Source organism: Thalassophryne amazonica, chromosome 18 (genome assembly GCF_902500255.1).
Source record: "Thalassophryne amazonica chromosome 18, fThaAma1.1, whole genome shotgun sequence".
Taxonomy (NCBI): Eukaryota; Metazoa; Chordata; class Actinopteri; order Batrachoidiformes; family Batrachoididae; genus Thalassophryne; species Thalassophryne amazonica.
In genome coordinates this window covers 55,470,344-55,705,357 of record NC_047120.1, presented here as the reverse complement: position 1 = coordinate 55,705,357, position 235,014 = coordinate 55,470,344, and the positions used below count along the sequence as shown (strand labels likewise).

General features: G+C 40.2%; 5 protein-coding genes and 2 long non-coding RNA genes across 7 annotated transcripts; 2 read left to right on the top strand and 5 right to left on the bottom strand.

Annotated features, from left to right (window-relative positions):
* The first annotated feature begins 25,317 nt into the window (after window positions 1-25,317).
* Window positions 25,318-26,255, top strand: LOC117530393 (histone H1.0-A). Its single transcript, XM_034193247.1, has one exon. The coding sequence runs from the start codon at window positions 25,481-25,483 to the stop codon at window positions 26,060-26,062; it is 582 nt and encodes a 193-aa protein (XP_034049138.1). The 5' UTR covers window positions 25,318-25,480; the 3' UTR covers window positions 26,063-26,255.
* On the bottom strand, window positions 26,085-47,558 carry rhot2 (ras homolog family member T2). The gene is made up of 20 exons (XM_034193246.1): window positions 47,386-47,558; window positions 43,947-44,005; window positions 42,940-43,021; window positions 42,793-42,836; window positions 39,845-39,898; window positions 39,658-39,710; window positions 38,569-38,677; window positions 38,321-38,422; window positions 38,091-38,189; window positions 37,895-38,003; window positions 37,682-37,802; window positions 36,546-36,630; window positions 35,657-35,802; window positions 35,431-35,531; window positions 32,926-33,056; window positions 32,728-32,811; window positions 32,524-32,646; window positions 30,516-30,718; window positions 27,188-28,803; window positions 26,085-27,094 (listed from the first exon to the last, which is right to left on the bottom strand). Exons 1-19 carry the CDS (start codon window positions 47,420-47,422, stop codon window positions 28,686-28,688), a joined length of 1,860 nt encoding a protein of 619 aa, XP_034049137.1. The 5' UTR covers window positions 47,423-47,558; the 3' UTR covers window positions 26,085-27,094; window positions 27,188-28,685.
* Window positions 47,559-48,718: 1,160 nt separating this feature from the next.
* On the bottom strand, window positions 48,719-80,129 carry wdr90 (WD repeat domain 90). Its single transcript, XM_034193245.1, has 43 exons — window positions 79,874-80,129; window positions 79,679-79,770; window positions 78,863-79,039; window positions 78,644-78,782; window positions 76,383-76,553; window positions 76,113-76,239; window positions 75,662-75,729; window positions 75,472-75,584; window positions 75,150-75,380; window positions 74,928-74,984; window positions 74,766-74,831; window positions 74,551-74,661; window positions 74,299-74,444; window positions 74,148-74,205; window positions 73,837-73,955; window positions 70,443-70,604; window positions 70,159-70,271; window positions 69,957-70,073; window positions 69,143-69,378; window positions 68,611-68,747; window positions 67,078-67,208; window positions 65,428-65,558; window positions 65,001-65,162; window positions 64,531-64,659; window positions 63,984-64,117; window positions 63,794-63,882; window positions 63,598-63,714; window positions 63,228-63,389; window positions 63,013-63,095; window positions 62,817-62,919; window positions 61,592-61,713; window positions 61,044-61,200; window positions 60,715-60,905; window positions 55,734-55,902; window positions 55,380-55,503; window positions 55,065-55,236; window positions 54,642-54,764; window positions 53,934-54,111; window positions 53,178-53,308; window positions 50,663-50,806; window positions 49,445-49,561; window positions 49,227-49,311; window positions 48,719-49,121 (listed from the first exon to the last, which is right to left on the bottom strand). The coding sequence occupies exons 1-43, from the start codon at window positions 79,884-79,886 to the stop codon at window positions 48,964-48,966; spliced, it is 5,565 nt and encodes a 1,854-aa protein (XP_034049136.1). The 5' UTR covers window positions 79,887-80,129; the 3' UTR covers window positions 48,719-48,963.
* Window positions 80,130-80,865: 736 nt separating this feature from the next.
* Window positions 80,866-104,997, bottom strand: nlrc3 (NLR family, CARD domain containing 3). The gene is given in 24 exon segments (XM_034194444.1): window positions 80,866-81,244; window positions 81,334-81,417; window positions 82,142-82,225; window positions 83,711-83,794; window positions 83,908-83,991; window positions 84,183-84,266; window positions 85,013-85,096; window positions 90,258-90,341; window positions 90,475-90,558; window positions 90,712-90,795; window positions 92,203-92,286; window positions 92,399-92,482; window positions 92,570-92,653; window positions 94,804-94,825; window positions 94,828-94,886; window positions 96,635-96,699; window positions 96,701-96,722; window positions 96,810-96,846; window positions 96,849-97,783; window positions 97,785-98,308; window positions 98,310-98,554; window positions 99,547-99,810; window positions 102,027-102,192; window positions 104,851-104,997. Coding segments are annotated over 24 exon segments (3,441 nt in total). The 5' UTR covers window positions 104,854-104,997; the 3' UTR covers window positions 80,866-81,153.
* Window positions 104,998-110,704: 5,707 nt separating this feature from the next.
* On the bottom strand, window positions 110,705-138,955 carry si:ch211-183d21.1. Its single transcript, XM_034194181.1, has 12 exons — window positions 138,824-138,955; window positions 135,618-136,471; window positions 134,148-134,328; window positions 132,701-132,840; window positions 122,837-123,402; window positions 119,647-119,920; window positions 119,332-119,528; window positions 116,841-117,025; window positions 115,963-116,055; window positions 114,867-115,031; window positions 112,644-112,737; window positions 110,705-111,984 (listed from the first exon to the last, which is right to left on the bottom strand). The coding sequence occupies exons 2-7, from the start codon at window positions 136,429-136,431 to the stop codon at window positions 119,332-119,334; spliced, it is 2,172 nt and encodes a 723-aa protein (XP_034050072.1). The 5' UTR covers window positions 136,432-136,471; window positions 138,824-138,955; the 3' UTR covers window positions 110,705-111,984; window positions 112,644-112,737; window positions 114,867-115,031; window positions 115,963-116,055; window positions 116,841-117,025.
* A 35,126-nt stretch (window positions 138,956-174,081) lies between these two features.
* Window positions 174,082-196,617, bottom strand: LOC117531066. Its single transcript, XR_004566513.1, has 3 exons — window positions 196,535-196,617; window positions 188,917-188,923; window positions 174,082-174,092 (listed from the first exon to the last, which is right to left on the bottom strand). It is a non-coding gene; the product is annotated as an uncharacterized LOC117531066 (long non-coding RNA).
* A 17,692-nt stretch (window positions 196,618-214,309) lies between these two features.
* Window positions 214,310-231,445, top strand: LOC117531140. Its single transcript, XR_004566538.1, has 3 exons — window positions 214,310-214,547; window positions 215,159-215,160; window positions 231,398-231,445. It is a non-coding gene; the product is annotated as an uncharacterized LOC117531140 (long non-coding RNA).
* Window positions 231,446-235,014: the final 3,569 nt, after the last annotated feature.

Genomic DNA, 235,014 nt, shown 5'->3' with positions numbered 1-235,014 from the left:
CGGAGTCAGCGTCTGGCAAAAGGGACAAAACATATCAAAAGGGACATCTGTCATATAGATCAGCCACAAAAAATGTAAATTATAGTTATTCTAATGACAGTCCGGTAAGAAAACTGCAGAATGTTCATCAATGTCTGGCATTGGTACATTAGTACAATGTTGCAGAGTTTAGCACGTAACCACCCAAAAACGAAAATCTGAACAGGTACATTTTTACGGTGCACAACCTGCTCGATTTCCTTCTGCATTAAAAATTAGTCAAAGTCAAAACAGACATCTGAGGTCACTTTTAGGAAAAACCGTCGACTCGCTCAAGAAGAAACTTGGGATCCCTGTCCGATTTAAGTAAGAAACTGGCTTCGTAGCTTCAGTCATTATTACCAAGATGCAATGAGAGATGATTCCACTGGAGTCAAATTGGTCATTTTCGGGGAAAATGTTTAATTGAGTCAAATAGTAATGTGGGGGTCACCGAGTAATTAAACTGACAATTTGTCTTCTAGTCTCAGTAGTTAATGAGATCTGAGTGGGTGAATTATGTCATTTTTTAAAATCACTATATAATAGCATCCGAGTGGATGAAGTCACTCAACCAGCTGGGTAGAATAAGCATAACATCAATATAGATGTGGACACCTTGTTAAGAATAGGCAATTGGAAAGCTGACCTTTGGCCCCAGTGACCTTGACCCAACTAATTGACCTTTGACAGATTTCGCTAGGGGATTTACAAAATCCAACCATATGTGTGTGTCAGTTTGGCTTCCAATCTGGTTTAAAATCAAATTCATTGACCGTGACCCAATGACCATAACATACAGACTGTTTGACCCCACCAAAAAAAACAACAACAAAAAAAACTCCCACCATGTAATGTCAGTAATGACAAAATGGCCATGAGTGGCGTGCTTGCCGAAATTTTATCGAGCACATAGGTGCCTCAGTGCTGAGGACCTGAGGAACTGGATAAATCTAAGGGGATGCCCACGTATCACCTGGCTAAGACAGATAAATGGCGACATTTTAGAGACAGGAATGATATGTTGCTGGATAGTTGCCAATACAGGTCCAAGTATGCCCCATAGTGTGCAGCAACATCTGGCTCCATCACATGCTTCAAGACCCGAGTTGATTTATAATAAAAGAACACAAATAACAAAAATGAAATTTCCTACTGGTGGATCTAAGGGGGGACCCCCCCTCCCCAAGATATGCCAAAAATTAAATGGATATGTTACAACTCACCAGCCAAAAGCTCAACTCTCTGGGGTCCAGGGTATAATGGGCTGTTTTTGTTTGTTGTACTTTTAGATTTACCTTCAGAATTTACCTTTAAAAACTGTTTATTTTGCCTTGTTTTGTGTCATTCTGTTTTTCAACACAACCTCACCTGTGTGACATTGCAGCTTTTCTTTCATTCTGACATACTGTATTAACACAATGAACCAAAATTCACACAAAATCCAAATCAAAAATGTTTTTTTTTTTTTTTTTTTTTTTAAACTGTGAAAACCACAAACATGTTCATGGGCACAATTTGGTGGTGGATAGGGGGGACATGCCCCCCCCCCACCTTTTCAACCAGGGGGGACAGAATATGGTATGTCCCCCCACCTTCTGACATATATGTGTGTACTTGAAACATGCTATGCCAGTCTTATGTGCAAACCATGTCAGAATAATATCTTTGTTTCTGCAAGTTTGTCACATTCAGAATTTTCTGGGACTGCATTTGCCCAGATTTGAAACTAAAAATAGATGCCTCTAGGGACTAGTGTCTACACAAGTATCAATGGACCATATGCTGATTTACTAAATTCTGAAAGTTAGAAAAGGAAATCAGAAAAGCTATCTGGGACCTCAGAAAGCCCATCTGCAATTATTGCTTGATCTCCAAAATCAGTCTATGCAAGCGAAATTATGTTCAGTATGAGTGTTGTCATTAGTTCCACTTAGAAAATTAAATTCATGATAAGTAATTTATCCTAAACTTATGAGCTGTTGTTTTTTCAAACTTATGCAAAAACAAATCTTGACGAAAAAAAATACAGTATGCAATAGTTAATAATTATTAAGAGCCTGTTCTTTCATATTTCTGAATACATTTTACCACATTGCAGTTGTTTTTTTAATGAGAACTCAACCTATCATTCTTTTTTGAGTTCTACACATGTGGTGATACCTTATTTACACCAGGATGTTAATAAAATCAATGCTGCCTATTCTCAGAATAAAGTACTAATATCCAGAGTTTCAAATTGTATAAGTCAAATGGTGTCCACTTTATGGTCTTCTCAAAACATTAAAATTACTGTTCTGGATGCTCAGAATGCATCTGAGCTCATCTAGAAACTGTTGGCTTCTGGGGGCCTAAAGCAGCCCCCCCAGACCCCCGGCCTATGGGCTTCAGCCCTGCGGGCCTTCCACTTTGACCCCCCCCCAATTTCTAGTTCTAAATTGCACCCTTGAACATGTTTAACAAGCCATTTTTATAACTTAGAATGCAAATAGAAACTGTAAATTTCAATGCAGAAAACAACAAAGTCATATAAAACTATTTACATTAAAATGCAAGAAATGCTACAGGTGTTTTTTGTACAGCTACTTACAAAGCAATAAGATGCCAAACAAATTATTTGTGCCACTCAAAAAACAATTCCTGTCCAAGACAAGACAGAGTGCACACAGTCCTGACCCACAAGAGGAGCGTCACTCCTCCTGTTGTCCACATGGAGGCAGTGTTGACATTTTAGTCTGTTTTTGGTGGCACATGAGTGGGGCTAGCTCTGTACTGGCTCACTGCCTAACCTTGTGAACTTTGTGGCTGCCTGAATTAGTGTTTCCCTCAACCATCTTGTATTCTTAGAGAAGTACAGACAAATGGATCCACCACAAAAAAGAAGCAGCAGCAGTCCAGAGATTTCTTCAGGTATTAAAATATTATTAGATCAGAGAGAATTCACAGAGTAGAGTAGAGGCCAGTACTGGTGCTGACAATCACATAACACTGGTGTTGATATTCATATATACATGCATGTATAACATTGGTGTTGGTAATCATGCATATATGCAATTGTAATGAGGTATTATTGAGTATTATGCCCTCTCAAATAAAACAGTGTTTCATTCATTCTCATACTGTTACTCTAGGACTTGATCTAGGCAGCTGCCGTGCATGTCAATCTATGAAAGATTAAAGTATGCCATTCTGAAAACAGGGCAGTAAAATATAGAGGAAAACATAGGCTTTTTTTTTTATTATTTATCATCCATCTCAACTTGTTAATAAAATTATAGCAATCACCTGTTCCAAATGTCCAAAATACATGCTTGAATTGCCTGAGATTGCAGGAAAAAAAAAAAGCATCCTTAGTTTCAAAATTTTCCAGGGGGCATGCTCCCCCCCATCTAAGAAACCCTTCTAAGAAACCTAGATCCGCCCCTGTTGCCATAATAGTGGTGACATTACACAGAGGTTGAATGTTGCACATTTGCTTTCTGCACAATTCACCAGCACAATTCACCAGTGACCCTCCTCTTCAGGACAATGCTGATAGTGGAGGACACAGCACGAGGATATAAAATCTTAAGTAATTAAAAACGGACTGTACGCTCTACTACTGATTTGTAGCTGAAGACATGAGCACAGCTGTGACCTGGCAACTTTCTAATACTGAGCTCACGGTTAAAGCTGAGCGGTTCCTTACCCTCTACACTGTGATATTCATCACGAACTCCGAGCCTCAACAAAGTAATGGTACTTTTGGCTAAGTGACAAAATCAAAAGCAGCACCATGAATGGAGAAGACACTTGGACTTTCCTAACAAGAACAAGAGCCTACAACATATTATTGAATGGAAAGTGTGAACTACTGTGTTAATATCCAAAGGACGAAGACCAGGACCATGGAAGAGATTCCAGGACCAGTTTATCAGGATAAAGTGAGCCCACAATGCACACCCTTTTCTTACTATAAACCCTGAAACCAAATGCACACTATACGCTGTGTACTATATGCTATGCTTACACCAGTGCACGTTATGCAGATGTAATGCAAACGTAGACCCCGTGAATAGACGCGCACTTGTTGCTGGTTCTTCTGCAAAACCATAAATGTATTGTAAGAAAAACCAAAGGCAAACTGGAGACTGCAATATCTGTAGTGTTTCCACTGCACTGCGTCAGTCTGGTGTTTACGCCGTTGCAGGTTTAGCAGATGCATCAAACCTTTGAGCAAGTTTGAAATGCATTGCACTTACTATATGGTCCATCTGCAAAACATACAGTAATATAGGCGCGGTACAGATGCCACATATAGTGTGTAGCGCATGGCAGAAATTTTAGTGCGCACTCAAATTTGCACATTCATTTATAATAGCGCAATTGCACTCTTTGTTCTGTTGCACTGTTAGAAATTAAAGTCCCTCACAGTTTCAACTGCAGGAAACAAAATTTTAAAGTCATTAACTTAAAACGAAAAAGTTTACATTTAAAAATAAGCATGTGGGCTGTAAATACATCCGTTTTGTCTATAAAAGTTGCACACAAGTCCTGAATCTCTAATAGGACATAAAAAAAGTACAAATTACACTTGAAAGAGCAAAATGTGGACAAGAAGAAAGCATCATTCATTCACAAAAACATGCTGTGCGAGTGTCACCGCGCCCGTTCAGCACACTAAAAATCCGATGTAGGCGTCCTCCAGTGAAGCCGAGCTCGGTCTTTCCTGAGCCGAATGAAACCTTTTGCGTTTCTGTGGTCAGGTGCAGACGACAAGATGAAGCGAGGCAGCGCGCACCGACAGCGTGCCGCCCCTGTGGGAGCACGGGGAGTGAATAACACGGCCTTTCAGGGAGACAGAAAACCCACATTAATTAGACGGCCGGTCTCCACTCTCACTCACCAGCTTAATGACCTCCAAGTCCATAAGTGTTTATTTATTGGGGCTTGTGTAAGAACCGCTGCGGTTTTGTCAATGAAAAGAACGGCTAGAGGGAGCTGTAAACGCATCACTTACGGGTCTGCATTCAATCTTTTAGTGAGATTTATGCAACAGGTTTTTTTTGTTTTTTTTTAACTACACTGCTTACTGTACCGCACTGTATACTACATACTGCAGTACATATAATACTACATATTGTATTGTACTTTATATAACACCTAAATAGATCCTTGTCATTTGATTGGTGTTTGTATATGTCACGTGATACGGATCCAGACAAATGTGCAATTTTGGATGTGCAATTTCGGATCCATACGTTTTGTACCATTGCACGCCGCCGCCACCACCGTGCGCACTCTCACTACCAACGATGGCGCTTAGCTTAAAAACAGTCTGATTTATTAACGGTGCTCATTCTTGTAAGACAAAAAAAAAAAAAAAGAAAATCAAGTACGCCGTAAGCCGTCTGGAGGCATTTGCAGTATTCGTTGGGATGTCTCTACCTGAAGTACAAGCGCTTTTGGATTAAGAGCTCCACAAATTTCTGTCGCAATTTTTCACTGAAGTGAGGAAAGCAGACGGCAGTCTGTACACGAAGTTAATACACGGCATCAAGCATGAACTACATTTTCACGAGTGTTAGGCATTATATAAAACATATAATAAATGTTTTTTCATTCATGCAATAGAAGGAATATTTCATTTGAGGAAAGATGGAATGTTCCATTCAACAAGGCACAGCCGAGGTGAATGGAACATTCCATCAGATAACAGATTGTGGGCTCAAACTACTCAGAGACCCCAATGCTGTTTTCTCAAATTCAAACACCCCCCCCCCCCACCCCCACACACACACCCCCACACACCCCCACCCCAACAGAAATGCCCATAATTTTGAAGTCTAAAGAGAACAAAATCACCCCTTATTGTATGTCTGGGAAAAAATTAGGCCAGAGATTGTGGGCTCAAACTACTCAGAGACACCAAGTTTTCTATTTGCTCCAATTATTTTTTTCCCCCCTGTAAATTATGTGAAATGCCTGTTGTGACCTTTGACCTTTTTCTTAAAATAATCAAAATACCAGTTTTGACCTTTGACCTCAACAAAATCATTCCTTAGTGTATCTCAGGAACCACTGAGACTAGACAGTAAAAATGTCATAACAATATATGAAAAATTGTGGGCTCCAGGCTGTTCACAAACAGACAAACAAAACAGGGGCGAGAGCATTACCTCCAACTCTGTTGGTGGAGGTAATGACAAGGATCTACTTTAGGTGTTATATAAAACAAATAATGATTATTTTTCATTCGGTGAAAGATGAAATGTTCCATTCAATGAGGCGCAGAATGAAATATTCTTACCATTCCACTCATAAATATTCATTATTTGCATACCAATAACCAGTAGACAGTGTATAGTAACCACAGACTCTTCTTTCATTTTCGTCAGTATTGTAGCTGCACAGCAAAATACAAAGTATGTCCCTTTTGGGCTACTGTAGCAGCATGGCGGCCACCGTGAGGGGGCCTGCTTCTGTATAAAGATCATGGAAACACATGAATTCATTGTTTCAGTGAGTTATACACTAATGAACACACAGTTATGAACATTACATTCCATTTTTGCTAATTAACACCCCAAAATCCTGCACACCAGAGCCCCAACACCGAGCACTTCGTTGATTCGTACGATCATATCGTCAGCTCACGGGAATTCTGTCACCTGTTAGATCCATGTGTCAATAATTGCGTATGCTGGGCTTCACATTTGAGTCCATGACTGTAAAGCAGCGGTGACTGTGCAATAGAGGGAACCGCCAGCAGAGTGATGAAAAACAGCAGAACACGAATCGGGTCATGGAACGACGCAAGCACTCTACTTAGAACATCTCATGGGGGCAAAAAAAAAAAAAGGAAAAAATATACGCAAGAAGCAGGAGAAAAGGGAAGAGAACACAAGATGAAAGGGATAAATGAACACAGAGTGAATGTTTGCACACTACAAATGTTCTAAAACTTTGATTCAGAGTGGAGACATTTCAGTGCCGTGTCTGCTCTGCTCCCATCTCAAACCCAGGGATGATTTATTCAAACGACACTCTCACTCCGCCAGTATATTCCGCTGCGACTCCTCTGACAGTGGCAAAATTTTTGCTATGCGGGTTGAAAACTGAAGTTACCCACAATGCCACTGGACAGGAGAGTTTACTATGTGACAAACCCAAATTACTTTTTACAGATGAGACAAGTCGCCGTCACGGTAAAATGGAATGAAATTGAATTTGCACGGAGGTGTGTGTGACCCAGGTCAACTTTAATTTGGGTTTACAAACGGCACTTTCCAGCCAAAGTTCTACCAAAATAATGTGCTTACAGTGTCAACTTTCAACTTTTATTCAAGGTGTTCAACGAAAATATCACATAAACCATTTAGGAATTACAGGCTTTTGTATAGAGTCGCTCCCCTTTCAGGGATCAGAAGTAATTGAAGTAACAAAATACAAAAGAATTCTTCCAAATGATCACTTTTACAGTCTTTTTTTTTTTTCTTTTTTTTTTTTAGATGAGTCAGGGGATGGATACATAAACATTTCTAAGTCAATGAATATGTCTTAGACTTCATTTACATCAATCAGAAAGAAATGCAAACAGTCTGGTACTATTTGGTAAATATGTCTGGAAAGTTCTCAAAAACTGAAGAGTAGTGAGGGAAGCCACCAAAACACCCGTAACAATGCTGAAGGCAATACGGGCTTCTGTGTTTGTGACTGGAGAAACTGTGCACAGCGCAACTTCAGCCTTTTGCATTAACAGTTACACAGTTCCATGTGTGGAACAGAGGAAGTTTTATACAGGAAAACAGATAAAATCCAAGACCGAGTCTCCTCCCATGTGTCGCCTGTCAAACTGTAGCTGAAATTTCAAACCATCTTTTTCAAGAAAATTCATTTATAGAACTAGTGGTGCGACAGACAAAAGCTGAATTGTGCAGCTTATCCAATCACAGCCACAGAAGCCTGTAATTCCATCACAGTTGTCATGTGTGCCAGGAGTATTGGTGGCTTCCCTCACCAGTCTACTTTGTGCATGGTCACTCAGTTGTTGAGAACGTCCTACTCCAGACAGATTTCTCATACAGTTTTTATTTCTTAATGATTGATATAAATGAGGTCAAAACCATATTCAGTGTTCTGATTTTGCAGCCTTACTAGGATGACTCCAAAATGAAAATTAAAGGTTTAATATTAAATTCTATGAAATGTTTGATGAAAAATCTTGTGCCAATTTGAGACCCAAACTGTGAAAACAGACTACAGTGTAGATCGCCCCCTGGTGTCTTAACCTGCAGTTGAACGATAATCTTTTGGAGGACACACCAACCAACCAACCAGACAATGTTGCTTTTGACACAAACTATGCTGACATAAGTTTCAGTGTATCAGATAAATTGATATAACAAATAATACAGGGACTTTATTTGAAAGGTGCTGCTGCCCTCTGTTGGTAAAATCACCATCAGAATGCAAGATGAGTCCCCTTCATACTCAGCAAGAAATACAGCATTTAAGATAAACCAAAATAAATAATAATAATGTAATTACCTGAAAGAAAACCATACAAAAGCAAGTAAAAACTACAGCTACAACTACAACTACATTTTCTTCCGCTTTATCCGGAGTCGGGTCGCGGGGGCAGCAGCTCAAGCAAAGCCGCCCAGACCTCCTGATCCACACACACCTCCTCCAGCTCCTCCGGGGGAACCCCAAGGCGTTCCCAAGCCAGCCGAGAGATGTATTCCCTCCAGCGTGTCCTGGGTCTTCCCCGGGGCCTCCTCCCAGTGGGACGTGCCCGGAACACCTCTCCAGCGAGGCGTCCAGGGGGCATCCGGAAAAGATGCCTGAGCCACCTCAACTGACTCCTTTCTACGTGGAGCAGCAGCGACTTGACTCCGAGCTCCTCCCGAGTGACCGAGCTCCTCACCCTATCTCTAAGGGAGCGCCCAGCCACCCTGCGGAGGAAACTCATCTCGGCCGCTTGTACTCGCGATCTCGTTCTTTCGGTCATGAGCCAAATCTCATGACCATAGGTGAGGATCGGAACGTAGATCGATCGGTAAATCGAGAGCTTTGGGAGAGCTTTTCCCACAAAATAAGGAGGACTGACAGAACTTCCCAACTAGACGAGACTTATAGCAGCTAGACTAAGAAATAATGCCAGAGAGTCCCATTTACCCACCCCCTCCCCACTCCCACAAAATACAGATTGATCATCTCTGCACTAAAAAGTACTGTACATCTGGATGCCTTTGCACAGCCCCATGCCACTATGTTACATTTATTTGACAGTGAACATGATTTTGGCTATTTGCTTATTTGTCTACTTTACTTCTTACAGAAGTATGTTTTCTTTTTATTGTTGTTTAACATTCATATAAATAAGCCTTCTGATCCCCTCTGCAAATAATTTATGGAAATTGTGGATGCATTAGGATTTCGGCAATGCATTTGGGACTCGATGCACATTAGTGGAAATACCCTGGATTTGGTTCTTGCACGTGGTATTGCTGCTCACTTAAGTTTACAGTTTCGCTGCTGTGTTTAGTGGAACAACAACCTTATATATCATTACAGCGATGCATCAACTCCTCAACTAAGACTGAATTTGAAGCTAAACTGCCTGATGTCTTAGCCTCACATTTGGCAAATACCCAATCAATAGACAGTCTTGTGGACAGTTTAAACTCAGTGCTCCAAACTACACTCGACATGATTGCGCCACCTGTGTTAAAACCGCACTCCCCCAAAACACAGTCACCTTGGTTCAATGATTACCTGCGTGACCTCAAGCATAAGGCAAGAGGTCTAGAACGGAAATGGTGGCGTTCAAAATTAGAAGTTTTCCACCTTGCGTGGCGTGACGCTATCTTAGACTATAAGCATGCATTATTGGCTACAAAGCGGACCTATTACTCTGATTTGATCAACAAAAACAAGCATAACTCAAAGCTCTTGTTCGACACTGTGGCAACACTTATTCATGGACAACCACCTGTAGTTCGCTCTCCTTTTACAGCACAAGATTTCCTAGATTACTTTGAGAAGAAAATTGGAGACATTAGGTTAAACATATCCCAACATGCCCTAATCCAGCCACTACACCCCGCTATTGAGGTGGGCGCCACTACTGAGGTATTATCTAGATTTACAGAATTTGATAGTATCCCACTAGGCATGCTGACAAAACTCATAATATCAACAAAAAGTACAACCTGTTTATTTGATCCTATACCAACAAATCTGTGTAAGGACCTGTGGCCCACTCTTGGGCTGACTCTGCTGGAAATTATTAATCTTTCTTTAACTTCTGGATCTGTTCCTAAATGTTTCAAATCTGCAGTGATTAAACCATTACTTAAGAAACCTAATCTTGACCCTAGTGTATTGAAAAACTATCGGCCGATATCAAATCTATCATTTTAAAATTCTGTAAAAAGTGGTGTCACGGCAGCTCGTGGACTATCTTACTGAGAAGAATCTCTTTGAGCCACTGCAGTCTGCTTTTAGAAAATATTCCACAGAGACGGCTCTCACTAACGTGGTGAATGATCTTATGCTTACAATGGATTCGGACACCACTACGGTTCTACTGCTGTTAGATCTCAGTGCAGCATTTGATACAGTGGATCATCATGTTCTACATGATAGGCTGGAAAATCATTTTGGGATTACTGGGAGTGCCCTTGCATGGCTGACGTCATACTTGACCAGTCATTCTCACTGTGTTTTGTACAGTAACACTTCCTCTAACCTTAGTGACATGAAATCTGGGGTTCCACAGGGGTCCGTCTTAGGCCCCCTGCTTTTCTCCCTTTACATAGCACCCCTTGGGCAGATATTGCGGCGTTTTGGGATTACCTTTCACTGCTATGCAGATTATACTCAGTTGTACATGCTGATAACTGCCGGTAATCTCGTTCACATAAAATCCTTAGAAGATTGCCTTGCAGCAGTGAGAAGTTGGATGTCTAGAAACGTCCTACTTTTAAACTCTAATAAGACTGAAATGATGGTTCTTGGTCCAGTGAGACATCGGCATCAATTTGACCAGCTAACGCTTAACCTAGGCTCGTGTGTCATACATCACACTGACAAAGTGAGGAACCTTGGGGTAATTTTTGATCCTACATTGTCCTTTGATCTCCACATTAGAAATATTATTAAGACTGCTTTTTTCCACCTGCGAAATATAGCGAAGATTCGTCCCATCCTGTCTATGGCTGATGCTGAGACCCTGATCCATGCATTTATCTCCTTTAGATTGGACTACTGCAATGTTCTATTTTCTGGTTTACCGCAGTCCAGCATTAGGGGTCTCCAATTGGTTCAAAATGCTGCAGCCAGATGTTTGACACAAAGCAGAAAGTTCAACCACATTACACCCATTTTGGCATCCCTTCACTGGCTTCCTGTCCCAGTGAGATCAGATTTTAAGGTTCTGCTACTAGTCTATAAAACTGTTCACGGACTGGCACCTCCCCACCTAGCTGACCTAATTAAACCTTATGTACCGGCCCAGGCTTTGCATTCTCACGGTGCAGGATTACTTTGTGTCCCTAGGGTGAATAAGAAGTCTGCGGGTCAGACAGTTTTCTCTTATCATGCCCCTGTTCTGTGGAATGATCTCCATGTGTCAATATAGTCGGATTCTGTAGAGACTTTCAAGTCTAGACTTAAGCCGCACTTATTTTCCCTTTTGTATGGCTAGCATACTGGCATAGTTTTACTCTTAATTCATTTTATTAGCAAACTGAGGGGGCCGCAGCCTCAACTTTACCTAAATACTGTGTCTTTTAGTGAAGCTCAGGGCTAGTGGCCGGCGATCACCTTAGTATTTCTTCTGCTTTTTTACTTGTTTAATGCTGACAAATTATACTTTATTTCTTGTCTTTCTGATGCCTGGTTGTGTTTTTTCTCTCTGTTTAAGGTGCAGCTCCATCCAGAGATGGGAACTGTATTTTTGCTGGAAACCCTCCTGTCCTGTGCACCAACAGCATTTCCTGTATATTCATTTTGTGAATTGTTCTGTAATTTACGAGGTCTATTAGAAAAGTATCCAACCTTATTATTTTTTTCAAAAACCATATGGATTTGAATCACGTGTGATTACATCAGACATGCTTGAACCCTCGTGGGCATGCGAGAGTTTTTTCACGCCTGTCGGTTACATCATTCGCCTGTGGACAGTCTTTGAGTGAGGAGTCGCCCACCCTCTCATCGATTTTTTCATTGTTTAGGATTGGCTCAGAGACTGCTGCTTTGTTTGATAAAATTTTTTTCAAAGCTGTAAGGCACAACTGAGTGGACACCATTCGATAAATTCAGCTGGTTTTCTGTAAAAATTTTAACGGCTGATGAGAGATTTTGGTCTGGTAGTGTCGCCGTAAGGACGGCCCACGGCGCCTGACGGCGATCTGCGCTTCGAGGCGGCAGCGTCTCGCCGTTTCAAGTTGAAAACTTCCACATTTCAGGCTCTGTTGACCCAGGAAGTCGTCAGAGAACAGAGAACTTTCAGAAGAAGCCGGCATGAGGAGTTTATTCGAACATTCCATTGTTAATGGACATTTTGTAATGAAAGACGTCCTGGGTGAATTAAGCCTTAAATTAGGATGTTTTCAGGTCGAAACAGGCCGACGACGGCGCCTGGAAGCGCTGCAGGACGTCCTGCTCTGTGGGAAGTCCTTACACCGACAGAAACACCCCCTAATCTCTCACCAGCCGTTAAACTTTTCACCGAAAACCAGCTTAATTTCTCGAATAGTGTCCACTCGGATATTCCTCACAGGTCCAGAAAAAATTTTCATAAAGCAACGTGCGCCGTCTCGAGCAGCGTGTGAAACAAAGGAATTCAGCCGAGAGGGCGGGACCACATCTCACTCAAGGCCTGCCCACAGGGAAATGACGTCACCGACACGCGTGAAAAAACTCACGCATGCGCACGAGGGTTCAAGCATGATTGGTGTAATCGCACGTCATTCAAATCCATATAGTTAAAAAAAAAATAAAAGGGTCGGTTTATTGTCCAATAGACCTCGTATGTCTGTAGCATGGCCCAAACAGAGGGTCACCCCTTTGAGTCTGGTCTGCTTGAGGTTTCTTCCTCAGAGGGAGTTTTTCCTTACCACTGTCACTCTGGGGGTTAGTAAGGTTAGACCTTACCTGTGTGAAGCGCCTTGAGGCAACTCTGTTGTGATTTGGCGCTATATAAATGAAAATATATTGAAATTGAAATATGCTCCAATTACTTCTTACAGAGATATTTTTCCTTTACTTTCTATTGTTGTTTATGCACCAATGACACCAGATCGAATTATTTGAATGTGAGAACTCTACTTGGCAATAAATCTGATTCTGAACAGAGCTTCAAGCCGTAGAGATTCCACCAACTGCAATTCAACAAAACGCCAAAAAGCCACAAAACAGCCCAGACAAACATCCATCCATTCGTTTTCCATACCCGATTATTCCAAGTAAGGGTCACGGTGGGGCAGGAGCCTATCCCAGCAGCCATAGAGCATGAGGCAGGGTGCAGCATGGACAGGTCACAGGACGCCAGTCAATCCAGACAAACATCCACTAAAGTATTTATTTTGGGGAAGAAAGAAACACATACACACGGTTTAGTCTGTGCTGCATTCGACAGACACTAGGAACATGAAATTTCCAACTTCCAACCAGAAAAGTGTATATAGAGTCTAACACAACGTTAAAGTCTCCCCACTGATTCATGTTGGCAAACCACATAAAACGCTGCAACTGTAACCAACGTTAGTATTGATATCTCACACAACAGACCTGTGTTGTCTTACCTGTCCAGCATGTATCCAGCAAAACCTTCATGTGAAATACAAATACATATGTGGCTTACTTTCTCCTTTAATATTTTAATTCTTGGGTTTTTTTTTTTTTTGGCACTTTCACAACTAATGATCTACCATATTTCTTCAGCTCTGTGACATTGAAGGAGGAAAAGTCCCACCTAGCACAGCAGACAACTGAACCAATCCTTCAGCTGGTTCAGAGCACTGCCGCCAGACTTTTGACACGTAGCAGAAGGTCTGAACATATCACACCCATTTTGGCATCTTTGCACTGGCTCCCTGTCTCTGTGAGAGCAGATTTTAAGGTTTTGTCATTGACTTATAAGGTTGTTCATGGACTGGCGCCATCTTATCTGGCTGATCTGGTGGAACTCTACGTGCCGGCCCGGGCTTTGCGGTCGCAGGATGCAGTACTTCTCTGTGTTCCCAGGGTGAAGAAGAAGTCAGCAGGTCAAAGCGCCTTTTCGTATTGTGTACCCACCCTGTGGAACAGTCTTCCTGCAACCGTGAGGCAGTCTGAGTCTGTGGACATTTTTAAGTCAAGACTCAAAACATTTTTATTCTCTTTCTTATGGATAGTTTTTTTTTAAATTTGTTTTATTATTTTACTTCTGTTTTTAATTTATGTATTTGAATTTTTTTATTCATTTTTAATTATTTATTCAATTTTATGTTGACTTGTTTTATGTAAGGCGCCTTGAGACGGCTTTTGCTGTGATTTGGAGCATTTTAAGCTAATTAAATTAAATTAATCCTTCACTTGGTGATACAAGCATCAGATTTTGCATGAATGTTCTTCATGAATCAGTGTTTGAGGAAAAAGTGCTGGCCACTTGAAAATCCAATATGACGGCCAGGTAGGGATCAATTAAGAAGTACACAGGAGTCACAATTTAGAAATGCCCCAATCATATTGAAAATGATACCACATTATGTGTCTGATCATAACTATTCCAAAAAGGTATAGTTTGGTCTAGCTATGACTGAATGTTATGGAGTTATGGGGTAAAAACATTAAGAAAGGTGACAAAGCTCAATTTCAGTTTGTACAGGAGTCAAAAGTTAAAGCTGCTCCAATTTTGGTAAAAAGTGGTGGCAATTATTGGTTCAACTAATAGGATTAATAAATGGAATAGTTTTGACTGTGTTGAATGGTTGGTTTGGAAAGTAAATGTCAAACAATGTCGACGTACATTGGATTCCATTGCATGTGACATATGTTACTCTGTAACATGACAACTGTGCATGACACATGGTGCAAACTATTCAACTTTGACCCCTGTATAAACTGAAACTGACCTTTGTCAACATTCTTGCTGTTTTTACCCCATAACATTCAGTCATAGATAGTCCAAACTATACCTTTTTGGAAGATTTATGATCAGACTAGCAATGTATTATACTTTTCAATATGATTGGAGCATTTTTTACCCCTGTGTAATTCTTCATTGACCCCTACCTGGCCATCATATTGGATTTTCAAGTGGCCAGCACTTTTTCCCCCCTCACACACTGATTTATGAAGAACATTCATGCCAAACATGATGCTTATATCACCAAGTGAACAATTCTGGCCAAAAGTCATACTTAATCTGCTCCACTAACCTGGTCATCTGTGACTTTGCCGATGAAGGTATGTCATGGTATCTTGTTGCTATATTTTAACCCATGTGGATCAAAATCCTGAATTTTTCCATAGCAGGTGAGATTTGATCATATTGCCAATATGAGATTGTGAAGCTTTTAATTGAAGACGGAGGAAAAAAATGATGGTGACGCCTAAGAAAATCCTTATTGCCTTATTTAACTTATACGAAAATTATTAGCAGGCACACTTCTGTTGAGTAAACATGAGCCCAGTTTAGTCAAACTGTTCTTAATGAACATTTGATACATTTATGTGTAACCAAACATGGTGAGGCATTCCGCGATAAATGGGTCAAGTTACCGTCAACTCTTACAGAGACCCGGGGTTCATATTCATGCAGCTGTATGACGTCACTCCGATCACCATAACTGGCCATCGAGGCAACGTCATCTCTGGCAACCGGTCACGTGAGTTGAAGAAGTGAAGTATTATTGTGCAACCAAACAGCTGCACCAGTTGCACCGAACAGCCAAACTGGGGATGATGCTGCAAAGACATTAAAAAGAGATATCATGGGGTGCTTAGAAGTAATCATAACTTTCAACTCTTAAAATCAAAAGGCGTTGCCCATATGTGGCTGCTTCCAATGGAGTGAAATCTACTGGCTTGACTGAAGGTGCACAGATGATCTGGCTGCCTGCGCCCAAACATACAACTGTTGTGCACAATGTCTGACAGCTGTCTTTGGGGAAATGGCACGTAGCTCCTCTGAATCCTGCAGGGAGGGTGGAAGTGTTGGGGTGGGAGAGCATTCTAACGTGGACCGAATGGGTCCTGTTGGTAGTCGGCACAGCATATGCTCTCATACAGCCATGTGTTGTCACAACTGTCCAACCTTAAGCACGCAACCCCGGAGTGCACATGCACCACAGCTGCCTCCTGGCGAATACGTTCAACTGCAAGTGTATCGAAGCACTGTCCTCCTCACTTTGCACGTGGTTGGCTCGTTGCAGATTTAATAACTGCAACATCACAAAAACTTAATGAAGCTTTTGTTCAAAATAAATAAATAAATATACAAATTGTGAAGAAGAAAGGAGAGCGACACTGAATCACGACGACTTCTTTGTGAGTCAGTATTACCAATAATTTATGGTTCTGTGGCCTCACTATCCAAAATGTTACCACTTTATCCCGAACAACACACAACCCTTCCACCGCGTGACTCGAAACCCTTTGACTTAAACAGTCATGACCTTGAGTTCAACTTCTCAAGGTCATGTGTCCAAAGGAAAGGCGATACGCGACTTCATATTTTAGTGTTTCCAAGTAACCTCAGGTTGTATAGACAAGTCTTGAAAATATCTTCCACATATACAATCATAGAAACCTTGGTCCACCACCTTGCCCCCCATATAACTGATTTTTCCTTGATATCAAAACGCTTTGTCATTAGCTCACTTGGACATACTGGGTTGAAAACAATACCTCCCCATAGGGTACAATAATAACCACGAGTCTGACCACGTCAGCCAAGCATGCAAAATAAAAGTAAAATATCCGGCAGTATAGAAGAAGTGACTTCCATAAGCCTATTTTCATAAAATAGGGTTATGGTCTATGCAATTCATGCAACACTAACTGAATTAACTTAAAAAAGTAACAATTAAAAAAAATCTATTTGTTTTCCGAGTTTGTGGACTTGAAGGCGTTCATGATTGAGACTTTTTATTAAAATAGATTAGACACCAATCATGACAGTGAAATCATGATTTCAAACTTGTGTGACCAAGGGAAGAAGAAAAAAAAAAAAAACCCATTAAAAAGAATCGAAAATCAGAGAACAGACATTTTTTAATGACTCAAAAGGATGAACTGATTATCAAAATGGGTGGTGATTAACATAATAATTGATTCATCATCATGTAATTGCTGCAGAAATGCTTTAAACTTCAATTAGTGGCTTTTAGCAGGTACATAATTAAAGTACTTTTTTCAGGAATCCTAACACTGCTCATTTGACTCCACCTGCAACATGAATCAGTGGAGATGAAATGGCACAAAGAGGGATTCATATGGTTTCATTTAAAACAGCCGGATTTTAAGCATTGTTGACATTAAATGGTAAAGCGACACAGCAGCACCTGATCAAAAGGCTTCAACAATTCTACACCAAATCCCACCATCAAGCCCAAAGATTTCCTGCTATAAACTATGTGTCATTCCAAATTTAGCTGCATTTGTTCTTTTGCAGGGGAAAATCTAGGATTTTGTAAAGAGGGGAACGGTCTGGGGGGGGGGATGCCCCCCAGAGACATTTTAAATTTTCAAGTGCCATTTCCTGCAGTTTGGTGCATACTATTTTACCATAAAACCCACCATAGAGACAAGAAACGTTATAACCTGTTTTTAAAAATTATTATTATTAATTTGAACTTCGATTGTACAACATTGAATGTGATGTCGTAACGTTATGGTGACAACAGAGAACATTTGAAAAGCCTGTGGCTAAAAAACTGAGTCACTTGTTGTGAATAGAGGGTTCAGAAACAGCATTTGGCAGGGATTTTTATGTTTTAGTCAATAAAGGGGGGACAGGGGAGTGCACCTCCGCACCCCCACCCCCGGATCTGCCCGTTTTGTTTCTGTATGTTGGACTTTAAAGTATATATGTTAATTTTGCCTTAAAAATAAAACTAACAAAAAATGTAATGCATTTATATAGCACTTTTCCATCTGCATCAGACACTCAAAGTGCTTTACAATAATGCCTCACATTCACCCCGATGTCAAGGTGCTGCCATACAAGGCGCTCACTACACACTGGGAGCAACTAGGGGATTAAGGACCTCCCCCAAATGATTTTCCGGTCAGGGTGGGATTTGAACAGAGGATCCTCTGGTCTCAATCCCAACGCTTAACCACTAGACCATCACCTCTCCTACAAAAACAAAACTAATTAATATGTATAATATAAATAATTAAATGTGTGCCCACTTTCATCTTTAAAATAGTTTTTCATTGTAGGTGAAGAAACTCTTGAAAATAAGAAAATGTTATATTTAAAATAACTTTTTACAATAATTTTATTATTGAGTGATTAGATCATCTGCAACTCAGCACACAGACAAAAAGATGCATTTATTTTTTACCCGGGGCCATCAAATATGGCCATGGGGTATTGTGAAGATTTTGCATCCGTACGTTTGTCTGTGCTCAGCATAACTCCAGTCCGATTACTGACAGAGTCTTCAAATTCACTGGGAACATTTTTGAGACACAGACCTTGGACAAGTTCAGAGATGGCTAACCTTGACCTATTTTAAGAAGTTAAAAAAGTCACATTCTGGGTGACATCCAATCAAAGTAGAGCAGCACCGTGATGTCAGTGGCTAGTCTCTCACTGGTGCTCCAAAACAGCTTAGTTTACGAGTGTAAATATAAATTGTTTTTCATATATTATGTAAAAGCTAGCAAGAAACAAACACTTCTAAAACTGAAAATGCTGTTTTTTTGTAACACACCACCTCTGGAGTGATTTACAAGACATTTTGCGGATGTTAGCGTGGTGACATCAATGGCTGGTCTAGCGAGCTACTAACTTTGCTTCATCTGCGTGTAAATATAACATCTTTCTCACATATTATGCAAAAGCTACCAATAAATAAACACTTCTAAAAGTGAAAATGCTGTTTTTGTAACCTGATAACACCTCTGAAGTGATCTACAAGACATCTCATGGATGTCAGCATGCACGCTAACTCCACTATCTTTGGCTCTTGTCAAGCGTTCATGTATGTGCACACGCATGCCCTCCTGCAGATGCTGTTAAAACATAAATAAAATACTGTGCATGACTGATTGAGTTTATTCTGCAACATCAATATAAACATACAGAAGTGAATGTATCAATGATACACAGATAAAGCATAAACACTTATTTCCATTAAGTCAATGTGAAATTATCACGTGACAAAATAGAGGGGCTTGACTGAACATGTACAAATTGTACGTAAGACAACAGACTCTATATATATATTATATATATATATACATATATATACACACACACACACACACACAGTTTGGTGCAGCATGGTGGCTTAGTGGTTAGCACTGTTGCCTCACAGCGAGAAGGTCAGGGGTTCGATTCCCACCTGTGGTCTTTCTGTGTGGAGTTTGCATGTTCTCCCTGTGTTTGCGTGGGTTCTCTCCAGGTGCTCCGGCTTCCTCCCTCATCCAAAGACATGCAGGTTAGGTTGATTGGAATCTTTAAATTATCCGTAGGGGTGTGTGTGTGTGGATGTGTTTGTGGCCCTGTGACAGACTGGCGTTCTGTCCAGGGTGTACCCCACCTCGCGCTCTATGACTGCTGTGATAGGCTCCAGCCCCCCGCGACCCTTAATTGGACTAAAGCGGTTGAAGATGAGCATGTGATACACAGTTTGCACTGGGATAATTAAACAACTGCAAATTATAAAGACAACAATCCTCATGTGGCTGATGGTATTTTAGCATTGCGTTATAGTTTTGAAATTAGGTTTGTTCTTGGTAACTTAAATCCCTTAATAAAAATCAAACAAAAATCACCCATTTGACTTTTGTTGGAAGCAGAAGCCTTGAAGATTTAAAATTTTATTTCCTGCTGTGTGACAAATTAAAATTCTACGGTGCCTAAAATGTTTAGAGTTCTTTATTTATTTTTATTAACCAGTTGCATCTCAGATGTTGTTTCTATGAATCATTAATGTACAATCAAAACCTGGTCAGAAACCATATTTTAAGTAAACAGTAAATATTTGGTAAACATTAATTAGGCCGTTACCAATTCCAATTAATGTTGTTGGCGAGTTTGATAAAAGTTTTGTCAAAAATGACACAGATACCTTTGTATGAAAAATCTGAGGAAAAATGGTTTGTAGTGAAAACTTGAAGCTGGATTAGTTCTGTAAAAAAAAAAAAAAAAAAAATTCACTGCCACGTGGACACTGACAAGGTGGTTTTGGACGCAGGTGACTGAGGCATTCGGAGGTGAACTGGTGGCTGATTTTAACCAGAATGCACCGGGTCAGAGGGCACACCAAGACTTTTGAGAGGGTTTTAGAGAACTAAAATTACAAACTGGCATCAGATGAATTCAAGCAGTGTAGAGTGTGCTGAACGACTTCTGACATGACGTCAGGATCTGTTAGTACATGTGAACGCAAACACAGAGACAATAAAAAAAACGTAAACTGGATTTCCACGTGTTGACACAATAAAATGGACGTGCACTCAGTAGAGCGCACGCCTCCACAAAGGTTGAGAAGTTCCCGAAAGGCAGAGAAAAAAAAAAAAAAACCCTTCAATAATACAGAATGCACAAGAGTGTCACGTAACAAAAACTCCTTGTTACAGAATAATTAATGTATATCAGCATGTGTGTAATCAGTCAGTACCCTTATCAGCTCTGCACAAATGATGTCCGACACTTATGCGGAGTAATTTTTTTTTCTTGAAGATTTGCAATCGATTATATCACTGAACACATCCCAAACACTGAGCAGTATTTTATAAACTAATATCAAATGATATCTGGTGGATAGATCAACCCGTTAAACTTAAGATCACTGCGGCTCACTTTGAAACCTGAAAGTCTTCTGCAGTCCACCCAAACCTTTAAGGAGACCAAGGTGAGCATTTCCACATGTGTATATGTATAGAAAATGTTAAAATAGGTCAAATACATGTAATTTAAACCGCGTAGCTCTGTTTTATGACTCATATTTTTTTAAATAATCATATTATTAATGTAATTTTAAACTCTGTTACAAAACTGAAAATCAAAGACGATTTATTACATTTTTTATTTCTCCCCGCCTATCTGCAGTACCCACTGTGGCCCACACTTACTTTGCACACAATGACAAGCCCATAAATATTAAGATGCTGACAAACCTATTATTTCGATTTTCAGTGATAGCATGTCAGAGCTGAAAGCAAATAATGAAAATGAGTAAGTGCATGCTGTGAGCTTTGGAAGTGTTTGCATTTCTTTTATTTAGGGGAGACTGGGGACAGCTGTGACAAATTGTTTCAACATGTGTAATTGAATGGCAAATGGACAAGCATACAAGACACCCTGCTGCACACCCAGAGCAAACCTCCAAATCAAAGGTAAGGTGCAGAATTTCCTCTGTGTTGTATATATAGTTGGTGATATTTGCATACTTTTCTGTCAAACGTATTTGATCCATGATCAAAATGTAATCAGCAGGCATACTGCAAAACTTTTAAAATATGACAGGAGAGAAAGGAGTGAAAATGTAAAAGTGACCAAACACAGCCTTTTGCGGTCTCAGATTTAGCAGGTGCACGTCAGACTGCAGATCCTGTTTCTAAGCACGGTTTGAAAAAATACCCGCCTGGGATTTTAAACATGGCAATACAGTACCCACTTTCCTCGAATCGGCGAGTGTCAGTGCTGAACTTTCATTTTATAAATCTGTTATTGGGTACATCCAGACGGCTTTGTTTGGTACATGCGAGGGGTTTTTAATGGAAATGCACTACAGACGGACAGGATGTTTTGTTCAATATGAGTGAAAAATCCATTATACAAAATCCGTTATATAAAAAGCATTGGGACTTTTGTTTTTGTCCAGTGAGTGCGAATATCTGCCTCATACGATGACTGTTTAGGCGAGTTTTGCTGTGAGCGCGCGCGTTTGTATACATCAATGAGCAAAGTTTTATGGCAACAAGAACAAAACAAAATGCTTAATGAAGTGAAAAAAAAAAATCTGATACATGAACATTTCCAATTCACTGAATATGTCTTGGACATCTTTTCCATCAATCTTTAAGAAACTAAAGTAAATGTCTGGAAGAGGCAGTTCTCAAAAACTGAGCAACCATGCAAGAAAGACTAATGAGGGAAGCCACCAAGACAACTCTGAAGAAGTGATTGGCTTCTGCGGCTGTGACTGGAGAGACTGTGCATAGTGCAACTTTTGTCTGTTGCACCGTCACTCACAGGCTCATAGTGAGGTGGAGCAGAGAAGGATTTTAATACAAAACAGATCAAATATTGGCTTGCATTTCTCACATACCTTCGAATAAACTGTAGCTGAAATTTTACATCTTTTCTTTAAGAAAATCGTTCTCTGTGCTGCTCCACTGTGAAGATGTATAACTGGTGACGCAACAGTTAAATGCTACACTGTGCACAATGTCTCCAATCACAGCCACAGACGTCTAACTTCTCCAGTGTTAAGTGTCTTGGTGGCTTTCCTCACTCATTTCCTTTTTGCACAGTCAGTTTCTGAGAAATGCCTCCTCCAGATAGAGTCACCATACAGCACCAAACTGTTTGTACTTCTTAAAGATTAATGTAGATGACATCCAAGACATATTCAGTGACTTGGAAATGATCATGTATCCATCCCCTGACTTAACCAAAGAAAACTGGCTGTAAAAGTGATGATTTACTGTAAATTTATCAAAAGGGTGCCAATAATTGTGTCCAGCATATATTTGTCAGGATTTTTTGTTTCACTTTGTGAAAGCATTTTGTTTTATTTTTGCTGCCAAATAACTTTGGACATTTTAAAAAACATTTTGATTCAACAAAAGTGCTTTGTTTGCATTTATTTCTGACCGTATACTAAAATGTGTACATAAAATATAGGGGTATGTATCATTTTGTCCATGAGTGTGTGTGTGTGTGTATGAGTGAGTGAGTGAGAGAGAGAGAAAATCCTCTTAAAAAAAAAATTTTCTTAATCCAAACCATGTGCCTTTTGGCAAGTTAGATACAGGACAATTGTGTGTCTATAATCCACTTTTGACCTTATGTATATGTTGCTGTTCCAACAAATCAAACACACTGAAAAAAAAAAAAAAGATGCCTAAAACAAGATAAAACACTAAATCTGAGGGAAATTACCTTGCTGCATGGACAGATAATTTTACTTGACAAGATGTCTTAAATTAAGTTTATTAAATCTAGAAATATGCATATTGAACACTTAAAATAACAAAATTAACCCTTAAAAACCAGATAAATTAACTAAAACTTCTAAATGTAATTTTTTTTAATCTTGATAAGAACCAAATAATTTGTAGTAATGCACATGGTGCAGTTTGATGTTACAACTGTCCCCGGACCCCCTATTTGAATGTGTGTGTGTGCGCGCGCGCGCGCGCGCGCAAGAGGAGGACGGAGGGAGGGAGGGGTGTAGTGGAAAAGTGTTTTTGGGTGCAGCTTTTCAACATCGAATCAAGGCCTTGAAACGGCCAAAGACCTGCTGAGAAAGAAAGAAAGAAAAACTGACACTTGAGGAGAAAATAAAATCAAAATCTGCAATATTATTTTAACGGCGAGCTCTTCCTCCTCATTTAACTGCATCACACTATTCCCTCACTCACACACCCTCATTTATTCACTTCTGCGCGCGCACACACACACACACATTTGACGTGCTCTTCTCGCTTCCCTCCCACTCACCCGTTCACTCCCCTCACCCTTTCACATTTAGCTCCCCCGTTTTGCTCAGCGGTGCCACGGCAGGAAAAGATTCCACTCTGTGATCGCGTCCCCAACAACTCTCCTGTGGGCAAACAAACAAAAAAAAACAAACAAAACAAAACAAAAAACACTCCTCTGCGCAGGTGGAGACTCAGGATCCAAACAATCAACTCACGCCAAGCGCAAATAACGCGCATGTAGGCGCGCACACCTCCGAGGGTTTGCGCCATGCCATTTGGCGCAACGAGACAAACGAGGTATAAAAGGGCTGCAAATTATTCAGATGGCCACGTGAAGAAAAGTGGTGGAAAAAAAAAAAAACAAGCAATCCAACACTGACTTTCATATAGGAACCAAAATGGCGCTGGATACGCAGCTGATATATATATATAAAAAAGAGAAATGGAGCAGAATAATGTTAAAGTTTATTTTTTGGGGAGGCTCTCCGTCGTTTTGTGTCGTCACTGAGGACGCTGGTGAAAATGCAGAGACGCAAACACTGTGAGATGTGACTAACTGCTCCTCTGATGCGCCAGTTTCCCGAACAAAAGAAAACCATCCGTGCGCGCTGCGCTGGAGGACTTGTGCGGTTTTTGCGCAACCACGCTCATATACCTGCGCACATATGCGAACAGTTGCACCTCTGCCCCAAAATAAAGCGATCAATGTTTGGCCCACTATCAATATTCCTGATCTCCCGAGGTGCTGGCAACTTTCCTGACAATGGAGCTGGAGAGGCGACGGCCATACTTGGCGTTTATAAGCATTTGTGTCCAAAAAAAGCACCAAAACACCACAATTATCCGCCGCGAGACAACGCACGCGAACGCACGTCACGGCCCGGAGCTTCGCTTGTCACTCATGATCGGTGACATTTCATTTATACGAGGTTTAACAGCAAATATTCTCGACCACGTCACTCAAAGTGGATGGCCGGACTGTGTTAGTTGGAGAAATGTAGCGCTGCATTAAAAGCAAAAACCGACTCCTGCGAGCACGCGATCGCGTGCAGCCGCTTCGGCATAGATCCGATTTTAACGTGCGAGGGGAATTTTGCCGCTCGGCGCGGTCGGTTTGGGTCAATTTGAGGCGAATTGGGCAAAATTGTTGGCGGCGCACGTTACTTCCAGCCGGTTTTCGCGGAATAAAAGTTGCTGGGAGGCGCGCGACGGCGGGAAAAAGTGTGTCCCCGGGAAGCTGAATGTCTCTGCTGTCAGCCCGCGGTGCTCCGTGGTCCGCAGGTCCGCCGTGGGCTTTTAATTTGGGACAAGTGTGAGGAGGAAGAAACACAAACGGGACGGCGCCAGTTCCATGGAGTCCGTTAGATCAGCTGCTGGCAGTTGGTGTTCTCAATCACGTCCGCAGATAGGTTTCATAAGCGCGCCGAGGCGCCTGTGGAATAAGACACTTATCCGGACTGCTGCTGTCGTGCCGTACGCGGAGTTTCCTCCCAAATAACTGGATTTTTCCGAATCAGAAAGTGTGCATCGCTTCATCTTGTTGTTTGCGAGGCTCCAGCTCTTCAAACGGAGAGACTTTCAACTCGAAGGAAAAGTCACCATGGCAGAGACGTCGGCTGCTCCGACCAAAGCCAAGAAGGCGACCAAGGCTAAAAAAGCTGCATCTCACCCCAAATACTCGGAGATGATCATAGAGGCCATCACCAAGGACACCAGCCGCGGCGGCTCGTCCCGCCAGTACATCAAGAAGTACGTGAGTCAGAACTACAATGTGGGCAACAACGCCGACGCTCAGATCAAACTGGCGCTGAGGAGGCTGGTGACGTCCGGAGACCTGCGCCACACCAAGGGCATCGGCGCGTCCGGATCCTTCAAGTTGGTCAAAGCCGACGAAGCCAAGAAGCCCGCCAAGGCGGTGGCCAAAACCAAAAAGGCGCCCAAGCCCAAAAAGGCGCCCAAGCCCAAAAAGGTGCCCAAGACGGCTGAAAAAACCAAAAAGGCAGCGGCGGCGGCCAAGAAAGTGAAGAAGGTCACGAAGAAAGCGGCCACTTCGGTGAAAACCAAGAAGTCACCTGTGAAGAAAACCAAGCAGGTCAAGCCCAAGGCGAAAATCGCCAAAAAGGCAACCAAGCCCAGAGGCAAGCCGGCCAAGAAGGGGGCCAAGTCAGGCAAAAAGAAGTAAAGGACAATATCAGCAGAAGTCACTGTAAATACTTTAACCAAATGTTTGGTATATGTATTATTTTTGTATGGTCTCATGCAAACTCGTACTGTTTTTACCAGTAGTTTCCTGTTCATTGCACTAAAGATGCTGTAGAAATAAGTTAACTGTATTTTAATTTGGCATTAAAACAGCTTTATTTGTGTCTGGTCTTACACATAATAAGAAAAAAAAAAAGCATACGTGTATATACAGCTTGTTAATACTAGTGCAATTGGGAGGAAGGGGGCGGTGTCCATACTGAAAATGTGAGGGGTTTTTTTTCTTCAAAATCCATTCTGCATTTTTTTTTTAAATCAAACACCTCGCTGTGTTCGATCACTTTTAAAGACCGTTTATAACAGTTCAAATAAAAACCTTTTGTCATTTTCCCCACAAACTGCCTGTCCTTGTGTTGTGTGTATTTTACACACGCTCAAAGTGAGCAGTCTGAGAGGTAACAAATTAACAATGAATCAATCTGTTAAAAATCACAGGATAAAAAGGGAGTGGGGATGCCATCATGTGATGCTTTTGTTATACATGTGACATTACAGTGTAATAAACTTTCACTCAGGTGTTCTTGCAGTCTGGTCAAAAGAAGTATTGCACAATATAGTTAATATGCAACTAGATTCACTGATAAGTTTCTAGTTGCGTTGTGGTCAAACCAAACTTTAACAGGTAGATCGGGGAAAGACATCCATCCGAGTACCAGGATCAGCACAGATCAGAGCTGTGCAATGTAAAGAAGAAAGGAATCAAGGCATTCACAATGAACAGATTTTTCCATCTCAAGCAGAATTAGTTCCGAACATTTCCTCTGGAGTTCTACACATGAAACAATCTGGTACTCCAAAAGCTACTTTCATCAGGATGACTGCAGATCAGCGACCAGGCTGCTTCCACAACAGACACGCCCTCTACTCACCCACAGTCCTGCCTCCCCAAGTCCAACATCTCCATCTAGTGGCGGAATCCAGGAACAGCAGCTTTTTGTTGACAGTCGGCAGCCTGAGAGGACAACAGCACAGACTGTGAAGTCAAACCAGTGTTTAAATTCATACACTGCATTCAATTATAAGTTTTTTAGACAGTTGAACTCACTTCATTAAAAAAAGCTTCAGTCCCAGAAGCAGAGCATCCAGATGTATTTTGAGGCGTTTGCATGCAAAACAGCAGCCACGGTGGCGCACAGTGCAGTGATGCAATACATATTGTGACAGCACAGCAGAACATAACACTTCATGTTCCAGATAAATGTGTTTTCAAACTGCAACACCACACTTCAAACGCACATTGTGATCGTAATACAAATCGGACATCCACAGTCAAGTCTGACATCAAATTCAGTCAAACGTCACTTTTACAAAATGTACTGAAGGCTAGGATGAAGCAAAACTGTTGCTTAACAACCAGCACACAGCATGATCACGTCTCCAATTTAACATCCATAGATATTTTTGGCTGGCTGCACTCAGTCTGGGCTTTTATTTTTAAAGCATCTAGATTTATCCAGGCACAGTTTAAAAGTCACAGCAAGGTATCGGCAAGTCTTCAGGCAAAGCAATCAAGACAGAAGAATGATTTAAAACAAAATACAACAGCAGACGTTTGCAACAGTGTCTGTAGATCTCCTGGGCATGTGCGCATGAAAAGAAAAAGACTGCCAATCAATCACAATCTCATTCCACTGCAATGATGGAAAACAGGTTAGTTTTTAAGGGTTTTCTTGGCCTCCTTTATCAGGAAAATGTTTATCACACATCTTCCTGCTGATGCATAAACAAGTTGTGATCTTCCAACAAGATGAACAGTTTCTTCAAGCACAAAACCGATCTGTCTGTGCCAGATGTCACAGTTCAGTATCATCTTTACCGTTTAAAACACCAAAATGCAAACCTTTTTAAATGATTGTCCCAAGAGTTAAAAAAACAAAAAAAAAACAACCCACACTATCCACTGTATACATTAATTGACAAACCAGATCTGTAAATATTTCGATGTTGCACTGATGAAAAGGAAATCTGTTGTTCACTAACAAGTTAAAGCAAAACATTTGCTGGTTTACATTATTTTTCTTTTAAATCAACAATAATGCACTGTGTGTATTCACTTCTTTTTCCAATATGGAGCATGAAGAGCCATTAACTTGTTGCCCTTTGGCGTTCAGTCCAGTTCGTTCCTCATTCATAATTTGCTGTTTTTCTATCTAAAAGTTCACAGAAACTGTCCAACCTCAGTATTCACAGACAAACAAAGGGAAAGCAGTCGATGTCAGATCCGTCTTCCTGCATCTCCTCTTCTGTGATGAAGCACCCATTTGGACGTCAGCAGTCGCAGCTCTTGGCTGAGTGGACAGGCTTGCTTCTACTTTGCCTGGTTTGACGATGTAAGGCAAAAACAAAAAAAAAAGCCAGCCACGGCAGAACAAGAAATAACATGATCAGCAGCTTCCAACTGTATGGGAAAGGCGAGGAAGGTGAGGATGTCAAGCACAGACAAGAGCAGAAAAATTTGGGTTTAAACTGTTGTGCATCTGGAGGTGATCTTGAAGGTTTGGTCTTGAGTGAAAAAGAAATAAAAGATCTTGACTAGTTCTTGGTCATTTCAGTCTGGCAAATGCTCTGTAGATTGCAAAGCCCAAAACGGCAACCACTGCTGATCCCAATGCCACCCTCAACCAGAATGATGTGCTGCTCATTTCTGAACCTTTCAGGTGTCTGGAGAGAGGAAAAAAAAAAAAAAAAATCAAGGATCAGACATGTAAACAAAAAACAACAGCTTAAACATTGACTTAGACTTTAATGGGCCGTGCATAAGATGGAAAAATATGTCTTGATTGATCCATGGTGCTACTTAAAACTGATTTTATACATCAGTCATTCAAACTGTGAGTGCCAAAGGGCTCTGTCTGTGTGTCCCTGGCCTTTATCAAGCAGTTACCAGTACTCACAATATATATTCTGTTTCCATCAATATTGCATCCTTTTGTATCCACCATATTACAAAACAATAATAAAACATCATTATCTTCTCGATTCAGCATATTGTATTATTGTATCTCAATCACATTAACACGGAGCTTAGTTTTCTGGTGTGTCTCAACACGGTGTCACAGAGATTCCCAAGTCTGAAAAGTATTTGAAAAAGTATTTGTAAAAGTATTTGGAAATACTTGGGATCGGCAATGTATTTGAAATACAAATACAAATACTTTGAATTTAAAATAAAAAAATACAAATACTCCAAAAAATGTATTTAAGTATTTTCAAATACAAATACTTTTGTATTTGGCCCCATGTCTGAACTTCAGAGGGCGCGGATGCCGACCTAGTTGACCTAGTTTTTCCTGCATCAAATCAGGGAAGGTTCAAATATCATAAAGTGTTTAAATAGCTGTCCCTCCACCCTTGAAACAAATGTACCTTTGTAATGTAATGTAATGTTCATCCACCTCCAACAAAAAGGGTGCTTAGCCTTCATTTAGCTGTGAGCACAATTACTCCTAAACATGGAAGCAGCTTTGTTTTATTGTTTAAGAAAAATTGATGTAAACATTGTTGCAGAGTAATAACCTATGAAATTTTGATGAGGGTCAAAATGTAAAAATGGAATTCCTCTACATCATGTGAAATTAGGAGAAACAATGTACCCCAAGGAGGAACTTCAGGATTCACTGTGCTGTGTGATGGAGGCATTTCAGGTGGGTCACTCCAAATGTAACTTATCTATACTCATATATATGTTTGAAGGAAGGTTTGCAGCATGAGCAATTAATGGAAGTGGAATTTGCTTGTGCCTGTCAGAAACGGTGTTCATGTTGCACTGTTCCATTCATTTGTGCCTACAGTTTTCCAGTTCTTACTCTGGAAAATGCAACAAAGTCTGTCAGATTATCATTTTGGGAGGAAAAAACGTTTTGGTCGATTGTAGTTTATTGTTTGCATTACAACGTTTGGAAAGTGGTGTCATTTGATTAAAAACGGCAATTCGCAATTTCAGTGTTTGGAGCTGGTCAAACGGAACGGAGGACGATTCTCATTTCTTGCCTGCAACAAGACAAGAGTCCCTTTTAGTGACTTTAATCCGCACAAAAGTGATTCATGATTGGCATCTTTAAATGGCTATGAGAGGGTTTAAGAAGCGGACTTGCTGCTTCTGAAAAGCAGCGAAGAAGAGAAACAAAGAAGCAGCGGGTTGGAGCACTGCTTCGTTGGTTCAAGCTTCAAAGCAGAGCCGTTATGGCTTTCTACAACAATGTTGTCCGGTTTGTGGCTTTTTCCCCTATAGCCAGATTTTTTGTGCCATTTCCGGATTGTGCCTACATCTACCATAAGAGTGATCATCACACTGCTGTGCGGCGCTTTGCTCGTATTTACTTTTTCTCCCCCAGAGTGTGTGTGTGTGTGCGTCAGTGTGAACGTGAACGTACGGGTACATCGCTGCCCAGGCCAACTTGGTGTAGATGTTCTGTTTGGCAGAGTTGGGAAACAGGCTGGAGAAAGGCAGCGGTGGAAGCAGCCGATGTTTGTACGAAAACTCTGCTGGCGTCATCCCGTGGAATTGCTTGACCTCAGGGCGGTCTACCTTGGAAGCAACCAGGATACATGGGATGTTGCTCTCCATATAGTGTTGCTAAATTGTAAAACAGGAAAACAAGTGGGAAATTTGGTTTCAAGTGAGAAACAAAAACTGAGCTTACTTTTACTGTGGCACATTTAAATATATGCATGACGATTGTTTACTGATCATTTCCCCATGAGTTGGGTCAGGTGTGGTAGCAAGCACGACTGCACACGGTGGAAGCACACGGGGTCACTGGCAGCGACCCAACCAGACTATTGGTCCATTCCAACTTATTGAACCATCTATCTGCTGCAGCCAAGTGAGATCCCCGTTGACCTTTTCCAGTGATTGGGGACTTCAAAACTGAGACATCTGCCCACTGGATCACGCTCAAAGAAGCGCACCACGTGGCCATAGAGTGGTAGCAGACAGTCCTGGACAATCCTAGTAGTACACCTCATCAGTCTCAACAAGTAGTCATTTGACAAAGTCTTTCCAGTGCTACCCATGTATTTTCCAAAGATGTTCAGTTGACATCTTAGGCTACTAGTTAGGATCAGTCTCACAACCACACAATGAGACACAAAGCACCAGAACTCTAAAGACTTGGATCTTATTTTCCTACAAAGATATCTGGATCACCAAACACCCCTGTGTAGTGACCTCATGAGCGCATAAGGTCTTCTCAGGCGTCTGCTGACTGAGCTCCCAGAGACATAAATGCTACTGCTGAGATAAGTGAATTTCTCAATAACTTTGACCTTTTCACCACATACAGACACACTGCTGACGCCAAGTCCAGGAAGTCACTGAAAGCCTGGAGTGTTTACAAATAATATTTGTTCAAGTAAACCTTGTACAGCACCTCCCACGTTTGTCTCCTCATTTAAGATGGCTTATGACTCTGCTCTTGCCCCTTGCGTGTATTTTTCCCAAGGGTAAGTTCTAGTTCTCAGAAGATCCAAAAATATAGCTAATATTCCTTGTCGATAGCTGCAGATGGGTTTCCTCATTCATTCATATTTACAGGTCAAAAATGATGCCTAATAAATCAAAATAAAATCAGTGATGAGGCTACAACACTGCAAGCAGGAAAGATGGCCAGTACTGTACTTTGTTCAAAAAACTACAAAAAGAAACAAGAGCAATCAGCGCTATCTGATGCCAACCTGGATCTAGATCACCTCCAAAATTCAGTGGAGATGTCCATGCCTTAATATCTATCTGTGGTGCATCTATTTGGCGAGAATCCATGAAGTAGTTTTGAAGTAATCCTTCAAGGCCCATGTAAAGTGAAACATGATCCAGAATCCAGATCCGGATCACCTCCAAAATTTAATGAAGTCTTCCTTGGCCTAATATCTATTTGTGGTGAAAATGTTGTCAAAATCTGTGCAGTAGTTTTGATGTAATGTTGCTAACAGACAGACAAATAGAGAAACGCCAGTGATTTTATTACGTCCTTGGTGGGCGTAAAAAATTAAGTACTCACTTTTAATAAAATGACTATATAGAGGGAGTTAAAACTCCGTAATAGTATGTGTAGGCATGAAGACTGTAACGACTACAGCAACCTGACACGTGACCCTAATTACCTTGACCATCTGAATGACTGTGCTCTGGCTGACCTTTCCAGTGCAATTCTGGAATCCTCCAAATGTGTCATATTTGGTGTAAATCAGGCTGAAAATCAAATTCCTTGACATTTGCAGACAGGCAGACATGACCTCAAGCCCAATAATTGATTTTGCCACATTTGGCCTTGATGGGCAATTCCAGAACTCAGTTACAATATATGTGCCAAGTTTGGTGGATATAACAACTATATAAAATGTGAAAGGACAACAGAGCTGGTCACTTGTACTGCTACTGACCTTGTATATACTGGCACAATAGTCAAAAGAATGTGGGTCACTGGTGTCATACATGAGACAGGCAACATCACAGGAGGCATCAGATGCTTTCAGGAACTCCACTTCCACGTCCACCTCATTGAGCTGCATGCAGCAGAGGGCGCCGATCAGGTTATAATCAGGGTCACAAGGTTCAGCATTAGGATCAAGATGTGAGCTACTTACAATAAGGTACTTCTCCTGGTTGCTAACTTTGACCATGTTTATGGCATAGGGGGAGAAGGCACTGCTGGCATTATGTCCTTTCGTCTGTAGTAGCAAAAAGTGAGAAACATTCAGCATCATCAGCACTACTAATGTAGCAACACACGATGTCAAAGACAATTTACAATTACTGCTCCACAGTAGCAGATGGTGCCATACCGCCACACTGCGGCCCAAAAAGGCCTGGAGAAAAGCTGTTTTGCCTGTCCCCCGTGGGCCGATCACCTTGCAGAAAAACACTGATCGTTGTGACTGGCGCTTCTCCAGGTCGACTCGCTTCTCCCGTGTCACTGCCATTATGAGAAGGTGCAAACACAAAAACAACACAATGCACAGCATCACCAACATGTCAGTTATCACGTGAGTTTGTGAAAAGGGAGTTAATTATTTCAACATCATCAAAACGTATCAACAAGAGCTGCCGCTGTCACTGAAGTTGGGGAGTCAAATGAAACGTTGGCCATAAAATTATACGATAGTCAGTAAATCAATAATCTCTGGCTTTAAAATGTATTAGATATGGCATATTTACATATCAGACACCCAACTGCAAAACACTGCATTAACACATTTAGTTCACTCTTATCAGTCGTCTATATACAAACAGTATACAACAGTAATATGCACCTGTGTAATATCACACTTCATATGATTCATTGTTGCAAGTAATTATGCAATGACCAGGGCTGTGAAATGAAAATTGTGAAATCCGAGGAAAATTTGCAGGGGGTCTGGGGAGCATAGGCCCCCAGGAGCAGGGTCTCGGACCCTGTGGTATCCCAGAAACCAAATAAATTTTTTATCTAATGATATATTTTCAACATCTCCTGGAAAAAAACCCAAAAAACCCTCAAAATTAGTGCATATTTAAATGACCCTGTCTGTATTCAACATTTCATTTGAACAGTCAATGATCATGTTGAAATAACAGAATATGATGTAGAAGTAGGACCTGGAATGATTTTCCTTTTAATTGTAAACCAAATTATGCATTAACTCAGAACAATTAAACTACATGAGATTCATGAAGACTGAAAAGACTGTAATAGCATTTCAAAAACCACAGCTAAAGCTTGTAGAATATTTTGAAATTCATAGTAAAATGTCAATAACAAAGCTTATAGTAAAAAAAGCCACATATTCTCGTGTAAATTCCCTCAAAGCCAGTGTCTTTTTCCCATGAAAAAAGTCTACATTAATAAAAACTCATTTGTGTAAATTCATATAAATCCATTCAAAGCCAGTCTTTTTTTTCCAATGAAAGAAAGTCTAGATTAATGAAAAAAGTCACATAATCTTGTCTAAAATCCTGTTTGAACAGCACAATGTTTATTTTCCAGAGAGAGAAAAATTCTTACCATGTTTCCCTGTAATCACAGTTCACTTCCTGTTTCTTTAATCTTTCAGGTGTGTTCATGAAGCCAGCGACAATTCCGCAGAACGTTGTCCTTATCAGACTTTTTCAAACAGTCTTTCATACCATTTTCTCTCTGTCTGACGTCGGTCCGTGACACAGACATGCTGCACAATTCTTCTTTTAAAAACTTTAGCGCTTTAAAGGTTTGCGATGTCCACAGGCTACGTTTAGGTTAAGCGTCGCGCCAGAGCCACACAGAGTCACCGCAGCAACCAACCAGTCCCGTTTTGCGACAACTGTCGCAACAGCCAGGCTTATTTCTCCTCGAAACTCCGCGGATGCAAGGACACTGATTTGTATCTGTAACACACAGTTGAGTGTCTGCGGACTGCCGCGGACTTATAAAGCTTGCACGATGTCGTAAAAAAAAAAAAAAAAAAAAAAAAAAAAAAAAAAAAAGAGAACACTTTGCGATAAAACCCTAACACCCTCCCCCAAATGATGAAATCTGCGGAATTTCGAGGATCCAGAGTTTTCACGACCCTGACTAATGAATAAAAATGATGAATGCTATATTCCTTTTCTGCCAGGAAACATGCCTAAATCCTACACACTGTCACTTTAAAGCGGAATATGTCTACACTGCAAGCACATCTTGATGGTTTCACTTCAACTCCACTGTGGTGGTATACAGCTGCAAATTTACAAAAATTGTGGATATGTGCAAAATATGCATGGAACTGAATGTACAAGAGCTACAAACTCTTGTGAAAATTTAATATGATGACAACACAACAAATGGACAAAGAGTGGCATAGCATCAGAAGGCTATATATAGCACAGTACCCATGCCAGAAAGCTATAATGCTTATGATACGTCACAAAACATGTACATTACCACCAATGAGACAAAAAAAAAGTATTATTTGTCATGGCCTGTGAGAGGAAACAGTATTTTTTTAAATCTACATAAAGTATTTATCCTCTGAAGTGGCTCTTGCAAAGTCCTCCCACCAGGAGTCACTCTCCACTTTCAGAATTAAATACAATTTAATCAGCTGTACTGAAGGCTCAAAAATTCACTTTGTGTGGAGGGTTTACAGGATTTGTACCACAAATCCATATAGTACAGTGGTAAACAAACAATTCAGGTAAATAGTCATGTCATTTCCTCTTCAGAGGACAAATGTAGCTATATATCCTACAAAGGACTGGACTGAGAATAGCCGGTTGCTTCTAATTTTCTTAATCTATCCTAAAGCAAAAGGCACAAATTGTGTGTGTCTCTCTCTCTGTCGCACACATACCTGTGACTGCAGAAGTCTGTGAGTCCTGCTCTGAGAGGATAGGATAGCCTAGGTATCCTAAGTGCTCCAGGCAACGATGGATATCAAGGTACGCAGAAAGCCTGAATATGAAGGAATACAAGATGTGAGCTTTGAGGAATGCAGATGTAAAAAAAAAAAAAAAAAAAAAACCTACTGCATGCTCAGAGTCTCAGAAAAGTAAACAAGCTTCAGCAAAGGCACTCACACCCACTGACAGAGGTAGCCATGGTTAGAGATATAGCCCTGGTCTGTGGTTGGAACAGTCATATAGACCTCCGGACCCCATGGCATGTAAGGACACACACAAAAGAGATTCTTCAACTCTGTCGGTGACAAGGCAAAGTCCTTATCCTGAGAGGGAACACGGAACACTTCTTCAAAACAAGGAAACCCTTCAGTATTTACCAAACAAAGTAGAATAGTGAAAGCTATCATCAGGCATTAAAGTCAAAAATCTTTGCAAGAACATATCAAGTTCTGCCACATTTCAAATGGATTGCTGCAACAAGCCACATGGTGACAGGCTCTGGGGTAGAACCAAACTAACACTGTCTCAGTTCAGTTGATTTATACAGTGTCAAATCACAAAGTTAAGTCACAGCTACCCCATGAGCAAGCACACCGATGACAGTATTAAATAATCTATTGGATTATAGATTTTTTTTTAATTATTATAGGAAGAAGCCTCAAGCAGCCCAGAGTCGGGGGGGTGTTCATGCATGTGACCTTCTGCTTTGGGCAGAAGGTCACATGCAGATAATCAACCATATATAGTCGGGTGTTGGCTGAAGGATATCCTCCTGAACGTGACAACCAGGGTCCCAGCCAAACAAAACGCCCCAATAAATCAGTGACTTCCCTCAATACCAGATCTGTTATATTGAATTTGGACAATCCCCAGCTTTCACCCAAAACTCAATTCTCAAAGTTCCGGAAGTCACAAGTTCCCATGTGCATTGGCTCCACTCCAACACAAATCCCATTGAGTCATGAGTGGCTAAAATATTCATCAATGTTTTATAAATAATGTATCGTAACTGTTCTATTAACACACTAAAGGGATTCTGGCCAGTGGCAGCTAGCACATTACTCACTTCATCATACTTGTCAAACAGCCGCTGGAGGAATTGGTGACCTAATTGATTTAGTTCTGTGGTGCAGCCGACTGGAACTCGTAGTCTAACAATGGAAAAACAAGTATTAGAAATTTCAATACCAAGGCATACCTGAGTACTGCACAAAACACATAGGCCACATAAGCACAGGACAGAAATGGTAAGACTGACATTGATATGGTGACAATAGGCATGGGCCGGTATGAGATTTGGACGGTATGACAACCGTGGGCAAAAATACCGCAATTTCACTGTATTATGTATAGCTTTAAAATGTACTTTAACAATATTATGGATATTTGCATATGAAGTGTGAGTGATTCAGGCGCACTAATTGAACCGATGTCTACCGCTACAAGCACTATACCACTGATAACTTTAGAGAAAAGACCAAAATGATAGTCTCTCTTTTAGACATGTAGTGTCTACCCCGTGGGAAACATGACTGACTTGCTTAGGGAGAAACATGGCTGGAATAAGGCCGGAACTCCGGGTGTTCAATACTTGGCCCAGCTTCACCAACAAAGTACTTTGAATAGATGTATTTGTCCTTCTTGACATGTTTATGGGAGAAATTTGGTCGACGACAAGCACGACTCGAGTCCACCGCTTGTACTTCTCAGTGGTTTCAAAGATGGGATAAAGTTTACTCCTTCCATGTAATCCTTTGCAGGTATCTTGAATCGCTCCGTAGCTATAATGCTTTGTTGCCACCGTTTTTGGTTTTATAGGGTTGTTCGGCGGAAAATAAAACAAAAAAGCCGACTTGGTCCTTTTAGATCGGAGGGAAAAGTTCAGCGCAGGCTTCGCCTCCTTCAGCCATGATGCAGAGCTAGCTAATGTTAGCTGCCTGTTTGTAAACAGAGACAGAGGTGCGCGCCAGGGGGAAGAGCGGCAGCGGCTGCCTCCGCTCTACCTGTCAAGAATTCTCATAACCTGCTCATACTGTAGGGACGGTATAATTAAAAATTTTAGTGGTTTTGATACCGTGGCTTTTTCATACTGCGGTATACCGTGAAACCGGTTATCGGCCCATGTCTAGGTGACAAGTACATTTACTCTAAATGGTCCCAATATAAAAAGTTGGGCTTTTAGAAAGGAGCCACTATACATACTCAGGGTAAAGGTAATCATCTGTCAGCTCGAGATTATCATCATAACCAAACTTTCTGAGGATAGTCCATGTGGTTTCATGTCGACCCCTCTGGATAAATAATGTATTAAGAAACAAGAAACCTGAAAAATAACAAAAGAACACATGGTCTTGGCAGTCACCAACAACATTTATATGCTGCATGTTTTTATTTATGGCTAATTTTTTTTGTTACCGTTGAGAGTCAAGCCATTGTCCTGAACCCCATCGCTGGTGTTCTTCCAGACTACAGTCTTAACGTCTTCTAAGGCCTGGGGTGCCAATGGGTTCCCGAAACAAGATTTCTATAAAAGAGTGTGGAATTTCACATTTCAAACACACTTTAAAGAAAAGGCAAGAATGCACGATTGGTCAAAAAATTTAAATGATACCTGAAAACTGTTGAGTTCAGCGTCACTGAGGATCCGATCGTTATCCTGGTCTGAAATGTAGAAAACTCTGCTCAGGGCTCGGACACAAATGGGTTTTAGCTGGTAATATTAGAGGAAATGAAATGAGAAAGATAACTTGCGTTCATACTTGCAAACAATAAATGGAACAAAAATAAGCCAAATTGGGAAGGGGGGGGGGGGGGGGGGGGGGGGCAAAACAAAAAACTGACCTGCTTGTCCTCTGGGTTATAAAGGGGTGCAGTAGGGTGCAGAACTGCCTTCTGAGCATAGTAAAACAGTTCTGAAATGTTTTTCAGGTTCTTTGCAGAACACTATAAAAAAAAGGGGGGGGGGGATGAATAATAATAACCTATAAAATTTAAATACAGTTACAAATACTAATAAGTAAACATTTTTATAACAGCTGGAAATAAACTGAGCAGACATATACAGACCAGAGTGAAAAAAAAAGTCTGACCTCAACACACGTCTCAATCTCAGAGAACTGGTTCATGATGGGAAGAATGGTTTCCATTGAGCTCCCAGAGCGCAGATCTGACTTGTTTCCCACCAGAATGATAGGAACCCTGAAATGTGAATTACTGAGTTACTGACAAGACAATTCTATCATTTATTGTACACAACAGCAACAGTCACAAGACACTTGCCTAGGCAATCAAATGTATTGTGCAAACCAACTATCCCACAAAAAGAATTACGTATGTATAACTGCAGAGGAATTTCACAACTACACATGCCCTCTAAAAATGGAGTAAATATTGAATTCTTCTGCGATTTACAGACCAAGTATAGGATTAGTGGAGGGAATGAGTAGGTCTGAGATTTGGAGATCTAATAGAGACAGATGAGGACCGATGAACCTCATACTTTGATGAGGTGATGGTGTAGTGGTTAAGTGATGGGCTTGAGACCAGAGTATCCTTGGTTCAAATCCCAGCCTGACTGGAATATCACTAAGGGCCATTGGGCAAGGTTCTTAATCCCCTAGTTGCTCCCAGTGTATAGTGGGTACCTTGTATAGCAGCACCCTCACACCGGGGTGAATGTGAGGCATTAGTGTGTAAAGCGCTTTGAGTGTCTGATGCAGATGGAAACGCGCTATATAAATGCAGTCCATTTATTTGGGGCATATTAACATTTTTTAACACCCATAATGACCATGACAAAAATAAAGAGACTTCTCAGTTTGCTTGTGAAATGTTGCTGCTAACCACACCACACATTTCGGATGACGGACTGCTTCAAGTTTAGTGCACATAAACAATGTCAAATGTATATGTGTTGTCTTTAATTCTGATATGTGCCATTATTACGTTCAACTAGTAATAACTGTGGATTAATTGCTGTATTTTGTCTGAGGTAATTGGAGTGTAAACGTAATTTTGTTGCTGTTGCACTCGTGTAATAATGACAATAAATCTCATATCATCTCACAGTCCCGGTGGCCACTAATGCTGCTGTTGCTTGTTTGTCAAAACAGAGCTACTGATTTTAGTTTCATTGAATTCTAAACGCAAGGAAGACTCAAACATTGTGCACCACATACTTGTTGCCCTTCTCTGCATCTCCATTTACTAAAGGTATCCATTTAGTTTTGATCTGAAAGACAAGCAGCCAGGTAAGTCACAAGTACTAAGTAATTTATTTGCAATATATCAGAAAAATGCAATACTGTTACCACAGTATTTGAAACCTATGTATGAGATATTATAACGTGAAAAAGTGGTTAGTACCTTGTTTATCGTGTCCTCATTGGTGACGTCGTACACAACGCACACCACATTAGCCTATATGGAGAAAGTACAGCAACAGGTTTTATTGAGTCAACTTTTAAGAATAATAATTAAAAAAAAATAAAAAATACAGTGCCACTGCCAAGGGCCTTGTGGATTAGCGGCTCAATTAAAGCCCAAGGCAAAATGGTAATTTCCAGCATAAAAACTGCCGCCATTTCCAAACAAACAAATTTATGCAAATAATTTTGGGACGGGAACAATGTCAATGACCAATATTGTGCCCTTGTTAAATTAAAAGAAAAGTTATCAGACAGTTTGAGAAAATTGGGTCCAAATACCCAAATAGTTGTTTGTTTTTTGTTTTTTTTCGGAATAAAAATAGCCGCCATTTCCAAACAAAAAAATCTATGACTATACTTTTTTGAGGTGAAATATGTCAACAACCCATATAACACTGTCGATAAATCAGAAAAAAGTTAAGAGTTTTTGAGAAAATTTCCGTTAAGCGCTCAAAATGGCTATTTTTGGCATAAAAATGGGCGCAATTTCCCAATGAAGAAATCTACGAATATGATTTTTAGACGGGAACAATGTCAATGACCCCATATTATGCCACAGCAAATTAGAAAAAGTTATCAGACAGTTTGAGATATCGCAATAAACAGACAACGATGCGCCATGACATAGGGCTAGCGGCCTATTCCTGTATTAGTCCCACAACCGAGAAATTTGCAGTGTTACAACAGCAAAGTGAAGAGCCAAAAGAAAAGGCATCAATAAAAACAGTAAATAATGAATAAGTATAAACAAAGACAAGAGAAATATAAACGATAAACATTAAAACCAGGAATATAAATGAGGGGAAGTACAAAATAAGTAATATATATATATATACACACACACATACAACCCCTATTATGGAATCACCGGCCTCGGAGGATGTTCATTCAGTTGTCTAATTTTGTAGAAAAAAAGCAGATCACAGACATGACACAAAACTAAAGTCATTTCAAATGGCAACTTTCTGGCTTTAAGAAACACTATGAAATCAGGAAAAAAAAATTGTGGCAGTCAGTAACGGTTACTTTTTTAGACCAAGCAGAGGGAAAAAAATATGTAATCACTCAATTCTGAGGAAAAAATTATGGAATCATGAAAAACAAAAGAATGCACTTCATCAATCTGGCTCCAACTTTCTCTGACTGCTGTTGCCAGATCAGCTTTGCAGGTTGGAGCCTTGTCACGGACCATTTTCTTCAACTTCCACCAAAGATTTTCAATTGGATTAAGATCCGGACTATTTGCAGGCCATGACACTGACCCTATGTGTCTTTTTGCAAGGAATGTTTTCACAGTTTTTGCTCTATGGCAAGATGCATTATCATCTTGAAAAATGATTTCATCATCCCCAAACATCCTTTTTGATTGATGGGATAAGAGAAGTGTCCAAAATATCAACGTAAACCTGTGCATTTATTGATGTAATGACAGCCATCTCCCCAGTGCCTTTACCTGACATGCAGCCCCATATCATCAATGACTGTGGAAATTTACATGTTCTCTTCAGGCAGTCATCTTTATAAATCTCATTGGAACGGCACCAAACAAATGTTCCAGCATCATCACCTTGCCCAATGCAGATTCGAGATTCATCACTGAATATGACTTTCATCTAGTCATCCACAATCCACGATTGCTTATCCTTAGCCCATTGTAACCTTGTTTTTTTCTGTTTAGGTGTTAATGATGGCTTTCGTTTAGCTTTTCTGTATGTAAATCCCATTTCCTTTAGGCGGTTTCTTACAGTTCGGTCACAGACGTTGACTCCAGTTTCCTCCCATTCGTTCCTCATTTGTTTTGTTGTGCATTTTTGATTTTTGAGACATATTGCTTTAAGTTTTCTGTCTTGACGCTTTGATGTCTTCCTTGGTCTACCAGTATGTTTGCCTTTAACAACCTTCCCATGTTTGTATTTGGTCCAGAGTTTAGACACAGCTGACTGTGAACAACCAACATCTTTTGCAACACTGCGTGATGATTTACCCTCTTTTAAGAGTTTGATAATCCTCTAATTTGTTTCAATTGACATCTCTCGTGTTGGAGCCATGATTCATGTCAGTCCACTTGGTGCAACAGCTCTCCAAGGTGTGATCACTCCTTTTTAGATGCAGACTAACGAGCAGATCTGATTTGATGCAGGTGTTAGTTTTGGGGATGAAAATTTACAGGGTGATTCCATAATTTTTACCTCAGAATTGAGTGATTCCATATTTTTTTCCCTCTGCTTGGTCTAACTGCCACAATTTTTTTTTCCTGATTTCTTATAGTGTTTCTTAAAGCCAGAAAGTTGCCATTTGAAATGACTTTAGTTTTGTGTCATGTCTGTGATCTGCTTTTTTTCTACAAAATTAAACAACTGAATGAACATCCTCCGAGGCCAGTGATTCCATAATTTTTGCCAGGGGTTGTACACGCGCGCGCACACGCCAGCCTCAACAGTAGGAATTTTACTACTGCACATAGGATATAACAGTTGAAATGGAATAAAATAAAAATTAGATGCGGAAATGACAAAGAAATAACACTTAAAAGACACGATATTAACAGAAAAGAAACTGTGTTGGAAACAGCAAAAGTCAGAGGGGATTAAAGGCATGAGAATCAGATCCTCCCAGTAGACGACAGTCCTGAAGCTTCTGAATGACCTACAAAAGACTTTTGTTCTTACGGGTTTTGTAACAAAATTGGCAGAGCATCCATACAGATATAGGTCAGATAAAATCAGACGTATTTATATGAGCCAAACATTCATACAATCTGGGTTGCTATGGCACACTTCAAAAATGTTCCACACTGTTTATGGTTCGAACACCAGCCCATATTTATAATGTTGTCAGCTGTTGCTTAACAGGATTACGCTGGTCCACGCTGGACGCCGTACTGACCTTAACAATCTCATCTCGTAGGACTTCATCACTCTGCTCCTTTTCTGTTGGAATTCAAGACAAGCATAAATAATGTCACATTTCAACAATCCACACGAGGAAACTGTGCGCAGACGAGTCTGTGTGTTAGCCTCCAGCTCATGTTACCTGAATAGTCCACTATGTGCGTTGGCACTTTCTCTGGGGTCACATCAGCAGGGATGGTTATTTCCTCTGCTCTGGCGGGAACCTGAGCGTGATAATACAACTCATGTTTGAGATAAACCTCTCAATCATCACTCATTCAGTAGAACCCACAGACCTGCATGACCTCATCATGGAGAGTCCAAGTGTTGTGTGTGGTGGTTGGGGGGGGGGGGGGTTTCCCCACCTTTACGTAAAATATAACTTATTTATGCAGCCCAGTCATAAATCACAGCAGCCTCAAAGGGATTCGGTACGTTTTAAAATTAGACTTTAAACGAGCAAAAAGAATCATCTTACATCAGCTGACTAATCAGTCTCTAAAGCCTGCTGACAATTTACACACTCAGCAGTCATGTTGACATGCTGTAAAGACAAAACAAGCAAAGATCCCACAAGATCACCCTAAATGCATAGCATGCGACTTCTATTATTTTTAGAACAAACAGTAAAATACAAACAAACGCTTCACCGCCCTGTGACCCTTAATTGGAGTAAGGAAAATAAATAATAATAATAATAATAAAAAAGAATTAATATCAACAACATTTTGCAGGAAAACGAATAATGTCCTGGGAAATAATGCCATTTTTATCTCATTTTTGGGTGGATTTAGAACATATTCTGGATCAGGGATTCAAAAGTATGTTAGTGTGATAGCAACACTGAACCCGAAAAATTATGAACAGATCTTGATTAAATTTTATGAGCACAGACGTTTTAAAATGCAGTTACCTAAAACACAATGTGTACACTTCATACAGAATGTTCAGGAGATCCTGAAGCCAACTGTTAAACATTTCAAACGGTAGCGTTTAAATTCTGTTAATATTTTGTTCTATACATATATGATGAATCCTTATTCTTTAACTCTACTGTGTAACAGCTGACGTAGCATTTTCTCTCTGTGCCTGATACTGTGAAATGTAGGTGTGGTGTGATTGACTTCTGTTAGAGTGCCAACACTTTACCTCTTCTGGGAACTCTTCTCCAACCAAGGACATGATGAGTGACGTCTTCCCAACCTTGGCTGTGTGAAGATAAAACATGTAGAGAATTCATGGAGGCTCCCACACACAGGAAAACCTACAGTCTGCTGTGGTGGTCAAACCTTAAAAACAGCACATTCTTGCAGATGCTTTAATACTGAATGGGTACTTGCACTTTATCATGACACAGGTGGGGCACTGCAGACTGCAGATGTGTTTGGAGTAGGTGGATGTTTTAATGATGTGTGTGTTTTGTGTGGCCTAAAAAAGTACATGGAGCCCTGCAGTCAGTAGTTAATAAGTCTTTATTTGACCCCCACACAGGCTCTGATAAGAGCTGATAACCAACATGGCAAAAAGTAAATACTAACACTGCTTTTGTTCCATAACTTGCATGCTGCTGTAACTGTGCAGTGGAGTGATTTAGCCACTGAACTCAAAGCTGTTACAACTCAACTCATTGCCACTGATGTAAAATGTTAAATATACTGTAGGCGTTTCTCCAAAACAGGCTTAAAACCCTTCTGCATTTAAAAAACTAGAACCTTGTGTCAGTTTTTAGATCTGACTAATTAAGGATGTTCTTGATCAGAGCGACTGTTGTGAAAAGGTATTTCTTCACCAGGGAAATAATTATGCAGTCATCCACATTTATCATTCTACTGTTTGTCATTCCTGAGCTTATGAGAAAATTCTGTCTGAGAATGAGGCAAATGGTTGATTTGGCCACACTTAATATTTCTGGCATGTCTCTGATGAGCATGTTTTTCCATTTATCCCAATTTTAGGTTGGTTCTCAAGATTTGCTATTTGGACTTCATACTGACAGTCCAAATTAAACAACCGAACCCAAATCTAGACATTGTAATCAACTGCTTGCAAAAGAAATGAAGGAACAACATACAAAAATTGGCAAATTAAAAATAACATGCATTTGAATGTCATTATTTGCTTCCAACATTGCCAAGAGCTACAAGGGAAATGGCTTTTTTAAAAACATCTGTACATTTATGGAACTCATTGTATTTGTTATGAGTACTGTTCATATAGTTCATCTCATGAACTTCAGTGGAAGCCAATTTACTATGTCAGGTAACAACGATAACAAACGAAGACCGGATATGGAGATATCACAGTTACCATTTTTGTCCCCAGTCCTTTTTGTTACACACACTGCATCCCACATCATTTTGGACCTGACCACATTCAAGGTATTCTTCCATTATTGGATGAATTCCATGCAGCTATTGTTCCGGTACTGAGAACTTCCGGCAAAATGATGCAGGTAAGGTATTGACAGAATCAAGCGTAACCTAACCTATATCTAAAAGGATTGACAAACTTTAACAAATTGGGCCAGGAACAGGGTCATAAGTTAACTCCTGGAAAATTCTGATGCGACACAGAGTACTTCAGGACCATTTCTATAGTTGTCGTCACTTGTCAGATTACAAGTGACATGCCAACTCAAAGTGAGCCTGTAACAGGGCATAGCAGACTCTGCTGCACCTGGAGATTTTACAGAAATGTACAGGTAAACCAAGAAAAGTGACCATAGGTACGCTGCAATGTCATCAAGCGTGGTTGACTTGTCATAAAATGAGTTCATCTGGAAGCACATGTTCAGGAATTACAACAGAGCCAGGATTTTAGGCTTTACGCAAGTTGGCACCTATTGTGGCACAAATGGTGCAACAAGGGATTTTAGGTAAAAACTGACAGTATTGCCAACTCTCTTTCTCGCTACATCTGGTGACTTTCCAAATCGTTTTGACAAATTATTTTCTCAAAAGCGACTAGCGACAAATCTAGCTACTTTTCCTGGCGTCACTAGACTTTTCTGGTGTTTGGCAACTCAAGTCTCAGTTCTCACAGAGTGGCAGCTGGTCCGCCCCACCTCTGCTGCAAAGCCACAGAGCCTAAAGAACTAAGCGGAGGGATATCTACAATCCTCCTCGTTCAAACACGCATGTGCAATGCCTCCATGGCTGTTCGCACATTGAATGACAAACCTCACTCGGACTCGGTCAGCCTGGCCTTCAGAAGTCATTTTATTTTGAGAAGTGATAGCCAATTTTAAGGGCAAAATAAATGAACAAACCAAGAATCACTTTTTTTTGTCTCTCCCACAAGGTTTTTTTTTCTCTCAAAACTATATTTCAACAAATAAATTAACAGGCCACAACAGAAAGTGATAGAAAAAAAAATTAATAAATTGTACAATAACAAAAGTAAAGGGCTTCTTTAACATTGTTGTTGTCCATTCAGAAGCTCCTGTTGTGTCTTATTCCTCATCCTCCTCATCACGTTCTCTTAGGTCACGAGATCAAGCTTTGCTTGTAGTTCTTCAGACAAAGCTCAAACGTAGAGGTGATAGAGCTTTTTCTGTTGTTGGTCCCAGATTGTGGAATGACCTGCCTCTCTGTATCAGGCAGGCGGAGTCACCTCTAGTTTTTAAATCTCGTCTTAAAACATACTTGTTTTCTTTGGCTTTTCACTAGGGGGTGATGATTTTGTTTTTAAAAACTTTTATTGTTGCCAATCTATTTATTTATTGATTTATTTTATGTCATTGTACAGCGCTTTGGTCAACTTTGTTGTTTTTAAATGTGCTCTATAAATAAACTGGATTGGATTACGACATTTGGGAGCGTCTAGAGCTTAATACTGCTTATATATTGTTCAAATTCAGCCAGAAGTCTGTGTAAATTCCTTTTCAAAACTCTGCATTTATGAATATGGAATTTCCCAAACAATATTAAAAGTATGATAATGTATTCAATGATCAATTCCACAACGTTTTATCTCCCTACATCTGTTATGACATCATGATATGCAAATACAAATTAGCCGAATACGTCATTTAACGACTTTTAAGACAGTCAATAGCTACTTTTCTTACTGAGGAGTTGCCAACACTGAAAACTGAGATGTGCAGGTAAATGACTACCTGCACAGGTGCACATTGTACATCCTGGACCTTAGAGAGAGTGAGACTAGCTCAGTTTGTCCAATGTGACATCTTTAAATTCTTCTCCCAGGGGGAACCCACAGACATTTAAAGAGCCAACAGACAAAAACAAGTACTAAATCGTTATAATTAAAGCAAGCATTAGTCTCGGCTCTGGCCAAAATTATTTCTTCGTGTCAGTGTCCCGTTTCGGGATGCCACTGCGATAATTTACCAACCCAGTTACTTAGCTAACACAGTAGTATCAGCGACTCATTATCGGGCGTTATTTACACTTGCAAAAAGAAAATGTAGTTTATCTGCTCGAACATTGGTGGCGCTTATGTATAATCAGCACTGTTATATAGATACGAATCGCTGAATATTATCTTAAAACTAAAAGCTAACACTAGCTTTTAGCAGCGACTGCTAATGTTTGCTAGCTTGTGGTCAGCTGTGTGAACGACTTACGTTCCCCCAATAAAAGTATCCTGACGTCTTGTTTCATCCTTATTCTCCGTTTTAAGTCCGGTTACACACGCAGCAACACTACCATGCGATTTATCTTTCATTTGAATGTAAAATTTCCAGCTAAACTCACGACTCTGCTGCAGTGCGCTACACACATAAAGGTGAAACATACCGTTCCGGTTCAGAGGACACGGCAGCAGCGTAGAACCGCGCCCTCTACCGACCACATAGACATACTGCAGCTCACTAAGCTAAAATACAAAAAGCTAATAACGCAATGAATGAATAAAAAAACAAAAATTCTCAATATTGCTTAAAAAAAAGTTACTTTTTTAAATTAATGAGCACAACCTGATTCCAGAGGTTTATTGATGATTACTAATTGCAGATGGGTCATTTAAAATTTAATTTAAAAATGTGTCAAATGCAAAATAAAAATCCTACATTTTAAAAAGGTATATTACTCCATTAAACATAACTAAATTATTGCTACATTTAGAGTTTCAGGTGTGCATGTGTACTGGCCGTACACAGCTTTGCATTTATAATACGAAATAAAATATTTAGACATTTGATAACCTTTAGGATATGGAAGATGGCATTTAAAGCAATTTTCTATAAATTGCACAGGTTAAATTAATCACTTTTTGATACCACTTCCACATATTTTTAGTGTTGTGGAAAAAAAGCACATGAGCAATTAAGCATGTTAATTTTCTATGACAAAAAAAAAAAAAAAAATCAGTCTCCTTCATATTAAAATTATACCATTTAAACTCAAAGCAAAAACAAATCTCTACAACATGACATAAGTTAAATAAAAAAATATCAAAGTCAACTCCATGATGTGGAAAAGCATTTGCGCATTAGTACAACACAATCACTTTTACAGCCAGTTTTCTTTACACTAGTCAGGGGATGGATACATATATTTTCAAGCCACTGAATGTGTCTTGGACTTCAGTTCTATGAGCCATCAAGAAATACAGTCAGTGTGGTAAATCTGGAGTAGGCAGTTCTCAAATAGTAGTAAATTATCATACAAAAGAGGAGTGAGGGAAGCCACCAAGACAACCCTGAACTTGTTATAAACTTCTGTGGTTGAGTGGATAAATTATGCATAGTGCAAAATTTACTTGTTGCATCCATAAATGTGCATTTCATGATACATCCACATTATACAAAAGTTTTATTTATTTATTAACATATTTTAAATCCTGTACTTAAAAATTTAGGGGCTAAAAATGTGACCAGGACTGTAGAGTGTTATGATAAATGTAATGACCTATACAGCTGGATTTGAAAACAAAAAACTAACACAACACAAAATGGATCATTAAAAAATATAAATGTATATTTTAAAGTTTTTGACATTTCTGCACAAACTACAATCATGAAGACTTTGGACAAATAAAATTATTACATGAGGCAACAACAAAACATTCCAGGCACATGTGAAGAGGAAGACATTTATCATTTAGTGTAATTTGTTTCTCTCTTACTCTGCATCATTTACAGTGTTTAATGTCCGACTGAAGGATAAGAAAACAGCACAGTCTGTAGCTCCGAAAGAGATTTTCAAAAAGCTTGAATCTCCCACACCAGGATTTCGTTGTACGCCACAGTGAAAAGGAGAGAACCAGAGGGAGAGAAGCGACACACGTGCACCGAGTCGCTGTGCTGGATGAAGTCCTGGAACCTGCCACTGGTTGACTTAATTAACTTTAATACCCGCTCTGATGAGAGGGGTGGGGGAGGAAATAAAAAAACAGGTTCACTGTAAGAAACATTAGTAAGTATGTCTTATATTTAATAGTAAATAAAAAAAGACATAAATTTACCCTTTGAGCCAACAGCTATCAGTTGACTGTTAGGGGAGAGGCTGAAGGATGTAGCCCAGTGGGACAGAGCGATTTTTCTTACTACCTGAGAAAGAGAAAAAAAAAAAAAAAAAACAGTAGATGAGACTTTTCTATAGTGGATTTACAAACATTCAGCACTATCTGCTGTGTGCATGAAGGAAGGAGGGATCTGCTCAACACTAAGAAAAGGTGAAAACCTGTTTTTTCAGCAGGTTGTAAAAATACAGCGCCCTCTCTAAGCCATAGCTTGTGTAGACAACCAGTCCAGGGTCTGCTGGGCAGAAGGCAGCAAGGGTGGGAGGCTGGCCGTCATCCTAAAGCACACAAATCGGTTTAAGAACTAGAGTACGCTTCCAAAACAAACTACAACAAGCTTGGTAAGAATGCAGAATTCACTGCATATGTTTCATGTAGTATGTGAACTGGGACAAATTAATTTTTCTTTTTTTGGACTCCTGCTTAATCGCCATTTCCGAAAGGACGCTGTGCTCGTCATGTAACACCCTTAGAAATTATTTTATCATAAACAGTTAAATGGTAAATGGACTGCATTTATATAGCGCTTTTCCATCTGCATCAGACGCTCAAAGCGCTTTACAATAATGCCTCACATTCACCCCGATGTCAGGGTGCTGCCATACAAGGTGCTCACTACACAACGGGAGCAATAGGGGATTAAGGACCTTGCCCAAGGGCCCGTAGTGATTTTCCAGTCAGGCAGGGATTTGAACCAAGGATCTTCTGGTCTCAAGCCCAACAGCTTAACCAGTAGACCATCACCTCCCCCTAGTTTTGGGCTAAGGTTACATTTTTGTGAAATACGTTAAAAAGTTTTGAAATTTGAACAAAATACTTCTGCTTCTGGACCGTGTCTACGAGAGTCTTGCACAGGAGTCACATTCCTACTATTCATGAATGGAATGCGGTCCGTATTGGAATTGTGCTACTCCACAATGATTTATGTATTTTACAAAAATTACATGTCAACTCAGATCCTGAGACCGGTTTAAAGCCTCGTTCCAACACTGGAAGCACTTGCAGAAAAGGCAGTCCTATTCAGGAGTAAAAATAAATAAATTCCCACTTTGTCCGAGTTCATAAGATGCACAGAACTAAAGCATTCCAAGGTGACACAGGTCCTATTGAGGAATATTTCCAATTTGCAAATTGTGCAAACACATAATGCAAATTAGAAACATGTTACATCTGAGGTGAGATCCCCGCCCGCATTTAACAACAGCGGAACATCTGGATACCATCCATCCATCCATCCATCCATTTTCTAACCCCATTTATTCCAGTTCAGGGTCACGGAAGGTGACAGTCTACTGCAGTACTGACAAAGTCACACTACGACTCGCACCATGTCAGTTTAGACTCATATGGAGCACCAGAAACAGAAAATGTACATTTACCACTAAAGATGCCGGAGCAGAAAATGTTAGCCAGTCTAGCAGATGACACATTTCCTTAAACCAATCAGCAGCCCACACACTGATACGTCTGTCCACGCTGGCAGCCAGCCACAGCTCATTTCCATCCAGGCCAAATGACTCACACTGCGGATCAAAAGACTGAATATGAAGATAAGTGGTGTTCAAGAAGATCAAGCTTTGCTAGGGATGGGTATCGATAAGATTTTATCGATAGATACCATTATCGATTCCGCTTATCAATCTGATTCCTTATCGATTCCCTTATCAATACCTCCTGTGAATTTTTTGTGTACTAAAAGTAGGCTTTACAGGTTTTCTATGTCAAAAGGTCAAAGAGCTTTTTCTTATCGTGCACCCAATCTGTGGAATGGTCTTCCTGCGACCATGAGGCAGTGAGAGTCCGTGGATATTTTTAAGTCAGGACTTAAAGCCTGTTTTTACTCTCTTTCTTATGAATAGTTTTTTTTTATCTGTTTTATTCTTCTACTTTTGTTTGTAATTATGTATTTGACATTTTTTTTTTATTTTTTTATGTTGAACTGTTCTATGTGAGGTGCCTTGAGACAGCTTTTGTTGTGATTTGGTGCTTTATAAGCTGATTAAATTGAAATTGAACATTTTATTGAGTCTTAAAGTAAATAAATATGAAATTGGTCACTGGATCCTTAAACCTTGGACATAATAAACTCTACATGGTGGATCCTTGATCTCTGGACATAAATAGAAATAAAATCTGTAGTTTTTGTTAAAAGTATTTCCTTTCAGACATTATTGGCATGAATGTCTTTCTATACATCTGAGCTGAGCTCTTAAGCCGCGTTCACACCAGGCGCGACGTTAGCGACAGCGGCGACAGGTTGCCATGTAATCCCTATGGAAGGACGCATTGTGGCGCCAAGCCACGCAACGCGATGGATGCGAATAAAGCCCTCCTCCCCAAGTTGAAAAATCTGAACTTTTTCGTCTTGTCGCGCTGCGATGACCAATCAGGGACTGGATATGTAGTGATGTGGAGATGTCTGGAGTTTGACTGAGTTGGATGTGAACATATCCTGTCTCTGGCAGCCAGCCTGTGAGCAGGACTTATCTCCCTTTTGTCCTTTATTTCACAAATATGACAGAGTTTTGGGGGAAGAGTGAGCAGCAGCCCCACAGCAGCGGCAGCAGACAGTTTTTTTTTTTACATGTGTGCGCGAACAAATCTTCCATGAAGATTATTTTATTTATTAACTACACAGATGTATAATAAAACAAATGGTGACAGGTTTATAAACACAATTATGACAAAGAGCGAGCAGCAGCACCGCAGCAGCGGACAGTTTTTTTTTTTTTTTATAGTTTACATGTGCGCGCATGAACGGGACAGGAGGTCTTCAAACTGGGTCCTGGAGAGGTGGAAGTACTGCTGAAAGCGGCCGTCATCCAGACGCAGCTCCTGCAGCAAATAATGAAACTCCCCAAATTGGGAACGTCTCATGAGGATGTTGTGAACCCAGGGACAGCGCCGCTAGCGACATTAGTCAGCTTTCCACAATAATTAAGAGCACAACAACTCGCTCCGTGTGATCAAGGTCCACCAAGTTAACCTGACTACAACCGGAGCCGGCGAGCGGAATGGAAGCTCCTCCTATTTGATGACGCACTGGGGCGAATTTTCGCAGCGAAAGCAGAGTGACACACCGGGCGATGGTGGCGTGTCCATCGCCACGCGACGGTCGCGAATTTGTGGCGTCTCGTCCAGTATGAAAGTGGCTTTACAGCTGTGCTGCACTGAACATCAGGATGTAATTTATAAAGAATGCAGGACATCTCATTTTTGGCGGAAAAAAAACGTTTTAGTTGAATGTAGGTTTTTTGTCTGTAATACAACGTTTGTAAGCAGTGTCATTTTATTCAAAGCGGCAATTTGTTTTGAAGTTAATTCCGACCGGACTCTGTCTTGGCAGAGAGCCACGCAGCGTTTGGAGCTGTGCCAACGGAACGGAGGACAATTCTCGTTTCTTGACTGCAACAAGACAAGAGTCCCAGTTAGTGACTTTAATCCACACAAAAGTGACTCATGATATTTTAATGGTTTTGAGAGGGGTTAAGAAGCGGACTTGCTGTTTCTGAAGAGCAGCGAATCAAAGAACCATGAGCCAGTGGATCGAAGCATTGCTTCATTGGTTCACGCTTAAAAAGTGGTGTCGCGCTGCAGAAACCGATGATTACAGAGCCACTGCAGGGTCTGTAATCAGCGTAGAGGAATGACCATTTTCCCGAAAAACACCCTCAAAAACAATGGCTGCTCTGAAGGACCGAGAAGGGAATCGTTAAGCAAAAAGGCTATTGAAATTGGTGGATCGAATCATTTCTTAACGCTACTCGAAAAGAACCGTTCTCGATACCCATCCCTGAGCTTTGCACAGTTTAGAATTTCTGATATTTTTTTTTCTTTACTTTGATTACTTCTAACAATCTTCTCTGGTTTTATACACTGTTGTTGTGACCTTACCTGCGTGCTCACACACGTGATGGTGGTAATCGGTGCACCTTTGTGGTCTCTGATGGTGTGGAGAGTCGCTCCGGTCACTGGGCTGCTAATGGCTACCAGACCATTCTTCCCTGCTGAAAGGATCACATGACCTGTAGGGGGCCGATAACAGTTCCAGATAAAAGTTTGTAAATTTTAAAAGGAAAAGCTCTATCTGTTCTTTCCCTTTCACAGCAGGTTGTGTATGCAACTGTCAAAACCTTCCAGCATGTAACCTTAATCAGGTTTTGAACATATTAAATATTAATTAATTAGTATTATATCTGAAAGCAAATAGGAATCCAGACATGGACATCTGTGACATATGTCACAGAAGCCTAAAATGATGCATTCAAGAGCTAAATTTTGCTTACAGCTGAAGAAGTGCTACATGCAAAGTCTGAGAATTGTGAGAATTTAGGGACGCTTCACATGAAACAATGGTGTGTAAGAGAAAAAGGCAGATGAACAATTACGCACGATCTGACCCTTTAAATAAACCAATTCACAACAAAACCGTAACTGAGATACAAAACTCACAAAACAAACAACTGAAACATGAAAATGGTTTCCAACAATTAAACCACTCACACTGCAGAGCATAAAGTCAGGATTTAAAACACAATATCACCAACAATGACAAGAGAGTTGCTGCCAAATCTAGACGACTCCAGAAGTAGGCTCAGCTATTTGTTTTTTTTGCAGACAGTTGGAGAAAGCAGCGCTGTCATCTCTCACCTTTAGTAGAATACTGGATGGCACAGACAGCTGTACGATGAGGATGCAACTTCATCTCCATCTCCGAGGAGGAAAGCCGGAATATCCGCAGGGAACCGTCACTGTATCCCACAGCCACAGCTGCACTCCATCCAGCAGAGCCAGGAGGAGTCGAGCTCCAGCAAACACAGCCGCAGGCCTGACCAACAGAAAAACAAACTCTTTCATTACTGTAAGACAGCTCATACATACTGTAGATAATGTCAATACATGTTGACAAACGTAATCACAACTAACAGATTAAACCTTCTGGGTTAAATCCTATATTTTATCTTACTAGGAAAAAAATGACAAAAAAAAAAACCCAATTAACACAATGAATGTGTAAAATATCAGTAGTAACAATATATATATATATATATATATGTCAAGTTAATCAATTTACTGACTTGATTTCCTCAATAAACATACAGAATTCACTCTACGGTCATGTGATGTGGTTCCCTGATCGTGACCCAGCACACAAGTGCTTCAATGCTGAAGACACCCAATGACTAGAAAAGTCCAATGGGACACCTACGTATCATCTCATAGTGGCAGATAGATGGCTACCTTTGGGAGTCTGCCTGGGTGGTTGACAATCGGGACTCAGGGTGGTTCTGTGGCGCGGTAGATGCCGTATACACTAATGCATGCTCCCAGACGTGACCCTGAGCTGCATTCTCTCACCTGATTTAGCACTTGGAACTGCACCACCAGTTCATTCCTCTGAGTCAACCACACCCTCAGGCTGCCGTCTTCACTGCAGGCAGCAAAATGTCTCTCATCTGAGCTAAACGCCACGTCACTGACCTGAACAGCAAACAGAAATGACGTATATCGACATGTTATGATTTAGATTGTTCTAATAGTTCATTCAAACAGCCCCCACTGTAGAGTGTTTTAGGGTCTCGTCTAAGGACCCATTTTTATGCTTTGGCTTTTAACACCGCGTGAGTGTGTGGTCCTGTGTGTGTGTGTGTACAGCACTTTGGAAACTATGTTTGTGAAATGTGCTATATAAATAAAGGGTACGGTATGGTATAATAGAACGAATCATGATTTTTTTAACCTTTGTCTTATTAGTGTACTAACGTAAGCTCACATTAGTACCTTAGATTTATGGCCGCTGACGAGGCGGATGCTGCTTTTGTCAACCCAGTTAATGTGCCAGAGAGTTCCTGCCGTGGTGCCAGCGATACCCACGTCCATTGTGCTATCGAATGCTGCACTGACCAATGTCCCATCCAGCAGTATCTCACGCTCCAAAATCACCACAGAACCCCTGAAGGAAAAATGCAGGTGGGCAAATAAAGTCAAGGAGTCCAGTATGAGATCAGATGTGTTAGATTAATCTTCAAATACACCTTAAAAAGAAAAGTCAAAATAGGATTCAGGAAAGCGCACTAGAGCGTGTGAACTCCATACCCATGGTCAACACTTGACGTCTTTTTGTGTTTCTTTAAGCTCCATACAGCATCAACCTCCCATAGTCGCAACCTGCAGGTGTTGCTGCCAGTCAACAGGCGGTTACCTCGACACACCAGCACCCCTAAAGCGACATACCCAATCAGTCTATGTGATATTTGTAGAAAACCATCTCCAACAAGAGCTGTACAAATATTCTGTTATTGTAGCAACTTAATTAAAAGCAGATATTCCAAAACATGGCAGTAATTATTCTCAGTCGTCCATTTCTGTGTGAACCATTAACATTGTTCAGCTGTTTAACTGTAGCGGTTCATAACTGATGGATTTACTATACAGTTATCCAAATTGTACCAATCTCTCCTGCATCAGCCTCCCAGGTCATTATGCAGAGCCGTGTGTTGATGTCCCAAGCACAAACATGACCTCGATTAGTGGCGGTGAAAAGAATGGAGTCTGTATGGTAGCTCAGCGCAGTCAGCTCCACCACACCCACCTCTGACGGTGCACTCACTCTATCAGCCTGGAAGGACGAAACAATCATCAATCCTACGCTACTGTAAACAAATATCCACCAACTTCCAATGACTGAGTGTTATCATAATTGCAAATCAAGAGAACATAATGTTACATAAAGGCAAATCAAAACACATATAGTGCTGTTTTAGTGACAGTTGCGCAACTTTCGAAGTAAAGACCTGCTGGAGCAAAAGTCATTTGTGCAAACACCGATATCAAAGACCACAAATCTGCCATATATGGATAGAAAAACAAGTGCATTTATGGAGCAGGATTACTGGGTTGTGCTCCTCCCCCTGGTGGTCCATGAAGGTACTACAGGTGGACCACAAGAGGTTATTTAAAAAAAATAAATAAAAAACACAACTTTGTTTTTTAATTTTAGAATAGTTCAAAATTACTGCAAAATATTTACAATTATTTTAAAAATGTAATCAGGATTAATAATGCCATGTTATTTAAACTGCACATTATTCTTCATTTATCTGAGCTAGTTGAATATACTTATATAACATAATAATAACTTGAAAATACTTCATGTTCTCATGTGTCAATCAAAATTCAATCAATTAATCAATCAATTTTTTTATATAGCGCCAAATCACAACAAACAGTTGCCCCAAGGCGCTTTATATTGTAAGGCAAGGCCATACAATAATTATGTAAAACCCCAACGGTCAAAACGACCCCCTGTGAGCAAGCACTTGGCTACAGTGGGAAGGAAAAACTCCCTTTTAACAGGAAGAAACCTCCAGCAGAACCAGGCTCAGGGAGGGGCAGTCTTCTGCTGGGACTGGTTGGGGCTGAGGGAGAGAACCAGGAAAAAGACATGCTGTGGAGGGGAGCAGAGATCGATCACTAATGATTAAATGCAGAGTGGTGCATACAGAGCAAAAAGAGAAAGAAACAGTGCATCATGGGAACCCCCCAGCAGTCTACGTCTATAGCAGCATAACTAAGGGATGGTTCAGGGTCACCTGATCCAGCCCTAACTATAAGCTTTAGCAAAAAGGAAAGTTTTAAGCCTAATCTTAAAAGTAGAGAGGGTGTCTGTCTCCCTGATCTGAATTGGGAGCTGGTTCCACAGGAGAGGAGCCTGAAAGCTGAAGGCTCTGCCTCCCATTCTACTCTTACAAACCCTAGGAACTACAAGTAAGCCTGCAGTCTGAGAGCGAAGCGCTCTATTGGGGTGATATGGTACTACGAGGTCCCTAAGATAAGATGGGACCTGATTATTCAAAACCTTATAAGTAAGAAGAAGAATTTTAAATTCTATTCTAGAATTAACAGGAAGCCAATGAAGAGAGGCCAATATGGGTGAGATATGCTCTCTCCTTCTAGTCCCCGTCAGTACTCTAGCTGCAGCATTTTGAATTAACTGAAGGCTTTTTAGGGAACTTTTAGGACAACCTGATAATAATGAATTACAATAGTCCAGCCTAGAGGAAATAAATGCATGAATTAGTTTTTCAGCATCACTCTGAGACAAGACCTTTCTGATTTTAGAGATATTGCGTAAATGCAAAAAAGCAGTCCTACATATTTGTTTAATATGCGCTTTGAATGACATATCCTGATCAAAAATGACTCCAAGATTTCTCACAGTATTACTAGAGGTCAGGGTAATGCCATCCAGAGTAAGGATCTGGTTAGACACCATGTTTCTAAGATTTGTGGGGCCAAGTACAATAACTTCAGTTTTATCTGAGTTTAAAAGTAGGAAATTAGAGGTCATCCATGTCTTTATGTCTGTAAGACAATCCTGCAGTTTAGCTAATTGGTGTGTGTCCTCTGGCTTCATGGATAGATAAAGCTGGGTATCATCTGCGTAACAATGAAAATTTAAGCAATACCGTCTAATAATACTGCCTAAGGGAAGCATGTATAAAGTGAATAAAATTGGTCCTAGCACAGAACCTTGTGGAACTCCATAATTAACTTTAGTCTGTGAAGAAGATTCCCCATTTACATGAACAAATTGTAATCTATTAGACAAATATGATTCAAACCACCGCAGCGCAGTGCCTTTAATACCTATGGCATGCTCTAATCTCTGTAATAAAATTTTATGGTCAACAGTATCAAAAGCAGCACTGAGGTCTAACAGAACAAGCACAGAGATGAGTCCACTGTCCGAGGCCATAAGAAGATCATTTGTAACCTTCACTAATGCTGTTTCTGTACTATGATGAATTCTAAAACCTGACTGAAACTCTTCAAATAGACCATTCCTCTGCAGATGATCAGTTAGCTGTTTTACAACTACCCTTTCAAGAATTTTTGAGAGAAAAGGAAGGTTGGAGATTGGCCTATAATTAGCTAAGATAGCTGGGTCAAATGATGGCTTTTTAAGTAATGGTTTAATTACTGCCACCTTAAAAGCCTGTGGTACATAGCCAACTAACAAAGATAGATTGATCATATTTAAGATCGAAGCATTAAATAATGGTAGGGCTTCCTTGAGCAGCCTGGTAGGAATGGGGTCTAATAAACATGTTGATGGTTTGGATGAAGTAACTAATGAAAATAACTCAGACAGAACAATCGGAGAGAAAGAGTCTAACCAAATACCGGCATCACTGAAAGCAGCCAAAGATAACGATACGTCTTTGGGATGGTTATGAGTAATTTTTTCTCTAATAGTTAAAATTTTGTTAGCAAAGAAAGTCATGAAGTCATTACTAGTTAAAGTTAATGGAATACTCAGCTCAATAGAGCTCTGACTCTTTGTCAGCCTGGCTACAGTGCTGAAAAGAAACCTGGGGTTGTTCTTATTTTCTTCAATTAGTGATGAGTAGAAAGATGTCCTAGCTTTACGGAGGGCTTTTTTATAGAGCAACAGACACTTTTTCCAGGCTAAGTGAAGATCTTCTAAATTAGTGAGACGCCATTTCCTCTCCAACTTACGGGTTATCTGCTTTAAGCTACGAGTTTGTGAGTTATACCACGGAGTCAGACACTTCTGATTTAAAGCTCTCTTTTTCAGAGGAGCTACAGCATCCAAAGTTGTCTTCAATGAGGATGTAAAACTATTGACGAGATACTCTATCTCCCTTACAGAGTTTAGGTAGCTACTCTGCACTGTGTTGTTATATGGCATTAGAGAACATAAAGAAGGAATCATATCCTTGAACCTAGTTACAGCGCTTTCTGAAAGACTTCTAGTGTAATGAAACTTATTCCCTACTGCTGGGTAGTCCATCAGAGTAAATGTACATGTTATTAAGAAATGATCAGACAGAAGGGAGTTTTCAGGGAATACTGTTAAGTCTTCTATTTCCATACCACAAGTCAGAACAAGATCTAAGATATGATTAAAGTGGTGGGTGGACTCATTTACTTTTTGAGCAAAGCCAATAGAGTCTAATAATAGATTAAATGCAGTGTTGAGGCTGTCATTCTCAGCATCTGTGTGGATGTTAAAATCGCCCACTATAATTATCTTATCTGAGCTAAGCACTAAGTCAGACAAAAGGTCTGAAAATTCACAGAGAAACTCACAGTAACGACCAGGTGGACGATAGATAATAACAAATAAAACTGGTTTTTGGGACTTCCAATTTGGATGGACAAGACTAAGAGACAAGCTTTCAAATGAATTAAAGCTCTGTCTGGGTTTTTGATTAATTAATAAGCTGGAATGGAAGATTGCTGCTAATCCTCCGCCCCAGCCCGTGCTACGAGCATTCTGACAGTTAGTGTGACTCGGGGGTGTTGACTCATTTAAACTAACATATTCATCCTGCTGTAACCAGGTTTCTGTTAGGCAGAATAAATCAATATGTTGATCAATTATTATATCATTTACCAACAGGGACTTAGAAGAGAGAGACCTAATGTTTAATAGACCACATTTAACTGTTTTAGTCTGTGGTGCAGTTGAAGGTGCTATATTATTTTTTCTTTTTGAATTTTTATGCTTAAATAGATTTTTGCTGGTTATTGGTAGTCTGGGAGCAGGCACCGTCTCTACGGGGATGGGGTAATGAGGGGATGGCAGGGGGAGAGAAGCTGCAGAGAGGTGTGTAAGACTACAACTCTGCTTCCTGGTCCCAACCCTGGATAGTCACAGTTTGGAGGATTTAAGAAAATTGGCCAGATTTCTAGAAATGAGAGCTGCTCCATCCAAAGTGGGATGGATGCCGTCTCTCCTAACAAGACCAGGTTTTCCCCAGAAGCTTTGCCAATTATCTATGAAGCCCACCTCATTTTTTGGACACCACTCAGACAGCCAGCAATTCAAGGAGAACATGCGGCTAAACATGTCACTCCCGGTCCGATTGGGGAGGGGCCCAGAGAAAACTACAGAGTCCGACATTGTTTTTGCAAAGTTACACACCGATTTAATGTTAATTTTAGTTAAAAGTCTGAGTAGGCTGCAGGAGATTTACAGACGTCAAAGTGGGCTGTGGTGTTCTTAGGTTTGGGAATGAAAGCACTGAAGTAAAAAAACAAACAACAAAAAAAAAACTTGAAAATGTGAAAACACAACATATAAAAACAGTAAAGATATTCTAATATTCTAGAAAAATATCTGAGGATTTTCTAATAATATGAAAAAAAAGTTTTTCTTTTGGAAATGTTTTTGTTGAACCGTGTTATTAACTAGTCACTGAATATTCACAAAACACATTAGTTATGTGCATTTAAACAATTGGCTGGGTAAACATATATTTAAAAAAATATCTGACATCTAAGAAATGAAATTAAAAATTATTACTCAAATAACCTTGAATTAAATTATGTTGTCATGAAATGAATCCTTTCATACCCAAACAGCAATGCTGTTAGAACCTGTGTAAATAAATAAAGTTACCCTGAGGTCCGTGTTCTGGCTGTGGGCGTGGATGAGGCAGAAATACACCCCCTGGTTGCCCACACAGGCCAGCTGAGTGGCTGCTGTGGGGCTGAATGCTGCATCGTGGATCGGCCCCGACATAGTCACACTGGACAAGAGCTGGAAAGTCCTGGTGCTCCACAGAACCACTTCTGGATCACAGAAGTCTCCTACAAGGCGTCAGCGCCGAGTGATTATTATGGAGAATAAAAGAAACAATTGATGTTTGTGTGGCAGCACGTCCATGAGTAAACAAACAAAAAGCTTTTCACAAGTTGCAAGTGGGTTACTTTAAAAGCATCGCTTACCAACTGAGAGGAAGAGGCAGTCGTCCCTGGAAAAAGCAAGACTCTGCGCCACCCCCTTGTGGTAAGAGATGGTTTTACGGCACTTTCCGTTCTCGATGTTCCAAATGCAAATGAGGCTCCGACTTCCATCACTGCTAGCTGCTGCTGATGCTAAAGTCTGGACGGACAGACGGACGGACGGACGGACGGACGGACGGACGGACAGACAGACAGACAGACAGACAGACAGACAGACAGACAGACAGACAGACAGACAGACAGACAGACAGACAGACAGACAGACAGACAGACAGACAGACAGATAGACAGACAGATAGATAGATAGATAGATAGATAAAACCAAGAGAGGAAAACAATAGAAATTACTTTTTTTTTTTTTTTTTAAGTCTTACACAGTCCAGGAAGCCTTTAAAGTCTAACAGTATAAACATACATCACAAAACTAATTAAATGAAAAGGCTCATTTGCTCAACTCGCTTCATCTCCTCTTTATTCTTTGCAAGCCATATGGATCAGTCTACACATTTCAAATAATTTTTTAATGTTACCTGTGCATCATGTGTGAGCGCGAGACCAGAAACTTCCTCATCATGACCCTGCAAGTGTTTCTGGCAGCCTGTGTGTTGATACTCCACCACCACCAAAGAGCCACAGGAGTATACAAATAACCCTATAAAATAAAACACTTTTAAAACTGTGCTTGACCTGTAATTGTTCTTTAAAAAATCCATGTAGACATAAATTCTTAGGTGAGTCTGAAACTGATCTGAGGCTTTGGGATGCATTTCCAGACATTCAGCGTATTTGAATGAAAAAGAGTGCATGAGAACTGGCACCGAGAGGCTGACATTTTGACATTAATGTAAATAAAGTTTAAGAAATATTCAGTGACTTGGAAATGTTCATGTATTCATCCTCTGATATTTCTCAAGAAAACTGGCTATAAAAATTATTAATTAATTCTTACTTTTAGAATAAACTGCCCTTCCCCAACCTTTTTTTTTTGCTTGGAAAATGCTGCAGGCCTTAAATGTAGGAATGGATATATATTAACAAAAAATAAATAAAAATACAGCTGACCACACAAAACATGAAATATGATGGTTTCACACAGTCTGCAGTTACAGAAATAGAAGTCAAAGTAAATGTCAGGATCATTACGTGTCCACCACCACCACATTTTGATAAACTATAAGAACACAGGCCATGCATTATTTATGTTTTGTGTATTTTAGTGAAGTTTTTTTAAATCTGGATTTAGGCAATAACTGCCTCCCTATATTACCACAGATGACCTGTTCCTGTTGCCATAACGTCTGAATAAAACTGCAGAGCACAAAGTAATCTAAAAAAGAATGGGGAGAAGATCAAATCAAATTTGGTGTATTGCCTAAAAACTAAAAGAAGGAAAAAAATGGGAGTGGTACAGGAGCAGGAGTCATTTTGAATGGGAGTGGGATGGGAGTGATTTTACCAGGAATGGAATGGGACAGGAATTTTATTTATGTACTCTGGCCAGGGATTGGGATGGGACAGGAGTGAAAATCTACTCCCATGTCACCCTCTACTGGCATCTGCATGGCTGCTGGGAATGAAAAAAGCTTCATTTTTCCCCAAACATCAGATGTTGCCACTCTCTCAACACCAAAAATAAAAGTTATTCTCTGACCTTTATGAGTAAGACAGAAAGTAGGCATGTCTGTTTCAACTTTAAACTTCAGTATATTGCTTCATGTTCAGAAAATACGTTTGTTTCATTCCGTTTGTTATAACCTTGGTCGGGGCTCCACACCATGTTTCCACGTCCATTTCCATTGTAGCCAATCACAGTTTTTAGTTTTATGCCCTCTTCTCCTGGTTGTGGTGACACAGTAGCCTGCAATGAAAGTATTGACAGAAAAATAAAATAAATAATAAATATATGAAGTAATTTTAGTCAAATGTGTACAGTGTAATAAATACTCTTTACCTTATCAGAAGTCGAGTTCTTGAGACGTGGAATAAAGTGTCTGTAACAATCTGGACGTACTGGCTTATTTCCATGAAGCTCAGCTAATCAAAGACATGAAAGTCACAAAGAGAAATGTCAGCAAATTACTTATCAATATCAAAAGAATAATGTCAAATCTCTCAAAAATAACACCAAAGAAGAACAATGCCTGTTAACACTGAGGGGATATTTACCTGTGCTCTCATGGCTGACGTTCAGGGGAGAGGAGCCGCCTTCTGTGATCTTGAGGAAGGATGCGGCAGACCTGTGGTGTGAGGAAGAACCTGAATAGGTGTGTGGGACTGAAACCGGCGGAATGAACCGAGCATCTTCACCCACAGATGAAGGGCCTAAAGCTGTAAGAGGCAGAAAGTGAGCGCGAGAGAAATGACAATAACTCAAGTTTGTGTGACCACAAAATTTATATTCTGAACAAATGTAAATTCTTTCAGGAGATTAGCCTAAATGGGAAGACAGTCTCTGTATACAGTGACGCTTCACAGTGTTTGTTGTTAATGTGCTTCCACAAGCTCTCAAGAAGTCTCTGGACATGTTTGGCATTACCTTCCTGGTCAATGGTAACCAAGTCCAGTTGTAATGGTGGAGAGGAGGGTCGTGGTGCTGTCTGTCGAGGCATCCCATTGGACACCTGAACACTACGCACTTCTGCCTCTGGATGAACTGTAACTCATGCATAAAAAAATAAAATATAAAAAAAAAACACACACACAATGCCAAGTATATATTTATTCGTAATTACCAATTGCAGTCTTTGCGCTCCTTGCGATAAACATAAACGTGAATTTACCTCTTTCAGAAGGTAAGTTGTTGCCCACTCTGACTGGTGAGCTGTAAGCAAAGACAACATAGTACATGAGCCATTAACAATTTAACTCCTGAATTGAAACAGAAACGTAAAAAACAATCAAACATGCAATAGAATGTAGTACCAGCAATCCGGAAATGAGTCAACAGGGTGTGTCAGGAAGTCCCAAAGGAATACAGCGTCTCCAACTGAGACTATACACAGCTGGTCTGGGGTGAACCTCACCTGGTTGACACGCTGACTGTGGCCTATGAGTATCTGGTGAAAAGGAACAAGTGTCAAATCTCACTGACAGTTAAAGTAAATATAATAATAGACCACATATGCATGCAAATAAACCCTCTGCGACAACGATGAAACATTCACTGAAGAATTTTACGATTTTTTTAACAAATGCTGTCGATATGGCAGATTGACATCATCTGACCTCATATTTGTGATGCCACAACCACAGGACAATAATCGCTCATTCACACAATTCAGATCATGAAATTAACTTGTATTCACAAAATGTCAACATTGCACTTTGCATACTAAGTGTGTGCAGTTACACCACAAGGACTCGTACATACAAAACACGCAACAGGAGTAAATAACTTCAAATATAAGTCATTCGATCATAATATGCAGTGTGTGTTCATTCGTTCATTTAACATTTATTTGTTGAATACCTGCGAGTTGACATCACGTTGCATGTTGTAATCCCACACATTCACTGCACCATTTGCTGCCGTCAACAAAAACTGGCCGTCATCACTCATAGCCAGGGAGGAACACTGATGTTTGTGCACATTTGACACCTGAAATCCAGTCAAAAACAAAAATCATCTCACATATGTCCAATAAATAAATAAATAGAAATCTGTACATATTTTGTTGCTCATGTTTTTAGTAAAGGCTGAATCAATGCCATTTACAATGGACAATGAGTTCTACCTAAATATAACATTATTTCACAATTTTGTTTTTAACCATCTTACAAGACCTCTCTAAAACACCGGGTAGCCAGAATACCAGGTTTTTCTACACACAAGGACATGCTGAAGCATGAATGGGCAAGGCACAAAATTAGTTATCAGAATACGGCATGATTTTATCAGCAGACATTGTCAGCTAATGTGTTCAAGCTCAGCAGTGTTACCTTGTGGAACAGACGGCCTGTCTTGGAGCTAATCCACAGGATCTTGTCAGCAGAAGTAGCAACCAGCAGGTGATCAGAAAAGGCCGGAGAGAAGCAAACCTTCACAACAGTATCCAGCTGGGTGCTCTTGACATCTAAGATACTTATATCTACATGAAGCAACTAGACAGAGATTACACAAGAGAGATGAGAACATTAAATAATAAATGCAACCTATAATGCTTGCTTCTGTAATAATTTAGTAATTAGTATTGTTTTGTCTTCTCTAGCTGTAACATTCCTTTTCAAAACTTACAAAATAAAATATAATCAAATGAATATTGCTGCTACACTACAAGCTCTTAACCTCAAGTAATTTTTTTTTATCTTAATTTTGCTGAGGATCAAGACAAATTTCACAGTGCTGTAAAGTCTGCGTAGTGGTTACCTCATCCAGAGAACGTGCATCTGCGATGGTTACAATGAATGCTGAGATCCCGACAAACGCCAGACAACGGCTGTCACTGCTCACGGTGAGAGTGTCCGGAGCGTGTTCAGTACCTTGAGCCACCATATTGTCTAGAGTGAAATAAAAACTGAAGCTGAACCTGCTTATTTAAACAAAACTATCTATATATGCATTTCTTCAGTGTCAATTTCATAGACTCAATATAAAGGACTAGCTAGCTGAGTTCTGCATTTGTATGTGAATATTAAAGTTTTATACATCAATTACTTGATTTAACCGCATTTTTCAGACTACAAGTCACATTTTCTTTACTTGTTCAGTTGGTCCTGCGACTTATTTTAAATGGGCGTACATACTAAAATTACTGAACACAAGATTGCACAATCTACATGTGTGACAAGCTGCAAGTGATTCTTTACTTTAAAGAGGTATTGGGATTCACACTCCGGAGCAGAAGGTGGCAGTAATGCACCATTTATGCACCTATTTAGTTATATTTTAGCCACCATAAAACAAGAAGATATGATTAAGGGAATGCTGGATCTTACAAAATGAGTGAAATTAATGAAACATGTTCACAAACTGAAAGACTATGCACTTGAATAAAGACAGGGAATAACCTTCATATGCTCTTGAATAAATAAAGGGAACAACCTAACTGGCACTTGGCTAACCTAACTAGTTGGCACTTGTTTGGACTTTGTGGGACAGCCAGAACAGCAATAGGGAGGACAGCTATACTAATATAAAACTATATTCTAAAACTTTTAATTACATCTATATACATAAAAGGGCTAATTCTGAATCCTCATGACATGGGGAACAAACTGGTACCATTTTGTAAAAAGTTGAACGTAACCAATAATTTTTTGCTTTAATCTATTCTCTTTATCTATTTATCTTTTATGGAATTACTGGGCAACCGGGTCAAGTTGCCCTGGCTGCCCTGGTTGCTGGTCCCTGACAAATGTGTTTGTCTTTTAACCAAGTATTTCCACTTAGTTTGGGGAGTCCACCTCTTATAGTTCTGCTGGACAAACTTTAGCCCATTAAATATTACATTTGTAAGACATCAACATTACAAAAACAAATGTTGGGTAATTGTTTTGATTAAAATGATTGGCATTTGGTCTATGTCTAACACAGGTTAACCCAAGCAGCACCGGGTACCCCAGCTAGTTTAGCAAGATAAACATGCACACATTTTATCTGTTCAGTGGTGACAAAAAGCAGTTTACTCTGAGTTGTTTGTGCCTCTTACAATAAGATGAATTAGACTGGTAGCTTCTGCTCACTAACATGGTGTTGCATGATAAAGAAATGATTCATTTTGCTTTTTGTTGCATGAAGCAGACGCACCACATTTCAAACATAATGTGGCTTATACACTGGTGAAAATTATATTTGTTTCTTCTCTTCACGGCGCATTTTTGGACAGATGCAATAAATACTCCTGTGCAATTTGTAGTCCAGAAAATGCATAGTTTATCTAACCAATTCCTTAAAAGGACACAGAATACATCCAGTATGAGGTCAGGTTCACATTTCTTGGCAGTACAATTATATAAAGTACTTAAAACAATCAGAAGTCCACTATGCATCAATTAATACAACTGTATTTGTACGTACACACTGTTCTTATTAAAGAATAGCCCTCTTCAGAAGAGTTGTACATGGCTAAAGAGCCGTGAGCATCAGCACTGTACATAAACTCCCCGTGTGGAGAGAAGGTGAGACCCACAACTTCACTTCTGTGCTGCCTGTAAAATATACACGTCAAAGTCGTTATTGCTTTCACATGAATTTCAAACCACAATTACAGCTTTTCTTTCATTAAAAAATCTTTACCACATTCCACCAAAAAGCAACATTGGATTTTGTCATTGAAAAATAAAAGATTTTCTAGTTTTTAAAGAAAGAGAGGAAGGACAAACAGTTATTATTACTTCTGCCAGGATGGTGCTATATACTATACTTTTTTGTCCACCTTTGTCAGTTGGTATTCAGGTGTTCACGGAATAGCACCTCCCTACTTAAACCCTATGTACTGGCCCGGGCTCTGCGTTCGCAGGGTGCAGGACTACATTGTGTCCCTAGGGTGAATAAAAAGTCGGCGGGTCACTGAGCTTTCTCTTATCATGCCCCTGTTTTGTGGAATGATCTCCCTGTGTCAATAAAACAGTCAGATTCTGTAGAGACTTTCTAGTCCAGACTTAAAACGCACTTATTTTCCCTTTTGTATGTCTAGCATACTGGCATAGTATGTTGCTATGCTTTTTACTCTTTTAAATTCATTTTATTACAAAACGGAGCGTGCCGCAGCCTCAAGTTCATCTAAATTTTGGGTCTTTTAGTGAAGCTTAGGGCTAGTGGCCAGCGATCACTAGTATTTTTTCTGTTCTTCTTGTTGCTTAATGCTGACAAATTATACTGCATTTGTTGTCTTTCTGATACCTGATTCTGTTTTTTATCTCTTTCTCTCAACATTTCCTGTATATTCATTTTGTGAATTGTTTTGTCAATTGTGTTGGTAGCATGGCCCAAGCAGAGGGTCACCCCTTTGAGTCTGGTCTGCTTGAGGTTTCTTCCTTAGGGGGAGTTTTTCCTTACCACTGTGGCCTGCGTGCTTGCTCTGGGGGTTGGTAAGGTTAGACTTTACTTGTCTGAAGCACCTTGAGGCAACTTTGTTGAGATTTGGCGTGAGATAAATAAAATGAAATAAATAAAATTGCTAGGATTATTAAAAATTATACATTTTTACAAAATCTGTAAAAAAAAAAAAAAAAAGTTTTGTTTTGCCTGAAATGAGCTCATTTTCCAGTAACTGGATACATCCTGAAATATGATACTGATACTATAGTAGTAACTGTGACAGCAGGGGTGGTGGCCAAGTGGTTAATGCGCTTGGTTTCAGTTCAGAAGGCTCCGGGTTCAAATCCCACCCCTGCCACATTTCTCCATGTAATGTGGAGTTGCGTCAGGAAGGGCATCCGGCGTAAAACCTGTGCCAATTCAACATGCAGATCCACCTTGGATTTGTTGTGGCGACCCTGAGTGCAAAAACAAGGGAGCAGCCGAAGGGACTTACTACTAGTAGTAACTGCGACCTTGCAAAATCTTTAAATAATAATTAAAACCCAACATAATCTTGTTTAAACATACTTGTGTTCAACCAGTATTTTGCCAGTGCGAGTGTCAAATACTCTGATGCTGCCGGAGCTGAAACCACAAGAGAAGACTTGCTCGCTTGGATGAAAAACCACTGAGCAGGGCTTGTCCTCCGACACAAAGTCATACAGCTGAGCCAAAAAGACAACAGCACAGAACTTCAGTTAATACTGTATACTGTAATACACTCAGTAAACAGATTCCAGAGTTTGGAGACAACATAACATTTTTTTTCCATTAGTGTAGAGCTTCAAAATTGTAATCACCAATTGTAAACACATACCACAAAATTATCCTTAATGCAACATACAAATAATAAAGCTTAGAAAAAGAACAGGGAACTATATAGCCACTTAGATGGCAAATATTTAGGTTTTTTTTTAATATATGGTCCAAGCCAAGATAAAAAAGAGCTGCAAAGACACATAATGCAAATATTTAATAGTAAAGTGTACAAAGAGTAGGACACAGCTATAATGAAGAGGTAGGAAGAGTTGGTTCGAATGTCACTACGGTGCTGACTTACCTCATACATGGAATCCATATCCCAAAGACGAATCGTGCCATCACGGGATGCTGTGGCGAGATGCCGCCGAATGCCATCCACGCTAAAGCTGAGCACGCTGTCTGTATGTGACATCATCAGTATGTTGTAACTACCGCTGCATACGTCCAGGTAACCCAGGTTACCAGTGGAAGTGGCAAACAGGACATGCTGGCTGTTTGGGGAAAGTGAAACGACCGTCACTGATCCCTCGTGCTCTGGAAAACAATGTCATGTGAGTAATTGAGCAATTCTTCAAATAGCTTTGTGGGACAAAATACACAAAAAAACCAAACACACATATGTATCTTATCAAGTATTTAATGGCCACACAGACCATGTCCGTCTACACCGTTGCCTACTCTTTTGTTTCTTTTGCTGTAGAAACATGATTACAACTTTGAATGTTGCTATGCTTGATGTTGTCAGACACTTTTAAGATGGTCTGCAGCGTCATCTAATGGATGTTTTCATAACATGTCTGCATGGAGGTTTGTGGGCAGGAACGGTTACACCATTTGAAAAACATGGTCAAAATTAAGTACTTAAACGGAGAATACGTAACTGAGCCTCAAGTCTAAAACAAGCCATTTCAAGCTGGAATTTTGTTCATAGCAGAGCTTCTAAATAAACAAACAGACGTGTGTGAATGTGAGGCTGTTTAAATTGAATTCCCAATGTATTTAAAAGATAAAGGAATATAAAAACTTCCTACTTGTGGACAAAATAGATTGTAAATATTATTCTGTTGCTGTAGTTATAAGCCACAGTGTAACACCAGTATAACTGTGCTCACCAGCCTCCAACAAGACAGAGGAAAAATCAGGGGACCAGAGCTGCAGGATGCCATCTTCAGAGCCGGTTACACAGCAAGCTGAGGAGACACTGATGGTGTTGATGCCAATGTCTCGACCTGGATCACAAATACACACAAACACTGTTGCCTTGTCAAGTTCTTTACAAATTCTACTCCTTAAATCCACGGATTTCAGATGCACCTGTTGTTCGGTGGACATGTGGCTGCTGTGCAAACAAAAGCCTTCTGATATTTTTTAGAACCGCTCTGCCGTAGTCTATCTCTAACATACATCCACTCCGGCTACTGACATAACTGTAAGAAAAAGATGCAGACAGGCAATAGAAATAATTCTAATATGCATTTAAAATCCTGGGGTGTACAAAGTTTTCAGATTTCAAAGTCATGTTAGAACTCCTAATCACAATGAGAATAAGTCCATTCCAAATAAAAGCTGCCTGACTGGTTATAAGCTGATTTTCTCACAGTGTGCGATCATCAACGTTCTGGTTGGAAGAATTTCCCTCCTTAAATGCCACATCAGTAAAGTCCAGTGAGCCGTGCGCCCCCAAATCGACCGGAGTGGACTGTATCACCCCACTGTGTATTTGCCATAAACGAACATTTCCGTGACCACATGACGCCATCCTGAAACCAGATCCACACACACACACACACACACACACACACACACACACACACACACACACACACACACACACACACACACACACACACACACACACACACACACACACACACACACACACACACACACACACACACACGTAATATACACTCGTCTGCTTCACTGCATCCAAAAAGCTGGTGATGTTAAAGATGAGTCAGTGCATGTGATGCTTTCTTTAAAGTTTCTCAGTCCACTGAGCACAAATATTTTAGCATTTCACACATCTGTCATAAATATACAGTCAAAGATCCCTTAAGCCACAACTCCTATGTTTTTTCTAATGTGCAAAGACCAAAAAGAAGGATGCTTTTTAAAAATGGATATATTTTTGAGGCATTTTTCAATCTTTACTATAGACCCAAGGCCCCTAAAATAGAGGTGCACCGATCAGGATTTTTTAGGCCGATCACCGATCACTGAAATTTTGATCTGCCGATACCGATCAAGGCCGATACCAATCAAGTACATATTTGGATCATGCCCAAAATAAGAATATAGGTTTAATGTATAGGACTATTTTTGCATTAAAACTTAATGATGAAAACAAAAAACATGCATTCAAATAAAGACACTAGAATAAACTGCCACATTTTGTTTTATTACACTGACTTTGTTCTACCAGCAAGCTTTTTTTCCCCATGTTTCATGTTGCTCAGGTTACAGCCTACAGAACGTTGAGAATGTAAAATACAGCCCTCATTCTATGGGGTTAAAATTGTCTCATTAATATTTGTAAATGCACACAGGGTGATCTACAAATAATCATTGATTTGCAAATGTGTTCAGATATCCACAAATGCAAATTTCATATTTGTAACTTGTAAATTGGTCTTTGCAAATAAGGTTGTATTTGCAAATATAAAACTTAATTTGTAAAAAAAAAAAATTACATTTGTAAAACTGGAAATTGTATTTGTGAACTGAGTTTCAGCATTTGTGGATCACCAATTACATGCATTCATCGCTTTCCTCTGTGACATAATTTTGAGACATTCTTTTCGCGAAATATCAACAAACAAATGCCTACTGATTCACAAATACACACTCACGCACACTGGATATCCACTACATGGCAGTGTGGTTCCATTCATTACACAGCAGTCTATTTAGATCTCTCAGAGCCATTTGACTCATTTTGACTTCTGATACGAGCTGGACGGACATGGACTACATTAGATGATGGCGACTGCTCTCCTTGTCCGTCCAGCTCATATCAGAAGTCAAAATGAGTTTACGTCACAGAGGAAAGCGTGTCATGACAGGACCAAGCGCTCCCTGCGCTACTGCCTGCACTGTTGTGATCGGTCCTTTTGATCGGCGCATTTTGCCGATCACCGATCAAACCGATCAAGGCGTGATGGGCTGATAATGATCGATGCCCGATCGATTGGTGCACCTCTACCCTAAAACACCTACTTTTAAAAGGTTCAAGAGTTAATTTCCTCCTCAACCTGCTGTCTAGTGTCATATATAAATAAATGTCTGCGGAATCTGAGTGCCTTCAACAGTGAGGCACTCAGATTCCGTGGACATTTTGAAGTCAAGACTAAAAATGTATTTTTACTCCCTTTCTTATGAATAGTTTTTATTTTTTTAATCTGTTTTATTCTTTTACTTGTGTCTTTTAATTGTGTATTTGAATCTTTTAATTTACTCACTTATTTTAAATTTGATTTTGAACTGTTTTGTGTGAGGCGCCTTGAGGCAACTTTTGTTGCGATTTGGCGAGTTATAAATTGATTAAATTGTAATTATAATTACACTCAAAAATATAAATGCAACACTTTTGGTTTTGCTCCCATTTTGTATGAGATGAACTCAAAGATCTAAAACTTTTTCCACATACACAATATCACCATTTCCCTCAAATATTGTTCACAAACCAGTCTAAATCTGTGATAGTGAGCACTTCTCCTTTGCTGAGATAATCCATCCCACCTCACAGGTGTGCCATACCAAGATGCTGATTAGACACCATGATTAGTGCACAGGTGTGCCTTAGACTGCCCACAATAAAAGGCCACTCTGAAAGGTGCAGTTTTGTTTCATGGGGGGGGGGATACCAGTCAGTATCTCGTGTGACCACCATTTGCCTCATGCAGTGCAACACATCTCCTTTGCATCATCCGTGAAGAGAACACCTCTCCAACATGCCAAACGCCAGCGAATGTGAACATTTGCCCACTCAAGTCGGTTACGACGACGAACTGGGGTCAGGTCGAGACCCCGATGAGGACGACGAGCATGCAGATGAGCTTCCCTGAGCCGGTTTCTGACAGTTTGTGCAGAAATTCTTTGGTTATGCAAACCGATTATTTCAGCAGCTGTCCGAGTGGCTGATCTCAGATGATCTTGGAGGTGAACATGCTGGATGTGGAGGTCCTGGGCTGGTGTGGTTACACGTGGTCTGCGGTTGTGAGGCTGGTTGGATGTACTGCCAAATTCTCTGAAACGCCTTTGGAGACGGCTTATGGTAGAGACATGAACATTCAATACACGAGCAACAGCTCTGGTTGACATTCCTGCTGTCAGCATGCCAACTGCACGCTCCATCAAATCTTGCAACATCTGTGGCATTGTGCTGTGTGATAAAACTGCACCTTTCAGAGTGGCCTTTTATTGTGGGCAGTCTAAGGCACACCTGTGCACTAATCATGGTGTCTAATCAGCATCTTGGTATGGCACACCTGTGAGGTGGGATGGATTATCTCAGCAAAGGAGAAGTGCTCACTATCACAGATTTAGACTGGTTTGTGAACAATATTTGAGGGAAATGGTGATATTGTGTATGTGGAAAAAGTTTTAGATCTTTGAGTTCATCTCATACAAAATGGGAGCAAAACCAAAAGTGTTGCGTTTATATTTTTGTTGCGTATATATATGACTTGTGTTACAGGAGAACAAACTATATAGCAGAATGTACACTTATTTGGTCCAGTGGTTCAGACTGTGTTATCACCGTTAAGTGGACACAGTTATGCTGCCTGCTCGCACCTTCATAAAATGTACCAAAATGTCTGGGGAAACAGACCACTGGCCAGTTGAAATGGCTCAACAAGGTAGATGAGTCAACATCTTTAGTTATAACAGCACAATAAATGAAACATATATGCAACAAAATGCTCCAAATTGTGACGACAATCTGTTGAGTAAAAGAATAATCAAATAAGCACTGAAAAAAGGAGATACCTTGTATCATCAAAGTAAGTGACCTTCATGGTGTGGATATCCACGTCAGTGTTCACTTTGCCTAAAATGGTCAATTTTCCACCTTTAAGGACTTTCAGGGTGTTCCACACAGTCACCATCTGCAAAAATGTTGAATCAACACATCACTTGAAAACGATCAGCTTTCCCGCTGTGCCTCAGCAACAGAATTCTCCTTCACTTAGATCTAATCATTCCAAGACTTTCAACAGTGTGTGAATGCACCTAATGCACAAACTGCAAAATAGGTTTTTGAAACCCATTTGAGGTACATTTCCAACTGTGGTACTTGCGTTTTTGCCTTGGCTGTCTTTGCCGACTCCGCAGAGAACGTCACCACTATATGAGAAGCTTTGACAACCAAACAGAAAAAGAAAAGGAGTGAGAGTGAGCCGCAATCCAGGTTTATTGTATAAAATTGTTTTCATGGGGGATTCTAGTTACCTTAGAGTCGTTAATGACTGAGCATTAATCCTCCAGATGGCCAGACACTTTCCTTGGTGATAATCCCACACTCGAAGTAAACTGTGGGTGCCAGATTGTGCTGAGGCAAGAACCGTTGTGTTTCCATTGAATGTTAGAGCAGACACCTACACAGAAAACACATATGAACACATGCTGTGGTTTAATAGTTTTATTGCTGAAATCAATACAGTAAACAGACTGCAACTGCATTTGAAGGCTGAGAACTTTCACCTTATCACTGTGGCCCATGAAAAATCTCTGTTGCTTAGAGACAATCTTCATCGAGACGATAACTGCATGACACGGATACACCACTTCATCACCCGATCTGGTCCACAGAGCCTACAGTACAATAAAGTACATCTATTAAGACCTCAAGCGCCCTTTGGGTTAGTACATTGTGCTTCAACTGCTTTTACATTCACTGAGCGTGTGGATGATCATACGTATTTGGCGGTGCCTCCTCCAAAACCGATGATTCTTTTGAGCTTGAGAATGTTATATGGAAGCAGCTTTAAACAGAAAAGAAAAAAGTAAATATGAACACTCTGTGGTCAGCTCCTAAGTTGTAAGTCACAAAGTTGTGCTTCAGGCTTTTCGTTTCTCACCTGCTGTTCGGTGTCATTGACTGATGGCAAGTGGCACGAAACAGCAGAGAAATCAAACTGAGAAAACAGCAAGAGCAACGGTGTTTAAAAGGTTGAGTTGAACACACACACACACACACACACCCCTCTGAACATGCTGCACAAAAGGTGGTGCATAATTAGTTGATCTTTGCCTTTATTCCATAATCACTGAATCTGATTCAGTAAATATCTGGATTTCACCTTGCCATCATCACTTTCTTCATGGCTGCCATCCTCAGGATGCCCGTACACATGAGCACCTCCACCACTGGCATCATAGTCCAGCCTGGATGTCAGGGAATGCAAAGTGGAGCAAGGTGACTCCTGCTGATCATGGTCATCATGGTTGAAAAGCTGGTCCTCTTCCTGGCTGGTGGGAACTGGATCCAGCTCGGGCATGTTGGTCACCTGTGGTGTCTGATCATCTGGGACCTATGGTGACAAATGGAGAAAACTGAGATAAACGCTGCAGCCTCCACACAATTCAAGATGAATGAATTCACAGGGGCCTGATCAGTCTTACTGATACCGGGGTAGTGATCTGCTGGATGAAGGACACAGAATCTTGAGTTGGTTTGCTGATGTTGTCAGAGTGAGACGACTCTCTGATGGGGCTTTTCTGATTGGCTACACAAGCTGTGCAGGAAAAGGAAAAGAATAAAAATCTTCCACTCTAGTGGACGTCAGAAGCTACGTGATATGTCACAACTTACTAGACTCATGCGCTTTATTGTCTTTTTGAATGGAGTCAAAGGATAACTTTGTTCCTTCAGCGGGAAACCTGTTCCGTTAGCACATGATGACACACAATACTTACACATCTGTAAACTGGAGGTGTTACTTTAAATAATGAGTATGTAGAGAAAATTAAGATTATTAATTATACTTGCAAAAATCCAACCTAAGAGTGGGATGGGTGTGTTTGGAGGAATGATGGATAATACTGCTAGTCTGCTATATGCCCAAATGTAGCATGAATGACACCCCCCCCAAAATATAAATACTTCAGGATGTCAATTCCTTTACTGTCAATATATAATTGTGATGCAACAATTCACAATGGGCTAAAGAGTTACTCAATTTAGAAGGGAAGAAAGGGCACACTATAAAAGCAATAGATGCAGAAATGCAAAATATGTCTGTTTGCAGGTGTGGCAGCCTCACCTGATGTAATCATAGTGGTCGTGCCAGCAGCTCCCCTTCGGCACGGGGAATGACATCTCTCTGGGCATGGGACTTGTACCCTGAGAACACGCCAGACCCTTCAGCTTGGCTTCACTGAAGGACAATCCTATTGAAAGCAGGGATTAAATGAAATAAAAATAACTTTTGAAAGATTCACTAGCATACAAACGAAAAGGCTCACTTTACTGTGAACACAAAACAAACCCTTTTGTCTCTTTTAATGCCAGTCACTGCTAGAGCAAACCTCACCAGGCTCGAACAGAAGGTCGCTTATGAACATGTTTTTCACTGTCATGTTGGCACAAAGCTTGACGCTCTTCAGATGGCGGTAGTGGCGGGTGAGGTAGGTTGATAGTGTGTACTGCAGATCCAGCATCAAGCAAGTCCATAATACCAGAGAGGGCGCTGGACCCACTAATCCTGAGCCACAAAAACAAACATCATCAGTAAAAGTTTCTGTGGTGGCTCTCAGTTTTCCAGGTGGTTTCCATAGTAGAGAAGATGTTGGGAAAAAAAAAACCTTATGCCAAGCTGGACAATACCATGATGAGAGTATGCCTTGCTAATCCCAATATTGGAAAAACCAGACAATCTGGATAATGTTTCTGTGTAGGCTCTCAGTTGTCCAGGTGGTTTCCATATTATAGAAGCTTGAATCTTCGACTGGACTGGGTTGCTTGACGCGAGGACGTTTCGCTTCAAATCGCAGAAGCTTCCTCAGCTAAAATTCTTGCTCTGGTGGTCTGACTTCTGTCTTGACTCTTGTAGAGAAGAATAATCAAGAAGTCACAAAAGCTGGAGTTTTAAACCTAACCAGACCCCTCCTACCGAGAGGCAGACTGCTATAGGCTAGTGACTAAACAATAGCTCTAATTAGCACCTATTGTGCTCTAGTTAGCACCCTCCTAATGACAGGGCAGCTGTCCCTCTCCTGATGGCTCCCTTGACGACTCTGCTGATGACGTGAATGACTCATTACCATAAATAAAAGACTGAAACTGCTTTGACCTGAGTACCCCATTGTAAACAGGGGATAAAGCGTGTCTCAGACCCCCTCCCCGGTTAAGGCTGGGTTTCAAACATTTCACAAAGAATGCCTCCTTGACCCCTCAATCAAACCATTTCTTCTTTCTGGCTAATATTTTAATTTCCTTGTCCTCAAACGTGTGGTTAGTGTCTTTAAGGTGGAGATGAACTGCAGACTGAGGTCCACTGGCGCCCTCTCTGCGGTGCTGGTATAGCCTTTCGTGTAAAGGTTGCTTAGTCTCACCTATGTAGTGTTCGTTACAGTTTTCCTGACATCTGATAGAATACACTACATTGCTCTGTTTGTAACTAGGGATCCTGTCCTTAGGGTGAACTAATTTCTGTCTCAAGGTGTTAACCGGTTTAAAGTAAATTGGGATTTTGTGCTGTCTGAAGATCCTCTGTAGTTTTTCCCCTACTCCTGCTAAATAAGGGAGAGACACTCCTCTTCTTCTTGTCTCCGTCTCCTGTCAATCTGGTCTCTTTGTTCTCTGGGACTTCTGCACTTTGTCCAGGGACCATCGTGGGTACCCACATACTGTGAGGGCTTTCCGGACAAGTAGTTGTTCTTTAGCCCTTCCCTCTGCAGTTGTGGGCACCTGTAGGGCTCTGTGTTGAAGCGTCCTGATCACCCCGAGTTTGTGTTCAAGGGGGTGGTTTGAGCCAAAGAGCAGATATTGGTCAGTGTGAGTTGGTTTTTCTGTAAACCCCTGTCTGGAGCTGCCTGTTCTCTCCAATCATAACATCACAGTCCAAGAAGGCTAAATGGTTGTTTCTGGCATCCTCACGTGTGAACTTGATACTGGCGACCACCGAGTTGATGTGTTCTGTAAAGATCTCAACCACAAGGAACCACACGTTTGAGGACAAGGAAGTTAAAATATTAGCCAGAGAGAAGAAATGGTTTGAGAGAGGGGTCAAGGAGGCATTCTTTGTGAAATGTTTGAAACCCAGCCTTAACCGGGGAGGGGGTCTGAGACACGCTTTATCCCCTGTTTACAATGGGGTACTCAGGTCAAAGCAGTTTCAGTCTTTTGTTCATGGTAATGAGTCAGTCACGTCATCAGCAGAGTCGTCAAGGGAGCCATCAGGAGAGGGACAGCTGCCCTGTCATTAGGAGGGTGCTAACTAGAGCACAATAGGTGCTAATTAGAGCTATTGTTTAGTCACTAGCCTATAGCAGTCTGCCTCTTGGTAGGAGGGGTCTGGTTAGGTTTAAAACTCCAGCTTTTGTGACTTCTTGATTATTCTTCTCTACAAGAGTCAAGACAGAAGTCAGACCACCAGAGCAAGAATTTTAGCTGAGGAAGCTTCTGCGATTTGAAGCGAAACGTCCTTGCGTCAAGCAACCCAGTCCAGTCGAAGATTCAAGCTTCTCTACTATCATCAGTAAAAAGCAAGACTTGTTCAATTCTGATGTTCATTAACTAATTAAGAACAACTGGATATAAGAACTATTTCGCCTAGATGAGTATATGTGTTACCATGTCTGGCTGACTTGGCAGTGCATTCATGAACGGTATCCTTTGCAGCTGTACACAGGAACGGAAACTGAAGCCATGTAGCCGTGCATTTGAACTCTTTGAACATGTTGGAAAAGGAGATGCGGATCGCTTGGCTCTCCTATAATAACAGCATAGGCACAGCCATCTATTTAATCTGTCAATATATACATGTGACACTAGTAAGATTAGTTCCACTACCTCTGCAGCAACATCCATGTGCACTACAAAGTATTTGGCAGGGGTCGGCCGAAAGAGAAGGTAGAAATAACGACCCGTCAGCCCCAGAGAGTGGTTGCCGTTTTGGGGCATCAAGATGTAACTGTTTGCAGGAACAGGACCCCGGATACGGAACACTGAGCACTTCAGTTTCTTGTCCTGGAGGGTTTGGTGGAGAGGAAAAACTCACAGATGAAGGCTTGATATGGAGCAAAAATTTATCGTGCGGAAACTCTTACAGACTTGAAAATAGAATGGTCAATGACTGATATTTAGGCAAACATACGGCTGTTTAAAGAGCTAATGAACATATAACTGTAGTCAACAGAAAAGTTTCTGTGTAGGCTCTCAGTTGTCCAGGTGGTTTCCATAGTAGAGAAGCTTGAATCTTCGACTGGACTGGGTTGCTTGACGCGAGGACGTTTCGCTTCAAATCACAGAAGCTTCCTCAGCTAAAATTCTTGCTCTGGAAGTCTGACTTCTGTCTGACTCTTGTAGAGAAGAATTCATTCTTCTCTACAAATTCTAAAATTCTTGCTCTGGTGGTCCTCCTCTGGTGGTCGTCCTCGTGTCAAGCAACCCAGTCCAGTCGAAGATTCAAGCTTCTCTACTATCAACAGAAAAGTGTTATGCTGATTTCAAAGTGAACAACCAGGTCCATACGTATTTGGACAGCAACAAAATTTTTGCAGAGGAAAAATTACAAAAATAGTGTCACTGTTCAACTAGTTACAGAGCTGACTGCATTTGGATGAGTACCACTTGAGTAAATACCAAAATGTGCAGTTATAAAGTTACCATGTAGACAGACACATCTCCTTGTTTTTTAGACCTTTTCCAGTCTTCAACTCTGACATGTTTGAATATGTTGACGTAAGGATGCTGCCAATCTGCAAAGTAAAAAAAACAGAGTTCAAGTACTCCATTTAGCTTTGTAACACCTGGGTAATGTTGTGCCCACGTCTTGTACTTTAAAATGAATCTTTACTGTACCTTTGGAGGCCATTGGTGATGAATTTCAGAAAGGAAAAATCCACCTCTTGATGGAACTCCGCAGTTACACAGAAAACTGCTAGCTTGCTAACTCAGACAACTCTGTCGTCTGAAAGCTCGCCACCCGTTTTTCATTTACTAAAAAGTGAAACATTTTGGTTTCACGTCATTATGAGACTTAAATATCTTTTCATTTCACTCAGAAACAAAATAAACAAAAGGTTTGCCTCGACAGTTCTTCCCGCTCCACACTCCGCCAAAATGTTGCCATATTTTTGTCAAAAACAAGCGAACAAGCTTGCAAAAAATCCCACCTTAAAATAATAATAAATTACATGAACGACCTCCTAAAATTGTAACCTTTAACAGATTGTAATTTACATTATTGTACACATAACCATATACAGCACCTCCAAGAATTGAATGTTGCAACTCTGAGATTTTTTTTTTTAAATCTCGATTTTTAGTTTCCGTAATAACAAGGCCACTTTCATAGAAACCTATGACATACATTTATACATATTTACTTCTTGTTTAGTTTTGAGGAAAATATTTAGCAAAACTAGCCATGTTGTGCAGAATAACCATAACCTTTTTAGATTATAGGAGGACAGGACAGCCATGCACATTTTTTTTTAACTTATCCCAGATGAGTAACAAAATTTATCATATTTTCATCAAATGTGATACATTTTGTCCAACTTGAAATAGGCAGATGAAAGCGTAACTGATGCCCAATTTCGCTTGTAATGTTAAAATCTGGCAACATCACCCCAGCCTCAACCTGTCAACACTCCTGACGGTGACCGCGGTGTATTCGCTGGTGCTGCTGGGTAATGAAGTTTATAGAACAAAAAGAAAGAAAGAAAGAAAAAGGACAAACTGCAGCGACAGGAAATACATTTCAAACACTGCTGCCTTTAAATCATGATAGAAAACAAAAATGCACAACAGAAGTGGTCAAAGACTTGCACTTTAAATATGTGATGCATAGTAAGAAGTTTTATTCATTTTATTCCTCAGTTGGACTTAAATAGAAGAGAGAAGTGAATGAGTGTGCAGAGTTGCTTTAAAGTTCACAAAAATTAAGATTAGACTTATATCTGCCATAAAATATTTACATTAAACATTTTATGATTTGAGGCAAACAATTTTTATAGTCAGAATTAATATAAAAGTAAGACAGCTGGACATTTTTAACGAATTTAAAGTTAAATTAAATGTCATATTTTACAGTTTTTATTATACAATCATCAGATGGAGAAACGCTGTTTCAAGGATCAAATGTCCACCACACATCCTGAAGAGTTGGCCCTTATGGCATCAGATATGACCTTTGCCCCAGATTCTCCAATTCCATTTCCCTGCAAACTACAGAAAATTGTTATTGATAAGATAAGAAAGAAAGCACAGAAATTGCTGCTATGAGTATTATAAAATAGGATAATTCAGTAATTCACTTGATGTATGTCAGCTGGTGATTTCCTTTCAAGGCTGTTGCGATGAATATAGCGCCGTCCATTCCCAGGGAGTTCTCCTGAAGACTACACGTGCACACAGACAAAACCATCATATATGTGAAACTTAAAAACTAAAGCATAAAAAGTTCATTCAGGTATAAAGTCCTGGAACCTACAGAACATTTCATTTCTGAAATGAAAGGCATCAGATGACCAATACACACCCTGTGCGCTCTACACATCATGATATGAATAATAAATAAAGTAAATATACATACGTTTTTGTAATAGTGTTTTTGTCTATGTATGACTTCATCCATCATATGACTTCTGTGTGACTTCATTATGAAGTCATTCATACCAATCAATTACAAGTATTTTGTTTATCAATATATGCTTTTGATCATCTACCTAGACATCTTGGTTGTTGAGAGATATACAAAAAAATAAAAGGTGTTTTTTGCACCATGTTTTTTTTTTTTTACTTTGATTAAACTACACCAAAATCTAATCAACCCTAGATAGCTACCAAAGTAGTATTCCCACCAAGTTGTAAGGAAATCCATCCACCCTTTTTTGAGTTATCTTGACCACACACACACAAATGCATGCACGTACGGTGCACGCACACTAGTGAAAACAGCACCCTGCAAATGCCACTACAAAGATGCAAAAGGTTACAAGTATAGGAACATATAGTATGGATGTCTTATAGTAAGTTCTTATAACGAAGATCAGTCAGTCATTAAAAATCCCTGAGACAACAATAATCTGTAAATAGCTGTGATCAGGTCCAGTGGGGACTCACTTCAAGGACTTGAGACTTCTGTTACTTTTCAAGGCATAAGCCAAAGCTTTAGCTCCCTCCATTCCTGCAGCATTCCCACGTAGACTGTAAAACATAATGGAAAGGATACCAAAGGGCAAAAGCATGAACTATTTTAGCTTTCGCTTAATATAGCTTTATATTCTGTTAACTCCATAAGTTAACTTTCTAATCAGTTACCTTTAGATTCACTTAGCTATTCTCTTGGTTCTACATCAGTTACCTTTAAATATGGATATTTTTAAATTCAATTAATGTGATTAGTTAATTTTGCATTCAGAAGAAGAACAGTAGGAGAAGAAGAAAGTTCTATATAGGCTTGGAAGCTCATTGTTGCCAGTGGATACCAATCTGACATGGATTATTTACCCAGCCAAGGCCAGTACTGTTTTACAGCTGGGTGGACTGGGACAATGCAGATGAAGTGTTCCTCGGTTCAAATCCCAGTCTGACTGGAAAATCACTAAGGGCCCTTGGGCAAGGTCTTTAATCGCCTATTGCTCCCGGTGCGTAGTGAGCGCCTTGTATGGGAGCACCCTCACATCGGGATGAATGTGAGGCATTATTGTAAAGCGCTTAGTGCGTCTGATGCAGATGGAAAAGCGCTATATAAATGCAGTCCATTTAGGTGTCTTGTCCAAGGATGAAGGTAGCATAATTACACATTGGTATCCCAACACCAATCCCACTGAGCTTCCTGCTCCACAAGCAAGATCCAGTTGGGATTTAAAATCTCTGAACTCCAGTTGCCTTTAGACTTACTGAACATTATACTCAGGTAGTTTTAGGTTCAGAGTTTGGCATCAACGCTTCACAGCAAGAAAGTTTTAGATTAGATTACATAGAATTTTATCAATCCCTTGGAAAGACTCCTTCAGGGAAACTGAGGTTCCACCAGCGTTGTATAGCAGCACACAAGGTAAGAAGCACACAGCACATCAAAAGTAAAAATAAACAACAATTTGCAAAATGTAAATACAAATATAATTAGCAGAAATACTACCCGCTACTGGCTTACTGGCTACTACTGTTCCTCTCCTTCCCATCCTCTGTCTTCCTGTTACTCCTCCTCCCCCCAAGTGAATTAAAGTGAAAGTTGGGTTTTATGCTTCTAAAGCCCAGTTGCCCAGTGTGTGTTTGCATATACAACACTCACATTAGGTTCATCGTCCATGAGTTGGTGGTAAGACTGGCACTCTAGTCATTGTGAAAATATTTATATAATGGGAGTTCTTGGTGAAATTCTATTGTACCTGCATTAATGGCAAATGTCCACCAGGTAGCAACATTGCTCCATTTCAAGAACCTTGAGTACAGGCTGCTATGGGACCCAACAACGAACCGAACAACTTCTTACTTAGAGAAGATCACAGTGTAGACAGAAACACTCTGGAGGTACTACATCTTATATATCCCATCAGGCCTGGAGCACAAGGGGATCCTCCAGAAAGAACAATGATGTGATTGGGGAGATGAAAGTCTTAGCAGCTGCTTTAACCATGAACCGAGGTCAGGTAAACACTGTGACAAAAGAGATAGTTTTAGACTCACTCTAAAGTTTGCAGGGTTTGGTTGCTCATCAGAGCCTCTGCTATTGCAATGGTGCCTTTTGTACCCGCTGACACACCTTGCAGACTGTAGAGACGGCACATAAACCACAAGAAAGTAGCAATAAATCATCACACATATTTTACATTTCACAAATTCCTTCATTTTTGTGCAGATACAAAATGCAGTACAATACAAACCATAAAGTACGGAGAGATGCATTGGTTTTTAGTGCTTCTGCAAGATAAGTGACACCTTCATTTCCAATTGCATTCTCCTGCAGACTACAATAAAAGGTGGACACAGATGTCTGTTAAATTCAAAGCTGCAACCGAAACTGATGACTCCTTGAGATTGAACAAATATCAGTTTAGTCACAGGAAAAAGTGTTTGTAGACAAGTTGAATGCAGAATATAATAGAATATTGCACAGTGCAGTAAAGCAAGTGGTAGTATTTCTCAGGGTTAAACTCACTCTAAGAGCTGCATCGTGGCATTGCAGCACAGTGCATCAGCCAGAATTTTAGCTGCAGAGGACTTGACAAAATTCCATTGAAGACTGCAAAATAAAAATTGCAGTGGGTCAGTTACGAGGTAATTATTTGCAATACTTGCTATAAATGTGTCTGTTAACTGCCATAAAACAAGACAATGATCTGAATGAGGATGTGAGAACAATCAACATTAATAAATCATGCTGTCAAACTGAAAGATCACGCTCTTGAACAAAGACACGGAATAACCTTATATATGGCACTCCACTTGTTGTACACTTTGTGGGACAGCCAAAACCACAACAAGGAAGACAGCTAGGCCAGGATAATGGTAGCTATAATGTATAATCAATTAAAAATTATTTACAATTAATGAGGTAAACGTACACACAATTAGCTCCTTCACATTTTTGTGCATTCAGTGGTGACAAGAAGCAGTTTACTCTTGACTTGTTTCTGTCTCCTACAATAACATTAGCTGTTAGCTTCTGCTCCCTAATGCATTGCTTTCATTATAAATAAATAATCCAGCTATTAAATTCAGTTTTTTCTGGTTGTATGGAGGAGTAGCACCATGTTTCAAAAATAAAAGAGAGTTATAGACTGATGCAAATTGCACCTATCCACGTCACAACACATGTTTTGGACACATGTGACTAATACTTGGGAAAATACGGTCTTTTTTAACTGAAATGTCATTCATAGTTTTTGAAACACATGGCTACCATTATCAGTTTGAGGGAAAGTCAGGCCCTTTAAGTCACTGATTGTGGATTAATTGCATTGCATTCCCAGTGCCAGTTCCACTTACTGCAGAGACGTGAGACCTTTATTAGCCTTAACCGCTCTGGCAATCGCTTGAACACCTTCATCGTGTAGTAGGTTGGCTGTGAGACTAAGATTCACAAACACATTCACACAAACCAAAAACAAATAAGTAACGAACAGGAGCAGAAACAAATGTGTACTGAAATTGCGTGTTAGAGTTGTTTTGCAAACATTTCAAAGTTGAAAAATTTTCTTAATCAAAGAATCCCTACTGTCCAATAGATGTCATCATCACAGTGTTTTGAGCCTTTTAAAATACACTCAACAAAAATATAAACGCAACACTTTTGGTTTTGCTCCCATTTTGTATGAGATGAACTCAAAGATCTAAAACTTTTTCCACATACACAATATCACCATTTCCCTCAAATATTGTTCACAAACCAGTCTAAATCTGTGATAGTGAGCACTTCTCCTTTGCTGAGATAATCCATCCCACCTCACAGGTGTGCCATATCAAGATGCTGATTAGACACCATGATTAGTGCACAGGTGTGCCTTAGACTGCCCACAATAAAAGGCCTCTCTGAAAGGTGCAGTTTTGTTTTATTGGGGGGGATACCAGTCAGTATCTGGTGTGACCACCATTTGCCTCATGCAGTGCAACACATCTCCTTCACATAGAGTTGATCAGGTTGTCAATTGTGGCCTGTGGAATGTTGGTCCACTCCTCTTCAATGGCTGTGCGAAGTTGCTGGATATTGGCAGGAACTGGTACATGCTGTTGTATACGCCGGTCCAGAGCATCCCAAACATGCTCAAAGGGTGACATGTCCGGTGAGTATGCCGGCCATGCAAGAACTGGGACATTTTCAGCTTCCAAGAATTGTGTACAGATCCTTGCAACATGGGGCCGTGCATTATCCTGCTGCAACATGAGGTGATGTTCTTGGATGTATGGCACAACAATGGGCCTCAGGATCTCATCACGGTATCTCTGTGCATTCAAAATGCCATCAATAAAATGCACCTGTGTTCTTCGTCCATAACAGACGCCTGCCCATACCATAACCCCACCGCCACCATGGGCCACTCGATCCACAACATTGACATCAGAAAACTGCTCACCCACACGACGCCACACACGCTGTCTGCCATCTGCCCTGGACAGTGTGAGCCGGGATTCATCCGTGAAGAGAACACCTCTCCAACGTGCCAAACGCCGGCGAATGTGAGCATTTGCCCATTCAAGTCGGTTACAACGACGAACTGGAGTCAGGTCGAGACCCCGATGAGGACGACGAGCATGCAGATGAGCTTCCTTGAGATGGTTTCTGACAGTTTGTGCAGAAATTCTTTGGTTATGCAAACCGATTGTTTCAGCAGCTGTCCGAGTGGCTGGTCTCAGACGATCTTGGAGGTGAACATGCTGGATGTGGAGGACCTGGGCTGGTGTGGTTACACGTGGTCTGCGGTTGTGAGGCTGGTTGGATGTACTGCCAAATTCTCTGAAACGCCTTTGGAGACGGCTTATGGTAGAGAAATGAACATTCAATACACGGGCAACAGCTCTGGTTGACGTTCCTGCTGTCATCATGCCAATTGCACGCTCCCTCAAATCTTGCGAAATCTGTGGCATTGTGCTGTGTGATAAAACTGCACCTTTCAGAGTGGACTTTTATTGTGGGCAGTCTAAGGCACACCTGTGCACTAATCATGGTGTCTAATCAGCATCTTGATATGGCACATCTGTGAGGTGGGATGGATTATCTCAGCAAAGGAGAAGTGCTCACTATCACAGCTTTAGACTGGTTTGTGAACAATATTTGAGGGAAATGGTGATATTGTGTATGTGGAAAAAGTTTTAGATCTTTGAGTTCATCTCATACACAATGGGAGCAAAACCAAAAGTGTTGCGTTTATATTTTTGTTGAGTGTACTAAAGGCCTTATTTTGTCAGTGTGTGGTGTATGGTATCAAGTGCATTTTGGGTATCTTCAACTCCACTTTGCTATTTACAGTTTGCATAGTAGATAGATAGATAGATAGCTTTTATTATCATTGTCATTACAACAACGCGATTTCTGCACTCACATTCCACATACAAACAGCAATTAATCCACAATTATTACTTGGTTACCGTAATAATGGCACACATCAGAATTAGGACAACACATATACATTTGACATTGTTTATGTGCACTAAACTTGAAACAGTCCGTTTTCCAAATTGAGGCGATGTGAGCGTGTTTGTAGCCGCTGCAACTGAAGTCGCGCCGCCTGCCAGCTTGGGAAGAATGGGGGCCTGCCGCGGGGGTGGGGTGTGTGGGTGGGGGTGTGTGTGCAGGAAGCGAGGTAAAAGGAGAAACTGGAGCATGCTTCAGTCCATGTGTAAGTCAGTTATTGTCTTTGTGGGTTGAGATAAGAATGGAGCCGAATAATCTCACCAAGGCCTGAATAAATTCCTCTGGAGGTAAACAGTGGGCAATTGACCTTGAGGCTAGATAGCCTGGAGTGTTGCAGCTGAGCAGTGAAAAACACTTTTTAACAGTTCCACTTGAACAACCAAATCCCAATTATGAATTAAGAATATTCACCGGCCTCCGAAACCTTCCGCTTCAACTGCAAGACATGCATCAGCTCCAAGGTGTCATCCAATTTGCATCTGAGTTCAAGAGTCATCGCAGTCTGAGAATGCACAGCCTTGCCAACCTCGTTAATCATGACGGACAAGCGAGGGCCCGTGGTTTTTTATGCCGCCGTCTTGCCAATTTTCCGGTAGATCAGGGCAGCACATAAGCCAAAAAGTACCAGCCCTGCTGCCATGAGACCAAAAATGAATAAATCCTTGACATCCTCAACGGAGAAAGGCACCAAGCATGCAACACGCCAAGACCCCCAGGAGTCGAGAACATAGCCCGCAGGATACGTTCCATCTGGGCAGGTAGGATCCCCCAGTCCTGATCTTCTTGTAGAAAAAGTGGTGTCAATAGCGTTCAGAGACCAGCTGATTAATTCCATGGTTAATCCAATAGTAGTCCAATAGATCCAGAATCCACTGTAGTTTTGAGGAATTCACAGTCTGGTGAAGTAGGGACTTGAAGGTTAAAGGCAGAGAGATAAGGGAGAGTGGAGGAGATGCAACCGCCCTCGTCGGAGTCCCAAGCTTTTTTAATCTGAGTACAAAGTAGGGTACAGAGTGTAAAGGGGGGGGGGGGGGTGCATCTTTTAATTGATCATTGGTGAGTTTGGGCAGAACATGCCATTCCCTTTAAAAGCTGTGGTGTGCAGGAACCTGACGCACTGGTATCTTGACAACAGGCTGAAGTGAGAGGTTCTCTGGTTAGTTAAAGGATCTGTGCTCAACGCGTAAAAGTACATGAGTGGAGAGAAGCCACCAAAGCTCCCTGTGGTGAAGCAATAAGGTGACATTTTATGCATTTTTCCAATTAGTGTTTATTTTTATTTCACTGAATTCTTGCTTGTAATTCAGCTGCATTGTCATTACCAGTGCAAAATATGTACATTGTGCATCTGCATATGTAAGACAGATCTGAATATTGTACCATATAAATAACAGGAAAACTGTGCTCAACAAGTTTTGGCAGTCTACAGTGCATTCACTTTCTTGTGCCTCATGACTGCTCCTGACCACACCTCATTTTCAGACCAGTATGCCTATGGGTGCACAAATGAGTGCAAGTAACTCAATATTCAAAGTTCAGAGGCATCGGGGGTGAAAATAACAAGTACTTTGGTTGGAAAATGGCAATGACACTTGCACTGTGCTAAGTACTGCTTCACGATGGGTAGAAGATTTTTTGAAAAAAAAAAAAAAAATTCTATTCAATTTTAAATTCATTTTATTTTTCCAAGTGTCTTGAAATGATAAATCATGTTCTGAAGGAATTAGTTTAGTATTTAAAGCCTCTTGAAACTGTGAACCTATTGCTGAAATAAATGTTTCACTTAGTGTTTCAAGCTTTTGACACATTTTCTGAAGCGACTGCTTCATAGTGTTTTGAATGTTTGGAACCCCTATTAGTGCAGCAGATAACAGAATATTTACAGACGAATCCTTCAAATGGTGATACAAGCACCAAATTTGGCAAAACTACACCTTAGATATTACTCTTTTGAAAAAACCTACGGGCCACTTGAATTTTCGATAGGCGGCCATGTCGGGGTCAATTGAAGGTCAGGGCTCAAAATATAAAAATGCTCCAGTCATATTGAAAATTATACCACATTATTTGTCTGATTGTAAAGATTCCAAAAGGTATAGTTTGGACTATCTATGACTGAATTCTATAGAGTTATGGGGTTAAAAACTGCAAGAATGGTGACAAAGTTCAGTTTCAGTTTGTACAGGGGTCAAAAGTTAGAGTTGCTCCAATTTTGTTCAAAGGTGATGCAAATTATTGGTTGAATTAATAGGGTTTCAATAAGGAATAGTTTGCACCATGTATCATGCTTAGTTATCACATTGTCACATGTTATAGAATTCAATGGATGTCAACATTTGACCTTTACTTTAGAGACCAAGCATTCAACAAGGTCAAAACTATTCCATTTATTAATCCAAGTAGTCTAATCAACAATATGCACCATTTTTTAACTAAAATTGGAGCAACTAACTTTTGACCCCTGTACAAACTGAAATTGACCTTTGTCACCATTCTTAAGGTTTTTACCCCATAACTCCATAACATTCAGTCATAGATAGTCCAAATGATACCTTTTTGGAATCTTTATGATCAGACAAATAATGTGGTGTAATTTTCAATATGATTGGAGCATTTTTATTTTTTAACCCCTGTGTAATTCTTCAGTTGACTCCTACGTAGCCGCCTACTGAAAATTCAAGTGGCCCGTCGGTTTTTTCACAAGAGCAATGTCTAAGGACAATTTGTGCTGGATTTGGTGCTCATATCACCATGTGAAGTATTGGTTCAGTTATTTGCTGCACTATGTTACGTTGTAGAGTAATATCTGAATATTTAATTTAATGTTTTGAAATATTGTTTCACTTCATCTTTTTTGTGGTTCGTAGTGTCATACTGCTGTTTCTGCCAATATACTGTGTGTAGAGAAATTCTTTACGAGGGGTATAAACCCAAAATCCACCCCTTAACACCGCCTATGGCAGCATCTGTGAATGTCACCATATTTAATTAAAGCCATGTAGTTTGTCCTTTAATATTTCAGTATACGTTTGCGTGGCATACACATGTAATGTTTCCATGCATACATCATCATCATGCACTGCCATTATTGTAGTGACTCACTCGAGGTCCTGCAGGGAGTTGTTCTCATGGAGGGCGGAGGCCATGTGCTTCGCCCCCTCAATGCCAATAGAGTTCTCCCGTAAACTGACAAAATGTAAAATAGAGGATTATAGCAAAGCAAAAACTAAGTTTGCGATTGTCCAGTTGAAAATTTTGCATCGGCGCATTCTAACTTTGATATTTGCTCTCAGACGTTTTAGAGAAAAGCTTCACATACTTCAAGCAGACAAGACCTCGGTTGTGCCGAAGTGCTTTGGTTAAGGCCGTCATCCCCCTGTTGCTGATCGAGTTACTCTGAAGTCTGACAAATGAAAGAATCAAAACAGAAATACATACTGACAGCTTGAAGAACAACTACTTGCACGATATATGAAGTAATAAATAAAACCCATTTGGTGTAGACTTTAGACTGAAGGTAATGGATAAATGTGAAGGATTCATAAAAGGTACTGACTGCAGTGACAGCAGCGTGTGATTAACTGTCAAAGCCTCCGCCAGAGCAACTGTTCCTTTGTCCCCGAGCTGGTTACTGCAAAGTCTACAAGCAAGACCGAAAAACATTATGAACCTCAATTATCAGCACTGTACACAAAAGACTGCATTATTTACTGTACGCATGCAAAGACATTGGATGACCTCAAATAATTATTTTTGGGGGGGAGGGAGGGTCCCCACTGTCCACCAGGTGCCACCATCATAGCATTTTGAGCATGTCCACACACGAGTCATTGTTCATGAGTTTTTTTTTAATCTCCTTTTGTGATGTAACCGAGTCATTTATTTTTCAATGAGCTTCAAAACTTTTATTTTCTGATGCAATTCTTTAATTTAGCTTTTTAATGTTTCAGAACTGTGAAAACTGTTTGTATGAACCAACACATCATCATTGTCCACTAAAAGTCACCATCCTAGTGTTTTAAGCATTTTTACAACAGTGAAAAACAATGAATAATTTTCTAAAACAACTGTTTCATTCAGTGTTTTGAAATAACAAATCATTTTCTGAAACAAACTGTTTATATACATACTGTTAAAACTGGGTTGTTTTAAGTGTTTCAAAATAGTCGATCCTTTTCTGAACTCAGTAATCCCCTCTGCCTGCTCACTGACAACGGAGGTGGAATGAAGATTTTTGAAACAGTGAGTTCAAACACTGAATAATTTTATCAATTCATTTGTTTCATATTGTTTTCCAAAACAGTGATTCATTTCTAAAAGCAAGTGGTTCATTTAAAATTTTGAGCCTTTTGAGTCAGTGAATTATTATTATTATCATTATATATATATATATATATATATATATATATATATATATATATATATATATATATATATATATATATAGATAGATAGGACTTGTACCAAAAAATTGTATGTGAGTTCTTCAGAGCCAGTTTTTGTGAGCAACAACTTTAAATAAATAATTGCTATCATCTTGTAATTAACCAGATTAAAATAGCACATAATGAGGATGAAATAATTAAATAATGGTTAACTTTGATGAACCAGATAAATAAAAAAAAAGCAGCTTTTTGTTTTTTAAATGTAAAACCCATAGTCCTGTCTGCCACCTGTTCAATACTGCCACCTGCTGGACAGTTCAGGAATGTACATCGGTATCAAATAATGAATTTCATACAGTCAGCATTGCTTAAAACAATTATTTAAGTTAGCGTTGCAAAAAAAATGATTCATTTCTGAAACCAATTCTTTTCTTTTAACATTTTAGTCTTTTGAATCACTGATACATTTTGTTTGGAAGCCAAATTCCTTTTGTTTCAAAACAGTAAAACATTTTCTGAATTAAATGCTTCATTTTTCGAGAATCGCAAACCTGTGAATTAAACGTTTCATTTTACAGATTTGACGAGAGATATGTGGTGTACGTGTGCACGAAGCAGTGCGACAGTGTCTGTGTAGTGCGGATTCAGTGATGAACCATTACACCAGCTTTGTGAGGGTCCGGTTGGTCTTCAGAGCTTCAGCAATCCTTTTGGCTCCATCCGCTCGAATCAAATTCTTTCGTACACTGAATCAGACATACGACACATGAAAGAAAAGTACCGGTGATTCCTCGCCATAAGCCAGTGCAAGAAATGAGAGACTAATTCATGCACACACAGTTTATGATCTGAACTCACTTCAGAGATGCGAGCTTGCCATTGCACTGCAACACCTCTGCGAGAGCCTGAGCTCCGTCCTCCTCGATGGCATTGTTCTGGAAGCTGCAGGATTAAACTGATGAATTACATCGTGTTGTCGGGTCACTGCGTGCATGAAGACTAAAATATAGAGCCATTAATTACACATACTTGATTGAAACCAACACCTGGTTCATTTTGAGAGCTTCTGCCAGGAATTTTGCACCTTTGGAACCAATGTTGTTGTTCTGGAGACTAAAGTGTAAATGAAGAGTTATTGAGAAGGCTCTAACACAAGGACACAGACATATAACATGACCAGGAATTGAACCCAGCTTTATATACTGTTACAACTCCTTATCTCAATAGATACCATGTCCAAGTATTGGGCCGCTTGATATTTCACACATTTTAATTTGTTTATGCCATTTCAAATACAAAAAAGTAAATCAAATTATTGAGTTTAAGGAAGGCACTGTAATTTTAACAATAAAATAAAATAAGCGCATTTGTTTTTGAGTGACCCTGCTAACAAGCCAACCAAAAAGACAAAAAACAAACAACAAAAAAAAACCCTCCCCAAAAACAAAAACAAACAACAGCAACAACAAAACGCCGGTGAAGACGATGTCTTTGTGGATCAAGTAAAACAAATGAGTAAAAAAAAAAAAAAAAAAATTCAATAAATAAAATTACAGCATACATCCTGCTCATGAGATGTGATGCATAAAAACTATGAATTTTCTCAAAAGAATATGTATAAAAAATGAAAGAAAATGCATTAAAACTACTACAGATCATACAATGGTCATGAAAAAAACCTGTTACATTTATCATATGTAATATGTATATATGTAATATGTCATATGGACTATTGTAATTCATTATTATCAGGTTGTCCTAAAAGTTCAAGTACTGACAGGGACTAGAAGGAGAGAGCATATCTCACCCATATTGGCCTCTCTTCATTGGCTTCCTGTTAATTCTAGAATAGAATTTAAAATTCTTCTTCTTACTTATAAGGTTTTGAATAATCAGGTCCCATCTTATCTTAGGACCTCGTAGTACCATATCACCCCAATAGAGCGCTTCGCTCTCAGACTGCAGGCTTACTTGTAGTTCCTAGGGTTTGTAAGAGTAGAATGGGAGGCAGAGCTTCAGCTTTCAGGCTCCTCTCCTGTGGAACCAGCTCCCAATTCGGATCAGGGAGACAGACACCTCTCTACTTTTAAGATTAGGCTTAAAACTTTCCTTTTTGCTAAAGCTTATAGTTAGGGCTGAGATCAGGTGACCCTGAACCATCCCTTAGTTATGCTGCTATAGACGTAGACTGCTGGGGGGTTCCCATGATGCACTGAGTGTTTCTTTCTCTTTTGCTCTGTATGCACCACTCTGCATTTAATCATTAGTGATTGATCTCTGCTCCCCTCCACAGCATGTCTTTTTCCTGGTTCTCTCCCTCAGCCCCACCAGTCCCAGCAGAAGACTGCCCCTCCCTGAGCCTGGTTCTGCTGGAGGTTTCTTCCTGTTAAAAGGGAGTTTTCCTTCCCACTGTCGCCAAGTGCTTGCTCACATGGGGGTCGTTTTGACCGTTTGGGTTTTTACGTAATTATTGTATGGTTTTGCCTTACAATATAAAGCGCCTTGGGGCAACTGTTGTTGTGATTTGGTGCTATATAAATAAAATTGATTGATTGATTGATTGATTGATCATATGCATGTTTTGTGTTTTATCACAAAATCTTTCACCTAATTAAAAAAAACCCATTCCAAGATTATAATACTTTTGATTGAGATATAATGGCAAAATGTACATCAATGGGCTTTTCAATATTAAATTCAAATATCCACAAATCCACAATCCGGGTCAGATCTGGATCAAGCTTTGTGAAGTGATAGTGATGCCAGTCTGCACCTCACTTTCAAATATGGAGTGATTGGCCCACGTTTGGTTAAGATATAATGTAAAATATACATGAAATGGGGTTTTCAATGTTAAATTGAAACAGCCACAAAATCTGTAATGGATCAGATCTGGATCAAACTTTGTCAGTTGATAAAGGACACCATCCTACATAACACTCTCATATATGAAAGAAATTTGATCTTTGTTGACAGAGTTATGAATTTTTGAAAATTTGTTCAATGTTAAAGTATAGGGATTTTTACAATAGTCCAAGATTTTTCCTGACTTTGACCTTTGACCTATGATCTTGAAAATTGGATCAGTTCTTGCCTATCAGGATATGAATCTTGAGTAAAAATTTCATAATGATGTATGAAAAATTGTGCGCTCCAGACTATTCACAAACAAGCAAATAGACAAAAACAAAAAAAACAGGGGCCAAAACACAACCTCCTCCAACTTCACTAGCGGAGGTAATAAAATAAAATAAAAATCTCACTTGAGAGATGTGAGGGTCCTGTCACCAACAGGGCTCGACTCAGGGCTTTGGCACCTTTGTTACTGATGGCGTTTTCCGCTAAGCTGTAAGAGTTAATAAGAGAAGCTGCAGTTATGTACCTTCAGATCCATAAGCGTTTGAACAGTAACAATTGTTGGAGTTTTACCTCTTTACTCCACCACAAGGCACGATAGTTGAAATGAAAAGATTAAGATGTGTTTGCAATGTAGACTTTCAGTTTTAATTCAAGGGTTTAACAAAAAATAAACTAAGTAGGCAGTTTTTAAAGGCTGAGACTCTGCAAGACAGAGACTAGTGAGGGAAGCCACCCATGATGCCTCTAAAGGAGCTATAGGCTTTTATAACTGTGTTTGGAGAAATTTTAGTGCAACTTTGTTGCATCACCAGGTACTCAACTTCATTTTTTGAAAAAGAATATGCAGAATGTCAGCTAACATTTGCCAGAAAGCACATAGGACATTTATGTTCTTTTCTTGCATGAAATGTTTTCGTGTTTCACTCCACCTTCAAGCTGCAACTGATGGTGCAACAGACAAAAGTTACACAATGCAGTTTCTCCAATCACAACCACAGACGGCTTGTTCAGAGTTGTCATGGTTGTATCTACCACCTAACTTGTGGTAAGTTACATTAGAAATCCTTAGATCTACTTTGTCCAATTACGTATGGGCTCTGAAAATGAAGAGGATTATATATTCAAATGCACTCAATTCCTAAATTGTTAATGCAGCATTTTTTGCTCAACCTCTTGAATAAAAGCTGAAAGCCTCCACGATACAAGAACAGTCTGTTTCGTTGTGTTGATGTCCGAATACTTATGGACTTGACTGGACCAGAAAACATCTCATTTAGTGCAGCAGATAATTGAAACAATCATGCAAATGTTGATACAAGCACCAAATTTGGCACAAATACACCTTATACATTACTCTTTTCAAAAAAACCGACGGGCCACTTGAATTTTCAATAGGCGGCCAGGTAGGGGTCAATTGAAGAATTACACAGGGGTCAAAATTTAAAAATGCTCCAATCAAATTGAGAACTATACCAAATTACTTGTCTGATCATAAAGATTCCAAAAAGGTATAGTTTGGACTATCTATGACTGAATGTTCTGGAGTTATGGGGTGAAAACAGCAAGTATATTGTCAAAGGTCAATTTCAGTTTGTACAGGGGTCAAAAGTTAAAGTTGCTCCAATTTTGGTAAAAAGCGTTGCAAATTATTGGTTGAGCTAATAGGATTAATAAATGGAATAGTTTTGACTGTGTTGAATGTTTGGTCTCCAAAGTAAAGTTCAAACAAGGTCAACGGCCATGTAACATGATAACTAAGCATGACAGAGAGTCCATACTATTCCTTTTTAAAACCCTGTTAACTCAACCAATAATTTGCATAACTTTTACCAAAACTGGTGCAACTTTAACTTTTCACCCCTGTACTAACTGAAACTGACCTTTGTCACCGTTCTTGCTGTTTTTATCCCATAACTCCATAGAATTCAGTCACAGATAGTCCTTTTTGGAATCTTTATGATCAGGCAAATAACGTGGTATAGTTTTCATATAATTGGAGCATCTTTTAATTTTGAGATTTGAATTCTTCAATCGATCCCTACCTGACTGCCTATTGAAAAGTCAAGTGGCCAATCATTTTTATTTTTAAAGAGGAACGTCTAAGGAGTTTTTGTGCAGAATTTGATGCTTGTATCACCATTCTAAATATTCTCTTATCTGCTGCACTAATTCATTCACACCATTGACAATAAAGTAACAATATCAACTATGTCTGGTTTAAATAAGTGATCTTACTTTATTTTCTGGATATGGCAATCTTTGGCACTCAGTAGGCTTCCTAGCAACTCCATAACCTCGTCTCTTGAAGTGATTATTCTCCAACCTGTTTAAAAGATGGTGGAAGTATTCAGGTTTCTGTTTTGGATTTTCTTTTTGTTTGTTTGTTTGGTTTATGTGTTGAAGATCTGACCTTAGATGGCTGCAGTACAGCAGCTGAGGCAGCAACATTTGACGGCGGTGTAGTTGAGAGAAGCGGAAAGGTTCGTCTCGTCATTGCACTCTGGAGACACGTGCAGCAGATAGGCCAGTACCACACAGTGAGAACGTGTCAACTTCCCCGATAGGCTACCGAGCCGTAAGTCGTCCTCTACGCCGCGGAGGGGATCTGTGTGTTGGAGCTCTTGCAAACAATAAGCTAGGTTGACTGCACGCAGGGAAACCACAGAACCTCCATTAACCAACAGCCCCTGCAAAAATCCTGCTGCCCATGCCTTCTGGTTACCGTCATCTTTGCCTATGGCCAAAAGCCCGGTGAGGGGTTTGAGGGCTACTGAAGACAGCAAACCAGTCAAGAAGCGCACAAACACATCCAAGTGACCGTCTTTGGCTTGTTGGGAGTGCTGGAATGCGCTCCTAATGTGGTTCTGGAAACCGATCTTGGGCCAAGACATGGCGCTCTCTGAGAACAAATCAAAAATGGCTCGCTTGGAGGAGACATAGTAGAATGTAGCTGCAAGAAATTCCTGCACAGTCAAATGAACAAAACGGTATGTGGTACATATGGTTGACTCCTCACGAGCAAGAACTCCTGCACCGAGACTGCTCTGAGTAACCAGTATATCCATTCCGTAGGCCCTAAGATCTTGCTCACTAAATGTGTACTTGTGCTTGAGAAGTCCATAAAATGCCAAACGTCCAAGATTTCCAAGGAGTTTTCGATTGTTCCCATGGAGTTGTTCCATTTTTACAGGCTCCCTGCCTCTTGGTTCGCCAACTTCTGCCTTCATACAGCAAAACTGTGCATAGAGCTCAGTACAAGTCTTTGGAAGACTGTCCTGCATTCCACCCTGTATGATGTACACAAGAGTATCAGCTACGATCGAGCAAATACACGGGATGTAACACATCACCATTAACATCTTATTGAATTCCAAGTGCGCCAAATTTGAGTGACAAATCCTTCTCGGCGATGCGATGGTTTAAGAAGGTGTGAATCTCTTTAGGGCTCAATCCTGGGATCTCAGTCACCCTGTCTACCAATCCTCCAGGGATGAGCGAGGCCACTCCCGGTCTGGAAGTCACCCACAATGCAACGTCAGGGAGCAGATTGCCCCGAATTATGTTAGTAAGCAAATCATCAATGGAGACTTCCTTCTTGGGGTCATTGCAGGCGGCTGCGTCAGAGAAATTTAGAGTAAAGTGGAATTCATCCAAACCATCTAGTATTATCAGTGTCCTACAAGAGCCACCCAAGACCAGACCTGGGTCAGTTAAATGAGGAAATGCAAGCTTCACTAGCCTCTCAGCTGAAAGCTTCTCAAGTGAGTTTAGTTCACAAAAAGTGTACGGCAACACAAAGCTCACATCTGTACAGAGGCTTCCTTGGCTCCACTGCTTGATGAAATGTCGGACACATGTGGTTTTGCCAATTCCAGCCACTCCAAATGTGAGAGATACCCTTGGTGGCAAAACTGACCCGGGTCAGTGGCTCAAAGAGTTTAACCAGTCCCAGCTCCCTTAGGTGATTTCGTTTCTTTCCGCGAGTTGCTCCCACCTGCATCAGGTCATGTTCCTTTTGTTGGAGGTCAGAGAGTCCATCGACTAGCAGCAAAGGTCGAGAACAGATGCTCAGTTTCGGGTAGCTGGACAAATCTTTGTCTTTGCGGAGGTCATACCGCTGTAACAGCACCTCCTTGTGTCCCTTCATCATGGTGTCTGCAAACAAGAACATTTTTTTTTTTTATTATTATAGTGAAGGATTATCCAGATTACAGTAAACTGTAACGAACACTACATAGGTGAGACTAAGCAACCTTTACACAAAGGCTATACCAGCACCACAGAGAGGGTGCCAGTGGACCTCAGTCTGCAGTTCATCTCCACCTTAAAGGACACTAACCACACTTTTGAGGACAAGGAAGTTAAATCTTAGCCAGAGAGAAGATATGGTTTGAGAGAGGGGTCAAGGAGGCATTCTATGTAAAACAGTTGAAACCCAGCCTTAACTGGGGAGGGGGTCTGAGACACGCTTTGTCCCCTGTTTACAATGGGGTACTCAGGTCAAAGAAGTTTCAGTCTTTTGTTCATGGTTAATGAGTCATTCACATCATCAGGAGAGTCGTCAAGGGAGCGGCAGGAGAGGCGTCCGTCTCATCATTAGGAGGGACAGCTGCCCTGTCATTAGGAGGGTGCTAACTAGAGCACAAAGGTGCTAATTAGAGCTATTTTTTTAGTCACTAGCCTATAGCAGTCTGCCTCTCGGTAGGAGGGGTCTGGTTAGGTTTAAAACCAGCTTTTGTGGCTTCTGTTTATTCTTCTCTACAAGAGTCAAGACAGAAGTCAGACTACCAGAGCAAGAATTTTAGCTGAGGAACTTCTGCGATTTGAAGCAAAACTCCTTGCGTCAAGTAACCAGTCCAGTCGAAGATTCAAGCTTCTATAATATGGAAACCACCTGGACAACTGAGAGCCTACACAGAAACATTTATCCAGATTGTCTGGGTTTTTCCAATATTGGGATTAGCAAGGCCTACTCTCATCATGGTATTGTCCAGCTTTGGCATAAGGTTTTTTTTTTTTTTCCCAACATCTTTTAGGATAATCTACACTACCACCTTAACTATTGGATTCCTAACGACCTTTTGAAGTGCTAATTTTCTACACTTATTAAAGGAGAAGTCGAACAAATCCCTTTCCAAACCTCTTACCATGTTTGATGATGAGCTGGGCCACCTGAGATTCCGAGTTCTCTATGAAGCCTCTGAGAGCTTCGGCGGTCTGATTGTCCTTGCTTGTGGCAACAGTTGTTAGTGCAGTGACCTGGTCTTGGAGGTGGCCTGCTCCTTTAACCTGGGTCTCCTCAGCTGCACTCAATAGATTCACCATCCTCAAATGATTTAAAATTTCTTCTAGGAAGGAGGTTGTAGTAAATCTACGCATCTGGTCTTGATGCTTGTGAATCCAGCTGAGGTCTAAACCAAAACAGAGCGGACATGGTAAAGATTATTGAGATTACATTTGATAATGATTTCAGATATTAGTTACTTAAACCAGAACAGTATTTTTTATTTATTGGTTTATTTTTTTGCTGTAAGACAAGATTTATAACTCAAATATTGGAGCAGGTGCTCACCCAATTTGTGTTGTTTCTAGTGTTAAGAAAAGTGAGACCAACTTTTCTAATAGAAAAGTACATTTTTTGTAGCAAATGCTGGCATTACGCAGAGATCCACACATTTTATCCAACCATAATTTACTACAGTCACCTCATTATGATATATGCTGACTGGAATTGGGCAGCGCAGTCTCGTTTGGGGGCGGGCACTAAAGGGGTAAAATATGACACATAATTTCTGTACTTCCAGGGTACAAACTATGGCATGTACAATGGGGTTTTGGCCAAATTACACACAAACAAAGTGAAATGCAAAGAAAAAACGTGTTGAGGCGGTTTGCAGGTGAGAGAACGGAGCTACTCTGGTTAGCTGTGTAGGCTACATTTACAGACACGACGTATCCTACCTCCTCCCTTTTCTTCTCCACCGGGAACTGAAAAAAAAACACTTTTCGCGACTGTTTCGGTGATTGCAGCCAAAAGCAAAACCGCACATCTGTGTGAAGTTATGTTGTGTATATATTAAATGGAGGTCCCCGCCAGTGGTCAAATCCCACGATATCACGGAGGGTTCAAACGAGACTACAGTCTCCTATTAGCATGCACCTAGCAGCTAATTAGCAGCTAGAACTTTATGCTCAAGTGCGGGGCACAATAAAATGTAGCATGTAGCTTTGTTAGCTTAGAGCAACCCTCTTTCATTCTACAGTCTTTATTTCTGGTATGTTAGCTAAATGATGAAGCAGGTATAACAACATGAATGTTAGCTAGCTAAATAACTAAAGCACTGCAAAAAACTTTCCCTCTCAAAATAAGCCTAAATCTAGCCAAATTGTCTTGTATTGAGCATAAATAAATAAATAAATAAAATTATAATAATAATAATCTGCCAATTTGGTAATAGAAATTTACTTAGAATTCTCAAAACTAGCAAAATGTCTCGGCACTGAATAATGAAAATGTGCCATAAACTAGACAGAATTCTTATTTTAAGATTAGCTTCTGTCTTAAAATAAGGAAAAGCATGTTCCTTGGCTTGGATGATTTGAAATCCATTGCCGTTCCTTTTTATGGTTAAATACAGCTTGACATCAGCTGGAAAAACTTATTACGAAAAAATGAGATACTTTTTCCCAAAAATAAGACAGTTTTTTCTTATGTAAAAAATGCTTGACAAGATTATGTTTCTACTTAGACAAAAAAAAAAAAAAAAGTAAAATTTTTCTTTAAATAAGTCTTTTTTTACTTTCTTAGATATCAGTTTTGCAGTGAGCAACACATTAGTGAGGAAAGCTGCAACATATTAGAAGGCTAAATAGCGTAGCACAGGAACAGGTTTAGCTAGCAATGGCTGCAGTTGGTTCTGTTGAGAAGTCAAGGTAAGCAAGGTGAGTGGAAAAATACTTGAAACCTGCAGGCGTCGGCACAGTAGTGTTTGTGTTCTGTTAGTTGGTAAACTTTGAACTAAACAAATTGTTATATAAAAATGTTATATAATATAAAGAAAATGGAAAATCCTTCAGCTCAGTCAGCATATGGAAGCAGATCAGTGTTAGAAAAAAGACTTCCAAGAGAGCTCAGGATGTGCCCTACTGTGTTCCTATAGTGGCCTAATTTTGACAAAATGAGAACTCAACATTTGACTGACCATCTGAGATCTTTTATCTTACTCAAATTACATCTATAAATCCTTCAGCTCAACCGTTGACCCTATGGAAGTGGGCCAGTGTCACAGGTTTGATTCCTATACCATAAAGAGAGATCCAGAGGGGGTACTACAGTGGTCTATGTAACTAATTTTGGCAAAATTGAGACAATTGTAGGGTGGTTACATTTGGTTGATGATTAGGCCAAGTAAACGCATCAACTAGACAAACACGCCTCAATATAATTGTATTTAGACAGTTTCTCAAAATGCTTTCTTCATGACCTCTTCAATAATCCATTAGAAACACTTAGTTGGCATATAATTTACGTGTGAAGGTAAAAAAGTAATTAGCATTAATCAGCCCAAAATCAGCAGAGGGTAACAGACCTATGACCTCTCAGATGTATCTCTGGGCAGAAGCTTACCCTGTGTTTCTGTTTGTGTGGACAGAGAGGATGATGTTGACTGCAGGTCCACATAGCAGTCATCCTGCCAAGTGATGCGCTTGCTTCGGTCCAGGATTGAATCGTAATGAGCCTTCCTTTCCATGACAAAGTGAGCGTTTGCATCCACAGACGTTCCTCTTTGTGTCTACACGGCATAAAAATTGCAACTTTTACACACTGACCAACTTTTATGGAAATGGTGCATTGTGGAAATGCAACTCATGGACCTAATTGTTAGTGTAAGCATCTGAATTTAGTTTATTTGTTAATCACAGGTGTGTTTTGGGTATAACATGATTCATTGTTATCTATCAAGAGTAGAATTGCGTGCTTGACCTAGGTGCACTGTTACTGAGACTCAGACATGAGAGGGCGTGCAGATGAGAATAAATTACACATGCTGTTTGGACATAATGGTGCAGGGTGTGAAACAAGCAAGGACACTTGCACTGTGCGCTGCTTCACGCTGGGTATAAGATAGACCTCAAGATGTTAAATGTTAGGGCATTTATAGCATCTGCTAACAGCAGGGCGGCACAAGTGGTTAGTATGCTTACCTGACAACAAGAAGGTAGTTGGTTCTAGGCTGCACATGGCCCATTCTCCTTGTACACATGTTGTTGCTTCAGAAAAGGCATTCAATGTAAAAACTTGTGCCAAATAAACATGCATATACGTACTAGATATGTTGTGGGGACTCAAGCAAAATGGGAGAAGACAAAAGAAGTTACTTTTTAGATGTGGCTTTGTGGATAGCAAATGGATGATCAATAATAATAATAATAAGATCTAGGAACATACATGGGTGCTGCAACCGCGACACTATGAAACAACTTTCGATTATGGATGCCAACCACCCAGGCATATAACTGGTCCATCTCCACCTCTCAAAAGCATCCATTCATGTCTGCAGCCAGGTGAAATGTGGGCGACCTCTTGGCCTTCTCCAGCTGCTGCACTCAAAAAAACTAACAACACCCATGTTGGTTTTTATGTTACATGACATAAGTCTAACATGTAGCTTCTACAATATGGAATCAAGTTTATGGGTGAACACATTCAAATCATGTAATTTTAACATAACATACAACAACTTAAAACTGAACTTGCTCAGTGAACATAATAAAATTATGGAAAGTATTTCCACCCAAGTAACATGCGTTAACATAGCCAGAAACAGTTTTGCTGAGTGACCTAAATGTAAGTTTGTTGGGTCACCATGATAAAATTGCGTTACTGTTACCTAATTACCATGGGTCAGGGCAGCTAGATTTGTAAAGGTGATTGTAGCAAAAAAACAAAAAACAAAAAAACAAGTAAGTCCCTTTGGCTGCTCGCTTGTTCACGCTCAGGGTCACCACAGCAAATCTAAGGTGAAGCTGCATAAATTGTGCTGATCCAACACAGCAAAGTGAAGTTGACATGTAACTACTATTTTAAAAGTAGTTGTAACTACTTACATGGCAGGGGTGGTGGCCAAGTGGTTAGTGCTCTTGGTTTCAGTACGAAAGGTTCCCGGTGCAAACCCCACCTCTGCCACATTTCTCCATGTAATGTGGAGTTGTGTCAGGAATCTAGTGTAAAATATGTGCCAATTCAACATGCAGATCCACCTCACATTTGCTGTGGAGACTCCAAGCGCAAACAAGGGAACAGCCAAAGGGACGCAATTTTTATCTTTGTTACATTTACCCTTACAAATTTAGTTGGTCTATACCATGGTAATTGAGTAACAGTAACACAAATTCATCATGTTGACCCAACAAATTTACATTTAGGGCTACATTTACCTTTTCAAATCTAGTTGGCCTGAACCATGGTAATTAGGTAACAGCAACGCAAATTCATCATGTTGACCCAACAAATTTACACTTAGGTCACTCAGCAAAAATGTTTCTGACTAGGTTAATGCATTTTACTTAGGTGGAAATACTTTACATAATTTTTTAGGTTCACTGAGGAAGTTATTTTTTGAGTGTGGGATCTCAACACTGAGGCAGTTGAGTACCAACTATATATACATTGGGATTCAATTGCAATTGTGTGTTTCAGGCTGTGACCGTAGACAAGACACTTCATGTGCATTGCCCCAGTACACCCAGATGTAAATGGGTACTGGCCTTGGTTGGGGAAGTAACCTGTGATGGACAGTTGTCTTGTCTTGGCGGAGTCATAGACTGTCATTTACGTCACACTACAGGATCCAGACAGAAGCACCAACCTGGTGGGTCTCAGGGTCTATAATGGACTTACATCTACTTCTATCATCAAGCAGCAGCTTTTCCTGTTTTAATGTCAAAGCTGTATCTTTTTATGTGCACTGTCTGTTTTCTTCTTGTGACCTCATCTTCACGTTTTCCTCAAAACGCATCTTTGATTGCGTGCAGTAACATTAGACACAAGCACATTTTTCTTCTTCGACATGAATGCATTTGCTATAACTGTGCTTTAGAGCAAAAATAAAAACTATCTTCCTGTATGGTTTGCTGTTGCTCACGTAAACTTTCACAAAGGAAACTGATTAAAAAAAAAAAGAAACCTCACATGTAAGCAGACAAGACACGGGAGTTGCTTCCGCTTGTCGCATATTTATCAGAAAGAATAGACCTCTGTTATATTAGCAAGCCACAACCCATTTAAGATGTTTATTTTCCATGTTTTTTTTTTTATTATTATTATTATTGTTCTCAGTCTTATGCATTCACTCAGCCTCATCAGAATATTAAGATTTTTTTTTGGATACAGCAGTTTAATAAAGCTCTCAAACTCAACTGTGCAGAAAAACAAAGGTCAGGAAACTCACCATGGGTTTGTTGCAGATGTATTTCAAAATGTCAAAAGATGCTCCAAAGACAAAACATTAATAGAAATTCCATTTTTCAGTTATGATATTTGCAGAACGTGCCGGTAACACTTGTCAGAAAGACACAGACGTATTCACCCTGCACGGTTGCTGCTGATGCTATTTGACGTGTCACCTCTTTCCTGTCTCATTTATCTTCCTGTGTTGTGGTTCGCAGACTTTACAAGTATGTTTAAAAAAAACTCCCTGCACTGTAACGTCAAATATTTGAGAGTTTAATCACCCATTATGCTCTCCTGTAACTCAGTTGGATCTGGTGATTTTAAGCAAATGTGGCAGGAATATTCCCTGAGTGATGATTAAGTTTTCAAGCAGATCGGTCACAGGTCAAGGTCATCATATATAGTGGAAAAACACATTTCCCAGTATATCGCCACAACCAATAGGGCTAGATAGGTGAGATCAAAAGCTAACAGTTCATCTGGAAAGTATTCACAGTGCTTCAGTTTTCCACATTTTGGTATGTTGCAGCCTTATTGCAAAATGGATTAAATTCATTGTTTTTCCTCAAAGTTCTACAGAATATTCCATAATGACAGCATGAAAAAAAGTTTTTTTGAGATGGTTGCAAATATATATATAAACACTAAGCTAAGAAGTATTAAGCTCAGGTGCATCCTGTTTCTACTGATCATCCTTGAGATGTTTCTTCAGCTTAACTGGAGTCCACCTGGGGTAAATTCAGTTGATTGGACATGATTTGGAAAAGCACACACCTGTCTACATATAATGTCCCTACATCGGAGCACAAATCAAGCATGAAGTCAAAGGAATTGTCTGTAGACCTCTGAGACAGGATTGTCTCAAGGCAGAACTCTGGGGAAGGGTACAGAAAAATTTATGCTGCTTTGAAGCTCCCAATGAGCACAGTGGTTTCCATCATCCATAAATGGAAGAAGTTTGGATCCACCAGGACTCTTCCTAGAGCTGGCCGTCCATCTAAACTGAGCATTTGGGGGAGAAGGGCCTTAGTCAGGGAGGTGACCCAGAACCCAACAGTCACTCTGTCAGAGCTCCAGTACTCCTCTGTGGAGAGAGGAGAACCTTCCAGAAGGACAACCATCTCTGCAGCAATCCTCCAATCAGGACTGTATGATAGAGTGGCCGGACGGAAGCCACTCCTTAGTAAATGGCACATGGCAGCCCACCTGCAGTTTGCCAAAAGCCACCTGAAGGACTCTCAGACCATGAGAAACAAAATTCTCTGGTCTGATGGGACAAAGATTGAACTCTTTGATGTGAATGCCAGGCATCATGTTTAGAGGAAACCAGGCACCAACCCTACAGTGAAGCATGATGGTGGCAGCATCATGCTGTGGGGATGTTTTTCATTAGCAGGAACTGGGAGACCAGTCAGGATTGAGGGAAAGATGAATGCAGCAATGTACAGAGACATCCTGGATGAAAACCTGCTCCAGATCACTCCTGACCTCAGACTGGGGTGACTGTTCATCTTTCAACAGGACAATGACCCTAAGCACACAGCCAAGATATCAAAGGAGTGACTTCAGGACAACTCTGTGAATGTCCTTGAGTGGCCCAGCCAGAGCCCAGAGCTGAATCCGATTGAACATCTCTGGAGAGATCTGAAAATGGCTGTGCACTGACGAACCCCATCCAACCTGATGGAGCTTGAGAGGTGCTGCAAAGAGGAATGAGCAAAACTTCCCAAAGATAGGTGAACCAAGCTTGTGGCATCATATTCAAGAAGACTTGAGGCTGTAATTGCTGCCAAAGGTGCATCAACAAAGTATTGAGCAAAGGGTGTGAATACTTTGTACGCATGAGTTCTTAGTTTTTTAAATTTTTAATAAACTTGCAAAAAAAGGAAAAAGAAAAAAAAAGGGTCGCGAGTAGAATTTTGAGTGAAAAATGAATTTCATCCATTTTAGAACAAAATGTGGAAAAGGTGAAGCGCTGTGAATACTTTCAGTCGCACTGTATATCAATCAGTTAATTGTCATCATGTAGTATTCATGACATCATGATGTCACTAAAACCTCATGGAATCACTGTAGTCTGAAGAACATTTCCTGGATATCAACAATCAAACCGGGCTGGACAAAACAATGTCTGACTTAATGATTATGCAACTACTGCTCCTGTATCTTGAAATGACCATCATACTGTAACAGCTCAGTATTGTTTGGTGTGTGTGTGTGTGTGTGTGTGTGGGGGGGGTTTGTTACCATCACCAGTGTGAGGTCTTTCATTCTTAGTATTTTCTGTGAAATATTGGCAGGGTTTAAACACCATAAATTTTCTTTTTACCAAATACCGACATGAGATGATATTTGTGGATTATAACTGTAACTCTTACTCTGGTTCTTGTGTTAAATTTCTGCTCTAGTTTGTAATTTTCAATGAGGATTTTTTTTTTTTTTATTCAAAATGTATTAAGTATGTCAATAAACATTTCATGAAATTGACTTACAGTATTTTAAATTCTATAAGTCAAGCTTTTTAAATTGTTTTGCTGGTCCCGTGGCATATTTTGAAGCATGGCTGTCAAAATATAATGCATTATCATCTGTGGACACAAGATGGCAGTCTACACATGGGAGAACTGCAAGCTGCTCCTGTATACTAACCTGAATGAAGTACTGTTTGAGCCACAGGTTGGAGCACAAAGTGAACGTAATGTACCATTAAACTGAATGCCAATCACAGTAAAAGATCAAAATAAGGAGGACGTGCTGGGTCTTGGAGAAAAAGTGAAATTAATAACTCATGCTCTCAAACTAAAAAAAACAAGCTTTTAAACAGGGGTGGATAATGAGGACCGAGACCCTGCAGGTTTTCCTTGCAACCAATCACCTCAGCAGGTGGGTTGCTGATGAGCTTCTCCCCTGAACATGAACACCTGATCGTCAATGAAATCACCTGCTGAGACACCTGGTCATTAATGAAATCACCTGCTGGGGTGACTGGTAGCAAGGAAACCTGCAGTGTCTCGGACCTTCATGGCACGATTGCCCACCCCCTGCTCTTAAATAATGAGAGCAAATAACCATCATACTACTCAACACTTGACTTGTTTGCACAAGTCAAGTGTACAACTGGAACTACAAGGAGGAGGACAAGTAGGCTAAGGTAAGGATAACTGTGTAATAGTTAAAAAATGTAGTCATTTATAAAGGTTTATTTACATCTGCACTGATGGTTTCACATGTTCAGTGGCAAGAAAAAAGTTTAATCTCTGGTTTTTGTGCCTCATTTGTAATATTAATTAGCCCATTAGTTTCTGATTACTAACCTGGTGTTTGCATTACAAATAAAATATTGGAACAATTGAATTAGTTTTGTTTCTGGCCATTTTGTTTGTTTCTTGGCACCATGTTTCTAAAACAAATGCAACTTCTACACCAGTACAAGGATTTCTCCCCTTTCATGTGTATTTGGACGGGTGCAACTAATACTTCTATGCACATATAGTCCGGAAAATAGGATGACACCCAAATACAGCTGACATTGAAAAAACAAAAAAATAAAATTAAATTCAATACACCATTCTTTTTTTTTAATGTTCAGTTCAGCCGATGTAGTGAGCTGTATTAACAAGTGATATACAAACTTGTGCCTCAGCAGAGAAAACCAACACGCCATTAAAATGCATTTATTCATGCACACTGATGTAATTCATGGCACTCTGTGGTGACAACAAATCAAATGCAATTCTTAATATAACACAATGCTAAAACATCCTCGGCTGTATGAGCTTGAAACAGGAAACAGAATGTGACCTTTTGACCCCTTAACATAGGTCAAGGTTAGTCCTCTTTGAACTTGTCCAAGGTCTGTGTCCAAAGAATGTTCCCTGTGAATCTGAAGACCCTGGCAGTAATAGGACTGGACTTATGCTGAGCACAGACAGATGGACAGACAGACAGATGCAAAGTCTTTGCAATACCCAATGGCCATATTTTGGCTTTGGGTAATAACAGATAAAAACATACTGATAACAGTTACACAGCTGCACTTTCCCTCTAATTAATGAGGAATCGAGTGATCAAACAAACATGTAAAGGCACAGCAGAGACTTCCAAGAAAGGTACAAAAGAAACCCAAAATTCCACTATTCTGAACTTTCTCTGCAACTGAAAACAAACACTCATCATTCATGAAAAAATAAAATACTTCAGCCTCTCACATCTGTTTCCAGTTTTCAATCAAAATAATGTAACAGCTTGCTTTCAGCAAGTGTACAAAAGTGGTTACACAAATCTTAAGCTAAACACGTTCACATTGAGAGAAAATCAAGCCCTTGATTATACTGTGAAAAGGTCTTGCACTACTGCATCACACAAAACCAGGAATCACTAACTGCAGAATGACTGAATGAATCAAATACTCCCTTATTTACCCGTAAAAGCACTTAAGGAGATGGCCAAGGCCACATTTATACACAGCAATGTCAGCAAGAGTTGCACTCTTGACCGACATTCCCGTGAAGCAGAAAAACGTGGAAACAGGGGCCGCCATAAATCGATCAGCTGATTAATAAACACATTAGTGGCCGAAAATAATAGTGGACTGTATATACTCCGAGTACGACGCTACATAAAAAGGTGACCAGCCATGGCATGGGGATAGTAGTCTTTCAAGAAGTTTCTATTTGTGTGTGATTGTGCCTCAGCTTCTTGGTCAACTTTCGGGTGATTATCTAGAGATATGTATAAAGTAATAAAAGCACCAGAAGACCTATGGGGGACTACTGTAAATTCTATGCAACATAACTCTAGTTACACATTACGTTCATCAACTATGTATTCAAGTGTTCTTGGCCAACAAATGTGGCAGTTGGCACAATTAAAACCTTGTGCCCGTTCACCGCAGAGCGTAACCCTCCAGCACAACAGGTGGCGCTGTGACATCATGTAAGCAACACGTTTTCCTCTCATTGGCAGTCATCTTCATATCCCACTGGTTGCATATCAAAAGTGTAATTGGGCGTTTCTTCAAAGGGCAGTTACTCTATGTAATGACATGCGTTTATCTTTTTTGTCCCTTTTAATTGTTTATGGTTATTTCCTACTTTGTGGCGATGTAGCCGACAATGAAGTCCAGACTTGAATGACAAGGACACGCTGGAGGCTGTGTTTCAGTTGTTAAAAATGCATTCATCCTCATAATTATTTTGTATACAGTGCCTATAAGAAGGACAAAACACTCGCATTTCTCCTCCTCCTAGCTACAAAGAAGCAGTACCTGATTGGCCCCTCAGACCTGTACCAGAGGTGGTACCCATCAAAACTATACTTGATGGGTATTTGAAGTGAAGCATAGCACAGATATGCTTCTCAAATGTGGTGCCATGTTGCTGGGGAGCAAGCAAGCACCGACTAGAGTGGCGTCTATCAGCAGTGCTGATGAGAAGGGAAGGTGGATATGTTTAAAGGGTAAGAGCTGCTCTTTCACATCTTTACAATTGAGAAATTGTGCTTTTGCATTTTGAAAGATTCAGGGCAAGATCTGAGAAACAGCGCAAAATAATCATCTCAGGAGTGCTCATTAAACGGTACATACACGCATGCATACCAACAAGCAAGGGAGATCGAATGGCTCAATGTTAGAAGGTGCACCAAGTGTAACTGCAGCCTCCGTTAACCACAATGTCCATTTGGGACTGTAGTTATCAAAATTCCTGACAGATCTTAAGGTCTATAACTAAAAATACTCTAAAGACCCAAACGAGATGCACTGTTTTCTCTGGTGTCTTAAAAATGGTGTTTCTGTGACTGACGTCACGTGAAAGGGACTCCCTGTATGCTACACTTCTTTTTTCAGAGGGGGGCACTTCTCTGTGTCCAACAGAACATGTGGCTGTGCCAAAGAGTGTAGAAGGACTTGGTAGGTATGAGCAGGAGTCCAGATATGGACTTTGTGGCTTGTGTTACTGCTCGTCTAAAAAGTAGCTGGTGTGGACAAAATTTTGCTTATAGCAGGCTAGATTCTACATGCAGACAGGATTGTAGCACATCGAGGAAATCTAAGATGAAATCTCAAGCACATATAAGTGTACACAGTATTTTAAAAACAGACGTTTGCACAATATGACCCCGTTCAGTATTTCCCCTTATTCCTTTAAAAAGTTAGAACCAACAGTTTCCTTAGACCAAACACCACACTGGTAGGGGCTCATTCTTTAAAAGTATAATATACGAGTACATATGAAACTCACTTGTGTTTCAACTATTGATTCACTCAGTGGGTACTCAATTGATGATTTAAGTCACATGTGCCATGAAATATAACCACACACCAAATACAGTTATTAGGTGAGCTAGGACCACCAAACAAAACAAACTTTTTTTTAGGTTCCTTAAATGGCTTCAAAATGCAATCAGGATTTTCCCAAAATAAAAACTGGCCTCAAGGCAATTACTCAAAATGGCATCCAAAATGGGTTGTTTTATTTAAACCATTAAAAGACATATAAAGAGCTTTCATTTTTTATTCCATGGCCTGTATTTAAAGCATCTCAGAGTACTCTCAGAGAGCTTCCAACTTAGCCTAAGATTCCTAGCAAGGAATCTTAACATAAGAGTGATCCAGGAAGTATCTGAGCAAGGAGTGCACAGAAACTTTTATCTATGTGAGGAAGCGAGGTTGACCCCATTGCTAGGTATGACGCAGTTTTCTATTTTTCAATTTTGGATGGCAGCTTGAATATCTAGGCCAATTTTTATTTGTAATTTTTTTTTTTTGGGGGGGGGGGGCAACCTGATTGTGTATCAGGGTCTCCTAAGGAACCTAAAAAAGTTGTTTTGGTTTAGCTCTCCTGCTACATCACACTGTTACAGACTGTTGACAGACAACTTATTTTTCTTTATGTTCGCCCAAAGACACAGAACACATGTGGTTCCATTTGTTTCCTAGCAACCATATACTCCATGTGTAGGTCAAGTTACAGTTTGATTTCTGGTGTCTTTTTTTCTTGCTTTGTAGAAATCCTCCCGCGCACACACACAAGGACTTACAGACGCAAACATGACGACCTAAATCCTGGATTATAGATCTGACAGTCCTTCTCCGTGTTCACTCAACTCCATGGTGTAATAATCCAGAGGATGCCTAAAAATGCAAACATAAAAACACACATATAATGTAGCGTCGCTCAAAATATCACACCACCGTGTTGACACAAAACAAAACACAGTGAGTGACGATGAATGCCTTTAGTGTTGATTTCAGGCTGTTCCAAGTTCACTGTGTCACCTCCATATAAAAAAAATGCTGAATGCAAATAGTAATGGCTTCAAACCTGTTTTCTTGGTGGGGTGATAGGATTTCTCATGATTGTGCAAAGTTAAATTTCAAGCGTTTACTGCATACATGTTAACACACAATAAACAACAGTAGTATGTGAATTTTAACAAATTATTTAACAGTGAGTTTATTTTCCTGTTTATTGGGATCCTCATCTTCATAATAACAGAAGCTACTGTATTTTTCCTTTAAAAAATGATAGTTCAATAAAATTATGAATTCAAAATCACAAGATTTTTTTTCTTGAAAGCACAAATTCAGTGTATCAGTCAAATGCATATGATTTTCACTCCAATTAAACATGATGCAATCTAAATCGGCAGGTTTAAACTACATCTGCACATAAATCAGCACAGACAGGTGAAATTTTAGGTTGTTCTTATGTTGAGAAGTAGCAAATATTTGCCAACTCAAAAAACAGGAATATTGAGGAAAAATGCAAAGAATAAAAAAAGGGTCCTCACCTCCTCCTGTAGAAATATGTGAATAAAGCAGCTCCTAATCCCAGAAGCAGGAGCGCCATTATTATTAAGCCGATCTGTAATCCCAGAGCAGACGCTAGGAGAAAGCACAGAAACAGCCCCGTTACACACCCAACATTAGAACTTCATTAGCTTGTCAGAACTTCAAAATGTAACACTTGCTTTCAAAAGAGCTGTCAAAAACCAAGGCTGTAACTCAAAGTTATAAACTACAGAAATTCAAGAATGCTTTCCATTCTACGACAAACTACGTTATAAAGATTTGAATTTGCCCTTTAGTTTACCACATTTTGATGTCAGAAGTCGCTTTCTGCCTAAATGTCAGAAAGCGACTATATATATCCTATATTGTTTTGCCTTTTTTTTTTAATAACATCCGATCAAAGAAACACACAGTAACACTATACAACAGCTTGGGATCAAAAGTGAAAACATTTCAAGCACACACAGTTTGACATAAAGGGACCCTGGTATTAAATATCTTTAAGAGGGATTTTATAATAAAAAAAAAAGAGAGAAATAAGGTGCTGTGCAGCAGGGAAAGCTCACTCCCAACACCAAAAGACATGAAGGGTAAGAAGACAGTAAGAGGTCGTGACCCTGAGTCCACTGAGGGACAGACACAACACCTTATGCTGTGTTTACACACAGGCAAGACGCGTTACGGATGTCATATTTGCGTCATTCGTGGCACATTCCTGACATTCTTAACGTGACTTAATGCATCTGAATAGGTTTCTTAATAGTGTGTGTTGGTGCTTGATATTTGTGATTTTCGTGGAGCATGTTTTTGGCTGTCAAAAAAATCTTCCACGAATGTCACGCACCACCCACATTTCGCTTCATGTCGTGGAGGTTGCAACTGAGTGTGTTGATCCACCTTGATGAGAGTTGATCCTTAATAGAGTGTGACAGCGTTCTGCTCTGACGTGCGCAGAATTAAACCCTGCTGCACCACATTCAGTTTCATTGCTGCAGTATGCTGAAGGACAGTGATGCCAAGTCAGCTAAAAGCCTCGTTCCAGTGCTCCTCAGCGTTCTCCTGCAGGTGTTCCACCTGCTGCATGTGCCTGATGTTTGGGAAAATGAGCAAGACGAGAGCCGCGTGGAGCCACACACATCTGGCTCTCTGTTTCCTCCTCCTTTGTGCGCCACCCCATGGGACAGAGCCCAACTAAGCATGCAGTCACAAAGTTCTTCTGCTGTGGAATTTGAGGAGCAAACTGGAGCAATCTGAATTGTTCAGCAACTTACGGTTGGATGAATATGGGGGTGTGTGTGGAGACAATTCGCCTCAGTCACAATGTGACAGAACTTAACGATGCGCTGTTACGCACGATAGCGCACAACAACGTGGAACATTATTCTTGACAGTGCGTAATGGTTTCCTGGTAATTCTCCAGCAACACGTGCCGTTAATCGTAATGCGTGGTAACAGGTTACAGCAGTTCCTGGAGGACACCTGACGCCTCTGCTCTGAATCATCACATTCGTGATCAGTGGCCAAGAATGTGTACATAATGTGTCCCTACATTATGTAGGTACATTACACAGCTTGTCGTTATCATCCAACATTTTGCACAGTCTTCTGTAGATGAAGCTTGTGGACAGTGGTGACTCTCAGCCATCGTGCATGCACAGTGCCGTGGGCGGTCATTACTCTCTATTTATGAAGTTGGGAAATGGCAGCAGTTTCACACCGGATTACTCACATACACAGAATGTGCATGTGCGGTCAGTCCAACTATGACATCATTTTGCCACTACATCTTTACATACCACACTCTTTTTGGCTGCTCTGTTAATGTTTAAAATGTCATTGACAGGAACTTTAACCACCATCTGGATCCTGAAGTCTAAAGCTTTTATTTGCAGTCTGTATTTGTGCTTTTAAACAAATCTGTCTCATCTTCTTCTATGTATCCATTTTCCAAACATTTAATCTAATCAGTGTCAATCTGCACAATGTGCGACCAATGTTTTAATAGTCAGATACATCAACTTTTCCATTATGAATCAAAACATATATATGAATCATACTTTAAAATGAAATCACCACAATTCTGGCACTTCTTTGAGAAAAGTCAAATTACTATTTTGTGATATACATAACATCATTTGTTAGTTCCCCAATATTGTAATTATACTATACTATACTATATTGTACTGGATTGATTGGTGATCAAATGTCGAGCAGCTCCTAACCTGTGTTCATGTGTCGGTCGGTGCTGGGAGCAGAGCAGACGCTGCCCTCAGCAGGTGAAGGATGCATGTGGGACGTCTGGATGATGAGGGACTTCTGATGGGCTGACAGCGCCTGGATGCTCCCCCACACTCGCAGCCATCCAGACACACAGGAAACGTTGGCCCCTTGAACGTGAAGATAAATGTCACTAAAGCAGAGGATCAAAGATTTTATAGTGAGTCTGTTCGGCTGCTCCCTTGTGTTTCACTTCGGATCACCACAGCAGATCCCAGGTGGATCTGCATGCTGATTTGGCCCAAGTTTTACACCGGATGCCCTTCCTGATGCAACTTCACATTACATGGAGAAATGTAGCAGGGGTGGCGTTCGAACCGGGAACCATGTAAAACTTTGCGGCTTGAGGGGTTTTCTGTATTAAAGTCACGTAACTTGTACAGATTTTGATATACTGTCTTAGACACAGTTACCAACAACAACAAAAAAATCAAAAAGTTCATTTGATACATCATCTGCAAAACTATCTGCCTGTAGGAGTTCAGTGATGCAAACGGTCTGTTTATTTTCACTGAAATACCTGACTGAACAAACCACAACCTTTATAAAGTTTCAGGAATGCTGACATGAAATATTTTTTAAAAACAGTGTACAAGTGTGTCGGTAGCATGGGCCAAGCAAAGGGTCTTTGAGTCTGGTCTGCTTGAGGTTTCTTCCTCAAATCATCAGAGGGAGTTTTTCCCTTACCACTGTCGCCTGTGTGCTTGCTCTAGGGCAGGGGTGGGCAACTTGTTCCAGAAAGGGCCAAGAAGGTGCAGGTTTTCTTTGCAGCCACTGATTCCACCAGGCGATTTCATTGATTAATATCACTTTGAGCAGATGGAATCAGTTAATCAGTGAAATCACCTGGTGGAATCAGTGGCTGCAAAGAAAACCTGCACCCTCTTTGCCCTTTCTGGAACAAGTTCCCCACCCCTCCTTTAGGGGTGGTAAGGTTAGACTTTACTTGTGTGAAGCACCTTGAGGCAGCTTTGTTGGGCTCTATATAAATGAAATAAATTGAACTGACAAGTGTGGTTTGAGATTTATTTTGTCTCTCACCTTGAAGGTACAAGGCAGAGATTCCACAGTGACACCTCTGCTCCAGGTACTCAGCAACATCGACTCTCTTCCCCTGGATTAGTCCGGTGCAATCTGACAAGAAACTGACAGCTTTAATGTAGAGCTACTTGCCATTTTAACAAACACATATGAAGCAAAGGTCGAAGATGAGTACAGTGGTTAATGATGGATATGACTGGTTGATAACATCTTCAGGCAACCAAGTACCCACGGCTCATAAACCAGATAAATCCGATGCCTTTGCAGGCAGAGCCCAGCTTTACACTCAGTTTTACCATCCTTCAACTCACCTTGCACACGCCAACAAGGCAGGACCATTACTGTGAGTTAGGTTTCTATTTGACCATAATCAGGTTCCGTCAACATCCTCACTGAACCACCAACTTTACTCAGCAGAGTACTGATTCGTGTGCTCATGATAACTTGAACAAAATATGTCTGATTTTCACCAAATTTGTACCGAACACCTCAAATGAGTATATCTCACACACATCCAAATTTGAGCATAATCCTATCCCACCAAGACCCTCTAAGGACTGCACACTTTACTCAGAGTATTTTGATCATTCATTCGCTGAACCCCGTTTGTTCTTTTTAAGGTCACACGGGATGCTGGAGCCTATCTCGGTTTATATTGGGCGAGAGGCGGAGTACACTGTGGGCTGGCCACCAGTCTGTCACAGGGCGGACAAACTCATTCACACTCTCATTCACACATACAGTCAATTTACATTTTCCAGTTCATGTAACCTGCATTTTTTCACCTCATGGTGAAATCATACATCTAGTTAATTTTATTATCTGTTGTATTTTACTGTGTGCAGATTTCTTTGTTTTTGTCATTTGGAGCGACTCACTTGCAGACTGCGCTTGCCCGTCACTGGACAGCAGTTCCAGGCAGACGTCAATGTGACTGGAGAAGGCGGAGCTTGGACAAAGGTTTGTGCTATGTGGTGTGGGGGAAGAGCTCGTCCAGGAAGAAGGGCTCCTCACCTCACAGCATGAACACCGGCTGAGTGAAACAGGACCATCTTCCACTGACCTGCACTTACACACAACGGAGCACGTAGTCAGAAACACTTACAAAATGTAAAACCAGAATAGTGAGTAATTACCTTGTTGCAATCATTTATATGTTCAAAAGATCATATAAAATAAAAACATTTTATCTGGTAAATTAAATTTAAAAAGTTGATGTTTACTGTAAATAATCCACATTATTCAGGAAATAGTTTGTGAAGCGAATGCACTGCTGCTTATTATCAAATGTAATCATTAATCCAGGGAGGGATGCAAACAATAATCCATTCACCTCCATTATATCAGTGTGGCGGTATAATAAAATCTGCAGTGGAATCTCAAATCCTCTACAAATAAAACCAAAACTATAATAGCAAAAATATAACTTTTGTGAGCAGTAGTGCATTTAATGGTCATGTCTGGAAGCACGCACTGCTGCCACACATCGCCACAACCACCACACGTCGGAACTGCATTGGGTCCTGGATGGCAGCCACCAGACAGACAACAGAAAGAAATCGCGCATCTGTGGCAGCCAGGTGAAACATGGAAACTGTGGACCTAAAAACTGAGGCACCTACATGCTAGATCAGTCTCAAAATAAATAAAAAATAAACACATAAATCACACCACATGGCCAAAATGTCATAGTTGACATTCACTAATAATGCAAGTGATTCTCCTACTATGAGCACACTGAGGTCATACTTATGAAGTCTGTATTTTAAAAATTCTGGTTACACCCAGCTGCTGATTCAACATGCAGACAAAAAGTGTCACTGAATTAAAAAAAGAGAAGAGTTTAAAAGTTTTAGTCCACAGACTGATGTATGCTGGTTGTCCACATGCACCTTTAGTCACATTTTCTTTAAATTACCTGATGTTAAAATAAACTGGATTTAACAAGTGCGCATTAAAAATATAATTACTTTTTACAGTGCTGTGGAGGCTTGTTGTGAATAAAGTCACTGGGGCTGGCTTTTGCAAACAATAATTACAGAAGAAGACGGGTGGAGACAGTGGTGGGCACAGCTAACCACAAAGTTAGCTTCGATAACCATTAATCTCTCTATTACAGATAACTGATAACTTTTAGCATTGAGTCGGACGCGGCCACATCAGATTACACTGTCAGCTTCTGATAAACCAGTTTCACTTTCACTTTTCACTGCTGGGTAAATTCAAGGATCACAAACACATAAGAACGCACGAAAAATGAATGAATAAAATAATAAAACTCCAAACACTGTCATCATCTTTCAAAAGCAGTAAAACACAGTATTAGAAGTCACAGTTTATCTCGGTATTAGATACACCGTCATTGACGAACTAAAAAGCTGCTGCTTTTTTCACACACTTTGAACCCTGCGGCTTAAACAACCGAAATACTCTCATTAATGCATTGATTGGTAGAATAAAATACATGTAGTAAATATAAATTCTTACCTGTTAGTTTCAGTGAGATTCATCTGAATAAATAATCCACATAAAGCGTTCTTTTTTAAAATCCAAAACAGTGTCTAAACGTGAGGAAAAGTCCCTCTGTACACACAGCTGCACCGCGAGAGCTCCTCTCCCCCACCAAGACTGGGGATTAAATTACAGCCACAAAACAATAAAATAATGTTAAAATTATTCCGTTTTGTTTTTGCGTCGAGCAGACTCACTCACTGTAACGTCCAAAGTGAACCTGAACTACACTACCCACAATGCTCCCTGTGTCGACCGACCAATCACGTTTTGCGCTTAATGATAACGTCAACAGCAAGCGACAGGCAGCCAGTCTGCTACAAACACACAACAGACAGACTAAAATGTTTGATTTTAGGGTTTACAAACATTTTTGACCGTTAAACGTTGCTCACTTTACTCGCAAAAAAAAAGTTATTGGAACTAAATTCATCGGAATAAAATTGGTCCAATGATGGTTTTAAAATTTATCTGAAAAGCTAATCTGCTAGCAAAAACATTAGATTCAATAATTATCTGTTATTGGATTAGCTGAACTGTGCCCACCACTGGGTGGTGACCTGCATAAAATTCCTCGTGGGCATGGAATCAAACCACAGACACTGTAATGCACGTTCAGGTACCTAAACCCCTACATCTCTGAAACAATGTCCTCTGTAGTAAAACTATTTCAGAGCTGGTTGGTTCTGCAGGACAGGTTACCATGGTGATTTGACCCAGTTACTAAAGCAGTGAGGAAACAGAACAATCTTTAAATGACGCCTTGTTTCACAGGTTATTTAGATACAGGAATTATTTTTAAATAGATTTATTAGGTGTAGAATATTTAAATATTCATACTGTTGGGTTTGTGTTTACCTAAGAGCTGGAATGACTTGTCTCCCTCTGATGGTGGACAGAGAGGACAGCAGGGTGTTGGCTTTCACTGAATACAAGCACGTCTCTGAGGCTGGAGTTGGTCAGGGCAGTACCAGCTCTACAGACACTGAACAAGTCATAACACAGAACCACCGCTCCCCTTAACGGCACTGTGGAGCCCTCTGTGAAGGTCTGATCTATGCAGAAGAGACAGGATGTAAAGAGGGACAGAAACGGTAGCAGAAGGTAACAAGCCAGAAAAGCGAGACAAAGAGGAAGGTGTTCCTCTCGATCCATGTCTTCCACTGCCCTCACCTGCTCCACTGACATTTCCAATGATGTAAAATCCATCCTGATCAATAGATCCAGTCAGAGGAAGCGCTACGACAGTCCCACTCTGCTCCTGGTCAAATACATCGAGAACCAGACCCCGCAGGGACGTCAGCGGAGGCCCCTGCAGCTCCACAAAGGCCCTCTGCTGGCTGTGATTGGTCCAGTGGCAACTAGCAACTTCACTGATAACCACTCCCTCTGGGGCTGGAGGTGGGCGGGGACAGGTGTTCTCCCTCAAAGGTGTGGGTGGAGCCACCTGCATTGAGTAACATTTTTTAGCAGGTTAGCTCAGAGAAGTACTTTAGAAGAAATTTTAACCCTTAATGCAGACAACCCCCAGATTTACTGAAAACTGGTTTGTTATATTTTGAGTAGTCCAACTAATAAAGCACTAAACATACTGGTTGAAGGTTAAAATAAACATATGGTTCACCAAGTGAAATAATGTGGTTCATTCTTCCCGAGACGTAAACTGGCATGAGTGTACATCCAGGAAAACTTCCAAATTATGGGTGGAGGCCCTATACTGGTTTTATTTTGTGCCTGTTCACTTTTAATTCTAGAACGTTTATGAATGCACTGTTACAAAACTTCAAGTTAAGCTAAAATGTTTGCATAATTACACCTGTCTTCAGACACAAGTCAAGTTCAATGTTATGAAGTTTCTTCCTGCAAGATTACTAGTGCTGTACATACAGATTACCCATTTCAAATGGTCTCATAAGGAGCTGTATTTTCATAATAAATTAATTTTGTTTTGAACGGCATTCAGAAATGAGTGACTATGACCAATGCATTGATGGACCTTGAAAATAACTGGTGCAACAGTGCGCTGTACCAGAACTGGGCTCAAAAGTAATTGTATTTGAAGTAACTGTAATGACAATAACATTTTCAAGTAATTGTACCTGCAACTGATTACTCTGAAATCCTGGAAAGAAATTGTAATCGAATGCTTTTGAAATGTTATTGTTGGAACAATTACTTTTCAAATACCTCTGGTATATTTGACTAATAAATATTTCCATCAAACTGTCGAAACATACCTGTCTATCAACTGACTTCCCATTTAGTGCAGCAGATAACAGAATATTTGCAGAGGAATTGTTCAAATCTGGTTACAAGCACCAAAATTTGACTGTGTATACCTTTTGGTATATATTTTAGACAAATAACAGCCATTTGAATTTTCAATCGGGGGCCAAATAGGGGTCAATGAAGAATTGCACAGGGGTCAAAATAAAAAAAAAAAATGTTCCAATCATATTGAAAGCTATACCACATTATGTGTCTGATCATAACTATTCCAAAAAGGTATAGTTTGGACTATCTATGACTGAATGTTATGGAGTTATGGGGTAAAAACAGCAAGAATGGTGACAAAGGTCAGTTTCAGTTAGGTGGCTAATGTGCTTTTACAAAAGAGTAATGTCTAAGGTGTATGTGTGCCAATTGTGGTGCTTGTTTCCAGAAATGAACAATTGTTACAGTTATCTATTCCACTAATTGTGGTTAATATTGAACAACTCACATGAATTGAGTTCATGGATTTTTAACTGAGTTCATTTGCTTGTTGCTGAGACAAAGAGTTGCAAACGTAATTGCAATTACTTCTAAAAGTAAGTGTATTTATATTCACAATTACTTTTAAAGTAATTGTACTTTTTACAATTAAACATACAATTAATTGGTTGCTTTTCTGAAAACACAACAGTAATTGTATTTGAAATTGATTGCTTTAAAAGTATTTAGACCCAACTCTGCTCTGTACATTAGCTCACAATAGTATTTCCCACTCTTCTTTAATAAAGTACAGTACTAAATGTATTTATTGTATTTTAACATTATCACACTCTATGGTAATTGCAAAATCAATGCATTTGTTATTATGTGTGAGATATCTAATAAAGATATAACCACTTATTCAAACATCTGTGCATTGACAATCACAGTTTTACAGTACAGTACAGTAACCTTGATAAATGCTATATTTCTTGATGATTCATTTTACTTGTGAAGGCTTCCCTTTATTTCAATGTGCGCATTGGTGTTTTCCAACAACAGTGTATTTGGAACATATTCTAAAATCCCAACTCTACCTAACAACATCTGAGCCCGAGAGCACCCACAGCTTTCACTGTCTAATTTTGGCATCCCTGTTGGAGGTAGTGCTGGGCGGTATGACCAAAAATGTATATCACGGTATTTTTCTAAATTATATCGGTTTCATGGTATTTGACAGTATTTTTTCTTTTCAAGCACAACTGGGTGTTTGCCTTATTTCTAATGATTTAGAGAATAATTACTGCAATAAAATGGCTTGGAATGGCGTATTCTACTGTTATGAGGAGTGAATATTGTAGAAAAATGAATGTCCACACTAGTATTAATGAAGAGGAATCAGAATGCTTGATTGTTGTAGTCAAAATACAGACCTTTTTATTATGCAAGTTTTCCAACTTAAACATCTTTTGTAAACAATGTAAACTATGTAAACTATATGACTCATGTAACTCCAAAGTAAACTTAGTAACTTCAAAGTAACTGAAGTAAAACTTCTTTATTCCCTGAACATTCGGTAAGGAATCATCCATAAATAAATAAATAAAACACGAAAAAGTGTGCAGCTTGCTTTAACTTTACCTGCAGACGAGGAGGACTAAGCTCGTAGTTTACATTCCTGATATTCCAGGACATGTTTGCAGTTGAGGTGGTGGAGTAAATTGCTCGCGTTTCCTCCTCCTGCTACAACTTTAGCGCGACAGCATTTGCATAGTATTGTAGTTTGGTCGATGTTGGACCTTTTAAACCCAAAGTACTTCCAAACAACGGACACAGCTCCTCGTTTCGATGCAAGTTCTTCCGTTTCAGTTTCTCGTTCTGGTTGTTCAGTTTCAGAACTTTCTCCCTGTTTTGCCATTATGCTCACCGCTAAACATCCGTTCACTCTACATGGGCTGTACTCATGCTGCTTGTTTGGTGCAACCGCTAAACTGTCCCCACTCAAACAATGCCCTGCGGGCACGGCATTCCGCCGCTCTGCGCAACGCACTCACCGGTATGGAGGTATTTCTAAAATTCATATCATAGAAAAAAAAAACACCGGTATTCGGTATGAACCGGTATACCGCCCAGCACTAGTTGGAGGTAGTACTGTTGGCGGTGTACTCACTGAAAAAGCAGACAGGTCAGCTGGATACAGGCCTCCACAGCGGCTGAGAGCCTCATCACCAGGCAGAACCTCTGGATCCTCCAACAGGGGCAGCTGTCCTGGTGTTAGAGCATCACTCAACTCCTGTGCCTCCTTATCGGATCCTCTCTGCCGATAAACCACTGCATCCAGCAGACCACGGGTAGGGATCCCCCTTTGCATGGCCGTCGGTGAACCAAATGGGCTGCGGTAAAGCGCCACAGCATCTGGTCCGTTCTGGATAGTGTTGGGGGGAAGGCGTAGTGATGGTGCTGGTACAAGCCTGTCACTGCCCAACAAAAAGTAGCCCTTAGACGTGGTGAAATGCCCACTGAGGCTGATCTCCCGGTAAGGCCTGTTGTTGTGCGCGCTGAACAACAGTACCCAGACGCCTTGCAGGGAGACGCGACGACCTGATGGGTGCCACAGCTCAATGTACTCGCCATCCTCAGCGGGTCCAGGTGTGTCAGTGTTCAGCTCGTTGATCAGAAAGTCACCGTTACCCCATGGAGGGAGGTGAGGTGGTGCATCGGTGCCTCCTGGAATCACTAAGGCACAACAGGGACGCAGTTATTACGTGGTGGAATTCTCAACATCATATTTATGCTTAAATAATAAATCAATGAAACATGGCTGTGATTACCAATACTACAGATGTGAAGGAGTAGTAGCATGTTTATTACTGTCAACATTCTCAACCAGGCAAACATTTTACTTGGTGTGTGGCCTGGTGAATAACAAGCCATAGGCAAAACAGTTTTTGTCTGGATGCATAATGTTTATTCTGGTGTCAATTTAAAGAAAGAAACTTTGAGTCACTGAAGTATTAAAGTTACAGTGTGTAGAATTTAGTGTCATCTAGTGGTGAAGTTACAGATTGCATTACGCCGTTGCCATCACGATTATGTTTAATTTCACATTTTTTGTTACTTCGGCAATGGGGATGTATGCTCCCTTGACTTCTCTTGTTCTGAACAATATGAAAGCCTTCACAAAAACAACGGTTCTCAAAATTAATAGCCAGTCAACAGTGGACAGGGGAGCCACCGCTGACTCCTCTTTCTTTTTCCCCTTTATTCTTCCGGCTGCACTGCAAAATGCAGAGTAAGTATTTCTTTTGGGATACTGTACAAACAAGGCTGCCTCCATGAGGGGCCCGCTCCAGCGTAGATATGAAGGGCTCATTCTTCTTATGAAAAACACACTAATTCATTGTTGCAGATAATTATAAACTAACAAAAAGCTTATTGTAAATGCTAGATCCTATTTCTGCAAGTAAACACCCCTAAGTTCTACACACAGTAACTTTAAAGGAGACCTGCATTGAAATAAATGTGGTCAGATTTCAGAAAAGAAATAGCTGATATGTATTTATAAGACCCTTGTGAATGCAGTAAAGTAAATCTGTAGGCCCAAATTTGTAATTCAGCGGAGAAATATTCGTTTAAAAATGACAAATTTGCAGCTAACATTTAGCCCTCTGTGAAAACAGTTTGTACATCCGGATAATTTCCATGATGTCGGTGACAAGACGACGCGTTCCCACCTTCAGTCCGATCCCGCATTGAAATTGATTTTATCTGTTAGTAATGTTGCTGTTATACACATCCTGGTTTCAACATCCAAAAGTAAGCTGCAATGAATGTGAGATACAGCTCTGCTTGCTCAGATCTGAGGATCAGATCAGCGGCGGCATCAACAGCGGGCGACATTATTCCCCAACGCCTCACTCTCACTGCCCCCGATACGCTTACCGAGTGCATGAGCTCGTTAAATTCCGCCGCGGCACTCACACCCCCGTGTCTGCTGTGCAGCCAGCACCACCTCTCTGTCTACTGAATGGAGTTGCAGCCAACTTGGCACAAGTCCAGAGACTATGCTCGCCGTTGACACCTGTTACTCGCAAGGACAGACTTCTTGCTGCAAAATCCGCAGCACCGCACGTCTCGGTAATCGGAGCCGTAGAGCTCCGTGGCCGCTGAGAGAGGTTTATATATTTTTAATGACTTGAATTCTTTGCGGGTCTCGCCTCCGTAGCCCGCGACGGTACACCGGAGGTGAAAGACAGTAGATTTTCAATGCGACACCACTCAATCATACGGGCGTATGAAAAAGTCCACAAAAATAATTTTCAAGCACAAATAAAAGAAATGTGTACTCACCAAGCGTACCGCAAGACAATATGAAGTTTTAAAAAGTAGATCCTTCCGTATAAGACAAGAAAAGGTGCAGATGCAAACTGACGTAAATCCACAAATTACAGTTGGCGCGCAGCAATGCATGCTGGGGAGAGGGTCTTGTCCCTGACATTTCGGCAGCGTCCATGATGAGAGGGACAATTTGCGGAGGGCTAAATGTTAGCTATAAATTGTCATTTTCAAATGAAGATTTCTCCGTTGAATGACAGATCTGGGCTTGCAGATTTACTTTACTACATTCAGAAGGATCTTATGTGGAATATAAGTCATTTTTTGGTCCAAAGATCTGACTGCATTTATTTCAATGCAGGTTTACTTTAAGATCAAATTCCATCCTACAACCTCAGCACTTACAGTGATCCTGTAATTTTTTTCCGGATCAGAAAGGTGAAATCACATGTTTTCCCTCAGTTTCAGGAAGATTGTTTAATGTAAACAATACAAATGTGGGAGTCCCTGAGTAGTTTCAATCAAAAACCCAAGCCTGTCACAATAACGGCTATATTAACTTACTGAACATTACTGTATGATCTTAATCATTTTCGCTGGCTTTGATATTGCCCATTGTGTTTACATGCCTGTTTGTTTGCATGAGAATGCCACCAATATTTTAGCTACATGATTCCAGAATAAACCGCAGGATTTTCAGTACTATAACGAGACTTTGGTGCAGTGTCCAAGCTGAATAAACAGAAAAATCATGGCCAATCGTGCTTGTCTCATCTGTGTCACTGCTTCACTGTGGGTGGGGCTCAGGCTGCTCCAAGGGACAGAAACATGTTTTGAGACTAATAGGTGTTATTTTTTCCAGATGAATTATTCCAGCCAGACACATTGGAAGAATAATTACATTTATTTCTTTTCTTGTTTCCCAAAAGCTTTGGTGTGTGAACATTCTGGATTTCTCCCAAAATGTGAAAGGCGAACCTGTTGATATGACTGAACCAGTACATCAAATGTTTTAACCCTGTTGTAGATATTTCAATTTTTTATGCATTCCTGTAATAACGTCCAAACAAGCAGCCAACTCTAGGCTTTGGAACTGGAAAATAGCGAACTAAATTTTAAAAATAAATAGCGCTATAGTAAAACAGACACACAAGCTCAATTCAAGATACACGTAATTTTAAAATAACATATTTTGAGAGTAGATACGCCTAAATTCTTTCCTTTGAAGGGCCATAAATTAATCTGGATGGAGGGCCGTGGGTCAAAAGTAAAAACTAATGTTGTGTGAATATACAATTACATTACAAGTAATCATACAACCCCTGGCAATAATTATGGAATCACCGGCCTCGGAGGATGTTCATTCAGTTGTTTAATTTTGTAGAAAAAAAGCAGATCACAGACATGACACAAAACTAAAGTCATTTCAAATGGCAACTTTCTGGCTTTAAGAAACACTATAAGAAATCAGGAAAAAAAAATTGTGGCAGTCAGTAACGGTTACTTTTTTAGACCAAGCAGAGTCATGGACCATTTTCTTCAACTTCCAAAGATTTTCAATTGGATTAAGATCTGGACTATTTGCAGGCCATGACATTGACCCTATGTGTCTTTTTGCAAGGAATGTTTTCACAGTTTTTGCTCTATGGCAAGATGCATTATCATCTTGAAAAATGATTTCATCATCCCCAAACATCCTTTCAATTGATGGGATAAGAAAAGTGTCCAAAATATCAACGTAAACTTGTGCATTTATTGATGATGTAATGACAGCCATCTCCCCAGTGCCTTTACCTGACATGCAGCCCCATATCATCAATGACTGTGGAAATTTACATGTTCTCTTCAGGCAGTCATCTTTATAAATCTCATTGGAACGGCACCAAACAAAAGTTCCAGCATCATCACCTTGCCCAATGCAGATTCAAGATTCATCACTGAATATGACTTTCATCCAGTCATCCACAGTCCACGATTCCTTTTCCTTAACCCATTGTAACCTTGTTTTTTCTGTTTAGGTGTTAATGATGGCTTTCGTTTAGCTTTTCTGTATGTAAATCCCATTTCCTTTAGGCGGTTTCTTACAGTTCGGTCACAGACGTTGACTCCAGTTTCCTCCCATTCGTTCCTCATTGGTTTTGTTGTGCATTTTCAATTTTTGAGACATATTGCTTTAAGTTTTCTGTCTTGATGCTTTGATGTCTTCCTTGGTCTACCAGTATGTTTGCCTTTAACAACCTTCCCATGTTGTTTGTATTTGGTCCAGAGTTTAGACACAGCTGACTGTGAACAACCAACATCTTTTGCAACATTGCGTGATGATTTACCCTCTTTTAAGAGTTTGATAATCCTCTCTTTTGTTTCAATTGACATCTCTCGTGTTGGAGCCATGATTCGTGTCAGTCCACTTGGTGCAACAGGTCTCCAAGGTGTGATCACTCCTTTTTAGATGCAGACTAACGAGCAGATCTGATTTGATGCAGGTGTTAGTTTTGGGGATGAAAATTTACAGGGTGATTCCATATTTTTTTCCTCAGAATTGAGTGATTCTGTATTTTTGTTCCCCTCTGCTTGGTCTAAAAAAGTAACCGTTACTGACTGCCACAATTTTTTTTCCTGATTTCTTATAGTGTTTCTTAAAGCCAGAAAGTTGCCATTTGAAATGACTTTAGTTTTGTGTCATGTCTGTGATCTGCTTTTTTTTCTACAAAATTAAACAACTGAATGAACATCCTCCGAGGATGGTGATTCCATAATTATTGCCAGGGGTTGTACGAGGTCTGTTAATAAAGTATAGGTCCTTTTTATTTTTTTCAAAAACTATATGGATTTCATTCATATGTTTTTACGTCAGACATGCTTGAACCCTCGTGCGCATGCGTGAGTTTTTCCACGCCTGTCGGTGACGTCATTCGCCTGTGAGCACTCCTTGTGGGAGGAGTCGTCCAGCCCCTCGTCGGAATTCCTTTGTCTGAGATGTTGCTGAGAGACTGGCGCTTTGTTTGATCAAAATTTTTTCTAAACCTGTGAGACACATCGAAGTGGACACGGTTCGAAAAATTAAGCTGGTTTTCAGTGAAAATTTTAATGGCTGATGAGAGATTTTGAGGTGATACTGTCGCTTTAAGGACTTCCCATGGTGCGAGACGTTACGCAGCGTTCTCAGGCGCCGTCGTCAGCCTGTTTCAAGCTGAAAACCTCCACATTTCAGGCTGTATTGATCCAGGGACGTCGTGAGAGAACAAAGAAAGTTTCAGAAGAAGTCGGTTTCAGCATTTTATCCGGATATTCCATTGTTAAAGGAGATTTTTTTAATGAAAGACATGCGGGCGGATTGCAGCGTCGGCTCGCAGCCGCCGCGACGCTCCGCCACAGGAAAAACACCTCCGTTGGAAGCCTTAAGGACAAGTTGGAACATGTCCAGCTGTTAAACAATTTCTCATATACTCACTCCACTGAAAGCCATCAAAAGCCGCCTGGATTTTACAAATGGTTATCAACACGGAGGTGTTTTTCCTGTGCCGCCGCACCGCGCCGGCTGCGTCCCGACGCGCGGACCCGTCCGCACGTCTTTCATTAAAAAAAATCTCCTTTAACAGTGGAATATCCGGATAAAATGCTGAAACCGACTTCTTCTGAAACTTCTCTGTTCTCTCACGACATCCTGGATCAATAGAGCCTGAAATGTGGAGGTTTTCAGCTTGAAACAGGCTGACGACGGCGCCTGAGAGCGCTGCATGACGTCTCGCACCGTGGGAAGTCCTTAAAGCGACAGTATCACCTCAAAATCTCTCATCAGCCGTTAAAATTTTCACTGAAAACCATCTTAATTTTTCGAACCGTGTCCACTTCGATGTGTCTCACAGGTTTAGAAAAAATTTTGATCAAACAAAGCGCCAGTCTCTCAGCAACTTCTCAGACAAAGGAATTCCGACGAGGGGCTGGACGACTCCTCCCACAAGGAGTGCTCACAGGCGAATGACGTCACCGACAGGCGTGGAAAAACTCACGCATGCGCACGAGGGTTCAAGCATATCTGATGTAAAAACATATGAATGAAATCCATATAGTTTTTGAAAAAAATAAAAAGGACCTATACTTTATTGACAGCCCTCGTAGTCTTGATTCTGGGGGGTCTGTGGGGTGCTCCCCCAGAACATTTTTTAAAGACCAAGTCAAATTTTGTGTATTCTGGGGAATTGTAACAGGTATGAAGCCCTGTGAAACAAAGAAAAGTCACTTCAATCTGTGAAGTAAAAACACAGTATTGATCATGGGGGGTCTGGGGGTTCTCCGCCAGAAATTTTTTAAAAGAGCAAGTTAAATTTGTATATTCTGGGGAATTTTAATGGGTACGAAACCCACTGAACAAAGAAAAGTCACTTCAACCTGTGAAGTAAAAACACACTATTGATTATGGGGGGTCTGGGGATCTCCCCAGAAATTTTTTAAAAGAGCACGTCAAATTTTGTATATTCTGGTGAATTTTAATGGGAATGAAGTCCTCTGAAACAAAGAAAACTCATTTCAAACTGTCAATTAAAAATTATTTGTCTTCTGTAGTATTTTGATCTGTTCTAATCCGGTGAATGCACCAAATGGGTGCTGTGTTGCTGGCTGTACAGTCAATAAAATACAAAATTAGGTTCTAAAGCAACCGACAACATTGTTCTGCTGTGCACAAAGTAACACTGTCACCAGTTTTGAAAATGCATGCGCACTGAGAAACTCAAAACTGGCTTATTCACATTTAATCTGTAAAATGCTCTCACTTGTAAAACAAACTATCACTCAATTCTGAGGAATAAATTATGGAATCACCCTGTAAATTTTCATCCCCAAAACTAACACCTGCATCAGATTAGATCTGCTCATTAGTCTGCATCAAGAAAGGAGTGATGACACCTTGGAGAGCTGTTCCACCAAGTGGACTGACATGAATCATGGCTCCAACACGAGAGATGTCAATTGAAACAAAGGAAAGGATTATCAAACTCTTAAAAGAGGGTAAATCATCACGCAATGTTGCAAAAGATGTTAGTTGTTCACAGTCAGCTGTGTCTAAACTCTGGACCAAATACAAACAACATGGAAGGTTGTTAAAGGCAAACATACTGGTAGACCAAGGAAGACATCAAAGCGTCAAGACAGAAAACTTAAAGCAATATGTCTCAAAAATCGAAAATGCACACAAAACAAATGAGGAACAAATGGGAGGAAACTGGAGTCAACATCTGTGACCGAACTGTAAGAAACTGCCTAAAAGGAAATGGATTTACATACAGAAAAGCTAAACAAAAGCCATCATTAACACCTAAACAGAAAAAAACAAGGTTACAATGGGCTAAGGAAAAGCAATCGTGGACTGTGGATGACTGGATGAAAGTCATATTCAGTGATGAATCTCGAATCTGCATTGGGCAAGGTGATGATGCTGGAACTTTTGTTTGGTGCCGTTCCAATGAGATTTATAAAGATGACTGCCTGAAGAGAACATGTAAATTTCCACAGTCATTGATGATATGGGGCTGCATGTCAGGTAAAGGCACTGGGGAGATGGCTGTCATTACATCATCAATAAATGCACAAGTTTACGTTGATATTTTGGACACTTTTCTTATCCCATCAATTGAAAGGATGTTTGGGGATGATGAAATCATTTTTCAAGATGATAATGCATCTTGCCATAGAGCAAAAACTGTGAAAACATTCCTTGCAAAAAGACACATAGGGTCAATGTCATGGCCTGCAAATAGTCCAGATCTTAATCCGATTGAAAATCTTTGGTGGAAGTTGAAGAAAATGGTCCATGACAAGGCTCCAACCTGCAAAGCTGATCTGGCAACAGCAATCAGAGAAAGTTGGAGCCAAATTGATGAAGAGTACTGTTTGTCACTCATTAAGTCCATGCCTCAGAGACTGCAAGCTGTTATAAAAGCCAGAGGTGGTGCAACAAAAATACTAGTGATGTGTTGGAGCATTCTTTTGTTTTTCATGATTCCATAATTTTTTCCTCAGAATTGAGTGATTCCATTTTTTCCCTCTGCTTGGTCTATAAAAGTAATGGTTACTGACTGCCACAATTTTTTTTTCCTGATTTCTTATAGTGTTTCTTAAAGCCAGAAAGTTGCCATTTGAAATGACTTTAGTTTGTGTCATGTCTGTGATCTGCTTTTTTTCTACAAAATTAAACAACTGAATGAACATCCTCCGAGGCCGGTGATTCCATAATTTTTGCCAGGGGTTGTATTATAGTTTACACAAAATTACCATTACAAATGTAAAATAAACTGTTAAAATAATAAATACACTACAGTTTAACAGTAATTTATTAATTTGCAAAAAAAAAAAAACAGTACATCCAAAAAAATGTGGTCCACAGGCTCCACAGTGGGCAGCCGTAGTTTAACAAGAGACAGAGAACAAAAATGTCTGGTTTGACTAGGAAAAACCTGTCCCCTGGATAGAATGGATTTATGATTGTGTTATTTAAGTTTTAGCTCATAACCACTGTTAAAGAATAACAAAATATTTAATTTTTTTGATGAAGTACATTTCTGAGTTTTCTTTCTGAGATGACATTCGCTATGTGTACCTCGCTCGATCAACTTCCTCTGCTTTGTTTTACTTTCGTGGCAAAATTCACACAAAATCTTTTCTGCTGGTGTGTGTGGAGGTATGAACGTGATCATTTGTAGAATGTACGCAATCATTGTGAAACAATCAGAATATAACTGTTTACTTTTCTGATTTAGCACATTTATTTGGAGAAACAGTCTTTTCAGAGAAATAAAAAAATCAATCAATCTCTAACAAAAACATGTCATCAAACCAACATCATCTCACAATCCAGTAGGTGGGAGTCACATCCATGGGCAAAACAAAGTTTTTTTTTTTTTTAGGTGGTGCATTATAGTACACCAGATGCTAAAGGGTTGACCCTCATTATATGCCCTTTTAAGCTGGTGTGTTAAAAGATGACAGCATGTATTGTTTTTGAGTTATTGTGTTAAACTGGAGGGGATGAACACACCTAGAATTTGCCTCCATATACCTTCTCCCCAGCCTCACTGGCTACTGAGGGCTACTGTGCGTCCGGAAAGTATTCACAGCGCTTCACTTTTTCCACATTTTTTTTTTATGTTACAGTTTTATTCCAAAATGGATAAAATTCTTTTTTTTCCCCTCAAAATTCTGTCTTCAGTTTGGAAACAGAAGTTCTAGTTATTCAAAAGATACACTAAAACCAAAATTATTCTTTGAGGAAGTAATAAGTAGTGGGTGAATGTGCCTGTTTTGGGTATTACTAGATCTGCCACATGGATCACCTCAGTTATTCACAGACTCACCCAGGCAAAGTCATGTCAAGCTTAAAATGTGCATTAAAGTGCATTTTTACAAGCTTCTGTGGTGATTTATATTCATACCCCGCACAAAGGACATACGAGGGTAGGCTGAAAAGTTCTAAGGCTCACTATGATGCAGTTAATGCATTAACTGCATCATAGTGAGCCTTAGAACTTTTCAGCTTACCCTCGTACTTCTCACATAAATATTTTTAGTCTCAAACTACACAACTGTCAAAGGTGGGTACCACATGCAAAGACAGGATTTCTAGCTAACTTTAAGCATAATAAAGTGGACATATATGTTAATACTGCTGAACATTAAGATGCAGTGTGCCCAATAAAATACTCACAAATACTGTGAGGGCAAATCTTTGGCCACGGGCACTGGTTGGGTTGCCCAGGAGTTGGAGGGGCCTCCCAGAAGACACCAGGATCTCTGGGCCAAGGGGCTACCCCACAGCGACTGAGATCAAAACCTCCTTCTCTCAAACTGATAAAAGAAGAAAACGATCATGAAAAATTAAACTGACAAACTATTATCATACAAATGACTAAGGTTAGGAAAAACATCCATATTGTCCACGCTGGAAAATAAAAATAATAGAAACTATCAGAATGGCACTCACTATGTACACCTCACTCAAGGAGCTACATGGCTTACTTTACCATGTTAAATATATATATATATTTTTTTCTAAACCTGCTCAGTCCTGTTATGTGTCATATGGGGGCCTGGAGCCTATACAACGGTCTGTCCCAGGACCAGCACATATGAGTATGGACACACAACTCATTCACAAAACGGAAAATATGGTAGGGCAGCAGAGAAGATTATTAAGGCCAGGCTGCCAACCACTGGTGAATTGGCAGAACAGCGCTGCTTGTCCAAGGCAAGAAGGATAATCAGGGACACTTCAATTCCCATTAACAAACTGTTTTCCCAGGTAGATGGTACTGTAGCCTGAGGTGCAAAACACACAGATTCAGGACAGCTTTTACCCATCCGCTATAAGACAGTTAAATACAAATCAATAGAAAGAACTGTGCAATAAAGAATGTAGGATACTGAATACACTGCAGCATCTGGTAGCAACTTTATCCATGTAGCATCTTCATATGTGCAATATCTCATGTCCTTTATTTATTTATTGTATGCTGTGTATGTACAGAGACAGTTTCTTTTAAACCCAATTAATCACTATAACCTTGGACTTTTATTCTGTGCTTCTATTTATTCATGCAATGCATCGATATTTCATTGTGTGACAGCATCTGTGATGTTTTTAATGAATGATAATAAAAATCTTAACAGATGCCAATCTGAAATACTGGATTGGAGCACCCCTAATTTTTTATTCCACTGTTCTTTTTGTCAACACAAGTCAAACTCGAAAAACCACATGTTCACCAAACCTGATGAGAAAGTTGGATGTAATCTGGCACACAAACAACATAATTTTGCAAAAAGAAGCATAGCAAGGTATTTTTGGATCTTGGCAGAGGTATGCACTTGAAAAAAAACACTGCTAAAATTGTGGTACAAACATGGATTTATGTCTTCACTTGTGCAAGTCCCTACTTAGACTGCTGTTTCAACAAGACGGCACACAGTGCGTAAATAAAACATGTAAGAGGAACATGGGTCACATGCTGAGCCACACCAACACTGACTAAAACACATCTCAGATACATTTCACAACAAATAATCACCCAGAATAACACCTTTCAAACTCAACAAAAACACAATATTCTGCAGATCGACAATGCTGTAAAGCAGTTGTAATGAAGAAGACTTGCCTGTTGCTGAGCTGGTAGGGATGCCTGCCAGGGATGAGCGTCTCTGTGAGGTTGGCACTCGGCTTGTTTCCTGGCCCAGCAAACACAAATGCATCCAGAGGCTGTATCTGGCTCAGCGGACTACCCACGGGGAAGTCTGTGGCTCGGCCACTGTAAACAGCAACTGCTCCAGACCGGTCTCCTGGGAGGAAAGCATGACAGCAAGACGACCAGTTTAACAATTTTAAATAAATATGAATTCACAAATATTTATCAAAATAACTGGTTTGAACATTAGATGCTTTTATGTGTGAACACACGAGGCACAGACATGCGTCAATTTCACTCCATGAAGAAATTAAGATATGTGTCCCATGCATAATTAATCAGATACTTACTTACCCCATGTTATGCTAAAATAGTGAACAGGTTATTAGTTAGCTCAGGGGTCACCAATCTTGTTCCTGGAGATCACCTACCTTGCGTTTTTCCCTACATCTGTCTGCTGTAACCACAGCCAATTAGTTAAGTTTGGTGTTTCCTATCTATTGGTTGGCTAAACACATCTGACTTAATTAGCTTTGGATGGAGCAGGGTTCGTAACTCCTGAACTAGATGGAAGGCTACAGATGAATCATTACTGGTCAAAATGTTCTATCATTTTCATTTTGTTGTTGTTTCAGTGGAGTATTTTCTCTTTAAATGTACTAACTTTTATTGCTCTTGTGGTTTTACTGCCCCCGGCGGGTGTTATTTTAGAATACACATACAAAAAATGTGCTTTAAACAAATGCAACATAAATGGGTGATTCTTAGACTACGGACACTTATTATGTCCTTTGATCATATTGTATGAAAAACAGAAAAAAGGGGAAATTTCACACTTTTATAGTTATCTTTACAATGAACGTGTGTTAAGAAATTTGTTCTAGTAGTCTATGATGACTTTTTCACCTTTTTTCAGCATCATTATATGCAAATATTGCCGTTTTGTGCTTGTTCCACACCCAGACTTTTGATCTTCAATGATAAAAATGAATGGTAAAGAAACGTTTTTTTCTAATGTTTTAAAATATCTCTGAATAAAATATCAGTAAAATAATCAAAACATAATTGGGGTATTCAATGTCATACAACTGTTGTGATTTTTTTAAACAAAATGTAGTTGTCCCACACTATTGCCGTAATTTCCACCACAACACTGTAATGTCCCTTTAAACAGTTTGTATGAAAGATTGTTTGGGTAGTTTCTATGGAGATAAACAGTGACATCAGAGCACATGTATATAGCGCCAAATCACAACAAACAGTTGCCCCACGGCGCTTTATATTGTAAGGCAATGGTGTGGTGGAAATTACATTTACAAGGCCAATAGTGCCCGTAGTTAAAGAATCACCCAAATACATGTGTGTTAACAGGAAATATGTTTGTGCCCAGAGACTAAAATATCTTGTGTTGTTGAACTAAATAACAACACACAGTACTCTTACCTTTCATATAGTTCTTTTCTATGGTGATGGAGACCCTCCCATTCCTGGAGATGTTCACATCCACACTTAAGCTGACACGGTCTGTTTTCCCATCCACCAGCACCAACGCCAGAGGACTTGCAGTGGGGGCCTCCGACAGTTCCACAAACCCATCCACTTGCCCTCCGCCCAGTTTCAGCTCAGTAATGAGTGGAACAGTAGCTGGGGGGGATGGCGCGGTGCAGTTATTCCTCTGACCTGGTGAGGGCAAGGACACCTGGAAACCCCACTGATCTTCAGACAACAAACACCTCTCGATTGACTCATCCCCTTCGTGCACACCCTCATCCTCGACAAAGGCTGGTTCTCCTGGTGTCATAATGTCAGCAAGGACTTCTGCACCCCCAGAATGACGGGTCATGTACACAACGGCGTCCACCAGCCCGATAGCTGTGGCATTCATCCTCTCACTATAGCGAGCAGCAGATGTATGGTACAGAGCGATTGCATCTGGGCCATTCTGGACTGTGTTGGGAGGGAGGAGGATAGCCGGTTTGGGCAGCATGTCCACAGAACCCACAAGGAAGAATCCTCTGTCGTCTGTGCTGTAGCCCTTTAAGTCCAAAACCTTGTATGCTATATTTCCATTCCCATTATAGAACACAAGGGTGTAGCCATCTAGAGATGCCCTCTGTCCACTGGTGTGGTACAACTCTACAAACTCGGTGATGTCCAGTTTTGGGTTGTCAGCATTGATCTCACTGATGATCAAACAGTGGTCAGCACTTACAACCACCATCAGACTGACAAAGACACAGACCAAACGGACAACCATGATTTACAACTTCTCCAAGGCCTGTACAGTGAGACCACTTCTGCAAAAAAAAAAACAAAAAAAAACAAGCAGAAGAACATCATGAGTCATTGTCACAGTCACTGTCACAGTCTTGAACTACAAACACTGAGTTCAAGTAGCTTTCAATTTGTAGTTCTTGCAGTGTGTTGTGGCTGCACACTTATGTCTTTTCTTGCAGTTCTGAACTACACAAGACATAATAAGGTTTTCAACATGTTCAAATTCAGCAGTAATCACACAGATGACAGAAACATTAGAAAGTAGCCGAATCAACAATTTGAAGGAGGCACTGTGAGTGAAGCAACACCAAAAGGCCCGGAAGAGCAGGCAAGACAACTGACCTGCATTGTCACGGAGTGCAAACAATTTTCATCTAAATCCTTATATATGAGGGGTGGTGGATAAGTGGTTAAGTGTGCTGCTTTTCAGTGCAGAATGTTCCTGTTCAAAACTCACCCCTGCCCATTCTCCATGTAATATGAAGTTGTGTAAGGAAGGGCATCTGGTGTAAAACTTGTGCCAAAACAACACGCACATACACCTCAGATCTGCTGCAGACACCCTGAGAGAAAACAAGGGAGCACCTGAAGGGACTTACTATAAAAATTAGAATCTATCATTATTTTTTGGCTTTTAAAAATGGAGGAACTGTATAAAAATGTCTGTAATTCCCATAGGTAATTATTTTATGGTTAATGTGATACGTTAAGATTGTAAGTTATGTTATTAGGGTTTTTTTTTGGGGGGGGGGGGTATTGTTATTTAAACTGCAAAATGTGTGTTTAGACTGGCAAATTAATGCTTTCTCATGCTTGCAGGCTGTGCTCCTTGTGCATGTTTTCACATATTTTACTTACTGCAGAAAGGTGTGATTTCCTGCATTTGTAGGGATGGTGCTGGAAGGCGTACACTTTTGTGATCGCGTTGGTCTCTAAGCAACTACATCTGTATACTAGCAAGATATCTTAAAATGTCTCAACCAATATTGATCAAACTTGGAAGCTACATTGGTCCTACAGATGGGAAGATGTGATTTGAATTGGTTTAGGATAGGACTACACTCAACTGCAGAGGTCAACATCAAATATCTGACAAAATTTGACTGAAATGATTTCAGATATTTTATTGGTAGTGAACTTCTTCTTCTTTTGGCTGTTCCTGTTAGGGGTCGCCACAGCAGATCAATCGTTTCCATCTCGCCCTGTCCTCTGTATCTTCCTCTGTCACACCAACCACCTGCATGACCTCCCTCAGCACATCCATAAACCTCCTCTTTGACCTCCCTCTTCTCCTCCTGCCTGGTGGCTCCGTCCTCGGCATCCTTCTCCCTATATACCCTGGGTCCCTCCTCTGCACATATCCAAACCATCTCAATCTTGCCTCTCTGACTTTGTCTCCAAACTGTCCCACCTGAGCTGTCCCTCTGACATGACTGTTTAAAAACACATCACACATTTTCCAAATGCTTGATACTAGTCTCTGAGTATTTGGATCTAGTTTCTCATCACTAGAACATGCAATAAATTACAGATTTTCTCTTTTAGGAGCTTCCATTTTTGTTTGGGGGTTGACTCAGCAGCTTATGTACATTTGGCATAAGTTTCACACCTTTTGTGATACAAGAGAATGGGATACAGGTGTTCTTGAACTGGGAAGCTACAATTTGAAATAGCCTAAATGGACCAAAATAATGCCCTGGAGAAAAGCGGTAACACCTGCATGCAAGATTTTGTTGACATGTTCAGAATAGCAGATGCTTAAAAAAAAATTAAATATTCATAACAAATAAATAAATAACAAATCATACATACAATCTTTATAAACTACATTGGCTGAATGTACTCAATGTACCCCCCCCCCCCCCGCCCTTTTTAAAAGGGTATCCTGACTTCTATTTTTATCTGGAAAATTTAAAATAAATCACCAATGACATTTTTGGCACATCGCAACTGTTTCATCCATGAATCTGTCACTTGGCTATGAATGAGTCTTTTTGTTCTGTTCATTGCACGTTTGCATGAGCCAAGTGTTGCGAAACATATTTCGAGAAACGTTTGCATGAAACAGTGTTAGATAAATAAAATGAATGAATAAATAACTAAGCTAAACATGCTTCTGTTAAAGCTCTTTTTAGATTAAAAAACAAACACACACACAGCGCGACAAATTATTTTACTTTACTTTTTTTAACTGGCATTCTGGGTTAAAGGTGTTAAATCAACTAGCATCTCCAAAGCAAAGCTCCTGTGAACTCGACACTTTATTCCAGTCACGGTTCGGGTGCATCTTTCCGTCGAGAGAAAAAAAAAAAACACTGTCAGAGTGGTTTCTATCAGTAACACGAAAGCTCCAGAAACACGTTGTAACTGACCGTATTTATCGTTCCTCTCGGTCACCGTGGAAACTTCTCGGTTCAAGGCGAAACTGCGGGTTTAATATCGGTGAAGTTTGTTTTGTGTCCCCGCCGCTCCCGTCATTGACAAAAGCAGCACTTTCTTCCCCCGCGAGCTGTGGGCGGGGTTACTGCGACCCGGGGGAGGGAGGAGCGGAGGGGGGTTGGAGGAGTTTGAGGCTTCGACTCCTTCATAAACACAGCAAAAAAATAAAAATAAATAAATAATAATAATACTAATAATAATAGTAATAATAATAATAATAATAAGCGACAAAAGTGATTTAGACGGTTTATATTTGACTAAATGTGTTTGCGTTTATTTATTATTTTAGATTATCCAAAGATCTTCGAGGAGCCAGAGAGCGGGTTACTCGGCAGTGTTACCAGATCTCACAGGAGAAATAAGCATGCGTGAGTGTGAAAACAAAAAAACAAGCAAAAAAGAAAAAAGAAGAGAAAAAAACTGATTGATTGATTGAAAGTTTTATTTCAGACATGATAAGCAAAATAAATAAGGAAGAAACAAACAACAAACATAAAAGCAACAAATCACAAAAAAGACAAAGCAAAAGAATAAACATAATGTGTCCAAAAGGGAGCAGGAAGAAGCAGATGCTTATTCAATCCTACCCCTTTTCCCATCTATTATATATATATATATATATATATATATATATATATATATATATATATATATATATATATATATATATATATATTCTTAATCATCAGTTGATTTCAAAATATTCTTTTAAACAAATTTGCAACTAGATGTATGTAAAACTCTACTAGCTAACGGATATGAGAATTTTAAAAAAGTGAGTTGAGATTATCTAAACAAAAAGTCCAGTGAAAGTAATATCTATGAATTTTATGATTATTAATACTGCAGTAGCAGTATTTTAAATAACACACACATGCACATACACACGCACACACACACACACACACACACACACACACACATATATATATATATATATATATATATATATATATATACATTTTTAGTTTTCTTCATTCCTAATTTCATTTTATAGGACCTGAATGGAAATAAGATATGGATAAATTTGGCAGCTTTCTTTTGGCTATCCTTGTTGTAGTCTTTTAAAAGAAAATTCAACTGATTTAATAACTTAATGATCTATGTTGCAGTATTTAAATTTATTGATTTTCAGTGGCAATTTTATAATTAGACATTTTGGTTCAAAATTGATGTCATCCAATATGACATCAGGTATTATTTAATTAAGTCCCTTCTTTTTTAAGTCTTTATAGGGTTTTATTCTGTGCTCCCATCACTACCCAAGGTGTCTAGATACCCTACACTCATTGAGAGTTGATTGCAGTCACTATGAGCTGCGGAAAGTGGATGAACAGCAGATGGTCCACAAAGACCTTATTGTGCAGGAGGACCCACCTAATCTCTGTGATGGCCTTGGCTGTCTGTCCCAGTTGGTCATCATAGAGTTCCACATTGTAACCTCAACTGACAAACGCCAAGACCCAGGAGGGTCCCATCAGCCTGCTGAAACACACAAGCACAAATGCACTAACAACTTTAATCAAACACAAATGAACGTAAATGAGCTACAAGGCTTTCTGTACCATTCACAAACAATGCATCATTGTTAATCATTGCAACAAGAAATAGGAAAGACATTCATGATGTCACAGGAATGAGTTAATTCCCAGTATTAAAGAGTAAGTTTTTTGAAATCAAGTCTCAGTATATTACTCTATGAGGACTGAAACAAATCCAGTACATAAAAACAATACCTCCATTCTATTCTTCGAACTTTATTTTCTTGTCTTCTTTATCTAGCAGATGTCTGACCTGTAAGCGGCAGGAATTCAGCATCCTGCTCAAAGACACTTGAACAGGAATGAAACTATCCTGACAAAAAGCCTGTTTGATGGGCATCATCTCTACTTATCTGACCAGTTACCTTCCTTAATTCAAGATCATTGCTTCAATTAAGGCTGAGAGAGCTAAGAGGGTTAATTCCTGGGAGTTGGTGACGTAATTGCACATTGGACTGGGATGCTACGTAGTGATCTGGGTTCGCTTCCTGATTGCAGCCATGCTCCCAGCTGGCACTATGAACAGATGTGCTGGGGAGGAATGAGAGACATGTGCCGTGCCCCCTTGTTTTCACTCGGGGTCGCCACGGCAAATCCAAGGTGGATGTTGATTTGGCACAAGTTTTATGCCGGATGCCCTTCCTGACGCAACTCCACATTACATGGAGAAATGTGGCAGGGGTGGGGTTTGAACCAGGAACCTTCTGCACTGAAACAAGTGCATTACCCACTTAGATTAGATTAGATTAGATTAGATTAGATTAGATTAGATAGAACTTTAGTGATCACTTGGTATGGCTCCCTCAGGTGAGGTTCCAGCAGCATTGTATAGCAGCACACAGGGTAAGAAGCACACAGAGTATCAAAAGTGAAAGAAAAGTTTCATGCACTTGAAATAGTGTATGACTTGTGTTTATTTATTATGTAACTGGCACCAAATCAAATTGAATCAAATACAACAACCTTATTGTTGTTGTGTTTATTGTATAATTTGTAACTCTTGCCATCACGGTGCGGGAGCTACAGAAATGGGCTGTGACCTTGGCCATGTGTGTCTGTGCCTTCTGTTTTTTCCAGCCCATCCAGCTCCTGAAGGTGTTGCACAGAGCTGCTGCTTTGGAAATGAATGATGGAGTTTCCAGTGAGTTGGTATCAGCCGTTATCCCCATGTCCCAAACCTGATCCTTAACCGGTATCAGAGCCAGAGCTCAGACACACATTAAAAGTACAAAAAGAAACTGAGCAAAGTGAGAAATACAAAAGACACATGGCTGGGAAGGAGCCTAAATAATTATTGCCTTTTTGACAACTGGCAGAGGATGGTTTTTAAACTTGGGTATATATCCTATAGATCTTTGTGATGTCATAAGGCAACTTGAGACTAAAGTTCTGACTGTCTTCAAGCCTACCTTTGGAAGCCAAATATCTTTTTTATGCTATTTGAGGGACCCAATAATTTGCAGTAATATATAATTACAATCTTTCCTTTCAATTTAATTTCAATTTATTTTCATTTATATAGCACCAAATCACAACAGAGTTGCCTCAAAGCGCTTCACACAGGTAAGGTCTAACATTACCAACCCCCAGAGCAACAGTGGTAAGGAAAAACTCCCTCTGAGGAAGAAACCTCAAGCAGACCAGACTCAAAGGGGTGACCCTCTGTTTGGGCCATGCTACAAACATAAATTACAGAACAATTCACAGAACAATTCACGGATGAATATACAAGAAATCCTTTGCTCTCTTGAATATTGTACTGTCTAATAAATTGTCAGAGAGTCACCATTTATTGTTCTCTTAAAAATGTATTAAAATGCATAGTTCACAGGAGTGGTGGCCAAGTGGTTAGGGCGCTTGGTTTCAGCGTGGAAGGTTCTGAGTTCAGCATGGAGATCTGCTGTGGTGACCCCCAAGTGAAAAACAAGGGAGCAGCCAAAGGGGCTTTTGACTGAGTAGTTTAATACTTATTGCCTTGAAAAAGCTTAAAATCTCCCATTCAGAAATCGAATCCATCAAAAAAGATGTTGCCAGATAAACTGCGAAACAAACTTCCTCCACAAAATGTCCAGACTGCAGGTCATTCTAAGTTTCATTTCTGCTATGTTTGGAGTGTGTGGCAAAAATAAAAGTGTATGAGTAATAGATGCACAGTATTATGAAATTTCAAATGTCAGTTTTTCCATTTCTGTCTGACAAATAATGACACATTCAACTTTAGTGGAGTGTTGATTTAAAAAAAAAAAAAAACCCTCCCAACCAACTAATGTCCAAACACAGTTTCAGTTGTGTTATGTAATGGATTTACTTATACATCATGCACTACAGATTCAGATATATGTTAGTTTTACTTTTTTCAGCAGAGTTCAATGATATGTCAATATGAAGTTAGGTTTTCCTGGCCTTTTCATTTATTTAGTGTTTGTGATGTGTCTTGTCTTGAGGTGATGTCTGTGTCAGGGCAGACAACTAAATTTTGAGGTACAGCCTGATTCAGGGTCTCTGCTGGGAGGTGCAAAAGGACAGAAAAGAAAGTAAAATAGACTTAGACAGAGAATGATGTCGTCAATGCTGAGACTATGGAGAAAGGAGAATTTTGATAACTGAAAGCTGTCACTGTTTTTGTACATTTCATTTGTGTCCTCTTGACATTGCTTTTTTAACACCCCCACTGCTTGTTAACACAATAACCCCACTCGGAGAATCATTCGGAGAGCGCAAACGTCCGCCAAGTCCATAGGGTCACTGATGTCACATGGAATACCCTTTGGCAAAGAGACTTATTCCACGTCATTTCACGCATCTACCGTCATGTTTCAGATTCAGTGGTTAACCCTCTGGGGTCCAAGGGCATTTTTTTGGGCAGTTCACTCGCCTGGCATAAATGTTTTATTATTGCTGTTAACAGCTCTCCTTGCATCCCACAACAAAGTTTTATGTCTCTTTTTTTTCAGGACAACCTGTACTTTCAAAATATATAGGCTATAGTTGTATTTTATAAGTGTAATAAAGGTTTACAATCAGAAATAAGAAAGGAAAAAGTAAAGCGGGAAATAATTTTCCACACACATTTATTCAAAACACACAGCAAACTATAATAAACTAGTAATACATCACTCCTAAAAGCAATCTTTGGTGTGTCACGTGAGGTGAATCTGCCCTATGATTGGATTTGGGAAAACCATGTGATGGTGAACCAATTCCGATTGGACACTCACATTGCTCACATCATCACACAGCTTCTATGAGGAGTACAAAGATGGTGGATGGTGGCGCGAAAGTCCGCAGAGTTAACTTTTCAGCAAAAAAAAAAACAAAACACAAGTTTCTATCTCATATCATTAAAAAGTTATTTATAATTTAGTAAAGCTTGGTCTCACCCGTCGTATACGACGGCATTGGCCACAGAGGTTTAAACTCTTAGATCTTCAGCAAATGTATTTATAAAGAGAAACTGCATGAACTCCACAAGTTTTTTTTATTTTCTAATAAGTTTATTCAATGAGGAGAAACAAATGCTAAATTATTGTTGTGTCGTCACTTAATTTTTGTTCAGCCTTTGTGACCCGTCTTCATGAAGTTAGATGCAAAAATGTTGAAATTGGCCCTATCCTGCAGTGATAAAGAATCCTTAAAAAAATTACTGGATCCAGATTGTGTTTCAGATCATTACCAAAATTTAATGACTTCTAAGTTAGGCCAAGATACACCCTTGGTAAAAATTTCATTGAAATCCGTTGAGGATTTTTTGAGCAATCGTGCTAACAAACCAACCAGCCAACAAACAAACGGACGCGACCGAAAACATAACCTCCTTGGCGGAGGTAATAAATGCTCTTAACTTGTAAGTATCTAAATTTAAATGGCATGTTGTTGTTTTGCCGTACACGTTTGTCACCTTCTGTACACCTCTGGGTTTCTTGCAGGGAATCTTCTTCTTATCTCATGCATGATGAGAATTAGGAACAGTTGTGATTGAAGCTGAATATTGCTTGAAATGACCTTATTTGTCAGTGATTGCTTGCTGATATTTCTATTTTAAAATACTTTGCTTTCACTGATACTTTCCTGTTGCACCTCCAGTTTCCTCAGCATTGGCACAATACTACACTGGGATGGCTGAGCAAGTTCACTCAAGTCACATCATAACAAGCAAGTTGTATTTAGATTTTTATTTATGCATTATTCTGTTTGTCTTGGTACACTAGCATGATCGTTGCATACATAGGCCTCGGTGTCCCCAACAAGTTGGAGTAAATGAATCCTTTAACGAGACAGTAATCCTTTCAGTTGGTTTGTTGATGCCACAGCCTGTGTGCATTCCAGTTTAAAAGGGAGAACAAGTGTACAATAGTGTTCAAAATAATAGTAGTGCTATGTGACTAAAAAGATTAATCCAGGTTTTGAGTATATTTCTTATTGTTACATTGGAAAAAAGGTACCAGTAGATTCAATAGATTCTCACAAATCCAACAAAACCAAGCATTCATGATATGCACACTCTTAAGGCTATGAAATTGGGCTATTAGTAAAAAAAAGTAGAAAAGGGGGTGTTCACAATAATAGTAGCATCTGCTGTTCACGCTACAAACTCAAAACTGTTATGTTCAAACTGCTTTTTTAGCAATCCTGTGAATCACTAAGTGAGTATTTAGTTGTATAACCACAGTTTTTCATGATTTCCTCACTTCTGCGAGGCATGGCGTCAACCAACTTGTGGCACCTTTCAGCTGTTATTCCACTCCAAGATTCTTTAGCAACATTCCACAATTCATTCACATTTCTTGGTTGTGCTTCAGAAACAGCTTTTTTGATGTCACCCCACAAGTTCTCAATTGGATTTAGGTCCGGGGATTGGGCAGGCCACTCCAAAACATTAATTTTGTTGGTTTGGAACCAAGATTTTGCTCATTTACTAGTGTGCTTGGTGTCATTGTCTTGGTGAAACACCCATTTCAAGGGCATGTCCTCTTCAGCATAAGGCAACATGACCTCTTCAAGTATTTTGAAATATCCAAACTGATCCATGATACCTGGTATGTGATATATAGGCCCAACACCATAGTAGGAGAAACATGGTGCATGATGCTTGCACCACCATGCTTCACTGTGAACTGTGGCTTGAATTCAGAGTTTGGGGGTCGTCTCACAAACTGTCTGCGGCCCTTGGACCCAAAAAGAACAATTTTACTCTCATCAGTCCACAAAATATTCCTCCATTTCTCTTTAGGCCAGTTGATGTGTTCTTTGGCAAATTGTAACCTCTTCTGCACATGTCTTTTATTTATTGATGAGCCTTTGCCATTCTGGTTATTCTTCTATCCATTTTGATGGTTGTTTTCTGTTTTCTTCCATGCGTCTCTGGATTTTTGTCCATTTTAAAGCACTGGAGATCATTGTAGATGAACAGCCTAGAATTTTTTGCACCTGTGTATAAGTTTTCCCCTGTCCAATCAACTTTTTAATCAAATTATGCTGTTCTTCTGAATAATGTCTTGAATGAGAAAAGCATGTTCAACAAAATTCACAAAATTGACAAACTCACTGACTGAATGCCACATTACTATTATTGTGAACACCCCTTTTTCTACTTTTTTTTTTTTTTTACTAAATAGCCCAATTTCATAGCCTTAAGAGTGTGCATATCATGAATGCTTGGTCTTGTTGGATTTGTGAGAATCTACTGAATCTACTGGTATCTTGTTTCCCATGTAACAATAAGAAATGTACTCAAAACCTGGATTAATCTTTTTAGTCACATAGCACTACTATTATTCTGAACACTACTGTAACTCTGATTGGTTGATGTCATATCTGGGCCACAAAATGTCCAAACAACAATGAATACGGTAAAAACAATCCTAGGTATTTCAAACTGTCCGTTTTATGTCCATCGGGGGCCTATTTTTTTTCTTAGGTCTGAGATTTTTCTCTTGATCTACCAATGTTTTCTCAAATTTGCATTTGCATCCCATCAGAAGAGTAATTCCTATGATTTTTAAACAATTGTTAGTTTCATGTTGTGTAATGTATATGTGAATCAGCAGCATTCTTCCTGATTCATTTCCATTTTATATCATGCATTTTAAGACATTTTTAAAATGAGAGCTTCTAATTGTTTTTAAACTTTTTTTTTACCCAATATTTACTGGCAGTATTTTGAGTAGAACTTTAAAATTTAGGCAGCTTTTGATACATTAAAGTGGTGTGCTTTGTACATGAATTCTGTAATACTTCTAAACAAAAGGATACTTGTTATATTTATATGTAAAACACTATTTATACAGAGTTCTACACAGACAGCTGTCCATCGTCACATGGATTTTGCAGATGAACTCGTCTCTGTTAAAGCTATAGTGTGTAGGCTTTAGTGGCACCTAGTGGTGAGGTGGCAGATTGCATTATGACTTCATCAGTCACTCTGATTCATGCTCCCTTGCCTCCTCTTGCGATAAGCAATTTTTATGATCCTTTGTAATGGCTGAGTGGATCCTTTTAATCTTTTAGTCATTTAATTGGTACTTTGTATGTCATGTGACATGGATTATTCATCCCATTTGTGTTGCGTTGCATTTACCATCCATATATGGTTCCATATGTTTTGTATCATTGTACGCTGGGAACCCCGCCCACACACACATTAGTGGGGCGGCGTTTAGTTAAACATGGCAGAGTTTGTTTTGCTCATGGATGACAATTTGAAGGAGCTAATTGACGGTGATAATGCTTCTAACACACACCAAAATGTAAGTCCCTTTTCTGTTGTTTCTAAATTAATATAATATCAAATGACAAGGATTTATTGTAGCTGTTATATAAAACAAATAATGAATGTTTTTTTTGCCTCCTTGAACGGTATGTTCAGGGGCGGTCCTGGGGGCGGGCCGACCGGGCAGCCGCGAAAAAAAGCGTGCGAAAAAAAAAAACGGTCAAAGAAAAAAAAAAAAATACGGGTGGGGGGTGGGGGGGGTCCTGACGGGGGAGTTCGTGGTTACCTTACGGCAGAGCGCCCCCCCCCCCCCCCCCATCTCACCTCTCGCGTTAGGTGAACAACGCTGCACAGTGCAGAGTTTGTGCAGGGGGAGGGGGGGATCATTCAATGTTTGGACGAGGAGGTGGTCGAAACGGAGTAAGACATAATCATGGATAGGAAACGATCAAAGCCATCAGGTGCCCAATTTCGAAAGAAAAAGAAAGAAGAAAAGGAGAAACGAGCAAAGGAAAAAGGTATGTATTGATTTACGTATTCCCGCAGCTTCACAGTGCTTTAAACAGTGTGGACACCGAGCGTCCACAGAGTTTAATAGCGAAGCAAAGAGTGCAGCGAAACGAGACGAGTCATTGGATAAATGCGGGGCTTTGTCCCGCCCATCGGACGCTCAGCGTGTCTGGGGGGTCTATGGGGCAGTGGGCTGGCCTCGGCTGGCCCGGACGCTCAGCTTCTGCATGATTGGATGATCGTGAGGCTGAATCCCTTTTTGATTGACAGCGAAATGAGCGAATCAGCGATCTTTTGGTGTAAACATCCGTGGGGGCATTTTTTAATTTTCATTCTGTTCTGAGTTGAACCGGAGACTTTCCTAATCCTCTTAGCGGCATTTTCTTTGTTAAAAACGACTAGCGACAAATCGAGCTTCTATTTCTGGTGGTTTTTTTTGTAACTGCTTGTGTTTAGAGACTGACTTCTATCACTCTTTCTGACTTCTATCGCAGTTTCTTTCCCTACCGAGCAGCGGGTGCTGCTGAGCTCCTCCACCGTCACAAAGCACTCACAGGCGGACACACTTCACACGAGCCTCGCGCCAGTCCCAGCTAGCTAGGTAGCAAGCTGCACATAATGGCAGACAATTTGAATGTTGTGGACCGGATTTTGGCGAAGCCATTTGATAGTCTTCCTCACGAAGAAGCCATGGCTGCTGTCATGGCTTCATCTCTCAGTGGTTTGCAGGCCAAAGTTAAGGCAACAGCCCCCAGTGCAATGTTTGTGCATTGCTATGCACACAGACTGAATCTGGTTCTGTCTCAGGGGGCTAAATGCTTATCTGAGTGCAGAATATTTTTTGCATCACTCTCTGGGTTTGCCACATTTTTCTCAAAATCCACAAAGAGGATGTCTTTTCTTGAGTCTGCAGGCTGCTCAAGGTTGCCCAGAAATGCTCCTACTGGATGGAATTTCACATCACAGATAGTGAGCACTGTGGCAAACAATTATGATGCCCTCCTGCAAACTTTTGTATATAGACTGTTTTCCTCTTACTTCTTTTGCACTGCTTGTTATTTATGACAAATTATTGTGGTTTGCCATGTTTGCCTTTAAAGAGTGTTAACTTCTTCACTTGTTGCTTCCTGTTACTTATGATACACAATAGTGTTTGTTATTTCTTCCTATGTGTACAGTAATGGGTATAGAATTTACCTCTGTCGTTAGTTCATTTATTTATGATACATGATTGCGCTTTACCATTTTTGCCACTTTAATGTATAGGGGGTTTTTTTGGTACATTTTTTGTCACTTTATGGTATTCTGTAATATACAGATTGTTTAACTTCTTTTGTTATTTATATGGTTCGACTGTAATGGAGGTTTAAGTCTTGTTCATTATGGTGAATGGTACTCTATGATAATGCAAAGTGCACTCTGTTGGTAAAACTGAATGACGTGCAATATTTTGACCATCAGGTGGTGCTGTAGTGCAGTTGTGCTTTCTTAAATACCTGTACTGTACATAGATGTAATGTGAAGTCACTGAGTCTTTTGTTTTTTTTATGTTCAAAAACTTTATTGAAGTAATTATTGTTTATCTTTGTGTTTGTTATTGCAGTAGACATTAAAACCGTAAATTTGTTCTTGAAAATAGCTGTTGTGAGTTAATTTGTGGGATTGTGGGTGTTCTGGACGAAGTTAGTGTTTTCATGGGTGGTGGGGTAGAGGTGGTGGCCACGTTAGTGTGCGCGGGGGGGCGCACGTAGGGGGTTTGACCGGGGAGTAAATCACTCTAGGACCGCCACTGGGTATGTTCCAGCTTTCACCTCATCAAATATTCATACCATTGAACTCATAAACATCCATTATTAGGGCCCGAGTAGGCAACGTCCTACGAGGACCCTATTGTAATTCCGCTGTTTATTATTATTATTATTTATTATTATTATTATTATTCTCACTCTTGAAATCGAAATTTCGGCCTCTTCCCATGCTCAAAAACTCACCAAACTTTCCAAAGTCGTCCGGCCGGATCCGAAATTCTATATTTTGGGGGCGTTGCACATGGTCGCAGAAAAATCGCGAAATAGCGCCCCCTAGAAATTTTCAAAAACCCCTCCGAATTGTGCTTTTTTCGTCGTAGCCTCACGAAATTCGGTACACATATTTACCATGCCAGGACGCATGAAAAAGTCTCTTGCTGTCATGGTGAAATATCGACAGGAAGTCGGCCATCTTGATTTTAAGTTTCGATTTTGAGCAAATTTTTGCCATTTTTGGCCATTTCCACTACTTACATTTGAACGAACTCATCCTAGGGATTTTATCCGATCGTCTTCAAATTTGGTCAAAATCATCACAACACAATGGTGATCAAAAGTTATCAAAAGATTCTAATTAAGTCAAAAGGCGTGGCTGCTAGGGGTCGTCAAACTTTGGCGAGCTTTTCGGAGCACGCCATTTCACTTCAAACGGCTGTCACGCGCACATACATCATCGTAGATCCTTCAAACTTGCTGGACATGATGAGGGCTCCGCCCTGAACGTCTACATATCTTAAGTTCCCACCTGCGCCATAGCGCCCCCCCCCCCCCCAGTGGTGGCGGGAAATGTCCTATTTTTACTTTAAGAGGTCCTGATGTCACATACTTAACCCAATCAACTTCATTCCACTTCTAAAACACGCAGAACAAATTGGTGAATGTAGGCAATGAACGCCGTGAAGTTATGAGTAACGGCGTCCGTGTGGCGGCATGCCGAATATTGCCCATTCGCCATGAAATTACGTTCTTCATTTTGACGGCTTTAATTTTGTCACATCATCATGAAAATTGATACACAGGTCGAGCATGACAACCTCTTACAATTCATAGGGGCGTCGCCCATGGGCGGGGCAAAATGCCTCAATAGCACCCCCTTGAAACTTTCAAAAACCCCTCCACATAGGGGTTTTTTGGAGTAGGGAGATGAAAATTGGTACACGTGTGACTTTCATAGATGTACAAAAAAGTCTCTTGCACCATGAGTCTACTCCAAACAGGAAGTCAGCCTTTTTGAATTTTCTTCTCATTTTGGCGTGATTTCCACATGTTGTATTTGAACAAACTCCTCCCAGGGATTTTGTCCAATGCACTTCAAATTTATTTGACAGCATCCAAAGATGATACTGAACAAAAGTTATCGAAAGCTTTTCTCTATGTTGAAGGGTGTGGCCGCTATGGTGCCGCCATTTTGACCCTTTGCCATAGAACATCAAGTCATGATAACTCCTTCATGCTTTGCCTGATTGACTTGAAACTTCACATGTATGATGACGGTTGGCCCCTGAACACACCCAGCCCCTCTGTTTGTACACTGAGCGCCCCCTAGTGGATGAACAATCAACATGTCATAACTCCTTGATGCATTGTGTGATTTGTTTAAAATTTTAACTGTGTGATGAGTGGTTACCCCTGCATGCACATGCCCACATGTGGTCACAAGGGCACCCACTGGCCTGGGTAGGCGGTCGCGCGGAACGAGGGCCCGTATATGACTGCTTGCAGTCCTAGTTTGTATTGTATTGCACAGAAATATGGTAAACGTGTTAGCGTACATTAGCAAACCAATAGACAGTGTGTAGAGGAGCAACCACTGATTCTTCTTCTTTTTGTTCTTCAGTTTTCCAGTTGCCCTGCAAAATGTAAAAGGCAGAATAAGTATATCCCTTCTGGGCTAATGTATCAACATGGTGGGTTCCAATGAGGGGGTTCGCTCCCAAGTAGATCTGAAGGGCTCATTCTAAGATAATGAAAACACAATCCTACACACTATATCTTTAAGGACGCTACATGAAAATTCAGTAAGGTATGTATTCTATAATACATTCCAGTTCTAAGGTAGAATGTATACTAAGGTATATCTAAAAAAGGAAGAGTAGAATAGAAGAGTAGAATAGAGTAAAGCCACTTAGAAGCCCCAAGAAGAAGAATCAGTGGTTGCTCCCCTACACACTATCTATTGGTTTGCTAATGTAGGCTAACACGTTTGCCATATTTCTGTGCAATACAATACAAATAATGGATGCTTATGATAGCTGATGAGTTTCTGTGGTTATCAAGATACAGCTGTGTGCAGACTATTCACTATAAATTAAGTGAAACCAAGGTGTATAAGGATGGGGAATGTGTCACATTTCATATTTTGAGGCTCAGGTTGACCTGATTCATATATTTCATAATATTTATCAGAATGCATATTCAACCAACCTCATGTCTTGGTGCAAAGATCATTTTAAGTGACTTGAATACATCTTTGGACCACAAGATGTCCCTGTAAACACAGAATATATTTGCACTGATGCATGTTGGGCTTGACCCGGACCCCCAGACGTCTGTGTGATGATGACAGCAGGTTCTTTTGACACAGATAAATGTCGACTGAAATGTTAATGATGTTTGTACAGACTCATACATGAGCATTTCAGATGGATTTGTTTTTAATTTGTCGTCAAAAGGCTCGGTTGCTTTACGATCATCGACAAACCGTTAAGAAGGCACGTCTGTTGGATAAGACTGGTTTGGTTTGATGAGTCTCTGCTTCATGTCTTAACACTGTAAGCATCACGGGTACACAACTTCAGCAGGGAATGTGTTTTCCCTGCATATGATATGGAAAGACGGCACAGGCAAATGCAGCACAGATCAACTTAATTAGGTTAAAGGATTTGAATGAATGAATGAATGAATGAACTTATTTGGCACACACAAACCCAAAATAACAAAGTAAACTCACAAAAAATCAATCCAACAATGCACCCATGTGCCCAAAAGAGTGTAGGCAGACACAAAAGCTTATAAACACCCACCCCTTTAACCAAAAAAGTATGTGTATGTATATAAAAATATAAGTATACCCATGATAACTAATGCAAAATATAAATTAATCACCAAACTAACATTTCAAAACACAAATATGCAAACAGCAGTGCACCATGCACAAACCCAAAAAACAAAATTGATCAACCTAATTCATCAGACCATAACAAGTAATTTTTTTTGTAGAGCCTTTTAAAGCCAACCAAGTTACTGAGTGATTTTATGTTATCTGGGCACAAATGACAAATATTAACACCTTTAACCGAAAAACAATGACTTTTTACATTCATTTGAATCTTTGGTTTTTGAAATAATATAGACTGTCCATTAAAACATTCAGAAAATACATGGAGGTTCTTTTTTGTTTTGTTTTATTAGCTGGAGATAAGTGAAGAGAATTGACACTGACCTCTTGGCAAGGGTACAGGATTTGTAGTAAAAATACAAATGTGGGTTTTAAAGTCTGGTAGGTCTTGCTTTGTAGGATAAGAGTTAGACTACCAATATCTAGACTTGGGTTTGCTTCGATAAGCACTGCCCCAGTGGTCCTCAGGTCTTGCACTGGACTTAAATTTTTACTTTCTGGTCAGAGCTGTACAACATGGAAACACATCAGATTTAGTCATGCCGGCATACCAAGCAAACAGAATTATGAATACACACATCTTGTAAATACAGCGCATAAACAGTGCGCATACAGAAAAAAGCAACGGTGGCCTTGGTGGTCACCAACTCTTGGATTCAAGCTGTATTTATGCTAATCCTTTTCCACAACTCCATAACCATCTGCATCGTTGCAAACCCCCTTAGAGCTCCTCTCAGTACCCTGGTGTGCACCTCCCAAAAATTGTAACTATGTTGAAACAACCGAGACGGCACAGAGGCTAACTACTTCATTTCCAGAATCTCACTTTTCCAGTTTGACTTTCATTGGAGCTTTGTCCTGGCTGAAGAAAAGCCACCATCAGCTTCTAAGCCCACCTCATCTGGCCTGCTAGCAACAGCACAAGACTGGGAATTGAAAGTTGACTTAGGGAAGCAACTGAAGTTCCCAGTTACTGTTGCCAAGACAACATTGGGGCCTGACATGCTACTCATCTCAGAAATCTCCAAGCAGATTGTTCTCCTGTAGCTCACCGTACCCTGGGAGGACCATATCGAGGAGGTCAATGAGAGGAAGAGGGCAAAATACGCTGAGCTAGTGGAGGGGTGCTGGAACAACTGGTGGCGAGTGTGGTGTGAGCCCATTGAGGTGGGATGCAGAGGGTTCACTGGCCAGTCTCTGTGTAGGGCCTTCAACATCCTTGACATCACAGGGGCTAGCAAGCGAAGGGCCATCAAGGTGGTCACTGAGGCAGCAGAAGTTGCCTCAAACTGGATGTAGATTAGGCGAGGAGGCCCGTGGGTAAGGTAGTGCTACCTGGACACAAGCTGGGGCCTAATCAGCCCCAGCTGGGTCATGTGGGTGAGAGTGTATGATGTTTGAAACACTCCGTGACCCCATCACTGATGATGTCTCCAGGTTGCACCAAATTGATGTATGTTACAAGGCCAGTCTTCACGAAGAACATTGCGACCCCCTACTGTTCTGGTGGTGAATTGCATTGTGACACCCACCAATCCCTTATGGGGAGAATGAAAGGTTTGCGACTGCATCAAAGCGATCGTGTGGCCACGGAGTTACGGAGTAGTAGAAGCACAAACAGGCTTTTAGAAATGAAATAAACCGACAAGCTCATTTCAAGCTACATGGAACTTCAGCCACACCTGCTCCTAATTTTCATCATCCATAGATCATCCTCCAACCATGCACTAGGTGGCAGTGTTCTTTTAGTGATCTGGAGCATCACAGTTATTTAGTTAGTTCTTTTTGTGTTATTGTGCTAATAAATTGGAGGGGCTGATACAAACCTAGGCTTTTCTGAAGTCTAGGAATTGGTTGGCTTTTGGGCTGGACAGTCAGATGATAGTTGTGGTGGAAAGAAACTGATACTGAAAACATAGCACTTTAAAATGGTAATTGTAATTTTTCTAGTGGGGTTTCTGAAATTCTTAAGCATGCTACAGCCCCATCAATCCCCACTCTGGAACCGCCTATGTATGCAATGACAAAATAAAATAAATGTAGTTTATTTCTCCATAAATGCATGCATGCATGCATGCAAAAAAAATAAATAAAAATAATAAATGCATGATATGTGCTCCTGCTGTGGATCAAGGTGTCACCTGTCAACAAGAGGCATCCAAAGCAGTTCTATTCAGGGGTGTTGAAATGCAGCTTTTTCAGCGGAATAAAACTGTATTTGCAGTCCCAGGAATGTGCTGTCTTGTCGCCTGTTTGAACGCAGATTGAATGCAAGTGTTCCGACATTTTAGTTAAGTGAATCATCAGTGATTGAATCATCAGAAGCCGCTGTAGGTGTCTGGTGAGATACATTTTCTTAGTTGAGGATGAGAACAAGGCAAAGAAAGCACAGCATCCTGTGCAGAAGACCTCCCGGAGTCTAAAAATTAGCCATCACAGGATAATATCACAGCTGGTGTGACACAGGGAGATTTAATCTGTTTTTATACACAGAATCCAAATAGCTCTCTTATTAATCCCATATGTTCCTCGGTGGTTTTATTTTTGTCTACAATCACACAATGAGACATTTCCTCGGTGAGTCATGGTAATTCTACTACTCCTACAAAACACTTTTAGAAATAATTTATTAAATGAACAAATGAGGCAGCTTTAAAAAAAAAATAACATTTTGGCACAACACTATTAACAAAACACATTCGAAATTTTACTCAATGACACTAGAGGTGATACAACATAGGTAGGTCTAGGGTGGGGGCTTGTTGGGGCTTGAGCCCCAGAGAATTTGTATAAATTTTCTATTTCAAAACATTTCAGTAAAGTCAACGTAATTTGATCTTTCAGCCTTAGATTGTCATATTTTCTGTCTGATCCTGTCCTAAATCAGCCCGTGTTTTGAGTTACAAGGGGTACTGGGGCAGTCTTTTAACCTCAAGAGGTAAAAGCAACAGTTTGGGAATTCAAAGCATTTATATATCCTTCTTACAATATTACAATATATTTCCCATATTCATGCCTTGAAGAATCTTGTAATATGATTTCAGACATCTTGAAAGTAGACCATACTGTTTTTTTAATGTTAGCTGAACATCTCTTAGAACTGTCTTCCGGCTCAATTCCTTCATTGCAATTTCTAATTTAGGTCAGTGCTCCAGCGTGTGGCATAAACAAAAGCATACTTAACTATAGCATGCTTTGGTTTGGTTACAGTATCCTTTGCATTAAACAAGCTAGATAGCTACTTGTAATAACCTACCTAGGGTACTACAAGTAGCTATCTAGCTTAGGATGACCAAATGTCCTGTTTTCTCAGGACATGTCCTGTTTTCGCATCCTGTCCTGGCTGTCCTGGTTTTTTTTTTTTTTTAGAAAGTGATGAAAATGTCCTGGTTTTCATTGTTTTTCATCTTTGGATAAACTTTGAGTATCATTTGAGTATCTCATTGGGGAGCTACTTATCACTGGAACTATAGGCGGAATGGAACGGGAACAACTGGTAATCGGTGGAATAGGTTGTTATTGCTTATATTACACCCAAAACAAGTATTGAAGAGATGATCAGGTCTCACCATTAAAATAATCAAGTTATTTAGCCACTATATAAAGCTGTAGGTCGGCATTAGAAGCCCCAAAATCTTGACAGCAACAGAATCGCAGAACTGGAGGTTGTATGGTGCCATCTAGTGTTAGTGAAGCTACATTTTCCAATATGTCGATCTGGTATTCTGGCAATTAGTGCTAACTGGAACACAAAAGAGATATATTTGTGCTTTGAACATGACAGAGGGACTTTCTTCTTTGCATGATAACATTTTATTACATTATCTTGAGATTGGCTATCAATATCTTGAGAGTAGGGGGCATAGTAAGGTGCTGTTTGTCAGGACAGGTGGCTGCCCGGCACCTGGAGTGGCTGGACCCGCAATGCAAACTTCCAGACTAGGCTTTGGTGGAAGAGAAATCATGGTCTTTATTCCAGCAGCAGAAGTACTAGCAGGATTAGGCAGCTATGCTGTCATAAACGAGCAGGGGTCAGATGTGAGCAAACACTGACATCTGGGATGAGGCAAGAGGCATGGTCGAAGAATACAGAGCAGGATTCAGAACATGGCAGAACAAAACTCAGGACTGTGAAGGGTGCTGAAAAGTGTACAAACACAACAATCTGGCAGGGAAGTGAAGGACTGTGAGGTTTAAATACAGGTGGACTAATCAGGATGTGAAATGAGGAACAGGTGGCGTTAACGAGGTGCATGTGAGGAAAGACCAAGAAGGGGGCGTGGCTAGTAAACAAAGATTATACTTGGGCAAGATTGTGAGGAGAGGAGTGCACAAGTGGAGCAATGTAATAGACAAAGACACGTGAGCTGGTGCCAAGAGTGTGAGTGAAAGATACGAGAACGGTGCAGTGAACACAATCAAATAATATGAGTGAGGGATCAAGACAGGAGGGCAGGTGCAGGGGTGTGGAGTGGAAACAAACAAATGTCAATGAGGAAAAACTGAACAGAACTAAAACAGGAATCGAGGGCAGAATAAGATACAACAACAAACCGGGCATGAACATGAGAACTGAAAGAAAATAAACACTAAGAAAAAACTAAGCTAGAACAGACTAAGAAAACAGAGTGGCTCAACAAACTATAAAGGAAACAGGGACTCAGTGATTAACAAAACCCGACACTAAAGCACAATAGATAATATAACGAATGAGAAGAAAATAGACAATGAAAACATGAACTGGCTGAACAAACAAGAACAGAACTGGACAATGGCTTAAGTATGAAAGTACCACAAAACAAAGTAACAAAGCAAAACTAGAACAGAGAATAACCACATCATGAAAATAACAATTAATAAAATAAAACAAGCCTGGGGCAGATGGAGATGAACCAAATAAAGAGGGAAAATAAAGATTAAAACCTGGAACTGGGCCAGGCATGACACTGTTCTGTCGATCATTCCATCAATTGTATTATCATTCCGGTTCTGCTGATTACTACCTGCTATCTCATTGCTGGGCTGAATGTCCTGCTTTTCAGTAATCAAAATATGGTCACCCTAATCTAGCTTGTTTAAGACACTTTACTTTTTTGCCTTCCAAGGTGTCAAGTATCTATATACTAATACTAAAGTTAGCTATTTTCCAACTTTTGCCATAGGTTACAGTTTAACAAACTAACTTTAGCACGCTAATGCTAACATTTGCATTCACTAATATTAGCTAACTAAGGCACACTCTGCTATACACTATGTTGTCTATGCTCTGTACAGTATTCAACCAAGCAAGCAATGCCACGCTCCTCATATAGTCAAACATTTATTAATCTTGTATGTCAGTTGCATTTGATATGCTTCCATGATTACAATGAGATGGATAATTTCACTGTCCATCTACTTCATTTGGGAATCGCAAAGTGGTGACAACGAGAAAGGAGAGGGTCATAGTCCTACAGTGACAGAGTGAAGGAGAATAGCGCCACCCAAAGAAGAATGGGCTCTACCCCGCTGTTATTTTCACCCGGTTCTTATTGTAATACTGTCCCTTCCAAAGTACAACCTCAAACTGTTTCTCAATTTAAATTTATTCAGAGTCACAGTGGAAAAACAGGCCTGGAATCTGAAGAACTTCTCTCTCGCAGGAGATCCATCCGTTCAGACCTCAAAGGACTAAATCATTTTTTATAAAACACAACATGGGCGTGACAAAAGTGGACCTTATTTCACAAACACCTTCCCTTATTGGTCCCCGTGGGCATTAGAGGGAGGTCCAGCCCTTGCCCATAACCCACGTGATAACGGGACATATTATAATTTATACTATAAATTGAATCTCTTTGTTCTAAGTGGTAAAACCGGTTCAACTCAGTTCGTCTTCCACATATTGACAAATAACAGACTAAAAGTATATCAAACTAAGAATATAACCATTTAAGTAAAGTAATTACGTAATACCAAAACAACTAGCAAAGAAAACAAAATAACAAAATAGTATATAAAAACACAAATATATCTAACATTGCCATGTATTTTTTTTTCTAGAAATTTTCTATAATTCTGTACATTTTTGCACTGCTTTTGCACATGACGTGCAAACCCAAACTTAATCCTAACCTCAAACTAACCCTAATCCTAACCTTGACCTTAACCCTAACTTCAATTCTAACCCCAACCCTAACCTTAAAGCCTCAACCCTATTTTTTTCATAACCCTAACTCTAATCCTATAATATAAATCCTAACCTTAAAATATCCAGAACTTTTTAACCTAAAGCCTAACTTCAACCCTCGTCCGATAACCTAAACCCTAAACTTAACCTTATCCTATCCCTAACCCCTTTCTTGAGAGTACAACAAGGGATCATCAACAAGGGACAAAAGAAAAAAATACAACTTTCACCTGCACAAATTTGTCATTTATCAGATATTTATTCATAATTTCTGCATGATCTTCCTTCTCTGGTCCTCTAAAAAAGATTTTCTTAAACATAATCACATTGGCAGGCTGTGCAACCTGTGTCAACAGTTCACGGTGGCATCTAAGCCCTGAAGGCTTTGGAAACCTCGGGTTGAGATGATCTTTTTTCATCCTCCATTGAAACAATCCTTCAAATAGCGATACAAGCACCAAATTCGGTACTGTTTTGAAAAAAACTGACTGGCCACTTGAATTTTCAATAGGTAGCCAGGTAGGAGTTAACTGAAGAATTACACAGGGGACAAAATTTAAAAATGCTCCAATCAAATTGAAAACTACACTACATTATTTGTCTGATCATAAAGATTACAAAAAGGTATAGTTTGGACTATCTTTTTGGACTAATTCTGGAGTTATGGGGTAAAAACAACAAGAATGGTTACAAAGGTCAGTTTCAGTTTGTACAGGGGTCAAAAGTTAATGTTGCTCCAATTTTGGTAAAAAAAAAAAGTGGTGCAAATTATTGGTTGAGTTAATAGGATTAATAAATGGAAAAGTTTTGACTGTCTTGAATGCTTGGTCTCCTAAGTAAAAGTTAAACAAAGTCAATGTCCATTGGATTCTATGACATTGTCAGGGTTTGAGTTTTGTCTCGATATCTGGTTTTATTTTTCTGGTCTGTTATTTTTTCCTGATTCTGTATGGTTATTCTCTTGCTGGGTTTTTCTGCTTGGGTCTGTCTGTCTCTATCTCTCTTGTCTATCTCTTGGTTCTTGGTGGTGGGTGTTTCTCTCTCTGGCCATGCCCTTGTTCTGGTGCTTTCTGCACACCTGTTCCTGATTTGTAGCTCATCACTTGGGGTTATATAAGCTCGCTGGGTGCTTTAGGCCTTCGCCAGGTTTATGTGCCTTGTGCGTTTTTCCAGCTCTGTTCCTTGTGGTCCATAGTACTGCTTGCCTGATAGTGTTCCTGATCTCCTGCCTGTTTGATCGACCACACCTCAGCCAGATGATTTTTGTACTGCTTTGTTTTCTGGACTGCCTCTGCATGTGCCGACCTCTGCTATCCTCCTCAGTAAAGCCTTTTTCACAACTAGAACTGTTTGTTTGAGCCATACATTTGTGTCCAACCATTTCTGACCAACAGCCTGACAGACACGTAACATATGTTACGCCATAACCAGTAGTGGGCACAACTAACCAGAAAGTTAGCTTTGATAACTGCTAATCCGCTAACTACAAAGTTAGCTTTTATAACAATAAACCGATAAAAAAAATTTAGCGGACGCTACAGCTAACCGATAACTTTCTATATTGACTCCAGTACACTGTCAGCTATTGACAAGCCAGTTTTGAGTTTAAGCACCGCCAATACTTTTGAGTAGGATCAAAGGCGATCAGAAACCCAACACAGTGTCTTTATGTACCCTGCCCACTATTGTAACGAAGAGACATTTTCATTGACAGCATATAGAGCCCCTGATGTGAGGCAGAAGTCATGAAAGCAAAGCAGGTTTGACTTATGGTTTGATTTAAAAACCAAACTAATTCCGGACAGTTTATTTATATGAACGTTAACTGTCATTTTACAAAGTGAAAATATCACAAATATCTTTTAGTTTTAAAGTAATGCACTAATTCTGATTGTTTGAGCATCAAAATGCACAGATACCCAGAGGCATTATGGGAAATTGAGCCTCCTAATCACTGGTTCATTGTTAAAAAACACCACACTAGTTAATGTTGTGTTGATTTTAACAAATAAATGTGTATTTGTAAACATGTACTTTTTTCATTTGTAAAAAAAAAAAAAAAGGCATCTGCAAAACTGAAAATTCTGTTTAAGTCTGATACAGCGCACTGAATGGCGACCGTATGACATTTTGACTCAAAATGCATAGAACACCGCCATCTACTGGATGGCAGTGTACATAGCAAGTGTATATAGCATCCAACTGTTATGGTCCAAACTATTCCTTTTTAAAACCCTGTTAATACTAGGGGAGCTACAACCACCACCTTTGCACACACCCCCAGGACTAAACCAAACCAACTTTTTTAGGTTCCTTAGATGACCCCAAAACACAATCAGGATGTTCCCAAAAGTAAAAACTGGCCTCAAGCCAGTCATCCAAGATGGCCACCAAAATAGGGTTTTTCACAAAACACATTTAAACAACATATGGGAAGACCATGCATCAATGGGAAGACCATTGCAGGTCACAGCAAACTTATTTGTGCCTAAACTAAATTCATTCATGGGTTTAAGATTCAAAATGGCATCCAAATGGCCACCAATAGACCCTTATCATTGAATCTCTGTGATATTGTTTATATGTTGTTTAAAGGTGTGTTAGTGGAAAACCCTATTTTGGCGGCCAGCTTGGACGCCATCTTGGATAACTGGCTTGAGGCCAGTTTTTATTTTTGGGAACATCCTGATTGTGTTTTGGGGTCATCTAAGGAACCTAAAAAAGTTGGTTTGGTTTAGTCCTGGGGGGGGGGGGGGGGTGTGTGCAAAAGGTAGTGGTCATAGCTCCTCTAGTATAACTCAACTAATAATTTGCATCACGTTTTACCAAAATTAGTGCAACTTTAACTTTTGACCCCTGTACTAGCTGAAACTGACCTTTGTCACCATTATTGCTGTTTTACACCATAACTCCATAACATTAAATCACAGATAATCCAACTATACCTTTTTTGGAATCTTTATGATCAGGCAAATAATATGGTGTAGTTTTCAGTATGATTGGAGCATCTTTTTAATTTTGACCCCTATGTAATTCTTCAATTGACCCCTACCTGGCTGCCTATTGAAAATTCAAGTGGCCAATCGTTGTTTTTTTTTTTTTGTTTTGTTTTTTTTTTAAGAGGAATGTCTAAGGAGTATTTGTGCCAAATTTGATGCTTGTATCACCATTTGCAGGATTCCGCTTTAAATATTCTGTTATCTGTGGCACTAAAATGGAATGTCTGTGCATGACAGGTCTCACAGCCCTAATGACAGTGAGTACGTGTGGTGCACGCTGGCAGTGATAGCCGGGATTTACATGGATACAAGACAGGAGGGTGTGTGTGTGTGTGTGTGTGTGTGTGTGTGTGTGTGTGTGTGTGTGTGTGTGTGTGTGTGTGTGTGTGTGTGTGTGTGTGTGTGTGTGTGTGTGTCCGTGTCCCTCTCTCATCGCCTTCTTCCGAGTGACAGAGGACGCTTTCTTCCACATCTCATTTTGCATGAAAGCACTCAAAGACTCTCAACGGCATTCTGCAGACAACACCATCAGCATCATATCACGTGCACTTCTCACACACAGTGCATGATTGTGTAGTTTGATGTGCATGATGGAGAGAGCGACTGACAGACACAGACAGGGAGAATCCCTTTGTGTTCCTCAAGGTCACGCCCCACGACGACCAGCAACTGGAACCAAGTCAAGTCAGGAAATGACATCAGTGTGCGTGCATATATGTGTGTGTGTGTGTGTTTCATGAACCGCCAAACCCACAGCGTTCCTTCAGTCTGCATTCAGCAATCATCTGAGCACCGATGCGCTCAGAGGTGCGAGAGCGGCAGCCCGGCCACGAGTCGACTTCTCCGAGAGAGGCTGTGCTCATGTTTTGATATCCAGTTCCCATGGCAACCAGCAACTGTGGAGTACCTGACCTACATATGTGCTGTATGTACACAAACGTGTGCTAACCTTCTGCTACTGCCACGCTGTGCATCGGCTCGTGCTGTGCGAGGGCCAGAAGAATGATGACGTTTTTTTGTGTCAACAAAGGAAGCAATTCGCGAGAAAACTTTTCTGAACGCACAATATGCAAAGAAATGCAAACTTAACTCATTTGTGTTAACATTTGTGCAAAAAGCAGCACTATTACATCATTATTTTTAATATTTAGCTCAGTGAAAGAGTTTTATACTCTATGTTGTTGAAAATCCTGGCATTGATTGGAGAACGCCCCCCCCCCCCTTTTTTTATGTAGCATTAGCATGTGTCTGTGTATGTATGAACAAATCTTTTTGATCTGATTGTGATCATATTTGGACCAAATGTGGTGGAATTACTGAGAGTCAGCAGTGGTTGTCACAGTTCAGCTAGTCAGCTAAATGCTAATTAGCAAAGGTTTTTGTAAGCAGATTATCTTTTCAGCCATCTTTGAAAATCATTAGCTTCCACTAAATGTAGTTACACTAATTTTAAGTCAGCTAATGTTTTTAAAAATAAAGTTAAATGGTCAAAAACGTTTGTTAACCCTAAAATTATACACTCTTTTGCCTGTTGGAGCTGATAATCCAACAAGCAAAACGGACACATCGTGCCAAGGCAACAATGAGCAGGAGGTCAAACCAGAGAAATGCATGAAAAAGATTTAAAGACATATTACAGATTATTAAAATTATTTTTCCCTGCAAGCTGCATGTGGAATGTAAACTGCTGCATCATATCATTTGTTCATTTCATTTTTTATGTATATGTTGATCATCATCTGATCTTGGTGTGGAACCTCCATATTTACGCTCCAACATATTAAAATATCAGCTGTTTCAATCAGGTTTTTCCCAGGTTTTAGAGCCCTAATAATAATAATAATAATAATAATAATAATAATAACAGCAATAATTTTTTTAACAAGCCAAAGCTAAATTCATATAATAAATCTTAGCGGCTATCTGTAGCCTCAAGTAAATATTTTAGTATTTATTAATTTAGGTTTATTGCAACTAAATTTTAAATTAGCAGATTATTGGTTATTGAAGGTAATGTTCGGTTAGCTTTGGCCCCACCATCACTGAGGGTCAACTAAGAATGAAGTGTATTGATTCATAAGTTAACACAGCAAGGTTGAGATTTTGGTACAGCACATCTCGAAAGCATCATGCTTTTCAGCGTCAGGAACTGGGAGACTAGTCAGGATTGAGGGAAAGATGAATGCAGCAATGTATAGAGACATCCTGGATGAAAACCTGCTCCAGATCGCTCTTGACCTCAGACTGGGGCAACGATTCATCTTTCAACAGGACAATGACCCTAAACACACAGCCAGGATATCAAAGGAGTGGATTCAGGACAACTCTGTGAATGTCCTTGAGTGGCCCAGCCAGAGCCCAGACCTGAATCCAACTGAACATCTCTGGAGAGAACTGAAAACCAACGCTCCCCTTCAAACCTGATGGAGTTTGAGAGGTGCTGCAAAGAGGAATGGACAAAACTGCCCAAAGATAGGTGCTCCAAGCTTGTGCCATCATATTCAAGAAGACTTGAGGCTGTAATTGCTGCCATAGGTGCATCAACAAAGTATTGAGGAAAGGCTGTGAATACTTATGTACACGTGATTTCGTAGCTTTGTATTTCTAATAAATTTGCAAACATTTCAATAAAAACCTTTTTTCATGTTGTCATTATGGGGTGTTGCGAGTAGAGTTTTGATGGAAAAAAATTAATGTACTCTTTTGGTGGAATAAGAATGTAACATAAAATGTTGAAAAAGTGAAGGCCTGTGAATACATTCTGGATGCACTGTATGTTTTAAAATGTTTTTTGCTCTCTCCCAGGTGCACTGTAATACAAAATAGCTGTTACTTTTCCACTTTGCCGTGCTCTTTTGTGCTCCTCTCCTCTACCTTCTGTATTTCATTGATGCTTCTGCCCAGACTGGGCTTCTTCTTTGTCTTTCGGCTGTTCCCGTTAGGGGTCGCCACAGCAGATCAATCTCCCCGCAGGGCATTCTGGTTAATAAATCTAAATCCTGTCTACATGTGGACACTCATGGGATAATTCTGGCCCACTTTGTCCTGTACAAAAATGGAAGAAAATAGGACAGAAAAAGCAGTGTACAGGTGTACCTGAATAAGTATGTTTATTTAAAACCAGCCATTTAAAACAAATTGACAAATGAAGTCTCCGTGTACTTTATGGATGAATGACAAGAACAACTGTTTGTTTTATAACTCATCATCTGAAAAAGTTCTGTATTGCTCAACTCTAAGAGTCTAAAAATAAAAATGTACTTTGTTCAGCTAAAAACAAAAGGTTTTGTCGTATGTATTCTTAGTTCTATGCATTTGTGCGTTATCAGTAGAAATATGTCTGGATCCATGTAAAAATTCCTGGATCCACCTCTTAATACAGATCCACTTCAAAATTTAATGTTTTCTTTAGTGCTCCTCCCACCAAGTTTCATAACAATTAGATGTTTTTGTTTTTTTCTTGGCATATATCTGCTGATAAACAGATAAACACAGCAACAAACAGTAATGAAAACATGACATCCTTGGCGGATAAATTCAATCAGTGCACTGTTATTTAGAAAACATAAGGTATTTAAAATACTTATTCTGCAGAAAATAAAGCAACACTCCCTCTGTGCTCTGCACTTTTCTGTCATATTCTTGATTTGGCCAAACATGCACATTTAGTGCAAGAAATTTCTGCATATGTACAGTAGTGTTCAGAATAACAGTAGTGCTATGTGACTAAAAAGATTAATCCAGGTTTTGAGTATATTTCTTATTGTTACATGGGAAACAAGGTACCAGTAGATTCAGTAGATTCTCACAAATCCAACAAGACCAAGCATTCATGATATGCACACTCTTTAGGCTATGAAATTGGGCTATTAGTAAAAAAAAGTAGAAAAGGGGGTGTTCACAATAATAGTAGTGTGGCATTCAGTCAGTGAGTTTGTCAATTTTGTGGAACAAACAGGTGTGAATCAGGTGTCCCCTATTTAAGGATGAAGCCAGCATCTGTTGAACATGCTTTTCTCTTTGAAAGCCTGAGGAAAATGGGACATTCAAGACATTGTTTAGAAGAACAGCGTAGTTTGATTAAAAAGTTGATTGGAGAGGGGAAAACTCATACGCAGGTGCAAAAAATTATAGGCTGTTCATCTACAATGATCTCCAATGCGTTAAAATGTACAAAAAAAAAACAAAACAGAAACACGTGGAAGAAAACGGAAAACAACCATCAAAATGGATAGAAGAATAACCAGAATGGCAAAGGCTCACCCATTGATCAGCTCCAGGATGATCAAAGACAGTCTGGAGTTACCTGCAAGTGCTGTGACAGTTAGAAGATTCCTGTGTGAAGCTAATTTATTTGCAAGAATCCCCCGCAAAGTCCCTCTGTTAAATAAAAGACATGTGCAGAAGAGGGTACAATTTGCCAAAGAACACATCAACTGGCCTAAAGAGAAATGGAGGAATATTTTGTGGACTGATGAGAGTAAAATTGTTCTTTTTGGGTCCAAGGGCCGCAGACAGTTTGTGAGACGACCCCCAAACTCTGAATTCAAGCCACCGTTCACAGTGAAGACAGTGAAGCATGGTGGTGCAAGCATCATGATATGGGTATGTTTCTCCTACTATGGTGTTGGGCCTATATATCGCATACCAGGTATCATGGATCAGTTTGGATATGTCAAAATACTTGAAGAGGTCATGTTGCCTTACGCTGAAGAGGACATGCCCTTGAAATGGGTGTTTCAACAAGACAATGACCCCAAGCACACTAGTAACCGAGCAAAATCTTGGTTCCAAACCAACAAAATTAATGCCTCGCAGATGTGAAGAAATCATGAAAAACTGTGGCTGTACAACTAAATACTAGTTTAGTGATTTTCAGGATTGCTAAAAAAGCAGTTTGAACATAATAGTTTTGAGTTTGTAGCGTCAACAGCAGATGCTACTACAAGTATTATTGTGAACACCCCCTTTTCTACTTTTTTTTTACTAATAGCCCAATTTCATAGCCTTAAGAGTGTGCATATCATGAATGCTTGGTCTTGTTGGATTTGTGAGAATCTACTGAATCTACTGGTACCTTGTTTCCCATGTAACAATAAGAAATATACTCAAAACCTGGATTAATATTTTTAGTCACATAGCACTACTGTTATTCTGAACACTACTGTATGTTCAGTGCATGCGAGTCCTGCCCTGTGAAACAGTTGCCCCTCCATAAACCTATAAAGAGGCTTAGGGAGGGGCTTTTGTTTCTTCTGGATCAGATTATTGTAATGTTTTCAGGGTTACCGCAGTCCAGCATTAGGGGTCTTCAACTGGTTCAGAACGCTACCGCCAGACTTTTGACACGTAGCAGGTCGTCTGAACATATCACACCCTTTTTGGCATCTTTGCACTGGCTCCCTGTCTCCGTGAGAGCAGATTTTAAGGTTTTGTAATTGATTTATAAAGTTGTTCATGGACTGGCGCCATCTTATTTGGCTGATCCGGTGGAACTTTACGTGCCGGCCCAGGCTTTGCGGTCGCAGGATGCAAGACTTCTCTGTGTTCTCAGGGTGAAGAAGAAGTCAGCAGGTCAAAGAGCCTTTTCTCATCGTGCACCCACCCTGTGGAACAGTCTTCCTGCGACTGTGAGGCAGTCTGAGTGCGTGGATGTTTTTAAGTCAAGACTGAAAACCTGTTTTTATTCTCTTTCTTATGAATAGTTTTTATTTATCTGTTTTATTCTTTTACTTCTTTTTAATTATGTATTTGAAATTTTTGTATTCATTTTTAATTAATTTCTTTAAATTTTATGTTGAATTGCTCCGTATAAAGCACCTTTAGATGGCTTTTGCTGTGATTTGGTGCATTATAAGCTAATTAAATTGAAATTGAATACTACCCACACAGCTGTTGAATTTTTCAAGGTGGTGAATGGCAACTGGTTTTCTGAAATTCCTCCAAAATACACATTCAGAGGCTAAAAATGTCCCACACCAAGAACATCATCAGAGTAGGATCCACATATATCTGGCTTTTCCCACATAGAAAACCATTAGACCTGGTAAAAGGCTCCAACTGCCATTCCTTCTGCTTGATACTCTGGAAGAAGAGGGAGATTTAAGGAGGGGTGGCCGAGGAGGGAAGGTTTATTTGCATCCTGAAATGTTGCACAATGTGACCTCTAGTGGCAGATAAAAAAATCACAACACATTTAAAGCAGCAGATGCAGAATGAAGTTGCACTTTAAAGGCCTGGAAATATTATTATTGCATTTTTCCAACAAACTTTAAAGCTTTAATAAAACATTCATATTTGCTTGACACCTTTCATAGGAGGTGATCCTCAGTGTTGGTTTGTTCAACAGTCCATTATAGTTATGGACTGTTACTTAATGAATAACTAATGTCTTTAATCCTGCCAGATGCTAAAAGCCAGGGGCGGTCCTGGAGGCGGACTGACCGGGCGGCCACCCGGGGCGGCATCGCGGGGGGGGCCACGACTGTGCGAGAAAAAAAAAAAAAAAAACCTGTCCAAAAAAAAAAAAAAAAAACGGGGTGGGGGTGGGGTTGTCCTGATTGGGGGGGGGGGGGGGGGGGGGTCGTGGTTACAACGCGCTCAACCTTTGTTCAGAATCAGCTTCTTATCACTGGTAACGACGCGGCTTTCCCCTCACTCATTCCCGTAGCTTCACAGTGCTTTTTAGAGTTCAATAGCGAAGCAAAGAGTGCAGTGAAACGAGACGAGTCATTGGATAAATGCGGGGCTTTGTCCCGCCCATCGGACGCTCAGCGTGTCTGGGGGTCTATGGGGCAGTGGGCTGGCCTCGGCTGGCCCGGACGCTCAGCTTCTGCATGATGATTGGATGATCTGTCTGAGGCTGAATCCCTTTTTGATTGACAGTGAAATGAGCGAATCAGCGATCTTTTGGTGTAAACATCCGTGGGAGCATTTTCATTCTTTTCTGAGTTGAACCGGAGACTTTCCTAATCCTCTTAGCATTTTCTTTGTTAAAAATGACTAGCGACAAATCGAGCTTCTATTTCTGGTGTTTTTTTTTGTAGTTGCTTGTGTTTGGAGACTGACTTCTATCACTCTTTCTGACTTCTATCGCAGTTTCTGTCCCTACCGAGCAGCGGGTGCTGCTGAGCTCCTCCACTGTCACAAAGCACTCACAGGCGGACAAACTTCACACGAGCCTCGCGCCAGTCCCAGCTAGCGAGCTAGCTAGGTAGCAAGCTGCACATAATGGCAGACAATTTGAATGTTGTGGACCGGATTTTGGCGAAGCCATTTGATAGTCTTCCTCACGAAGAAGCCATGGCTGCTGTCATGGCTTCATCTCTCAGTGGTTTGCAGGCCAAAGTTAAGGCAACAGCCCCCAGTGCAATGTTTGTGCATTGCTATGCACACAGACTGAATCTGGTTCTGTCTCAGGGGGCTAAATGCTTATCTGAGTGCAGAATATTTTTTGCATCACTCTCTGGGTTTGCCACATTTTTCTCAAAATCCACAAAGAGGATGTCTTTTCTTGAGTCTGCAGGCTGCTCAAGGTTGCTCAGAAATAGGGTTGCCAACTCTCTGAAAAATAAATAATGGACACCTCACTGGCAGGGCTGACCGGCCCATGGAAATATAGACTGGTATGGACATGTGCGCCTCTATCTATTAGCGTCACTCAGGACAGGAAGGCGTCATTACTAAGGGTGGAAATGTGCAGCTCATCAATAATAAACTGACTGCTTTTTTTGCACTAGCATCACTATTTCTTAATGGATTTTAATAAATGTAGGCTTGTTTCAAAGCCCTTTGAAAGCTCTTTCCAATGCACCTATGCATGTGTGGGTGAAAAAAAAAACAAACGTTTATGTAAAATGCAGAAATTTGGGGAAATTACGACAAACTGTGCTGCTTTTCTCGCTTTATTGTCGCTATTTGTTAACAGATTTTAATAAAAGTAGGCTTGTTTTAAAGCCCTTTAATTGCTCTTTCTAATGAACCCATACATGTCTAGGTAGAAAAAAATGTTTTATGTAAAGTGTGGAAATTTGTGGAAAATATGCCATTCTGTTCATTTACTGTGATTTTTTTTTTCCCCTGTCATCATAATTCTCGATGGATTTTTATAAATGACGCTTGTAAGTTGTATTCATGCTAATTAAAAGGTCTAACGAACCCATACATGTCTGGATAAAAAAAAAATCCTTATGTATTAAAATATTAATCTGAAGTCTTGCCATTGTGCTCAATTTATCTTGCTGCTTTTTCCACTGTAATATTGCTGCTAGTCTTTTAATGACAACAACATATATATGATTTTTACTAACATTTTATTACAAGTAGATATAAAGCCATTCAGAATTTATGACTTTTGACCCTCAGTCAGGGTAAAAAGTACCTCCTCCATCCCCTCCAACCACACTGTGAAAATTTAAATGCCTCCTGTGACCATGTACATATCATATTAAACAACAGCTGCAAGTGTATATATATATAGACATAAATATATTTAAACATTTTTGTTTCCGCATGTGAACGCAGCTTAATGAAAAGAACTTATGGCGTTGAGTTATAGTCTCAGTATATTGACATTAAATTGCGGCATAACAACTTTAAAATAGACATTTGTTTTACATAATTACATTAAGGCTCTTGTACAGTTCATTTTAGTATTGGAGAATTTGTTTTTGTGGTTCGTGCAGATGATGATGAAGCACTGGCTGCCTTTTTTCTCCTCATATCGCTTTTGTTTAACAGGATCACCACCCTCAGTAATGGTCACCGTGTGGCTCACCGCTAGTCACGTGACGTCCATTCCAGTCTCTATTTCCATGGACCGGCCAACTGACCATTGCCTTCACCCTTCCCAGCGTGTGTGTGAAACGATTTTTAACCATTTGACTATTGACTTGACCCTGAATTTAAGTAGATGCACACATGCATTTGTTATGATATGAACATGCGGAAAACAAATTATTATTTAGCAATTTATTTTTAGTGCAAAATAAATTTTCATTCACAATTTCAATATGAGCATCCTGTCCTGCTTCAAAATATAAAAAAAAATTTATTTAAAAATAAATCTTTCTCTGTCGTGGTATTGCTTAACTTAAAAGTGTATAAATTAACAAAAAAAAAAAAAATCATCCAAAACAATGTAACAGTGAAAGTCTGAAAAAGTAAACAATACTTACAATACTTATAGATGTTGTCGCGCACCTTTTCCACCCATACATTTTCCTTTTCTCATTTGCCCATGTACTTTTGCTTTCTTTTTTGTTTTTTTCGAGGAGGAGTAACGACGTTACAGACATTGCTGTTCGTAGGCGTGTCTGCAGTGCCAGTGTCGGTGTCTGTGTCGGTATCAGCCATGCTACTTTGTTATGGTCGTCCGACGACCGTCGTCGGCTCATGATTCTCGTCCGGGATCTTCTTGCGAGCAGATGTCCCTCGACCAATGAGATAAGAGTGATTCTGTATCGTCAACTCGTGTCTGTCAGCTCATTGGTGAAGAGCAGGAGAGAGGCTGGGATCATATTTACCGTAAGTTTCCATATAAAGCGCCAGTCAATTCCATTGACATTTTACAGACTTTTTGATTCTCACAGAAATACGGGACAAACTGCGTCCCATTTCAGGTCAATACGGAACGCACAGTTTTATTTCCAAATAAGGGACGATTCCGTTTTTCAAGGGACGGTTGGCAACCCTACCCAGAAATGCTCCTACTCGATGGAATTTCACATCACAGATAGTGAGCACTGTGGCAAACAATTATGATGCCCTCCTGCAAATTTTTGAGATGATCATTGCAGATAAGTCCATGGATGATGACACATTAGACTGTGCTAATTTCTTTGTGTTTGTTATTGCAGTAGTTATTAAAACCGGAAATTTGTTCTTGAAAATATCTGTTGTGAGTTAATTTGTGGGATTGTGGGTGTTCTGGAGGAAGTTAGTGTCTTCATGGGTGGTGGGGCGGAGGTGGTGGCCATGTTAGTGTGTGCGGGGGGCCTCTTACTTTTTGAAGACCTCATTCCCATCTCATGTTCATTCATCATCATCAGGAGGAGGAAGAGAGTAAATTCAGTGTATACAACCCCTGGCAAAAATTATGGAATCACCGGCCTCAGAGGATGTTCATTCAGTTGCTTAATTTTGTAGAAAAAAAGCAGATCACAGACATGACACAAAACTAAAGTCATTTCAAATGGCAACTTTCTGGCTTTAAGAAACACTATAAGAAATCAGGAAAAAAAGATTGTGGCAGTCAGTAACAGTTACTTTTTTAGACCAAGCAGAGGAAAAAAAAATATGGAATCACTCAATTCTGAGGAAAAAATTATGGAATCACCCTGTAAAGTTTCATCCCCCAAATTAACACCTGCATCAAATCAGATCTGCTCATTGACATTGACCCTATGTGTCTTTTTGCAAGGAATGTTTTTGCAGTTTTTGCTCTATGGCAAGATGCATTATCATCTTGAAAAATGATTTCATCATCCCCAAACATCCTTTCAATTGTCCAAAATATCAACATAAACTTGTGCATTTATTGATGATGTAATGACAGCCATCTCCCCAGTGCCTTTACCTGACATGCAGCCCCATATCATCAATGACTGTGGAAATTTACATGTTCTCTTCAGGCAGTCATCTTTATAAATCTCATTGGAAAGGCACCAAACAAAAGTTCCAGCATCATCACGTTGCTCAATGCAGATTTGAGATTCATCACTGAATATGACTTTCATCCAGTCATCCACAGTCCACAATTGCTTTTCCTTAGCCCATTGTAACCTTGTTTTTTTCTGTTTAGGTGTTAATGATGCCTTTCGTTTAGCTTTTCTGTATGTAAATCCCATTTCCTTTAGGCGGTTTCTTACAGTTCGGTCACAGACGTTGACTCCAGTTTCCTCCCATTCGTTCCTCATTTGTTTTGTTGTACATTTTTCGATTTTTGAGACATATTGCTTTAAGTTTTCTGTCTTGACGCTTTGATGTCTTCCTTGGTCTACCAGTATGTTTGCCTTTAACAACCTTCCCATGTTGTTTGTATTTGGTCCAGAGTTTAGACACAGCTGACTGTGAACAACCAACATCTTTTGCAACATTGCGTGATGATTTACTCTCTTTTAAGAGTTTGATAATCTTCTCCTTTGTTTCAATTGACATCTCTCGTGTTGGAGCCATGATTCATGTCAGTCCACTTGGTGCAACAGCTCTCCAAGGTGTGTTCACTCCTTTTTAGATGCAGACTAACGAGCAGATCTGATATGATGCAGGTGTTAGTTTTGGGGATGAAAATTTACAGGGTGATTCCATAATTGTTTCCTCAGAATTGAGTGATTCCATATTTTTTTCCTCTGCTTGGTCTAAAAAAGTAACTGTTACTGACTGCCACAATCTTTTTTTCTTGATTTCTTATAGTGTTTCTTAAAGCCAGAAAGTTGCCATTTGAAATGACTTTAGTTTTGTGTCATGTCTGTGATCTACTTTTTTCTACAAAATTAAACAACTGAATGAACATCCTCCGAGGCCGGTGATTCGATAATGTTTGCCAGGGGTTGTATTTCCTGGGCTATAATTTACAGTCTGAAAAGACATGGCTGAAATGGGCGGCTATAACGCAGCTGTTGCACTGAGAAAGCTAAAGCGACCATATAATGATGTCTTGTCATTGCAGATATGTGAGAAAACAAGTTTTCTTGTGGCCCCAATGTGTGGTTTTATCCACACTGTGCTGCAGTGATGTGAAAATATCACACTATAAGTCAGAGACAAAAGTGCACTGTGGCAAAATAAAGTGAGATGGCCTTGTCAGATTCAGTTTTCTTTCATAAAGGAGAGTTTTCTACAGCACACCAGCTGTCCATATGGGAAACTTTCTTGTTTTCCTTTTCTTTTTTACCTTTCTTATTATCACATTTTCAGGACAACAGGGAGAGAGACAAGGAGAGGAAAAAAGGAGTAAAGAATGGTTGATCAGGGCCGTACATCAGTCCAGTAATAGGAGAATCTATACAAAAAAAAGCAGTTGCATCTGGCAAGATGTGAATTCTGAAACTTTCTTGTTTTCTAACAATCTGCAAAGCACAGCTGCTGCAAGTTACCAAGGACTCTTAATGAGTGCTGTTTGTTCCGCACACAATCTGCAGTTTGTTTCTGCAGCAGAAGCCTCATTTAATCAAAAAGACTTTTCCAAGGAGTGTCTTCAGTTTGGAACCTGAAGTTGTAGCTATTCAAAAGACACACTAAAACCCAAATTATTCTTTGAGGAGTACAGTGCATCCAGAAAGTACTCACAGCACTTCACTTTTTCCACATTTTGTTATGTTACACCCTTATTCCAAAATGGATGAAATTCTTTTTTTACCCTCAAAATTCTACACACAATATCCCATAATGACAATGTGGAAAACGTTTTATGAGATTTTTGAAAATTTATTAAAAATAAAAGCTAAGAAATCATGCGTACATAAGTATTCACAGCCTTTGTCATGAATGTCAGAATTGAACTCAGGTGCCTCCTGTTTCCACTGATCATCCTTGAGATGTTTCTACAGCTTAGATGGAGTCCACCTGGGGTAAATTTATTTGATTGGACATGATTTGGAAAAGCACACACCTGTCTACATATAAGGTCCCGCAGCTGCGAGTCCATGTCAGAGCCCAAACCAAGTGTGAAGTCAAAGGAATTGGCTGTTGACCTCCGAGACAAGATTGTCTCCAGGCACAAATCTGGGGAAGGGTACAGAAACATTTCTGCTGCTTTGAAGGCCCCGATGAGCACAGTGGCCTCCATCATTTGTAAATGGAAGAAGTTCAGATCCACCAAGACTCTTGGCTGCACATCTAAACTGAGTGATCAGGGAGAAGGGCCCATCAACAAAGTATCTTCAGACTTCAGACAACTTTATTGATCCCAAAAAAGGGCAATTACATTTACACTCCAATTACCTCAGACAAGATACAGCAATTAATCCACAATTATTTCTTGTTTGCCGTAATAATGGCACACATCAAAATTAAAGACAACACATATACATTTGACATTGTTTATGTGCACTAAACTTGAAGTAGTCCATCTTCCGAATTGAGGCAAAGTGGGTGAAGGCCACAGCAGGAGGGGCCCGCACCGCCCAGCCTGGGGGTTGAAGGCTGCAGCAGTAAAAACTGCGCTGCCTTCGAGGTGGCAAGGAGGAAGCCAGAGTGTGGGGAGTGGAGAGACACGGGGGGGGGGGGGGGGTAATAGGGATGGAGGGAGGGAGACATGCGTCGTGTACAGATGAGTTAAATTTCTGTCAATTTCTGTCCGTGTGTGTGTAAAGTCTGACAGTTTCTGTCCGTGTGTGTGTAAAGTCTGATGTTGCTAGGCAACAGCAGGCTGGGGGGGGGGGGGTAGATGAGAAGGGGGGGCGAATTCCTTCACCAAGGCTGTAGATCCTTCTGGGGGAAGAGCAGGGAATTTGGCCTTCAGGAGCTGATAAGGCTGCCATGTTGATGTTTGGCAGAGAGATACAGAATTCTATTTACTGCACCCCTGACCGTCGAGAGTCCAAATTTATGACGAATATTCTGTGGTCCTCAGCAGTACAATCTTATGCAGTGCAGTGATTAGCTCTGAGATTGAATCCATTTTGCGTTTGAGTTCAAGAGTTCACGCACACACAGCATTGCCCAACTCATTAATTATGATGGACTGATGAGGGGACAAAATTCAAGAAGCAGCCGTCTTGCTAATATTCCTGTGGGTCAGGGCAGCGCACAAACCAATCAGCACCAAACCTGCCACCATAAAAGCGAATACGAATGAATCTTCAACATCTTCCACAGAGAGTGAAGCCACATGTCACACTCCATTCTCTCAGGCGTCGAGAGCAAAGCCCGCTGGGTAGGTTCCATCTGGGCACGCAGGGTCCCCAAACCCTGATCTCCTTGTCAAAAACAAATGGTGTCAATGGTGTTGAGAGACCAGCTCATCAATTCCATAGTTAATCCAAATCATAATTTCAAGAATTCACAGTCTGGTGAAGCTGGGACTTTGAAAGTCAGAGCAGAGATAGAGAGCAGAAAGGAGGAGAGGAGAGGGGAAGAATGCAACCGTCCTTGCTGGAGTCCCAGGCAGTGTGGGACTCCGGCAAGGATGGTACATAAGTATTCACACCCTCAAAAGTATTGAGGGTGTGAATACTTATGTACATGCAATTACTTAGTTTTCTATTTTTAATAAATTAGCAAAAAAAAAAAAAAAAAACACTTTTTTCACATTGTCATTATGGGGTGCCATGATTAGAATTATGAGGGGGGAAATGTACTCCTTTTGGAATAAGGCTGTAACATAACAATATGCGGAAAAAGTGAAGCACTGTGAATACTTTGTGGATGCACTCTCGGTTTCTGTTGGTGCATTTCTGCTCATTAGGGTTGTAGGACTTTGTTTTCCTCAATGAGACAAGATTGTATGTTGGTGCTAGTGCTACATCACCGCATCAACCATACGATGGAGTCACCCTGGCTTGTGATTGGCAACCACCCCAGGCAGACTATCATCAGTCTGTTCCCACTTCTGGAAAGTTTCCATCTGTCTGCCATGGACAAGTGATACATGGGTGCCCTCTTGGTCTTTTCCAGTTGCTGAGGACCTCAGTGCTGAGGCACTTGAGTGCTAAACATTGCTTAGAGAAACACATGATATGGTCATAGTGTTGTAGCTGGTGTTCCATCACAGTGCAGCAGGTCACCTTATCTGAGTTATCTTGAAGTAACCACTCATTTAATTTAATTTAATTTAATTCAATTCAGTTTATTTTATTTATACAGTGGCAAATCACAACAAAACTGCCTCAAGGTGCTTCACATGAGTAAGGTCTAACCTTACTAACCCCCTGACCAAGCACACAGGTGACAGTGGTAAGGAAAAACTCCCTCTGATGATGTTGAGGAAGAAACCTCAAGCAGACCAGACTCAGAGGGGTGACCCACCACTTAGGCCACTCTAACATGCCACAGAGCCTTCTGTAATCATGCACCTGTTTTGTGGAATGATCTCCCTGCTGAGATAAAAACTGTCAGATTCCGTAGAGACTTTCAACTCCAGACTAAAGACACATCTATTCTCCCTTTCGTATGTAGTCCTTTCCAGGCTGGCGTGCCAATCCTGCTGCCAACCCACAAAGGGAACTTGTCTGGAAGCTGGAGAACTATCAGCTTTCTCAGAAGCAGTAAGCATTCTTTCTAGGAGCATCTAATCTTTCACTGGTGAAAACTAGTACAAAAGACATCCAGTCATCACCTTAGCTGACGTTGTAGTCCACGACCCTCATGTATCGGCTGTTCATAAGCACAGATTTGTGTGTACGTAGTAACATTTCTATGCAAAATGTGGAATTTTACCGTTTTGTACTTATACTTAGAAATGTGTGTAAATATACACACAGCATCTAGTTGTAGAACAGATAACTTGCAAATACAAGGCACTGTTGCCGTCACAGCATGCAATCTCTTATTTTCTCGAATTAGTAAGTACACAATTAGTAATTATGTCGTGTTGGAAACCAACATGTAGCCTCATTAGTGTCAAAAACCTACAAAAGACACCTATGTGAACTGAACGGCAGCTTCTGACCTCAGCAACGACCACCTCGATCTTTGCGTGCTACTACAAGGCATAAAGAAAATAGCTTCCCTCCTGCAATTTTCAATTAAAAACTGGGTCCAGCGTTATTTTAATCATATAATTCATTGCCAACTCTGATTCTACTCAACACAGAACTGTGTCAATATATAGGATGGCTATGATGCCTAGCAACATATTGGGTATCACGCATATTCACAAGATGTCACCCAAAGCAGCCTGATTAACCAGTTCAAATGCTTTGCAAATATTAACATATATGCTGCAAAGAAGCCTTGATGATATTCATGCTTGCTTTGTTATTGAGTTTTTACAGCACAAGGATGCAGTTGGTGGATTTCATGGGTGTGAAACCAGACTACTTTGGTGAGTAGCAAGCAGCTGGCACTGAATGCTATTGAGAATGAACCTTGCAAGTGTTTTGCCCAGTACTGTCATGCCGGTCACATGCAATGGAGCCTCGTGTCACCATATCCATCACACTCCTCCCCCCTCACTTGGGAGGAGGAGGAGTAACAGGAAGACAGAGGCCGGGAATGAGAATGAGAGAAGCAGTAGTAGCCAGTAAACCAGTATTGATCAGTATGTCTGGTATTTATATTGTGTATTTGTTTATTTTTTTTTATTTTTTTCACTTTTGATACTCTGTGTGCTTCTTATCCTGTACGCTGCTATACAGTGCTGCTGGAACCTCAATTGAAACCTGAGGGAATCTTCCCAAGGGATCATTAAAGTTCTATCTAATCTAATCTTGTCTTGGCACATTTGTGGCAACCATCCTGGCAGACAATTGGTCCATCTCCACCTCTAAAAGGTATAGTGGCTGGCGTGCCATCTGGAAAGTGGAGGGCCACCAACAGTCCCAGATGCTGTTTAGCATCATGCCCATGACAAGGATACTTCATAATAATTTAAAATGGAATTTATAGACTGGCAAGTGAACCACCGATAAACGTTCATTGATATTTCACAATTTTCCATAATTAGTTTGAGGAACTTACAACAAACATTGGACGTCACACAGAAGAAACTATATTGGTCATTCTCAAATTCAGTATCAGAACTTTTTTCAAAAGTAAGTGACTCAAAAATGAACATTTCTTTGTGTATAACATCTACTGTATCTGTACTGTGACCTTTTCCTCTCAGATACAGAATGACCTTCATTTAAAACAACTGGGATTTAAAGCTGTCGCATTAATAAGAAACTCTGGGAACAAATTATTCCATGTTTTCATTTCAGACACAGTTCATTTCCCACCAGCTGCCCACAGGAGATTTTTTTTCTGCTGGCATGACAACTACAGGCACAACGCCGTATGTACTGATACAGTATGCATGAGGAGTGAGCACAATTAGACTTTCTAGAAAACCTTCTCTCCCCATAATTCCTTTTTTCATTATTTTATCCTTCCATTTGCAACACGATTATCTATTTTTGACTCCCCTACAATCATGAATACTTTTAAAAACAGTCCTCTGTGTTTTCCTGTGAGCTGAAGGTGACATGACTGACTTTGCATAATCACCTCATCATACTAAATCATTTATTTTAGAAGTATTTCCTTCATGTCTAGTAACCTTTTCCCTCCAGCTGTTGTTTTCATCCAGTGACATTCAGACAGCACAGGATACGCTGACTTATTTGAAAGTACTTGGTCATCAAAGATGTTGTTGGACTAGATGGCATATGCATTGCTGAAATAAAGAAATAGATGAAAGTGTACAACAAGGTACAGACGCGCCACAAAAACTCAGAATGTGACAACAAACAAACCTTGTTGTCATTGTGAATGTTTCATTTTGATTTAGTTTAAAGCATTGAGGTCGACCTTCGCTTCGTTTTTCTGTCATTAATTTTGGTTAACATAGTAGAGAAGCTTGAATCTTCGACTGGACTGGGTTGCTTGACGCGAGGACGTTTCGCTTCAAATCGCAGAAGCTTCCTCAGCTAAAATTCTTGCTCTGGTAGTCTGACTTCTGTCTTGACTCTTGTAGAAAAGAATAACAGAAGCCACAAAAGCTGGAGTTTTAAACCTACCCAGACCCCTCCTACTGAGAGGCAGCCTGTTATTGGCTAGTGACTAAACAATTGCTCTAATTAGCACCTATTGTGCTCTAGTTAGCACCCTCCTAATGACAGGGTAGCTGTCCCTCCTAACGATGGGACTGACGCCTCTCCTGACAACTCTCCTGATGACATGAATGACTTATTACCATGAACAAGAGACTGAAACTGCTTAGACCTAAGTACCCCATTGTAAACAGGGGACACAGCGTGTCTCAGACCCCCCTCCCCGGTTAAGGCTGGGTTTCAACTGTTTCACATACAATGCCTCCTTCACTCCTCTCTCAAGCCATTTCTTTTCTCTGGCTAAGATTTTAACTTCCTTGTCCTCAAATGTGTGGTTAGTGTCTTTAAGGTGGAGATGGACTGCAGACTGAGGTCCACTGGCGCCCTCTCTGCAGTGCTGGTATAGCCTTTTGTGTAACGACTGCTTAGTCTCCTCTATGTAGTGTTCGTTACAGTTTTCCTGACATCTGATAGAATACACTACATTGCTCTGTTTGTAACTAGGGATCCTGTCCTTAGGGTGAACTAATTTCTGTCTCAAGGTGTTAACAGGTTTAAAGTAAACTGGGATTTTGTGCTGTCTGAAGATCCTCTGTAGTTTTTCCCCTACTCCTGCTAAATAAGGGAGGGACACTCCTCTTCTTCTTGGCTCCGTCTCCTGTCTGTCTGGTCTCTTTGTTCTTTGGGACTTCTGCACTTTATCCAGGGACTATCGTGGGTACCCACATACTGTGAGGGCTTTCCGGACAACTTGTTCTTTAGCCCTTCCCTCTGTAGTTGTGGGCACCTGTAAGGCCCAGTCGAAGATTCAAGCTTCTCTACCATGGAAACCACCTGGACAATTGAGAGCCTTCACAGAAATATAGTTTTGGTTTTGTTTCGTTCTTTTCATTTTAGTGATGGGAAAAGTGCAGGATCTTTCATCCACCTTTCTCAATGATTTTTGACTTTTTGACTTTGTGTCGTTTGTCAAGCTATCGTCATGTGCTGTGTGAACAGGGCATTAAGGATGAGTTGAATAACTTATGAGGTAGATGTGGGTCCAGGTCCAGGATGGGTTTTTAGCTGCTTTTTTTCTGTCATGTAACTTGCATGTTACTCAAGACCAATTGTAAATGCACGTTATTTAAAAACGTCAGTTCTAGCGCACCTCTCTGCTGTCTGCAGTCGCTGACCTGAACACTATCTCCTCCACCCCACCGCTACCAATTGGTCCTCATCTGATGCATAGGCTGGACTGCTGTCTTCTTCCAACAGCAGGATTTGAGATCTACCTGGTCTTACGTTGTTGTGACTGGGACCTCCACCATGCCTTTTTTAATGTTCTGTATAATATCAATATGAATAAAAAAAATATATAAATAAATAAATATATATATATATATATATATTTTTTTTTTTTAATGTTTTTTTTTTGTTTGTTTCCTGAGTCTTTATGGCAAAACAGTTCCTGAACTTTGGGTTGTAAGCTTTATTGTGTATGGAAATCTGACCCAGATAACATGAAAGGTCCGGATGCTTCATAAACCATCACTAGATCAAAGACTTATTTTGGTCTTGGACCTGTTAGTCCGTTATAGGAGGAACACTGCATCGAAATTTTAAATTTGCTCAAATGTGACCCTGCAAACATTGTGAACTTTGTTTGCCAATGAATAACTAAATGAAAGTATTGTTTCAGAAAATGGTTCATTGTTTTGAAACACCAAACAGTCATTACTTTTAATGAGCCAATTACTCCCAGAGAAAGTCCGAGTTTTTAAATGGTCAGAGCAGGAAATTAAATGTTTGCTTGAAACACATTAATGGTGACATCAAATGGAGAGCATGAATTCCTTGGTTCAGAAACTGTTTCAAGGTGCTTGAAAAACCCTGTCAAAGCACTGATTCAAAGCATGTTCTGTTTCAAAAGCCATGAAACACTAAATGAAACAGTATCCTTACATAAAACAAAATACGGAGAACAAATTGCGTCTGAGAAATTAAGTGTTTTTGAAATACGCCAAATGACACAGTGAATATTTCTTGTCAAACGGTTACACTTTTTGAAGCTCATGTGATGGCTCCTTGATGAGTACAAGGAAGCTGACATATGACCTTTATTTTGCAGCTACTTCACACCTTCACTGCAGATTCTTTTGATGAACAAAACTGTCGAATGATCAAAAACTAAACATTTGGATCTGACGTGATGAAAATGTGATTATAAAGGTTATGAGGACATCGCTTCAATCAGACCTGCTCCAGGCATCCGGTGCTTTGCTGCCAGAAGTCCTGATTGGTCACCACACTGGGAATACGCGACTGTTTCCTGCTGCAACTTGGATTGCCTGCCGCCGGCTAGACGGGGAAATGTTCAGAGCAGATTTAACTCCGATAAAGGTTGATTTTCCATGCACAGAGCCGGGGTGTGTTCCCTGTCTGCAAGGGCACGAGCTCATAAGCTTCACCCTTTCCATGTCTGCATATTCAATCACTGCTGCCTAATGAGTTGTGCAAATTTAATCTTGTACAAGGTTGTTTGGTTTGCCACAGGTCTTCATTAGAGGGCAAGAGGGACCGGGATTCATTCATGAGCCATGACGATATATAACCACATTTAAATACAGCAAAATCTGAAAGAAAATGTTGCGGCTGTGTTTGTATCAGAAACTGTGCTGCTGCTCTTTATTTATTTACAGACCTTCTAAATGACAATATCTGTAGATACAGGCCTCTTTACTGTGTGTATGTTGGTCTGTTTGCACAAGTGTTTGTGTGGCATGAATGCTACTGCCCTACAACGGAATATTTGTATTATTGTTTGACAAACATGAACTTTTCAAAGCCAGTCTCAACAGAGACGTCGTGCATGTTTCCCACAGAATATTGTGTAGGAAATATTCAGTGCTTTTTTTTTTCATGGACTCATTCATGCAGTCTCAGATACGAATAAAAGTAAATATACATATGTCTGTTATTGTGTTTTTGACTATTTATGGCTACATCATATGATATGTCATCATTCACAAATACTTTGCTGATCAGTATATTTTATAATTATATTTAGAACATCTATCTGGGCTTCTTGTTTGCTGAGATGTACAAAAAATGTTTTTTGGACCATGTTTTCCTTAACCTTCACCTTTGACCTTTGACCAAACTACTCCAAAATCTAATCACCTCTAGATTTCTATCCAAGTAATATTCCCACCAAGTTTGAAGGAAATCCCTCCAGCTATTTTTGAGTTATCCTGTCCACAGTCACACACAGGCATGCCAGTAAAAACAGCATCACTGCTTCGCAAACACACAGGGTAAAAATGTAACATCCATTCACTTTGTCAGAAACTGAAGCATTAACTACGGAGCACTAGAAGCATCATCGCAAAATTTTTGCATGTCGAGAGAATGTGCACTCATTTTGCTAAATTGTGCTCTCGTTTTATGATTATTATTTTATGATTTATTTATTTATTTTTGTTTTAAATATTCAGAGACCCCAAGTTTCCATTTGGTCCAGTTGAACATTTTCTATGAAAGACTAGAAATGCCTGCTTTGACCTATGACCCAGATGACCCTGTATTGAAGCTCAGTAAATGCCTGGATTAGAAAACAGATTTAGATTTTTAAACGGCCCGGGCACCCCAGGTTTCTGTTTGATCCAACTAAACATTTTTTTCCCCTCAAAATTACTGAATTAATTTCAAATATTAAATTATGAAATTAACTTTCAACTTGATTAAATGAGCTCTCACTGTGTTTGAGAAATTGGACAAGAAAATCATTTAGTTGAAGAGACAAAGTGTTAAAAAATCTATAAACCTATTGTTCAGTTTGATTATGTAATACAGTAGAAAAATGCTTTTACACAGTATGTTGGGAATAAGTTGATCTTGAAATCAAGCCTACACATCCTGCCCAAAAGTATTGTTGCATGCCGGCTTAAGATCTATCAGGTCTCTTGCACAGTAGGAAAGGTCTACCTGCTTTTCCTCTTACATGAATTCTTCACTTAAAAAGCTCCTTCAAATCACGCCGAGCCTCACTCTGAAGCACTAAAGTGCAACATGTACCCAGTACGTCGACGTGTCAGCAGGAATCATCACTGTCTTCATCTACGCGCTTCCTCCCATGTGGTTTGTCTGCTGTCCAAACAGCCTTGGCTGAGTGAGGAAAATGGGTCAGACAGCGACAGTGAAACAGGACGGAGACTCACTAACACATCTGGCCTTCGGTTTGCTGCTCCGCCACGCAGACAGACACACAAGGGAGGACGCACGGCCTCGGGGAACTCAATCATGCAGACGAGCACGTCGAGCTGCTGATGAGGATCTGTAGATCCCGAGGGAGGACAGGAAGTGCAGCAGTGTGTGTTATTCCCTTAATCATCACCTTCTGACAAATACATCCTGCTAATTTTTACCCGAGGCCATCAAATATGGCCATCGGGTACTGCGAAGGCTTTGCATCTGTCCGTCCGTCCGTCTCTCTGTGCTCAGTTTTAAATCACAGGGAACATTCTTGGGACACAGACCTTGGACAAGTACAAAGATAGCTAACCTTGACCTACTTAAGGGTATTTTAAGTGGTTAAAAAAGTCACATTCTGTTTCAATCTGTTCAGTTTTGTTTTTGAGTGGAGTGACATCCAGTCATAGTAGAGCTACACCGTGACATCAGTGACTGGTCTCGCCAAAATCGCTTTGTTTTGTGTGTTTATATACATGTTTCTCATGTATTATGCAAAATCTAGAGAGAAATAAACACTTCTAAACTGAAAACACTGTTTTTGGAACCTAATAACACCCCTGAACATATTTACAAGACGTTTCACTGATGTTAGTATGGTGACATCACAGGCTAGTAGCTAGCTGCAAAACTCCATTTTGTTTGTGTGTAAATATATCCTCTTGTTATATATTATGTAAAAGCTAGTGAGAAATAAACACTTCTGAAAGTGAAAACGCTGTTTTTGGAACCTAATAACATCTCTGAACTTATCTACAAGACGTTTCACGGATGTTAGCATGGTGACATCACAGGCTGGTAGCTAGCTGCAAAACTCTGTTTGTTTGTGTGTAAATATATCCTCTTTGTCATATATTATGTAAAAGTGTTATTTCTACCCGGTTCTTTCATGTAATTTACTACCCCTTACTAAGAACCAAGCCAATGTATTTCTTATTTTTAGTTTATTAAAGGTCACGACAAAAACCAGACCTGTGTCCCACAAACAGTGTCCATCTTGTGAAGGCACACGAAGTAGCTTATACAACATTTTTATATAATGTGAGTGTTGGGTGTGGTTTATTCTCACATTTCTAATGTTACTGGCTCTCACCAACAGGGGAGTTCTCCCTGTGTCTGAAACTTGGACATATGATGGAAGTGAAACTTAACCTATATTTCTCAGAACTTCCAAACAAATAACATAGACAAATACTGATAGCTAACATAAAATAAAGAATTAGCACAGATATTATGTAACAAAAGCTAGTGAGAAATAAACACTTCTAAAACTGAAAACAGTGTTTTTGGAACCTAATAACACCTCTGAACTTATTTACAAGTCATTTTGTGGATGTTAGCATGGTGACATCACAGGCCGGTAGCTAGCTGCAAAACTCTGTTTCATTTGTGTGTAAATATAACCTCTGTCATATATTATGTAAAAGCTAGTGAGAAATAAACACTTCTAAACTGAAAACAGTGTTTTTGGAACCTAATAACACCTCTGAACGTATTTACAAGTCATTTTGTGGATGTTAGCATGGTGACATCACAGGCCGGTAGCCAGCTGCAAAACTCTTTCGTTTGTGTGTAAATATAACCTCTGCGTCATATATTATGTAAACGCTAGTGAGAAATAAACACTTCTAAAACTGAAAACAGTGTTTTTGTAACCTGATAACACCTCTGGAGTCATTTACAAGACATTTTGCAGACGTTAGCATGCATGCTAACCTGCTAACTCAAAGCTAACTTCCTATGGAGTTAAATTTGTCTCATTGATACTTGCAAATGCACAGAGGGTAATCTACAAATATTCCTCGATTTGCACTTTAAAACTTAAACATTGTTTTTAATTGGTTGATAGAGGGGCTTTATTGAACATATACAAATTGTAGGTAAGACAATAGGATTTTAATAATTAAACAACTGCAAATGATAAAGGACACAATGTTCATAAGGACGAGGGCATTTTAGCATTGTGTTATATTTTTAAGCATGCATTTGAATATGGGCAATCAAATTTGCAGGTGCTATTGTCATCATGTCCATAAAGTGATGTCAGAATCCCGCCTGCCTCTTTAGCCTGTGCAGACGTGTGTGTTTCCATCACGTATGTCTGATTATATTTATAGAAGCTTGTTAGAAGCGGTGCCAGGATCGACTCTATGAAGGACAGATGGCACTTAGCTGTAAACTGCTGCTTTTTAATGAATAACATCCAGAGTAAAATGTAAGCTAAAGGAAGAATGTAAACAAAATGTGTAAAAAAAAAAAATGTTCAGTGGGCCTCATTTACAGACACCTCACCTCAGTGAAACCTTTTTTTTAAAGCCGAGATTACCTGTATTCTCCGTTTGGATTCCTGGCAGGGGTGTACGGTTAGAATATATTTAGACATCTATCACAACTGACATTTGAGAAACGATCAGATTTAGCCTTTCAGATTTCAGTGATGATGTCAGAGCTTCAGTGGGCTGCTGCTTTTTGCAGACTCTGTTGGAAATGTTCCCCCCATTTCCCTTCTATATTAGGCTGATGATTAAATGAAAATTTCAACATTATATAACCTGAAGATCATCTTTCCTTTTAGACCTGTGAATCGTGATTTCTGCCCTTTCTTCCACCGGTCATTTAAATATCTTAGGATTCAGAAGCTGCTTTATTTTCCTGTCATTGTCTTTTGAAGATAAGAAAAAGACCATTAATGAGAGATGAGACCCATAACAATAAAGGAGACAGGCTGTTTGGTGTCAGAGGGTTCCTCACCCTCTTGACACTGTTCAAAATGCTGCTTATTAGACGCAAAGACAAAGACAGCAGCTTCCAGGAATTATTTATTTATTTTTGAGCTGCTTGTGCCAGATTGCATTGTAAGACAGTGACGTTAATTTCAAAGGGGTATATTTAATTGCAGAGAAAACAAGGAAGGATTATATACTGAAAAGGGAGATGCATATGATTAGACTGATGCAAATGTATCTCAGCAAGTAATATGTGCAAGACATGTTACTTAATTTGGAAGAACTTAATTCATTTGAGCTGCCAGATGTGCAGTAGGATTGACAGATTAATTCAAGGTGGAGGTGGGATTACACCAAGGATAAACTGTGAGTCATTTCTTGTTCACAGTGGTGATGAAGATGTGGCAAATGAGATCAGACAGGAGTCTCTATGGACTACTATGTTTGCAGATGACGTGATCTGTAGTGAGAGTACAGAGCAGGTGAGTTAGCCTGGAAATGTGGGAGATCGCTCTGGAGAGCAGGGGAAGACGTCAGTAAGAGCAAGACTGAATACAAAGAGTAGAGGTGGTGAAAGTACATGGTTAAATACTTGGGATCAATTGAGTAGAAAGGTGAAGAAGAGAGGCAGGGAGGGTGGAGTGGGTGGAGAAAGGTGGCAGGAGGGATTTGTGACTGAAGAATATCAGTAAGAGTGAAGGGAAAAGTCTACAAGACAGACATGAGAACAGCATGTTGTACTGGGCTTAGAGACGGTGGCGCTAACAAAAAGACAGGAGGCAGATCTGAACATGCTGCGATTCTCTTTGAGAGTGGCGAGAATGGACAGGATTAGGAATGACCACATCAGAGGGACAGCTCAGGTGGGAGAGTTTGGAGACAAACTCAGAGAAGCGAGACTGAGATGGTCTGAACACGTGCAGAGGAGGGACTGAGGGTATATAGGGAGAAGGATGCTGAGGATGAAGCCACCAGGCAGGAGGAGCAGAGGGAGGCCAATGAAGAGGTTAATGAATGTGGTGAGGGAGGACATGCAGGTGGTTGTTGTGACAGAGGAAGAGACAGAAGACAGGGTGAGATGAAACGATCGATCTGCAGTGGCGCCCCTAACAGGAGCAGCCGAGAGACAAAGTAGTTAGAAGTTGAAGCAATTTCATTAGGTTTTTGAGGGCATGTTAGGGAACTGATCACATGCAAAATGTAGTTTTCCTATAAATGTTCTTTACGGGGGTCTTTTCTCAAGAAACATTCTGCGAAAACAACACAGGCACTAGGCATAAAAATGACAACTGTGCTGGGTGGAAAGCAGCAATGACACTTGAACTCTGCTGAGTGCTGTTTGTTCCTGATGTAATAAGGTACGGCCTTTAAAGTGTTTTCTGTGAGCGTAAACCTCTTAATTATTTTTTGCACTTGTTCCCTGAAGCAGCCAATAAGATGCATGCTCTGAAGTGCACTAAAGGTGTGCTGTCCTTGGTGCTGAAGGGTAATGGGCCACATTAATGTAGAGGAGCTTAAAAACTGATGTTTGTGCATGACCACAGGGGAGTCAAAATGAAACAATCAAGATGAGACTGAAGTGTAACAGTTCAGCTTTAATTCAAGGGTTCAACAAAATACCACATTAGCCATTTGTGAATCACTGCCATTATATTCCCTCCATTTTCAGAGTCATACGTAATTGTACATAGTAAATATTAGGATTATTGTCCATACACATCATTTTTACAGCCAGGTTTCTTTAGACAAGTCAGGGGATGGATACATGAACATTTCCAAGTCAATGAATATGTCTTGAATATAATTTATATCAATTATTAAAGCTACAGTGTGTAGCATTTAGGGGTGTTTATTAGCAGAAATGGAATATAGGATTCATAACAATCTATTAGTGCATAATTACCCGTAACAGCAAAGCAATGTGTTTTCAGAAGTTTAGAATGAACACTTCATATCTAAATGGGAGCAAATGACCTCACAGAGGCTGCAATATTGATACAGTAGTCCAAAAGCATGGGAGCATTAATTGCATCTGTTCAAAAATGCAATGTGAGGAGTGTGAGAAAGAAAAATGTGTAATTTCAATCCAGTCTCACGGCAAATCGTGAATCAGCAGCACGAAATATACATTAATCTACTGGTTTGTGATATTGTGATGAAAAGCGCCCTCATTTTCATCATGCCCTCACGAATTGACTGTAACAAATTCCATGATGACTGCATGAAAATAAAAGTGAAGCGGGGGGGGTTCTGGTTAGGGTTAGGGGTAGGAGTAGGGTTAGGGTTAGGTTATGATTAAGGTTAGGGTTGTGGGTAGGAGTAGGGTTAGGTTATGGTTAAGGTTAGGGTTGGGGGTAGGAGTAGGGTTAGGTTATGGTTAAGGTTAGGGTTGGGGTAGGAGTAGGGTTAGTAATAGTGAGTTTTAAAAAAAAAAAAAACCCTCACGAAATGACAGCTCTCCACAATTTCTCTTATACTCACTCGACTGGTAAGCACTGAAAGCCGAGATAGGCATGTCCCAACTTGTCGTCTAACACTCCGAAACGGAGGTGTTCCTTTGTCTTGCTTCATCAGCGAATCGGTCGTGATGCTCGTAGCCTCCGCGCGGCTTTCCATGACAAAATCTCTTGTTAAAAGTGAAATCTGCCAGAAAATGGCTGATGTCCAGCTCTTGTGATAACCAGAGAAATTGCACACGACGGTCCCGGCTCCACACAGCGATCCGTTTAGAAATGATGTGGTGGTTTCTGTCAGTCGATGGCGGCGCGTAGCGCGGCGCGCCGTGTGCTATTGTGGGCCATCCTTAAAGCTGTAGTAACACTCCTTATTCTCTGTGAAGTCCGTAAAATTTTCACCGAAAGCCAGATAAATTTTTCGAATGGTTTCCAGCTGCCTGTCTCTAACAGTTTCTGAAAAAATTCTGATGGAAAAAAAAGCCCAAATCATTCCGCCACTTCCTCGCAATGAAACAACGATGAGAGGGGTGGACCAGTGCTCAATCAAAGCCTGCCCACAGGCGAATACGCAACCGACAGGCGTGGAAAAACTCACGCATGCGCACGAAGGTTCAAGCTTGGCTGATGTAAAAACATATGAATCAAATCCATATAGTTTTTGAAAAAAATAAAAAGGTACGATACTTTTCTAACAGACCTCGTATATGTACAATGACAATAAAGACTCCATTCTATTTTATCACGAAATGAGTCACATTTTCATGACATGAGTTTTTTTTAATTATTATTATTTTACTATTTGAAACCCTACCCTACCCACCAAACAAATTTGTGCTCCCGTTACGAAAGTGGCACATTTTTGTGATGGGAGCATGAATCAATAGATTTATGTACTTTTCATGATGCCATCACAAAATGTCGTAAGATTGGGTTGCTTCTGGCCACTGAACAGATGATCATTGGTGATGTAAACATGCAACTTAATTGTTTAGCTCGAAGCATTTGTAGCTAGGCTAAGATATTATCTTAGAGTGATGATCTGATTTGCCGATGCTGTTCTTGTTGTCTCACACAGTCCGAGCAATTGATGTGCCAAATAGAATGAAATTGTATTTCCACTTTTTATTAAAGAGCATGGTCTTTCAGTTTGAGAGCATGATTATTTAATTCACTCATTCTCTAAGACAAAGAATGTCTTTCACATGTAGAGCTTCTTCTTGTTGTTGTTGTTTTATAGCAGTTAGCATCCATTTTAATGGTTCATTACTGTTACATTTTGCTCCAGAGATTGAATCACAGTACCTCATTCAGTATACAAGAGCAGCTTGTCACGCTTATAGATGGTACATTTTTACTTTGTGTTACCAAGGAGGTGATCTTTTTAGTGCTGTTTAGGTGTTTGTTTGTTTGTGTATTTTTTGTCTATTAGCAGGATTATGCAAAAATTACTGCACCCATTTTTGTGAAGGTTGGAAGGGTGTATGGGCCAAAGAATCAATCAATCAATCAATTTTTTATATAGCGCCAAATCACAACAAACAGTTGCCCCAAGGCGCTTTATATTGTAAGGCAAGGCCATACAATAATTATGTAAAACCCCAACGGTCAAAACGACCCCCTGTGAGCAAGCACTTGGCTACAGTGGGAAGGAAAAACTCCCTTTTAACAGGAAGAAACCTCCAGCAGAACCAGGCTCAGGGAGGGGCAGTCTTCTGCTGGGACTGGTTGGGGCTGAGGGAGAGAACCAGGAAAAAGACATGCTGTGGAGGGGAGCAGAGATCGATCACTAATGATTAAATGCAGAGTGGTGCATACAGAGCAAAAAGAGAAAGAAACAGTGCATCATGGGAATCCCTCAGCAGTCTACGTCTATAGCAGCATAACTAAGGGATGGTTCAGGGTCACCTGATCCAGCCCTAACTATAAGCTTTAGCAAAAAGGAAAGTTTTAAGCCTAATCTTAAAAGTAGAGAGGGTGTCTGTTTTTGGGGTGTATCCGATTAGAAACACATTTTTTTCCCCCATTTTCTTTATTATTGTGAGAATGTCCATTTCTCAACAATTTCACAAGTTCTTCAAGTGATAGAGCACAGATCTTTTAGAAAAACATCTGATCTTGATTCTTGATCCACAAAATGTGGATTGTTATCACAATCCACAAATAATTTCACCTGTTTTTAGATATCAGCACTGTACACACCCCCAACCCCCACAAAAAATCTCCGCATCATGTCTTAAGAAATTCAGGAAAATGTTGAAAAAATACCTTATCTTGCAATGTTGCAATCTTGCAAAGGGGGGTGAGGGATCATGACTATTGCCTCCACCAAGGAGATCATGTTTCCAGCACAGTTTGTTTGTTAACAGGATTATGCAAAAACTACCTAAATGGTTTTTGTGAAACTTTGTGGAAGGGTGGATTATGGGCTAGGGAAGAGACCATTAACTTTTGGGATGGATCCAGTTAAGGGGTGGACCAAGGATACTTTTTGCACTTTGTTTATCAGTCACAATGGGGTGTAGGGGTACATAGAGCTCAGATCCTGCCATCAGAAAAGGCAGGTTCTGACAGGGACAGGGACTAAAGGGCTGGCACTAGGACGGAGGAGGTAGCATGCAAGTCAGCGACTGCAAGCAGCAGAGAGGTGAGTTGGAACCGACACTTTTTAAATAATGTGCACATTTCCATTTGGCTGTGAGTTGATGACTGAAACTGGGGACCAGATGCTCCGTATTTGAGATCACAGATGTAATTAGGTAAATCTCAGTGAAAGCTTTGAAATCTGAGTCATCCTGCCAGAACTTACAGTATGGTACATTTCTCAGATATTACCATTGTACATATGCCCCCCCGCCGACAAAAAAGATATCTGCATCATCTCTTGATAAATTTTGAAAAATGTCCTATCTCACAATGCTAAAGACACAATTTTTTATTTTGTTTACAGATGTTTACAAAAATATCTAAACATGAATTTTGAAGCAGATGCAAATAGCAGGTTAGATCCAAGATTTTTCAACTTAAAAAAATATAATGCATTGTCTCAGTGTCATTCTAGTTTTATTTGTTAGTATGGCCAAAGCAGGTGGTTACCCCCGTTGAGTCTGGTCTACTTGAGGTTTCTACCGATCATTAAAACACCTGACAAACTTTTCCCCTGACAACTCTCAGCAATGTGCTTGTTCTTGAGTTGGGTGACGTTTAAGCCTTGCTCATCTGTAGCACCATGAGATGACTGATGTTGTGATCTGGTGCTGCATGAATAAAATGAATTGAACTACACGAGTATCACTGTGCACAATATCACAGATCAGTGCATCAAAACACAAAAGCAATTATATACGACACGAAAACAAGGATTATAGCTAAACGAGAGCACAAACAGGCTGTTATGTAATGCAGCACATTTACATCCCCCCACTTTAGTTAAAGCCTTTTGGGGTGAATCATTCTTCACAGTCCTGCTGCATGGAGGCGACTCCTGGAGTTTTTGTCAACTATATCTGTTCATGCATAAAGTCTGCAGCAGCTATCTTAGCACTGCGCACTTCACGGAACACCCCCCCCCCCCCCCCCACCACCACCACCACCACTACCACTACTGCCAGGTAATGGCTAAATTATTTGTCTGAGTATAGATTTTACAGCCCTTCTCAACAGGGGCTTGCAATCTTCTTGGATCCCTACCCAGCTCTCTCTTTCAGGACATCACTTCAATTTGAAACAGCCGCTTGGTGTAGTAAATTGGCATTTGCCTTGCCGTGGCATCCACAAACATTCATTCATCAGTCTGTCTCCTCTCGCTTTCCCTCTCTTTATGCATCGCCCTTAATCGCCTGCTATTTCTGTGTCCCCTTTCAATACTAATACCCCCCTGGTATCTTTCACCGCTTGCTCTCGTGAAGTAGTCTGCGTCACTTGTCCCATGCAACTACGTCAGTCCTACTTAGAGATCCTGTAGGATTCATGAGCAAAGAAACATAGGGATGGATGAGCAGGAGGTGCAGAGTCAGGAGCCTATGTGGAGGAGGAGTGGTGACGGTCAGAACAGAGGATGAAGAAAATGTAAGAAAGAAGAGAAGATGGGTGATAGGGCAGATGTGGATGAAGGCTGAGGTTTTTGTACTTTAAAGTTACAAATGTCAAGTTTAAGCTAAATTGGCTACTCTAAATATAGACTTTTAAGTCATACTTTGATCAAACGAATATAGGTTCCTATCATCAAAATACTTGAGAGATGTTTGTTTTTACCACTATTACCAATGCACTTGCTCAGATGGCGGGTAAGCTTAGACGTTACTTGTAAACAAACAAAGAGCACATGTTTTCAATGCTGTATGTGTGTTAGATTGTTTGTTGTAAACAGGGTATCTAAAAAAAGACAAAGATTTTAGTGAAATTTGGTGAAGATGTAGGTCTTGTCAAAAGAAGAACAAATTTAAATTTAATGTGATTTCAGATCAAGGGAGGGTTCCTACTTTTGATCTTTGCTCCTATTTCCTTTGACCCTGAATACAGGATCATATCAACCAGCAATCAGGATCTTAGTTCATCATTCAGGATCAAAGTTTAATGATCAAAGGTCAGCAATCAGGAACATTAGAGAAGAGCTGAAAGATCAAAGATGAATGATCAGAATTATAAATAAATATCAAAGATAAGTGATCGGTAAAAAGGTCAGTTGTCAGGGTCAAAGTTCAATTATTAGGATCAAAGGTCAACAACAAGGATCAGGAGACGAGATAAAAGATCAAGTATTCAAGGTTTTGGATCAAAAATAACTGACCAGGATTACAAATCAAGATCAAAGACGAGTGATCGGAACTCAAGGTCAGTTATCAGGGTAAAAGTTTTGTGATAAAGATCAAAGGTCTGCAATCAGGCTCAAGGAATGTTGGAAAATAGATCAAAGATAAAGTATGAAATGTTTTGTATCAACGATAAGTGATCAGGATTGCAAATACAGAGAAAAGATGAGTGAGATTAAATATCAGTTATAAGGGTCAATGTTCAAAGATCAGTATCAAAGGTCAAATCAGGATCAGGAGAGATGATCAAATATCAAGTACTAAAGGTTTTGGATCACAGAGTAATCATGATTACAAATCAAGAGCAAAGATGAGTGATCAGGATTATAAATAACGATCAAAGATAATGATTGGATTAAAACTGAGTTATCATGGTCAAGGTTCTATGATAGGATCAAAGGTTGGAAATCGGATTCAATTAATGAGAAGTGATTAAAGATCATCTTTGAAAGGTTTTTAATCAAAGCTCAAAGGTGAATGATCAGGATTAAAAGGTAATTAACAAGGTCAAAATTCAATGATCAGAATCAACAGTCAAGCAATCACAAACAAAATTTAAACGATCTGGATTAAAGGTCAGTTAGGATCATTGGGATCGAAGTAAAGTGATTCAGAATCAAAGTCCAACAATAAGAAGGAAGTGCAAAATCAAAGGTTCAGAGTCAAAGGTGATTCAGCAGCACCACAAATTAAGATCAAAGATTAGTGATCACGATTAAAAGTCAATGACCAGGATTAAAGAATGTTAGAGAAACAGATGAGATGAATAACCATCTCACAATGAGAAAAATAAAAAAATCAAATGCAAACACAGCAGGCGTGATCTGTTTGCCCTTCTAGTTTTATTTGTATCTTCACATCACTTCACCAAATTATTTATACTTTTCACACTCAACACAATGTCAAAGTGCAGACTGGATGAAACCTGTCCAAAACAAAGAAGAAACACCGTCTCTCTCCTCTGTTCAAATATCACCAACCTGACAATGACATGGAGCATTTCTATTACATCTCACACTTCCAGTTAGCAGCAAGGTCCTCTGTGCGGCAAAGCTGCATTAACAAACGTGAACCCAAAATTTAGCTTGTGATCTTAATTCTTTGGTGACCTCATCAGATGAGCAACGCTATCCTCTGCGAACAGGAGCTCGCTTTGCTTTAATGATGTGGAAAAACTGAAGAGCAAGCAGGACCACCTTAATTATCCTTATTTACAGCGATATAATTAATGTTGTTGTTCACGCTGCCCCATGAATTAAAGACAGTGAGTGGCCAAATCTCATTTTAAAGGGCCATACTCCATTTTCTTCACTCAATGAGAACCACAAGTTTCTGTAAAACGTATGCAACAAAAATACAAATGCAACATTTTTGATTTTGTTCCCATTGAAGTAAAAGAACTAACTCTTTGGACATAAAAGCCTTATTTCTGTGGAATTTTGTTCACAGATGTGTTCATGAGCACTTCACCTTTGCCAAGATAATCCATCCAACCTAGCTGATTAAACAACATGTTTACTGCACACGTGCACATTGGACTGGTCACAGTGAATACACACGTTAGGATTCTTTCTGGGTGGTTTCCGCTTTGTTTTCCATTCAAGATTCTGTTAGGAGAAGTTGCGGTGGTTTAGGGGTTTGCTTGGTGGGTAAAGATGGGGAACATAGGAGGAAAGGAGCCATCAGGAGCAGGGTGTTCCTCTGCAGCACCATCCATGTCTAGGACGTGTCGGGTTTGAAAGGGAGCTGTAGATCTTATCTACGGGTTAGTGAGCCCATCATGTGATCATTTGGTTGGTTGGAGTTGGGGTGAAAACTGGAGAATGTCGTATTTAAAGACTGATCTGGCATTCGTACAAACACTGAATCACATGAACTCTACTGGCAGGTTTTGAACCATTGCCCACCTCATATGTTTACACTATTTAAATAAAGAATTATACATGCGATTAAATGCGATTCTAGTGCAATTACATTTGTTCGGCAAATCTGATTGGTTAATTGTGTGTAGACGGTGTCAAAATATTCAAACCGTTTCACATTTGATGTATACCTCCGCGCCCTGACCGCTTTGCTACGCAGGTGTCAATATAGCGGTTGCTACGGTAAGCTTTGATGAGCCGACCACACCCTTTCGCCGACTGAATTACTTACAGAAAACTAACCTTGCAAACGATGGAATTGCATTAGAATGGGAATAACTCTGTTGTGTTTGATGATTTGCGATTGTTCATGCTGGATTACGGTCGCAAATATCCGTAGCACATCATTGGTAAGACTCAATCTGCAACCATAAAATCCAGCATGAATGTAGCGCAAATCAGACACAAGAGGGTTATTCCTGAATTAATTTTGATTGATTAATCACAAACCTTGTAATTAATAGATTAATTTTTAAATCACCTGACAACAATAATTTTGGTATATAGATAAAAAATAAACAATTTTGCGCAATATAATCTCTTTAACTACCTCTCGGAAAAGTTTAAGTGCCTCATGCCCCTTCACTGGAATACCAACCCCATCTCACGCCATTAAGTGATGGCATGATGAAAATGAAAATAAATTTATTGGTTCTTGATACCTTCACGAAAGTACCATTTTCATGACGGGAGCACAAAATGTGGGGGTGACGCGGTGAGGGGAGTCTGTGGGGTTATAGTTAGGAGAAGGGAGAGGGTTAGGTTATGGTTATTAGGGTTAGGGGTAGGATTAGAAATAGTAAAATTAAAAAAAGCCGCACGAAACGTGACTCATTTGGTGCATTCAAAAAGTATCAGACCTTACTTCACGCCCATGGACCAAATGAAGTGTATGAGTTGTCATTTGGTGGGGAGGTGTAGGGACCTTCTTGTGCGTGCGGGAGTTTTACCCCACCCACAGAGCGCATCAGTTGCTAGCAGTCAGCCTTAGAGTGAAGACTTGTACTGAGCACCTGTTGGATTCTCATTTGCTGTAACACAATGGAACGACTTAACACCAACCTTTGTTAAAAGCTTGATGATACCCAAGTGGAAACCATTCGCGAGATTCAGCTGGCTTTTGGCGATAATGTAATGAGCATAATGCAAACAAAACAGTGGCTAACTCTTTCAAAAATGGGTGCATATCAGTGGAGCGCAAAGTTCCATTAGACCATCCACAAGATGAAATGACCAAGTGATTGACAGAATATGGACTTTGGTCATGGATGACCGTCGTATCACCATCCAAGTACTTGCAGACGAGGTGGGAATAAGCACAGGTTTGGTACGCTCCATTTTGACAGAGTAACGGTGGCGCGGAAGCAACTGCATCTGGAATGCATGAACAGCGAGCTTAAATTCCTGAACACTGTCATTACCGGTGATGAGACATGGGTTTACACATATGACCCGGAAACTAAATTTCAGTCATCGCAATGGAAACATCCAACCTCACAGAGGACACAAAGCACAGCAGGTGTGCAGTAATGTCCAAGTCATGTTTGCAGTTGTCTTTGGTTCCTGTGGGGTGGTGTAACATGAGTACTCACCAGAAGACCAAAATATTAATAAAAAGTATTATCGGGAGGTCCTATGTCACCTTCATGATGCAACCAGATCTGTGGGCGGCTAAAAGTTGGAAACTCCATCATGACAATGCACCCGCCCATTATACTCAGCTGATTCAGGCTTTCCTGGCCAAACACAACACTCCTGTGATTCATCAGGCTCCCTAGTCTCCTGGCATAGCTCCCTATGAGATCAAAACAACTCTAAAAGGGATTTAGTTTGAGTTGCGAGAAGACATCATGTGGAATGCGGTGGCCCAACTGGACACCCTTCCGAAAGATTAGTTCCAGAAATGCTTCCATCAATGGCAGAACCACTGGGAGAAGTGTGTGCAGTCCCAAGGAGACTACTTTGAAGAGGATTAGGATTTCAGTTTCTCAGGTGAGTAATTGTATTTTCACAGCGAAAAGTTGGATACTTTTTGAATTCACCTTGTATGTAATTTTCCAACGTCCATCTGTCAGGAACTCGGGGTGATGTGGCACCAAAGGTTGTGGACCCAAATGCAAAAACTCACAGACAGTGGAATTGAAATTGAAAGGCTTTATCGGTCAAAAAATTAGCTTGGATTCGGTACACAGTTAGGCAGTCATGGATGCAGAGGTACAGATAGTCAGCAGGCCAGGGCGTCGTCAAAAGGCAGGCTCAGGTCTTTAACACAAGCAGACAAAGTACGTGGGCAGCAGCAAGACGAGGTCACAAAACAGAGCTGGGTCAGTACACGGCAAAACAAGGCAGAGCTATGAAAAGGCTGGTACGAGGACTGTGAAAATCAACGAACTGGCGGGGCTTGAGTGAAGGCAGAGAGTTTAAATAACCAAAGTGGAAATGAGAAAAGTGAGAACAGTGTGTTGGAAGAACCAGGAAGAGGGCGTGGCAAACAGAGGAAACAGAAAAGTTCAGGTGGGCGTGACTTAGTGCAAAAATACTGAACAGCAAAAACCAAAATGTAATTCTGATGAAGAAAAAACAGAAATAACAAAATACAGAGACAAGCGCAATGAGACAAAGATGAAAGAAAACAGAAGACTAAGTGATAAACTGAAAACAAAAGCAGAGACAAAAGTAAACTTCACAGAAAAGGCCAGACTAAAGCATAATAGAAGAAATTAAATAAACAGAACAAAACCAAGACTGAAGTGAAAACTAAGGTAACAATTAATGACAACAATGTGGCAAAACAGCTACTAAGACAAAACTACACAATACATGAACGATGAACAGAAAACAAAACCAATGAAAACATGAACATGGCAGGAATGCAAATACAGATGTACAGAACAAGAAAGCAAAGATCAATGAAAAAGTCATAACAAAAAGCACATCAAGGGCAGGACCATGACACCATCATGTTCTACAGAATGGACTCGCATTTACAATTCTAAATTATCTTCAAAATAACTGTTTCTTTCCTGCACCAATTTGATTGTAACACAAGCACCCTGTTTCCATCTCCTGTGATGAAGCCACATTGCCGTGGCAACACAGGTGGCTGCTTTTACACCAAATCCAAAGCGACCACTTCAGAGTGGAGCTTATTTTAATCACTTCTTGGAAACGGCGGTGTATGTTCCTGACTCCACTCAAAACTTTGCTTCCATTTTCACAGAAAAAGCGCCGAGCTGACAGATTGCACACGCAATGCAAACCAGCGGGAAGCTGTCTATAGTGAAAACAGTGAGAGTGAGTCACTTCATTATTTCATTCATACGGCCGTACAGTCTGATACACTTACCACGACCCGAGGCACATATATGTGCCATGTCTTTCAATCTATTTTTGTATTCAGGCACATCTGCAATATTTAAGAGTAAGTGTGAGTGTAGCACAAAAGCTTATATACATAAAGTTAATTTTTTTTATTTCTACTCAAAAGAAGAGTAAATTTAGTTAAGCAAGTTTAGTTTAGCAATATTACATCACATCCATTTGGGATTTTCTAGTTTATATATCGTCATTTTCAGCTGCAGTGCCTTTTTGAAATCATTTTAACAATTTAATAAAGTGTGAAATTTGAAATTCCAATGCAGTTTCTGCTGGCACTAATCCCTTTGCATAAATGTGTCACACAGAAATAGACGCATTCAGGCAGAGAAGACGTGAATGGCTCGCGGTATAAAACCCGAGTCTGAACTGGATGTTTCAGAGCCATATAACCCCCTTTTGTAATTGTTTAGTATTTTTAACTCTTGAAATACAATGCAAATTCTGTGGTACTGTGCATCCTCTTCTATCCATTCAGCATGAGAACATCCTGAATGGATAAAAGTTAGGAATTGAATGGCAAAATTATTTGCATGTAAAAAAGCTTCAGGGGTTAATTTCTATGTGGTTCCTTGTGTTTGTGCTGCATTCAGAACCCTCGGATATTTGGAAAGACCATCATAAAAAAAAACAACCTTCCGGAAAAGTGCATTAATGAGATTACCTTGGAGAGCCTTTAAAATAATTTTATAATTTGAGTCATCAACTACTTAGCCTATACAAAGTACAAGCTAGGCTAACGTTATCTTTTGGGTTAAATGAAATAGTCAAGATGTTTTTGCTGATGTATAGTGTTGGTAACTTAACTAACTGTACACAGAATGTGAATATAATACATATAACAGTAATGTCTTGTTAAAATTCATTTAAAGACGCATTTTCAACATTAGCAACACTGATTCTCCAGTCACAAATGGGGAGGCCATCCAGGGTTTCATGTATCCCATAATTCCTTGTGTGCCAGAGAGTCGCTGCAGTCAAACATAGGGAATCCACATGATGACAATTGTAAATGAATATTATACTACAAAATTTAATGTTTTTATGCTTTTCCGTCACGTTAATAGAATCTGCTGCATGATACCCTGAAAACCTTGCTAAAACAATTATAACAAATAATCCGTGTCTGTTACGTTTAATCTGCGTGGAATTTAATAAATGGAAACCGAATTTCAGACATATTATATATTAGTCTGAAACAAAGAGGACAAACAGTGTTGTAAAGAACAATAATAAAGACGTTAAAGAGCAAACTTCACTTTCCCCCAGAACGACATGATCAGGAAGCGAGTGTAGCTCACAGCAGCTCCCATTGAAAATAATGGAGAGACAGCCTGTGATTCTCACGTTTACATAAAACAAACGCAATAACAACGTTTATGTAAACTTGAGTGACAGCAGAAAAATAGTCAATTGCTTTAGGCCGTAATTTATTATTATTATTATTATTAAATTGGCTGTACCAATTTAATAAAAATAATAATAAATTAAACTCAGCCACATGGGGTGTGTGCAGCCAGTACATTCTGAGTGCCGGTCCCAAGCCCGGATAAATGAGGAGGGTTGCGTCAGGAAGGGCATCCGGCATAAAACAAGCCAACCCAACTATACAGACTCAGAATCGAATTCCATACCGGATCGATCGCGGCCCGGGTTAACAATGTCCGCCACCGGTGCTATTGCCCAACAGGGTGCCGGTGGAAATTGGGCTACTGCTGGGTGAAGACGACGAAGAAGAGGAGGAAAATGTTGCCACGAACAGCGGGAGAAGAGGAAAACTAGAAGGGTGGAAATGAGAGTGGGGACTTTGAATGTTGGTAGTATGACTGGTAAAGGGAGAGAGCTGGCTGATATGATGGAGAGGAGAAAGGTAGACATATTGTGTGTGCAAGAGACCAAGTAGAAGGGAAGTAAGAGCAGGAGCATCTGCGGTGGGTACAAGTTGTTGTACCATGGTGAGGACAGGAAGAGAAATGATGTTGGGGTCATTTTTAAGGAAGAGTATGTTAAACGTGTGTTGGAGGTTAAGTGAGTGTCTGACAGGGTGATGAGTGTGAAGTTGGAAAATGAAGGGGTGATGATTAATATCATCGGTGCATATGCCCCACAGGTAGGTTGTGAGATGAAGGAGAAAGAAGATTTCTGGAGTGTGTTAGATGAGGTGGTGGAGAGTGTGCCCAAGCATGAAAGAGTGGTGATAGGAGCAGACTTCAATGGGCATGTTGGTGAAGGGAACAGAGGTGATGAGGAAGTAATGGGTAGATGTTGTATGGCTGGGGGGCCTGGCTGCCTTTTTGTTTCTGTCTTTTGTTTTTCCTTCCAGGTGGCTTGCATTTGGGACTGAGTGGCTGTGTTGCTGAGGTCATCAGGACCTCACCCTGATCACCTGCGGCTCGTCAGGACTCACGGCTGAGGTGCATCTATATGGATTGGAACATGGTGGCATTTAAGACTGGAGTATACAGTGTGTATTTGCCAGAGACTCGACCTTGTGACCAGACGGGTGAGATCGTCGTCTCGGGAGCCATCTCATCATCAGTGGATGCAGAGAACGTCCAGGGTTTGATGCACGGTCTGTGAAAGAGGAGGGGGTGAGGTCTCACGCTCGTCAGCACACTTCCTGAGGTACGTTAGATTTTGTGACTAACATTTATACAGTCAGTAAATGTGGTGTCCCTCACACCTTTATTATATTGAGCTGTATGTTAGTCATGTATCGGCTTCCACTGCAGTGGAGTTTGTGAACTGGATGTTCCATGCCTGCAGGTTGGGAAGCTGATTAGTAATCAAGCCAGGAAGTGTTTGCTGTTTGTACACCTTTAAGTGTTCTCTCTGTGTGTAGAGTGTGGACTCACATAATGGTTCCTTCTTTCACAGACTCGGTTTGTTGCGGCCACCTGGGGGGTGTCGGCGGGGTCCTTGGGTCCGAACAGCTTCTGGCTCCGGACCGTTAGCGCTGCTGGGAGCGCACCACGCCAGACCGCACTTTCTTTGTTATTTTTTGTATCACTGTTATGTATTAAATTCAGTTAGCCTTTGTACCGTGCTCTGCTTATTTCATACTGGGTCCTTCAAACGCTGGTCGGTTCTCCGAGCTGCGTCCGACACATAACAGGTAGATATAGTATCAAGGATAGAAATGGGGAAGGACAGATGGTAGTTGATTTTGCAAAAAGGATGGAAATGGCTGTGGTGAATACCTACTTTAAGAAAAGGGAGGAGCCAGCACAGGGTAACATATAAGAGTGGAGGAAGGTGCACACAGGTGGACTACATTCTTTATAGGAGATGCAAGCTAAAAGAAATCACAGACTGTAAGGTGGTAGCAGAAGAGAGTGTCACTAGACAGCACAGGATGGTTGTTTGTAGGATGACTTTAGAGGTGAAGAAGAAGAGAGTGAGAGCTCAACAAAGGATCAGATGGTGGAAGCTGAAGGAGGAAGACTGTTGTGTGAAATTTAGCGAGCAGGTGAGAGAAGCACTAGTTAGAGGGGAAGCAATTTTGGACAACTGGAAAAGTACTGCAGATGTGGTGAGGGAGACAGCTAGGGCAGTACTGGGTATGACATCTGAACAGTGGAAGGAAGACAAGGAGACTTGGTGGTGGAATGAAGAGGTCCAGGAAAGCATAAGGAGAAAGAGGTTGGCGAAAAAGTTTTGGGATAGTCGGAGAGATGAAGAAAGTAGACAGGAGTACAAGGAGATGCGGCGTAAGGCGAGAACAGAAGTGGCAAAAGCAAAGGAAAAGGCATATTGCGAGCTGTACAAGAAGCTGAATAGTAAGGAAGGAGAAAAGGACTTGTACCGATTGGCCAGACAAAGGGACAGAGCTGGAAAGGATGTGCAGCAGGTTAGGGTGGTAAAAGATGCACGTGGTGGTAGATGAGAAGGGGGGGCGAATTCCTTCACCAAGGCTGTAGATCCTTTGGGGGAAGAGCAGGGAATTTGGCCTTCAGGAGCTGATAAGGCTGCCATGTGATGTTTGGCAGAGAGATACAGAATTCTATTTACTGCACCCCTGGACCGTCGAGAGTCCAAAATGACGAATATCTGTGGTCCTCAGCAGTACAATCTTATGCAGTGCAGTGATTAGCTCTGAGATTGAATCCATTTTGCGTTGAGTTCAAGAGTTCACGCACACACAGCATTGCCCAACTCATTAATTATGATGGACTGATGAGGGGACAAAATTCAAGAAGCAGCCGTCTTGCTAATATTCCTGTGGGTCAGGGCAGCGCACAAACCAATCAGCACCAAACCTGCCACCATAAAAGCGAATACGAATGAATCTTCAACATCTTCCACAGAGAGTGAAGCCACATGTCACACTCCATTCTCTCAGGCGTCGAGAGCAAAGCCCGCTGGGTAGGTTCCATCTGGGCACGCAGGGTCCCCAAACCCTGATCTCTTGTCAAAAACAAATGGTGTCAATGGTGTTGAGAGACCAGCTCATCAATTCCATAGTTAATCCAAATCATAATTTCAAGAATTCACAGTCTGGTGAAGCTGGGACTTTGAAAGTCAGAGCAGAGATAGAGAGCAGAAAGGAGGAGAGGAGAGGGGAAGAATGCAACCGTCCTTGCTGGAGTCCCAGGCAGGTGGGACTCCGGCAAGGATGGTACATAAGTATTCACACCCTCAAAAGTATTGAGGGTGTGAATACTTATGTACATGCAATTACTTAGTTTTCTATTTTTAATAAATTAGCAAAAAAAAAAAAAAAAAAACACTTTTTTCACATTGTCATTATGGGGTGCCATGATTAGAATTATGAGGGGGGAAATGTACTCCTTTTGGAATAGGCTGTAACAACAATATGCGGAAAAAGTGAAGCACTGTGAATACTTTGTGGATGCACTCTCGGTTTCTGTTGGTGCATTTCTGCTCATTAGGGTTGTAGGACTTTGTTTCCTCAATGAGACAAGATTGTATGTTGGTGCTAGTGCTACATCACCGCATCAACCATACGATGGAGTCACCCTGGCTTGTGATTGGCAACCACCCAGGCAGACTATCATCAGTCTGTTCCCACTTCTGGAAAGTTTCCATCTGTCTGCCATGGACAAGTGATACATGGGTGCCCTCTTGGTCTTTTCCAGTTGCTGAGGACCTCAGTGCTGAGGCACTTGAGTGCTAAACATTGCTTAGAGAAACACATGATATGGTCATAGTGTTGTAGCTGGTGTTCCATCACAGTGCAGCAGGTCACCTTATCTGAGTTATCTTGAAGAACCACTCATTTAATTAATTTAATTTAATTCAATTCAGTTTATTTATTATACAGTGGCAAATCACAACAAAACTGCCTCAAGGTGCTTCACATGAGTAAGGTCTAACCTTACTAACCCCTGACCAAGCACACAGGTGACAGTGGTAAGGAAAAACTCCCTCTGATGGGTTGAGGAAGAAACCTCAAGCAGACCAGACTCAGAGGGGGACCACCACTTAGGCCACTCTAACATGCCACAGAGCCTTCTGTAATCATGCACCTGTTTTGTGGAATGATCTCCCTGCTGAGATAAAAACTGTCAGATTCCGTAGAGACTTTCAACTCCAGACTAAAGACACATCTATTCTCCCTTTCGTATGTAGTCCTTTCCAGGCTGGCGTGCCAATCCTGCTGCCAACCACAAAGGGAACTTGTCTGGAAGCTGGAGAACTATCAGCTTTCTCAGAAGCAGTAAGCATTCTTTCTAGGAGCATCTAATCTTTCACTGGTGAAAACTAGTACAAAAGACATCCAGTCATCACCTTAGCTGACGTTGTAGTCCACGACCCTCATGTATCGGCTGTTCATAAGCACAGATTTGTGGTACGTAGTAACATTTCTATGCAAAATGTGGAATTTTACCGTTTTGTACTTATACTTAGAAATGTGTGTAAATATACACACAGCATCTAGTTGTAGAACAGATAACTTGCAAATACAAGGCACTGTTGCCGTCACAGCATGCAATCTCTTATTTTCTCGAATTAGTAAGTACACAATAGTAATTATGTCGTGTTGGAAACCAACATGTAGCCTCATTAGTGTCAAAAACCTACAAAAGACACCTATGTGAACTGAACGGCAGCTTCTGACCTCAGCAACGACCACCTCGATCTTTGCGTGCTACTACAAGGCATAAAGAAAATAGCTTCCCTCCTGCAATTTTCAATTAAAAACTGGGTCCAGCGTTATTTTAATCATATAATTCATTGCCAACTCTGATTCTACTCAACACAGAACTGTGTCAATATATAGGATGGCTATGATGCTAGCAACATATTGGGTATCACGCATATTCACAAGATGTCACCCAAAGCAGCCTGATTAACCAGTTCAAATGCTTTGCAAATATTAACATATATGCTGCAAAGAAGCCTTGATGATATTCATGCTTGCTTTGTTATTGAGTTTTTACAGCACAAGGATGCAGTTGGTGGATTTCAGGGTGTGAAACCAGACTACTTTGGTGAGTAGCAAGCAGCTGGCACTGAATGCTATTGAGAATGAACCTTGCAAGTGTTTTGCCCAGTACTGTCATGCCGGTCACATGCAATGGAGCTCGTGTCACCATATCCATCACACTCCTCCCCCCTCACTTGGGAGGAGGAGGAGTAACAGGAAGACAGAGGCGGGAATGAGAATGAGAGAAGCAGTAGTAGCCAGTAAACCAGTATTGATCAGTATGTCTGGTATTATATTGTGTATTTGTTTATTTTTTTTATTTTTTCACTTTTGATACTCTGTGTGCTTCTTATCCTGTACGCTGCTATACAGTGCTGCTGGAACCTCAATTGAAACCTGAGGGAATCTTCCCAAGGGATCATTAAAGTTCTATCTAATCTAATCTTGTCTTGGCACATTTGTGGCAACCATCCTGGCAGACAATTGGTCCATCTCCACCTCTAAAAGGTATAGTGGCTGGCGTGCCATCTGGAAAGTGGAGGGCCACCAACAGTCCAGATGCTGTTTGCATCATGCCCATGACAAGGATACTTCATAATAATTTAAAATGGTTATAGACTGGCAGTGAACCACCGATAAACGTTCATTGATATTTCACAATTTTCCATTAGTTTGAGGAACTTACAACAAACATTGGACGTCACACAGAAGAAACTATATTGGTCATTCTCAAATTCAGTATCAGAACTTTTTTCAAAAGTAAGTGACTCAAAAATGAACATTCTTTGTGTATAACATCTACTGTATCTGTACTGTGACCTTTTCCTCTCAGATACAGAATGACCTTCATTTAAAACAACTGGGATTTAAAGCTGTCGCATTAATAAGAAACTCTGGGAACAAATTATTCCATGTTTTCATTTCAGACACAGTTCATTTCCCACCAGCTGCCCACAGGAGATTTTTTTTCTGCTGGCATGACAACTACAGGCACAACGCCGTATGTACTGATACAGTATGCATGAGGAGTGAGCACAATTAGACTTTCTAGAAAACCTTCTCCCCATAATTCCTTTTTCATTATTTTATCCTTCCATTTGCAACACGATTATCTATCTTTTGACTCCCTACAATCATGAATACTTTTAAAAACAGTCCTCTGTTTTCCTGTGAGCTGAAGGTGACATGACTGACTTTGCATAATCACCTCATCATACTAAATCATTTATTTTAGAAGTATTTCCTTCATGTCTAGTAACCTTTTCCCTCCAGCTGTTGTTTTCATCCAGTGACATTCAGACAGCACAGGATACGCTGACTTATTTGAAAGTACTTGGTCATCAAAGATGTTGTTGGACTAGATGGCATATGCATTGCTGAAAAAAGAAATAGATGAAAGTGTACAACAAGGTACAGACGCGCCACAAAAACTCAGAATGTGACAACAAACAAACCTTGTTGTCATTGTGAATGTTTCATTTGATTTAGTTTAAAGCATTGAGGTCGACCTTCGCTTCGTTTTTCTGTCATTAATTTTGGTTAACATAGTAGAGAAGCTTGAATCTTCGACTGGACTGGGTTGCTTGACGCGAGGACGTTTCGCTTCAAATCGCAGAAGCTTCCTCAGCTAAAATTCTTGCTCTGGTAGTCTGACTTCTGTCTTGACTCTTGTAGAAAAGAATAACAGAAGCCACAAAAGCTGGAGTTTTAAACCTACCCAGACCCCTCCTACTGAGAGGCAGCCTGTTATTGGCTAGTGACTAAACAATTGCTCTAATTAGCACCTATTGTGCTCTAGTTAGCACCCTCCTAATGACAGGGTAGCTGTCCCTCCTAACGATGGGACTGACGCCTCTCCTGACAACTCTCCTGATGACATGAATGACTTATTACCATGAACAAGAGACTGAAACTGCTTAGACCTAAGTACCCCATTGTAAACAGGGGACACAGCGTGTCTCAGACCCCCCCTCCCCGGTTAAGGCTGGGTTTCAACTGTTTCACATACAATGCCTCCTTCACTCCTCTCTCAAGCCATTTCTTTTCTCTGGCTAAGATTTTAACTTCCTTGTCCTCAAATGTGTGGTTAGTGTCTTTAAGGTGGAGATGAACTGCAGACTGAGGTCCACTGGCGCCCTCTCTGCGGTGCTGGTATAGCCTTTTGTGTAACGACTGCTTAGTCTCCTCTAGTGTGTTCGTTACAGTTTTCCTGACATCTGATAGAATACACTACATTGCTCTGTTTGTAACTAGGGATCCTGTCCTTAACTAATTTCTGTCTCAAGGTGTTAACAGGTTTAAAGTAAACTGGGATTTTGTGCTGTCTGAAGATCCTCTGTAGTTTTTCCCCTACTCCTGCTAAATAAGGGAGGGACATCCTCTTCTTCTTGGCTCCGTCTCCTGTCTGTCTGGTCTCTTTGTTCTTTGGGACTTCTGCACTTTATCCAGGGACTATCGTGGGTACCCACATACTGTGAGGGCTTTCCGGACAACTTGTTCTTTAGCCCTTCCCTCTGTAGTTGTGGGCACCTGTAAGGCCCAGTCGAAGATTCAAGCTTCTCTACCATGGAAACCACCTGGACAATTGAGAGCCTTCACAGAAATATAGTTTTGGTTTTGTTTCGTTCTTTCATTTTAGTGATGGGAAAAGTGCAGGATCTTTCATCCACCTTTCTCAATGATTTTGACTTTTTGACTTTGTGTCGTTTGTCAAGCTATCGTCATGTGCTGTTGAACAGGGCATTAAGGATGAGTTGAATAACTTATGAGGTAGATGTGGGTCCAGGTCCAGGATGGGTTTTTAGCTGCTTTTTTCTGTCATGTAACTTGCATGTTACTCAAGACCAATTGTAAATGCACGTTATTTAAAAACGTCAGTTCTAGCGCACCTCTCTGCTGTCTGCAGTCGCTGACCTGAACACTATCTCCTCCACCCCACCGCTACCAATTGGTCCTCATCTGATGCATAGGCTGGACTGCTGTCTTCTTCCAACAGCAGGATTTGAGATCTACCTGGTCTTACGTTGTTGTGACTGGGACCTCCACCATGCCTTTTTTAATGTTCTGTATAATATCAATATGAATAAAAAAATAAAAAAAAAAAATAATATATATATATATATTTTTTTTTTAATGTTTTTTTTTGTTTGTTTCCTGAGTCTTATGGCAAAACAGTTCCTGAACTTTGGGTTGTAAGCTTATTGTGTATGGAAATCTGACCAGATAACATGAAAGGTCGGATGCTTCATAAACCATCACTAGATCAAAGACTTATTTTGGTCTTGGACCTGTTAGTCCGTTATAGGAGGAACACTGCATCGAAATTTTAAATTTGCTCAAATGTGACCCTGCAAACATTGTGAACTTTGTTTGCCAATGAATAACTAAATGAAAGTATTGTTTCAGAAAATGGTTCATTGTTTTGAAACACCAAACAGTCATTACTTTTAATGAGCCAATTACTCCCAGAGAAAGTCCGAGTTTTTAAATGGTCAGAGCAGGAAATTAAATGTTTGCTTGAAACACATTAATGGTGACATCAAATGGAGAGCATGAATTCCTTGGTTCAGAAACTGTTTCAAGGTGCTTGAAAAACCCTGTCAAAGCACTGATTCAAAGCATGTTCTGTTTCAAAAGCCATGAAACACTAAATGAAACAGTATCCTTACATAAAACAAAATACGGAGAACAAATTGCGTCTGAGAAATTAAGGTTTTTGAAATACGCCAAATGACACAGTGAATATTCTTGTCAAACGGTTACACTTTTTGAAGCTCATGTGATGGCTCCTTGATGAGTACAAGGAAGCTGACATATGACCTTTATTTTGCAGCTACTTCACACCTTCACTGCAGATTCTTTTGATGAACAAACTGTCGAATGATCAAAAACTAAACATTTGGATCTGACGTGATGAAAATGTGATTATAAAGGTTATGAGGACATCGCTTCAATCAGACCTGCTCCAGGCATCCGGTGCTTTGCTGCCAGAAGTCCTGATTGGTCACCACACTGGGAATACGCGACTGTTTCCTGCTGCAACTTGGATTGCCTGCCGCCGGCTAGACGGGGAAATGTTCAGAGCAGATTTAACTCCGATAAAGGTTGATTTTCCATGCACAGAGCCGGGGTGTGTTCCCTGTCTGCAAGGGCACGAGCTCATAAGCTTCACCCTTTCCATGTCTGCATATTCAATCACTGCTGCCTAATGAGTTGTGCAAATTTAATCTTGTACAAGGTTGTTTGGTTTGCCACAGGTCTTCATTAGAGGGCAAGAGGGACGGGATTCATGAGCCATGACGATATATAACCACATTTAAATACAGCAAAATCTGAAAGAAAATGTTGCGGCTGTGTTTGTATCAGAAACTGTGCTGCTGCTCTTTATTTATTTACAGACCTTCTAAAATGACAATATCTGTAGATACAGGCCTCTTTACTGTGTGTATGTTGGTCTGTTTGCACAAGTGTTTGTGTGCATGAATGCTACTGCCCTACAACGGAATATTTGTATTATTGTTTGACAAACATGAACTTTTCAAAGCCAGTCTCAACAGAGACGTCGTGCATGTTTCCCACAGAATATTGTGTAGGAAATATTCAGTGCTTTTTTTTTCCATGGACTCATTCATGCAGTCTCAGATACGAATAAAAGTAAATATACATATGTCTGTTATTGTGTTTTTGACTATTTATGGCTACATCATATGATATGTCATCATTCACAAATACTTTGCTGATCAGTATATTTTATAATTATATTTAGAACATCTATCTGGGCTTCTTGTTTGCTGAGATGTACAAAAAATGTTTTTTGGACCATGTTTTCCTTAACCTTCACCTTTGACCTTTGACCAAACTACTCCAAAATCTAATCACTCTAGATTTCTATCCAAGTAATATTCCCACCAAGTTTGAAGGAAATCCCTCCAGCTATTTGAGTTATCCTGTCCACAGTCACACACAGGCATGCCAGTAAAAACAGCATCACTGCTTCGCAAACACACAGGGTAAAAATGTAACATCCATTCACTTTGTCAGAAACTGAAGCATTAACTACGGAGCACTAGAAGCATCATCGCAAAATTTTTGCATGTCGAGAGAATGTGCACTCATTTTGCTAAATTGTGCTCTCGTTTTATGATTATTATTTTATGATTTATTTATTATTTTTGTTTTAAATATTCAGAGACCCCAAGTTTCCATTTGGTCCAGTTGAACATTTTCTATGAAAGACTAGAAATGCCTGCTTTGACCTATGACCCAGATGACCCTGTATTGAAGCTCAGTAAATGCCTGGATTAGAAAACATTTAGATTTTTAAACGGCCCGGGCACCCCAGGTTTCTGTTTGATCCAACTAAACATTTTTTTCCCCTCAAAATTACTGAATTAATTTCAAATATTAAATTATGAAATTAACTTTCAACTTGATTAAATGAGCTCTCACTGTGTTTGAGAAATTGGACAAGAAAATCATTTAGTTGAAGAGACAAAGTGTTAAAAAATCTATAAACCTATTGTTCAGTTTGATTATGTAATACAGTAGAAAAATGCTTTTACACAGTATGTTGGGAATAAGTTGATCTTGAAATCAAGCCTACACATCCTGCCCAAAAGTATTGTTGCATGCCGGCTTAAGATCTATCAGGTCTCTTGCACAGTAGGAAAGGTCTACCTGCTTTTCCTCTTACATGAATTCTTCACTTAAAAAGCTCCTTCAAATCACGCCGAGCCTCACTCTGAAGCACTAAAGTGCAACATGTACCCAGTACGTCGACGTGTCAGCAGGAATCATCACTGTCTTCATCTACGCGCTTCCTCCCATGTGGTTTGTCTGCTGTCCAAACAGCCTTGGCTGAGTGAGGAAAATGGGTCAGACAGCGACAGTGAAACAGGACGGAGACTCACTAACACATCTGGCCTTCGGTTTGCTGCTCCGCCACGCAGACAGACACACAAGGGAGGACGCACGGCCTCGGGGAACTCAATCATGCAGACGAGCAACGTCGAGCTGCTGATGAGGATCTGTAGATCCCGAGGGAGGACAGGAAGTGCAGCAGTGTGTGTTATTCCCTTAATCATCACCTTCTGACAAATACATCCTGCTAATTTTTACCCGAGGCCATCAAATATGGCCATCGGGTACTGCGAAGGCTTTGCATCTGTCCGTCCGTCCGTCTCTCTGTGCTCAGTTTTAAATTCACAGGGAACATTCTTGGGACACAGACCTTGGACAAGTACAAAGATAGCTAACCTTGACCTACTTTAAGGGGTATTTTAAGTGGTTAAAAAGTCACATTCTGTTTCAATCTGTTCAGTTTTGTTTTTGAGTGGAGTGACATCCAGTCATAGTAGAGCTACACCGTGACATCAGTGACTGGTCTCGCCAAAATCGCTTTGTTTTGTGTGTTTATATACATGTTTCTCATGTATTATGCAAAATCTAGAGAGAAATAAACACTTCTAAAACTGAAAACACTGTTTTTGGAACCTAATAACACCCCTGAACATATTTACAAGACGTTTCACTGATGTTAGTATGGTGACATCACAGGCTAGTAGCTAGCTGCAAAACTCCATTTTGTTTGTGTGTAAATATATCCTCTTTGTTATATATTATGTAAAAGCTAGTGAGAAATAAACACTTCTGAAAGTGAAAACGCTGTTTTTGGAACCTAATAACATCTCTGAACTTATCTACAAGACGTTTCACGGATGTTAGCATGGTGACATCACAGGCTGGTAGCTAGCTGCAAAACTCTGTTTGTTTGTGTGTAAATATATCCTCTTTGTCATATATTATGTAAAAGTGTTATTTCTACCCGGTTCTTTCATGTAATTTACTACCCCTTACTAAGAACCAAGCCAATGTATTTCTTATTTTTAGTTTATTAAAGGTCACGACAAAAACCAGACCTGTGTCCCACAAACAGTGTCCATCTTGTGAAGGCACACGAAGTAGCTTATACAACATTTTTATATAATGTGAGTGTTGGGTGTGGTTTATTCTCACATTTCTAATGTTACTGGCTCTCACCAACAGGGGAGTTCTCCCTGTGTCTGAAACTTGGACATATGATGGAAGTGAAACTTAACCTATATTTCTCAGAACTTCCAAACAAATAACATAGACAAATACTTGATAGCTAACATAAAATAAAGAATTAGCACAGATATTATGTAACAAAAGCTAGTGAGAAATAAACACTTCTAAAACTGAAAACAGTGTTTTTGGAACCTAACACCTCTGAACTTATTTACAAGTCATTTTGTGGATGTTAGCATGGTGACATCACAGGCCGGTAGCTAGCTGCAAAAACTCTGTTTCATTTGTGTGTAAATATAACCTCTGTCATATATTATGTAAAAGCTAGTGAGAAATAAACACTTCTAAACTGAAAACAGTGTTTTTGGAACCTAATAACACCTCTGAACGTATTTACAAGTCATTTTGTGGATGTTAGCATGGTGACATCACAGGCCGGTAGCCAGCTGCAAAACTCTTTCGTTTGTGTGTAAATATAACCTCTGCGTCATATATTATGTAAACGCTAGTGAGAAATAAACACTTCTAAAACTGAAAACAGTGTTTTTGTAACCTGATAACACCTCTGGACGTCATTACAAGACATTTTGCAGACGTTAGCATGCATGCTAACCTGCTAACTCAAAGCTAACTCCTATGGAGTTAAATTTGTCTCATTGATACTTGCAAATGCACAGAGGGTAATCTACAAATATTCCTCGATTTGCACTTTTAAAACTTAAACATTGTTTTAATTGGTTGATAGAGGGGCTTTATGAACATATACAAATTGTAGGTAAGACAATAGGATTTTAAATTAAACAACTGCAAATGATAAGGACACAATGTTCATTAAGGACGAGGGCATTTTAGCATTGTGTTATATTTTTAAGCATGCATTTGAATATGGGCAATCAAATTTGCAGGTGCTATTGTCATCATGTCCATAAAGTGATGTCAGAATCCCGCCTGCCTCTTTAGCCTGTGCAGACGTGTGTGTTTCCATCACGTATGTCTGATTATATTTATAGAAGCTTGTTAGAAGCGGTGCCAGGATCGACTCTATGAAGGACAGATGGCACTTAGCCTGTAAACTGCTGCTTTTTTAATGAATAACATCCAGAGTAAAATGTAAGCTAAAGGAAGAATGTAAAACAAAATGTGTAAAAAAAAAATGTTCAGTGGGCCTCATTTACAGACACCTTCACCTCAGTGAAACCTTTTTTAAAGCCGAGATTACTGTATCTCCGTTTGGATTCCTGGCAGGGGTGTACGGTAGAATATATTTAGACATCTACACAACTGACATTTGAGAAACGATCCAGATTTAGCCTTTCAGATTTCAGTGATGATGTCAGAGCTTCAGTGGGCTGCTGCTTTTTGCAGAATCTTGTTGGAAATGTTCCCCCATTTCCCTTCTATTATTAGGTGATGATTAAATGAAAATTTCAACATTATATAACCTGAAGATCATCTTTCCTTTTAGACCTGTGAATCGTGAATTTCTGCACCTTTCTTCCACCGGTCATTTAAATATCTTAGGATTCAGAAGCTGCTTTATTTTCCTGTCATTGTCTTTTGAAGATAAGAAAAAGACCATTAATGAGAGATGAGACCCATAACAATAACAGGAGACAGGCTGTTTGGTGTCAGAGGGTTCCTCACCCTCTGACACTGTTCAAAATGCTGCTTATTAGACGCAAAGACAAAGACAGCAGCTTCCAGGAATTATTTATTTATTTTTGAGCTGCTTGTGCCAGATTGCATTGTAAGACAGTGACGTTAATTTCAAAGGGGTATATTTAATTTGCAGAGAAAACAAGGAAGGATTATATACTGAAAAGGGAGATGCATATGATTAGACTGATGCAAATGTACTCAGCAAGTAATATGTGCAAGACATGTTTACTTAATTTGGAAGAACTTAATTCATTTGAGCTGCCAGATGTGCAGTAGGATTGACAGATTAATTCAAGGTGGAGGTGGGATTACACCAAGGATAAACTGTGAGTCATTTCTTGTTCACAGTGGTGATGAAGATGTTGGCAAATGAGATCAGACAGGAGTCTCTATGGACTACTATGTTTGCAGATGACGTGATCTGTAGTGAGAGTACAGAGCAGGTTGAGTCTAGCCTGGAAATGTGGAGATACGCTCTGGAGAGCAGGGGAATGAAGTCAGTAAGAGCAAGACTGAATACAAAGAGTAGAGGTGGTGAAAGTACATGGGTTTAAATACTTGGGATCAATTGAGTAGAAAGGTGAAGAAGAGAGTGCAGGGAGGGTGGAGTGGGTGGAGAAAGGTGGCAGGAGTGATTTGTGACTGAAGAATATCAGTAAGAGTGAAGGGAAAAGTCTACAAGACAGACATGAGAACAGCTATGTTGTATGGCTTAGAGACGGTGGCGCTAACAAAAAGACAGGAGGCAGATCTGAACATGCTGCGATTCTCTTTGAGAGTGGCGAGAATGGACAGGATTAGGAATGACCACATCAGAGGGACAGCTCAGGTGGGAGAGTTTGGAGACAAAACTCAGAGAAGCGAGACTGAGATGGTCTGAAACACGTGCAGAGGAGGGACTGAGGGTATATAGGAGAAGATGCTGAGGATGAAGCCACCAGGCAGGAGGAGCAGAGGGAGGCCAATGAAGAGGTTAATGAATGTGGTGAGGGAGGACATGCAGGTGGTTGTTGTGACAGAGGAAGAGACAGAAGACAGGGTGAGATGAAAACGATCGATCTGCAGTGGCGCCCCCTAACAGGAGCAGCCGAGAGACAAAGTAGTTAGAAGTTGAAGCAATTTCATTAGGTTTTTGAGGGCATGTTAGGGAACTGATCACATGCAAAATGTAGTTTTCCTATAAATGTTCTTTACGGGGGTCTTTTCTCAAGAAAATTCTGCGAAAACAACACAGGCACTAGGCATAAAATGACAACTGTGCTGGGTGGAAAGCAGCAATGACACTTGAACTCTGCTGAGTGCTGTTGTTCCTGATGTAATAAGGTACGGCCTTTAAAGTGTTTTCTGTGAGCGTAAACCTCTTAATTATTTTTTGCACTTGTTCCCTGAAGCAGCCAATAAGATGCATGCTCTGAAGTGCACTAAAGGTGTGCTGTCCTTGGTGCTGAAGGGTAATGGGCCACATTAATGTAGAGAGCTTAAAAACTGATGTTTGTGCATGACCACAGGGGAGTCAAATGAAACAATCAAGATGAGACTGAAGTGTAACAGTTCAGCTTTAATTCAAGGGTTCAAACAAAATACCACATTAGCCATTTGTGAATCACTGCCATTATATCCCTCCATTTTCAGAGTCATACGTAATTGTACATAGTAAATATTAGGATTATTGTCCATACACATCATTTTTACAGCCAGGTTTCTTTAGACAAGTCAGGGGATGGATACATGAACATTTCCAAGTCAATGAATATGTCTTGAATATAATTTATATCAATTATTAAAGCTACAGTGTGTAGCATTTAGGGGTGTTATTAGCAGAAATGGAATATAGGATTCATAACAATCTATTAGTGCATAATTACCCGTAACAGCAAAGCAATGTGTTTTCAGAAGTTTAGAATGAACACTTCATATCTAAATGGGAGCAAATGACCTCACAGAGGCTGCAATATTGATACAGTAGTCCAAAAGCATGGGAGCATTAATTGCATCTGTTCAAAAATGCAATGTGAGGAGTGTGAGAAAGAAAAATGTGTAATTTCAATCCAGTCTCACGGCAAATCGTGAATCAGCAGCACGAAATATACATTAATCTACTGGTTTGTGATATTGTGATGAAAAGCGCCTCATTTTCATCATGCCCTCACGAATTGACTGTAACAAATTCCATGATGACTGCATGAAAATAAAAGTGAAGCGGGGGGGGTTCTGGTTAGGGTTAGGGGTAGGAGTAGGGTTAGGGTTAGGTTATGATTAAGGTTAGGGTTGTGGGTAGGAGTAGGGTTAGGTTATGGTTAAGGTTAGGGTTGGGGGTAGGAGTAGGGTTAGGTTATGGTTAAGGTTAGGGTTGGGGTAGGAGTAGGGTTAGTAATAGTGAGTTTTAAAAAAAAAAAAAAACCCTCACGAAATGACAGCTCTCCACAATTTCTCTTATACTCACTCGACTGGTAAGCACTGAAAGCCGAGATAGGCATGTCCCAACTTGTCGTCTAACACTCCGAAACGGAGGTGTTCCTTTGTCTTGCTTCATCAGCGAATCGGTCGTGATGCTCGTAGCCTCCGCGCGGCTTTCCATGACAAAATCTCTTGTTAAAAGTGAAATCTGCCAGAAAAATGGCTGATGTCCAGCTCTTGTGATAACCAGAGAAATTGCACACGACGGTCCCGGCTCCACACAGCGATCCGTTTAGAATGATGTGGTGGTTTCTGTCAGTCGATGGCGGCGCGTAGCGCGGCGCGCCGTGTGCTATTGTGGGCCATCCTTAAAGCTGTAGTAACACTCCTTATTCTCTGTGAAGTCCGTAAAATTTTCACCGAAAGCCAGATAAATTTTTCGAATGGTTTCCAGCTGCCTGTCTCTAACAGTTTCTGAAAAAATTCTGATGGAAAAAAAAGCCCAAATCATTCCGCCACTTCCTCGCAATGAAACAACGATGAGAGGGGTGGACCAGTGCTCAATCAAAGCCTGCCCACAGGCGAATACGCAACCGACAGGCGTGGGAAAAACTCACGCATGCGCACGAAGGTTCAAGCTTGGCTGATGTAAAAACATATGAATCAAATCCATATAGTTTTTGAAAAAAATAAAAAGGTACGATACTTTTCTAACAGACCTCGTATATGTACAATGACAATAAAGACTCCATTCTATTTTCTCACGAAATGAGTCACATTTTCATGACATGAGTTTTTTTTAATTATTATTATTTTACTATTTGAAACCCTACCCTACCCACCAAACAAATTTGTGCTCCCGTTACGAAAGTGGCACATTTTTGTGATGGGAGCATGAATCAATAGATTTATGTACTTTTCATGATGCCATCACAAAATGTCGTAAGATTGGGTTGCTTCTGGCCACTGAACAGATGATCATTGGTGATGTAAACATGCAACTTAATTGTTTAGCTCGAAGCATTTGTAGCTAGGCTAAGATATTATCTTAGAGTGATGATCTGATTTGCCGATGCTGTTCTTGTTGTCTCACACAGTCCGAGCAATTGATGTGCCAAATAGAATGAAATTTGTATTTCCACTTTTTATTAAAGAGCATGGTCTTTCAGTTTGAGAGCATGATTATTTAATTCACTCATTCTCTAAGACAAAGAATGTCTTCACATGTAGAGCTTCTTCTTGTTGTTGTTGTTTTATAGCAGTTAGCATCCATTTTAATGGTTCATTACTGTTACATTTTGCTCCAGAGATTGAATCACAGTACCTCATTCAGTATACAAGAGCAGCTTGTCACGCTTATAGATGGTACATTTTTACTTTGTGTTACCAAGGAGGTGATCTTTTTAGTGCTGTTTAGGTGTTTGTTTGTTTGTGTATTTTTTGTCTATTAGCAGGATTATGCAAAAATTACTGCACCCATTTTTGTGAAGGTTGGAAGGGTGTATGGGCCAAAGAATCAATCAATCAATCAATTTTTTTATATAGCGCCAAATCACAACAAACAGTTGCCCCAAGGCGCTTTATATTGTAAGGCAAGGCCATACAATAATTATGTAAAACCCCAACGGTCAAAACGACCCCCTGTGAGCAAGCACTTGGCTACAGTGGAAGGAAAAAACTCCCTTTAACAGGAAGAAACCTCCAGCAGAACCAGGCTCAGGGAGGGGCAGTCTTCTGCTGGGACTGGTTGGGCTGAGGGAGAGAACCAGGAAAAAGACATGCTGTGGAGGGGAGCAGAGATCGATCACTAATGATTAAATGCAGAGTGGTGCATACAGAGCAAAAAGAGAAAGAAACAGTGCATCATGGAATCCCTCAGCAGTCTACGTCTATAGCAGCATAACTAAGGGATGGTTCAGGGTCACCCGATCCAGCCCTAACTATAAGCTTTAGCAAAAGGAAAGTTTTAAGCCTAATCTTAAAGTAGAGAGGGTGTCTGTTTTTGGGGTGTATCCGATTAGAAACACATTTTTTTTCCCCCATTTTCTTTATTATTGTGAGAATGTCCATTTCTCAACAATTTCACAAGTTCTTCAAGTGATAGAGCACAGATCTTTTAGAAAAACATCTGATCTTGATTCTTGATCCACAAAATGTGGATTGTTATCACAATCCACAAATAATTTCACCTGTTTTTAGATATCAGCACTGTACACACCCCCAACCCCCACAAAAAATCTCGCATCATGTCTTAAGAAATTCAGGAAAATGTTGAAAAAATACCTTATCTTGCAATGTTGCAATCTTGCAAAGGGGGGTGAGGGATCATGACTATTGCCTCCACCAAGGAGATCATGTTTCCAGCACAGTTTGTTTGTTAACAGGATTATGCAAAAACTACCTAAATGGTTTTTGTGAAACTTTGTGGAAGGGTGGATTATGGGCTAGGGAAGAGGACCATTAACTTTTGGGATGGATCCAGTTAAGGGTGGACCAAGGAATACTTTTTGCACTTTGTTTATCAGTCACAATGGGGTGTAGGGGTACATAGAGCTCAGATCCTGCCATCAGAAAAGGCAGGTTCTGACAGGGACAGGGACTAAAGGGCTGGCACTAGGACGGAGGAGGTAGCATGCAAGTCAGCGACTGCAAGCAGCAGAGAGGTGAGTTGGAACCGACACTTTTTAAATAATGTGCACATTTCCATTTGGCTGTGAGTTGATGACTGAAACTGGGGACCAGATGCTCCGTATTTGAGATCACAGATGTAATTAGGTAAATCTCAGTGAAAGCTTTGAAATCTGAGTCATCCTGCCAGAACTTACAGTATGGTACATTTCTCAGATATTACCATTGTACATATGCCCCCCCGCCGACAAAAAAGATATCTGCATCATCTCTTGATAAATTTTGAAAAATGTCCTATCTCACAATGCTAAAGACACAATTTTTTATTTTGTTTACAGATGTTTACAAAAATATCTAAACATGAATTTTGAAGCAGATGCAAATAGCAGGTTAGATCCAAGATTTTTCAACTTAAAAAAATATAATGCATTGTCTCAGTGTCATTCTAGTTTTATTTGTAGTATGGCCCAAAGCAGGTGGTTACCCCCGTTGAGTCTGGTCTACTTGAGGTTTCTACCGATCATTAAAAACACCTGACAAACTTTTCCCCTGACAACTCTCAGCAATGTGCTTGTTCTTGAGTTGGGTGACGTTTAAGCCTTGCTCATCTGTAGCACCATGAGATGACTGATGTTGTGATCTGGTGCTGCATGAATAAAATGAATTGAACTACACGAGTATCACTGTGCACAATATCACAGATCAGTGCATCAAAACACAAAAGCAATTATATACGACACGAAAACAAGGATTATAGCTAAACGAGAGCACAAACAGGCTGTTATGTAATGCAGCACATTTACATCCCCCCACTTTAGTTAAAGCTTTTGGGGTGAATCATTCTTCACAGTCCTGCTGCATGGAGGCGACTCCTGGAGTTTTTGTCAACTATATCTGTTCATGCATAAAGTCTGCAGCAGCTATCTTAGCACTGCGCACTTCACGGAACACCCCCCCCCCCCCCCCCCCCACCACCACCACTACCACTACTGCCAGGTAATGGCTAAATTATTTGTCTGAGTATAGATTTTACAGCCCTTCTCAACAGGGGCTTGCAATCTTCTTGGATCCCTACCCAGCTCTCTCTTTCAGGACATCACTTCAATTTGAAACAGCCGCTTGGTGTAGTAAATTGGCATTTGCCTTGCCGTGGCATCCACAAACATTCATTCATCAGTCTGTCTCCTCTCGCTTTCCCTCTCTTTATGCATCGCCCTTAATCGCCTGCTATTTCTGTGTCCCCTTTCAATACTAATACCCCCCTGGTATCTTTCACCGCTTGCTCTCGTGAAGTAGTCTGCGTCACTTGTCCCATGCAACTACGTCAGTCCTACTTAGAGATCCTGTAGGATTCATGAGCAAAGAAACATAGGGATGGATGAGCAGGAGGTGCAGAGTCAGGAGCCTATGTGGAGGAGGAGTGGTGACGGTCAGAACAGAGGATGAAGAAAATGTAAAGAAAGAAGAGAAGATGGGTGATAGGGCAGATGTGGATGAAGGCTGAGGTTTTTGTACTTTAAAGTTACAAATGTCAAGTTTAAGCTAAATTGGCTACTCTAAATATAGACTTTTAAGTCATACTTTGATCAAACGAATATAGGTTCCTATCATCAAAATACTTGAGAGATGTTTGTTTTTACCACTATTACCAATGCACTTGCTCAGATGGCGGGTAAGCTTAGACGTTACTTGTAAACAAACAAAGAGCACATGTTTTCAATGCTGTATGTGTGTTAGATTGTTTGTTGTAAACAGGGTATCTAAAAAAAGACAAAGATTTTAGTGAAATTTGGTGAAGATGTAGGTCTTGTCAAAAGAAGAACAAATTTAAATTTAATGTGATTTCAGATCAAGGGAGGGTTCCTACTTTTGATCTTTGCTCCTATTTCCTTTGACCCTGAATACAGGATCATATCAACCAGCAATCAGGATCTTAGTTCATCATTCAGGATCAAAGTTTAATGATCAAAGGTCAGCAATCAGGAACATTAGAGAAGAGCTGAAAGATCAAAGATGAATGATCAGAATTATAAATAAATATCAAAGATAAGTGATCGGTAAAAAGGTCAGTTGTCAGGGTCAAAGTTCAATTATTAGGATCAAAGGTCAACAACAAGGATCAGGAGACGAGATAAAAGATCAAGTATTCAAGGTTTTGGATCAAAAATAACTGACCAGGATTACAAATCAAGATCAAAGACGAGTGATCGGAACTCAAGGTCAGTTATCAGGGTAAAAGTTTTGTGATAAAGATCAAAGGTCTGCAATCAGGCTCAAGGAATGTTGGAAAATAGATCAAAGATAAAGTATGAAATGTTTGTATCAACGATAAGTGATCAGGATTGCAAATACAGAGAAAAGATGAGTGAGATTAAATATCAGTTATAAGGGTCAATGTTCAAAGATCAGTATCAAAGGTCAAATCAGGATCAGGAGAGATGATCAAATATCAAGTACTAAAGGTTTTGGATCACAGAGTAATCATGATTACAAATCAAGAGCAAAGATGAGTGATCAGGATTATAAATAACGATCAAAGATAATGATTGGGATTAAAACTGAGTTATCATGGTCAAGGTTCTATGATAGGATCAAAGGTTGGAAATCGGATTCAATTAATGAGAAGTGATTAAAGATCATCTTTGAAAGGTTTTTAATCAAAGCTCAAAGGTGAATGATCAGGATTAAAAGGTAATTAACAAGGTCAAAATTCAATGATCAGAATCAACAGTCAAGCAATCACAAACAAAATTTAAACGATCTGGATTAAAGGTCAGTTAGGATCATTGGGATCGAAGTAAAGTGATCAGAATCAAAGTCCAACAATAAGAAGGAAGTGCAAAAATCAAAGGTTCAGAGTCAAAGGTGATTCAGCAGCACCACAAATTAAGATCAAAGATTAGTGATCACGATTAAAAGTCAATGACCAGGATTAAAGAATGTTAGAGAACAGATGAGATGAATAACCATCTCACAATGAGAAAAATAAAAAAAATCAAATGCAAACACAGGCAGGCGTGATCTGTTTGCCCTTCTAGTTTTATTTGTATCTTCACATCACTTTCACCAAAATTATTTATACTTTTCACACTCAAACACAATGTCAAAGTGCAGACTGGATGAAACCTGTCCAAAACAAAGAAGAAACACCGTCTCTCTCCTCTGTTCAAATATCACCAACCTGACAATGACATGGAGCATTTCTATTACATCTCACACTTCCAGTTAGCAGCAAGGTCCTCTGTGCGGCAAAGCTGCATTTAACAAACGTGAACCCAAAATTTAGCTTGTGATCTTAATTCTTTGGTGACCTCATCAGATGAGCAACGCTATCCTCTGCGAACAGGAGCTCGCTTTGCTTTAATGATGTGGAAAAACTGAAGAGCAAGCAGGACCACCTTAATTATCCTTATTTACAGCGATATAATTAATGTTGTTGTTCACGCTGCCCCATGAATTAAAGACAGTGAGTGGCCAAATCTCATTTTTAAAGGGCCATACTCCATTTTCTTCACTCAAATGAGAACCACAAGTTTCTGTAAAACGTATGCAACAAAAATACAAATGCAACATTTTTGATTTTGTTCCCATTGAAGTAAAAGAACTAACTCTTTGGACATAAAAGCCTTATTTCTGTGGAATTTTGTTCACAGATGTGTTCATGAGCACTTCACCTTTGCCAAGATAATCCATCCAACCTAGCTGATTAAACAACATGTTTACTGCACACGTGCACATTGGACTGGTCACAGTGAATACACACGTTAGGATTCTTTCTGGGTGGTTTCCGCTTTGTTTTCCATTCAAGATTCTGTTAGGAGAAGTTGCGGTGGTTTAGGGGTTTGCTTGGTGGGTAAAGATGGGGAACATAGGAGGAAAGGAGCCATCAGGAGCAGGGTGTTCCTCTGCAGCACCATCCATGTCTAGGACGTGTCGGGTTTGAAAGGGAGCTGTAGATCTTATCTACGGGTTAGTGAGCCCATCATGTGATCATTTGGTTGGTTGGAGTTGGGGTGAAAACTGGAGAATGTCGTATTTAAAGACTGATCTGGCATTCGTACAAACACTGAATCACATGAACTCTACTGGCAGGTTTTTGAACCATTGCCCACCTCATATGTTTACACTATTTAAAATAAAGAATTATACATGCGATTAAATGCGATTCTAGTGCAATTACATTTGTTCGGCAAATCTGATTGGTTAATTGTGTGTAGACGGTGTCAAAATATTCAACCGTTTCACATTTGATGTATACCTCCGCGCCCTGACCGCTTTGCTACGCAGGTGTCAATAATAGCGGTTGCTACGGTAAGCTTTGATGAGCCGACCACACCCTTTCGCCGACTGAATTACTTACAGAAAACTAAACCTTGCAAACGATGGAATTGCATTAGAATGGGAATAACTCTGTTGTGTTTGATGATTTGCGATTGTTCATGCTGGATTACGGTCGCAAATATCCGTAGCACATCATTGGTAAGACTCAATCTGCAACCATAAAATCCAGCATGAATGTAGCGCAAATCAGACACAAGAGGGTTATTCCTGAATTAATTTTGATTGATTAATCACAAACCTTGTAATTAAATAGATTAATTTTTAAATCACCTGACAACAATAATTTTGGTATATAGATAAAAAATAAACAATTTTGCGCAATATAATCTCTTTAACTACCTCTCGGAAAAGTTTAAGTGCCTCATGCCCCTTCACTGGAATACCAACCCCATCTCACGCCATTAAGTGATGGCATGATGAAAATGAAAATAAATTTATTGGTTCTTGATACCTTCACGAAAGTACCATTTTCATGACGGGAGCACAAAATGTGGGGTGACGCGGTGAGGGGAGTCTGTGGGGGTTATAGTTAGGAGAAGGGAGAGGGTTAGGTTATGGTTATTAGGGTTAGGGGTAGGATTAGAAATAGTAAAATTAAAAAAAAGCCGCACGAAAACGTGACTCATTTGGTGCATTCAAAAAGTATCAGACCTTACTTCACGCCCATGGACCAAATGAAGTGTATGAGTTGTCATTTGGTGGGGAGGTGTAGGGAACCTTCTTGTGCGTGCGGGAGTTTTACCCCACCCACAGAGCGCATCAGTTGCTAGCAGTCAGCCTTAGAGTGAAGACTTGTACTGAGCACCTGTTGGATTCTCATTTGCTGTAACACAATGGAACGACTTAACACCAACCTTTGTTAAAAGCTTGATGATACCCAAGTGGAAACCATTCGCGAGATTCAGCTGGCTTTTGGCGATAATGTAATGAGCATAATGCAAACAAAACAGTGGCTAACTCTTTCAAAAATGGGTGCATATCAGTGGAGCGCAAAGTTCCATTAGACCATCCACAAGATGAAATGACCAAGTGATTGACAGAATATGGACTTTGGTCATGGATGACCGTCGTATCACCATCCAAGTACTTGCAGACGAGGTGGGAATAAGCACAGGTTTGGTACGCTCCATTTTGACAGAGTAACGGTGGCGCGGAAGCAACTGCATCTGGAATGCATGAACAGCGACCTTAAATTCCTGAACACTGTCATTACCGGTGATGAGACATGGGTTTACACATATGACCCGGAAACTAAATTTCAGTCATCGCAATGGAAACATCCAACCTCACAGAGGACACAAAGCACAGCAGGTGTGCAGTAATGTCCAAGTCATGTTTGCAGTTGTCTTTGGTTCCTGTGGGGTGGTGTAACATGAGTACTCACCAGAAGACCAAAATATTAATAAAAAGTATTATCGGGAGGTCCTATGTCACCTTCATGATGCAACCAGATCTGTGGGCGGCTAAAAGTTGGAAACTCCATCATGACAATGCACCCGCCCATTATACTCAGCTGATTCAGGCTTTCCTGGCCAAACACAACACTCCTGTGATTCATCAGGCTCCCTAGTCTCCTGGCATAGCTCCCTATGAGATCAAAACAACTCTAAAAGGGATTTAGTTTGAGTTGCGAGAAGACATCATGTGGAATGCGGTGGCCCAACTGGACACCCTTCCGAAAGATTAGTTCCAGAAATGCTTCCATCAATGGCAGAACCACTGGGAGAAGTGTGTGCAGTCCCAAGGAGACTACTTTGAAGAGGATTAGGATTTCAGTTTCTCAGGTGAGTAATTGTATTTTCACAGCGAAAAGTTGGATACTTTTTGAATTCACCTTGTATGTAATTTTCCAACGTCCATCTGTCAGGAACTCGGGGTGATGTGGCACCAAAGGTTGTGGGACCCAAATGCAAAAACTCACAGACAGTGGAATTGAAATTGAAAGGCTTTATCGGTCAAAAAATTAGCTTGGATTCGGTACACAGTTAGGCAGTCATGGATGCAGAGGTACAGATAGTCAGCAGGCCAGGGCGTCGTCAAAAAGGCAGGCTCAGGTCTTTAACACAAGCAGACAAAGTACGTGGGCAGCAGCAAGACGAGGTCACAAAACAGAGCTGGGTCAGTACACGGCAAAACAAGGCAGAGCTATGAAAAGGCTGGTACGAGGACTGTGAAAATCAACGAACTGGCGGGGCTTGAGTGAAGGCAGAGAGTTTAAATAACCAAAGTGGAAATGAGAAAAGTGAGAACAGGTGTGTTGGAAGAACCAGGAAGAGGGCGTGGCAAACAGAGGAAACAGAAAAGTTCAGGTGGGCGTGACTTAGTGCAAAAATACTGAACAGCAAAAACCAAAATGTAATTCTGATGAAGAAAAAACAGAAATAACAAAATACAGAGACAAGCGCAATGAGACAAAGATGAAAGAAAACAGAAGACTAAGTGATAAACTGAAAACAAAAGCAGAGACAAAAGTAAACTTCACAGAAAAGGCCAGACTAAAGCATAATAGAAGAAATTAAATAAACAGAACAAAACCAAGACTGAAGTGAAAACTAAGGTAACAATTAATGACAACAATGTGGCAAAACAGCTACTAAGACAAAACTACACAATACATGAACGATGAACAGAAAACAAAACCAATGAAAACATGAACATGGCAGGAATGCAAATACAGATGTACAGAACAAGAAAGCAAAGATCAATGAAAAAGTCATAACAAAAAGCACATCAAGGGCAGGACCATGACACCATCATGTTCTACAGAATGGACTCGCATTTACAATTCTAAATTATCTTCAAAATAACTGTTTCTTTCCTGCACCAATTTGATTGTAAACAAGCACCCTGTTTCCATCTCCTGTGATGAAGCCACATTGCCGTGGCAACACAGGTGGCTGCTTTTACACCAAATCCAAAGCGACCACTTCAGAGTGGAGCTTATTTTAATCACTTCTTGGAAACCGGCGGTGTATGTTCTGACTCCACTCAAAACTTTGCTTCCATTTTCACAGAAAAAGCGCCGAGCTGACAGATTGCACACGCAATGCAAACCAGCGGGAAGCTGTCTATAGTGAAAACAGTGAGAGTGAGTCACTTCATTATTTCATTCATACGGCCGTACAGTCTGATTCACTTACACGACCCGAGGCACATATATGTGCCATGTCTTTCAATCTATTTTTGTATTCAGGCACATCTGCAATATTTTAAGAGTAAAGTGTGAGTGTAGCACAAAAGCTTATATACATAAAGTTAATTTTTTTTTATTTCTACTCAAAAGAAGAGTAAATTTAGTTAAGCAAGTTTAGTTTAGCAATATTACATCACATCCATTTGGGATTTTCTAGTTTATATATCGTCATTTTCAGCTGCAGTGCCTTTTTGAAATCATTTTAACAATTTAATAAAGTGTGAAATTTGAAATTCCAATGCAGTTTCTGCTGGCACTAATCCCTTTGCATAAATGTGTCACACAGAAATAGACGCATTCAGGCAGAGAAGACGTGAATGGCTCGCGGTATAAAACCCGAGTCTGAACTGGATGTTTCAGAGCCATATAACCCCCTTTTGTTAATTGTTTAGTATTTTTAACTCTTGAAATACAATGCAAATTCTGTGGTACTGTGCATCCTCTTCTATCCATTCAGCATGAGAACATCCTGAATGGATAAAAGTTAGGAATTGAATGGCAAAATTATTTGCATGTAAAAAAGCTTCATGGGTTAATTTCTATGTGGTTCCTTGTGTTTGTGCTGCATTCAGAACCCTCGGATATTTGGAAAGACCCATCATAAAAAAAAAACAACCTTCCGGAAAAGTGCATTAATGAGATTACCTTGGAGAGCCTTTAAAATAATTTTATAATTTGAGTCATCAACTACTTAGCCTATACAAAGTAAAGCTAGGCTAACGTTATCTTTTGGGTTAAATGAAATAGTCAAAGATGTTTTTGCTGATGTATAGTGTTGGTAACTTAACTAACTGTACACAGAATGTGAATATAATACATATAACAGTAATGTCTTGTTAAAAATTCATTTAAAGATGCATTTTCAACATTAGCAACACTGATTCTCCAGTCACAAATGGGGAGGCCATCCAGGGTTTTCATGTATCCCATAATTCCTTGTGTGCCAGAGAGTCGCTGCAGTCAAACATAGGGAATCCACATGATGACAATTGTAAATGAATATTATACTACAAAAATTTAATTTTTTTATGCTTTTCGTCACGTTAATAAGAATCTGCTGCATGATACCCTGAAAACTTGCTAAAACAATTATAACAAATAATCCGTGTCTGTTACGTTTAATCTGCGTGGAATTTAATAAATGGAAACCGAATTTCAGACATATTATATATATTAGTCTGAAACAAAGAGGACAAACAGTGTTGTAAAGAACAATAATAAAGACGTTAAAGAGCAAACTTCACTTTCCCCCAGAACGACATGATCAGGAAGCGAGTGTAGCTCACAGCAGCTCCCATTGAAAATAATGGAGAGACAGCCTGTGATTCTCACGTTTACATAAAACAAACGCAATAACAACGTTTATGTAAACTTGAGTGACAGCAGAAAAATAGTCAATTGCTTTAGGCCGTAATTTACTATTATTATTATTATTAAATTGGCTGTACCAATTTAATAAAAATAATAATAAATTAACTCAGCCACATGGGGTGTGCAGCCAGTACATTCTGACTGCCAGTCCCAAGCCCGGATAAATGAGGAGGGTTGCGTCAGGAAGGGCATCCGGCATAAAACAAGCCAACCCAACTATACAGACTCAGAATCGAATTCCCATACCGGATCGATCGCGGCCCGGGTTAACAATGTCCGCCACCGGTGCTATTGCCCAACAGGGTGCCGGTGGAAATTGGGCTACTGCTGGGTGAAGACGACGAAGAAGAGGAGGAAAATGTTGCCACGAACAGCGGGAGAAGAGGAAAACTAGAAGGGTGGAAATGAGAGTGGGGACTTTGAATGTTGGTAGTATGACTGGTAAAGGGAGAGAGCTGGCTGATATGATGGAGAGGAGAAAGGTAGACATATTGTGTGTGCAAGAGACCAAGTGGAAGGGAAGTAAGAGCAGGAGCATCGGCGGTGGGTACAAGTTGTTGTACCATGGTGAGGACAGGAAGAGAAATGATGTTGGGGTCATTTTAAAGGAAGAGTATGTTAAAAGTGTGTTGGAGGTTAAGCGAGTGTCTGACAGGGTGATGAGTGTGAAGTTGGAAATTGAAGGGGTGATGATGAATATCATCAGTGCATATGCCCCACAGGTAGGTTGTGAGATGAAGGAGAAAGAAAATTTCTGGAGTGTATTAGATGAGGTGGTGGAGAGTGTGCCCAAGCATGAAAGAGTGGTGATAGGAGCAGACTTCAATGGGCATGTTGGTGAAGGGAACAGAGGTGATGAGGAAGTAATGGGTAGATGTTGTATGGCTGGGGGGCCTGGCTGCCTTTTTGTTTCTGTCTTTTGTTTTTCCTTCCAGGTGGCTTGCATTTGGGACTGAGTGGCTGTGTTGCTGAGGTCATCAGGACCTCACCCTGATCACCTGCGGCTCGTCAGGACTCACGGCTGAGGTGCATCTATATGGATTGGAACATGGTGGCATTTAAGACTGGAGTATACAGTGTGTATTTGCCAGAGACTCGACCTTGTGACCAGACGGGTGAGATCGTCGTCTCGGGAGCCATCTCATCATCAGTGGATGCAGAGAACGTCCAGGGTTTGATGCACGGTCTGTGAAAGAGGAGGGGGTGAGGTCTCACGCTCGTCAGCACACTTCCTGAGGTACGTTAGATTTTGTGACTAACATTTATACAGTCAGTAAATGTGGTGTCCCTCACACCTTTATTATATTGAGCTGTATGTTAGTCATGTATCGGCTTCCACTGCAGTGGAGTTTTGTGAACTGGATGTTCCATGCCTGCAGGTTGGGAAGCTGATTAGTAATCAAGCCAGGAAGTGTTTGCTGTTTGTACACCTTTAAGTGTTCTCTCTGTGTGTAGAGTGTGGACTCACATAATGGTTCCTTCTTTCACAGACTCGGTTTGTTGCGGCCACCTGGGGGGTGTCGGCGGGGTCCTTGGGTCCGAACAGCTTCTGGCTCCGGACCGTTAGCGCTGCTGGGAGCGCACCACGCCAGACCGCACTTTCTTTTGTTATTTTTTGTATCACTGTTATGTATTAAATTCAGTTAGCCTTTGTACCGTGCTCTGCTTATTTCATACTGGGTCCTTCAAACGCTGGTCGGTTCTCCGAGCTGCGTCCGACACATAACAGGTAGATATAGTATCAAGGATAGAAATGGGGAAGGACAGATGGTAGTTGATTTTGCAAAAAGGATGGAAATGGCTGTGGTGAATACCTACTTTAAGAAAAGGGAGGAGCCAGCACAGGGTAACATATAAGAGTGGAGGAAGGTGCACACAGGTGGACTACATTCTTTATAGGAGATGCAAGCTAAAAGAAATCACAGACTGTAAGGTGGTAGCAGAAGAGAGTGTCACTAGACAGCACAGGATGGTTGTTTGTAGGATGACTTTAGAGGTGAAGAAGAAGAGAGTGAGAGCTCAACAAAGGATCAGATGGTGGAAGCTGAAGGAGGAAGACTGTTGTGTGAAATTTAGCGAGCAGGTGAGAGAAGCACTAGTTAGAGGGGAAGCAATTTTGGACAACTGGAAAAGTACTGCAGATGTGGTGAGGGAGACAGCTAGGGCAGTACTGGGTATGACATCTGAACAGTGGAAGGAAGACAAGGAGACTTGGTGGTGGAATGAAGAGGTCCAGGAAAGCATAAGGAGAAAGAGGTTGGCGAAAAAGTTTTGGGATAGTCGGAGAGATGAAGAAAGTAGACAGGAGTACAAGGAGATGCGGCGTAAGGCGAGAACAGAAGTGGCAAAAGCAAAGGAAAAGGCATATTGCGAGCTGTACAAGAAGCTGAATAGTAAGGAAGGAGAAAAGGACTTGTACCGATTGGCCAGACAAAGGGACAGAGCTGGAAAGGATGTGCAGCAGGTTAGGGTGGTAAAAGATGCACGTGGTAATGTGCTGACAAGTGAGGAGTGTGTGCTGAGAAGGTGGAGGGAATATTTTGAAGAGTTGATGAATAAAGAAAATGAACGAGAGAAAAGGCTGGATGATGTGGCGAGAGTAAATCAGGAAGTAAAAGAGCTTAGCAAGGAAGAAGTGAGGGCTGCTATGAAGAGGATGAAGAGTGGAAAGGCAGATGGTCCAGATGACATTCCAATGGAGGCATGGAAATGTCTAGGAGAGATGGCAGTAGAGTTTCTAACCAGATTGTTTAATAAAATCTTGGAAAGTGAGAGGATGCCTGAGGAGTGGAGACGAAGTGTGCTGGTTCCTATTTTCAAGAACAAGGGTGATGTGCAGAGCTGCAGTAACTACAGAGGCATAAAGCTGATCAGCCACAGCATGAAGTTATGGGAAAGAGTAGTAGAAGCTAGGCTTAGAAAACAGGTGAAGATCTGTGAGCAGCAATATGGTTTCATGTCGAGAAAGAGCACTACAGATGCAATGTTTGCTCTGAGAATACTGTTGGAAAAGTACAGAGAAGGACAGAAAGAGTTACATTGTGTGTTTGTGGACTTAGAAAAAGCTTATGATAGGGTACCAAGAGAAGAGTTGTGGCATTGTATGAGGAAGTCTGGAGTGGCAGAGAAGTATGTTAGGGTAGTGCAGGACATGTACAAGAATAGTGTGACAGCGGTGAGATGCGCAGTCGGAATGACAGACTCATTCAAGGTGGAGGTGGGATTAAACCAAGGATCAGCTCTGAGTCCTTTGTTGTTTGCAGTGGTGATGGACAGGTTGACAGATGAGATCAGACAGGAGTCCCCAAGGACTATGATGTTTGCAGATGACATTGTGATCTGTAGTGAGAGTAGAGAGCAAGTTGAGTCTAGTCTGGAGAAGTGGAGATATGCTTTGGAGAGAAGGGGAATGAAAGTCAGTAGAAGCAAGACTGAGTACATGTGTGTGAACGAGAGGGAGCCCAGTGGTATAGTGCAGTTACAAGGAGTAGAAGTGGTGAAAGTAGATGAGTTTAAATATTTGGGGTCAACTGTTCAAAGTAATGGAGAGTGTGGTAGAGAGGTGAAGAAGAGAGTGCAGGCAGGGTGGAGTGGGTGGAGAAAGGTGGCAGGAGTGATTTGTGACCGAAGAATATCAGCAAGAGTGAAGGGGAAAGTTTACAAGACAGTAGTGAGACCAGCTATGTTGCATGGTTTAGAGACAGTGGCACTAACAAAAAGATAGGAGGCAGAGCTGGAGGTGGCAGAGCTGAAGATGTTGAGATTCTTTTTGGGAGTGACAAGAATGGACAAGATTAGGAATGAACATATCAGAGGGACAGCTCAGGTGGGACAGTTTGGAGACAAAGTCAGAGAGGCGAGATTGAGATGGTTTGGACATGTGCAGAGGAGGGACCCAGGGTATATAGGGAGAAGGATGCTGAGGATGGAGCCACCAGGCAGGAGGAGAAGAGGGAGACCAAAGAGGAGGTTCATGGATGTGCTGAGAGAGGACATGCAGGTGGTTGGTGTGACAGAGGAAGATACAGAGGACAGGGTGAGATGGAAGCGATTGATCTGCTGTGGCGACCCCTAACGGGAACAGCCGAAAGACAAAGAAGAATAACAACGTCTATAAACCCAGAGAATATATTCACGAGAGTTTTAGGCACAATATAAAAATAGTTTTATGTTGCGATGTTAATGGTGTTGTCCATGTGCAGCAGTTAAAGTGAAGCCCAATCAGAGTGTCTCAATACAGTTCTCAATGTTACTGAGATCTCGCAGCATGGCGACCTCTCCGAGGTTTTGCGGGATTTGAAACCTGAAAAGGGTGGATGGCTGTGACATTAACTTGGGTACCTCAGTTTCCTCACAAATTACCAAGCGGACATTCCAGCCCAACGAAACGTGCAAGGCATTTTTTCCTGAGTTAGCTATCGGAATGTGCAAGGGTTCTGAATGCAGCATTAGCTCACTCTTATCCACATGCTAAATTAACAGTCACATGAACGTGTGCAGTGCGTGTATAAGCCATTGTCTTCCAATTCGCTGCAAGTCTGTTTTTGGAATATTGTAGTTTAGTCACACAGGATTTTATAAAACTGAACCGCATATTGATAATGGATAGCTAATGACAGCCTCTGCCAAAACATGTACAGCCCTATAGTACGTGGGCTACAGCAGATAGGTAGCTTGTGTGTAACATTGCTACCACAGTACCGATAACAAATCAACATTTACTTCACCAAGATTTTTTTTTTTTTTTACAACTGATCATAAACTAGTTTTAGACCAGTTTACAATTAAGTAGGGCACACATGAATAAAATTCAAGAATATTTCATTTCTAGCTAATGACAGTTGCTATCATAAGTTAGCATGTACAGCACTGTAGCTAGTAGGCTACATTAGGTAGTTAACTCGTGTGTAAAATGTGGCAGCTAGCAAACTAAATGAACAATTACTTGCAAGTTTTTATCAAGTATTTTCTTATAACTAACTGAAAGCTATGTCAATTTAGTTTCAGAAGAGTTTACACAGGGAGAAGTTTATAAAATTTGCTAATAAAGTCTTTGAGGTTCAAATCGCCGGTTATAAATACTGAAAACTGCACCACTACTCATCATGCACAATGAAAAAAAAAGGCAAAACAGCAAGAAATGCGACCACTGAAGACATTCAAACCTAAGTTAATATTTATATCAATTAAAAATTTTTTTTAATCAAATCACACAACAAATCACACCCACATTATGTACCATTGATATTCCCATTCCAGAAGGTCCTTAAATCCCAATAACTGAGAGGACCAAAGGACCAGGGAACCCTGAAGTTGAAAATGTCATGGCTAACTAATGCAAGTTACTGCCATAAGTTCAATGGCACAATAGTATGTAGGCTATATTAGTGCCTAGAGTGGTTGTTACCAAAACACTAAAAGAATATTTACTACTTAAAGTATTTATTATGTATTTTCTCACACTTACCTGCAAGCTATATCAATCTAGACTGCAAACAGTTTACAATTAAGTAGAGCAGAATTTTATTAAATAAAATTACTGCATATATCATGACAGTTAATGATAACCACTGCAACAAGTTAGCATGGATAGCACAGAATGGCTATATACTACCAATAAGAAATTAGCAATTATGTGGCGTATTTGTTTTGATCAACACAATACAAATGTCTGTACACTTTGTCAATCTCATTTTAGGTCAGTTTGTATTATGGTAGGGCAAAACATCATAAAATTTCATGATGTATCATGGTCAGTTGATAGCTGCTGGCATACTCAAAAGCGATGGTTACTGTTGGTAGCTAGTGTGTAATATGGGTGGTATCTATAATAAATGAACCATTTCTTGAAGTATTTTTTTAAACAACTGATTTCAATCAATATAAATCTAATTTTAGATCAGTTTATACAATGGTCAGAATTTTATGACATTTCAAAATATATCATGGCTAGTTGATAGCTGTTGCTATAATATGAGCAAAGCGCCGCGCAGTGGCGCGAAGCTCACTCATGGTACGAGCTGTCCTAATCAGGAAGTGCCAATTTTCAAATCCACATTAAAACAGGAAATGTTTAAATTTCAAACACTTCCTGGATTGACAGATGAGATCCCATGGAATCTCGCGGGAACTCAGTGGCAAGCTCACACTCAAACAGGAAGTGCCGAATTCTCACTCACAGTGAAACAGGAAATGTTCAAATGTCAAACACTTCCTGGCATGGGTGGAGCTAGAGCGGAGGCCAGGGTTTCACTGGACCTTCCTGAAATCTGATTGGACACAGATGATTGACATGTCACGGCACCACACGTCTAGTTGAAAGAGTTGCATTTTCAAATCAGTGAGTCACACTGACTGCTAGGTTCCTCCTGTCCAGTAGTTTGTGCTGTGTACCACAAAAAGTTCTAATCCACCTTAGAAGAAGAAAAATGTTTGCTCCAGGTTTGAACTGAACACGTCGTTTGAACTATGGACTTCTAATCACACCAAACATATGGGTGATTCTTTAACTACGGGCACTATTGGCCTTGTAAATGTAATTTCCACCACACCATTGCCTTACAATATAAAGCGCCTTGGGGCAACTGTTTGTTGTGATTTGGTGCTATATACATGTGCTCTGATGTCACTGTTTATCTCCATAGAAACTACCCAAACAATCTTTCATACAAACTGTTTAAAGGGACATTACAGTGTTGTGGTGGAAATTACGGCAATAGTGTGGGACAACTACATTTTGTTTAAAAAAATCACAACAGTTGTATGACATTGAATACCCCAATTATGTTTTGATTATTTTACTGATATTTTATTCAGAGATATTTTAAAACATTAGAAAAACATTTCTTTACCATTCATTTTTATCATTTGAGATCAAAAGTCTGGGTGTGGGACAAGCACAAAACGGCAATATTTGCATATAATGATGCTGAAAAAAGTTGAAAAAGTCATCATAGACTACTAGAACAAATTTCTTAACACACTTTCATTGTAAAGATAATTATAAAAGTGTGAAATTTCCCCTTTTTTCTGT

Bases quoted from the DNA above. Each gene is read 5' to 3' on its own strand.
- wdr90 (XM_034193245.1), bottom strand. The intron at 67,209-68,610 runs GTATGTTTAAAC...TATATTTTACAG, and splicing joins AAAATACTGGTTGAACACAA to GCAGCACAGAAGTGAAGTTG. The intron at 63,715-63,793 runs GTAATTACGAAT...CATGAGTTACAG, and splicing joins GAGCGCAAAGACTGCAATTG to TTCATCCAGAGGCAGAAGTG.
- si:ch211-183d21.1 (XM_034194181.1), bottom strand. From the start codon at position 136,431: ATGGTTGTCCGTTTGGTCTGTGTCTTTGTCAGTCTGATGGTGGTTGTA. The intron at 132,841-134,147 runs GCAAGTCTTCTT...TTCTTTTATCAG, and splicing joins CCCTACCAGCTCAGCAACAG to TTTGAGAGAAGGAGGTTTTG. The intron at 119,529-119,646 runs GTGAGGGCAGTG...TCTTCTGCATAG, and splicing joins TGGAAATGTCAGTGGAGCAG to ATCAGACCTTCACAGAGGGC.
- rhot2 (XM_034193246.1), bottom strand. From the start codon at position 47,422: ATGAAACAAGACGTCAGGATACTTTTATTGGGGGAAC. The intron at 35,532-35,656 runs GTGAGTGCCTTT...CTTCATATTCAG, and splicing joins GGCTACCTCTGTCAGTGGGT to GCTTTCTGCGTACCTTGATA. The intron at 30,719-32,523 runs GTCAGTAGCAGT...TTTACAATTTAG, and splicing joins ATTGTGCCAGTATATACAAG to CAACACTATATGGAGAGCAA.
- LOC117530393 (XM_034193247.1), top strand. From the start codon at position 25,481: ATGGCAGAGACGTCGGCTGCTCCGACCAAAGCCAAGAAGGCGACCAAG.